The sequence below is a fragment of the Molossus molossus genome, unplaced genomic scaffold, assembly GCF_014108415.1.
Source record: "Molossus molossus isolate mMolMol1 unplaced genomic scaffold, mMolMol1.p scaffold_m16_p_18, whole genome shotgun sequence".
Classification (NCBI taxonomy): domain Eukaryota; kingdom Metazoa; phylum Chordata; class Mammalia; order Chiroptera; family Molossidae; genus Molossus; species Molossus molossus.
The window spans coordinates 37,183,336-37,471,693 of record NW_023425353.1 but is presented as its reverse complement, the minus strand read 5'-3'; the positions used below and the strand labels follow the sequence as shown (position 1 = coordinate 37,471,693).

Genomic DNA, 288,358 nt, shown 5'->3' with positions numbered 1-288,358 from the left:
CCTATTCCTTTGGAGCATGTTGGAAACCATCCAACCAAACAAAGTTTATCAAAGGTCAAGCAAGGTCTTTATGTCAGACCTCCACCAGGTCCAGACACTGTGCTACCACCCCGGGGCCTCTTCACAGCCCTGCAAACAGAGGGAGTTTTCCGCCTTGGCTCATCCCGTGTCCTCCTTGCTTTCTAAATCGTACTGGTGCATTAAGGCTTGGATCAAATTTCACTCCCTTAAAGAAGTGCTTGCCCACTCAAACCCTCATTGATCTCCCCGTTCACTGAAGCTTCTTGAGCAAGAATTGATTGTACCATAATTGCAATATTTAATCATGTCCTGTCTTGTATTCCTTAAGTTTTGTTTTTTTGTTTGTTTTCTTTCTTTTTTTTTTTAATACTAGTGTATTTTCCCACAAGAATTTGAAGATCTCACCACCAAAGGGTTTCTCAAATAAGGGATTAGGGTCCAGGTTTTTAATGACCTGGTTATGAGATATTCTTCTCCAGAGCCATATTGTTTCCTGATTTTACCAAGCCAGTGGCCCCTAAAATACACCAGGATAACTGCCTCAGAAGAAGCTGGTGTCCCCTGACAGCCCATTTGCTTCCCACACCATCTCACTGTGACACAGCCGCCCACCGCTCACCCCGCTTCTGACTCACTCCGTCTGCCTTTCTGACTTCAGCTTCTCTTTCATCCACTGGCCTGGGCACAGCCTTCGGACATGGAAGGTAACTACCTGTGCCTCAGACCCAGTTCTCCTCATTTATAGCTGGAGGCGTCCTTAGCCCCTTTGGGCTCTGTTCTCACAGTCCCCCTAATAGATCACCTAGGTTCACCTGGCCTCTGTGGGCCGTTTGCAGCTCTCTGCTGTCCCCTCCTGGCAATCTGTGGCATTACGTCAGCTCTTCCAAGGAACTCAGTCAGTTAGTTGCCTTACCTCTAAATTCTAGTAAAATCCTGTGGATTTGGTGTGCCTAGTGACAAATGTCATTTAATTTAATATCTATCACTGGAGAGACTTTTTTTTTAAGTTTAATTACTGTTTCTTTAGCACTTAATTACCTTACTCTCACGTTCAGCCACTCACAATCAGCTAGCTAGCCCTGCCTTTATTAAATATTAACCGTTCTAAAAGGCTCTCCTAAGAAGACAACCATAGATACCAGCCTTTTTTCTTTTTATATATATATTAAAAGGAAATGGGAAATGCTACGCCACGTGAAAACACTGCAATTTTAAGTAAGTCATTATCTTTTTCTGACTCCTTGCCCATACAATAACAGATGGTATACAATGGTGATTCTCAAAAACGAGTTTATGTAAAAATTGCCCGGTCAGCTTGTTAAAAATTAAAATTTATGCATATCACCCTTAGAGACTCTAATTTTCCAGGTGGAGACTAAAAATCTATATTTTTAACCAGCACCAAGCAACTCTTTTGCAAGTGCTCCAAGAGAAACACTAGTGTACTTGCCATCTTCTATTTCTATTTACTCTTTTCCTTACTTCAGTCACAACCACACACCCTAAGATCTGGACATAGAGTACAGCCTAATAAGGACCTGGAGTAAAACAGGCTTTAGAGAATAAGCATCTTCAGAAGCACAATCATTGTGTTTCTCTGCTTGCTGTTTGACGATCTCCGTGCCCCAAACATGCCTAACACCAGCACCTGAAGTAAGAGACGGTGTTGTAGTTTAATAACTTTGTTCTGTAATTTATCACCCTGGACCCTGCAGCACGCAGACATAACACATAACCGAGTCAGCAGATTGTAGCACCCAGCGACAACGGCTATTTAGAGAGTACACCCAGGTGTCTTCCTTAAGCCTGAAGACAAAAACTTGGCAAGGATTTTTTTTAACTTGTGATTTGTTTACTAAATGAAGACTTATGAGACTAACCGGGCTCCCTAATATCGTTAGAGCGAACACCAAAGAGGAAGCCTCCACTGCTGAAAGGCCCTTTCACCGCCTCTCCAGTGGGGTTCAGGAGCAGTACTTCAGTGCGCATCCGAATCACTGGGCCCTTGTTAAATGCAGGCTTTGATTCAGCAGGTCTAGGGTGGAGCCAAAGATTCTACATTTTTTTAAATCCTCACCCAAGTATATGTTTTCATTAATTTGAGAGAGAGAGAGAGAAACATGGATCCGTTGCCTCCCATTGCCTCTGATATGCGCGCCGACCGGGGATCCAACCCACCACGTTTTAGTGTATGGACGATGCTTCAACTGACTGAGCCACCTGGCCTGGGCAAGATTCTGCATCTTGATCAAGTTCCTAGGTGATTCCAGTGCTGCTGAGCCTAAGACCGTAGCAAGGCTTTCTTGAGGGTTTTGCTCTGGCGGGAGGTCCTGCCTGCCTTGTGTCCAAGAGAAAACCACAGACTCAAATGGAGTCACTTGTGCTAAAAGCCCATGATACCAAACCTAGATTTAATACCTGATCTAATCGTCATTTCAGTCTCCCCCAGAAACATAATCTTAATCAACCAGCAGGGAATTTTCTGTTCGACACCAACCAGTGAGGTAATCTGCACGTGGCCCTCTCCATCCCCCCACCAAAGAAAAGGCAATCTGCAGGCTGAAAACCCTCGCCATTCCCTTTCCCCAAAAGATGTGGTGCCGCCCCATCTTTGAATTGCTTAATGAAGCCAATGATCTTCACATTTACTCGGTTGAGTTTTGTACTTTAACACTAACCGTGGGACTCGAGGTAAGTTGAACTTTGGGCAGTAGTTTTTTCCATGAGTGAGGCAGTACCTTCCTCAAAGGGTTATTGTGAGAATTAAAGGACAAATGCCCATAAAACACCTGGCATGTGGAAACCTTCCAACAGTGTTTATCGTGGTTGTGTGACCACACGACTTCATGGGATACTTGCGGCAGATTATAATCACGGTTTTCAGACTTTGTTCTCACCCTTCCTGGATCGTCTTCTATATTCTCCACTGACTCCCAACTATCTTCAGTTTTGATTTCATGAGCCAAGGAATGCAGCTCTAGAAGCTGGAAAAGACCAGGAGACAAGATTCTCCCCTAGAGCTTCCAAAGAGACGGTGGTCCTGCCAACACCTTGCCTTCAGCCCGGTGAAACTGACTTTGAACTTCTGGCTTCCAGAACTAGGAGAGGATAATACAAATTATATTTTAACTGACCCATCACAGTATTTTTACTATTTTATTAAAGCCCCACCAAGATTGTTTCCTTTGTATTCACCCCCCCCCCCCGAATACAAATTCCCTAAGGACAATGGCTCAGTCTAACTGTATCTCTAGCAGGTGAAACAGTGCTTGGCACATGGTAGGTGCTCAATAGATATTTGCTGAATGAATCAACTAAAGCTCTCTCCTCCTCATTTCCTCATGTCAGGAGCTGGAGCACAATCTTCTGAGTTCAACATTTATTCTCGTTTACCCAGAGCTCTGCACTAGAGGTGCAACTTGAATCTGAGAGGTGAATACAGGCAAAACCACTTCCAATGAGCCACTGACGAAGCAACATGAAGGAAAGGTGAGCTCTTGCTTTTCAATGCAGGAAGTCATTATTGGGAAAAAAAAGAAGGAATGAACATTGGTTGGTACTAGATGAGGACACTAAATCTTAGAAGTTAAGTGACCTGTCCAAGGTCACAGAATAAAGATTCTAATTTAGATTCTTCATAACCAAAAAGTTTTTACTGTACCAATGGTTCTCATGGTGCGCTCCCTGGTCAACGAGCAACTCATCCGCGGACACTTGTAGATGTGCAGATTCTCACACCCCACCCCAAACCAACTGAATCAGAAACTCTGGGTCTGGGGCTCAGAATCCGTGTTCCATCCAGCCCTCCAGAAGATTCTGTGCGTACTGAAGTTGGACAACCACTGTCCTTTACCATGCTGTTCTCAGCATCTTCAAACCTACTCCTAGGAATATTTAAATGTTAATAAGAGGATCCAATATCTACTCTAAAGAGTATAGATTTGCTTAATGCATTAAGTTGGGGATAGAGACAACATCAGTATTTCTCATAGGAAGGAAGTTTCAGAGAAAGCCAAAATCGGATACCCTGGCCCCTACCCTCACTCCCCGCTCCCTCACTCCCACCCTTCGCCCTTCCTTCCACCGGGAACCCCTCAGCACAATGCTCAACCAATTCTTCGAGGCCTGAACGGGCTACCAGAGGTAGGAGAAATCATAAACTATACGGGTGCTCTGAGGGAGAAAGCAAAGGAATATTATCTTGGAAAGGGAGAGATCATCATTTTATATTTACTCTTTTATATAAAGAGAGACAGATAAAAAGTGGGATCTTGACAGTATTAAACAGATTAGATATGCTTACGGACAAGAAAGAAAACATAAAATTTAAAAAAAAGACTATCTAAGGATGACATGAAATTTCGGATTTTCTTTAAAACACTCCTGCAAGCCTGGCAGGTATGGCTCAGTGGATTGAGCGTCGTCCCATGGACTGGAAGGTCCCAGTTCAATTCCTGGTCAGGGCACATGCCTAGGTTGTGGGCTCGATCCCTAGTAGGGGGTGTGCAGAAAGTAGTCGATTGATGTTTATCTCTCACATTGATGCTTCTCTCTCTCTCTCTCTCTCTCAAAAAAAAATCAATAAAAATATTTTTTAAAAAATGAAATAAAACACTCCTGCAAAGTAGAGGAGGTGGAGGAGGAGAGATGAACCAACAGTGGCAAAACATTAACAGCTCTTCAAACAGGATAATGGAAGCTCATTATAATTCCACTTCTGTGTGTGTTTGAATTTATTTTACAATAAAAAAGGTTTTGTTTTGTTTTTAAAAAAAGAAATATAGTCATACTACTCAGATAGAAAGAATATGTAAGCACTTCAGTCCACTAAAAGCATCTGTTGAAACAAAGACGAGTCCAGAAGTTTCAGGAACTTCCAGTAAATTTCCTCTGTGGTTTTGATCTCAGGGTATGAGCTGGAGTCTGTTTCACCTGCAGGTTCCAGAGTGCTAGCAAAATTACCCATCGACCATGGAAAAAAAATCTCCATATTCTTACACGGAAGGGTTGCCATGCAATCCTTATAATAAAAAGCAGTCATTATTTACCAACATTCAAATTCAAATTCAACTGGGTGTCCTGTGTTTTTATTTGCTAAATCTGAGAACCCTACCAAGATTCTGTTATCTAACCAAAGCGTGACACAGTCATCAAAGGTGGATCCAAGTACAGTTTCTATCTCGGTTCATGTTACCTTCTTCTCCAGTCTGCCCATCCTCTCTCCCCTCTTCCTTCCCCATACATGTCCGTCCCCCTTTTCTTTCCTGGTGTCTGTATCACATGATTAATTTCTGCCATAGTAGATCTACTTTCCTCAGACAAATCAATGGAGTACTTTCTCAAAATACCCCTTGGTGATAAACTGAAATTTAAAACAAAATCAAGTTAACATCTCACTGGTTGGTACTGGAGTTTTCTGAATAACTGCATTTCTTTACAGTACCAGAAACCCCACAGTGGAGAATTTAGGAAGACAGGGGAAGAAACGTGAATAAACAGGAAAAAGAGAGCCAGTTTGGCCCCAAATCCTACCCCCACCACCACCACAGAGAGGGATATTTTTAGTCTAGTTGTTCTTACCTTAAAAATAAATCTAGATAATTGGTCTTTTTTTTTTTAAGGAAAGACAAATTTTATTTTGCAGTGAAGTTTTGTTTGTTTGTTTTGTTTTTAGGACAGAAAAATCAAGAGTAAGAGATTATTAATGCACAGCGTTCTTTTGCTAACATTTTATAAAAACAAAGAATATCACAGGTGTTTTATTTATTTATTTTTATCCTCACTCAAGGAGATTTTTCCATTTTTTGTTCAGATAGAGTAGGAGGGAGAGAGAGGAAGAGAGAGAAACATCGACGTGAAAGGGACACATCGCGTGGCTGCCACCCCCACAACCCAACCAGGGCCAGGGACAAACTGCAACCGAGGTACATGCCCTTAGCGGGAACCAAAAGTGGTTCTCTCTGGACCACAGGTCGATGCTCTAACTGCTGAGCCAAACCAGCCAGGGTTCAGGTGTTTTAATTAGTCCGCCAGCCCCGTAGGTACTGGGTGGCACGTGTTCTTATCATAGACTTATAAAGACAGAAACAAGCACAGCAGGGTGAAGGGCCAATTGCAATTCTGATGTCAAGGTTTCCTGGGTAAGAAAGCTGGGCTTTGGGCAAGCAGAGTCGCACCCGGCCAACCCCGGGCCTCTGAAACCACCTGAGCAGTGTGGGATCAGGATGCAGTCACTAGGACCCTTTTTTTTGCAGGTGACAGAAAACATGATGAACAGAGAATTTTCTGGATTTCACGACTGCAAAAGCCAGGCGTTGTCTGGCTTGTGGCGTGACTTGCTCCAGGGCCTGCATCGTGTCGCAGGTCTTGGGTTTTTCCCCTCCATTTCTCAGATGACTTCCCCTGTACAAGCAGCTCCATCCTCAGAACAGACTGCTCCTTGTGATTTTTTGTTGGCAAAGAAAGCTCCAGCCTTCGCATACTTTCAAGTTCAAGGCCTACGGGCAGTAAACAAACAAGCAAAAAATCCCTTTCCCAAAAGAACCAGAAAATGTCCCTTTGGGGAGCATTGGCTGTGCTCAGGTTGTGACTCCAACCCTTAACAATAACTGTAGAGAGAGAAATGCAACTGACTGGCTTAGGGCTCTGAACCGAGAATGGACCTCCCCAAAGCAGATGGCCTGAAACAGGCTAAACTCAAGTGCCTAGTTCCCGCCTGGCCATCAGCACTTGGCTTCTGAGAGGCAGCACGACCAGCTGGCATTTCTTAGGCCACCGGAGTTCTGCGCTCTCGGCTGGGTCAGCCTACCTCCTGTGCATGAGAAGAATGCTCTTGAGCTTCCTTCAGGAGAGTCCGTGCCTGCAGGTATCAGCTCCTGCTCCTCAGAAACAAACTCAGAAGAGAGGCAGCATGCGAACAGGAACAAGAGGCCGGTGACATCAGGGAGCGACACATCCACAGTGCACCGTGATTATTCCTCACCCCAGGCTGCAGTGTACAGCAAGGAGCCCTGGATGGAAAACAACAAGAATGAGAGAAAATCCGGAGGCCCCAAAGAGATGCCGTTAGACTGCTGATGGCCAGAGGCCACACCGAATTATGTGATCACTTCAATTCATGGAGAAGGGAACCTGTCAGTAACCTGAGGGTAACCTGTGAATGCCACAGGAATATGGGTAACCCATGCTTTTTCTTTATCATCTTCTTCGTTCCTTTTCTACAGCTTGACTCTGTGATGACTAGTCACACCAAAGTGTAAATCCAGTGAATGGACGTAGCAGCTTTTGCCTGATTTTTAATCCGAGATCTGTTTCCCTCTTTTTTTTCTGGTAAAAGCATCCTTTTCTTTTTTGTAGATAATTAGCCCCCATCTCAGTGTGGTTTGAATGGGGCAGAACAGACTCCCCAGCTCTAGAAAGGGTCAACTCAGAGAATTCCATGGCCACTGCCACATAACTGGTTGGGAAACTCCAATGAGACTTCATCGCAGGGCCAGAAACACGAGAAAACATCCTTTTGTCCTGGGATGGCTAAAGGGAAGGCTGTAAACTTAGTCAACTTGCAACCACTTCGAGAGGATTTTTCTGAGAATAATGTTAACACACACACAAAAGTGGATCTGAGAAAAGGAGAGAAACAGAGTCCTGGATCCAACCATGTTTGAAGCCAAATATGAAACCTAGATTTTTTTCACTTAAATTCCTGTTGTGTAAAACCAGTTTGAGTTAGGTTTTTGCTGTGTGCAACAAAAAAGACACCCAACCAGGTCCATGGCTAGCCCATACACACCTCTGGAAAAATGAGCCCTGAGGGTTTAAGGCCCAGCAAATCCATGGCACCTTTGTGCACATTGGGAAAGGCTGTCTTTCCACACATCGTCCGAACTCGGTTGGCTAATGGAGTGTGGGCTGGATTTCATCCAGTAGTTACCCTCTCAGCTGAGTAGCTTTGCATGGTTTCCGAACTGCACGTATTCATGCGGCAGTTCTGAGCCCGGTTAACATACAAAAAGTTCAAACTTATTAGTTGAAATTAATCTCTTACTGACAAAGGCTTTGATTGTGTTAGGGCATGGCAGACTCACCAGGTTAGAAACAGGCAATGAGGAGGTGACCAAATGCACCAGTTATCAATTCACACAGTAGATGCTCAATAAATTACTGAATCTTATCATTATAAAGAGATAAGACTCCTTGGATATCAATACCAACCTAGATTGAGTACTAGAAATAGATTTTTTTAAAAGGGAGGGGTGGGGGCTCCATCTGGTGGGTGGTACTGGACACTTGGCCAAAGACAGGAATTTAGAATCTTCTAGAATGGGCCAACAGAGCAGGGCATCCTAATAATTCAGTGGCATGTGGCAGGAAGCTTTCCCCAAAGACGGACTGTGGTGATTTTAAAATATGCCCACAAGTTCTTCAATACTTCTCCCTTCAGAAGGTACAGCCTAATTCCCCATCCCTTGAGTGTGGACTAACTTTAGTGACATGCTTCTAACAAATAAAGTGTGACAGAAATGATGGTTTCTGACTTAAAGGAATAGATCTTTTTTTTTTTTGGTATATGCCCCTAGCGGGAACCGAACCCGGGACTCTCTGGTCTGCAGGCTGACGCTCCAATGGCTGAGCCAAACCAGCCAGGGCTAAAGGAATAGATCTTAAACAGCATGTCCCCCTCAGAGCACTCATTGCAGGAAGAGCTAGCCGCTCTGTCGTGAGGATACTCAAGCAGTTCTGTGGAGAAGTCTACACGACAAGAGCTGAGGCCCCTCACAAACAGCAAGCACTGGTCGGCCAACATGTGGGTGGGCCTCCCTGAAAGCAGCATATCCCTTAGCTGTCCAGCCTTCATCCATCCTTCACCTTGAACTTCAACTTCATGAGAGACCCTGAGCCACGACCACCTAGCAAGCTGTTCCTGAACTCCTGCCCCTCAGAAACTGAGATAACAAATGTTTATTGTTGTTTTAAGTCCATAAGTTTGGGGGTAATAAAATGTATTACAAAGTGTGATGTCAGAATTATATAATATATATGTAATAATATAGAATATAGATAACTAAATGCTGAGAGGAACATGACTTCGGCCACTGAGAGCAGTGAGAGGCAGGAAGGACTCCGGCCCCAGGAGAAATGGGGCACCGAGCTAGGAGCCGAGACAGGAACTCAGATTATAGAATAGTGAAGTCAAAGCAAGAGGAACCACACATTTGTCTGAGTCTTAGAGACAGAGCTATCAATTCAGAGGTTCTTCTATTTCCCCTGACTTGGAGTCTCATTGCTGCAGAATCTGGGGCAGGACTGAGCCTGGAAGTTGGGTTAGTAATGGGCCAATCCTCCTGCAGGGGCCAAAACCTAGTGGAAATGTTGGCTCCAAGCAGACTGAGGTCTCAGGGGTTCAACTGCACACGGATGAGGTGTTTGGCACCTCCAGAAACAGGGACCAAGGTACAAATAGAAATCCCATCACATGGCAGATAAGTATAATGCAAAAGACGAGGAGTCGAAATCAGAGCTGGAAAGGAGTGAATAACTGAGACAGAACAGACAGCATCATCTCAGGATGCAGGCTAGAAGAGGGGGAACCTCAATCAGACAGGGCCTCCAGGGCTGGCCATGGGAGGAGGGGCTGGGCAGGCCAGGTTAAAGGCTCCACCCATCAGCGGTTTTCAAACTTTAATGTGCAATAGTAGCTTTCAAAACACAGACTACTGCCCCCTGCTGAGACTCCGCTTCCAAGATCAAAGGAGGAACCTAGTAATCTGCATTTCTGACCAGTTCCCAGGAGTTGCTGATGCTTCTGGTACACTTTGAGAAGCATTGAGCTAGGCAGAAGGGTTGGGATAATGCCGGACTTTGAGACCAAGTCCGTCACAGCAGGAGGAATGTGTGGAGGAAATATCTTAGAGCAGAGACCCATTCATGTTCTCTGAATCTAATTAGATGACTGCACGTCCCACCCCATACCCGCTTCTTATTTTACTTATTTATTTATTTATTTATTTTTGTTAATTCTCACCTGAGGATATTTTTCCATTGATCTTTAGATAGCGTGGAAGGGGGGTGGGGGAGAGAAACATCAATGTGAGAGAAACACATCAACTGCCTCCTGCACAACCCCGACCCGAGGACCTAACCTGCAACCCAGGCACATGCCCTTGACCGGGAATCGCACCCACGAACAGTGGCCTGCAGGCTGACGCTCTAACCGCCAGGGCTCCCTTCTTATTTTTTAAGTTCCCCCATCTGCTCTGTGCTACTTCTTTCACCATTGAAAATAACGTCACGGGAAAACAGTTGCTATCACTTACTGAGCAGTTTCTATGTTCTCACTGACATTATGTCATATAATTCTGACACCACACTTAGTAAGGGGATTACTATGCTTACTCCCAGTGAACAAATGAAAAGAAGCCAGAGATGACAGAGGTTAGTGAACTGGTTCCAAATCATTCATGGAGCTAAAATAAAACTTTAGAAGTTACCCTGCTGTGAGAGAGACAGAGAGAGATCCCAACTTGCCCCACAGTAAAACAAAACCCATCAGGGAGCGAAGTACCACAAAATGAGCTCTGGCTATCATTTCTTCTCAAAGATGGTAGAGATGGTGCCTTGTTTAATGAAATCTTGGAAGCCATTTACTTCATTTCTAAGTAGACTATAGTCAAAATTCCTTTTAGTTTTCTCTCAAGAACCCCTGCTATATGGCAACCTTCAAAATACATCAAACAGAAGTCAGGGGAATTCTCCATGTTGATTATTTCTTTCCAATTATGTGAAAAATGGCCCATTTGTGGTTTATTTATTTGCAACTCTGACCCCAGAGACAAAGCCTGTCTAGGTGTGTTAAGCACTGAGTTAATTAGAGTTGGATAGAAACACTGAAAAACTGCGATGCCCCACATATTATTTATATAAGCCAGATGGTAAGTGTCACGCAGCACTTAAAACTCATATATTTTAAAAAGTTTTAGAAGCCCTGAGAGTTTGGCTCAGCAGTTAGAGCATCAGCCCACAGACCAAAGAGTCTCGGGTTTGATTCTACTCAAGAGCACGTACCTCAGTTGTGGTTTGGTCCCCAGCCCTGGATGGGGTCATGCAGGAGGCAACCAATCAGTGTGTCTCTCTCACATTGATGTTTCTCTCTGTCTCTCTCTCCCTCCCACTCTATCTGAAGATAAATAGAAAAACATCCTCGGGAAAGATTTTAAAAAATAAAATTAAATAAATAAAAAGTTGTAGAATATTTAACATTATATACAGGATATATTATTAAATGGAAAAAAAAGTTTATAAAAATTTTGTCTTAGGCAGTCTTGGTTTGAGTTCCCACAGAACCCAATAGTTCAAGTTCAAGTAGCGTATCTGGTAGAGGAGAGGGGACCTGAGACGAAAGGGAAAGCAGCCAACAAAGGGTGCATTGCCATGGAAGTTCCTACCGAGGGCAACCCAACTTCACTTTACTGTGAAGTCTGGAGCTGGGTGAGCGCTTCCTGGCTCAGAGTTATCCCATGGCCGAGGTAAGCAATCTGGGGCATTTAAACATCCACTTTGTCGGTCGCTGTTTGAGAGATGCTCCCAGGGGCTATTAATTCTCTGGCACTTCCAGCATGCCATGAACATTGTAGAATAGCCTCTGGCTGATTCTCCCCTACCCCCACCCCACCCCCAAAAAAGCTCAGAGAAAGAAAGCAGATGCTGGCAGCTGGAATGTGGCCAGACTGAACTATTGTGGGAAAGGCTGAAGGGAACCCTGGCAGAACGTCCCAACTGTCTGCTATATCTAGGTACCCCGGGACCTCGAGCTCGAGGCAAAAGCTTATGTGCTATTTGTTTTTCAGAAAGCGCAATCCCAGGGAGCGAGGTAGAGAAAGGAGGTTTCATCAGTGCAAAGGTGCTTTTCCCATCTGGCCATCCTTGGGTATCTAGCACAGTTGAAATGGATTGCTTGATTTCATAAGGCTGTCTCTTGAGAGGATGTAGGAACTGTTGCATCCCAGGACAATCTGTCCTAAGGGAGAGAGGGGACGACATTAGCCCTCGGTTCTGTATTTCACGGGCGAAGGTTTTTCCCCATGGTGTGCTCCAGATTCTGCCTGTGGGCACACCAACTGGGTCTCGTGGCCTCTCACACCTCAAAAGCAAGACGGAACCCAAGAGTAGAAGGAGGTGGCCGCCGGCCTAGGCAGGAGGGAAGGGACTACAGGTGGTATGTGGGTGAAGTTGATAGAATCCATAAGTGCTTGGTTACCCCAGCGGCAGCCAAGGTAGAAGAGCTGGCCAAGGGCCTAAGAAATAGTCAGGGCCAAGAGGATCTGAGGTGCTGCCTAAGACATGCCTGATACGTTTTTATTTAATAAATATTTACACACATACACACATTAAACATACATTCACATGTACAAACACAATCACACATTCCAAAAACAACAATTTAAAAAAGACAATGGTAAAGAGCCAGCCAAATTTTATTCCCTCCTGTGTTCTTTAATATATATTTAAAGTTTTATACAACAAAGGTATTTTGATTTTATAATGAGTAAAGTTTGCATGGACAATTTTAGAAAGAGAAACAGAGTAATAAACATTTATTTTTTAAAGTAGTAAAACAAACTGGTTAAAAAACTGATTCCGTGTTTTACTTGATGGGCACAAAGTTGTCTTCTTCAATAAAAGGTTGAATCTTTCAAGAGATTATTTGGAAAAGCAGCACTATGTTGTTTTGTAAATGTGAGAAATATAACTCTTGCCTTATAATAAAATGAGTCTCCAAATAATGAAAAAATATAATTTGTTTATATATCTCACATCATTCATTTATTTATTCATTCAACTAGCCAATAGCTGTTATTCACCAAATACTTTCTGAGTTCCTACTATGGACAAGGTACTTGTCAGTCACTGGTGATAACAGTCAATGTGAATCATCTAAGGGCCACACTGGAGTGGGTGAGATGCATTATGGGAGAGAACAGTAGTGCTCACCTAGTACCCAAAGGCTTTCTTGGTCTGTGAGCCTCCATTGCAATGAAGTTGGGGCCTTGTGACTAGACCTGTCCCATGAACTGTGAGCAGAAGTGATGCATGGCACTCCTGGGCTGAGGCAGTTATGAACTGATGTGACTCCTCCAACCCTCTCTACCCTGGACCAATGGTCCCAGAGGCCACGTTTGGCTAGATGTCATAGCTACAGAGGGACAAGGACCACCAGACCTGCCTCAGACCTGGCATGAATAAGATACAAATCTAGCTTGTGGTCAACTTCAGAGATTTCAGGGTTGTTACCACAGTATAGTCAAGATTAGCCTGACTAGTAGACACATAAACAATGACAATACACCATATATTAACATAAAAGAGAAGTACATTCAATGTGCTACAGAAACCAAGGAAAGGCGAATTGGCAAAACTGGAGTTGCCGCTTACGCTTCCCATACTAAGTCACGATACTCACGTCGAGAAACAGCTTTCCCTGAAGCGTGGACTGAGTACAGGCCCTTCTCTTGCTCTGGGACCCACAAAAAGCTGAATCTTATGGGTTATTGCAGCCTATTAATCATACCAGACAAGCACATCCAAATACATTGCCACCAAAATCCAAAGAGACCGAACATCGTTCTGTGTGACCTCCCTCACTTTGGAAGGCATATCCTGATGAGTCTCAGACACCAGACCCTCAAAAACTTTACCTTGTAGCAGACTCTTAGATCATTGCAGTGTTTTTCTTCTACCTCTAATAAGATGCAACAAGGCCACAGCACTTTTGTGATCTTTCCCCCAAATCTATACCCTCTGTCTAATTGTGAGAAAATACCAGGTACACCCAAAGTGAGGGCATTCTACCTAACATCTGACCAGAGCTTTTAAAAAGTGTTAAGGTTACAAAAGCAAAACAAACAAACAAAAAACACAAGAAAGGACCAAGAAACTCTCAGAGATGGAAGGACACAAGGACACATTAGCATCCTGGACGAAATCCTGGAACAGAAAAGAGACATCAGTGGAAAAACTGGTGAAATCTGATTGAAGTTATGGTTTGGTGAACAGTGTTGCATCAATGTTAATTTCATAGTTTTGATCACTACGGCATGATGATGCAAGATGTTCACGGAAGAGGAAGCTGAGTGAACAGTATATGGGACCTCTCTGCACTATCTTAATAACTCTTCTGAAAATCTAAAATTATTAAAAGATAAAACATTTGCAGAAAGGAAAATAGAAAAGATCTGGTTAACAAGACTGAATATACAGGAAAGGAGAACAAGAGTACATGTGAGAAAGCACATGGCTGTGAATTTTTGTCAGTTAGTGTGAGGGTGCGCGGGTCTGTGTACATGTGGTTAAGGCACATCTGGGGTGTGGCTGTGTTTGTGTATCTGTTGGAGGAAGGGTGAGTTTATGTGAACATAAACTCTACTGTGAGGGAATTAATGAGCCAAGGTGCTTGCATGAAACTGAGGATGGCATCTCTTTAAATGTTGAGCTCTTGGCTTCACCCTTGTCTTTTAATGAAGTTGCCAAGAGAAATAAAAATAAACACATAGGGGGCACCTGGATTTGAACCAGGGACCTCTTGATCTGCAGTCAAATGCTCTACCACTGAGCTATACCCCCTGACATGATAAGTGCCCTACAAACACATATTTCACTTTTATGAGTTACATCATACGTCATAAGTTCCTTTGTAGTTGAGGCTCCTCCCGGATTTAAATTCATCTCAATTCCCTGTAGCCACACCACCTACTGTTTTTCCCAGAGCCTGTGTGCCCATTCTCTTCCCAGCACCTAAAGTTCAGTGCTATGTCCTGAGTCTAATTCTCCAGGTTTTGTTTATTTTTTTGTTAATCTTCACCCAATGAAAAATTTCTATTGACTTTCAGAGAGAGTAGAATGGAGGGAGGGAGAGAGAGAAACATCAATGTGAGAGAAACACATCAGTTTGTTGCCTCCCACATGACCCTGACCAGGGCCGGGGATCAAACCTACAACCCAGGTACGTGTCCTTGACCAGGAATCGAACCCACGACCCTTCAGTCCTCAGGCTGATGCTCCAAGTGCTGAGCCAAACCGGCCAGGGCTAATTCTCCAGCTTTTAAAATACACCACCAATTGCCCATAAATCTCTGAGTACATCGGTGACTGTTTTAAATATTATGAGCCACCAACAAGTATTGGACATAGAGGGAAGTTCAAAATTCACCTTTGGTCAACTCTAATCTCATTCCCTTGAGTTCTGATCTGAGGATTTCCAATCTTGTGTACATCCACGATTGAGAAGAAAGGTCAAGGAAATCTCTGTATTTGCAGAGACAAATTCTCCCTGATGGGGCCTGTCAGCCACCGCGCCGAGGGGGAACCACAGCCAGGACTCCAACTCACAAGCTCGCTGAAGCCCCCAGACGCCCACCCTGACCTCTCCACTCTGAAGCCTTACAGGAACCTCTGATTCCAAACCCAGTATGTCCCCCCAAAACATGTCATTTCCTATCCAAACCTGCGTCTCCTCCTATTTTGCTTTGCTGTGATAATAGCAGCTCCTATTACCACGCGTTTGCTTGCACCAGGCACGGCACTGAAAGTTCTACCCATATCTTCCCAGGAATCCCCACCCAAACCCCAGAAGCCGGGTGTTCCTGTTGTTAGCACACAGCTAGGAGGTGATGGGGCGGGGTGCCAGGCGAAGGTTGGCCCTGACTACCTCCCACCGCCTCAGCCTGCTCCCTGTCTTGGCTGGTGACATCACTGTGGACTCATCATTTGGCCAAAACACTCAACACAACGCTGGGCTTCCCCACCCTCTCGTCTTCAGTTCCAGTCAATCACGGGGTACTGCTGATTTTACCTTTGACGTCATCCCATCCCTCAATCCGCAGGACCACCTCCTAAATGGTCTCTAGGCCTCCACCCTTCCCACCCACCCAGGAACAGCTTGTTTTAAAACCAAGTCTCCCCAGGGCGCTCCTCTTAAATGCCTTTGTGAAGCTCTCCAGGTCTCTTAGCACAGCACGCAGGGTTCTTTACAGCTGGATCCCCTCTTCCTCCTGGGCTCGGGCTCCAGCCTCTGACACTCTCCACATCACACTCTGTGCTCCAGCTTCTTCCAGCTGCACCCGGCTGGCTCCAGCCTCTGCCCAAGCTGTCGCTCTTCCTGGAACTGAACCACCACTCACTCCCCACACCCCACCTTTACTCCCCCCACCTCCCCCCAGTGAGATATTATTCACCTCTAAAACCCTGAGCCATCGGCTCCTCTCAGAAGCCTCCCTCGACCTCTCCTCCTGCAGACAGAGTGATTGCATCCCCGAAGCTGGCGCAGCCCAGTACAGCTCACAACGCTCTGATTTTTCACTCTCCAGGCCTGCTTCCTGGTTGAGAGCACACAGAGCCCAGGGGCTGTGTCTTATCACCTCTGGGCTCACATTTGCACAATTCTGGCACATAGTAGGTGTTCAATACATGTTGCTCAAGACGATCTAAAGACACAGCAGTGCCTGTGTTGTGGGCAGGAGTTAGACCTAGGAGTAAGGTCTGACCTCTGGCCTTTGCCTGGGTCCTGAACAAAGGCACCCAAAGTATTAGGGTACTGGGCCTCAGGAAATGAATGGGGGGAATAGTAATAGAAATTCCTCAAGGTTTAGAGCAGGAAAAGAATCGTGCTTATCCCTAGTCATGTTTTGTGAATAAGGACTCTATTCCACGACTTTCCCCAGGGCTCTGCAAATTGTGGGTGCAGTCAAAGGGTTCTAAAACTCAATGGACAGTCTTAGCACCTTGGGAGCATTGCTAAGTGGAATTGTGTCACAAAGTTTCACTCACCAGCAAAAAAGCATGAGTTGTATAGTGAAGTCAATGAGAGTGTGTGCTCTGAGTTCAAATCCTGAACCTGCTGTTTGTAGCTTTTTTACCTTGAGCCAAATATTGAGAATCTGATAGTAGGTATCTTGTAAAATGTTAGCAAGAAGTGGAGGAGATAATTAATATCAAGAACCTAGACTGACGCCTGGCATATACGCAAGGGACATTATTATTCAGCCAGCCATGAGCTACAGAAAATAATAAAGTCAATTCATAGTCTTTGAAAGAAAAAACAGGAATATAACAGGGGGCACCTGGATTTGAACCAGGGACCTTGTGATCTGCAGTCAAATGCTCTACTCCTGAGCTATACCCCCAGTGAAATAAGCTTGCTCTTATAGTCTATTCCTCTCCCAACATTCTGGTTCTACAAACCTCCAGTGATTCAGGGGAGCTCTAATTAGAGAGATGCTGCCTGGAAGGAGTCTGGGCATTACAAGTCTTAGAAGAAATGTATTATGAAAACATGCAGGACTCCTGAGAACTAAATTCTCTAAGCCAAGAAACTTCTCAGACTTTCCAATATCCAAGCCTCTCCTGTCCATCATATCTTACACAAAATAAACCTCAGGTTCGAGTACAAATTATCAGGTTTTCCATAAATGGCAGCGTCAATATAATATAGATTGGATTCCTGACATGCTTCCCTTTGCCAAGGCTTCTAGCAACGAAGCTTCTCCTTCCTCTTTATGACTTCACAGAACTGAGTTCATCTCTGGCTCTCAGTAGGTATTGGTTGCATTAAATTGATTCTGGAAAAAAAATAAGTACAGTAGCCCCCCCCCCTTTATGTGTGGGGGTTATGTTCTAAAACCCCCATTGGATGCCTAAAACCAAGCTAGTACCAACCCCAATATATACTATGTTTTTTCCTATACGTACCTATCTATCATAAAGTTTAATTTATAAATTAGGCACAGTAAGAGATGAACAACATAATGAGTAATAAAAATAAACAATTATACCAATGTACTATAATAAAAATTATAAGAATGTGGTCTCTCTTAAAATATCTTCTTGTATTTTACTCACCCTTCTTCTTGCGATGATAATGTGATACAACGTCTATGCGATAAGATACAGTGAGGTGAGGGACCTCGTAGTTTGGTGACATAGTAGCATTAAGCTACTATAAGGGTTACCTGTACACAAGCACTGAGATACCTTGACAGTTGATCTGATCATCACAATGGCTACTAAGTGATAGTGGGCAGGGAGCCGTGGACAAAGGAATGAGTCGCATTCTAGGGCCCCGGGGGAACAAGGCAGGCAGCTCAGACTTCATCATCCTACTCAGATGCACACACAATTTAAAACTTATGAATTGTTTCTTTCTCGAATTTTTCATCTAATAGTTCCAGACCAAGGTAGACTGCAGGTAACTGAAATCGCAGAAATGAATAAGGAAACTGCATAAATAACAACTTCTGTGAGATAGCTCTTCCAAGCCATCGCTGTAAGATGATTTTAGTCCCACAAAAACAGATGGTCAGTGAGTTACGCTCTTATATAACGTAACTTGCCTGAAACGTGGAATACTGTCAACTCCAAAATGGTCCTTTGATATAGAGAAACAAGGCTCCAAACAAGAACCTCTTCCTCGATTAAGTACATGACTTAACCTGGTCCTACCGCCAAAGAGTCCTTTCAACTTCCAGACACAACCATAATTGTAGTCACCTGTACTTTCTGGCTTCATAAGCATGACCCCCCCCCCCCCAATAAACTGTCCAGAGGCTTCTAATGGAAATCTTGCATGTTTAACCCTGTTGGTAAGGATCTCTTGGGCCAAGTTCCCAGGCCACGTACATTTTTCAGTTCTTTTCAAAGATCCTAAGTTTGGGACGGTCATTTTGTATTGGGTTATGGTTGCTTGGTAGCCCAGGAGAGGGGAGAGACTCCGTTCCATTCTTTGTCAACCCAGCCTCAGGTTGGAATTGAAAGTAAAAGAATCATAGTGGGCTCTGCTCATTATTCTTTTCTCACTCTGGCCCCCAGTGGGAGCTGTGATTTAAGCAGTAAGAGATGTACTGTGTCCTTCATAGCAAAGGACCCCAGTGTTGGAAGGGATCTAGAGATCATTTATTCCAACCGCTTCTTTTGCAGACTAAGAAATACAGATGGAGAAACGCTGAAGAGCCTTGCTTAAAGTCACAGACATATCAGGAGCAGGAGCAGAACCCAGGGTCCACCCTACCACCAACCAGCTCCTTAGAGGCAAGGGCCCTTTGGAAGTCCCCAGTGCCCAGAACAATGTAGGTGCTCAGTAAATGCTTGTGGGATAAATATCAAACTGCAGTTATACACAGGTAGGTCAAACATCCTGATTTACTGGGGATTCTTCTGGTTTTAGCATTGAGTGTCCTGCATCTCAGGAAATCCCCTCAGAAAACTGGGCTGGGGTTGGTTGCTCATCCTAGATATTACCTATCTTTTCTCATCCATAGTATTTCCCAAACCGAATCATTAACTTTCTACTATCCTAATTTTTACCATTTCCACATACTTCCTTTATTAGTGTTTACTTAATATTTCTCTTGACGTCAACCCACTGGTTTTCATTTAGCCTCATCCTAAGCCAGATATCCTTGAAATTGGGCCAATTGTATTTCTACTGTATATCAAAATAAATGTATAGCTATTGAAATATGTTTAAATTGTATTTAATACCTGTTGCACTTACAACTTGCCACACATGGTCCTATGCATTTTATAAATACTAATTCATTTAATCCTTAAAGCAACCCAATGAGAAAGAAATTGTTATCATCTTTTCCTTACAGTGAGGAAACAGGCACAGTACAAGTAAACACTCAAGGTCACACAGCTGGTACATTTGTCCACGTGTCCCCAAAGTCACCTTGAAACTGTTCAGTGGTAGCCATAGTATAATGGTTAATTTTATGTGTCAACTTGACTGGGCCACAGAGTGCCCAGACATTTGGCCAAACATTAGTCTGGGTGTATCTTGAGAGTGTTTCTGGACCAGATTAACATTTAAATCAGCAGACCGATCCTCCCTTTTTGGGTGGTCCTCTTCCAATCCACTGCAGGCCTGAATAGATAAAATGGCTGAGTGAGAGAGACCTCTTTCTCCCTGACTGCTTTGGGTTGGGACATCATATTATACTGCCTTCAGAACCAAACTGATCAGCTCTTCTTGGGCCTCAAGCCTGCCATCTTTCAGACTGGTACCATACCATCAGTTCTCCTGGTTCTCAGGTCTTTGGATTCAAGACTGGCACTATAGATCACTCTTCTGGGTCTCCAGAGGGCTGACTGTAGAGTTTGGGACTTCCAGCCTCCATAATAAATCTACAGTTGACTCTTACACAACACGGATTTGAACTGTGTGAGTTCACTTTTACACAAAATTTTTTATAATAAATAGACAGTTGTCTCTCTGTATCCTTGGGTTTCATATCTGTGGATTCAACCAGCTGTGGATCAAAAACAGCATTTTTAATCTGTGGTTGGGAATCTGTGCATGCAGAAAGCCAACTCAAGTTATATGTGAATTTTCTACTGCACAGGGGCTGATACACGTTTCAGAAATTACAGGGTTTTTCCCTCTTTATGCTAAGATATTCTTTCTCAGTTAAATTTTTTTCACTTTTTAAATTTTTTTTTCCTTTATTGATTTGAGAGAGAGAAAAGGTGAAAAGGAGAGAGAGAGAAACATCCATGAGAGAGAACATCAATTGGCTGCCTCCTGCATGCCTCACACTGGGGATCAGGCCCACAACCCAGGCATGTGTCCTGACCAGGAATCAAACCATCAACCTCTTAGTGCATGGATCGACACTCAACCACTGAGCCACAGCGGCCAGACTTTTTTCGCTTTTTAATCTTCAATTTCCTCAACTGTAAAATGGGGATGTTGTAATTAGATTATCTCCTAAATCCTTTCCAATCCCAGCAATTTATGACTCACAAATTCAACATTTAGCTTCTTAGTGGAACAAGGTCAGAAAGTACAGTATGGCCAAGAAATGGGGAAAAGTGATTACACTGAGTGGCATATTTCAAATACAGTGCAACAGGAAAAAGAAAGGCAATATGTCGCAATGGCCACACGATTTAACATCAACTTTACTACCTTAGTCTTTCCTTATTTTATTCTACAGGAGGTTGTTGTTTTTTATATATATATATCTATGCTCAGTATCACTACCCTAAGAAAAATGCAAATCAAAAGCACAATAAAATACCACCTTACACTCATTAGATTGGCCATTGTCAAAAGAACATAAAATCGTTTTTCCATTTCTCTTTAAGCTTTACTTAGCGATAACTCTGAAAACTTCAGACCTAAAAATTTCTCTTTTATGGTATAGGTAGAACAATTTGCTAGCAGTCAAACCCAGCTCTGCTCAAACAGTCTGACCTTTGGGCAAGACCCTGAATCTCTTTGGATTCTCCCAGCTTCAAATACAGAGAAAAAAAACAAACTAGAAATTGATGATCTCTCAAGACCCTGATAACTCCAAACATTCCATTTGAGATAGATCTTATAAATAACACTCTAAATACAGTAAAAGACATTTCATTTTTAAAGGAGCTAAAAGTAAATATTTCCAGAATCAAATATTTAGACTTTTGTACATTTTCAAAGATATGTCAAACTATCAACACAGCTATATAAAAGCATATTCCAGAATAAAACTCAAAGCAAGTTTAATATTCAATTATTGTTACTAAATTAACTCTAATTTTAGGATACTTATTTATATAGTTTTTGATCCTTTATTTGGATAATCTTGTGTTTTTAATGTATATTGCCTCAATCCTATTTGGAAATAAATGAAATATAAACTGTAAGGAAAGAATTAAAACATTCTAGTAGCTCTAAAGAAAAACTGCTTCAGGTTAAAACTCCTTTATTATGTCTCCTGGGAACAGCATGTTAATGCATTATATTAAAGTTTCTGGGAAGAAGATCTCAAAGGGCTCTAATTGACTTCTAGAAAGTGAATTCAGCTTGGGGGAAAAACCAAGCATAAAGTTTTTGATGACCTGATCAAGTTCACAAGAAGTTAAACAGCTTCAGTCTTTGCCTTATAGAAAAACTCCCTCATCTCTCTGGGACCTACACTCTGCCTGATTTAATGAGTATCTGTCCCTCACCCCACCTTTGTATGAAGGACATCAGACCCTAACTTCTCTCTAGGCCCCGCAAAAGGACCAGGGCTGTGTGTCTCACTTTATCACCAGTCTCTACGTCCAGGGATGGCCAGATCCCTGCTTCAGAATCAAATTCATGGACCAGAGCTCTGCTCCCTATAGACAGATGGCCCAGGTACTGGCTGCCTCCTTTCCCAAATCTCTTAGCATTATCTGGGAGTCCATTTCTTACAGGCAAGAAAGGGTAACTCAGAGGAAAAAACTAAGCGCCCAGAGGACAGAGTCAAGAAGCATGGAGAATCGTGATAGTAGCACTGAGTCCTAAGAGGGAATTAGTCACACGGGCCTTGCTGGATTTCTAAATTGCTATGGCTGCTGTGTGCTTTCTGCTTTAACTCTTCGTGAATAAAAGTATCTATTGCAGTCATCCTATGCCTGTGCCACCATAGCAGGAAAGATAATCAGTCACAGACCTTCAGATTGAGAAGGATGGTACTCAAGGGGATTGATCTGAGAAGCACACCATGGAGCCTCATTTACACCCTGACCTCCAGATTGAGACTGATTTCATAATGAGCTGAAACTTTTGTAGATATTTGGAAGGCATACAGATTGCATTTTAGAGAAATGTAAACAATTGTAGTCAGAGGATAGATTGTGTTTTAAAATATGCTTTAAAATGTAACCCCAGCCCTGGCTGGTTTGGCTCAGCGGTTAGAGCGTCGGCCTGCGGTCCTGAGAGACCCGGGTTTGGTTCCCGCTAAGGGCATGTACCTCGGTTGCAGTTTGTCTCCGGCCCTGGTTGGTCGTGCGGGTGGCAGCCACTCGATGTGTCCCTTTCACATCGATGTTTCTCTCTCTCTCTCTTTTCCTCTCTCTCCCTCCCACTCTATCTGTACAAAAATTGGAAAAATGTCCTTGGGTGAGGATAAAAACATTAAAAAATAAATAAATAAATAAATATAAATAAAATAAAATAAAATATAACCCCAAATTTCTTTATCACTTATCCCATTTATTTTATTTTTTTTAATCTTTATTGTTGAATGTAGAATGTATTACAGATGTTCCTCATTTTTCCACCATTGACCCCTTCCTCCCCACTCCCGCTCCCCTCCCGCCTTTTCCCACACTATTGTCTGTGTCCATTGGTTATGCATATAAGTTCTTTGGTTTATTTCTTCCCACCCCCCAACCCCTTTCCCTTTGAGGTTTGTCAGTCTACTAATGAATTTGTACTTCTTAATCTCTTCACCTTTTCACCCATTCCCCCAAACGCTCTCCCATCTGGCAGCCAACAAAATGTTCTCTGTATCTATGAGAATGTTTCTGTTCTGCCTGTTCATTTTGTTTGTAGATTCCATTGTCGATAGATATGTATTCATTGCCATTTTGTTTGTTCATATATTTTATCTTTTTCTTCAAAAAGACCCTTCATCATTTCACATAATAACAGTTTGGTGGTGATGAACTCCTTTAACTTTTTCTTGTTTGGGAAACTCTTTATATGGCCATCAATTCTAAATGACAGCTTTGTAGGGTAGAGTAATCTTGGTTGTAGGTTCTTGCTTTTCATCACTCTGAATATTTCTTGCCACTCCCTTCTGGCCTGCAAAGATTCTTTTGAGAAATCAGCTGACAGCCTTATGGGAACTCCCTTGTAGGTAACTAACTGCTTTTCTCTTGCTGCTTTTAAGATTCTCTCTTTGTCTTGAACCTTTTGCATTTTGATGATGATGTGTCTTGGTGTGTGCCTCTTTGGGTTCATCTTGTTTGGGACTCTCTGTGCTTCCTGGGCTTTATGTCTGTTTCCTTCACCAAGTTAGGGAAGTTTTCTGCCATTATTGTTTTAAACAGGTTTTCAATTTCTTGTTCTCACTCTTCTCCTTCCGGCACCCCCAAGATATGAATGTTGGCATGCTTGAAGTTGTCCCAGAGGCTCCTTACACTATCCTCATTTTTTTGGATTCTTTTTTCTTTTTGCTGTTCTGAGTAGGCATTTTTTGCTTCCTTATATTCCAAATCGATGGTTTGCTTCTTGGATTTACGTACTCTACTACTGAATCTGTGTAAATTATTCTTTATTTCAGTTAATGCCTCCTTCAATTCTGACTGTGCATCCATAATTTCTGACTGGTCCTTTTTGATGCTCTTGAGACCCTCACTAAGTTTACTGAGATTCTCATTGAGTTCATTGAGTATCCTTATAAGCAGTATTTTGAACTCAGCATCTGTTAGGTTGCTTATCTCCATTTTGCTTAGTTCTTTTCTTGGGGTTTTGTTCTGTTCTTTCATTTGGGACCTGTTTCTTTGTCTCCTCATTTTGGCTGCCTCCCTGTGTTTGTTCTGTGTATTACTTAACGAGCAGTACGGGGCTAGCTGAGACCAGATGCTGCTTGTTTGAAAGAATTTAGGAAAAACCTGAAGCAGGATCCAAGACAGACCAATCCTATGGTTAAGCAAGTGGCAACAGCTTGGGTGGGCCTGAAAGTTGGGTGGGGTGGGGCCTCAGGGAGTCAGCAGGGCGGGGCTACCAGTGTGAGCCAGGTTGCTGGAGTCCCAGATATGACTTCTGCCTGCCGCCCCAGGGAAGGGATCATCAAAGGAACAAGGCCTCTGACAGCACGTTTGTCCCAGAGAAAGCCCTCTCTCCAGCCCTCTTTCCAGTGCCAAACAGCTCAGTTCTTCCCTGTATGTCTCTGGTGCCCCTCGAGCTGCCTCCCCTTCAAGCTTAGAGGGAGAGAGTCTGATAAGTCCGTGCGCGGGCCCTTTAAGGAGCTGCCTGGGGCTCCAGCCGCTTCAGCTTCCCTGAGCCTCAGTTCCTGCTGGTTTTTCCAGCCAGAAGTTACGGGGACTTCTCTTCCTGGCACTGGAACCCTGAGCTGGGTGCCTGGTGTGGGATGGGGACCCCTCAGTCCTCAGGGAGGACCTTCCCAGCCGAGGTGTCCTCCTGATTTTTCCGCCACACTTGGGTGTGGGACCAGCCCGTCACGCCTCCGCCCCTCGCACCTCCGCCCCTCTTACCAGTCTGGATGTGGCTGCTGCTTTAATTCCGTAGTTGTAGGACTTCCATTCAGCTTGTTTTCAGGCAGTTTTGAATGATGGTTGTTTTGTAGTTTAGTTGTAACATTGATGTGGTTGTGGGAGGACGAAATACCGCGTTTACCTACGCCGCCATCTTGACAGGAAGTCTCCCACTTATCCCATTTAAAAGTGATATCCTCCACATGATTCTGACCAGGATCTTGGGACTTCTATAATCATTAGAGTATGACAGAAGTAGTGCTGTGTGGCATCTGAGGCTAGCTCAGAAAGAGACATGCAGCTTCTACCTGCCGCTCTTGGGATTTTCTTAGATCCCAGCCACCATGCTGTGAGGAAGCCCAAGCTGCCACATGAAAAGGTAACATGCAGGTATTCAGGCCAACAACCCCAGCTAAAAACCACCAACAGGACATGTGAGTGAACAAGTCTTTTGATCATTCCAGCCCTAGCTGTAAAGCCATCCCCAGCCGTCAAGTCTTCCCAGTGGAGGCCACAGACAATGCAAATCAGAGATAAACCATCCCCATTTTTCTCTTTCCAAATTTATGACACGCAGAATTCATGAGTATAATAAATAGCTATTGTTCTGCACCATTAACTCTGGGATGGTTTATTATGCAATAATACATAACTGGAACTGCCTGACTGTATTCACTGTCACTGCTGCAGCTCTTCAGTCATTCTACTGTTTCATGCCTCAACCAGGACTGGAGATTGCAATGTCCTTGGGTCCTGCTCCTTTTCTGTCTTGCTGATCATATCTCACCACCATCACAATGAGTGAGTCTAAGATTCAGACCCTGCTCCTCCCCCTCACCTGCTCTGATTTGCCATGGGAAACTGCACTGCCTTATGGGTGGAACTCAAGATGGTGCAAACATAATGGTGAATAACATGATTATGACTAGGCAGTAAACAAGAAACTGGAAATCAGAGTCTAATAGCTGACACTTGGCAATATGATCTGGTAAGCTGAGCCCGAGACCTCTGATTTTTTTGTTGTGTTTTTATTTGTCCCGGCATTTCTATCTAGAAAGTTGCATTACATCTCCAGCTTCCTACTGGTCTAGGACAAGGACCAATGACCGGTGGATGATGAACTTCTGGCATATCTCCAGCTTCACTTGGCAGAACTCCAAACCAGATGCCATTGCCTCAGACCCCTTTCTAGGGAGAGGGTGCAGCCAGCAGAAATACTTTTTCACACTTTCAAAGTTCCTGGTCATCACCTACCTCTCCTCCCACACATTCAGTCTCAGTCTCCATTGGGTCTGACATCTCAAGGCTTCAAGCAAGTGGGATGTTCTCCTGCCAACATGGCATCTGGCACACAGCCCCTCTGCCTCTGTTTCCTGCTTTGTTCTGCCAGCCAATGCCATTAGCACATCTCCTACTGAAAAGCCATTTGTTCCACACATCCCAAAATCGTTCTCAAAATAATGATAGTAATGCCAACACAAAGACCTTGGGTAGGGGGCTGGAGGATTAGATGAAATAACCACTAGAGTCACTAAATTGCCAGTTGATAAGGTATGTAGCAGCCACTCCTTTTCACTGGCATGAGATCTAGAATGTCATATCCTAGCATCAGGTGACAAGGCATCTGTGGAGGGCAATGTAGCAACCCAGGCAGTGGGTGGTGAGGTTAGGAAGAAAAACTGGGGATGGACAGATGGTGGCTCATGCAGCAGAGAAATAATTCTTCTCTTTGACATGGTTGGTATATCAATTTTAAATGAAACTTGGTACAGATGAGGTTATTTTACCCTAGGCCAAGCCTTTGGCCTCCACCAGGTCTTGAATTTTTATTTGTTTTGCTTTCACTAATGGTTCTTTGCTTTCCGGAAACTTCAGAAGAAGGTTAGGTAGTAGGGAGAAGGAGGCAGTGGCCAATCAAGGAGAATGTAAGTTGTAGATCTAAACTTTGAGATCCTAAAATATTTTCAGTTATAAAAAGGTGACCCGTTTTCAGTATCCAGTTATGTAAATAGTTTTCAGAAGTCAGGAGATTTGCAGAGATTTAGTTTGGCTGATAGAATTTTCATTTGCCTCTTCCCTATTTCACAGTGCCACCCTCTACAATTTTCTGTCTCTAAAATTGTAAGTTATTGTGGACATCTGCTTCGAGCAAATATAGTCAGAGCTGTCCTGCCATCACGTTCGCAATAATAAAACCGAACAAAGGAAAAAGAAGTGAAAAAGAACAGGACCTTTCCCAAGTATCGCTGCCACCCCCCACCGCCTCCTTCAACAGCCCATCTTGCCTCCCCCACCATGTCTCAATCTAATGTCATAACTCAACTGCCAAGTATACATAATAGGAAACATCAGCGCCAATTCTATCTGTTTTATAAGCATTCAAAAACCACCAAGTTTTGCCCAGCCAGTATGGTTCAGTGGATTGAGTGTTGTTCCACGGATTGAGAGGCCCCTGTTCAATTCCAGGTCAGGGCAGAAGCCCGGGTTGCAGGCTCAATCCCCAGCAGGGGGCGTGCAGGGGGCATGCTGGAGGCGGCCTGTCAATGTTTCTCTCTCACATCAATGTTCTATCTCTCTCTTTCTCTGTCTCTAAAAAATATCAATTAAAAAAAAAAATTTTTTTTTTAAATAGAAATTGAAAACACACACTACATTCAAGGATTCTGTGCACCCCAACCTTTTCAGCCACAACATGCGTATTATGAGGAGACTCTAACTCCTCCTAGGCAGGCTGGCACCTGGCTCCTGGCCTGATGGTCATCAGGTCACCCAGACTTGGCTTCGGCTCTAGCCAGCACTATCCATTGGAAATGTAATGTGGACCACAAAAATGTGAGCTACATACATAATCTTTCATTTTCTAGTAGTCAAATTTCAAAAGTAAAAAACAAAAAACAGGCAAAGTTAATTTTCATAAAACATTTTTAATTCAATGTATGAAAAAATGAAAAATATCATTCTAATAGATAATCATATGTAAAAAATTACTGAGCTCTTTTATAATCCTTTTTTCATACTAACCCTTCCATATTGAATGCATATTTATGTCAGTCAGAGCAGCCCGGTTTCAGGTCCTCAAGAGCAACACGTGGCTAGTGGCTCTCTTATTAGACAGCACAGCTGTGTGCAGAAAAACCTGTCATTGTTATGACTAAATACACTCCTTTCTAAGAGAAAGCGCCTCGCCTGGGTTAGGCAACTGAAATGGGAATCTTTGTTCCCTGAAAGTGAGCTTTCCAGGTAATATATAAAATGTCTAGTTAAATTTGAATTTCAGATAAACAACAAATACATTTTTAGTATGAGTATGTCCCAAGTATTGCTTGCTGTTTTCGCTCTGATACATCCAGCAACCCCATCAGAAAGGCTTTGGTATAACTGAGCCATTAGCTAGGGTAGGGAGTGAACAGAGCTTTCTCCCATTGGGCCACCACAAAGGTAACGCGAGGAAGAGGTGTCATCAGATAGCATGAGTAGGAAGAACCAGGTGTATTCATCTCTCTTGGTCTAGCACAGACAGGAATGTATTGGCAATCCCACCAATAGAAAGAAGCAGGAAATGGAGGTGGAGGGAGAAAACACAGCAGATGAGAGCCAGAGCAGATTATGGTGCCTCAGAAGTCAGAGGTAGGCCTGCTGAGAGCACCACCGTGTTCAGGGTTCTCAGCACTGTTATCAAGGATGAGTAATGAAGGCACCTGCCAGGTATGAACACAGGCTGAGGAGGAGGTGGTGCTGACTCTCTGGAGCCCACGACCCTCTGCCGTTTTCTTATTCCCTCTCCACGAACTTTGTAAAGAGAGGTTTACATCCCGCAAGAATTCACACTCTTGAGACCTTTATCACATGTTTTTATAATTTTTTATTAATTTATTTTTGTTACAGATGTTACTCCTTTTTTCCCCATTGACACCCTCCTCCCCAATTCCCTCCCCCCCATAACCAGCTGTGTTGTCCGTGTCCATAGGTTATGCGTACATGCATATAAGTTCTGTGGTTTATCTCTTCCCTCCCCCCACCACCCCCTCTTCTGAGGGATGTCAGTCTGTGCCCTACTTCAATGTTTCTGGGTCTACCCAATTCCTCAAACTGTTATGTTCATTATATTCCACAAATAAGTGAGATAATGTGATATTTGTCTTTCTCTGCTTGGCTTGTTTCACTTAGGATAATACTTTCCAGGTCCCTCCATGTTGTCTCAAAGGATGAGAGATCTTTCTTTCTTACAGCTGCATAGTATTCCATTATGTATATGTACCACAGCTTTGTTATCCATTTGTCTACTGATGGACACTTGGGCTGTTTCCAGATCTTAGCTATTGTAAATAGTGCTGCTATAAACATGGGGGTACATATATTCTTTGTGATTGGTGTTTTAGGCTTCTTAGGATATATTCCTAGAAGTGGGATCACTGGGCCAGATGGAAGTTCAATTTTTAATTTTTTGAGGTAATACCGTATTGTTTTCCATAGTGGCTGCACCAGTCTGCATTCCAACCAGCAGTGGACTAGAGTCCCCTTTTCTCCACACCCTCGCCAACACTGATTTGATGATTTGTTGATGGCGGCCATTCTGACAGGTGTGAGGTGATACCTCATTGTTGTTTTAATTTGTATCTCTCTGATGATTAGTGATGTTGATAATTTCTTCATATGTCTCTTGTCCATTTGTATGTCTTGTTTGGAGAGGTGTCTATTTAGCTTCTCTGCCCATTTTTTTTTTTTTTTTAATCCTCACCCGAGGACATTTTTTCGATATTTTGTTCAGATAGAGTGAGAGGGAGAGAGAGAGAGAGAGAAACATCGACGTGAGAGCGACACATCGAGTGGTTGCCACCCACACGACACAACCAGGGTCGGGGACAAACTGCAACCTAGGTATGTGCCCTTAGCGGGAACCGAACCCGGGTCTCTCTGGACCACAGGCCAACGCTCTAACCGCTGAGCCAAACCAGCCAGGGTGCTGCCCATTTTTTTATTGGGTTCTTTGTCTTCCTTTTGTTGAGTTGTATGAGTACTCTATATATTTTGAAAATTAACTCCTTATCTGATGTATCATTGGCAATTATGCTCTCCCATACAGTGGGTTGTTTTTCATTTTGATGATTGTATCTTTTGCTGTGCAGAAGCAGTTTAGTTTAATGTAGTCCCATGTGTTCATTTTTTCTTTTGTTTCTATTGCCTTAGGTGATGTATCAGTGAAAATTCTGTTCCATATGATGTCTGAAATTTTGTTGCCTACATTTTCTTCTGGGATTTTTATGGATTGATGAGTCACATTTAAGTCTTTTATCCATTTTGAGTTTATTCTTGTGTATGGTGTAAGCTGATGATCTAGTTTCATTTTTTTTTTTTTTTTTTTTGCATATAGCTGTCCAATTTTCCCAACACCATTTATTAAAGAGGCTGTCTTTACTCCACTGCATGCTCTTGTCTCCTTTGTCAAATATTAATTGAGCATAATGTCTTGGGTCCATTTCTGGGCTCTCTGTTATTCCACTGGTCTATATGCCTATTCTTGTGCCAGTACCAGGCTGTTTTGATTACAGTAGCTTTGTAGTATAATCTGATATTCGGTACTATGATCCCACCTACTTTGCCCTTCTTTTTCAAGATTGCTTTGGCTATTTGAGGTCTTTTTTGGTTCCATATGAACTTTTGAAGTATTTGTTCTAATTCTGTGAAGTATATCATTGGTATTTTTATGAGGATTGCATTGAATCTATAGATTGCTTTGGGTAATATGGACATTTTAATGATGTTAATTCTTCCAATCCATGAACAAGGTGCTTCCACTTTTTTATATCTTCCTCTATGTCTTTTTTCAATGTCCTGTGGTTTTCTGCAAATAGGTCTTTTACTTCTTTGGTTAAGTTTATTCCTAGGTATCTTAATTTTTTTTTGCTGCAATAGTAAAAGGAATTGTCTTTTAAGTTTCTTGTTCTGTGAGTTCATCATTGGTGTATAAGAATGCCATCGCTTTCTTAATGTTAATTTTGTATCTTGCTACTTTGCCAAATTCATTTATTAAGTCTAGTAGATTTTTGATGGAGTATTTAGGGTTTTCTATGTATAATATCATGTCATCTGCAAATAATGACAGTTTCACTTCCTCCTTTTCAATTTGGATCCCTGTTATTTTTTCTTCCTGTTTGATTGCTGTGGCTAAGACTTCCAGTACTACATTAAATAAGAGTGGTGAAAGTGGGCATTCCTCTCTTGTTCCTGTTCTTAAGGGAAATGCTTTTAGCTTTTGTCTGTTGAGTATGATGTTGGTTGTAGGTATTTCATTTATGGCCTTTATTATGTTGAGATATGATCCCTCTATTTTCACATTGCTGAGCGTTTTTATCAGAAATGGGTGCTGGATTTTGTCAAAGGCTTTCTCAGCATCTATTGATATGATCATGTGGTTTTTATTCTTCATTTTGTTTATGTGGTGTACCACATTTAATAATTTGCGAATATTGTACCAGCCCTGCATCCCTGGGATGAATCCCACTTAGTCATGGTGAATAATTTTTTTGATGTATTGCTGGATTTGATTTGCTAGTATTTTGTTCAGGATTTTGGCATCTATGTTCATCAGGGATATTGGCCTGTAGTTATCTTTCTTTGTAGTGTCTTTTTCTGGTTTTGGAATTAGAATTATGCTGGCCTCATAAAACGAGTTTGGAAGTCTTCCTCCTTCTTGAATCTTTTGAAATAGTTTGAGGAGAAATGGGTATTAGTTCTTCTTTGAATGTTCCATAAAATTCTCCTGTGAAGACGTCCAGGCCTGGGCTTTTGTTTGGTGGGAGAGTCTTGATTACCTCTTCAATTTCCTTAGTTGTTATTTGTTTGTTCAAATTTTCTATCTCTTCCCAGTTCAGTTTTGGGAGACTATGTGTTTCTAGAAATTTGTCCATTTTGCTTATATTGTCGAATTTGTTGCCATGTAATTGTTCATAGTATTTGTTACCAATCCTTTGTATTTCTGTGGTGTCAGTTGTTACTTCTCTTCCATTTCTGATTTTGTGTATTTGGGTCCTCTCTCTTTGTTTCTTGGTGAGTCTAACTAAGGGAACATCAATCTTACTATCTTTTTGAAAAACCAGCTCTTTGTTTAATTGATCCTTTGAATGGTTTGTGTTTTTTGTTTGTTTGTTTTGGGTGTTTTTTTTTTTTTTTTTTTTTTTGTCTCTATGTCATTTATTTCTGCTCTGATCTTTGCTATTTCCTCCCTCTACTTGTTCTGGGGTTTTCTTTTTGTTTGCTTTCTAGTTCTTTAAGTTGTGAGGTTAGATGTCTATTAGAGATTTTTCTTGTTTCTTGAGATAGGCCTGTAGTGCTATGAACTTCCCTTTCAGAACTGCTTTCGCTGCATCCCATAGATTTTGTGTTATTGTGTGTTCATTTTCAGTGGTTTCCAGGAGGTTTTTAATCTCTTCCTTGATCTCCTTGGTAACCCATTCACTGTTTAATAATATGCTATTTAGCCTCCATGTGTTCCAATGTCTTTATATGTTCTTGTTGTAATTGATTTCTAGTTTTATGCCATTGTGATATGAGAAGATGCTTGATATGATTTCAATCTTCTTGAACTTGTAGAGACTTGCTTTGTGTCCTAACATATTGTCTATCTTTGAGAATGTCCCATGTGCACTTGAGAAGAATGTGAATTCTGTAGTTTTGGCGTATAATTCTCTGTAGATACCTATTAAATCCATTAGGTCTAGTGCTTCATTTAGAGTTTCTGTTTCCTTGTTATTTTTTGTCTAGAGGATCTATCCAGTGATGTCAACGGGGTGTTGAAGTCCCCTGTTATGATTGTATTGCTGTCGATTTCTCTTTTGAAGTCCTCCAGAAGATTTTTAATATATTTTGGTGCTCCTATATTGGGTGCATATATGTTTACCAAGGTTATATCTTCCTGTTGGATAGATCCTTTTAATATTATGTACTGGCCTTCTTTGTCTCTAGCTATGGCCTTCATTTTGAAATCTATTTTATCAGATATGAGTATTGCTACCCCAGCTTTTTTTTCCTTTCCATTTGCTTGGAAGATTTTTTTCCAACCCTTCACTTTCAAGCTATGTGAGTCTTTTGTTGTGAGGTGGGTCTCTTGAAAACAATATATATATGAATCATGCTTTTTTATCCAATCAGCTACTCTGTGTGTTTTTATCTAAGCATTCAATCCATTTACATTTAAGGTGATTTGTTGTTGTTGTTTGTTTTTTATCCTTACCCGAGGACATTTTTTAGATAGAGTGGGAGGGAAAGGGAGAGAGAGAAACATCGACATGAAAGTGACACATCAAGTGGTTGCCACCCACAGGACGCAACCAGGGCCGGGGACAAACTGCAACCGAGGTACGTGCCCTTAGCGGGAACCGAATCCGGGTCTCTTCAGACCGCAGGTCAACACTCTAATTACTGAGCAAAACCGGCCAGGGCTAAGGTGATTATTGATATGTACTTATTTATTGCCATTTTTTGATTAGTGTGGTTATGTTTTTCATCCTATTTCTTCTACTAATTACAACAGTTCTTTTAACATTTTTTGTAGTGCAAGTTTGGTGCTAATATATTCCCTTAGCCTTTTTTTTTTGTCTGGAAAGCTCTTTATTTGACCTTCTATTTTAAATGATAGCCTTGCTGGGTAGAGAGTCTTGGATTCAGATCCTTGTTTTTCATGACATTGATTACCTCATGCCCTTCCCTTCTGGCTGTAGTGTTTCTTGTGAGAAGTCAGCTGAGAGCCTTATGGGGGTTCCTTTGTAGGTAACTTGTTGCTTATCCCTTACTGCCTTTAGGATTCTCTCTTTGTCTTTAATTTTTGGCATTTTAATTACTATATGTCTTTGGTGTGGGCCTGTTTGGGTTCTTCTTACTTGGGGCTCTCTGTGCTTCTTGAACTTGAATGCCTTCTTCCTTCACCAAATTAGGAAAGTTTTCTGTCACTATTTCTTCAAGTATATTCTCTAACCCTTACTCATTTTCTTCTTCTTTGGGGACTCCTATGATGTGAATGTTATTATGTTTCCAGTTGTCCCACAGTTCTCTTAAGCTGTCTTCCTGTTTTTTTATTGTTTTTTCCTTTTGGTTTTCTGATTGGTTGATTTTTTTTCTACCCTGTCTTCTAATTCAGTGATCTGGTCCTCAGCTTCCTCTACTCTGCTGGTTAGTCCTTCCAATGTGTTCTTTATTTCTGCTATGTCATTCTTCATTTATTCTTGGTGGTTTTTAATTTCCAATTGGTTGATTTTCAATGTTTCTATGTCTTTACTCATGATGTTCATGTCCTTACACATGCTGTTGAGCTTCCTAAAGATCATGGCTCTGAATTCTAGCTCTGTTAACTTGCTTAACTGCTCCACATTTATCTCATCTTCAATAGAGTTCTCATGTTCTCTCATTTGGGATTTGTTTTTGTTTGTTTGTTTGTTTGTTTGTTTCACTATTTTGGCTATCTCAGTGAGTTTTGGAGCCTGCCAAATTTTCCCTGTTGGTATTGGTGTTCTGCTGTTTGTGGCTCCCTCTATTGGGTTTGGATGAGCAAGGGAGAACCCATGTTAGACAACACTGTCAAGTCTTACTTTCCTGGGTAGAGTTGCAAGCCCAGGAAAGGTTCATTTATCCTCTAGCTTTTTGCCTGGAGGCTATTAGTCAGGGTTACTTGAAGAGCCTTGGTTTCTCAGTTGAATGAAAAACTCCCTCAGGTGTTCAGTGTAAGGGGGTTTCTAGAGGGTGGGGCAGATGCTGGTTGTTAATGAGCCTCAATTTGCATTTCAATGGCCCACAGGGTGGGGTTGAATCTCCGAGGGAGGGGCCGATGCCTCTCCCCAGAGCCTTGGGAAGGAGTAAGATGGCCACTGTCCTGTGTGGCCGCAACTCAGCAAAATCTCTAAGTGCCCTCCAAATCCCGAGTATCCCCACACAGTTTCAGTCCAGTCGCCCTCCCTCTGCCGGAGTGTCTGTGGCTATTTTAGCACTCTGACCTGGCTCTGTGCTGTGGAGAGGGCTTAGGACTTTAACCCAGAGGGCACTGCTCACAGATCAGACTGCTGCTGTTTGTGGGCTCCCAGCCCCTCTCTTGCGCCTCCACAATCCTATCAGGTTCGGTTCAGTGTCCCTGGTTATATGGTCCTCGCAAGCTGCTTTTCTGTTGCTTTTTCTCGACGATTTGTCTTTATTTTAGTTGTAATTCCAGTTTGGTCCTGGGAGATGGTCTGTGTAGCTTCCATTCACTCCGCTGCCATTTTGGAATCTCTCAAGACCTTGATCTTAATGTGGCACCTGAGCTTTACAATTTGCTATGGATTTTTCTCTGCTAATAATGTCTTTTATTTTTATTTTACATACTCAGAGCTCTGGAAATGGATGAGGAGAGAGAAGCATTAAGTTTGTTCAACTATAGGGAAGAAACATGCCCCTAAATTCCTCACTTTCCTAAAAATTCCAAAACAGTAACCTGGTTAAAGCCAAGGGGCACAGGGATTACAAAACTCTGTGGAAATGCATATTTCAGATTGGCTAGGGGTCAAGTACTTGTTAAGCTCAGAGGTAAGATCCAGGGAGTGTGATTCAGTAGGCCAGGTTGGGCTCGAGAATTTGCATGTCTGACCATTTCGCAGAGGCTGCTAATACTATTGGTCCAGGCACCATGCTTTGAGAACCTCCCTTAGATAAATGAGAGTTTCCACAGGGATGTGGAAAAGAGTACCTTTTGAGACTTTTTATTCTGTTCCCCAGTTAGAGTTTCCCCAAATTGGAAACCCAGAGAATATAAACTGTGTCAGGAGTGGTCCTGCAGGGCCAGTGGCCTCTGTTGTCGCTGTTGATGGTGCAGCTGTGCAATGAGGGTTCTCACATCATGCATCAGATGGCTTATTTGAAGCTTCAGAGGATGGAGGAGGAAGTGTCTCAAAGGTGATCTTTTGAGAACAGATATCCCAAGCTAGATTCTTCCAACTCCCTGGTCATTTCTGCCCCTTCCACCCTCCACCATCCACTGTGCTTTCTTTAATCAATCCTAAATTTCCCTAGTCCACCTCTACCTCAGCCTCCAGCCAACCCTAACCTGAGTCACCAAGGCCATCCTCAAGTCTACTGTCACCCAAAAAGTGGGGTGGGGACTTGCCCAGGGAATCTTTATTTTCTTACAAGCTCTTTAGGAGATTCTTACGCTCACTAAATTTTGAGCTCCACCACAATAAGCATAATTTATACTTATCCTACAAGTGTTTTATAGGCATCTGTGTACCTAGAAGGCAGCTAGGGGTTTGAGAAAATGATACCCCTTGGGGGCTTCAGTTCCTCTGCTTGTGTAATTGCAGCAAAAAGCACTAGCATATTTTTTAGCTAGGATTCAATTCTGGGTCGAAGAAGGTCCCTTTGTTTATTCCTAGTATGCTTTGCCATTTTGGAATCTCTCAAGACCTTGATCTTAATGTGGCACCTGAGCTTTACAATTTGCTATGGATTTTTCTCTGCTAATAATGTCTTTTATTTTTATTTTACATACTCAGAGCTCTGGAAATGGATGAGGAGAGAGAAGCATTAAGTTTGTTCAACTATAGGGAAGAAACATGCCCCTAAATTCCTCACATTCCTAAAAATTCCAAAACAGTAACCTGGTTAAAGCCCTTTATTGCATCCTCCCAATTCCTTACCTTAACATGCCATTCTCCCTCAGTCATTTGATACCTCTTCACTCTTTTATGTCAACATTTATGTTACCATTTTCTTGTTACCAAACTTACATGTTCTCTAAAAAATGGCTTTCCAATAAATACACATGTTCTATGACACTAACTCAGCTGACCCTCTTAATCCCACCAACCTAACTCACCTTCCAAATCAGCAATAGCAATGCTTAAAGTAGTTAGGGACAAGGCTCGTCATTTTCCCCTAAGACCAGAAACTGCTTTGTTTATTCTCTTTACAGTGGCCTTGGCAGAATGGATCTTTGTGAATATATTATTCTAGATCTTTATTTCTCCAATTAAATTAACATATTGCCCTTGCCTTACATACTTCAAATGCCAACTTCCTCCCACATTCAAGGCAGAGATGTTTCATTAAACCTTCCTTTGTGCTGACTCCATATTTTAATTGCACTTAAATTATTACACATTTCATACTGCAATAGAATATTCGGTGGCCTTTATGTTTCTCATGTTAGATGATGGACTCCTCCCAGGCAGGAATCTTATTAATTACTTTGCTATCAGCATATAATGGGCATTCAGTAATATTTGTGTTGAACGGAACTATTCTCAAACTTTTATAGGCAGAGACATATTTCACTTAATGCTGCCTCATAAAATGTTCATTTGTTATATCACTGTTCATTGCCAAACACTAATATACATAAAATATTATGTATAGCATGATACTATGTATAATACTATTTATTATATGTGTTATATATATTATAGATGAGTAGTGTGCAGTTAATATATGTTTTCATGTAATTAAACTGTAGATCTAGAGTAACACTAATAGAACTTCCTGTAATCATAAAAATATTCTGTTTATATTGCCCAATATGGTAGCCACTAGTTACATGGAGCTGATGAACTCTTGAAATGTGGCTAGGACTGAGAAAGTAAATTTTTAATATTATTTAATTTTTATTGACTTAAATATAAATAGCCACATATGGCCAGGGGCTACCTTATTGGACAACACAGGTCTAGAATGTGCTATTTCAATGCTCTCATCCAGAAGGCACGAATGCACCAAACAGCGCTTTCTTCACTGCTGGAATAGCCTGGCAATCTGTGTTTGCTGGACAGTGGTGTTTCAAGTGGGGAGTGGGTGAAAGTGGTTAGGTGAGACATAGAGAAGTATTTTATCACTGACATTCTTCAGAATTGCTGGTGCATGGTGATAATAAACAGCAGACAAACTTTAAGCTTTGTTACTATCTTTAGACTCTTTACAGAGAGTGCACCCACTTACTGCCAGCACCCAGTGAGGACTGCTCCCACCACTACTCCTGTTAAAGCGCCAGCTTCAGTCATTGCATTTCTCTTGCTCCCACATCACAGTCCAATGGACACTTTTCATACATGATGGGTAATAAAGAGTTTGCAAGTGACGCTGAATGGGACTCAAAGGTGGCAAAGAAGGCTATCACACTGAATATTAAAAGGCATGTTTTACTAGGGGGAAAGCTCCTTGCCAGTGGCAATGATACTTTGGATATGACACCAAAATCACAAGCAATAAAAGCAAAAACAACAAGTGGGACCACATCAAACTAAAAAGCTTCTGCACAGACAGCAACATAAACCACCAATGAAATGAAAAGTCAACCTGTGGAATGGGAGAAAATATTTGTAAACCATATATCAAAGGGGTTGATGTTCAAAATATATAAGAAACTAATCAAGTCAATAACAAAACCACAAATAATCTGATTTTCAAATAGGCAGAGAAACTAAATTAACATTTTCCCCAAGAAGACATACAAGAGGCCAAAAAGTCCATGCAAAGGTGCCCAACATCATTAATTATCAGGGAAATGTAAATCAAAACCACAATTAGGTCGGGCCAGTGTGGCTCAGTGATTGAGCAACAACCCATGCACCAAGTACTCACTGGTTCGATTCCCGGTCAAGACATATGCCCAGGTTGTGGAACCAATCCCCATTGGGGGCATGCAGGAGGTGGCCAATCAATGTTCTTTCTCATTGATGTTTCTCTCTCTCTCTCCCTCTCCCTTCCTCTCAGCATTCAACAAAATCCAGCACCCATTTCTGATAAAAACACTCAGCAATGTGGGAATAAAGGATCATATCTCGACATAATAAAGGCCATATATGAAGGACCTACAGCAAACATCATACTCAATGGGCAAAAACTATAAGCATTTCCCTTAAAACAGGAACAAGACAGGGATGCCCACTATCACCACTCTTATATAAAATAGTATTGGAAGTCTTAGCCACAGCAATCAGACATAAAGAAAAAATAAAAGGGATCCAAATTGGAAAGGAGGAAGTGAAACTGTCATTATTTGCAGATGACATGATATTATACATAGAAAACCCTAAATACTCCATCAAAAATCTACTAGACTTAATGAATGAATTTGGCAAAGTAGCAAAAAACAAAATTAACATTAAGAAATCGACAGCATTCTCATACACCAATGATGAAGTCACAGAAAGAAAAACTAAAAAAAAATCCCATTTATCATCACAGAAAAAAAACTAAGATACCTAGGAATAAACTTAACCAAAGAAGTAAAAGACCTATTTGTAGAATACTACAGGTCATTGAAAGAAGAAATAGAGGAAGATATGAAAAAGTGGAAGCACACACCTTGTTCATAGATTGGAAGAATTAACATCATTGAAATGTCCATATTACCAAAAGCAATTTATAGATTCAGTGCAATTCCCATCCAAATACCAACCACATATTTCATGGAACTAGAACAAATACTTCAAAAGTTCATATGGAACCAAAAAAAGACCTCAAATAGCCCCAACAATCTTGAAAAAGAAGAACAAAGTAGGTAGGATCACAATACCGAATATCAGGTTATACTACAAAGCCACTGTAATCAAAACAGCCTGGTACTGGCATAAGAACAGGCATATAGACCAGTGGAAGAGAGCAGAGAACCCAGAAATGGACCCAAGACATTATGCTCAATTAATATTTGACAAAGGAGACAAGAGCATACAGTGGAGTAAAGATAGCCTCTTTAATAAATGGTGTTGGTAAAATTGGACAGCTACATGCAAAAAAATAAATAAATAAAAAATAAAACTAGACCATCAGCTTACACCATACACAAGAATAAACTCAAAATGGATAAAAGACTTAAATGTGACCCGTGAATCCATAAAAATCCCAGAAGAAAATGTAGGCAACAAAATTTCAGACATCACACACAGCAGAATTTTCACTGATATATCACCTAAGGCAATAAAAACAAAGGAGAAAATGAACACATGGGACTACATCAAACTCAAAAGTTCTGCACAGCAAAAGATACAATCATCAAAATGGAAAGGCAGCCCACTATATGGGAGAGCATCATTGCCAATGACATATCAGATATGGGGTTAATTCCAATATATATAGAGTGCTCATACAACTCAACAAAAGGAAAACAAAGAACCCAATTAAAAAATGGGCAGAGGAACTAAATAGACACCTTTCCGAATAGGACATATAAATGGACAAGAGACATATGAAGAAATGTTCAACATCATTAATCATCAGAGAGATGCAAATTAAAACAACAATGAGGTATCACCTCACACCTGTCAGAATGGCCACCATCAACAAATCCTCAAACAACAAGTGTTGGTGAGGGTGTGGAGAAAAAGGGACTCTAGTCCACTGCTGGTGGGAATGCAGACTGGTGCAGCCACTATGGAAAACAATATGGTGTTACCTCAAAAAATTAAAAATTGAACTGTCATTTGGCCCAGTGATCCCACTTCTAGGAATATACCCTAAGAAGCCTGAAACACCAATCACAAAGAATATATGTACCCCCATGTTCGCAGCACTATTTACCATAGCTAAGGTCCGGAAACAGTCCAAGTGTCCATCAGTAGACAAATGGATAAAAAAAGCAGTCGTACATATACACAATGGAGCTGTAAAAAAGAAAGATCTCTTATCCTTTGAAACAACATGGAGGAACCTGGAAAGTATTATCCTAAGTGAAACAAGCCAAGCAGAGAAAGACAAATACCACATGGAATATAATGAACATAACAGTCTGAGGAATGGGGTAGTCCCAGAGACATTGAAGTAGGATACAGATTGACAACCCTCAGAAGAGGGGGTGGGGGGAGAGAAGAGATAAACCACAGAACTTATATGCATGTACACATAACCTATGGACATGGACAACAAAGCCAGGTATGGGGGGGTGCCAATGGGGAAGAAAAGGAGAAACATCTGTAACTAAAATAAATTAATAAAAAATTTAAAAATAAATAAATAAACCACAATAAGTTAACACCCCACATCTGCTATAATGGCTATAATCAAAATACAAGAGATAACACACGTGTTGGCGAGGATGTGGAGAAAAGGATACCCTTGTAAACTGTTGGTAGTTGGTATACATTGGTACAGCCATTCTTAACAACAGTATAAAAATGTATTCAGTATTAAAATAGTACTGCCATATGATCCAGCAATCTTTTTTGGGTATTTTCCTGAAGGCAATAAAATCACTATCTTGTGAGACTTCTAGTCAAGATGGCGGTGTAGGTAAATGCGGTATTGCGTCCTCCCACAACCACATCAAAGTTACAACTAAACTACAGAACAACCATCATTCAAAACTGCCTGAAGTCAAGCTGAATGGAAGTCCTACAACTACGAAATTAAAGCAGCAGCCACGTCCAGACTGGTAGGAGGGGCGGAGAGGCGGAGGAGCGGAGGCACAGAGCCAGTGGTGATATGGGCTGGTCCCACACCCACGTGTGGCAGATAAAAATCAGGAGGACACCTCGGCTGGGAAGGTCCTTCCTGAGGACTGAGGGGTCCCCGTCCCACACTAGGTGCCCGGCTCAGGGTTCCAGTGCCAGGAAGAGAATCCCCATTACTTCTGGCTGGAAAAACCAGAACTGAGGCTCAGGGAGGCTGACGCAGCTGGAGCCCCAGGCAGCTCCTTAAAGGGCCCGCGCACTCTTATATGGACTCTCTCCCTCTAAGCTTGGAGGGGAGGCAGCTTGAGGGACACCAGAGACATACAGGAAGAACTGAGCTGTTTGGCACTGGAGCGAGGGCTGGAGAGGGGGCTTTCTCTGGGACAAACGTGCTGTCAGAGGCTTTTGTTCCTTTGGTGAGCCCCTCCCTGGGGCGGCAGGCAAAAGCCATATCTGGGACTCCTGGCTCACACTGGTAGCCCCGCCCTGGTGACTCCCTGAGGCCCCGCCCCACCCAACTTTCAGGCCCACCCAAGCTGTTGCCACTTGCTTAACCATAGGATTGACCTGTCTTGGATCCTGCTTCAGGTTTTTCCTAAATTCTTTCAAACAAGCAGCATCTGGTCTCAGCTAGCCCCATACCGTTCGTTAAGTAATACACAGAACAAACACAGGGAGGCAGCCAAAATGAGAAGACAAAGAAACAGGTCCCAAATGAAAGAACAGAACAAAACCCCAAGAAAAGAACTAAGCGAAATGGAGATAAGCAACCTAACAGATGCTGAGTTCAAAATACTGCTTATAAGGATACTCAATGAACTCAATGAGAACCTCAGTGAACTTAGTGAGGGTCTCAAGAGCATCAAAAAGGACCAGTCAGAAATGATGGATGCACAGTCAGAATTGAAGGAGGCATTAACTGAAATAAAGAATAATTTACACAGATTCAGTAGTAGAGTACATAAATCCAAGAAGCAAACCATCGATTTGGAATATAAGGAAGCAAAAAATGCCCACTCAGAACAGCAAAAAGAAAAAAGAATCCAAAAAAATGAGGACAGTGTAAGGAGCCTCTGGGACAACTTCAAGCGTGCCAACATTCACATCTTGGGGGTGCCGGAAGGAGAAGAGCGAGAACAAGAAATCGAAAACCTGTTTGAAACAATAATGGCAGAAAACTTCCCTAACTTGGTGAAGGAAACAGACATACAAGTCCAGGAAGCACAGAGAGTCCCAAACAAGATGAACCCCAAGAGGCCCACACCAAGACACATCATCATCCAAATGCAAAAGGTTCAAGACAGAGAGAATCTTAAAAGCAGCAAGAGAAAGGCAGCTTACCTACAAGGGAGTTCCCTTAAGGCTGTCAGCTGATTTCTCAAAAGAAACTTTGCAGGCCAGAAGGGAGTGGCAAGAAATATTCAGAGTGATGAAAAGCAAGAATCTACAACCAAGATTACTCTATCCTACAAAGCTGTCATTTAGAATCGATGGCCATATAAAGAGTTTCCCAGACAAGAAAAAGTTAAAGGGGTTCATCACCACCAAACCGTTATTATATAAAATGATGAAGGGTCTTTTTGAAGAAAAAGATAAAATATATGAACAAACAAAATGGCAATGAATACATATCTATCAACAATGGAATCTACAAACAAAATGAACAGGCAGAACAGAAACATTCTCATAGATACAGAGAACATTTTGTTGGTTGCCAGATGAGAGGGGGGTTGGGGGAATGGGTGAAAAAAGTGAAGGGATTAAGAAGTATAAATTCATTGCTAGACTGACATACCTCAAAGGGAAAGGGGTTGGGGGGTGGGAAGAAATAAACCAAAGAACTTGTATACATAACCAATGGACACAGACAATAGTGTGGGAAAAGGTGGGAGGGGGGCAGGAGTGGGGAGGAGGGGGTTAATGGGGGAAAAATGAGGAACATCTGTAATACATTCTACAATAAAGATTTTTTTTTTTTTAAATCACTATTTTGTGGATTTATCTGCACTCCCATGTTCACTGCAGCATTATTCATAATAGTCAAGATAAATGGATAAAGAAGAGGTGGGACATATATTCAACAGAATATTATTCAGCCATGGGAAAGAAGGGAATCTCGCCATTGGTGACAACATGGATAAACCCGAGGGCCAAGGTACCTGTGAATTGACCTTGAGAATAAAGCACTTTTTAATGTATATGTGCATGCACTGCCATGCAAATAAACTCATTATTTATTAAAGAAAAGGAAAAAGACAGCCCTTGCCATGTAGCTCAGTTGGTTAGAGTGTCATCCAGATACACCAAGGTTGTGGGTTTGATCTCTCATCAGGGCACATACAAGAAGCAACCGATGAATGCATAAATAAGTGGAACAACAAGTTTCTCTCTCTGTCAAAAAATAAACCAGCTTATAAAATAGTATATGTAATATAATCCTGAATGTGTGTGTGTGTGTGTGTTTGGTAGTCACTAGCTACATTGTGTGTGTGTACATGTGGTACACATGTGTATAGACTTACACATTCAGAGAACACAAAATAGAATGCAATTAAAAGTAGATGTGATCATGTCCATGTAGTAAAATCGCAGGGTTATTCCCCAATTCTATAATAAATTTAAGCATATATGAAAATTTTCACAAAAAGACTACAACTAATAAGAAAATTCATTATTTTTAAATGTCAACATGTTCAAATTCTTCAGCTATTGGGGACATCTTGCAGGGTGCCATCTTACCTGACAGCTCTCAAAGTCTCCAACTGAGGTACTGTACTGGTTTTTGTTTGTTTGGCTTGGTTTGGTTTATTTGTAGAATTTACACTTACATCTACTATGTTCACTTATAAGTAGATTTCTTAGGCCAATATAGGGATTCATGCTCATTTTTCTCCTGAATAAACACTTGTTTAATGACATCAGTAAAGCCATGGATTAGGTGCATTTCCTCTTTACATAACTGCTCTTGAATCTTCCATTTTACTGGGAATGACCTCAAATGTTTTGGATCCAGGCACAAGGGCAGAGTCTCCATAGAAACATGCCCCGCCTGTTTCTGCTTATCACTTTTAGAAACTGGACATTTGCCCTGGCCGGTTTGGCTCAGCGGTTAGAGCGTCCACCTGCGGTCCGGAGAGACCCGGGTTCGGTTCCCGCTAAGGGCATGTACCTCGGGTGCAGTTTGTCCCCGGCCCTGGTTGGTCATGCGGATGGCGGCCACTCGATGTGTCCCTTTCACATCGATGTTTCCCTCTCTCTCTCTCTTCCTCTCTCTCCCTCCCACTCTATCTGTACAAAAAATGGAAAAATGTCCTCGGGTGAGGATTAAAAAAATAATAATAATAAAAAATAAATAAAAAAAAGAAACTGGACATTTGACATTGCTTTCAACCAGACACCAATAAGGTGAGAAGCCTTTTTTTAAAATTACATATCAAATTGAATTATTATTTCAATCCCCAAATGAAAACATAAATACTGTCATAATACTAAATATATTACAGAGCTGCCTAAACTAGCCAGCTTTATGAGCATCAGGCATCATTCAGGCACCTCAAAAAATGCTGGTAACCTAAAGGGCCGGATGGTGAAGTCAGATGCAGCCTACATTGTAAATTGAGATACACTGCAAATAAAAACAGATCTTTGGATTTTAAATTAGATATAGTTTCTCTTGCCCTGGCCAGTTTGGTTCACCGATTAGCATGTCGGCCCACAGACCAGAGTCTTGAGTTTGGTTCCTGCTAAGGGCACATACCTCCGTTGCAGTTTGTCCCTGGCCCCGGTTGGGGTCGTGTGGGTGGCGACCAGTCGATGTGTCTCTCTCACATCGATGTTTCTCTCTCTTTTCCCATTCTCTCCCTCCCACTCTATCTGAAGATAAATGAAAAAATGTCCTCAGGTGAGGATAAAAAAAATAAAGTAGTTTCTCCACATAAGCAATTCTCATGCAATTAGAAGTCAATCCTGCCTGATCAGATGGTTAGACTTGCTCAACAAAATCACCTAGACAGCCCAGAGCTGTGAATGAGGCAATTCTGGACTCCTGGGCCGAGGTGCCAGCTGCTCTGCTGATATGTTATCTTGCCTTGAGCAGGCTAGTTAACTTCTCTGGAATTTTGCTTCCTTATTGAAAATGTCGATTACTACCTACTCAGATATGTTCTGAAGATTAAATGAGTGTATGTAGTCCCGCCGGTGTGGCTCAGTGGTGGAGCATCAACCCATGCACTAAGAGGTTGCTGGTTCGATTCCCGATCAGGACACATGCCCAGGTTGTGGGCCTGATCCCCAGTGGGGGGGGCATGCAGGAGTCGGCCATTCGATGTTTCTATCTCTCTCTCCCTCTCATTTCCTCTCTCTCTAAAATCAATAAAGGAAAATTTTTTTTTTAATGAGTATATGTAAAAGTAGACATAGAAGGCATTGTTCTACTTAATTTTCATTTTTCTTCATTCACGCTAATGGGATTTTGAAAGGGAAGACAGGTAACCAGGCATGCTCAGTCAGCCACCTTGTACAGGAAGGTTTATTCTTTTCTTTTTATTTATTGATTTTTAGAGAGAGAATGGCAGGGAGAGGGAGAGAGAGATAGAAACATCGGTGAGAGAGAATATTAATTGGCCACCTCCTGCATGCCCTGCATTGGGGATTGGGTTCACAACCTGGGCATGAGCCCAGACTGGGAATTGAACTGGTGACCTCTTGGTGCATGGGTCAATGTTCAACCAGTGAGCCACACCAGCTGGGCAGGAAGCTTTATTATTGATATTATTATTAGCAGGTAAGCAAAACATTTGCTGTACCAAGAAAACAGCAGATGAGATGGGAGCTACCCATTTGGGGTTCCCCTGAGATGTAAATTACTACTTGGAAGTCAGCAAACTTCTGACTCACCTGCCGAGTCACCACTGCTAGCATGCTCAAAGTAAGCTTCCAGGTTGAGTGAGGGACTAAGTCCAGAGTCTTCCTGGAGAAACAGATCAAAGGAAAATGGAGTGAGGAGGAGAGCAAACGGAGGGGGAGAGAGGTAATCAAACAACTTATCTTAAGGATAAAAGTAGAAAACAAGATGGCCCAGAGTTCCTGAAGAGCCAGCTAATAAGAAACAAGAAACAGCCCTGGCCAGTTTGGCTCAGCGGTTAGAGCGTCGGCCTGCAGTCTGGAGAGACCCGGGTTCGGTTCCCGCTAAGGGCGCGTACCTCGGTTGCAGTTTGTCCCCGGCCCTGGTTGGTCGTGCGGGTGGCAGCCACTCGATGTGTCCCTTCACGTCAATGTTTCTCTCTCTCTCGCCCTTCCTCTCTCACCCTCCCACTCTATCGGTACAAAAAATGGAAAAATATCCTCGGGTGAGGATAAAAAAAAAAAAAAGAAGCAAGAAACAGAGATCCAGAACAGAGACAAGAAAAAGCAGGACAAGAATTTATTATTCCCTGACTTTGCTTTTTGTGTTCGCCCATGTCTATTTCCCTGGGGAAATGAGCAGTTACACACCGTTAGCTATTACTGAAATAAATACAACTGAATTTAATTTTTTTTTAAATCTTCATTTAATACTAAAATAAAACAACAACAAAAGTCTTTGTTGTTCTCAAAAATAACAAAGAGCGTTGAGGTGAGAGGCTGATGTCCAGCTACCCCCAAAAAGGTTGAAGACAGGAAAAGTATCTGTTAGCATGAAGAAGGGGTGGGCAGGAAACCAGCATAGAGTGCAGGAGAGAGAAGCCTGTGTGAATAATCTAGATTCAAACCCGGCCTGTGCCACTTCCAACTTATGAGACCTTGGGCGGGATACTGAAATTCTTCAAGTTTTGCCTTCATCACTGACCAAAAAAAAAAAATGCATTAATAACAACAACAACAACATTGTTATAGGCTGAATTGTGTGCCCTCCTCCCAAATAAACAGTTTATATTAAGGGTTTAACCCCCAGTTACTCAGAATGTGACTGAATTTGGAGATAGGATCTTTAAAGAGATAATTAAGGTTAAATGAGGTCATTGGGCCCTAATCCAATAGGTGTCTTTGTAAGACGAAGAAGAAACATCACGATGTGTGTGCACAGAGAAAAGTCTGTGGGAGGACAAAGCAAGAAGGCAGCCATCTGCAACCCAAGGAGAGAGGTCTCAGGAGAAACCAATCCTGCAGTCGCCCTAGACATCTAAATTGTCTTCCCATTCCTTTCTCGATCAAAAATGGTGCTTAACCTGCAAGTTGGCTATTTGGGCGGAAGAGAGTTAGATCAATGAGGGGACAGTCTACGAAAGTCCAACCATGAGCCACTGAACTCCAGAAAACAATTGTTGTAAAAGATTCCAAATTACCCAAGAAATATTAAGAAACAGTGCACAAATGATTTCAGAAAAATGATTTCTAATGTCAAAACTTATTTATACCAGAATTTATGTGACTTTCTAAACTATTGGTTTACAAAGTTCGAAAGCAAGGGGAGAGAGAGAGAGAGAGAGAGAGAGAGAGAGAGGGAGAGAGAGAGAGAGAAAGAGAGAGAGAGAGGAGGAAGGAAGGAAGGAAGGAAGGAAGGAAGGAAGGAAGGAAGGAAGGAAGGAAGGAGGAAGGAAGGAAGGAGAGAAGAAAGAAAGAAAGAAAGAAAGAAAGAAAGAAAGAAAGAAAGAAAGAAAGAAAGAAAGAAAGAAAGAAAGAAAGAAGAGAGAGAGAGAGAGAGAGAGAAAGAGAGAGAGAAAGAAAGAGAGAAGGAAAGGGAGGGAAATAAAGAAGAAGAAAACATTAATGTTAATTGTTTCTACAGATGAACAAATTGTAAGTTTTGAACTATACTAACTGATGTGGCTGATTCAACACTTTGAGACCTAGAACCCACGAATTCTGCAATATGACCCATTCCATTTTTGCAAAAATTGCTTTGCTGTCCACAGGATCACACATTCTTTTATTCATGAGTATTACATGAATACTAATAGCTGAACAGATCTTGTGCTAAATTCTGTTCTTCTGAATTAAAAGATGGAAAGACATGCAAAGTTTATATTTCATACCAACCCTCTGACCCCTAAGTAAGAGCAGGGCATCAGCTGCCCACTGTGTAGTCTTCTCAAGTAACTGAGTAGCCACTTCTGAGTCACTCTGCCCCCTGCTTAAAGCCTTTCCAGGAGTTTTCCTCCCTTACAGGACAGTTCCCAGGGAGGACTCATAGATGACACTCATTGGCCATAATGGAATAGAGTTTCTTAAAAACTACTTACTGTGGAAACTATCGAACACCTACGAAAGTAGATATTATAATGAACCCCCATGTACCCATCAGCCAATGTCACCAATTATCGACAAGTGGCAATCTTGTTTTCCTACTCATCAATTCATTCCACCCACTGTATTATTTTGAATGACATCTCAGACATCCTTTTGTCTATACATATTCTTGTGTGTGTCAATAAAAGGTAAGGGTAAGATAAGCACACTGACCACACTGTCATCTGTCAGGATTTTTATTCTTGTTTTTGTCTTGTAAACCTCTAAAGTTAAATTCACAAAGAATGTTTAATGAGCCTAATTCAGACTGCCTGCGTTACAGGTCGTCGGTGCTTTGCCTTCTCTTCTTCATGGCACACGCCCTCCCACCCTGTCTTTCTCACTCCAATTTGTATCCACTCTCTGGCCTCACCAGGAACCATAAAGTAAAAGCTGATTTTGCTCAGGCAACTTAGGGTTTTGTCAGAGTTCTATGACATCAAGTTTGTTTATTATTCACAATGAGGAGCATTAAGAAGCTGGTCAGGGGAGTGGGGGCTGGGTAGAGGGGGGAAATGGGAGACATCTGTAATAATCTCAACAATAAAAAAAGAAGCAGGTCAGTGCAAAAATTGTATTTTAAACTAAAACAATGGATTTCATTTATGGGACGTGTTCAGAACTAATGTCACCCCTGCCCCCCAATAAATTCTATTATAAATAAAAAAATAATAATTTTTCATCGTAAGGCTTTTCCTATGGACGCTCCACAATTAATTGGGTTTTGACTCCATTTCAGGCTCACCACACCTTCAGGCTGGAGAAGAAGAGGCTGGAAAACAGCAGAGTTCAAGAGCAGCATGGTGGTGGGAAGAAACCAGACTTGGAGACTATCTGCATCCAGGTCTTAATCCCATCACATATTACTATGGGACCTTGAGCAAGTCATTCAACCTCTTCGTGCCTCAGTGTCCTCTTCAGCAACAGGGGAGGCATTGTACTTGCTCGAGCTAACATAGCCATGGCAGAGACAGAGGGAGATAACTGTACGAGTGCATTTGTATTCACAAAGTGCCGCGTACACATCAAGTCAGGCAGCGGGCACAGTGGTTCCGAGTGAGCGTTCAGGTGTCACACAGATCTGGGTGTGAGTCCCAGCTACGCGTGACCTTTGGGCAAGTGGTTTTACCTTTCTGGTCCTTAGTTTCAACATCTATAAAATAAAGATAAATTACAGAATCTACATTTTGCAATAATGAAATCTTACCATGTGCAACAGCATGGATGGACCTAGAGGGTATTACGCTGAGTGAAATAAGTCAGACAGAAAAACAAAGACTATATAATTTCACTTAAATGTGGACTCTAAAGAGCAAAATCAGTGAACAAACAAAACAGAAACAAACTCATAGATGCAGAGAACAGATTGATGGTTGCCAGAGGGGATGGGGTTGGAGGGCTGGATGTAAAAGATGAAGGGATTAAGAAGTATAAATTGGTAGTTACAAAATAGTCCTAGGAATGTAGAGCACAGCATAGGGAATATAGTCATTAATATTGTAATACCTATGTATGGTACCAAGTGGGAACTTGAAATATTGAGGGAATCACTTTGTAAAGAATATGGTTGTCTAACCACTATACTGTACACCTGAAACATACAAAATAATACTAAATGTAAACTAAGAAATAAAATTTTAAAAAGCAATGCTTGATGTACAGTAAGCAATCAATCTCTGGTAGGTGTTACTACTCTTATTACTTCGTTTCTAAGCTGAAGGCTCATAGAAGCCAAAGGGACTCGAGAACATTTCCTAAGAAGACCCATGAGAGCTGTTTGCTCAAGTTCACATCTGTTTCCTGGATCCAGTTCACCCCACAGCTTCCCTAAACCTCAGCTGGTGCCTTGGACCCAAGATCTTTTAGACCAGATCTTACCTCCTTCAGGGGAATGTGTGAGTCAAAGCTGTGCTTCTGGACCTAAAACGGGAAACTAAGCCGTGGGGCTGAAAGTCAGGGAATTCACTCTTCCCTCCACCTTCTTGCGATCCCATAGATAAATAACCTCAAGCAGCCAGTCCAGGTGCTGCCTACAGAAAATGGTTAAGTGTTGATCTGTCACATGAGGATGTTGTGATGTCAAAATCAATGATTCGCTTGATCCCTAATCATAGTCATGTAAATGTTGATCTCTCCATCTCCAGGAAGCCTATCACCTGGCTGGGGCTTCCCCCAGAGCAATGTCCCTCTTCACTCTGAAGTGGGAGGGATGTGGGAAGGGGCAGATGCTTTAGGATAAGCCTGCTCTCATTTCTGGGAAAACACCTGTGCAATTCACTAGAAGACAATTGACACCCATCTGATTTTATTCTCTCGTCTGTCATTTTAAAATCAACTTCCTATTCAGGAGTGATACGTTATATTCTTGATACTCTTAAAACTGTGATTTTAACAAAGAAAAGCTTGCATGACTAGTGCTCAAATCATCGCTGAGGCACTTAGACACCCAGAAAAGATCTATTTGGCTCACAGAGTTGCTCAGAGCAGTGGAATGAAGGAGAGTGTCTTTACAAATTTCCTGTAAGGCTCCTTGCAAACAATTAATAAAACTGCCCTCTCTTTTGTGACAACAAACAATACTATGAACCCCAGCCAAGCCTTTGCCATTCATACAAAACCTTAATGCAAAAGGTCTAAGCATTGATGAAATGTAAACAGGAAGGGGGTTGGGGGGAGGGGGGATTACCTTATTACAAGAAGAAAGACAGAAAGGAAGTCACCAGAGATACCATCTCTCTGCCACCCACAGAAGCAACCCCAGGCCAGCATTTGCCAAACCTATTTGATCAAATGATATAGTACATTAGTAAATTATTATGCAAAAATGAGAGGATTTCTTGTTAAAAATAAGTTCAAGAAATATTAAATTCAGTAAAATGAATTAAGTCAGGTTACTGCAAGATTATCAGAGCCTTTAACATGTCACGGTGCTTGTAACACTCCCAGAGGGTAATGGGTGTGCAGAGTGTCTCCCAAACATATTTTACCGTGAAATCTCTTATTTATAGATTAGGTAAGAAACTGAGAAAAACTTCCCTAGCTTGATGTTTCATTTTTTAATCCAATGTGTTCAAAGTGTTACATTATCCCACAAAAGCAAAAAATAAGCATCCAAGTATAGAAAGAAGCAAACCTTTTTTAGGTGAATGAGTTTATGTTCTGAATCTATCACTTGCTCTCTGGGTGACTCCCTGCTTTTGTTCCTTTAAAATGTATCCCCTAACCTTGGTCTGGTTTGGCTCAGCAGTTAGAGCATTGGCCAGCAGTCAGAGGGTCTAGGGTTTGATTCCTGGTCAAGGGCACATACCTGGGTTGCAGGTTTGATCCCTGGCCCCAGTGGGGAATCGTGCGGGAGGCAACCAATCGATGTGTCTCTTGCACTTCGGTGTTTCTTTCTCTCTCTCTCTCTCTCTCTCTCTCTCTCTCTCTCTCTCTCCCCCCCCTCCCTTCCATGTTGTCAAAAAAATCAGTGAAAAATATCCTCAAATGAGGATTAACCAAATAATAATAAATAAAATGTATCTCAATACACACACACTCCATCAGGAACCTGCCATCCCTCTCAAACTTCAGTGACAAGTAAAGGAAGCAGCCCATAACTATGTGTTATGGGTTGAATTGTGCCCCCCCCCCCCAAAATGTATGTGTTAGAATCTTAACCTCCAGTACCTCAGAATGTGTCCTTATTTGGAGATAGAGTTTTTGCAAAGGTAATTAAGTTAAAATGAGGTCATTTGGGTGGGGCCTAATCCGATGTGACTGGTGTCCTTATGAAAAGGGGAAATTGGGACACAGAGATTGCATAGGAAAGACGATATGAAACCCAAGGAGAAGGCGGTCAGCTCTCAGCCCAGAACAGAGGCCTAGAATGACCCTTCCCTCACAGCCCTTAGAAGAAACTGGCCCTGCTGACACCTGGATTTTGGAGTTTTAGCCTCAGAATTGTGAGACAATACATTTCTGTTATTCAGGCCACCCAGTTTGTGGTATTTGTATATGGCAGCTCTAATAAATTAATGCACTGTCTTAATAATCAGCTTTTACTATATTTATTTACTCATCAAATACTTACTGAGAACTTATTAATTTCCAAGGCTGTTCCGGGTGCTAGAGACACAATGGTGAACAATTGCAAACATTTTCCCTGCCACTTTAGGTCTTACAGTTAACTGAGGGACACAGACATGGAATCAAATAATCACTTAAAAATATAAAATTACAAAGTATGAAAATAACTAAAAAGACACTGAACATGCTAAGTCATCCATATAGATAGGAACCTGCCCTAGTCTAGTGAGTCAGGAAAGTTTCCTTGAGGAAGTGACAGATGAGTTTTAATGTGAAGGATTAGCTGGAATCATAAGGTAAAGGTAAAATCTGGTGTGAAAACAGGTGTTTCCACCAGAGAGAGCAACATGTACAAAATAGATTTTAGACAAAAATAAATAAAATAAAAACAATGATGGTCACTATATATTATAGAGCTAAATACTTCAAGAAAAAAATGACTAGATTCTATCTTTCTAATAAAACGTTTTTGAAATGTATTAACCAAATTGACAGAAAGCAAAAGAAAAATAGAAAAAAATTTACCACTATAATGATAGATTTTAATATACTTCTCTCAGTAATTGATAGACCAAGAAGACAAAAATCAGTAAAAGGACACAGATTTTAATAAACAATTAAGATGCTTGATCTAACGATGACTAATAGACATTAGACATATGTAGACTACTACAACCAAACATTTCAAAATACACCATCTTTTCAAGTTCACAGGAAACATTACATACTAGGCCTGAAAGCAAGTCTCAAAATTTTTTCAAGAAATAGTGTCAGACCAAGTCTCAGTTCAAAATCTGACTAAGTTAGAAATCAATAACAAAAAGATAACCACCCCAAACCCTGATGTTTAGGAATAAAAAACATACACACATCTAAATAATTCATAGGTTAAAAAATAAATCTCAACAGAATCAATAAAATATTTAGCAATAAACAATAATAAATACACTTCATCTTACCGTTCATGAAATGCAGCTAAAATAGTATTTAGAGGGGAGTGTATAGCCTTAAATATACAAATTGACAAGGATGGAGAGGGACTAAGGTAAATGACCTAAGTTTCTCTAGATCCATGTATGCCCCTCTAGATCCATTGGTGGACCTTATCTTCCTTATTCTGTGCCCCAAAAAGCTTACCTATAAGGATATCATTCCAGCTACCTTTCAACTGGCTTCCAGTTGAGTTTACCCAATGGATGAGTTTACCCAATTAGTGATGCTGGTAGACATCAGATGGTAAAACGAGAGATCAGGTTTTTTATTCTCTACTCCCTCCTTACAGAGCCATGGTTTTGGCAAAGGCTGCATTGCTCTGCCTAAGTTCATAGCTCTCCTTGGAAGCTCCTTTCCCAAGGCTACAGGTCTCACCAGGGGGCCTGAAAGCATTGCACCTTCCCCTTCAACTTCAGGCTGAGGAGTACTAATGGCTTTCTACTACTGTGAATTCTGGGAGTTTCATCTCTTGTTGGTTTCCTTAACCCTGCCACATCTATGTAAATACTCTCTTCACTGAACTCTCTTCAGTTAATCCTTTCTTTAAGTATGCCATCTATTTCCTTTCAGGACCCTGGCTGACAGAGCATCCAACTTAAGAAGTTAAGAAAAAAATAACAGAATAACCCAAAGAAAATAGATGAAAGAGAAATAAAAATCAATAGAAATTAATACAGTATAAAACAAATGTACAGTAGAGAGAACTGACAAGGACAAAAAAAAAAAAAAAAGCTGATAAACCATTAGCATGATTGATCAGGGGAAAAAAGGCCTCCTGCCTCCAAAATAATATTAAGATTGAGAAAGACATAGTTAAATATAATAAAAGATTTAAAAGATACTAAGAGGATATTGTGAACACTATCTACAATAGCTAAGATCTGGAAATAGCCCAAGTGTCCATCAGTAGACGAATGGATAAAAAAGCGGTGGTACATATACACATTGGAGCACTATGCAGCTGTAAGAAAGAAAGAGCTCTTATCCTTTGGGATGACAGGGAGAGACCTGGAGAGTATTATCCTAAGCAAAACAAGCCAAGCAGAGAAAGACAAATATCACATGATCTCACTTATTTGTGGAATATAATGAATATAACAGTCTGAGGAACAGGGTAGACCCAGAGATGTGGAAGTAGGGTACAGACTGCCAACCCTCAGAAGAGAGGGTGGGGGGAAGAAAGAGATAAACCACAGAACTTATATGCATGTATGCATGAACAATGGACATGGACAACAAAGCTGGGGATGGGGTAGGGGGGAATGGGGAGGAGGGTGTTAATGGGGAAAAAAGGAGAAACATTTGTAACAAAAATAAATTAATAAAAAAATAATAAATAATTTGAAAATAGATGAAATGGACAAAATTCTAGAAAATAATATAATGCAATTCCAATAAAAACCTCAAATGTATATATATATATATATATATATATATATATATATATATATAAATGATGTATTTATATTGGAACCATCTCACACTGAAATCCAGGAGCCCATTATTAAGTATTAAGGAATTTTGTAAGCTGATTGCTAACTGTTGTTAGCTTGATATCAACCATAGTGGGAGAATTTACACCACAGAAACCAGTGAGTACTACAATCATTACAAATGTTATAGACCTTAAGTCATTAATTAAAAATCTACCAAAAAAGAAAAAAAACAGCCTCCAATAGTTTAACTATCAAGCTCTATCAAACATTCAAGATCAAGAAACAAATTATTTCAGTCTTTTACAAACTCTTTCAGGGAATAAGTAAACAGAGAATTATTGTTTTTAATATGTTTTATTAAACTTAACCAAAGAAGTAAAGGACCTATTCACAGAAAACGACAGGACATTGAAAAAAGAAATAGAGGCAGATATAAAAAAAAAAAAAAAAAATGGAAGCACATATATTGTTCATGGATTGGAAGGATTAACATCATTAAAATGTCCATACTACGCCCTGGCCGGTTTGGCTCAGCGGTTAGAGCGTCGGCCTGCGGTCCGGAGAGACCCGGGTTCGGTTCCCGCTAAGGGCACGTACTTCGGTTGCAGTTTGTCCCCGGCCCTGGTTGGTCGTGCGGGTGGCAGCCACTCGATGTGTCCCTTCATGTCGATGTTTCTCTCTCTCTCTCCCTTCCTCTCTCTCCCTCCCACTCTATCTGTACAAAAAATGGAAAAATGCCCTCGGGTGAGGATAAAAAATAAATTAAAAAAATGTCCATACTACCCAAAGCAATCTACAGATGCAATGCAATCCCCATTAAAATACCAATGACACATTTCACAGAACTAGAACAAATATTCCAAAAGTTTATATGGAACCTAAAAAGACCCTGAAAAACCACAGCAATCTTGAAAAAGAAGAACAAAGTAGGAGGGATCACAATACCAGGTATCAGGTTATACTACAAAGCCACTGTAATCCAAACAGCCTGGTACTGGCACAAGAACAGGCATATAGATCAATGGAACAGAACAGAGAACCCAGAAATGGACTCAAGACATTATGCTCAATATTTGGCAAAGATGGCAAAAACATACAATGGAGTAAAGACAGCCTCTTTAATAAATGGTGTTGGGAAAATTAGACAACTACATGCAAAAAATGAAGCTAGACCACCAACTTATACCATATACAAGAATAAACTCAAAATGGGTAAAAGACTTAAATATGACTTGTGAATCCATAAAAATCCTAGAAGAAAACATAGGCAACAAAATTTCAGACATCATATGCAGCAGAATTTTCAATGATATACACCTAAGGCAAGAGAAACAAAGGAATGAGTTTAGCATAACCCTGATGTCCAAAATGATAAAATGTGAATACGAAAAATCTCAGGACAATCTCAATCATTACCACAGTAAACAAAATGCTAGCAAAATCCAGTAATGTGTTAAGACAGAGATAACATAAACAAAATGATTTCTTTCCAGAAATGCAAGGACTGTTTAACATTAGGAAATCTTTTAATGTAATTCTCCGCCTTAATATACTTACTGGGAAAAGTCTGTCATTGTCTCAAAAGATAAAACAAAAACCTTTGAGGAATGTAAATAATGTTCATAACTTTAAGAAGAAAATCTCCTAACATCAAGAACAGAAGGACATGTCTTTAACTTAATAAAGAGTAGCCTCTTCACCTCCAGAAATAAGAGCAAACGTGGTAACGCATTGAAATCTTATAAAATCAGGACCAATTTAATGGCAGTCAAACTTTCATCACTTCTGTGCAACACTGTACTGGTGGTTCTAGCGAGCACATTTGAGTCATGGGAAAGAAATCACATGTATGAAATAACAAGGCTTTTTGCAATATAAAGAGTGTGGGAGAAGGTAGCTGGCCCCACTCTCAAGGAGGTAGTTTAAGGCCAATACCTAGCTCATAATAAACCTTGAAGGCAGAAAGAGAAGAGTTAGGGGGAAGGCCTACTAAACTAGGAAAAGTTTCCCTCTTTGCTCTTTGGTAATGATTTGGCCAACGGGTAAAACCATCACTACCGGGCAATTAGTAGAGATTCCCTAGGATCCCCCACCCTCCCAGGAACCACAGACCCTGAAGACAATGGGCAGGGATATCCTATTCCCTCAGCCCACTCCAGCTTCCAGTCACCAGCAGGAGCCCAGCACAATCCCTCCTTCTCTCCCAGAACACTGAATTCTACCCACGACCCATGCTGTATAGCTGGTGGTTCCAGATTCCAGTATCTTCTAGTGAAATTAAAAAACAAACAAAAAAAACAAATAAAAATACTTCACCTGGATCATGTTTAAATTCTCATTGCTCGGGCCACATCCTATACCTATTAAATCAAAGTCAGTCTTAGGGGTGGCACCAGACACCAGTCTTTAAAAAAATAATAAATAAATAGCCCTGGCTGGTTTGGCTCAGCGGTTAGAGCATTGGCCCATGAACCAAAGAGTCTCAGATTTCATTCCAGTTAAGGTCACGTCTCTTGGTTGTGGTTCATCCCCGGCCCTGGTCAGGGTCGTGCAGAAGGCAACTAATCAGTATGTCTCACATCAATGTTTCTCTCTCTACCCCTCCCTCCCACTCTATCTGAAAATAAATGGAAAAATATCCTCGGGTGAGAATTTAAAATATAAATAAATAAGTAAATAAATAATGCAGGCTGTTCCAGTATACATGCAAGTTGGAGCCTCTCTCCTCACAGGGTATCTGTGGACCAGCAACACCGGCATTGCTGGGGAGCACTTTAGAACTGCAGAAGCTTGGACCCCACTTAGACCCACTGAATCAGAATCAGAATTTTGCATTTTAGTGAGATTTGTATGCCCATTCAAGTCTGAAAAGGTTAACCTTAGAGAAACAGACCATGGTAGAATTCCTCGTGGAGGCACCATGGCACAGAGACTCTTCTGGAGAGCAAGGTTGAGCTGGGTGTTCATCACCAGAAGTAATACTAGCAGACAGTCTCCCTGTTCCCACCCAGCTTTCCCACTGCTGCCAAAGCAATCTTTCCTAAACTCTATTCTTATACTGCTTGCCATGGGATACAAAGTAATGTCCAGACCCCTGATCATGAGGTCCACTCACCATCCCTCTCTTCACCCCCAACATTCTGTCCCCATCCTGTCTGCCCAAATTCCTACACACCTCCTCCCTCCCCCCACACACCCTTGACATTCATGCCTGTGCTAATTCTGCTCCTCCTGCCGAAAATTCTCCCCACTCCCGGCCCTCTAGTTAACCTTACGCTCTTACCTACCTAAAGAACTCCTCTCCATACTTCAAATTCAGCTTAAACATATGCTTCTCCAAAATCAGACATTTTCTCCTCTAATTTCCCACAATTCACCTACATCAGTTTTAATATAACCATGATTCTGGAGTGGGAATTACTTGTTGACATGTCTGTCTTGCTCATGGCTTTGTGCTCTTAAGGGCAGGGGCCATGGCCTCTCACTTCTACTCTGTAGCTAAAGGAATCATGAACTTTGCAAGGACCATTGGCTCGGGGTCCAAATGGGTCTCCATGTCTCCCCACAGTTTCATCACCAACTCATGGGATTTTCCCCTGAAAGAGTCCCAGTCAATCTTATACAGCAAACATTTAGTAAATTCTGCCTTGGGAATACAAAGATGAAGGGATATACACACCTTTTCAGAAATGTATCTCTGCAACACTGGACGATTTCATCTCTCATTTCCACCCAGCAAGTACTTTGAAACTCACAATCCAGTGGGAAAGGAGGGTGATGGCATTCTACATTTTTAGCAAAGCCATCAAAGGTAAAGAATTAGAGTAAAACATTTATAAGTTGGGTGATATTTTAAATACAGTTGATTCTCATTAAACACAGCATTTATGTTGTATACATTTGCCACAAACACTGAATTAGTGAAACATTGTTTTTAGGGGAAATACAGGGTTAGATCCCTGTGAGCCTCTGATCTTTATCACCTGATCATACAGACCTTTGCTTTATGTGTGTTTCTGTTAAAGTCATCTTATTTAACATGTATTGCAGATTACATTGAACGCATGGCTGATGCACCATAACTCACGCCTAAATGATGCTTATCTTATATATCTATTTTCTCTTTAAGGCCCATCCCAGCCTTCTGCACTCAGGAACCCTAAACAGCACTTCAAGCACTACTCTTCAGGGCCATTTCCACCCGCCCGACGTGGCTCAGTGGATTGAGTGTCATGCCATGGACTGAGAGGCCCCCATTCGATTCCCGGTCAAGGCACATGCCTGAGTCGCGGGCTCCATCCCCAGTAGGGCTCCTGCAGGAGGCAGCCAATCGATGTTTCTCTCTCACATCGATGTTTCTCTCTCACATCGATGTTTCTCTCTCACATCGATGTTTCTATCTCACATTGATGTTTCTATGTCTCTCTCTCCATTCCTCTCTCTAAAAAAATCCAGTTAAAAAAAGTGGCATCAACAACAACAACAAAAAAAAACAGGTGATGAACAAACTGTGAAGGGACAATGTGAGAGCTGAAACAAGAAGGCATCGCTTTGTTCAGTGGGAATGTGCATGTCGAGCAAGTCAAATTTGTCACCATTCTGCACACGTCCACAGATGACTACAAAAGCACTGTATTGACTGAGGGTTACACACACATTTTAGCAAGTAAGCATATTCACAAATGCAGAATCTGCCAATAGTGAGGATTGACTGTATCTAACAAGTAGTAGGGCAGGAGCACCAAGAAATCAGAAGAGATGCAAACCAGATTATTCAAGGCCCTGGGGGTGCCTGATGTCCCTGGAAAGAATACTTCGATTGTTGAGTGCTGGGTCAAGGGAGCTCTAGGGAGAGCCCAAAGGAAGAGCTGGGCAGTCAGGGGTGGCATGGGAACAACAGGCACTTACCACCCCACAATGGAAGAACTGTAGTATGTTAATAATTAGATTTGCTCTACTGGCCCTTGCTAATGTCAAAGTAATACCAGGCTGAGAAATCCCAAATGTTTTCCCATCACACATTATTTTGCAAGTCTGTTTGATCCACTTATGTTGGAAACTTCATTACTCTTGCTTCAGACAAAAAAAAAAAAAAATGTAATCATAGCCTAAGAAAGGGGAAATCTCCTGACAATTTTAATACCAACCTATTGGCTATTAGCAAATTAATTATGTTCCCAGTGGCACCACCCTCAATCTTCATGAACAGAAGCTGGGCCTGCTCTGCAAGAAAGCTTGGTGCTGTTCAAGTTTGCAAAATGCCAGTTCATAATGGTATCACATAAGTGCATAGGGAAGTGGAACACGTCAGCAAGCTCCAGTGAGATGGGAGAAGTCATAGTCTAGGCCCTGGCTCAATGCTCTATTTGTTTTTATTTTATTTTTTCAGAAACATCAATCAGTTGCCTCCCAACCAGGGACCAAACCCACAACCTGGGTATGTGCCCTGACCAGGAATCAAACCAGCAACCTTTCAGTGCACAGGATGATGCTCAAACAACTGAGCCACACCAGCCAAGGCCTGGCTCCATGCTCTTTAAGGTACAATCTGTCTTGACTAGTACTTCACAAATGTATGGTGCATACACATCACCTGAGAATCCTGTTCAAGTGCAAACACCAATTCAGTAGGTCTGGAATGGGGCCCAACACTCTATAGGCCTAACAAGCTCCCTGGGGATGCTGATGTGGCTGGTCCATGGACCACACTGTGAATGCTGAGGGTCTAGACTGGAGCAGTGGTTATCAGTCACACCTGAGCATGCATCAGACTCACAGAGCCTGTTTAAGCACAGATTGCTGCTTCTCCTCACCCCCATAGTTTCAGACTCAGCAGCTCTGGGTTAGGGATACTAACTTGCCTCTTTCACAACTTCCCCAGTGACAAGAATGCTGCTAGTCCGCAGATCACACTTTGAGAATTACTAGGCTAGACTAAGCAAGTCATACTCTTAAAACCGTGTTTCCTGCAACTTATTTACAGACATAATTATGCTAGTGTTTCATCATGTTGGCAAAGAACTTAAGATTCTCATAAAAGATATACTCCAGCCCAGCTGGTGTGGCTCAGTGGTTGAGTGTCGACCCATGCACCAAGAGGTCACCAATTTGATTCCCTGTCAGGACACATGTCCAGGTTGTGGGCCTGATCCCCAGTCGGGGGCATGCAGGAGGCAGCCAATCGATGTTCCTCCCATCGATGTTTCTGTCTCTCTCTCCCTCTCATTTCCTCTCCCTCTAAAAAAAATCAATAAAGAAAAACAAAAATGATATTACTTCAGTGTTGATGTTCTCAAGATCTGGGGCCATATCTTATATTCATTTGACATAATATGAGTATATTAAGGGCAAATTAAGACCATCTATATTTATGGCAATTAAATAATGAATTTTATTATCTGATGGGAACTTTTACCCTTCTAAGTACTTTCTGTCTCAACTGGCATAAAACAAATCACCAGCTGCCAACTTTTCCTCTCAATTTATTTTTTTTTTACAAATTTCAAATTTTGTTTTTTACAAATTTATTCCATCTTTCTCTTTTTGCAAATCAAAAGCCCTAGGAAAAAAAGCAACTGGCGGTAGGAGGATGTGTCTCCTTCCCTTTGTATCCCCTGTGCCTAAAACAAGGTCTTTCAAAATGTAAGTGCTCAGTAAATGTATGAGGAAGAGGAAGGAAGGAAAGAAGGAAGGGAAGAAGGAAAGAAACATATACCCTGTGTTCAATGTGTAGTTTGCTATTGACATGTCTTCAATATGACTAAACTAAATACCTTCCTAAAGGTAGAATTTTAAGTTTATTTATAGTTGGGTCTTCATTCCAGATGAAGTCTTTCTGGCAATAAAAATTCAAATTATTTCTTAATAATAATAATTATAATGTATTTTAAAAGCCAGTGTGTTAACCTACAATGCTATTAGCTTGTACAGAGCAGTTGGCAACTAGGTCACTGGAGAGGTAATGCCTATGGTCTATTCATCGAGTAAGGAGAACACTACCTTTCTTCTAACCAAGCTGGTTGATCAGCAGATGGGTCTGTCTTGTACAAAGATGGTGGCTACCAACCAGAGACAGTCATGGTCTATTTACTCAGCTAAACAATTAAGGTCAGGCCTTTGTTCACAGCAAGTCAACTATACCTTCGTTGAAGTAATCCAAGAACTGGTGAGGCCCGGCTGCTTCTCCTGGTGATGAGAACTAACTTTGCAAACATCTGCCAGATGCTTACGATGTGGTGGCGATTTGTGAGAGTCGAAGTGTGGGGGACGGATTAAAGGAGAGTAAAGTGTAGTCTGTACCTAAAGTAGTTAGCAGTTTATGTGGAGAGAAGAGAAGGTAAGGGGCCTAATGTTCTAATAGATGTGTGTACAATGGCCATGGAACAGAGAAGGTAGTGACAATACAACTTATTGGGGAAGTAAGGAAAGACTTTAAGAAAGTGTGACATTTATACTGGCCCTTGTAGGATGTGTAGAAATGAACTTGGAGCAAAAGGCAGCACAGCACATTCTAGAAAGAAAACAGTATGTGCAGAGGTATTGTAAACTGCACCAGAAGAGAAAAGCAAACACTGTTAAAACAATGGGGATGGGGAGAGTGTTGATCTGGTTTGAGCACATGTCCCCCGAGTCCACCCAGGCCAGATAGCTATTAAGAACAATACCTGCCCTGGCCGGTTTTGCTGAGCGGTTAGAGCGTCTCGGCCTGCGGTCCAGAGAGACCCGGGTTCGGTTCCCGCTAAGGGCACGTACCTTGGTTGCAGTTTGTCCCCGGCCCTGGTTGGGTCGTGAGGGTGGCAACCACTCGATGTGTCCCTTTCATGTCGATGTCTCTCTCTCTCTCCCCCCCCCTCTATCTGAACAAAATATATAAAAATTAAAAAAAAGAACAATACCTGCAGATATTGTTCAGTGCTTACTGGCAGCAGCAAACAATTAGTTAAAAATGACTGACCCAAACTATGGAATGAGAACCTTGCATAGTTTACTACACAGCTCCAGTAGCGTGAGCAACAAATCAACTGGGAAAGGTCTGGTATTAATCTCCAATTTCTCATTACAAAGGAAATAGTAAAAGTTCTTAGCCACTGGGACTCTGTCACTTTAGATTTCTTTTTTTTTTTTTTTATTGTTCAGGATCTGCTGATCCACTTTTCTGAGTCTCATGATTTTTCACCCCAATACAATTGGCACTGTTTTCTTCTATCAGAACCTGTACTTCCAGTGGCCGCCCCTGCATACGCACAAGACACATTCTCATACCAGAGATTTTGGCAATATTTTTGCCAGGAAGACTTCTTCAGCTTACTAGGTGAATGGTTAGCCCACCTGTCTTTGGTTAGCTTCTGTCTTTGGTGACAGGGCCGTGTAGATTTCTCTCCTTCTATCTCTTGTATGAACATTTTATATCCAGAACAGTTGTCTGTGTGTTCTCAGGAATGAACCTCCAGTGGTGAGACAAGAAGAAAGGTACGGTATACCCTGTCTCTTCTGGTAGAAAGAGCAGCTTCCTGAATGGGTATCAGTTGAAAATGGTTTCCCCATTGTGGTGGAGCTTCCCAATGGGTTCATGGTTTCACTTATTGAACCATATTGGTGGGGCATCTACTATGTGCCAGGCACTATCCCAGGTGCTGGGGCTTAGGGGTAAGTCAAACAGACAAAAACCCTCATCAATCGTGTTCCATCATTCCTCTGTGTAATTCTGCAGGAGTTTAAGTTCCCACCTTTAAATTATTCCACCATTATCATCATGTAGGCTACACAAAGACATGGAGGCATATGAGTAGAACGCATTCAAAGAGCTGTGAAAAATCGTGTCTATCATGTATGCACTCTCCACATCTAAAACAAATGCCTGGTATTGATCCATTATTTTATTCAGTAAACATTTATTGAGCATCTACTATTTACCAAGGATTTGTATTCCAGAACAGTTCTCCTCAAACTTTAACATACATATGAATCACTTGGACATCTTGTTAGAATGCATATTCTATTTCTTAGGTGGGAGTGAGGGTTCCACATTCCTAACAGGTTCCATCACTTAGACTCTGGTAGAAGACAGACAGATAAAACAACAATTAGAGAATAGTGAGTTTATATATAGAAAACAGCAGGAAAACAGAAGAGAGCCCAGAGTAAGAACTGATAATGAGGGGAGTGTGATAAGATTGGTCTTTTAAAAATATAATCAATCAATATAAAGGGGAGTCTGGAAGGAAGTCAGGGAGAGACTAAAGACACAAACTAATAATGACAACAATAAGGCTAACATTTATTGAGTCCTTACATCAGGGTAACCATTGTGCAAACTGCTTTATGGGCTTATCTCATTGAATCCTTTCAGTAGCCCTGAGATAGGTACTTGTGGTAGGCGGAAAAATGTCCCCCAAAGATGTCTATGTCCTGACAAGATAGGCACAGAGGATGTGAAAATGGAGGCAGAGTGAATGGAAGCTACATAGACGATCTCCAAGGACCAAATGGGAATTACAACTAAAATAAAGACAAATCCTTGGAATAAAGCAACAGAAAAGCAGCAGGACAAAACCATATAACCAGGGACACTGGTAGAATCTGCAGAGGCGCAGGAGGGTGGCGGGTTGGGAGCCCACAGACAGCAGCAGTCTTAGCTGTGAGCAGTGCCCTTCGGGAATAAAGACTAAGCCCGCTCCACAGTGCAGACAGGACAGAGCACTAAAATAGCCACAGCCACTCACCTGGGGGCTATGGCAGAGGGAAGGCAGATTGGGCTGGAACTCTGTGGGGGCAACAGGGATTTGGAGGGCACTCAGAGTTTTTGCTGAGTTGTGACACAAAGGACAGTGGCCAGTGTGCTCCTTCCCAGAGCTGTGGTGAAAAGCAGCAGCCTGTGCCCCCTCGGAGATTCAGCCTTTCCCAGGTGAGGCAAGGAAATGCAAATTGAGGCTCATTAACAACCAGCATCTATCCCACCCTCTGGAAATCCTCTTATGCAGAACACCAGGGCTACATTCCAAGGCACTGAGCAACTGAAACTACTAGCCTCCAGGAAAAAGCTAGAGGATAACTGAACCTTTCCTGGGCTTGCAAATCTACCCAGGAAAGTAAGACTTGACAGTGGTGTTTAACATGGGCCCACCCAGGCTCATCCAAACTCAGTAGAGGGAGCCACAAACGGCAGAACACCAATACCCACAGGGAAAATTTGGCAGGCTCCAAAACCTACTAAGATAGCCAAAATGGTGAAACAAAGAAACAAATCCCAAATGAAAGAACAAAATAACTCTATTTAAGATGAGATCAATGAAATGCAGTTAAGCAAATTATCAGAGGTAGAGTTCAGAACCATGATCTTGAGGAAGCTCAACAGCATAAGTAAGGACATCAGCAAAATGAGTAAAGATATAAGATATAGAAACATTGAAAACCAACCAAGGGGAAATGAAGAATGACATAGCAGAAATAAAGAACACATTGGAAGGTCTAAACAGCAGAGTAGAGGAAGCTGAGGACTGGAGGACTGGATCAGTGAATTAGAAGACAGGGTAGGAAAAAATAAACCAATCAGAAAACCAAAAGGCAAAAACAATGAAAAAACAGAAAGACTGCTTAAGAGAACTATGGGACAACTAGAAACATAATATTCGCATCATAGGATTCCCCAAAGAGAAAGAAAATGGGCAAGGGTTAGAGAATATATTTGAAGAAATAGTGACAGAAAACTTTCTTAACTTGGTGAAGGAAGAAGGCATTCAAGTTCAAGAAGCACAGAGAGCCCCAAGTAAGAAGAACCCAAACAGGCCCACACCAAGATACATAGTAATTAAAATGCCTAAAATTAAAGACAAAGAGAGAATGCTAAAGGCAGCAAGAGATAAGGAACGGGTTACCTACAAAGGAACAGGCTCTCAGCTGACTTCTCAACCGAAACACTACAGGCCAGAAGAGAGTGGCATGAAGTAATCAAGGTCATGAAAAACAAGGATCTGAATCCAAGTCTACTCTATCCAGCAAGGCTGTCATTCAAAATAGAAGGTCAAATAAAGAGCTTCCCAGACAAAAAAAAAAAAAGGCTAAGGGAATACATCAGCACCAAACCAGCACTGCAAGATATGCTGAAAGGACTGCTGTAATTAGTAAAAGAAATAGGAAGAAAAATTTAACTACACTAAACAAAAATGGCAAGAAATAAGTACATATCAATTATTACCTTATATGTGAATGGATTGAATGTTCTGATAAAAAGACACAGAGTAGCTAACTGGATAAGAAAGCATGACTCACATATATGTTGTCTACAAGAGACCTACCTCACAACAAAAGACTCACATAGGTTGAAAGTGAAGGGTTGGAAAAAAATCTTTCAAGCAAACAGAAAGAAAAAAAAAAGCTGGGGTAGCAATACTCATATATGATAAAGTAGATTTCAAAATATAGACCATAACTAGAGACAAAGAAGGCCACTACCTGATATTAAAAGGATCTATTCAGCAGGAAGATATAACCTTGGTAAACATATATACACCCAATTTAGGAACACCAACATATACTACAAATCTTCTGGAGGACTTCAAAGAAGAAATCAACAGCAATACAATCATAGCAGGGGACTTCAATACCCCACTGACATCACTGGATAGATTCTCTAGACAAAAAATAACAAGGAAACAGAAACTCTAAATGAAGCACTAGACCTAATGGATTTAATAGATATCTACAGAGAATTACACCCCAAAACTGCAGAATTCACATTCTTCTCAAGTGCACTTGGGACATTCTCAAAGATAGACCACATGTTAGAACACAAAGCAAGTCTCTACAAGTTCAAGAAGATTGAAATCATATCAAGCATCTTCTCAGATCATAATGGCATGAAACTAGAAATCAATTGCAACAAGAACATGCAAAGACATTTGAAAACATGGAGGCTAAATAGCATGTTATTGAACAATGATTGGGTTACCATGGAGATCAAGGAAGAAATTAAAAACTTCCTGGAAACCACTGTAAATGAACACACAACACAAAATCTATGGGATGCAGCGAAAGCAATTCTGAGAGGAAAGTTCATAGCACTACAGGCCTACCTCAAGAAATAAGAAAAATCTCTAATAGACATCTAACTTCACAACTTAAAGAACTAGAAAGCAAACAAAAAGAAAACCCAAGAGCAAGTAGAAGGAAGGAAATAGTAAAGATCAGAGCAGAAATCAATGACATGGAGACCAAAAAAAAAAATTCAAAGGATCAATGAAACAAAGAGATGGTTCTTTGAAAAGATAAACAAGATTGAAGGACCCTTAGCTAGACTCACCAAGAAACAAAGAAAGAGGACCCAAATACATAAAATCAGAAATGAAAGAGGAGAAATAATAACTAACACCACAGAAATACAAAGGATTTTTAACAATTATTATGAACAATATACAGCAATGAATGCAACAATCTAAGCAAAATGGACAAATTTCTAGAAACACATAGTCTCCCAAAACTGGACCTGGAAGAGATAGAAAACTTGAACAGATCAATAACAACTAAGGAAATTGAAGAGATAATCAAGACTCTCCCAGCAAACAAAAGCCCAGGCCCGGATGGCTTCACAGGGGAGTTTTACCAAACATTCAAAGAAGAACTAATATCCATTCTCCTCAAACTATTTCAAAAAATTCAAGAAGGAAAACTTCCAAATTTGTTTTACGAGGCCAGCATCATTCTAATTCCAAAACCAGAAAAAGACACTACAAAGAAAGAAGACTACAGACCAATATCCTTGATGAACATAGATGCCAAAATCCTGGACAAAATACTAGCGAATTGAATCCAGCAATACATCAAAAAAATTATTCACCATGACCAAGCGGGATTCATCTCAGGGATGCAAGGCTGGTACAATATTTGCAAATCAATAAATGTGATACACCACATAAACAAAATGAAAGATAAAAATTATATGATCATATCAATAGATGCTGAAAAAGCATTCGACAAAATCCAGCACCCATTTCTAATCAAAACACTCAGCAATCTTGGAATAGAGGGATCATATCTCAACATAATAAAGGCCATATATGAAAGACCTATAGCCAACATCATACTCAATGGGCAAAACTAAAAGCATTTCCCTTAAGAACAGGAACAAGACAGGGATGTCCACTTTCACCACTCTTATTTAACATAGTACTGGAAGTCTTAGCCACAGCAATCAGACATGAAGAAAAAATAACAGGGATCCAAATTGGAAAGGAGGAAATGAAACTGTCATTATTCGCAGATGACATGATACTATATGTAAAAAACCCCAAAGACTCCATCAAAAATCTACTAGACTTAATAAATGAATTTGGCAAAGTAGCAGGATACAAAATCAACGTCAAGAAATTGATGGTATTTTTATCCACCAATGATGAATGCACAGAAAGAGAAACTGAAAAAAACAATCCCATTTACCATAACGACAAAAAAATTAAGATACCTAGGAATAAAATGAACCAAAAAAACAAAGGGCCTATTTGCAGAAAACTACAGGTCATTGAAAAAAGAAATAGAGGAAGATACAAAATAGTGGAAGCACATACCTTGTTCATGGATTGGAAGAATTAACATCATTAAAATGTCCATATTACCCAAAGAAATCTACAGATTCAATGCAATCCCCATCAAAACTAACGACGTACTTCACAGAACTAGAAAAAATACTTCAAAAGTTCATATGGAACTAAAAAAGACCTCAAATAGCCACAGCAATCTTGAAAAAGAAGAACAAAGTTGGAGGGATCACATTACCAGATTTCAGGTAATACTACAAAGCCACTGTATTTGAAACAACCTGGTATTGGCACAAGAATAGACATATATACCAGTGGAACAGAACAGAGAACCAAGAAATGGACCCAAGGCAATATGCTCAATTAATATTTGACAAAGTTGGCAAGAGCAAACAGTGGCGTAAAGACAGCCTCTTTAATAAATGGTGTTGGGAAAATTGGACAGCTACATGCAAAAAAAATGAAACTAGACCATCAACTTACCATACACAAGAATAAACTCAAAATGAATAAAAGACTTAAATGTGACTCATGCATCTATAAAAATTCTAGAAGAAAATGTAGGCAACAAAATTTCAGACATCATACGCAGCAGAATTTTCATTGATGCATCACCTAAGGCAACAGAACAAAGGAGAAAATGAACACATGGGACTACATCAAACTCAAAAGTTCTGCACAGCAAAAGATACAATCATCAAAATGGAAAGGCAACCCACTATATGGGAGAGCATAATTGTCTTTGATATATCAGATAAGGGGTTAATTTCCAATATATATAGAGTGCTCATACAACTCAACAAAAGGAAAACAAAGAACCCAATTAAAAAATGGGCAGAGGAACTAAATAGACACGTCTCCAAATAGGACATACAAATGGCCAAGAAACATATGAAGAAATGCTCAACATCATTAATCATCAGAGAGATGCTAATAAAAACAACGAGGTATCACCTCACATCTGTCAGAATGGCCACCATCAACAAATCATCAAACAATAAGTGTTGGCGAGGGTATGGAGAAAAGGGGACTCTAGTACACTACTGGTGGAAATGCAGACTGGTGCAGCCACTATGGAAAACACTATGGTGTTACCTCAACAAATTAAAAATTGAAATTTTTGACCCAGTGGTCCCACTTCTAGGAATATACCCTAAGAAGCCTGAAACACCCAATCAGAAAGAATATATGTACCCCCATGTTCGTAGAAGCACTATTTACAATAGCTAAGATCTGGAAACAACCCAAATGTCCATCAGTAGACGAATGGATAAAAAAGCAGTGGTACATATCCACAATGGAGTACTATGCAGCTGTAAGAAAGAAAGATCTCTTATCCTTTGAAACAACATGGAGGAACCTGGAAAGTATTATCCTAAGTGAAACAAGCCAAGCAGAGAAAGACAAGTATCATATGATCTCACTTATTTGTGAAATATAATGAACATAACAGTCTGAGGAACGAGGTAGTCGCAGAGATGTAGAAGTGGGGTACAGACTGACAATCCCCCGAAGAGGGGGTGATGGGGGTGATATAAACCACAGAACTTATATGAATGTATGCATGAACAATGGACATGGACAACAAAACTGAGGACAGAGCAGGGAGGGGGATATCAGTGGGGAAAAGAGGAGAAACATCTGTAACAAAAATAAATTAATTATTTAATAAAAAATATTTTTCAAAACGTCAGAAGAGAGCCCTGGCCGGTTTGGCTCAGCGGTTAGAGCATCGGCCTGCAGTCCAGAGAGACCCAAGTTCGGTTCCCGCTAAGGGCATGTACTTGTGTTGCAGTTTGTCCCTGGGCCTGGTTGGGTCGTGCAGGTGGTAGCCACTCGATTTGTCCCTTTCATCTTGATATTTCTCTCTCTCTCTCTTCCTCTCTTTCCCTCCCACTCTATCTGAACAAAAAATGGAAAAATGTCCTCGGGTGAGGATCAAAAACAAAACCACAAAAAAAAAAAAGTAAGAAGAGAATATCCTACTGGCTAATATGACTAATACTCCCTGCTGGAGGGAGGCAATGTTCTGTGAGTGAAAAACTCATAGGCTTTGGAACTACAGTGACCTTGGTTTGAAATGCTCGTTCTGCTGTGTTATTTTAGACAAATTATTTAACCTCTCTGAGCCTTCTTTCTTCACTCATAAAACGAGGATATAGGATATAAATCCTACCTGTTGGAATTATTATGAGGATTAAATGGGACACATATATAAAGTGCCTAGAATATAAAAAGCATTTAATCAACATTTCCTTTAACTTTTAAAATCAGAAAAACCTATGGTAAAAAGAGAAAAATTCTACCTGTAATGTATCATTACCTATTGTGGGAAGTCACTTTTACATAGTACATTTTTATCACCTCTAAGATGGGCTTAGTCTTGGCAACTACTTTTCAAGTTAGATGGAGATCTTTGTGGTCTACCACATAGCTCAGCTAATTTATTATGCAAGTTCTGAGTCTGGGCTCCCAAGCTCTGCAGGGCCTGCTAGAGTGAGTGACAGCTCCACTTAAACCAGGAGAGCTGAGGTCAAATTCCCACCGTCCTTCTAGGGTCACTCAACGCAATCAGCTCATCAACAAGTATAATGCAGGTAAAACAACCCACCATGAGGTACAGTCTAGAACCACAGTTCTATTCAAAGAAATCAAGTTTAGCAGGAAACATAAAATCGAAGGATCAAATGTTTTCCTATCTTCTCTAGATCTTCTGCCCTACACAACTCACACGCTTTATTCAGGTCTCTCTGTTCAAGTTTCACCTGTTCAAAGAGAAATCCCTTATACTGTATCTTTAACAACATCTGTTTCTTCCTCTTTATCTTGCTTACTTTTTTTCATAGAATTTATTACTATCAGAAGTTGTATCATGGATTTATGTGGTTTGGGATATTGTCTGCTTCTTTTACTCTCGTGTAAGCTCTAGAAAGACAGAGTTTTTTTTATTATTATGATGTTAGTATAATCATAATTCACTGCTGTATCCCCAGCACTTAAAACTTGTGTGGGCACATATTAGATGCTCAAATACTTCTTAACTGAATGTCAAAAAATCAATTGTCCAAGATAATGCATGTTATATACAGGGTGGGGCAAAAGTAAGTTTACAGTTGTGAGTACACAAAACACAAGAGTTTATTCTTGTATTGTTATTTATTAATTACTGTATTATTTTCCATATGAACAACTGTAAACCTACTTTTGTTATACACTGTATATTATTTATTGAGTCAGGCCCCCGAAATTTTATGAGTTTTATAAATGAGAAAACTAAGGTTTTGTGCGACACCCAGGTTGCATGAAGTAAGATCAGGAGTCAGATCTACACCTATGCCCTTAATCCCTACTCTGGAGAGTTAGAAAGTAGACAGGTGATTAGATTAACGGGCCTTTAAATTTGTTGTTGTTAATCCTCATCTGAGGATATTTTCCATTGATTTTTAGATTGAATGAAAGGAAGGGAAAGAAAGAGAGGGAGAGAGAGAAAGAGAAACATCAATGTGAAATAGACACATCGATTGGCTGCCTCCTGCATGACCCCAACTGATGCCAGGGATCAAACCTGCAATCCAGGTGTGTGCCCTTGACCAGGAATTGAACCCTCAACCCTCCAGTCCATGGGCCAAAGCTCTAACCAGCCAGGGCACATTAATGGGACTTCAAAATAAGCTTCCAAGTCTGCAGTAATGGGAAAACACTCAGAAGACTACATTATACTAAGTCAAAAAAATAAAACATTTTAAGAGGAAGTAAGTTTGCCAGCTCCTCACTGTAGCATCACTGGGAAGTGTAACTCAAGTAGAGGGATACAGAGCAAATATGTTTTAAAAGGGGTGGTATTCTTTTAACTCGACCATTGAAGCCAACATAGATTGACCTTAGAAAGGTCCATTTGGAAACTTAAGAAACATCTTCTACTCCTAACCACCTGTTCTGTTTCAGTCCAAAAGGTACATGGCAGATTTATGACTCGGAAAAGTGAGTTTGTATTGAGAACAGAGGGAGTGGAGATCAAACAACAGTTTATATGAAGATAGAAAGCAAGTGGCTGGAACCATACAAGGATTCATGGTCATGTGAGGAAGGAACTCCAAGTTCTGGGGTAGGTTTGCTTAGAAGTGACCTAGGTTTTCAGAGAATAAGGGAAGAATGTCTCACACACATGTCCAATTCCTCTCTTTTCTTTCCAAGCACTTCATGCCCACCCCAGTTAAACAATTATTAGTTTATCCGATTTCACTTGCCTTACTCTGAAATACTTCCCCAAAGTAAATATCTCTGTCACCAGCATCCACCAACCACCATGCTCAGTAAAGTTCAGATTCCAATAAATATTTATTAAATAAATTCCTGATAGAAAATAAAATTAATTTTTACTAATTTAAATACCAAGATAATATAGTTTTTTAAATTGTCATTACTTTAAACTTCTAGCTCTCACATATCTTTTAGCAGAGATAATGGCAGAATGCTTAAAAGTATCTGTTTTATATTCAGGAAATCCTGGGTTTAACTCTGGCTCTTAATGTTCTGTGTCCTGAGAAAGCCTCTGAACCTCCAAACTCTTCTTACTTCATCTGTGCAGTGGAGATAACAGCTACCTTTCTGTTGGGGGACATCATGGAGAGGACATGACCTCTGGTTGACCTGAAAGCTCTATCCAGACCATTGGAGATTCCTCACCCATCACTCCTTGGAACGTATGTTCTGCCTACCAATCCCACAGTGGGAGCCATTGTCAAGGACGCAGCCTTGAGAGAGCAATGTGTGGTTGAGATCTTTGGGTGGTATATGGGACTAAGCCCCGTTCAGGTCTCTTTATCAACTTTTAAGACGCTGGCAGGCAAGTGTAGAGATCTACTGGTCTTGCAGTGGCCTGAGACAAGTTCCTAGGGAAGTTCCCTTACTTGTTAACCCTGCCACCTACCAATCTGAAGCTGTCTGCCTCTTTCTTGGTTTCTCCCTGCCCTTCATGGGGAAGCAGGTGGGCAGTTTCAGAGTTCACCTGGGGAATTCCCCAGGTTGTGAACCAACACTTTCAGGGTTGCTGTAAAGATAGTGTAAAGCCCTTGTCACAGGGTCTGACAACAGAAAGCTTTCAGAAAATGCTATGTATTACCCTTATGTTACTGAACTCAAGAGGTTCATCACTTGGAATGTTTTATTCAAGAATGAGATGTGGTTGTTGCTAGGTAGTTTTATTTAGAAGGGACATACCGGATTCACATCCAAAGTTCTGTCTCCCAAAAGGGAGGCTTAGTCATTGCTTATATGGACTATTTGGTTAATTACATGTTGATTTCTTCTTTGCAATTGGTTCAACTTACCTTGTTGGGTTTCAGTCAAGCTCATTGAGTTACAGCTGCATCTGCAAAATACTGTGCTACATTTTAACATTTAGCAAAAATAGCATTTAAAAGAAAAAAAAAGAATAGTATTTAATAAGGATCGTTCAGACCTGGAGAATCTTGTCCTACCTATGTAACATTTAGAAAGTGGTTTTATTTAATTGTCTGAGTTTAGCCTCAGATAATTAGTGCTATTGGAACTCCGGTAAATAATTGGCTAACCATTTTCCAAGGTTATAAAAGTTGAAAGACAAAACATGTAATAACTATATTAGAATTTAATACTTTAGCATGTCAAAAATTTCATCAACAAATTTTAAACAAATAATAAACTAGGAAAAGTATTTGTAATACATAAAATAAAGATTTAATATTTAAAGAATTCAAATAATCAATATGAAAAATACTTAAACCCTGTAAAAAAAAAAAAAAAAAAGTAAACAATATTAACAATTAACCAAAGAAGAAATTTAAATGGCTGAAAAACCAGAAATTTAAAATAAAGCTTTTATACTTGTCAATAATTAAAGGAATACCTATTAAAACAATAGGATACTATTTTTGGTATATCAAATTAGAGAGAGAGGGACAGAGGGAGAAGGATGGAGAGAGAAAAGGAGGGAAGGGGAGAAGGGAAGGGAGCAAATACTAAAATGTGAAAATTATATGTGCTCCACTGGGATTTTATACATGATCAGTGGTGATAAAAAATGAAAGAAGTTTCCTAAAAACAATTTGGCAACATTATGAAAAGCATTTTAAAAGTTTACACTCTTGATTCAGTATTTGCAGTTCTAGAATTTATCCTGCAGAAATAATCCAAAATTATATAAGATTTATATATAACATTTATTTGTGTAATTCAAAATAGAAAAAATATATAAATGTTAAATTATTACACTGTAAGAAATGCAGTTATTAATATATATGTTATCTTGGGAAGATACTTGAACTAATGTCCAAAAAAAAAAAAAGTGGGAATACAAAACATTGTATGTTTTTTTTTTAATTTGGGACATTTTCATAGAATTTTGTGCTTCTGATTATGTACATATGTATGTGCATGTATATACTATATTTCATTGATTCTAAGATATCTATTTCCACATTTTGAAATTAGGATCCACCTCAAATGTCTTCAACTAAGTGAAATAGTATTCATTTATGATACTATTATCATATTATTTTCTTCTTTATAGTTTGTTTTTATAAATCCATAATGAATCTATTTTACTGTTCCAATTACATTTAGAAAGTAAATAATTGACTGATTGACCACCCTACGAAAGAAGTGCTAACACATATGACACATATGTAAAGAATCAAAATCAAATACTCGGGGGGGGGGGGGGCAGGGGAGATAAACCACAGAACTTATATTCATATATGTGTAACCAATGAATATAGACCACAATGCTGGGGATGGGGCAGGGGGTGGGGAAGGGATCTGGAGGAGGGTGTCAATGGGGGAGGGGGAGGAGAAACATCTATAATAAAAATGAATTAATAAAAATAATTTTTAAAAATAAAATAAAATAAAAACAAAATCAAATACTCAAAAGAAGGCTATATAAAGCAGTGTTAGTAGTAATGGCCGTTGGAAGCCATAGTCATGCTGCCAGAAGGAGAAGGAGGAGGGGATTATAGGTTGAACTGAGTCTCCCCAGATGTTGGAGTCCTAACCCTAGTACCTGTGAGTGTGACCTTATTTGGAAATAGAGGCTTTGCAGATGATCCACTTAAATAGAAGTCATTAGTGTGAGCCCTAACAAATAAGACTTATGCAAGGGGGAAATTCAGACATAGAGAACCGCACAGACAAGGAGAATGCCACATGAAGAGGAAGGCAGACATCAGGTTGATGCGTCTACAAGCCAAGGAGCACCAAAGGTCGCCAGCACTCCACCAGAAGCTAGGTGAGAGGCATGGAACAACTTCTTCCTCACAGCCCCAGAAGTCACCAGCCTTAATTAAGTAGCCTTAACCTCAGATTTCTAGCTTCCAGAACTGTGAGACAATAAATTACTGTTGTTTAAGTCACCCGGTTCGTGGTACTTTTTTATAGCAGCCCTAGCAAACTAGTACAAGGGACAGACAAGAAGGAGAAGAGGATGAGAAGAAAAGACAGCAACTGTTGTCAGTCTAGTAAACTGAGAGTCTCCCTCTGGAAGGAAAATAAAATTTAAAAATGTCCACATAATGCTAATTAGTTATGTTTTTAAAGTTCAATATAACCTCAAGTTTCCTAAAAGTAGTTAACACAAATTACCTGTGTGTTTTACTCCCGGGAAATAACTGATCATGTAGACCATCTGGAAGGTGTTGTGTTTCCTTCTCCACATTAGAGATAGACTTCAATGTCAAAATGCAGGGAAAGTAAGTGTTATGTCAGAGACTGGACTGAGAAAAGAAAAGATGCCAATCATTTGCAGAAGGCAAGAAAAGATCTGAAATCAAAGCACAAGTAGCAATAGCATCGTTCTCCTACTAGCTCTATGCAGAGGTATCCTGTGAGGCTATGGAACCCATAGAAAAAAGACCTTGGATTATAGCTCATATTCCCCTGGGAGGCCAGCTGTTCAGTATGGGCAAACAGGCTAAGGCAGATGATTTTTACCCTTCTCTAGGATTTCTGTGTTTATTTTTCACCCAGAGTCCTTTCCCTAAGCCAGTGTTTTTTAAAGGGAGATTCATGGACCATGTTCAGCAACATCACTTGGAGTACTTATTTGAAATTCTCATTTCTGCCCCCACCCAGCCCTCCAAATCAGATCTCTGGGGAGCAGAGTCAAGGATTCTGCCTTTTTTGTTTGTTTGTTTTTACCAGCATCCCAGATGATTTTTTCAGAACTACTCTAGGGCCTACCTACCAAAGGTTTTCTAGTTCCCTCATTGCCCAAGTTATAAGTTTGTATGTTTGATTGGTTGGTTAGTTTTATGGGGAATACATTCTCTACATTCTACATTTTTCTTGATGCTAAGAAAGGACCTAAAAACATCTGGAACCCTAACAATATAATTGAAACTATAGATCAAGATGTAGAAGTTATGAATTCACCTGGCTGTCTATTATGAGATGTGGGTTGTTTTGATGATAGACAGGCTCAAAATGGGAGGAAGTTTAGAATATACATTGTAATATGCAAAAAAAGGCTCAGCCATGTAATAATGGGGGAAAGTATGCCACTTTTTTTTTTAATCTTCACCCGAGGAGAGAGAAACATCAATCAGTTGCCTCCTGTACATGTCCCAACCAGGGATCAAACCCCAAATCTCCATATGTGCCCTGACTGAAAATCGAACCCGTGACCTTTCGTTGCATGAGACAATGCTCCAACCAACTGAGCCATGCTGGCCATGGAAAGTATGCCACTTTAATAGAGAAAAATATATTTGTAAATTGGTCACAGTATCCAAATAATGGTACAGTTCACATGAAGATCCAATTATCATGAATTTTCAGTTCCTTTTCATACAAAATTGTTCCAAAGAGTCATTGGTGGTTGCTACTTCTACGTCCTTGCTTCTCATTCCCTTCTCAATGGTTTCTGATTGTACTGCCATCTCCCCCACTCCACAGGCCCTGTTCCTACCAGAGTCAACACGAACTCATCTTGCCCAATCCACTGGTCACTGCTTCTGTCCTCATGGTTCTTGTGCAAATACTCAGGGCTTTTGAAACAGTTGACTACTTCCTCCAACAAATGCTCTCCCCACCAGCTTCTGTGAAACTTCACTCTCCTGTTCCCTCCTCATACCCTTCCAGGCCCTTCCAGCTTGCACGCTAAATGCTGGCATGCCACAGTGCTCTGTTCTTGTTTCCTCGTTTGTCTTCCCACTGCATTTAGAATAAACCCAGGCCCCTTACCAAGCAAACAAGACCCTGTGTGATTCAACACCTTTTCACCTCTCTGAACTCATCTCCTCCCATTCTTTGCCATGTTCACAAATCTCCAGCAGAGTTGGGAGAGACTTATTTATTTTGGATCACAGAGGAAATGCAAGAAAACTACCTGCTGATTATGAGGTAAGCCAACACACCAAACCTCCACGGGGAGATCTTAGCTCCAGGTGCTGGGTTTTATGCACACAACAGGAACATATGTCCAATGATTAAGTTCATGGCCTCTAGGATCATACAGCCTGGGTCCAAATTTTAGCTGTGTGACCATGGGGGAAGCTTAACCTCTTTGTGCCTCAATTTTTTTCATCTATAAAATAGGGATAATAAAGTTTTTACAAAAACCTTGTAGAGTGGTTGCCAGATTTAGCAAACAAAAATACAGGAAGCATGGAACATACTTACACTAAAAATTTATTTGCACCCTGACTGGGTGGTTCAGTTGTTTGGAGTGTCAGCCCCTACACCAAAAGATTGCAGGTTCAATTCCCTGTCAGGGCACATACCTAGATTATGGGTTCAATCCCCAGTAAGGGCACATACAAGAGGCAATAAATTGATGTCTCTTTCTCTCAAAACAATAAAATAAATATTAATGTAAAACAATATCATTTTTTAAATATCAAAATTTTAAATAAAGACAGGATCAGTATTACTGATTTTTCCTTTCACTTCATGTTCCAATAAGGTTGGGCAGGGCACTGTTACTGATTTAATCTGAACCCCCTGAACTGGAATTTCTAGGAGTGAGGATCAGGAATCTTTATTTTATTAAGCTTTCTAGGTGATTCTTGCATGTGCTATAGTTAGAGAGGTACAGGAAAGATGATCTCAATTACAGCTTACTTTGATAATTTCCAATGACATAGTCATTGGTGAAATGGGGGGATGTTTGTCTAAATATTAAACAATAGTTATTTTATGCCAAGGGCAAATAGACACACACACACACACACACACACACACACACCACAAAGTGACTGGTTGAGGGGAAAAGAACTTTTACTCTAAACTCATATTAAATTTGCCTCCAATCAGCTAACATTGTAACAAGGTTCTGATGCAATAATTTGCCTTTATAGTGACAGTTAGTCAATCAATACTATAGAATGCCCAAAGTCCATATGGCACTGAAAGCCAAATAATACAATTGTGAAGATGTAGCAAGTCAGAGAGTTTAAGCATAGGCTTTCTACCTGGCAAACAAAATACCTATTAATGGATTGCAATCCCAACCCACCCTCTTGCTACCAGAGGCATACATGGTACTTTTATAGCCCTAGATCTACCAAAAATCATGAATTTTTTTTTCTTATAAATATTTGTTCATTGTCATGATTCTGTGTTACACCACCCAGGTCTCCCTTCATGAGCTGGAGGATTAATCCCCACCCCCCACCACCAGCTCTTAGGAATTTATTCATTATCTGATATCACTCAGTTGTCAACTCCTTTGAGAATTGTCATGACAAAAGGGAGCCACCCCACCCATCTGCAAACTCCCTACATCCCCTAACAGGCTAATGCAGGGGTAAAAAGGCCTTGTCCCTTCACCCCAATTCAGAACAACTCCAAAAGGCCAACCCAGTTTTAGAAGTCCTGGCAGGATCAGCTGAGGCCTTCTCCCTCTTCTCAACCCTGCTTATTTCTGTTCCCCTTACCATTGCTGATCCTGAGAGCACTCCCTAACACATTTTCTACCTGCAAATCTCCATCTGGGAGTTTGCTCTCCAATGAGCACAACCTACTCCACTTATGGAACTTCCTAACACTAATTAGAGGTTGAACACTTGGCATACAATGAAAGAAATATCACAAGGAAACAAAAGTGATTCCGCCAGTAAGTTCTGCTCATCGTTGACAATGATTGACAACCTTCACTGGGATCAATAAAGACACCTTCACATTTTCTCAAGTCTCACTTTCAATGCTACCATGTTCATATGTTTATTCCAGGTGACTAAGTCTTTACAAAGGCCATGTGAGTTCAGGACTCCAGAGGCCAAAGAAGATTCTAAAATAGGTTTTATCTCACTTGAGGATCTTCAAACCCTACTTCATGGTATGCAGATCTGCACTGATAATCTTCTCCTCCCCTTCTAATTTAATGATAGAAGTAGGAGTTTGGATGGTGACTGAGACAGAAGCATAAACCACCCACTTATTCCAACTTAAATGAAGTTTGAACTGAGGTGTATTCAATTCAAGTGATCCCTTTTCTGGTTCTCTGTATAAGAAGCTGTTGCTATTATTGTTGTTCTTATTTGAAAGGCTTAAAAGATCCCCAGAGGAGGTGGCACAGAGAAAGTAGGGTCAGGGTCAGAAGTGGGGCTTATCCAACCTAGCACCGCACGGCACAGGTCGGTTACAGAACCAGAGTGATCATCAGGGAGCACTAAAGACGTAGTCAGAATAGTATCAGGGAAGAAGATCGGAGAACAAGGAGCCAGGCTGATCGTGAGAAAATCAGACATTGAATAGAATCAGATACCTGGCACAATGTAAGGCACATGGTTCAGAACTAAGCCTGTGGACGCTCAAGTTGCTCAGCACACAGCAGGGATCGGTGTGGCAACTTCATCTCTGCCCTGGCCCACCCCTTTCCCTGTGCCTCTCTCCTCCAAATCTCACCCAATAGAAACGACAGCGGGGACTTGCAGGTGGAGAACATGATGGCAAGAAGAGGGCCACAAGTCCCCTTCAGTGTCTCGCCCTAACCACATGCATTCATGCTTCGCACCTCTTTCCTCACCCAGGAAGAAGCCACAGCTCTCCCACATGCCGCATTCTGGGCTATCGTTGAGCACACAGCCTCCTGTCCCGGGTCAGTGCAGGTTGTGAAGAAAATGACTGTTCTTCTGCTGATGCGGTGGAAGCATCAGGAAAGAACTGTGGATGAAAATCCTCTTTCAGCCTGAGATTGAAGCTGACAGGAGGAGAAAAATGGAAAGCAAAGTTCCCTTCATCCGGATTCGCCTCTTTTGCAGCTTCCAAGATGAGATCTTGGCTGGAGAGGCAAGTGTGTGACTCACCCAGAATGTAAGGCTCACCGCCGAGGGTGGTGATGGACGATACAGAGTCACAGGTTAGTTTGTTGTTATGTTTTGACCGTGTCATGTTAGGAAAGAAACTTTCAACCCTAATTTTGAGGTACCTCAGGCGAGCCCCAGATATCCTAACATGTGACTAAAATTTTTCAAAATGAATTTGCTCTTACTTTTCTGCAATGTAAGAATAACTCTATAGGCTACGAGGGAGTTTTAGAAAAGGGAGTCATGGCTGGGGTCATAGACCCAAAATATTCCAATCCCTGCAGTTTCTTCCATATTTCACTCCTTATAATTCTGGATTCCCAAAAGATTCAAAATGACTGGGCTAAGGTTTCCAACGTCAGGGTAAATCCCTTTCCCAAGTGACAGCCATAAAGCAAACAATGTATCAAACCAAGTCTAAAGTAGAGATAAAGGTAAACTCAAAAAGAAATGTCAACTAACTAGCTCTGCGACCTTGAGCAACAGCTTTCCCCTCTCTGGGTCTCAGTGTTCCAACCTAAATCCAGAAGACTGTGTTCTCTACACCCAGCCCCAAAATTATCTGTCTGTGCCAAACCCCGCCCCAAGCACCTGCAGACTTTACGATTTAGGAGCCTGGCCCCTCCCAGCTCCTCCTTCTCTTTTAATCCTCGATTTAGGAGCCTGGCCCCTCCCAGCTCCTCCTCCTCTTTTAATCCTCGATTTAGGAGCCTGGCCCCACCCAGCTCCTCCTCCTCTTTTAATCCTCGATGAAGAGCTTCCCCTCTCATGGCTTTTGGAGGGGAAGCAGCACCTCCTAGGTCCTGCCAGCAACAGCTGTCCCCAGCATGAGAGCAGCCCCGCTCCTGGTGGCCAGAGCGGCAAGCCTTCACCTTAGCTCCTTGCTTCTGCTTTCCTTCTGGCTGGACCCAGGTGCGGTAGCTAAGGAGCTGAAGTTTGTGACACTGGTGAGTAGAACTTTGTCGTTGCTTTTCTTTAAAAACTCTGACCAGCAGGGTCTGAACAACAATTGCCCGGTTTCACTTTACCCTTACGCTTGTTGTTGGGGAGACCAAACTCCAGAGAGTGAATAAGCAGGTTTCACAAGTTCCTCAGTGAAGCGTTAACATGTCCTGACACAGAGGCATTTGGTTTGTTTATTTTTGCCTTTGCCGATCTTATTTATTTATCCACTTTCTTCACAACTGCCTTGAACTCGGGTTCCTTTTGACAGCTGCTCGGGCCAGGAGAAGAAGCCAGAGCTGGTGCTGTTTAGTACCAGTGGCTGAACTAGCTTTATCAGCTTGATGATGATTGGTCTGCAAACCAAAAAGCCGTCATTTCTGAATGAAAGAGCCTTCAGCTGATCAGGGAATTAGTCTTTGTAAACAGTGTCTGAAGCATTCCAGGATGACTTCCCGATGCATAGATTTGGTTGACCATTAAAATCATGTTTTCCCCCACCCATATGTGTGACAAGTTATGAAAAAAAGGGGAGGCTGCCTAAAGCATAATGTCAGGAAGAGAAAATATACTGTTGGCATCGTTTTAAAAATAGATAGTTTGCAAAGTAAAGGGGATTTAAGGCTATACATACCAGTTCTAGAAGTAATCCTTCTATATCTCTTGGTTTCTTTGTGTCTTTGATTTTCTCTGTCTCTATTTCTCTTTGATTTGTTTCATTTATTGTCTTTCTTCCTCTGATCCTTTTCTTGTTTTTCACGGGTTCTCTAGATCTCTTTCTCTGTTTCGCATTTTTTATTTGATTGTGAAGACATGAAGATAAATAAGTAGATTTTCTTTCTATAAGAATACTCATAATTTATTTTTATAACTTACTTTAAAATTAAACATAGCCCTGGCCAGTGTGGCTCAGTAGATAGAGCATCGGCCCACTCATCAAAGGCTCATGGGTTCGATTTCTCATCAAGGGCACGTACCTGAGTTTCAGGTTCAATACCTGGCCCCAGTTGGGGCGCATGTGGGAGATCCATGCCTCTTACATTGATGTTTCTCTCTCTCTCTCTCTCTCTCTCTCTCTCTTTCTTTCCTCCTCCCTCCCTTCCACTCTCTCTAAAAAAAAATCAATGGAAAAAATATCCTCAGGTGAGGATTAACAAAAAAATATTAAACAAAGTTACTATTTTGTTAGCTTAGTATAGTCAGAACTCCTTTTCCCTCTACAGAAAGAAATGTCATAACCATGTGTTTATGCAAGTCATGATTCTTAGTCCAAAAATCTTTACTAGGTCATGAGTCAACAATGAGAGAGAGAGAGAACCAGAGAAATACAGCATCAATTTATTTACAAATGGTTCACCAGCCATCAGTTTTCCATGCTGGATAAAAAGCTGTATAACATTCTGTACCTTCCATGGATTTCCCTGTCTAACTTTTAGTTCTATGCGTGGGTTCCTTGTCAATATGTGCATTAAGCAAGTGTAGAGACTGCAGAAATTGCACTCCAACACTCTTAACCTGTGACAAGCAGGTCGAGTAGTAATCCTCCTTGAGTTAGTACAGTGAACTCTCGGGTAACTGCGCGTGGTTGAGTCTCTCCTCCTTGTTTTACTACAGCTCCGGCTAACTTCCCTTGACTACCAAAGTCCCCTGGATTTCCTTTCTTCCCCTCCACTCTTGGTTAACATCTGTTTAGTTTACGTTAATTCTCCCCTAAGAAAAACCTACAGAAGTACTTCACTTGGAGCCAAAAAATACTAGCAATTATCACGCAAGGCCAATGCTAACAATTTTTCCTACCACATCTTCCTTCCATTAATGGTAGATGAAGGGTAACTTAATATATCTTTCTTGGCCCTTACAAGACAACTTCCATTCAAGGACTTAAGCCAGAAGATATTACTGCCTTCTTTCTATTGATGATAGTGAGTGTTTGACAATAAATGCTTCCATTGTATACCCAGGGAAATCCTTAGAAAATTATCAGGAGAACCAGAAAAAAGAAAATGCCTCCGATTAAAATAGTATGATTAATAACAATAACCAATATTTAATTGAGTATTTGCTAGATGCCAGGCACTGTTCTGAGAGTTCAATATGGATTGTGTCACAGAATCCTCCCAACCCTATAAAGTAGTGTTGCCAGGAAAACACAGGATGCCCAGTTAAATTTGAATTTCAGATAAACAGCAAATAATTTTTTAGTGTATGTTCCATGAAATATTCGGGCATTCTATAGTTTTATTCGCTAAATCTGGCAACCACTCTATAAGGTTTTTGTAAAATAAACCAACAAATAAATAAATAAATAAATAAATAAATAAATAAATAAATAACAACTTATTCCTATTTTATAGATGGAAAAAATGAGGTACAAAGGGGTTAAGCAACTTGCCCATAGTCACACAGCTAAGATTTGGACCCAGGCTGTATGATCCCAGAGGCCATGCCCTTAATCCCTGGATGTATGTTTCTGTTGTGTGCATAAAACCCAGCACCTGGGGCTGAGATCTCCCCTTGGAGGTTTGGTGTGTTGGTTTACCTCATAATCAGGTGGTTTTCTTGCATTTCCTCTGTGATCCAAAATAAATAAGTCTCCCCCTACTCTGAAAAGCTGTTCTTGGCAGAAAGAGCAGGAAACTGTCCTTGATTCTTGTTCTGTCTCATAAACAGAGTCACCACATAATCTTTTAAAACAGGTTCACTAAAGTGTGCCCCATAGAAAGCTAGTTTGATGAGTTGTCAATAGACATTACTTGCAAAATGGGTCTCAGTACTCAAATCAGCTTTGGGGATTGAACATGGTATAGACTGTATTCAAGGGTCTCTTAAATGCAGGACTCCCCAGTCTTTAATATTCTAATATGTACTGTGGCTTTCAAAGAAAGGATTTAGTAAACTGTATTTCCTAAAATTTGACCACAGAATCTACCTCCTTTTTTCCAGAGAGTGTACTGTAGAAAACTCTTAAAGAATTGCTATTTTTAAATTTATATACAGAGAATAAGTGTGGTGAATCCCAACGTATCCATCAACCAGCTTGAATAATTATCACTCATGGCCAATCTTGTTTCATCCATATGCCCACACATTCCTACTGTAATCTGTACATCATCATTCCATCCATAAATAGGGACAAGCCATTTGAAAGCATTCTCTCGCCCCTAAGCAAGGGCAAACCACAAGTTCAGGTGATCTCAGACAGAGAGAAAAACTTCTTCTCATTCCACCCAGGTTACAAAGAAAGAGATGATGAGTCACACCGTATAAGCTCTTCTCATTCTCCATGGTTAACCTTGCAAAATTCTTACTCAAATCATAGAATATCCTTGAAGAAAACAGCCTCCGAATCTTCAGCACCTCTTCTCTACACTGGGATGGGTAACTTCCACATTGTGGTTGGGCAAACTCAAATGATGCGAGTCATCACACTTTTCCAGGGACGGCAAAGCTGCGGGGTTCTTCCTCACTCCTCCTGGAAAGTCAACATTGGCAAGTTGTTCCTCAGGCTGGCAGCCCAATACTGTTCTAAATTTTCTAATGCTATATGCTAAAATAAAAGTGGAAATCCATACCTAGGAAAACATTAAACTTTCATTAATTCAGTTCCAGCATCACTTACCAGGTATGAGACCACAAACAGGTCACTTGGACCCAATCCAAGATTCATATATTCATGAAAACAAGCAGTATGTGTGTGTGTGTGTGTGTATGTGTCTGTGCCAGCACTGTTTGAGGGATATAGCAGTGCCTGTGACAACAAGGATTCTGTTTTCAAGGAGTTTATGGAGAAAGGAGATGCCAGACACACACAATAAAAAATGAGAAAATATCAAGGATAAAAATAGAACCCAGTGATGAGAGAGAGATGGAACAGGAATTACTTTATAACCGGAGGTGGGGGTAGGCCTCTCTACAGAGTTTGCCTTTTTCAGGGCAGATCTGAATTTATCGACCAAGTATGTGTGTGCACCAGGGGAAGAAGCAGAAACAGAACATTCGAGACAGATAGGACATCAGTGCCCTGAGGCTGGAACAAATTTACTGTATCAGATGGACCAGCGCGAGGGCTCGGTGGCTAAGCATGTTTAGCAAAAATGTAAGGTGAGAATATCGTGGTGGATAGGGCCAGATCAGGGAGGATCGTGTGAGCCAGTGCAAGGACTTGGAATTTTATGCAAAGAACAATAAGAAAGGATATAACGTCTGAGAGTGAGAGGGTATAAATGAAACAAGACTGGCCACACACGAGTTGACAATTCCTGGAGCAACTGGTGAACTCATTGGTGGGGCTCATTATAAAAATCTCTTACTTTTGTATATTTTTACAATTTTCTGCCAAATAAATTTTACCAGTATGAGATGATTCTAAGCAATCGAGTAACATATTCTGATTGACTTTTTGTTTTTTTCAAAGTAATTGACTTCGGCATGGAGAGGGGCTAGACGTGGTGTCCCCTGGTGTACTCTTCAGTGTCCCCACGTCCTAATGTAACTCGCCAAATCTGGTTAGCAGACTCCATGGAGCAAGATCATTCATGGGGGCAGGAAACCATGGGTCTTTAAAAAAAAAAAATTACCTGTGATTTAAATTTTTTTGTTCTTTATTGATTTTTAGAGAGAGAGGAAGGTAGAGGGAGAGAGAGACAGAAACATAGATGAGAGAGAACATCGATTGGCCGCCTCCGCATGCCCCCTACTGGGTATCGGGCCCACAACCTGAACCTGTGCCCTGACTGGGAATGGAATTGGCGACCTCCTGGTGCATGGGTCTATGTTCAAACACTGAGCTACACCCTCTGGGCAAAAAATTTATCTGTGATTTAAAAGGGCAAAGTGAATGTGATGTAGTGGAGAAAACAGTGGGCTGGCAATCAGGAGAATTAGATCTGGACAGCCAACTTGATCTCTTTGAACCTCAGTTTCCTTATTTGCTCAGTGCAGCAACAGTGCGACCTGTCTTCACAGGGGGTTGTAAGAATTAAGAGATGGGGAAAGGACTGTATAAAACCATGGAGGGTTGCACAGACATAATGGGTTATTACCTTGGATGTCTTCCTATTGTAACTACCACTAGTACTGCGAATAGTCCTACTGGTACCAATATGTTTTTAGTTTTCTAAAGGGTTTCATAGAGTATGGTCGCTGGACTGAGAACAGAGGCTATGACTTTGGCAGAGCAGCAGTTAAGAAGAATGCTCTACCACACTTAAAAGAACACCTAAGCAGAGTCCAAGGGCTCTGGTTGAATTGGCGAAATTCCAGAAGCTCAAGAATGCCACCTGTGTGTGCGCGTGTGTGTGTGCAGGCTTGTTCTTCTCACTGTAATACACACACACACACACACACACACACACTGATTTCCAGGAGTTGGAGGATAGTTTATTAAGTGTTTCTGGGCAACACTCCTTCCAAAGAATTCCCAGCATGTTTGAGCCACTACCTTGGAAACCCTTAACACCTACTGAAAGGTAGGGGAGTACAATTATTTCTGAGCTATAAGAACAGAGTCAGAAATCTCGCCTGTGTCTCATGACTATGTTCTAGTGCTCTGCTCTTTTAAATACAGTGCTCCAAGGGAACCACACTTGTTTTTCTCCCCAGGCCATTCTGTCATTTAGTTTGGGGTTTAGATCAAGGTTTTGGTTTCTTCTGATGCAACACCCTTACACACACAGAGGAAAACTTAAGGAAAAGTGTGAAGTTGATAGAGCCCCATACCCCAGATCATACACATTTAGTTGATGCGATGCCGAGGGCAGTGTTTGACCATAGAGAACTGAGCCTCTTACACGAGGTGAAAAATGCTGGCATTGGAGACACAGCTTGTGTTGGTATCCCTGCTATACCACATACACACTGTGTAACCATGGGCAGGTCACCTAACTAAGGTCCGTCTCCTCATTTGTGAAATAAAAATAATAGCTGCTTTGTAGAATTGATGAAAGGATTAAATGTATGAAAAGCACTTAGCACAGTTTCTAGGATGAAGCAAGGGTTCAAAAATGCTGAGGAATTATTGTTGTGGTTATAGGCTGGTAGGAAATGTTGTAAATTATCTCATCTAACTTCTCTTTAACGAACTCAGTGGCCCCCAACTGGGGGTGATTTGGTAATGTCTGGAGACCATTCTGGTTGTCACAAGTGGGGAATGCTACAGACACCTCATGGGCAAAGGCCAGGGATGCCGCTACACATCCTACAAGGCACAGGAGGGCTCTTCACAAGGAATTACCCAACCCAAATGTCAACAGTAATGGTTTGGCTCAGCAGTTAGAGCATTGGTCTGAGGACTGAAGAGTAGAGGGTTCAATTCCCAGTCAAGGGCACGTACCCCGGTTGCAGATTCAATCATTGGTCCTGGTTGGGGTCATGCAGGAGGCAGCCAATCAATGCATCTCTTTCACATCAATGTTTTCTCTCTCTCTTTCTCCCTCCCACACTCCCTCCCACTGTATCTAAAGATCACTGGGAAAATATCCTCAGTGAGGATTTAAAAGAACAGTACTGAGGTTGAGAAACCCTGGAAACTAACAATGTGCCATTTATAATCTATTGAAACCATATAACAACTTTAATTGCTCAGATCTGGGAAAGAATTTTGCATGTACTATTTTGGGATCTAAAAGTCTAAAGTGTGTTTCCATTGTGAGAAGAGAAGCAGCATTCATGTTTAGCCTCAGTAATCTCTGGTCATGACCAAGTCACCCTTGGTGACTAATAATTGACAGTGCTCATCAGAGAACATACAGCCCTTCTTCCTGCCATGGGGGGACCATTTATGACAGTAATTCCTTACCTGAGCGAAATGAGTTCTTAAGGTCCACTGCACCTTTAGCCCTGTTTGCTGAGTTCTACTGAGATTTTAGTTTAGAGGAACAATTTTCACCCTTTCCCATCTCACAGCACACATAAACTCATTACTAAAATTCTGTGGCACAATAAAAAATATATTTTTTTGCCCATCTGACCAAAAAAAAAAAAATAGGTATGATTTTGATTCATTTACAATGGACAGCTGTTGTGTTGGCTGTTGTCATTTTTTTAATTTGAAAATCTAAGGGAAAAAAGGTCAGTGCCCCTGACTAAATAGTCAGGTATTGTATGTTTTAAAAATTCTCAAGGTTCACCCTGGCCGTTTTTCTCAGTGGTTAGAGCATCAGCCCATGGATCAAATAGTTTCAGGTTCAATTCTTGCCAAGGGCACATAACTCGGTTGCAGTTCGTCCATGGCCTTGGTCAGTGTCGTGCAGGAGGCAACCAATCGATGTGCCCCTATCACATCAATGTTTCTCTCTCTCCCTCCAGCCCCCCTTACTCTATCTGAAGATATTTGAGAAAATATCCTCGGGGGAGGATTAAAAAAAAAATTCTCAAGTTTGACCTGTGTGTCACAGAACACTGGTTGAAAATTGCTGGTTTAGCCCTGGCCAGTTTGGCTCAGCGGTTAGAGTGTCGGCCTGCAGTCCAGAGAGACCTGGGTTCAGTTCCCGCTAAGGGCATGTACCTCGGTTGCAGTTTGTCCTCGGCCCTGGTTGGTTGTGCAGGTGGCAGCCACACGATGTGTCCCTTTCACGTCGATGTTTCTCTTTCTCTCTTCCTCTCTCTCTCTCCCTCCCACTCTGTCTGAACAAAAAATAGAAAAATGTCCTCGGGTGAGGATAAAAAAAAAAAAAAAAGAAAAGAAAATTGCTCGTTTAACCCAGCCAGTGTGGCTCAGTGGTTGAGCATCGACCCATGCACCAAGAGGTCTCCAGTTCAATTGCCCGTCAGGGCACATGCCCAGGTTTTGGGCCAGATCCCATGTAGGGGGTGTGCAGGAGGCGGACAATCCATGTTCTCTCTCACTGAAGTCTCTGTCTCTCTCCCTCTCCCTTCCTCTCTCTCTAAAGTCACTAAAGAAAAATTATAAAAAAGAGAATCACTGGTTTAGGGGGCCAAGAGATCAGTTTTCTTCAGACACCAGAGGTAGAACCCAGGCCTTAGAATCCTCCCTCACTATCCTGGACTCCCATCTCGAAGATGGCTCAAGTTTTGAGACTTTTTCTTATTCAGTGTCTACTGAACGATTTTACAGAATTCCAAAAGAGCGGCCTCCTGGCTTTCTTTTCTTTCTGTATTTATTTTTTATCCTCACCTGAGGACATTTTTCCATTTTTTGTTCAGATAGAGTGGGAGGGAGAGAGAGGAAGATAGAGAGAGAGAGATACATCGACGTGAAAGGGACACATCGAGTGGCTGCCACCCGCACGACCAACCAGGGCCGGGGACAAACTGCAACCGAGGTACATGCCCTTAGCGGGAACTGAACTCAGGTCTCTCTGGACCACAGGCTGATGATGCTCTAACCGCTGAGCCAAACTGGCCAGGGCCTGGCTTTCTTTTCAACGGAGCATCTTAGCCAGGTGGTACAAGTAAAAAGTGCAGGAAATCTCAGATAATGCAATAAATAGATTTGCTGACATCAGTGTAGGCTTCGCCTTGTACTTCTTGAGTGTTTTTCTTGCCCTCTCTTTTGCTTATAAAATAGTTTGTGTTCGGCTTGGTATACTGCTCGGAAAGCATATGATAATCGAAGAACCAGTGTTTCAAAAGTTCAGGCTGCTCTCCTCAAAGAGTAAACTGGGCAATCAAAATAGCATGACACGTATACACATCCAAAGTATGTCCTTAAAGTATTGAGAATTCGTTTTTCTCCTCCCCCTACCACAATTCCTTTACCCCCTACCTCCTAAAAACCAACAAATCATTGGCTCAAAATGGTTGCAGGTTCTATGTAGCATTTCATAGCCACTATTTTATTAAAGGCAAAAAAATTTAACATCATTATTACTGTAACTACAATTCAGGAATACTTCTCATCAGTTTGTCTGCAATACGGTGATCTTATTATGCTTTGTATTCCTTCTTGTCCTGTTCAGTGTACAAACTAGTCTCCATGTGCAGATAACCTGCCACCTAATGGCTAATCATCTTGTTATATGCATTACCTAAAACACAAGAAAAGTGTTTGTAACCTTAGAACAGTGGTTCTTACCCTAAGAATTACCTGGGGAGGTTTTTAAAATCCTGATGTGATGCCCTGGTCAAATTCCAAACTAATTAAAACAATATTACTAGGGGTGGGTCCATCCTCAGAATTTTTTTTAACTCCAGATGATTTCATGAGCAACCAAGGCTAAAATTTGTAACATTGCTGTCTTCATCTATTTTCAGGTTTTTAGGCATGGAGACCGAAGTCCCATTGAAACCTTTCCTAATGACCCCATTAAAGAATCCTCATGGCCACAAGGTTTTGGTCAGCTCACTCAGGTTGGTTGGATTTTTAGCTAAAGTTGGTGATAAGTCTCAAGGGAAACTAAACATTGTGGGGTTTGTAATCTACCGAAGCCATGTAACTGCTTTAGTTACTCAGATCCGGGGAAGTGTTTTTCACAATCACCTGGGATCTAAAAAGTCCAAAATGTGTTTTGATTGTGGAACTAGAGGAACTAACGGTAACTGTAGGAAAAGTGTATAGAATTGCCTGTTTTGGTCTTTGGTACCCTCTGGATTTTATTAAAGCATGAGGTATGCATGAACAACAGAAGAAGACAGGAGTTGAGAGATGCTGAGGTGTTTCCAGCCCCTGTGTTTCTCAGCCCCACCTGAGAAAGTAGAAAATAATCTTGTAATCAAAAAGCTGAGTCAACAGGGTTGAGAGAACATGATTCCCCTGGAAGTGCTGATACCAAATTTGATTTCTTGTCAGCTGGATATGTTGGGATTGAGCCTTCCTTATAAGTGGTTACTTACACACAGGAAGCCCTGCTTCCTACAGAGCACCAAAGGAGAAGGTGAATGGGGGAACAAAGGCAAACACAGTCTCAGCTCCAGTGCCCCATGCCGTTTACTTGTAAGAGTGGACGGCTCTTCTGTTTGGAGCCCTAAGGCCAGGTGTATCGCTTCTGTCCTGACCAAAGCACTGTTGAAATATATTGAGGAGATGTCAAAGAATGTTTAGAGTTGGATCTCTTCAACACGAATGGGTCTTAATCTTGGCCAAACATTGGAATTCTGACTTCAGGTTGCCTCCACGTTACACAGACAGACCTGAAGTAGATCTGGGAGGATGAGGATGTTAATGTTACCACAATGGGAAGCGGTCACTTCTCAACTGAACTGGACCAGCAGGTGTAGCATTTTGTACCAATGAACAACTTTTCCCTTGCTCTGAAGAGTTTTAAAAAGTATTGATGTCACCCTGGCCACTGTGGCTCAGTTAGTTGGAGTGTTGTCCCATGTACTAAAAGGTGGCCGGTTCAATTTCTGGTCAGGGCACATACCCAGGTTTTGGGTTCAATTCCCAGTTGGGGTGCATAATCCTCTCTCTCTCTCTCTTCCTCTCTCTAAAATAAAATAAAATGTATTGATGTCTGCCTGAGAGATTCTTATTTAATTGGCCTAGAGTGTGGCCTGGATATTGGGATTTTGAGATCAGTTTACTCTAATGTGCAACCAAAGCTGAGAATGACTGCCCTAAACCAACTACAATGTTTAATAGGGGAGGAAACGTCTTCTGGCTCCTGGGTCAGACCTCTTCCCACCATAGCCTAACCAACTTGTGGCTTCTCGAATAAGAGATGTTACAACAATTCAGGACCACTTCTTAATAGCTATGGTTCTATATAGACTCCTGTTCCCTTGCTGTGCTTTTCCAGTAAGACCAAAAGATATTTGGAGACTGTGGGATCTGTCTTCTTCATCTGAGAGTTTCTTGACAAACCATCAGATTCTCCTACAGCAGTGTTTCTCAAGCTTCCAAGTGCAAAGGAATCATTTAGAGATCTTGTTAAAATGCAGATTCTAATTACTCAGGTCTGACATGGGACCTGGGATTCTGCATTTCTAACTTACTTCCAGGTGATACCAATGGTGTTGGTACATGGACACTCTTGAAGTAGCAGGTTCTCGAGTGAAAATCTTGCCCTTGACCAGGGACTTCCAATCTATATAAAGACAAGTGATGGCTTTATAGATCAGTGGTTCTCAAAGCGTGGTTCCTGGATGAGCAACATCACTAACCTGGGAACTTGATAGAACTATAAATTCTTTAGCCCCACCTGCTAAACCAGAAACTCTGGGCTGGAAGCCCGTGAATCTTTGTTTTCATGAATCCTCCAGGTGATTCTGTGCATGGTAAAGTCTGAAACCATTGCCCCATAGAAAATGACTATTTCCTCAAAAGTCAGTAGTAAGTTAGAACAACAATTCGACCCATAGTACCAGCTTATTCAGCTACCCACCTTATCCAGGAAACTCACAAACCTCAACCCATACATTACTCCTTTTCCACCTTCTTCCACATTCTAGAAGGGTGGTGATGATCGTGGTTGGCCAGGAGTGACAAGTAAATGAGCAAGTGGGTCCAAGCAGAAGCCAACGTGACCACATCCTCTTTGACTCCTGAAGCTCCGAGAAAGCTCTGAATTAGAGACAGAGTTGAATGCAGTGTTTCTCAAAGCATGGTGCTCTACTGCATGGATCTGAATCCCGCAGAGCACTTGTTTAAATGCAGATTCCAGGGCTACACCCAGGATTTAATGAGCAGAAATCTCTGGGGAAAATGCTGAGGAATCTGCATTTAAGAAGCATTCCTAGATAAATTTTGCTTCTGATGCACAGTAATGCTTGGGGATCATTAAGCTAAAGTAATGCTTCTTAATGATTACTGGCCATCAGAATCACAGTGAACTTGTTAAAAAACATTCCTCAGCTCATCTCCAAAGTAGGTGGGGCCCAAGAATTTGGTTTCTAACGTACTCCTAAGATGCTAATACTCCTGATCCACAGGCAATACTTTGAGTAATGGGCTCTAGTTTTTTCATGCACCAGGCATAAATAAACGGTACAAATAATAAAATATTGCACCCAGAGGTTTAAAGTGACCTTCAGATTCATCAAATCCAACCTCTTAACAGATGGTGGAATTTCTTCCACCAACCTCCTAAGTGGTCAATGAGCCCTCTGAATGTTCTGCTAGCAAAGATCACCACTGAATGCTCTACTACACCAGAGATAAATTATTTATATAAACCAGATTCATCACCAACTATTAACTATGCAAGGCTTTATGTTAAGTGCTAATGAAGGTAAAGAGTTTTCTCAGGGAGTCATGACTAAAAATTACAGCTTCTTGTTTTCATATTAAAATGTGTTGTTGTTGTTGTTGTGGAACTATTAACATTGTTCATTCATTTAATGAGGAGAGATGAGGTACATCTATAAGAGTCACAGGACTTACTTTCAGTAATGTTTGCTTTTCTTTCCCTCCAGCTGGGCATGGAGCAGCATTATGAACTTGGACAGTATATAAGGAAAAGATATGGAAAGTTCTTGAATGAGTCCTATAAACATCCACAGGCAAGTTGGGGAGCTAAAAGTAGGAACCTTGTCCCTCTGAAAAAATTTAACATGATCTTGCATTTCTAAGAGTTTTGCCTGTTTCCCAAGGAATTTATGCAAGTCAGATGTCTTGTTTAGAAATGTACTCTTTATGCAAATATTTTGTTCCTAAAAAATTATGAATATGAGTAAGTTCAAAACTTTATGGACACCTATGATAACTACTTTAGCTTGGCATGTAATGGCAAGTAGCCACCACTCAATTAGTCTCTTGTTAATTCAACTATTGGCATACCAGTTGTTTCATAGCATGTTGTGCTCATAATACTCTCTCTTCCATAATAGATATAATGATGATGATGCTATCACAATGTCGGCTACTATTTTGGTGTGGGTATCCTGTCCTTTCTCAGATATTAGCTGCACAGGAAAAAAACACAGTTCCTCAGTTGGATTCTGCTTTGATTTTCCTACTCTAGATTTATGTTCGAAGCACAGACATTGACCGGACTTTGATGAGTGCTATGACAAACCTTGCAGCCCTGTTTCCCCCGGAGGGTACCAGCATCTGGAACCCCAACCTCCCCTGGCAGCCCATCCCGGTGCACACAGTCCCTCTTTCTGAAGATCGGGTCAGTATTCTGGGAACACCAGGAGAGTCTATTGGGGCTGGAAGGAAGAAGGCAGGTTTCTCAGTACTTGTGGATTTGGGAGTCTGGACTTTCCTTGAGCTGTGCAGACTTCTTTCCTAAATAAATGTGTAAAGGATAATGTAGGATGTGGAAATCCCAAGGCAAGAGAGAGTGGGAACAGAATTTCTCTTTGGATCTTTATCATCTATTTTGCTTTGCCACTCTTTTCAACTTTGGGCAATCTGTCCCTGTCTGTCTTCACACACACACACACACACACACACACACACACACACACACACGGATCCCAGTGTTCGGCCTTTTCCTCCCATTTCTAGGTAGGAAAAAACAGAAAGAGTTGAGTATATAATCAGTACCCAACACTCTACATGTATCATTGCATTTACCTTTCCTAACAACTTTGAATGGACAATCTTATTTTTCTCCTTTGATAGCCAGGGAAATAAGTGCTTAGAGAAGTTAAACAAAATGGACCCAAAGTCACACAACTGGTAAGCATCACCACTGGAACCAGGCAATTCCAGAGCACCTTTCTTCTCTCTAAACTCATGGTTCTCGAACTTAGCTGCATATCAGAATCACCTGATGATTTCTTTAAACTCCTGATGCCCAGGGTGCTCTCCATAACAAAGCAGAATCTCTGGCATCACTGTTTCTTAAATAATCTCCCTGAGTGATTCCGGCGGACAGCCAAGTCTGAGAACTAGTACTGTGACGCAAGCTGCTTTGAGAGGAATTCTCAAATTTATTTACACTAGGTGGGACTGATTAAGAACTCTTCAACCTTTTCAGAAGAATTGCTAATTTTTTTTAATTGCTATTTTTTAATAGTAATAAATCAATCTAACTAATCTCCCAGGCGTAGAATTTAAGATTATATGAAGGGACAAGAAATCTTTCTAATTCCCCTGCAGCCACATTAAAAGCATGACCATCTCATCTCTCTATGGCTGAGGCTTGGCGTGACCAGTGGACCCAGACTGTTCCCCAGTGACCCCTGGGGTAGGTTACTATCCTCTTTGCCTTGCTGATGCTCCTAGAAGTTTGACTTAATTGCTGCATCTGGTGACTTGAAAATTTTTCCCAAAATGCTCTGTAGAAGCAATCCAACCCTGTCAACCTCACTCTAGGTAAATCTACTCCAACCAATTTTTCTGCTGTTTCCTAAAAAGACAGGGTTATTTATTTATGCCTCTTTCCATCACATAATCAGGAATGAAGTATGATGATTATCAGTGTTCTTAGGAGTTTGTGAATATATTCTTCCAAAAAGAAAAAGAAAGTCACTTTTAATACAACCTTTTCTGCTTAAAGACTGGACAGCATCCCCAAATTTAGCCACGGTGAACCAAGGTAGCTGTTAAACCCTGAATTCTGAAAGATAGTAATGAAATTAAATAGGAAAGGGAATACAGGTGCTATTAGAAGAGGAAGAAGAAGAAAAAGAAAAAGAAACAACAGGGAGAATGAGGGAGAAGAAGAGAGAAACGGGTGAGATGATCTACCTGTGGCTTCCAGCTCCCTGCTCACTCAGAGGAAAACAGTTCTCTAACGCCAACTAAGAAATCTAATAAAATCAATCAGTCAACACAAAGTAATTCCCAGAGCTGTGCTAAATGCCATAGAGAAATATGAGGCCAGGTTTTTTTATTCATTTATAATCCATTTTATGAAAAAAGATTTGCGTGTGTGAAATGTGCCGACTACAATACAAGATGGTGAGCAGTGATTTCAAATACAAGCTCTATGTGCTGAAGGAATTCAGAGAATGAGATGTACATGGAGCTACCAAGGGGCAGTTCATCATTCACTCAAGTCTTCATGGAGAGAGTGAGAACTGGACGCAGACCTGGAGGAGGGGTAGGAAAGAGAGGAAGGCAGCCGGAACGCATGGCTGCGAGCAAATATAGATTACTTCTGTCATATTTAGAAATAATGACACTATGTTGGGTAAAGATTAGAGAATCCACATTTAATAGCCAGAAGGAATCGTGAGGCTGAAAGACAGTGGCCTGTAAAAGGAGGGCTAGATTGAAGCTGGGAAAACCTAGGTCTGAGAGCCAGCTTCTTCAGACACTTGGCCTTGAGTAACCTCCCTGCACCTCAGTTTCCGTTTCTGTAAAATGGGAACAACAGTACCCACCTAACTTCTTCACAGTGATTTAAGAAAACCAAGTTAGTGAAGAAATGGAAAAAATTTTTGTAAAATGCAAAATGCTGGATGGGTGTTTAGGTATTATTCTATATGTTTTCAGCCTGATTCTTTCAATATGTGGAATGAGGAAACTAAAGTCTAGAAAGGTGAAATCATTCATTAAAACCAACACCTTAAAGTGAACTGTCCCGTGCTTTTTCCCTCAACAGTGTCACTTCTAACTGTGGAAAAACTTGAAAGCCATGCAAGGGAATTCAGATGTAAAGCAGTAGATATAAAAGTTCATCTTCTTCAGAATGTCAGCTGTGATTGAAAAATAAAATTACATGAAAAAAATTTTAAAGCATGCCTTCTTCAGTACCACACACACACACGACGAGTGGCGCTTTGGGGCATTTGTCTCAAAGATACTGAAAAAGATACTGGAGCCTCTAAGACTAACTGTTGAAGCAATTCAGCAATAAAGACATGAAGCTGAAATTACATGATAAAGACTGTAGGGGAAGGAAAGACAGGTAAGACAAGTGAAACACAGAATCAGAAAGGACAGGCAGGAAGCAACTTATCTTTTTTTAAAAAATATTTTCACAGTAGCTACTAATAAGCCAGGCGCTGTTCCAGGCATTGACAACACAGCAGTGGACAAGATCATCAAGATCCTGGTTGTCCTCGAGTTTATATTTTATAGGAAATAGATAATAAGGAAATATAAAATAATTTCAGATGGCAACGAGCTCCCAGAAGGAAATAAAGCAAAGCAATGCAGTGGTGGCTGGGGTGGGATGATCAGAAAATCCAGGGTGGGAGTCAGTGGGGGGTGGGTGTCGCAAGCAGGGAACAATCTTCAGAGAACTCAAGCCTGGTGTTCAAGGGACAGCAAGAAGGTGCCCATGTGGCTGGGGAGGAGTGAGAAAGGACAGCAACCGGAAAGCCAGGCCGAGCAGCCACCAGCGGCTAACGATGGTTTGGGTTTTGTTCCAAGAAAGATGGAAAGTCAATGAAGGTTATAAACCACAGAATGGCATGATCTGACTGAGCCTTTAAAATGATTCGTGTTTACAAAAATAAAATAAAAAGGATTTAGTGGAGCTGCTCCTGCAGAATGAAATGTGACCAAACAGCCCTCAGAGTGGTTGAAACACAGGTAGGGTGATTTGGACTGGAAAGGGACAATGATGATCAAGAAAAGGGTCTCTTCTGGAAGTATTTTGAAATCAGCAAGCAGAAGTGATGCGTCTCTAAAGCAGGTGATAAATTTTGCCATTGGCAGAAGTAGAGAGATCGCAAGGAGGAAATGGTTAAAAATGAAGAAGTTGAGTTCAGCCTTGTACATATTATATTTGAGGAAGAAGAGAATCATCCAAGTAGTGACATCCACCGAGGCTGAAGATGCAGGACTAGCCATAGAAAGAGCAACGTAATAAACTCAGGACCCACCAACCTGTAGCTTATAGTTACAAAAGATCATTGGATTTGAACTCATTTAGCATGATCGCTTTGTCCTCGTAATAGGTCATTAAATATATTTTCTATTGTGCCCTTATTTTAATATCTGCAAATTTGCAAGAATTAAGTCAATGAATGGTTAATTGATCTCTCAAGATTCTTTCCAGAACCTCTAATTCATTTCTCTGTACTCATGTACATCCAGAAATAAAACGGGTAGGGAAGAAAGCAAGATAGTGGTTATTATTTCACATGGAAAACCAGAGGTGTGAATATTTACCAACAGCACAGAGCACAGTCCTATTTAGGCAAGGTCATAAAAAATAAAACAATAAAAAGGTTTTCGGTTCCGGGTACATATCCTACTACTTAAGACCAGCAGACCATTTACCTCTTTCCCCTCAATTTTAAAATTTCCATTCAGCTCAAAACACTTACTAAATCTCTTATTAAGATCTCTTTGCCCCTACTGTTTAAAACATGGCTGCAGCTTTCTTTAGTGAACTTCTGACTAATAAAGGTTTTATGGTTTTTCCTTTGTCCCCAGTTGCTATACCTGCCTTTCAGGAACTGCCCCCGTTTTCAAGAACTTCAGATCGAGACTTTGAAATCGGAGGAATTACAGAAGAGGCTTCATCCTTATCAGGTTAAAAAATAGAGTCATGTTGTGGTGTGCTTGAGTGTGAGGGCCAAGACAAAGGACGAAGCTGCAGCTTCTTACGAGCGCGGGTGGACGGTGTCTGCCGGTGGCTGGTTATGGCAATGAGTCAGACTGTTGTCAGACCAAGTCATCACAACTTGGTCCCCAGCGCTGTGCTGGGGCCACAAGCCAGTAAAGAAGCCAGTCCCTTTTGAATCTTTTACCCATGTCCCTGAGAGGAACCAGGAGAAAGGATGTGGCTGCCTCAGCATAAATGCAAGTCTAAAATGACCTGTATTGCCCTGGCAAGTTTGGCTCAGCGATCAGAGCATCAGCCTGCAGACCAGAGAGTCCCAGGTTCAGTTCCCGCAAAGGGCGCGTACTTTGCTTGCAGTTTGTCTCCGCCCCAGTTGGGGTCGGGTGGGTGGCAGCTACTAGATGTGTCTCTTGCATTGATGTTTCTCTCTCTTCCCCCCTCCCTCCCTCCAGCTCTATCTGAAGATAAATGCAAAAATGTCCTTGGGTGAGGATAAAAAAATAAATAAATAAAAAGATCTGTATTATTGGGAGACTGAGGGTCTGGGACTTTAAAAAATAATACTTTGAATCTGTAATACATTTCCACAGTTCCAATATATATATAAAGGAATACAGTGGAAAGTCTGTCAATGACCCCTCAAGTAACTGCTGGCAGTGTTTCCTTATGCAATCGCGTAGTTTCCTTATTCATATGCAAAGAAATATGAATATATTCTGGTAGTTTCCCCTTTTAGTAGACAAAAGTGTTATGCTGTTTACAGGATTAGACACCTGGGTTTTTTTGTCTGTTCATTTATTTTTGTTTATTTTACAAAATATTTTGGAATTACTTCTATATTTATACATAGTTTTCTCTTCTTATTTTTTATTACTGTATATCTGAATTTATGGTCATACCATAATTTATTTTACCAGTCTCTGTTGATGGAAATCTGAGTCATTTCCAATCTTTTGTTTTTACAGTCCTGAATATCTTGTGCATATAAGGAATTTCACAAGAATATCACAAAAATTTTCCCAGAAGTAAAATTCTGAAGCAATTTTAAATATTACCAACTTACCCACAAATGAGGAATACCAATTTCTACTCTTATCAGCAATGCACAAGAGTACATATTTCAAAGGCAGGAGGGGGTAGGAATGGAGAGGAGGGGGTTAATGGGGGAAAAGAGAGGGACACCTATAATACTTTCAACAATAAAGATTAAAAAAAAAAAAAAAAGAAGAATACCTATTTCTCCACAGTCTTGCCAACAGTGTGGACAACTTAGGGATATTTTCCGATCTGTTAAGTGAAAAATGGTATCTCTAGAAGCATCTCCTCTAAAATCAGGCATGAGGCAGGGAAGCACAGTATCACCACTATTATACGGCTCGTGCTGTAGTACTTCTCTCTTACGATGAGTGAGCTTTGGGTAGCTTCATCTAGTTAAATGCTATTTATTTTATAGAAATATCCTTGGGTTCATATTGGCAAACTATATTTTCCTAGCAAATTTATCCATCAGACAAACAATATCTTCCAAAGTGCTTCCCAGAAACCGCTGCTAACTTCATCAGGCAGAGAGCTGAACAGCGGGTCTCATTATCGTGACAATCTGAGAATACTACAGAACCTAGAGAAATGTTTGCATCCCATGCAAATTTCACACTTACAGCCAGATACCGGGTCCTGTTTCTGCTGCGTTGCCTGGGGTACTTTGGCCTGGGACCTGCTTTCCCTTCTCACCTTGGCCACTATGTGAGTTATATGTAACCCGCTTCCAAAAAGAACTTCCAGGCGGTGCACGTCAGTCTGATTCCAGGACAAACCAGGAGCATGTGGCTGGAAGCCAGCATTTGCTCACATTCTTAATGTAATAATGAGAAACAATCAATTAGGATTTGTGAAAATCTTTGGGTTGGCATTTTCATAGACAGTATTACTGGCACACTTTTCTGTAAAGAATAGCAGCTCTCAGTGAGGGTAAACTGCCTCACAGAGAACATTTGGCGATGTCGAGACATTTGGCTTGTCATGACTGAGAGATTAGGGATGATGCTGGCATCTAGTGGGTAGATGCCAGGGATACTGCTAAACATCCTATAAAATGTAGAGCAGCCCCTCACAACAGAGAGTTACCCAGCCCAAATGTCAGTAATGTCAACACTGAGAAACCCTGGTGGAGAAATTTATTCCCCTCTGTATGTGTTTCAGGATTTTATAGAAATGTTGCCAAAACTTTCAGGATACCGTGGCAAGGACCTTTTCGGAATTTGGAGTAGAGTCTACGACCCTTTATATTGTGAGGTAAAAGAAAAAATATATATTAAAAATTAACTTGCAATCTGATTTTGACTTATGCCTACTTTGAAATAGATTAATACATGTTCTCTTGCTTTTTTGCAGATGCATTACTTATACTTTCTTTGACATTGCAACATGATTCAAGCCTTCCATATATATATATATATGTATATATATATACACACATATATATATATTTTTTATCCTCACCCGAGGACATTTTTCCATTTTTTGTTCAGGTAGAGTGGGAGGGAAAGAGAAGGAGAGAGAGAGAGAGAGAGAGAGAGAGAGAGAGAGAGAGAGAGAGAGAGAGAGAGATGTGAAAGGGACACATCGAGTGGCTGCCATCTGCACAACCAACCAGGGCCAGGAACAAACTGCAACTGAAGTACGCACCCTTAGCGGGAACCGAACCCGGGTCTCTCAGGACCGCAGACCGACGCTCAAACCGCTGAGCCAACTGGGCAGGGCAAGCCTTCCTTATATTATACATCATATACATAAGTATATAATATATACTTATATTATATATTATACAGAAGGTCTTTATATTGAACATTCTGACTTCTTCTCACCATTATTTGCATTTTCACCCTTTAGAAAATTGCTTTTCTTCTATGCCTTTTCACTTATTTTTCAGTCACTCGGGAATGCTAGGTGCTGTCAAGGATTTTAAACTCAATATTATGGTACAGTAAGAGAAAAAAATTATCTGATTTCTGGATATAAAAACAAGCAAACCCACTTTAAGTCAGGCTATTGAAAATGGCTTATCAAGAAAGGATCTCTTCCTTGCCCTATAATGAAAACAAAGTAACTTTTGTAGCTAAATTAACTATTGAGTTTTTCAAGGACACACACACACACACACACACACACACACAGAGCGGTTCTCACTCACCATGCTCCACCTGCTGGCCAACAGGAGTATTCCACAGCCCTTGTTTCCCAACCAGTTCACTGAACTGTGGGCCAAATTCTGACCACGCACACAACTCAGATCCACTTCTGATTTTACAATCATCATGAGTGTCTGGGAGAGCAGCAATTACTTTTATAGTTCCATCTCAGTAACAGATAACACAGCTCGCCCCCCTCCATGTCAGAGTTCATTGGCCGGAGCACACACTACTTTCCCAATCGTCTTACTTTTTCATCGGCTGTTTCAAGGAAAGTATGTTAGCCTATTTATAAAACACTCTTCAGTGGAGAGAAAAGCCCACATTGTAGTTCCAGTCTTGATTTTTCTCCTTTCTTCCTTACTACACTTGGATCTGAGCTGTTCCATAATGTGGTCATGGTTGTGGTCCTTTCTCAACTCTTTCTTGTTTCCTCGCTTTTCTTCGCTCTCCTCTCTCTCTCTCTCCCTCTCCCTCTCTCCTGCCTCTGAAATTTGGGCAATCTTAATTAACTCTTCATGGCCGATAATAAATATTGGCACAAGGTCTCTACCTGCCCTGCTTCTCAGTTCAGCCATCAATTTAACAAGGATCACCAAATGCCTACGGTGTGCAAGGTGCGGGCTTTCCTGGAGAGTCCGTGAACCAGAAGCTGATGGGAGCACAGTATATTAGTAAAGGCTCTAGAACTATATTACCTTCCCAATCCATCCCCTTAGGCCACTCATTCAGCTTTTAAGGAAACATCATCTAACCCTGTCAGCTTTACCTTCCCCTCAAGTTAATAAAGAGATATCTAAACCACCTTGGCTGGTATGTCTCAGCGGTTAGAGCGTCAGCCCATGGACCAAAGAGTCGCGGGTTCGATTCCAGTCAAGGACACGTACCTCAGTTGCGGTTTGGTCCCAGCCCTGGTCGGGGTCTTGCGGGAGACAACCAGTCAAAGTATCTCTTTCACATCGATGTTTCTCTCTGTCCCCCTACTCCTCCCTCCCACTCTATCTGAAGATAAATCCTTGGGTGAGGATTAAAAAAAAATGTCTAAACCTTTCATAAACAAATAAAGTACATTCCTGCCCTACCACACCCTTATTCTGCAAAATACAAATCATTTTTTGACCCAGTGTTAGACCAAAAGCTATGGACTTGATAGGAAGGGGCAAATTAGTTTCTGCGAATTTTTCTTCTGAAAAATCAATACCACTACTGATCACAAAGTAAAGTTTTCCTAGAAAGAAATGGCAGTACAAGAAAGGCTGGACCCTTGCCCAGCCAGTGTGGCTCAGTGAATTTAGCTTTGTCTCATGGACTGAAAGGTCCCAGTTTGATTCCCAATCAGGGCACATGCCCGGGTTGTGGGCTTGATCCCTGATAGAGGGTGTGCAGGAGGCAACCAGTCGATGTGTCTCTTTCACATCCATGTTTCTATCTCTCTCCTCCTCCCTCTCTCTAAAAACATATTTAAAAACAAAAGAGAAAGGCTGGACCCAGTCGTTCTTATGGGGTGAGAGATGATGAAAAGTTAACCAAGAGGACAGTCAGAAATAAAAATACACATTTTCTCCTTTTTTCTTTGCTGCAGGGTATTCACAATTTTACTTTACCCTCCTGGACCACAGGGGACACCATGACTAAGTTGAAAGAATTATCAGAATTGGCCCTCCTATCCCTCTATGGAATTCACAAGCAGAAAGAGAAATCTAGACTGCAGGGGGGTAAGTACATTTTTGTAAAATAAGAGGTCTAAGTCCTGGTTCCATCACCAATCAGCTATGTGACCTTGGACAAGTCACTTAACCTCTGCTATATTCATTGCTATTATGCAAAATGGGATAATTATGATATTCACTTCATAGGTCATAGGGATTAAAATGAATGAATACATTCAAAAGGCTTAGCACAAACATTATCTGAACATAATATGCTTACAATAAACATTATGTGTTATTATAATTATCAGTATCACCCACTCTGGGCCTTTCCCGTCTGGAAAATGAAATCTTTGGGCTAACGCTAAATGATCCTTTTAATCCTCTTCAGGTCAAAGAATCAAAGATTTGTATCTGAGCCCCATGAAAAGCATTGCATCCAGTGGCCTGTAGGATGAATTTTTCAAGTGGATGGCAATGACAGAAGTGGCCTGTTTTCCCGAAACCCTTGGTGCTAGCAATTGCGAAAGTTAATCAAACACATTTTGCAGGCTAATTATGCCCTGTAGATTCATACCTATTGCAATTGGCAAGCTTATGACTCACCTTAAATTTTTCCACTGGTGTTAAAAAGTATATTTCTCAGTGATGCCTCTTCTCAGCTAGATATGGCCCTTCGTAGCAAAAGACATCTTATCATAATGAAGGTAGACAGGCAAGGGGATGCCAAGCCCTTAGAACCAGGATAGGTGGGTGGAAGAAAGAAGCCGGGACCAGGCAGGATGGGCATGGACACCGAGGCCTCTGAAGGCATCGGGTAGGCAGGCCAGCACACTGAAGGGTGTGTCGGGTTCAGGTGGTGGTGGTGTAGGCATTAAAACAGGACAAAGAGCAAGAGAAGGTCCATTGTGTCAGCTTGACATGACAATGAAACAATTCTATGCCACAGGAGATGTTTCGAGTCATATACTCTAGACAGTTTGAGGGAATCAGGACAATCACAACAGGACTCCAACCACGGCCAGACTCTATTCACCAGGGAGTCAGGACAAGTTCAGCAGAACCCCAGGAGAATTCACAGAGACAAAGCATCCTGGTGGTTGGACCAGACTGGGCAGAAGTTTACTCACGGCTGCATAGCTAGAGAAGGAATTTAAATCACTAGCCAGGACATGAGTCAATCATAGCTACAAAAAAGAAGGATGGAAGCTATAACCAGAACAGCTAATGAGGTATGAAGTCCAGGTGGTCAAGAGCAACTCCATACGAGGTGTCCAAAGTAGCTTGTGGCAAATACTTTAGGACTGTGGTCATTAATGACATGATCACGTTGCAGTCCTGCTGGTACAGAAGTCTTGATTGCATGGCACAGAGGCAGACCTGACAAATATACAAGTCCTTGTTCCATGCTAAGGGCATGAGCAGCAAGATCCTGCCTTTTGGGAAGGGAAGGTATCCAGAGATAAGTCTTTGATGGGATCTGGTATGTTGGGGAAATTACCAGGCAGGATACAGACTGTGTGTAAGGACAGAGCCCAGGAAGGAGCCCAATCTTACGTACTAAACAACAAAACGATGCAGAGGGTAAAAGCTGGCCTTACTGGCTATATACGCAGCCGTCCTCGAGCTCTGACCACCAGGTGTCAGCACTGACTCAATACCAAGTCCCACCAGATGGTGGAGGCAGGACTCTTGATTTCCTTCCTCCGACCTAATCATTATGGGCTGAGGAATTCAGCCTCTTGCTACTCAAAATGCAGTCCAAGGACCAGCATCCTCACCTGTCATCTGGCCAGAAATGCAGAATCTCAGGCCCCACCCCAAACCAACCAAATCAGAATCCACATTTTGAAAAAAACCCACAGGGACCTCATGTGTACATTAAAGTTTCAGAAACACTTTTTGAGATGCAAGACACAGTGAAGGAAAGAGCAGGAAGCTCCAGGCAGGAGTGGACAAGAGCCGACTGATGGATGCAGAGGTCTGGATATGAACAAAGGCAGCTCTATCCTAGCAGCTTGCTCGCGTTTCTTCTTCTTCTTTTCCTTTCGCAACTAGAGATTGTATTTCACAGAAGTGACTTCCCCTCTCTGGGTCTCAGTTTTCCCATCTGATGTGTGTATTAAACTAGATGCTGACTATTAGAGGCCTCCCTAAGGTGTCCTCTCAGTTTTGGCTGCTGAAGACCGCACTCGCGTGAAGGCACCTGCCCTCTTTTCTGGAGGAAGTCCAGTGCTGTTGAGAAGCCAGGAAATTGTTTCCAGAGTGAAACCTGCCAAAACACAAGCTCAGCCTATTGCTCTAGTCTGGCTAGGCAGGAGAGACTTGTCAGCTTCATGCTTGTCGAATGAAGACACCATCCTGCAGGGAAAACATGTATTTATTGTCTGGGTGACAAAGAGCCACATGGGAACATCAGGACTTGGACCAGCATCTTCCAACCTTGGCCAAAACATTAGGTTCTATCAGTTGATTTCAGGGGTGATGTTGTTGGGTAATATCCTCCCCCAAACCCCCTACTACACACACTCCAAGAAAATCCTTACAGTTCATTTAGAAGCTGCTTTTTTTTTAACCTAGCTGCTGAGCTCCCTGTGGCATCATTTATTAAATCTGCATAAACTAGACAGAATGCCACTGATTGGAAGACATAAATGTCACTTCCCTCACTCTTGGGCCACAGCACAGATTAGCAAACTCTAGCAGGTCACCTCCCTCTATACACACCAAGAAAATCCTTACAGTTCATTTAGAACTATATGGCTGGTCATATTCATATGAATGGAAACCTGTTTGCTCTAGACCCGGGGTTGACTACACCCTGCCTTCTAAATCCAGCCCTCCGCTGTGTGTGTGTGTGTGTGTGTGTGTGTGTGTGTGTGTGTAGGTAAAATGTTATTGAAACTCAGCCACACTCATTCTTAAATCGCTTCTATGGCTGCCTTTGTGCGTCCACCCAAGAGTGAACAGTTGTGACAGACCATATGGACCACAAAGCCTAAAACACCTACTATCTGGCCCTTTACAGAAAAAGTTTGTCAATCCGTGCTGTGGCCCAAGAGTGAGGGAAGTGATATTCATGTCTTCCGATCAGTGGCATTCTGTCCAGTTTTTGCAGATTTAATCAATCATGCCACAGGGAGCTCAGCAGCTAGGTTATGTTGCCACACGGCCTGATGACGGAGAGCAAGGGTTTGAAGTAAGACATGCTGGGTTCAGAGCCACTCAGCCTGTGTTCAGTCCTGTAAACTTGGACAAGTCGCTGAACCTCTCTGAGTCTCCATTTCTCCTCCTATAAAACATCGTTACTGGGATGCCAGAGCTTGGGGATAATTGTGATAGTTACCCCTCGTTTCTCCAAAGGCAAGGCAGACAATCACTCCCAACCAAGAGTTAATGTCATTCCATTATCAACACTGAAGGCTACTGCAAAGCTGCCTGCTTCCAAGGGAGAAGTTGATTGAAGATGGCTGTCATGACTCACAGAAACTTGGCCTCAGGGTTTAGTACCATGGTGACCTGAAGATGAAGCTAAAGTCCCTAAAGGGGTCCCTGAAGGCAGCCTTCCCTGGGACAGAGAAATGTAGACCTATTGGAGATGTAGCATCCAGCTTCTTTCATTCTTAATCTAAGAAGTCCCAGCATCTACAGAAAGCAGGTTGCCTCCCTCTGTAATTATTCTGTATTGTGCTTATTAGTACACAGACCAACAAAGTATCTTCTTACTGTTTCATGAGTTTTTGAGGACAGGACACATGTCTGGTTCACCTAGCAAGGTATCTGGCCCACTGCAGCTGCTCAGTATGTGTCTGTTAACATTAATGCCCTGCTCAATACCAAAAACAACAACAACAACAAAATTGATAATTCTCAAGACAAGAGAGTGCATGTGTAGTACAGAGGCCGCCCACAGAGACACGAAGGGTCTTTAGGTGATGGTGACAGAAGTCCCTGAGGCACTGTCCTCAGAACAGCACCTGGCACCAGGAAGTACCCTCAGCCTTTCGTGTCTGCAAGCAGGATGGAGACTGGGTTGTGCACCTGCCTTGTACCACGTCAAGAGCAACAAATGTGGAGGGTAGAAGCTCTCATCTATGAAGACACATTAAAGCTAAAGACGCTGGATGCCCCCCTAATAGTGACACCCAGGGGAGCCTGCAGAAATGGTCCGTAGGAAACAGGCCATGAACTGGAGGACAACCAGAGAGCTGCTTTCTCTCATGGTCTCCAACAGGTCTGGCCGCCAGACAGTGGAAGTGAGAGGTGAAGGCACAGACGTGTAGGCCGTGCGCTCATCCCAGGCCGGCCCTGGAGAAGAGCATTGGCCAACAACTGTCTGGAAAAAAGCCACCTGAAATCCCTTCCAAGTTCCTCAGCCTCCTAACTTGAGCTTTAACAAAATCTGGCACCGTAGGATCCTGGCATGCCCTCCAAATCTCCTTCCCCAACTGTGTGAGTCACTGATGTCTCTGGGCCTCAACTTCCTCACCTGTAGATGGGTACAAGCCAGGCTTCAGTAAAACAATGTATGTGGATCATGCTGCTAGCACACAGCAGATGCTCAACCAAAATTAGTTCTTTCCCTCTCTTCTTAAGTCTTAAGAGTCGTGGCAGAAAAAGTCACCAAGTATTAATTAACTGAAAGATTATTAACTAAAATAGAAGGCCATGTTTGGTCCAGCTCCATGGTTGATCTGTCTTCTTCAAGGTGTCCTGGTTGGTGAAATCCTCAATCACATGAAGGGAGCAACTCAGCCAATGAACCAAAGAAAGCTGGTCATGTATTCTGCAGTGAGTATTTGTGTCTCCACTCACACTCCATTTGTTCGGGTGTGCGATCTGTTGGAGGTGGGGGCCTCGTCTTCTTGATCATCATTGCCTTGTTGCCCAGTAGATGGTAAATACTTGTTCAATCCTTTTAACATTAAATTCATAATTCTGGTCCTTGAGGAATTTGCAATCTGACACTGACAAGATGAGTATAGGCAGAAACACCATGCAAAGCTATGTAGAAACACCATTCGAGCCAGTGCTTTGGTCTCTTGGAGAAGAACAACACTCACTTCTTCTCTAAACCAGGGCATCACCAGGAGAGGACACGCTGCATGTACAGGACTTGGTGATGAAGTGGAATGTGGGTGGAGGGCAATGATGTGGGAGGTAAAGACACAGATAAAGGCAATATTTCAAGCATCCATGACTGGAAGGAAGGTGGAACCATTAACAGAAGCAGTGATGGGCCAGGTGAACGTACCAACCACATAACGCCAGGGGGCATCCGAGTAGAAAACTCCAGATGGTAAAGGGACAGGTAGAAGAGGGGAAGAGAGTTGCAGCTTGAAGTTGGAGCTGCATTTGGGTATAGAAAGAAAAGAGAGCGATCTGGGAGAAGATTTCCGTTGTGGAGCAGGGGAGACAGGGAAAGAGACACAGCTGGAGGAGAGTTTTCAGGGACCATGCCCTGAAATGCCTATCCATGGAGTCTGGGATGAGCAGGGAAACTAGACATAGTACGCTGACTCGACCTTTCACCCACTGTCTCAGAGCATCTCGCAGATGGGATTTGGCTGGAGAAAGCCATGCTTTCATTCTGCGCGAAGATGGAAGAGGTGATTGAAGATACAGGGAACTCTGTTTATCATCAGGGGTTCTAAATGGTCTAGATTAGAGAAAGAGTTCATGGAGTGGAGTGCTTCCCGGAGAGAGGAAGCCCTAAAAAGTCGATTACACCAGTTCCTCGAGGTTCTAATCTGATTTCCAGTTCCAATGTACACGACTTCTGGGAAGTCATATATCTATAACTCCATTTCTTTCTCTAGTAAACCGGTTCTAACCCCCTTTGAATATGTGTACACTGCAATATAGATTAGGCAAACAAATGTTATACCCAATTGGTGGATATGGAAGTTGAGGATTTCCTAAAATTTACATAATCAATCAGTGGCAAAACCAGTCCCCTACACCTCCCAGCCACTCTGGGGTAAACATGAACAATTATTTTTAAGCTACACCCTCTACTTCCTCACATTTTATCCTCCCTAAAGATTTATGACCTCATATATTCCTCTCAAACTTTAAAATTACACATCATTCTAAACTATACACTAGCATTAATGTGTCCCAAAATATTTTAAAATTTAATGAAAAGCAATGACACAAGCTAAAACACAGATGCTACTAGGAAAAGGCATGGAGAAAGAATCAGAAGACTTGGCTTAAATGTACTTTGTATCATTTTGGGATTATATGACATTAAGCAAGTTACTTAATTTCTCTGGGTCTGTTTCTTCATCTTTTAAATGGAAGTAAGGATATGTATGGAAATCTCACTGCCTAGCACACAGCAGACACTTAACCAAAGTTAGTTCTTCCCCTCTCTACTTCCTAAGTCACTGGGGGTACGGGAAATTTAACTGAATCACAAACCATCATGGTGCTCTACAAGTGCTGAATACAAAACTATTGAATGTAAATCTGAACCGAAAGTAAATATCAAAAATTGTTTCAAATCTCTGTAGCATGACACTACTGTGAGTGGCCTACAGGTGGCGCTAGATGTCTACAACGGAATTCTTCCTCCCTATGCTTCCTGCCACATAATGGAACTATACCTTGAGAAGGGGTAAGTGTCTAAGAGGTGCTTTTCAAAATTAATATCACTGGACCTGGAGTTTTGTCATTATTATTGCTATTGTTAGCTTAATTATTTTCTTAAAATATTTAATTTTTAGTTAGGTACATAAACTTAAAATCATATACTATGTTAAATAATTCACTAAATTGAAAATAATTGCTTTTTTCCACTTTCACATTTTATGAAACAGTTTTATCCAAACTTTTGTATGCAAAAGTTTTGTAACTTGTATCTTCATACTAGACCCAATTTTAAACCCCCTAAAACTTTTTACCAGACATATTAACTAATAAGAGTAATTTTGGCTGCTGGAGAAATGAACCTCAAGTTCTCCCACAGAGATTTATTTCTCACTCATCTGACAGTGTAGACATCCCTGGCTAGTAGGGGGTGACTCACTCACGGCGTGAACCCCACAGGATGATTCCTAGCCAGGGTTCCCCCTTTTGGACCTCTGGTTCTCCAGCGTGCTGTGCTCATCTGCTGGCAGCTTGCAGAAGGCACAGGAGGGTGGAGAAGGCAACCTGCTTACGAACCACCTCAGCCCAGAAGGGGCACATATGATTCTACTTACATTCTACTGGCGAAAATGGGCCACTTGGTCCCACGGAGCTGCAAGGGGGTCTGGGAAATGTGGTCACTTCTCAGCCATAACTCCAGTCTGTGGAAAGAGAATCACAGATTTTGAAGGATTTGACTGGTCATCTTTGCCATATCATCTTGAGATAAAAATGCTGTCTCTGGAAAAGTTGTCCCATAATATCAGTGCTCATTCACATAATATTAGGAAAGTTTTTAAAAACATATCTCATAAGTGAATACTTGTTTATATAGCTTTTTAAAGTGACGTTTTAAAAGGCTTGTTTATAACAGTATCCAGAAGGAATGATTGTAAGATTACTACCCACCCACCCTCAAAATCACTAAATCCTACTCGAATTTCTCTCCGGCCACTTTGGCAAATGACTTCAACAAGCACCTCATACTAGCTTTATTGAGATTGGTTTAGGCCCATGGACCTTCCTCAAATGGTACGTTGTTTTTTTAAATCAAGTACGGAGAGAGCCCTCTTTCATATGAGAGAATGTATCCCCACTCCCTCTTTCTGAGGTATAATTCTGATAAAGTGTCTGCTGTACATTTTAGCACATATGTTGTGTATCATTCAGTTCAATGTTTATGGCCTGGTTATGGAGAGGGGAGAGAGATTCACTCAGAAGAAAGACTGAAAAATACTGGGAGATGAAAAGAGAGAAAAGGAAGGAGCAAATGAGAAGCATAAAAGAAAAAGAATTGGAGAAAGAAACCCCAACACCCCACCTGTCCCCCAATTCTTACTCAAAGGCTCATCAAATCACCCCCAACTCCTCCATCCATGGCCTTTCAGCCGCTTCTCTGATTAAATGTCCTGGTCCCCACCTCCTATGCCCCTGATTATCTAACAAACCAGACCCAAACCCCATTTCCACCCTCCAGATTGGGCCCAACTGCCCCAACCTCCCCATTCCCACCCGTAAATCGGTAAAAATCTACTCATTCCCATAAATTCTGCTACTAGTCCCTCAGCGGATGGGTTACAGGCCAAGTAGAAAGAAATTCAGTGGCAGTTCAACAACAGAACTAACAGCTCTCTCCTCTACCTTCCTCCACCAGGGAGTACTTCATAGAAATGTTCTATCGGAATGAGACTCACCATGAGCCATATCCCCTCACGCTGCCAGGCTGCACCCCCAGCTGTCCTCTGACGAAGTTTGCTACACTCGTTAGCTCTGTGATCCCCCAAGACTGGTCCACAGAGTGTATGACCACGAGCAAACATCAAGGTACTTAGGATGTTGGATAAGGGTGTACGCAGAGCCCTGCAGAAAGGGCAGAACACCCTTTCTTAGGGTGGATGTTGCTTTGAGAATGTAACTTGGCCATTACCCCAGATTTAAAAGAAATAAGTTTTGGGTGATAATTATATGTTTCAGGGACCCCAATTTCAGGCAAATCCTACCTCTCCACCTGGCCCTGCCCTCACTTACCATAAACCTTGACTTGATTTTTTTCAATGTTAACATAAAAGGGCATCAATGCCAAAATATAATCAGAGATGAAACTTCGATCCAAGTTCATGGGACTGCCATGAGCTTCATGATTGGCCACATAGGACCTTTTGTTGTTTACAGATTTCAAGATTTTATTTGAACAGAATTAAATTGAGGCTGTTCTTTAGTGTCTGAAGTGGAAAAGATTTCAATCAAATCCACAATCTCAGTAACAACAAAGATGGGAAGACTTTAATCCTAGACTAATGGGCAAAGAACCAACTTACCCATTACTTCCAGATTTCTCCCAGGAAGCGAAGAAATGAGGTACCATAGAGAGATCTGGAGAATTCATCTACACCAGGAAACTGATCCTATCTTTTAATATTTCTGTTAAAACATATTGAGTGGCAGAGCTGAAAAAATCAATACCTCCTTGTATCCTTTGGCCCTGAAAAATTCATGCTACCTTTGAAGAAATCAAAAACAAACTTGCCAGAAAACTTTGGTGTACATAGTACACCTGGCATCTCTTGGAGTACATACATCATAAAAAATAAATAATTTGATGAGAACAAGATATTCAGACCCAGCATATCGAGATGAGAGCCCTGCAGAGTGGAGCTGCTCTTGAAGCTCCAACGGTCAGAGATGTTGAATGTGAAGTTGATGTAAGAGAGAAAGTATGGTGACCATTTCAAACTGGAGCGAAATTAGAAATGTCAGAATGTCCTGAATGCCTCCAAGATCAAAATTTATTGGAATGTCGAAAGTGTGGCTATCATATCTGTTCTGGAGACAAAAGCGGTGCGTAAGGCTTTGGTCCTGGTATCTTCAGAAAACCCAAGCACTCACAGGTCCTGCTGAAACCACTCACTCTATAAGAAGAAATTATGTCAAATGATGACTCTCTGGAGTCCTGTCAATTTGCCACATGGCGGATGCAATACATCTAGAGAACAACGTGCTACGTTACCCTTACAGCTAAAGATGAAATGTTTTCTAGAGATGGTTTCTACCGGGTACCAGAGTCTAGAGCAAAGCCATTCCCTGTCCCCGTTGGCCATGGGATTACTGGCATGAGGTACTGATTGATGTGTTTATTTGTATTATTTCTTGCCCAGGTAAATACTTGGCCTTGGGGCCATCATCTAATTATTCTTCCTCCTTCATGCATGTAACTTTCCTCCAGAATTGAGCCAAATGTAAAATAGTGAATAAAATCACTACTAGGAAATTCAATGCCATTACTTTCATATAATGAATTTTGAAAAGTGTATATGTTTAAGTATAATAAAATTCCTGAAGGACAGATTTTAGGGACTCTTTTTGTTTTGGGGTTTTATTTTAATGTAACAGGAAGAAAAAGATATAAAGTGAAATGATTTGACTGGCTTAAATGAACATTTTACATTGAAAATGTATTTCGTTTGGACATTACTACTTCGGATACGCTGATGGATGGCTCTGCTTCATCTATTTAAAATAAAACTTACTATACACAGTATATAATAGAACAGGGGTACATTTTGAACAGCAGTAACATGCAATGATTTGGTTATAGAAATGTTATGAAAGAATGTGTAGTCTTCCAGAACTACATTATGATCTTTGTCTGATCATATTTTTTTTTCCTTCATAATGGCAAGGCAGTGTTTACTTATTACATATTGTAGTAAATGGATATTATCTGTGACAGTATAAAGAAAGGGAATCCTTTCTGAGAAGACCGCAATTTTCTTCTTGAATTTTAAGTGGTAATTTTGGAACTCAGTTGCCAATCCCAACCTATGACCTCAAATATGTGATTTTTAATATAGATATTAAAATTGTACTTGTATGATTGGATAAATGTTGATTTTCCTAACTTGGTGTCAGTTTCAGAGGATAAGTCTCTTAGATGCCATAATTAAATGTGTGTTCAGAGCTGATCATAAGTTTATAAATCTTAATTATTCTAGAGTATTGTTCTAGAGATATTTATTATGCTGTTCTTAGGGAAATTCCAAATATCAAAACACCACAGGGTATCTTGACACAGCATAATGGCGATGGTGAGAGGAAATGCATGTGCCTGAGACATTGACTTCAAATTCAGTGTTTCTCACTGCTCATTCTCCCCCTCCCCCGGGAAGCCTTTTTAGAGTTTTCTAATAGCACCCCAATAAGTTTTGTTATAGATAAAAAAAATAAAATAAAACGTGCTAAGAAAACATCCTTGGGCTATTTACAATATAGTGGGAAGTAAAGAGATACATATTACACAGAATAACTAGGGTTTATGTCTTATGACTACAAGTTGCTATGGACTCAGAAGGAGAAAGGTAGTAAGGAATGTCAAGGAAGGCTTCTTGCAAGAAATGGAAACTGATTCCATCTGAAATCAGTTTGGGTGGAGGTTTTTAAAGGTGTGGTGCAAGGTATTTAAAAGGCATACATCAAACATCCTAGTGGTTTGAAGCTGGAAAAGATAGGGAAGATATTCGGCAGAAGATTCAGGGCTCAGAGAGATTCTCCAGGGGCCAAGTCTACAGAAATAAAATGTCATCTCCACAAGAGCTAGGATTCTACTGTGTCCTCGGCTCCCAGAAGTGCCTGTGCCTGGCATGGACTGGCGCTCAATGAACATTTGGTCAACAAGTGTGTAAATTAGTTACCTTTCCTTCCTGAACCTACTCTTAGATCTATCTTGACTAGCAGCAATCCCCAACAACCTGGGACTTGTTTTTGACCCCACCCTCTCCGTCATCCTCCACAGCTAATCTGTTACCACTTATCAAATCTACCTGTAGTATGTTTGTAGAAATCTTTTCCTCAAAACACCACTATCAACAATTTAAGATCCACATAGAATGAAATCTGATTAGTCAGCAAAATAGGCTAATAAAAAAGAAAACTCAGGGACTGGTGTGCTGAAACAGATCATGAGTGGAATGTGTGCATTGCTCCCCAGCTCTGAGTTCAGCGACTTCATTTTTGTCATTTGAAATTGGTCACAATGTCACAGCTGGAGTATTTTCACCACAGAAATCAGGATATGCCACGCATCAGTGTTTTCTGTTTTGTTGTTTTGTTTTTATTAGATCCAGTTACCAGCACACATGTGGTTTCAGCTCGTCAAAAACTTGTTAAGAGTAACATGGGGTGGTCTTCCAACAAAGTGAATTTAATCTTTTGAAGTTCTTTAAGTAAAAAGGATTGTATGTGTTCTCTATGGTCTGAAACAGTGATGATGCTAAGGGTAGCAGGTAAACATTTCAGAAAGACGGACTGTGTTTATGTTAGGAAATTTCTGAGACTGCAAGTGTCCGTTGGGCTAGGTGGTCACTTGCCTTGACAGAGACATTATAGAACAGCTGAATCCTGGAAGGCTGTAGGGGTTGAATGACTCCTTAGTAGAGTCATCAAATTTAGCAAATAAAAGTACAAGGTGCCCATGCCTGGCCGGTGTGGCTTAGTGGTTGAGCATTGACTCATGCACGAAGAGGACATGGGTTCGATTCCCGGTCAGGGCACGTACCCAGGTTGTGGGCCCAATCCCCAGTGGGGGGCATGCAGGAGGAGGCCAACTGATGTTCTCTCTCATTGGTGTTTCCATCTCTCTCTCCCTCTCCTTTCTTCTCTCTCTAAAAATCAATAAAGAAAATAAAATTAAATTAAAAAGTACAAGATGCCCAGATAAATTTAATTAATAATTCTAGCTGCTGAATTTTTATAATTTATTTTTTAAAGGCCAAATTAAGGACATTTGGGGTGTTCTGGGAAAGCCGATACAGGAAGCAGGACAATACCATTAAATAAAGACATGTTCTTTATGCAGAATGCCTGGCAACCCCACTCCTTAGGGCATTTCCACCCATGAAATCCACTCAGGCCTGTAGGCAGTGTTTTCAGCTGGTAGACCCAATTAATTTAATTCTCATATTAATTAAATTAACCAGAGCCTTTGCTGGAAAATTCATGATCAGTCTAAGTTCCGTACTGTGTTACTTAACAATAATATAGTTAATTCTTTCTTAGAAAATGCTTCTTTAATTCCAAAACTTTACAAACACCATCCAACTTCCTTCACTAGCACGCTCCCAATCCCTACCTCAATCACTGCAGTTATTTCACAGGAAGGAGATTCACTGGTGGGCAGTTCCCATTTCCCCTAATAATCCCTGTAAAGTTGAGAATCTACAGCACATATACACATGCCCAAGAGTCAACACTGAGACTTAAAGGCAGGGTCCATGAGCCTTAAAGGCAGGGTCCTCCTTGAATCTCTAAGCAGTCAACAATGCCTAGAACCTGGTACCTTCAACCAATATTTGCTAATTGAATAAACGTTTAGCCCTCTGTACTGAGCCTGACTTCCTCCTCACAGCTGGACCCAGATGTCAGAAGCCTGGACTCAGTTGTTCACTAAATGGGGCAGACAACCTCTAAATGAGCTTCAAATGTGACTGCAAGAAAAAGACACAGTCACTGACTGTATACACATATGTATGTGTGTAGATATCAACGTGTCTGTGTTATGGACCTGTTTTCAGCATAGTCACCTTGGCATTCCCTTGTGTCCCCATTGCTGTTAAGAGGTTCTGTTCAATGATACCCCTCCCAGCACCCTTCCAATCAGAAATGAGGCTCTCTGACTAATTTTTTTTCTCTCTCATCCTTGTTGCCATTATCATCAGTTTCTCAGGACATGTCTCATCATTCATAAAAAACACTGGCAACTTGCTTTGATATGCACCAACTCACTCCACACTTCCACTCCTGCCCTCAACCTAGGCAATTTGGACAGTCACAACAATGCCCTACCTCATGCCCAGCACACCAATATCCAACCCTACATCCAGTCAAACACAGTTTCTCCATTCTGAGCTGCTGAGTGAGGCTGAGGCCTGTTGTCACCATTTCAAACCATGAATGTTAAGATTTCTATTCCCACCCCAGCTGGATCTTTCACCGCTGCCTGGTAAAGGTAGTCACTCTCCCCGGACTCTTTTTCTGTCTTCTACAGAAAGGCCTCGTTCTTTTTTCTGTAATTTCTCATTCCATCTTGGCTTCTTTCATTCTCATGAGATGTCGTAAGAGGACCAAGATAATCCATTGAAAATCCTCTTAAGTTCTCCTGCCACTATCTCAAAATATCTCAGTCACTTTAACCTGCCTTTACTGCTGTCCCCCAGAGAAACATGTTCCTACTGAAGTAACCTGAACTCCTTTCCCTGTTCAGATGATCCCAGTTCTTCAGTTTCCTTGGACCTCAATGGATCTCTTCGTTAGCTTCACTTTGTTCCATAGTTGAAGGCTCCATCCCTCCTACAATGAAAACGCCCAACTCTCTCATCAGAGAGTGCCCTCCAGTGTCTGCTCCATCTCCCTCTCTTCAAACTCATCATTTGCATTCTCGGACCCTCGTCCTCATCTCCCTCTCCTGAATGATTCTGTAAAATGATGTTCATCCTTTCTTCATGTTTCAAAATTTTTAATTCTCACCCGAGGATATGTTTATTGATTTTTAGAGAAGAGGAAGGGAGTGAGAAAAACGTCGATGTGAGAGAGAAACATTGATCAGTGTCTCTCATACACATCCTGAAACTTTCTTTTTTGAAAGTCATTGCGCCTTTTTCAGCAGCTTTTTTTCCTTTTTCCGTCAACATCACATATTCTCATTTTGCAAAGAAAAATACTGAACCTCAGAAAATCGCATGCCAGAGGTGGTAGAGTCCAAATTGAAGCATAACCCTTTCCAACTCTATATTCTATTGTATCATCGTCCCTTTCCATCCCACACTGTCTTGTGGACCATTTCCTTAGCACAAATTTCCAAAAATAGGATTCGTGGGTCAAGGTATATGAATATTTAATAAGCAATAGATATTTATTGAGTACCCATTATGTACTCAGTATGTACCTATGTAGCAGGCATTAAGCTTGCTGAGGAAACAGCAGCAAGACAAGAACATTGTCCCCAGGTGGCTTGTGGACCTTGTGAGGAAGGTGGAGAAGCAGGCAAGGAGGAGAGGGAGACAGAATTAAACAAGTCCTAACTGTTACACGTGGTGAGTACTATGACAGACCTACAGATAACTATAAGAATATACAGCAGAGGCATTAGCCTAAATCTATGGGGTCAGAGAAGGCTTCTCAAAGGGGGGAATATTCAAATCAAAACCTAAAGGAGAGAAGAAATGAACCAGGCCAATGAAGATGAGAGAGGAGCATGTTACAGACAAAAGAGAGAAAATTTATAGAAAGCCAAGAAGCTAAAGTCAGCATGGGGCATTTTAGAAAATGCACAAAGTATGTCTGGTGAGAATACAAAGAGGCTGGAGAGGCAGGCATTAAGTATCTCATAGGTCAGGTTGAGTAGCTCTGATCATTAAAAGGTTTTAGACAGAGGATGTGAGTGGCTTCTTATTTTAGAAAGACCTCTTTGGCTTCAGAAGAGAGAGCAGATTGGAGAGAAGTGGGATCGAAGGCAGGGAGAACAGTTGGGAGGCTGCTGCAATAATCCAAGGTGAGTGAAGGAGAAAAGCAAAAGCAGACTTATTCAAAGGGGGGAAAGAGATCGAGTAGATGGGACTCCGGGATTAATGGCAAGAGGAAGAGGCTCTTGATACAGATTGCCAAAATTGTTTTTGTTGTTTTTTTTTAAAGTGGTACCAATTCCCACTGCCTTGGGCAGCCTTCATGTGTTCCCATGATGTAGGACTTCATTTCAGTCATTACCTGCACTATGCTCTTTACAGTAAGAGCATATTGATCATGCTCTCTTTTCCAGATTCTAGAACATTACTCACCAAATCCTTTATAATAGAGGGAGCATATAATTTAAAAAATAAACAGGAGAGCCCTGGCCGGTTTGGCTCAGCGGTTGGAGCGTCGGCCTGCGATACAGAGAGACCCGGGTTCGGTTCCCGCTAAGGGCGACGTACCTTGGTTGCAGTTTGTCCCCGGCCCTGGTTGGTCGTGCGGGTGGCAGCCACTCGATGTGTCCCTTTCACATCAATGTTTCTCTCTCTCTCTTCCTCTCTCTCCCTCCCGCTCTATCTGAACAAAAAATGGAAAAATGTCCTCGGGTGAGGATAAAAAAATAATAAAAATAAATAAATAAATAAATAAACAAACAAACAGGAGAGAGAGAGAGAGAGAGAGAGAGAGAGAGAGAGAGAGAGAGAGAATATCTCTCCTGAGTCTTCTCTTGGCTCCCAGACTCCTTGTTTAGTTTCTCTTGGATTGACACCTTCCACCCACCCCCTACATTATTGCATCCCAGGGCCCTGTCCTTGGTTCTCTCATTCCACACTCACCATAAACTAGTGCTATCCAGGCCTCCACCTTCTCCATCGAGAGTCCTTATTTCCACATATACATATGGGATTCTAGACCTATTTTCTCCAGTTGCCTGCTGATTGTCTGTGCCAATCAATGATCCTGCATTTGAAACAAAATTTATTATCTCCTCTACTCCAAACTGATTCCTTTAAATGTGCTTCTAATCTCAATTCACAGCCTAATCATCTTCTCATTCACAGAAGGTAAAACCCATGGGGTGGCCTTCACCACAACTTCTTTACCAGTATATTTAGTTCATCACACAGCCTGTCAATTCAACTGCAGAAATATCTTTTGAATCTCCTCATCTGCAATCTCAGAGCCATAGCTCAGTATCTTGTCAAAGGTATTTTAATAGCTCTCAATCAGGTATATAGTGCTCCATCATCCCATCTTTTCCCATAGTTTGGGGTTTTTTTAAAACACAAATTGGACCCTGTCACTTTCATGTGTAATAATTGCTGATGACTTCCATGGCAAACCAGACCTTCTAAAACCTGGACCCCAACTTACATATCCAATCTCACCTCACCATAACCTATACTCCAGTCACATGTAACTGCTTATTATTTCTCAAACATGCCCTTGAGTGACCCATTCTGTCTCCTGGCTAAATCTTATTTACCTCCCAGGCTAGCTCAAACCTTACCATTTTCTCAGAAGACTTTCCAAACTCTTTCTCTTCCAAATAGAATGCTTTGTGTCAATTACAGCATTCTCTCTGTTCTAAGGGCATATATTTTACACCTCTATTTTACTATTTCTCCCTATCTCATAATTGTCTATCTTATTGTCCTACTAGGTATTGAATCTCCTCAAGAGCAGGGATCATAGAACCCAGAAACTAACACACAGCTGGACTGGCATATGGTGTGTGCTCACTGCATTCCTAGGAAGGCGTGAAGGAAGGAGAGGGAAAACATGTTCCATGGAACCACCATGAAGACATAGCCCAAAAAACCATTGAAAATAATCTCCAAATACAGAAAGTCAGTCATGAATATTAGTTTTTAAGAATAATTAGTCTCTGTGTTCCTTCCTCAATTCTGTTTGGTTTCCTCCAACTTGACATTAACTCCATCCTCAGTACTAATGGCACCCAGCCATCAGGATCTAATTTTATTAATTAGCACCTTCTCGTGGTGCTAAGAGGATTTCCAACATCATGAGAAAAGCACTGAACTAAGAGTTGGGAACCCAGGAGTTCTAGATTATTAATTCATTCCACAAATATTTATTGAGCACCTGCTATGGGGCAGGTACTGTTGTAAGTGCTTGGGATACATTCATGATCAAAAAAGACAAAATTTCCTGCCTTCAAGAAGCTTACATTTGATTAGAGAGAGAGAGAAGGGTGGACAATAACTAATAAACATGATAAATAAAGACTTAGGAAGGTGACGATTACAAACACCAGGCTGGAAATGAGTGTGAAGAGACAGCATACAGGTTGCACTTTTATTTTTTTATTTAATCCCCACCTGAGGACACTTTTGCATTTATCTTCAGATAGAAGGGGAGGAAGGAAGAGAGAGAGAGAGAGAGAGAGAGAGAGAGAGAAACATTGACGTGAGAGAGACACATCAACTGGTCACCACCCACATGACTCCAACCGGGGCCGGGGACAAACTGCAACCAAGGTACATGCCCTTAGTGGGAACCAAACCCAGGACTCTCCAGTCCGCAGGCCAACACTTTAACCGCTGAGCCAAACCAGCCAGGGCCAGGTTGCACCTTGAAATGAAAGTCCTCAGTGAGAAGATGAGGTTTGAGCAAAAATAGGTGATGCAGTTGCCTGATGCAGAGATACGTGAAAAGAGCATCCAGACAATGGTAACAGTATAGCAAAGGCAGGAAGACGGATTTGCCTGGAATATTTGAGGATGGACAAGAAGACCTGTGTGGCCAAAAGAGAATAAGCAAGAGAGGGATAGGAGTAGAAATCCAAGAGGCTAAAAGCCAGGTGATGAAGAGTCTCATACACTGTTATCATCAGGACTTGGGCTCCCATTCCAGTGAGATGAGATGCATTGCAGACTTTAAGTAGAGGAGTGCCATGGTTTGACTTGAAATCATTTGGCTGCTGTGTTAAAACAAAAACAAACAAAAAAAAAATAGCATGATTGACAAATGTCTATGTATAATTTTTTCTGTCATCTCTTAATCATTTAGTCATCTCTTACAGGAGGTTTCCACTTAGATAGCAAAAGAAAAAAAATAGATGGATTGTCAGGGAGAAAGGATAGACACTAAGGAGCAAGTCGGGAGGGATCTGTAGTAATCCTGGCAAAAGATGACCTTGGTTCAAAGCAGGGTGGTAGCAGAGAAGGGGAGAAATAATGGGTGTCCAGATATAGTTTCTGGTAGAACCAACAGGATTTCCTGACTGACTGGGAATAGGATGTGAGCGAGAGAGAGGAGTCAAGGAAGACTCCAAGAGTTTGAGATTGAAACACAGGGAGAAGGAAGATCCCATGCACCACAGTGGGAGGCTGCGGGAGGCACAGGTTTGGCCATCTTGCTCCTTCCCGGGGCTCTGGGGAGAGGTAGCAACCCCTCCCTCAGAGATTCAACCCCACCCTGAGGGCCATTGAAATGCAAATTGAGGCTCACTAACAACCAGCATCTGCCCCACCCTTGGGAAATCCCCTTACAATGAGCACTTGAGGGAGTTTTTCAATCAACTAACAACCCAAAACTCTTCAAGTAACCTGGACTGCTAGCCTCCAGGCAAAAAACTAGAGGATAACAGTACAATTCCTGGCCTAGCAACTCTATCTAGGAAAGTAAGACTTGACAGTGGTGTTAATGTGGGTCCTCCCTCGCTCATCTAAACCCAGGAGAGGGAGCCACAAACAGCAGAATACCAATACCCACAGGAAAAACTTGGCAGGCTCCAAAGCCCACTGTGATAGCCAAAATGGTGAAACACAGAAACAAAAGCCAAATGAAAGAACAAGAGACCTCTACCAAAGATGAGATCAATGTGGAGCAGTTAGGCAAGTTAATAGAGCTAGAATTCAGAGCCATGATCTTGAGGAAGCTCAACAGCATGAGTAAGGACATAGAGATGCTGAAAATCAACCAATTGGAAATCAAAAACCACCAAGAGATCAAGAATGACATATCAGAAATAAAGAACACATTGGAAGGTCTAAACAGCAGAGTAGAGGAAGCTGAGGACTGGATCAGTGAATTAGAAGACAGGGTAGGAAAAATCAACCAATCAGAAAACCAAAAGGAAAAAATGATTAATAAACAGGAAGCTTAAGAGAACTGTGGGACAACTGGAAATGTAATAATATTTGCATCATTGGAGTCCCCGAAGAAGAAGAAAATGAGCAAGGGTTAGAGAATATATTCAAAGAAATAGTGACAGAAAATTTCCCTAACTTGGTGAAGGAAGAAGGCATTCAAGTTCAAGAAGCACAGAGAGCCCCAAGTAAGAAGAACCCAAACAGGCCCACACCAAGACACATAGTAATCCAAATGCCAAAAATTAAAGACAAAGAGAGAATCCTAAAAGCAGCAAGAGATAAGCAACAGGTTACCTACAAAGGAAACCCCATAAGGCTCTCAGCTGACTTCTCACAAGAAACACTACAGGCCAGAAGGGAATGGCATAAAGTAATCGAGATCATGAAAAACAAGGATCTGAATCCAAGACTGCTCTACCCAGCAAGGCTTTCATTCAAAATAGAAGGTCAAATAAAGAGCTTTCTAGACAAAAAAAAAGCCTAAGGGAATATATTAGCACCAAACCAGCACTGCAAGAAATGTTAAAAGGACTGCTGTAATTAGTAGGAGAAATAGGAAGAAAAATAGAACCACACTAAACAAAAATGGCAATAAATAAGTACATATCAATAATCACCTTAAATGTAAAAGGACTGAATGCTCCAATAAAAAGACACAGAATAGCTGATTGGATAAGAAAGCATGACTCATCTATATGTTGTTTACAAGAGACCCACCTCACAACAAAAGACTCACATAGGTTGAAAGTGAAGGGATGGAAAAAAAATCTTCCAAACAAACGGAAAGGAAAAAAAGCTGGGGTAGCAATACTCATATCTGATCAAATAGATTTCAAAATGAAGACCATAAATAGAGACAAAGAAGGCCACTACATAATACTGAAAGGATCTATCCAATAGGAAGATATAACCTTGATAAACATATATGCACCCAATATAGGAGCACCAAAATATATTAAATTATACGACTATTAAAATCCCATGTATTCCAACCCAAATTCAGTTATGCGCTTTTCTTTAGTCAAATTATCTAATCTCTCCACTTCTCATTTTTATCACCTCTACAATGATAAAATTGGGCCAAATAAGTGATTTTCAACCATGTCCCATGGAGCACTGGGTTCCATAGACAGAGCTGCCAGGTCAGAGAGAGGTCTGCCCTCCCATTGCCTATAACAACAAGCAATCCCATATTTTTACAATGAAAATCAGGGACATACATTTAGAGACAGAACAAACTGATTCTTATTATGTGTATTTATGATACTACAGTGGACGAGGGTATGTGGGGGCGGGTGGGGTAACTTTCCAGATGAAATAATGAATAGCATCTCATTTTAAACAACCCTGTATATTTGCATCCTGACTGGTCAGTTGTTAAAGGGACACGTGTAAATAAAGGTACAGATTAGCAGTAGTACACAGTTATCCTTAAAAAAAAATGCTTACCACAGTCAACGTGTTCAAGGTTTCCTCTCTAAAAGATATTTGCCAAAAATCAAATTCAAAGACCTAACGATGATATTTCATTTCTTTTAGACGCAAATAATAATTGCAGTTGAATATTCGGAAATTCTTTTGACCCTGATATCATGAGCAATTGATCATTTTAATTGTAGAAAAATACGTGAAGTTAATCCTGGAGGAGGATTTTAGAAATACTTTAGTGAGTTGAACTCCCTTCACCGTGGAGGAGCTGAGGCCCAAAGATCAAAAGTCATGCTGGAACTGGCACTGAGGTCCTCTCCTGACTCCTAGTCCAGCACTCTTTCCACCACACCATGCTGATTTCAGGGCTGCTTCAGAAACACCACTGACATTTACCGTTAAGGCAGAAATCAACACTGATTGATTAGTGATCTTCATATTTTTCTAATCCATTAATCTTACATTAATGCTTCTCCTGTTTTCCCACAGTTCTAAGGATGGTCCTTGCCGTTGTCTTTTTCCTGGTGTCTGGTGTCCTGATGGTGCTGCTATTTACCCTCTTTCGCTATGGGCCCTGCTGGCAGAGAGACTCCTATCGGAGCATCTGAACAGGCAGCTGAAGAAAGGTGGATGTGCTTGGCCAACTTCTGTGAAGCAGCATCTTTCAGTGACACGCGTTCAAAGGACAGTTCCACCCTGTGGGCATCGCCTGCCCACACTCTTCCTTTCAGTCTGCTTAGGTAGGAACTCACAGTGATCCAGAGACAGCTGCTGCGCTGACTAATGAATCAACACCCAGACTGCTTGGTTAGGTCTATCAACGACCTTAGTTGTAGCTCAGGTCATTTTCCCCATAATTTCTATAATGGAAAATAACTAGAAAATCCAAGTACGTACCCATGTTTCTTCTTCTTCTTTTTTTAAATTTTTACATCAACTATCAGAGCTAGATATTGTTAAAGTTCTGATTTTTTTATTTCATTTCTAAATTAAGAGATTTTACTTTGATAAGGGCTATACATGGCCATGATGAAATGGCAATGTATTTTAATTGCTACAAATAGATTCGAATTTCTCAAGTGATGGGGTAGACAGAAAAGTAGACTGAAGGATGATGACCAACGGCCTCAGCTCCACACTGGCTCTAGGCCAAGTTGGAACAAATTTTTTAAAATCTAAAACCTTGAAGAAATAAACCAAAAAATTTATATGCATATATGCATTACCAAAGGACACAGACAGCAATGAGGGGAAAGTCAGGAGGGGGGCAGGAATGGGAAGGAGAGGGTATATAGGGGGGAAAGGAGGAACATCTGTAATACATTCAACAATAAAGATCATTTTAAAACTTAAAATAAAATAAAATCTAAAACCTTGGTTTCATCATCTAGAAATGAAGAGTCCTGACTAGATGAACGTAGAAGTCACGTTAGTTCTCATGTCTGTGAACAATTTGTTTTTTCATTTTATATTCTGGATTGGTCATTGTCCAAGCAAGCACTTTCATGAATGGTACCATTGTAAGCCTGAAATTTACTCTTAACAATGTTATACCTAGCCGGTTTGGCTCAGCGGTTGGAGTGTTGGCCCGCGGTCCAGAGAGTCCCGGGTTCGGTTCCCGCTAGGGGCACGTACCAAAAAAAGAAAAGAAACCTTCCTCTCCCCTTGGATTCCACAGCCTCTACCTATTAAACTCCAAGCACTTACCTCTATCACCCTCACTGTCTACATAATTCTCACTGAGCCAAGGCTATTGCAAATAAAAGCTTGAGAAGTCTCTTGCCTGGCAACTGCTGCTTTCTGCTGGAACACAAGGGCACACGAGCAAAGAAATGCAAGAGTTGGCTACATTGTTGGCTTGGGGAAGGAAAAAATACCTACAGCAGCAAGAACAAAGGGCCAGTTTCTGTCTCCGTAATGTAGCTGGCCATATCGGTAAGGAAGCCACAATCTCTTATGCTAATAAGGGACAAGACTAAAACAGAAGTATGAACAGAACCGCAAGTCATGGGTTTCCTCACTCTTTTAACAAATACCTGTGGAAGACCTACTCTTTGCTAATCGCTGGCATGATGCTAAATTGTCCATCCCTAATGGGTTTATTAAGGTGTTGGGCCCCAGCCACTATCTTATATAGGGTCAATAGATGAACCTTCATACTTCTTACCATAAGTGGCTAAAAGGACCTCTACGTTCCACAGGATCTGAGAGATTTTTAACATCCTTCTTTTCTCTTCCTTCTTCCATTTCTGGATTACTGTAAAGAAAGCTCTCACTCCCAACTTAATTATTTCTTTTACCTTCCACAGAACTACACTGTTGATTAATGCTGCAATTGTTTTTCATACTTCACGGCAGAATCTACATGGACAAATGAAAAGTCAAAGTGACAGTGATCTATGGGGACACAGCAGAGAGCACAAATGTACTGTAACATTTCTCAGGAAATAAGTTAATCATTCAACTTTGATAGGAAAGGACCTCTACTGATAAAAGTGACTTTTTCAGATGGGTCAGGAAAGATCAGTCTAGTTGGCACAATGATGAATATGGTTTGAAAGACAATTGCTAGGGTTGAGATAAGCTCTTCTCTGAAGCGTATTCCCCACATTTGAACCACTAGAGAGACCTATGAACAGAATTAGAATATTGCAATAACTACTACATCAATGTAGGGACATTCCCTACCATAAAATATATCAGCAATGTATATGTCGGAAAGTTCTAAGAGTTGTAGGTAGAATATTCCTAGGTAGAATGGCATTGCATAAAAAAAGTATTAAAAGAACATGATCGCCCTGGCCGGTTTGGCTCAGCGGTTAAAGCGTCAGCCCACGGATCAATGAGTCATGGGTTCGATTCCGGTCAGGGGCACATACCTTAGTTGCAGTTCGTCTTTGGCCCTGGTCAGGTCATGCAGGAGGCAACCAATCGATGTGTCTCTATCACATAGATGTTTCTGTCTCTCTCTCTCTCTCCCTCCCTCCTACTCTATCTGATGACAGATGGAAAATATCCTCGGGTGAGGATTAAAAAAAAAAAAAAAGAACACGTTTACTGCCTGGCTGGTGTGGCTCAGTGGTTGAGTGTTGACCCATGCACCAAGAGTTCACCGGTTCTATTCCCCATCAGGGCACATGCCCAGGTGGAGACGGCCAATTGATGTTCTCTCTCATTGATGTTTCTCTCGCTCGCTCTCACTGCCTCTCTCTCTAAAATCAATAAAGAAAAAAATAATAATAACATGATTACAAAAAGAATAATTGGCAGCATCAGAAGAGTACAACATTAGAGAGACAAACATTTCACTGGAAGCCATTCAAACAACAAAACTTTTTATATGAAAACTGCCATTTCTTCTTCTAAGAACGTTTTCTATTCTCTCAGCTTCCTGTTTTCTGTGTTGCTGTAGTATTGTTGGCACTGATTCTTCACAGTGGTGTGTGTTGGGGGGTTTTGTAAGTGAAGGTCAAAGTGTTACTTTTCTCTTTTAAAACTCTCTTTCTAGAAACTCCATTTGAACAATAAAGGGTACATACATAATAAGAGATATTTTGGTGCTTTCAATCCGGGCTAATAGAAATGCAACGAAAGGCACAAATGACAGCCACGCATGGGATTCCAAACTCTCTAACAGCCACTTTTTCAAAAGGGAAAAATAAAGAATGCAGTGAATTCTAATAGTAAAACTTATTTTGACCGTGCATCTACAATATCACTTTCACATGTAATTAATTTTTTTTTTTTATCCTCACCAGAGGACATTCTTCCATTTTTTGTTCAGGTAGAGTGGGAGGGAGAGAAAGGAACAGAGAGAGAGTGAGAAACATCAGTGTGAAAGGAACACATCGAGTGGCTGCCACCCGCACAACCGACCAGGGCCGGGGACAAACTGCAACCGAGGTACGCGCCCTTAGCGGGAACCGAACCCGGGTCTCTCAGGACCGCAGGCCGATGCTCTAACCGCTGAGCCAAACCGGCCAGGGCAATATTTTAAAAATTATTAATGATATATTTTGCAGGGGTTTTTTCATGCTAAGTATTTTAAACCTGATGTGAATTTCACCCTCACAGCACATGTCAAGTTCGAGCCCTGTGTGGCTAGTGGCTACCATATTGGACAGTACCACTCTAGACCGTTAGATGGCAATCTTTTGAAGCAGAGAGAATGTATTCTTGGTTACAATTTGTAAAATCCACTTTCAGATTATTGTAAAAAAATAAAATTCATATTTTCTGCCTACACTTTACTATTTTGCATGCATGCTGAATCGTTAAAAGATTTTCTGAAATGTTTTATTTGTAAACTTGCCTTGCCTAAGTAGCAACCTATACTTTTTCTAAAACTACCCTAAACTAAATGGACTAGTTTTTCTTCTTATTAAGTGTTTTTTGGGTTTTTTTGTTTGTTTGTTTGTTTGTTTTATCCTCACCCAAGGACATTTTTTTGTTCAGATAGAGTGGGAGGGGGAGAGAGAGAGAGGGAGAGGGAGAGAGAGAGACATCGACGTGAAAGGGACACATTGAGTGGCTGCCACCCGCACAACCCAACCAGGGCCGGGGACAAACTGCAACCAAGGTACATGCCCTTAGCAGGAACCAAACCCGGGTCTCTCTGGACCACAGGCCAACGCTCTAACCACTGAGCCAAATTGGCCAGGGCTTATTAAATGTTTTAAGAAAAAATTTGACAACATGCTTAGAAAATAAGTACTTTTAGATTTGGTGGAGAGCATGTCTTTTAAAAGTTTTATTAAAATTTTTATTATAAGTAATTATATTCAAAACAAAAATAAGTGCAGATAATACAGAAGAGCATAAAATACAAAGTGAAAGATCTTCCTACCCAGTCATCAGAGGTAATGCTGTCAACAATATCTGCTTTTGTTCCCCAAGTGAGTAGCATGAATTGTATGAGCTGTACAGGGTGTCCCGCAAAAAATGTATACAGGATGTCGGCAAATTCTATTACATTTTGGAAATGAAATGTAGTTGAATGAACACTGGATTTACTATTATTCAAAGTTCTGTATACATTTTTTGGGACACTCTATATTTATACTTTTATTTTCTGAAATTTTATATATTTTAATGCTCTTGTAACCCACGCTGTCCTCTTTTTTGTATCTTTTTTTTTATTGATATAATTTTTAAAAGATACATGAGCACTAAGCTTTCTTATTCTAACATATCCAAATATGTCTATATTTTGCCCTCTTATCTGTCAATTGGTTAGATATAAAACTTTTCAGGTTGAAAATCATTTCCCTCCAGAATTTGAATGCAGTATTCTGTTGACTTCTAGTTTACAGGACTGTTGATGACAAATCCAATATCAGTCTAATTCTCTTCCAATTTAAGTAATCTGCTGTTTGTTTTATTTTACGTACACATGTATATACCTACATTTGTATGTTTGTATTGCTGAATATTTTAAGACATTCTTTTCATCCTTGAAGTTCCGGAATTTTACTAGAATATATTTAGACATGGGTATTTTTTTGTATTCTGTCTAATCTTGATTGGCTTACATGTGTCTTTGACTCAAAAAAATTGCATTCTAGAACTTGAGTTTCCTGGATCTATCTTCTATGCCTTCATTTGTATTTATTTATTTTTTTTTTTGTGGGATTTTTTCCTCATATTTTCCAGCTTTTTATTTTATTTTTCTACATTCTAAGAAATATCATTTTCCAGAACACCATCTTGGTCTTCAGCAAATCCATTGTATTTTTTATATTCAGGAATTCTTTCCTATTTATTGATTGTTCCTTTTTCATAATAGCCTCTTGTTATATTATGAATGCAATCTAGTCTTGGATATCTTTAAGGACACTACTTGGAATTTTTTCAAGTTTTCCTGTGTTCACTAAATTATCTCTGTTTTCTCTGGGCTCAGTTTTTTTAATTTATTAATCTTTATCCAGTTCTTTTGTGCCCTGGGTTTTTTCTCAAATTTTTATGAATCATAATCCACAAAGAACCTTGTGGATTAGTAGGAATGGTCAGTGTTGGTTTCCCTTGAGCCCTGTATATCTGTTTCTCTGAGAAACACCTTCTTGAATACCTGCTATAAAATTCTCTTTTGCTAACTACAAAATCTTGGTCATCTTAGGACTGGTCTTAATTGAGTGTCTTTTCTCCTAAGTATGCATTATATTTTTTCTGGGTTTTCTGGTTTGTTTGTTTGTTTGTTTGTTTATTTGTTTGTATATAGAGTAATTTTGGATGGTAACTTCGACTATGTAAATGAGATATTGTAGAGATTCTGAGTTTTATTATGTTCCTCCTGAAATTTTTGGGTTTTGTTTTATTTTTAAGCAGTCCATTAAGCTGGCTGAACTCATACTTCAAACTGTCTCTCCTGCAAAGGACAGCAGCTCAAATCTCAGTTCAGTTCTTTTAGCCTAAATCAGGCTTCTTGGCTGCTTCCCTGTGTATGGTTAGTTCAAGTTGTGCATCAGCCACCGAATTTGTATATAGTTTCCCTCTCTGGCTTTTAATTTGGGAGATTTTCTTCTAAATTTTAGAGGCTATGGATGCCTTCAAACGCTGTCTTCTGGTTCTTCAAGCCAATAAGACTATGGATTTTGCCCCCTGCATTTTAGCTATTTCATCCCTACCCTCTGCCCCTGCAAGGCACAGACTTTAACCTACCCACAGGCTAAGAGCCATAAAAAATAAATATCACCCCTTTTCCCAACTACTGTTTCCCTTCTAGTACCTGCCTGCTTTTGATTGCTTCCAATTATCTTTAATTAGTTATATTTTGTATTTTGCCTAGAGTTTATAGTTGCCATCTGTGGAAGTTCGTCCAGTAGGAGGTACATAACTATTATGGGAAGTAGACGCTTTCACTTCAATGATTTGAGGTTCTGTATAAGGGTGTGGTTGTAGCATCAGGTGCCCAATAGTGTTTGTGAGCAGGAAGCAGTATGTCAGCTGGGACATATCAAAAAATGAAGGGACTTTACTCCTTACTGGGGTGAGTGTTTCTGTGTATATATCTCCTGAGTGGAATGATCTTAACTTTTAAATGCTTCCCTCCATGCCTGTGATCTGAATCCTGAATTACCTGAACACCTACTCTGTTTCTCCAGGGCCCCGCAGCCACACCAGGAGCTCCCCCAAAAGAGCATCTTCTTTTCACAGAGAGTACTCCAGATTTTAGCTTGGAAGCAGCCACTCTGTATCTGGAGGAAGGAGTCAGACAAGCAGCTGATAGGAAATGCATTCTCCAGTTACCCTGCCTCATAGTCCACAGTTCCCCTGGCCGGTTTGGCTCAGCGGTTGGAGTGTCGGCCTGCAGACCAGAAAGTCCTGGGTTCGGTTCCCACTAGGGGCATGTACCAAAAAAAACCCCAAACAAACAAACAGAAAAAAACAAAAACAAACAAACAAAAAGAATGATAGTCAAAACGTTCAGTGAAGAAAACACAAACATAACACTATGTACATAATGTAACTTAATCTTGCAAACATTTGCTAAGTGCCTGCTCTTAGCCTGAAGTAGGATACTTAGTTTCTACCATATTTTTCAAAGGGAGTCTTTGTTCAAGAAAAAGTTCAGCTCAGTGGTGCCATTATTTGGCATGGGGAGCACAGGTACTGAATTACTTACAGACCCTGCCTTTGAAGATAAGAACTGTATTTTATAAAAAGCCATTTGACACAGTGATGATTTAAACAATGAACACTGATTTATTCTCCTTTTATTGCCAGATTAAATTTTTATTTTATTTTTTGGTGTGTGTATAAGTATTTTTTAATTACAGTTTACATTCAATATTATTTTGTATTAGTTTCAGGTGTACAGCATTGTGGTTAGACAATCGTTACAAAGTGTCTTTACAAAGTGTCTCCCTGATATTCCCAGTACCCACCTGGAACCATACATGGTTATTACAGCATTATCAACTACATTCCCTGTGCTGCACTTTACATCCCTGTGACTATTTTGTAACCACCAATGTGTGCTTCTCAATCCCTTCACCTTTTGCACCTAATTCCCCAAGCCCATTTCCCTCTGAAGATGTATTTTCCAAAAAAGGATCCATAGAAGCTGGAAATGAGCTCACATTTTGGAATGTAGTTTTAGTAAGTCTCACCTTAAGAAAAGAGGAAATTAAAGATTTAAGACCCATTGAAAGGGTGGTTTGAGAACAAAATGTGATGGCTTTTCAGAGGTCAGCCCTTCACAATGTGTGGTTCCCAAAATGATTCATTTTATTATTAAATAAATAGAAGTATGCTTACACTGATCATCTTTTCCAGGCTTAAGCATAGGAAAAATAAACTTATAACATAACAAGATATTTGAAACAATAACCTCCTGAAAAATCTGGGACAAATGGCAACTTTTAGCATGCCAGGAAACTATAAAGCCAAACTTAAATATGTAACTCCTTGTTGCTACATCTTCCCAAATACTGGTTATCACAATTTCTTCCTATCTTCCATCCCTCTTACAAATGTTCTACACAGTAAATCATACTTGAAATAAATAAAATAGATGGGGGGAAAGAAAATTTATATGTCTTCCCTTGTGTGTGTATGTGGGGGGCGGGGGCGCATTGGCAGTGCTTTCTCACATATATGTGTGATTTACCTATAATTAAATTATTTTAAAATGTAATAGAAGAGGGGCCAAGTCTTTTTTTTTTTAATTTATCTTTATTGTTAAATGTATTACAGATGTTCCTCATTTTTCCCCCATTGACCCCCTCCTCCCCACTCCCACCCCTCTCCTTCCTTTCCCCATACTGCTATGTCCATTGGTTATGCATATGCATATAAGTTCTTTGGTTTATTCTTTCCCACCCCCAACCCCCCTTCCCTTTCAGGTTTGTCAGTCTAGCAATGAATTTGTACTTCTTAATCCCTTCACCTTTTTCACCCATTCCCCCAAACCCTCCTCTGGCAACCAACAAAATGTTCTCTGTATCTATGAGAATGTTTCTGTTCTGCCTGTTCATTTTGTTTGTAGATTCCATTGTCGATAGATATGTATCCATTGCCATTTTGTTTGTTCGTATATTTTATCTTTTTCTTCAAGAAGACCCTTCAACATTTTATATAATAATGGTTTGGTGCTGATGAACTCCTTTAGCTTTTCCTTGCCTGGGAAACTCTTTATATGACCATTGATTCTAAATGACAGCTTTGCAGGATAGAGTAATCTTGGTTGTAGGTTCTTGCTTTTCATCATTCTGAATATTTCTTGCCACTCCCTTCTGGCTTGCAAAGTTTCTTTTGAGAAATCAGCTGACAGTCTTATGGGAACTCCCTTGTAGGAAACTAACTGCTTTTCTCTTGCTGCTTTTAAGATTCTCTCTTTGTCTTGAACCTTTTGCATTTTGATGATGATGTGTCTTGGTGTGGGCCTCTTGGGGTTCATCTTGTTTGGGACTCTCTGTGCTTCCTGGGCTTGTATGTCTGTTTTATTCACCAAGTTAGGAAAGTTTTCTGCCATTATTGTTTCAAACAGGTTTTCGATTTCTTGTTCTCTCTCTTCTCCTTCTGGCACCCCCAAGATGCGAATGTTGGCACGCTTGAAGTTGTCCCAGAGGCTTCTTACACTATCCTCATTTTTTTTTTTTTTTATTCTTTTTTCTTTATGCTGTTCTGACTGGGTGTTTTTTGCTTCCTTATATTCCAAATTAATGGTTTGCTTCTTGGCTTCACCTACTCTACTATTGATTCCCTGTAAATTATTCTCTATTTCAGTTAGTGCATCCTTCATTTCTGACTGGTCCTTTTTTATGCCCTTGAGGTCCTCACTAAGTTCACTGAGGCCCTCACTGAGTTCATTGAGCATCCTTATAAGCAGTGTTTTGAACTCAGCATCTGTTAGGTTGCTTATTTCCATTTTGCTTAGTTCTTTTCCTGGAGTTTTGTTCTGTTCTTTCATTTGGGACCTGTTTCTTAGTCTCCTCATTTTGGCTGCCTCCCTGTGTTTGTTTCTGTGTGTTACTTAACAAGCAGTAAGGGGCTAGCTGACACCAGATGCTGCTTGTTTGAAAGAATTTAGGAAAACCTGAAGCAGGATCCAAGACAGGCCAATCCTATGGTAAAGCTACTGGCAACAGCTTGGGTGGGCCTGAAAGTTGGGTGGGACGGGGCCTCAGGAAATCACCAGGGTGGGGCTACCTGTGTGAGCCAGGTTTCTGGAGTCCCAGATATGGTGGCTGTCTGCCGCCCCAGGGAAGGGCTCACCAAAGGAACAAAGGCCTCTAACAGCACGGCTGTCCAGGAGAAAGTCCCCTCTCCAGCCCTTGCTACAATGCCAAACAGCTCAGTTCTTCCCTGTATGTCCCTGGCGCCCCTCGAGCTGCCTCCCCTCCAAGCTTAGAAGGAGAGAGTCCGATAAGTCCGTGTGGGGTCCCTTTAGGGAGCTGCCTGGGGCTCCAGCCGCCTCAGCCTCCCTGAGCCTCAGTTCCCGCTGGTTTTTCCAGCCAGAAGTTATGGGGACTTCTCTTCCTGGCACTGGAGCCCTGAGCAGGGCGCCTGGTGTGGGACAGGGAACCCTCAGTCCTCAGGGAGGACCTTCCCAGCCTAGGTAGCCTCCTGATTTTTATCCGCCACACGTGGGTGTGGGACCAGCCCCCTGTCTCTGCCCCTCCTACCAGTCTCCATTCGGCTTCTTCTTTAATTCTGTAGTTGTAGGACTTCCATTCAGCTTGATTTCAGGTGGCTTTGAATGATGGTTGTTCTGTAGTTTAGTTGTAACTTTAATGTGGTCATGGGAGGACGCGATACTGTGTTTACCTACACCGCCATCTTGACCGGAAGTCGAGGGGCCAAGTCTTTTAAACCAAATTTTTGCCAAATACTTTTTTTGTTGGAAGTTACTATTCTTAGTGAAGTAACTCAAGGGGAATTTTATGCAATACCATTATCCCTGTGTTGGTGTAATTAATCATCAAATATGGAGAACAAGGGTTTAGGGTAGTGGAGCCAAGCTGTTTGGGTTCAAATCCCACTTCTGCCACTTACTAGCCATATGATCCTGGACAAGTTAAATGAACTGCTCTATGCCTCTGTTTCCTTATCTGTCAATGTAAACAGCAGTACCTACTTCACAGAACTATTACAGGAGTAAATGGGTTAATAGTTGTAAAGTGTCAAGAACAGTGCCTGGCACATAGTAGACATCATGTAAGTGTTTATTACATAAAATATTGAATAAAAAAGGTAGAAATTTATCACTCCCACTATTATTTTGAGTTTTATGAAGTTAAAAGAAACAACCATAAGATGTCATTTTCATCAGCTCTCTGTATACGCTTGAAAAAAAATTTTCCCCTCAATCTTCTTATACCACATCTTGAAATGACAACTATTATTAAAATGATGGAAGTTTCATTTGGTGGAACAGAAAACTTGAGATCTTATTAAAACTGTTACTTTGATTGAGGGTTTCTTTCTGAGAGAACACAATATTCTTAATAGTCTCAAAAAATCTAAACAACTAGGTTACAACATGAGATGTAACACAGCTAGATGTAGTAGAATGCTTAGAAAATAAGTCATTACAATGTGAAGACATATTCCACAGTGAAGCCAGTTTTATTTCAGAAATGTGAAGGTAAATCCTGCAGAAAGAATAAAACCAAGCAAAACATTGTTTTTTTAAAGATTTGCTATCTTGTTCATGATAAAGTAGAATAATTTAAAGTAGAATGACATTGAATCTAGGTGGTAGATATCCTTCCAATATTCTTTAGTCTCTTGCTATATCTCAAATTTGTTCTTAGAATTATAGAAATAAATTTGCCTCTCTTGCGCCCAGGTTTCATTGACCTCAATACATTATATGGTCTTGGGAATTATACAGTTAGTTCCTAAGAGGTTACTCTTCATTAAAATATGAAAAAGTACCCATACGGAGAGGAATTTGTAAACTTGGAATATCCTAATTTCAGTAAAGTAGTTGATCATCCCTGGCCAATGTGTTCAGTGGTTAGAGCATCGACACTCGAACCAAAGGGTTTCAGGTTCTATTCTCACTCAAGGGCACATATCTGGGTTGCAGGTTCAAACTCCAGCTCTGGTCAGGGCAAATACAGGAGGCAACCAATTGATGTGTCTCTTTCACATTGATGTTTCTCTTCCATGAGTGCACACACTTTCTCTCTCTTTCCCTTCCACTCTCTCTAAAAATCAATGAAAAAAATTTCCTTGGTGAAGAGTAAAAATAAATAAATAAAGTAATTGATAAAATCATTACTGTGATCAACAAATAAGGTTTGTATATTTCATTTATTTAATAAACACTCATAAGGCACCTACTATGTGCAAGGCCTATGAGGCAAATACTAATCGTAACATCATGCCCATTTTAAAAATGGGAGGACTGAGGCTAAGTCTCTGCCTACAGTCACAGGGCTGGAAGGTGGCGAGGACTGAATGAATCTGCACCCACGCTCTCTTCCTCCAGACCAGTGGTTCTCAACCTGTGGGTCGTGACCACTTTGGGGGTCGAACGACCCTTTCACAGAGGTCACCTAAGACCATTGGAAAACACATATTTCCGATGGTCTTAGGAACCGAGACACCGCTCCTCTATCCGTCTCTAGGCGGGTCCCCCCACATGCAGATACCCCCACATACAACATGAGGAACTGTATTAAAGGGTCACGGCACTAGGAAGGCTGAGAACCACTGCTCCAAACACTGCACCTTTAAACTGCTAAACCACTCTGCCTTCCTTTGAGGAAAAGTACTTTGGGAAGATTTTTATTAAATCACACCTCATTCTTATTTTATTTTGTTGTTTTTTCCTATCCAAAATGTCTTTTAGTTGTGTGATATTAATGCCTGAAAGAAAATGACTGCTAAAATAATATGTGGGTACTATCCAAATTAATTATCGGTTTATCTTGATAATTTCCAACGGTGCCTGTTAATGAAAGAGAGAGTTGTTTGTTTGGTTTTTTTTACACTTTATTAAGGAAAATAACATTTCTATTTGACCACCTCAAGGTCACTAAAAGATTTGGGAAGTAGCTCTATACTCACAATACATCTAATTCTCTTGATTAAAATTGACCTGTGACAATTACAAACATATGACTTCAAGCTTGTAGTTTTTATGCAGATGCAATAGGATGTGAAAATGAGATTTGACACTCTCATTTTGGGGCTAATATATCCAGATTAGCAATCTAATATGTTGATAAAATAATCAGAATATTTGTTAATGACTCATGCTTTCCCTTAGCCTCACCTAGCAAAAACAAAAAACAAAAAAATTAGTGCTGAAACCTCCAACAGGATTTCCAAATCTCTCCTAAATTTTTGTGTTGCAAAGTCACTGCCAAATCATGTAGTCATAACTGAGTATTATTGAAAGTTCAATATAAACTCCTCAAAGAGTGCTTTAACGTTGACATCAGGTGGGGGAAAAGACAAGTTTCCAGAAACCAGAGCACATGACAATAAAATCAGTCAATCTGATGAAAACTTACCAAGTTAACACAATGATTTTGTAGACCAGGGTTTTATAGATCACAATTAATTATCCTTTTCAGAGAAACATGCTGAAATGAAAATATTGCAGCTTGCCCCATTAAAAATACATTGTCCTCTTGGAAGGCAGGGTGCTGCCCATAGAGTGGTCAAACATGAAACAAAACAGGCTGAGGCAAAGAATCGCTAACGTTTGGTGCTGGTTAGGTGAATATGAATACATGATGATTCCATTTCTCTATTCCCCTCTCCTCTGCAAACTCCTACGTTTGCAGCTCCCACATGCCAAATTCAAGCATTTTCGTTTCATCGTGACCATTTGAACCATAGCTTAATGTCATCCCTATGTCATTGTGGCAGGTCAGTTTTTTTTCTTCAATCCTCACCCAAAGACATTTTTTTTTTTCCTATTTAACTTCAGATAGGGAAGAGAGAGAGAAACATCTACGTGAGAGGGACACATCCACCAGCTGCCTTCCATACAACCCCGACCAGGGCCAGGGACAAACTGCAACCGAGGTACATTCCCTTGACCGGAATCAAACTCGCAACTCATCTGTCCTTGGGCCAATGCTCCAACCACTGAGCCAAACCGGCCAGGGTGTGGCAGGTCAAATTTAATCAAGAGAATTAGAGGTTTTGTGAGTATAGAGCTAGTTTCTAAGTCTTCCTTAAAAATGTTATAATTTAACATTTTATAGTTAGGTCTATGATCTAAAAGTTTCTTTTTTCCCATTATCAATGGATGTCCAGTTGATTCAACACAATTTGTTGAAAAGACTATTCATAATACCTTGAGTTGATTTTGCATTTCTGTGAAAATTATAAATTGGCCTTATATGTGTGAGTGTATTTCTGGACTCTCGATTCTGTTGCATTGATCTATGTGTCTGTCTATCCTTTCAACAATACTACACTGTTTTGATTACCAAAGCTTTATAATAAGTCTTTAAATTAGGTAGTATAATATGTTAAAATATAATTTTCAGAAAAAAAATATAAGTATGACTCTCATACAGATATAAAAATAAAAACATTTATTTTAACTATTTTATTTCATTTACTAATAGGGTAACCAAGCAGATATTATAAATCACTCAAAGGAAAAATCAAAAGAACACACAACTGTATGGAGTAAAGGAAGATTGAAATGAATTGCAAATGAAAACTACAGTAGTTTTTCCACAGGGCATGAAGAAAGACATTGGAACCTCTATCTATTTTACAGAGTTGCAAAATAGCTCCCGTAAAATCAAAATCTGATTAAATGCAAAGGTATGCTATAGTTTTCTATTGAAAAACATATTTTTTCTATAGATTGGCCCAAATTTATTCCTCCCTTGTAAAACTTGTTTTACCTCTTCTAGTTTCTTTGCTTTTTTATATAAATGTTAGACTTAGCTTATCTACTTTGTTGAGTTTTCCCATTCAAGAGATGACAGTATATTTTTTCATTATTTAAGTCTTTATCAGCATTCTTTAATTTTCAACATACAAATCCAGTACATGTTTTGTGAGATCTAGAACAAAGTATTTAATTTTCTGAGCTACTGAAATTGCATTTTTAAAATATTTTGCCTCCGACTTCTACATTGCTAATGTATAGAAATGTGATTGAATTTTGAGTGTTGACCTTATTATATGTTGCAACCCTACTAAATACATTTATTAGCTCCAGGAGTTCTCTTGTAGATTGCTAGAAATTTCTACATGGGCACCCATATTATCTGAGAATAGGAACAGTTCTGTTTCTTCCTTTCAATCTGAGTGTCATTTTTTGCCCCCCTGCCTCATCCCACTGGCTACAACTTTCAATACGATGTTGAATATGAGTGGTGAGAGGACATCCTTGATTTATTCCTGAGCTTATGGAGAAAGTATTTTACTGTTAAGTATGATATTAGCTGTAGATTTCTTTTTATAAATACACTTTGGCAAGTTGAGAAAATTCTCTTCTAATCCTAGTTGGCTGAATGTTTTTATACAGAACAGTTATTGAATTTTGTCAAATGCTTCTCTGCATCGATTGATATGCTTGTGAAGTTTTCCTTTTGTAGATTGTTAATAGGGTAGATTACATTGATTTCTGAATAATAAACTAGCCTTTGATTCTGGGATAAACTTCAGTTAAGTGTGATGTATTATTCTTTTGATATATTTCAATTTGGTAATGTTTTATTGAACATTTTTTCATCCATATTTATGAGAAAGGCTCATTTGTAGGTGTTTTTTTTTCTTTTTCTTATGATGTCTTTATCTTCTTTTGGCATCAGAGTAACGCTGGCATCATGAAATAACTTGGGACTCCTAGGAAGGGCTGCTAAAAAAACGCATCCCTCCGAACTTCCCCCATAGTTCAGAGACGTGTGGGGTGAGCATCCATAAGGTTGGAGACTTTTCTAAGACCAAATCAAACAGAATCTCTAGGCTAGCAGACGGCTAAGGTACAAAAGCATGCCAGTGATGAAAGTGTGTTTTTGAAGATTTTACTGCCTTTTCCTATTACACTACTTGAGTATGCTACCTATGGTATTTCACTGTGGAGCCGTGGTTCTCAAGCTGTGGGTTGCGACCCCTTTGGGGGTCCAATGGCCCTTTCACAGGGGTCGCCTAAGACCATCGGAAAATACATATTTCCGATGGCAATTCATAACAGTAGCAAAATTACAGTTATGAAGTAACAATGAAAATAATTTTATGGTTTGGGGTCACCACAACATGAGAGACTGTATTAAAGGGTCGCGGCCTTAGGAAGGTTGAGAACTACTGCTATAGAGAGTGCTAAGGACTTCGAAATTCTTAATTGAAGAAAGGTGTTGGTGTCTGTAACCACATATGGTAGATTAGACCCTACAGGACAGAAGCAGGGATGTTTTAATTACTAAAATACTATTCTCAGTGTCCAGAGCTTCATATTATGTGAGGAGGTAATTTCAGTGGTATCAGAACACAGAAGCTTTCAGTGTTCCAACACTTGTAGGTATCCTTGCTATAAACCCTTTGGATAGTTTAATAATTTTGATGCAAGAAGCTGGGGCCCATCTTCTGTCCCAAATAGTTGTGCAGTTGCAGGAAGGACTCAACCACTTGTTTGTAGGTAGAGTCTGACATCTACTGTCCACAAATAATCTTTGCATGTTTGCTTTCATAGTTTAAAAATATGATTCATCAGAAAGAATATATGTACCCCCATGTTCGTAGCAGCACTATTTACAATAGCTAAGATCTGGAAACAACCCAAATGTCCATCAGTAGACGACTGGATTAAAAAGCTGTGGTACATATAAACAATGGAGTACTATGCAGCTGTAAGAAAGAAAGATCTCTTATCCTTTGAGATGATATGGAGGGACCTGGAAAGTATTATCCTAAGCGAAACAAGCCAAACAGAGAAAGACAAGTATCATATGATCTCACTTATTTGTGGAATATAATGAACATTACAGTCTGAGGAATGGGGTAGTCCCAGAGATGTGGAAGTGGGGTACAGACTGACAATCCCCAGAAGAGGGGGTAGTGGGGGAGAGATAAACCACAGAACTTATATGCATCTATGCATGAACAATGGACATGGACAACAAAGCTAGGGACAGGGTGGTGAGGGAGAGGGAAGGGTGAATCAGTGGGGGGAAAAGGAGAAACATCTGGAACAAAAATAAATTAATTAATTAATAAAAATAATAAAAATAACTATAATGTAAAAAAAATAAAAATATGATTCAAAATACAAATTAAGTTTTAGTGTTTCCTCTGAATGAATGAGATAGCAACTCTAGATTCTTTTATCCACAATCCAATGATCTTCCTTCTTCATTCTAAACATCACAATCTAGCTGAAATTCACCATCACTACTTCCTTAATATTGGGCCAGAACTTGAACTTTCAGTAATCTGTAGAAAAATGTTACTGGGAAAGCGGGTTATTATCAGTCAAACTCCAGAGTAGCTTATTACCAATGTACAGTTTGAGGTTCAATTAAGGTCTCCTGCTGCAGGAAAAAAAAACAAAAATCAAAACTTTTCCTCATTCAGATTTAAATTCTGTGGTCAGAGATGCAGAAGAGAAGATAGAAATAAGGTAGACCAAAACTTTGCAATTTCATTTCTCTTTTCCTGGAAACTTCTGCCCCTGAAAACAGGTTCCCTAGTTATCAACATTTGGATCCCAACTCATATATCATTTCTTAGAGAGACTTTCCTGACTCTCTGGGTTAAGTAGTCACTCTGCCGTCTCTACCTTATAGCCCACTACCCTGCTTTTGTTTCTCTTTTTGCTGTTGTTGTTTTAGAGAGGAAGGACTGGAGAGAAAAACACATCGTATCAGTTGTCTCCCAGAGGACTGAACCTACACCCTAGGTATGCGCCCTGGCCTGGAATCAAACCGGCATCCTTCCAGTGCATACATCACTCCAACTAACTGAGCCAGACTGGCCAGGGCCCTGTCTTTATTTCTTCATAGCCCTTGTCACTAACTGAAGCTATTTCATACATTTATTTCTCAATGTGTCTACTGTCCTTCTCCACCACCACACCCTCCTCCTGCCAGAGGTAAGGGCCATTTTCTTATTCACTGTTTCATTCTCAATACTTAGAACAGGACCTGATATATAATGTTAGTTTTAAAAAATTAATAGATACAATTATTTTGTTCCATCAGCTATCTGCTAGCCTAGAGATTTTGTTTGGTTTGCTCTTAGAAAAGTCTGTACCACGAATGCTCACCTCAAGCATCCCTCAACTACAGCGACTTTCTGAGTCAGCAGCAGTGAGCTGGGAAGAATTTTATGAGCTGCCCATCCTGGGACTCCTTGAGGATGTATGTGAATATATATATATATGTATATGTATATATTTGTAATTGCTGAAGGAAAATATTTATATAAATACGTTGGACTAATAGCAAATTTGATATTCTGAGCTCTGACAGGAACATTATTGAGATTGTCAGAAACTTGGAATCTGATCCTCAGATTCAGAGAAACTGTGGAAATAATTATTCCCGGAGTTCCAGTTACAGGTAAGATGGAGAAAGCACACTTCACACCTTCTCGCCTACTGAATATAGTCACAGAACCTAGACAGATTGCATGGGAAAACTATCTGAATAGTCTGAAAAGTAAATAGCAACCAGCAAATTGGGAAAGAACATCAAAATTCTGAATACCACCCATCTAAACCCAAATAAATCAATACTAACATTAATGTATATGATCTGAACATACTCGTTTAAAAACAGGAATTGTCAGAATGGATTAAAAAAACATAACCCAACTCTATGCCATCTACAAGAAACTCAGTTCAAAGTTCAAATATGATGTACATCAATTAAAAGTAAAATGATAGAAAAAATATGTACTCCTAACAGGAGAGTAAATATATATCCCATATTAAGCAAGTGTCACATCATTCATCTCTGCATTCATTCATCAAATATTTGTTGAAAATATTTGCTGCATTATTAAGACATTATGCTGCACAATTCTAGGTACTAACTCATAATCATTTTTTTCCCTTTCTCTGATCATTTTTTTAACCCTATCTTTATTGTTGAATGTATTACAGATGTCCCCCTCCCCCCCATTGACTCCCTCCTCCCTGTTCCCATGCCCCTCCTGCCTTCACCACATTATTGTCTGTGTCCATTGGTTATGCATATAAGTTCTTTGGTTTATCTCTTCCCACCATTCCTCCCACCTTCTGTTTGAGGTTCATCAATCTAACAACCAATTTGTACTTCTTAATCCCTTCACCTTTTTACCCATTCCCCCAGCCCCCACCCATCTGGCAACCAACCAAAAGTTCTCTGTATCTATGACTCTGTTTCTGTTCTGCTTGCTCATTTTGTTTGTAGATTCGATTGTTGAAAGATATGTATTTATTGCTATGTTATTGTTCATATTTTTGTTGTTATTCTTCTTCTTCAAGAAGACCCTTCAACATTTCATATAATACTGGTTTGGTGGTGATGAACTCCTTTAGCTCTTTATATGCCCATCGATTCTAAATGATAGCTTTGCAGGATAGAGTAATCTTGGTTGTAGGTTGTTGCTTTTCGTCACTTTCATATCTCTTGCCACTCCTTTCTGGACTGCAAAGTTTCCTTTGAGAAATCGGCTGACAGTCTTATGGGAGCTCCTTTGCAGGTAACAAAATGCTTTTCTCTCACTGTTTTTAAGATTCTCTCTTTGTCTTGAACCTTTTGTACTTTGATGATGATGTGTCTTGGCATGGGCCTCTTTGGGTTCATCTTGTTTGGGACTCTGTGCTTCCTGGATTCGTATGTCTGTTTCCTTCACCAAGTTAGGGAATTTTTCTGTCATTATTTTTTCAAATAGGTTTTCAATTTCTTGCTCTCTCTCTTCTCCTTTTGGCACCCTCATGATGCAAATGTTGGTACACTTGAAGTTGTCCCAGAGGCTCCTTACACTGTCCTCATTTTTTTTTTTTATTCTTTTTTCTTTTTGCTATTCTGACTGGGTGTTTTTTGCTTCCTTATATTCCAAATCAATGGTTTCCTTCTTGGCTCCACCTTCTCTACTATTGATTCCCTGTAAATTATTCTTTATTTCAGTTAGTGCCTCCTTCATTTCTGACTGGTCCCTTTTTATGTTCTTGAGGTTCTCACTAAGTTCCTTGACATTCTCACTAAGTTCTTTGAAATTCTCACTAAGTTCCTTGAGTATCCTTATAACCAGTGTTTTGAACTCTGCATCTGTTAGATTGCTTATCTCCATTTCATTTCATTCTTTTCCTGGAGTTTTGTTCTATTCTTTCATTTGGGACATGTTTCTTTGTCTCCTCATTTTGGCTGCTTCCCTGTGTTTGCTTCTATGTATTAGGTAGAGTTGCTATGTCTCCTAGGCTTTGTAGGGTGGCCTATTGTTGTAGGTGTCCTGTAGGGTCCAGTGGCACAGCCTCCCTGGTCATCCCAGCTGGGCCCTTGAGGTGCACCCCTCCTGTGGACTGTCTGCCCTTCTGTTGTACTTGAGTCCTGATTGCTGTTGGCACATCAGTGGGAGGAATTTACTCAAGCTGGTCAGCTGCAAGGACTGGCTATGTCCACTGACCACTGACCTCTGACTACCTTGGAAGATCAGCTGTGCAGGGGCCCACCACACAGAGCAAGACTTACTTCAACAGGGCTCTGGTATCCCCCTGAGTCCATTCTTTGAGTGTGTCACTTGTGGAGGTAGTTGGGTGGTGGTGCTTCATTGTGGTCTGAAGCTGTCCACTGGGTGTGCTGGCTCTGGGGCAAGGTCAGCCTCTGCCTGTGTTCTACCTGAGGTCACCAGGCATAAGCTACGAAGCGATCTACACACAGCTGCTTCTTGTGCTGGTCTTGGAGGTGCTCAGGCAAAGCCAAGCTGTGAACCAAGGTTGGTTGCTTCTAGTGCCAGGCCTGGGGCCAGTTAGCTAGAGGTATGGGGCTCACTGAGGCCAGGTGCTGTTTGTTTGAGAGAACTTAAGAAAATCCCTAACTTATAATCTTAAAAACCATATTTAAGAATGAATTATAATAAAAAAAACTAAAAAGAATGAATTCTATTAGTCAGGAGACTAGATAGATGAATGTACCTGAGTCATAGTGGGATCGGTAGAATCACACACACACACTCACAACCCTACAATCCAATACTTGAGATAGATTTTGATCCATTAAGGCAAAGTTTCATCAAGATTTCCAGGCAAAGTAGTTAAAAGTGGACATAAAATGAGAGGAGCAAAATTAGTTGAATAAAGCATATCATATTGTTATGACGTTGTATACCTTCCTTTTAAATAAGCATGATTAACAAAAACAAAGTAGAATATACACTAATCACCACACTATGGTCACCTAGAAAGTAATATTACAATTAGGAAAGAAGTTAAGACAAAGTTAGGAATCCTAACTGATTGGGGATATTATTTGTATTTCTATTCTGTTTTTGGTTAAACACTATCTTTGCTTTAATATGAGATTTTGCTTTGTTTTGTTTTGTTTTTATCATTTCTATTCATCCCATGCTGATCCAGGGACTTGGTCTGCTGATTAATATAATGCACCTTTAAATGTGTCTTTGAAAGATTATGAGTTAGTATGTTAAAATGTGCAGAACATAAATTCATTCCTTAAAGATAGTGAATTTTCAATAATATTTGATGAATGAATGCTTAAATGAATATGATACTTGTTTAATGTGAGAGGCATTTCCTCCCCTATTGGGATTTATAGATTCCAGCAACATTAGGTAGGATATTGCTACAATCCTGGAAGAATTATATTAGAAAACACTTTCAGAGTACACTTCCAGTATATTACATGCCATACACTGTTCTAAGGGCTTCACAAATATTAACTGGCTTATAATTTCAATAAATATTAAAGATATTATTACTAGCCCTGTTTTTCAGGTGAAAAGACTGATGCATAGAGAATTTTAATCACTTGCCTAAATTCATCTTTCTTAAAGTGTTAGTAAGTGATAAAAAATGGGATTTAGCCTAGCCGGTGTGGCTCAGTGGATTGAACATTGTCCCATGCACAGAGAGGTCGCCAGTTTGATTCCAGATCAGAGCACATGCCTGGGTTGTGGGCTTGATCCCCAGTATGAGGTGTGCAGGAGGCACCTGATGTTTCTCTCTCATTGATGTTTCTCTCTCTCTCTCCCTCTCCCTTCCTCTCTATCTAAAAAATCGATTAAAAAAATATATTTTTTTTAAATGGGATTTAACATCCACATAGTCTGGCTCCAAAGTACGTGCTCTAAACTGCTACCGTATTGTGGTCCAGTTGTTCTCAAAGTTGAGTGTACATCAGAGTCACCTGGAAGGCTTGTTACAACAGATTGTTGGGCCCCACCCACAGGGACTCTAATTCAGTGGGTCTAGGGTAAGATCCTAGAACTTGCTTCTCTAACTAGCTTCCAGGTGAGGCTGATCTGGTCTGAGGTTCGAAAAACATTGCTGAGTACGTTAGAGGAGGAAACAGCCTCTGCAGACGTTTCCTTTCTCTAACACACTCTGGTTGAAGATGTTCCTGGTCCTGGCCAGACATCACTCAAGCTTCTGATGCAAACTGTGAGAGCCTAGTGGATTTGGGGATTTCTTTTCCCTGCTATTTGACCATAAGTATTTTCTTCTTTGTGGTGATAACAAAGCCAGTCCTAGATTCTAGCACTTACCCAAATGAAATGATACCAGTGTTTATGACCACTGGGATTTTCTGTTGATTTCTCCCTTATTACCTGCCTCCTCCAGTTTTACCTAAGGTGTGCAGCAATTAGAAAATGACAGTATTCTGGGAAAAAATATTTCTTGCTCTTTTACTTTGCCTAAACTTGGTAGATCTCTCTAATTTTAGTTTCCTCATCTGTAAAATGGGGATGATAGCATTATTTCATAGAATTTGTCAAAGAGTTGATGGATGCAAAGCACCTAAGTACTTGGTACATGGTAAATACTCACTAAATAGTGGCTAATATCTATTATTAACAATAAGAATTGTGTAACATAATTCCTAACTTGTTTTCAGACAATTTCTGAAAAGCAGGGTGAAAGTTCATGATCTTGTGACGGGTTCGGGGGTGTGTTAAGACAGATGCAATGGCTGCTTCAGTGGAGAAGTGGAAGTGTTGTCATGAGTTGTGTGAAGTGAATTAAATGTGCATGAGGGTATGTGTTTTGCTAGGGACATGATCATGACATGCAGAATCATCAGTCACTCCCTTTTTTAGATTATTTTCAGCATATTCATAACCATCAAACATGGGAAACAATCCAAATACTCAACAACTAGTAAAATGAGAAACAAGTTGTTGTACATCCATACAGTAGAATACTATGAGGACATAAAAAGCAATGAGGTACGGGTACAGGAAACAGCACGGATGAACCTTTAAAACCTAATGCTAAGTGGAAAGAAGCCAGACATGAAAGACTGCATGTTAAATGATTCCATTTACATGAAATGCCAGAAAAGGCAAATCCATGGAGACAGAAAGCAAATCAAATGTTGCCCAAGCTTGGAGTAGGAACAGTGTTATCAGAGCAGTGCCTAGAAAAAGTAAGTACTCAGTAAGCCTCAGCTGCTGATATTATTTGAGATTACTTGCCCGAGGTCCTGGCCAGTTTGGACTGTGGTTGGAGTGTTGGCCTGTGAACCAATGAGTCATGGGTTCGATTCCAGTCAAGGGCATGCACCTCAGTTGTGATTGATCCCTGGCCCTGGTGGGAGGCAACCAGTTGATGTGTCCCTCTCACATTGATATTTCTCTCTCTCTCCCTCTCACTCCCTCCCACTCTATCTGAAGATATATAGAAAAATATGCTGGGATGAGGATTAAAAAAAAAAAAAAAATTGTTTGCCCGATAGGTACACACCTGAATTTAAACAATGCCCATCGTGAACTTAAGTCCTCCATTGAATGTGATACTTCTCAAATTAAATCATGCTCTTTTTTCAATGCAATTGAATACCATCCTTTTTTCCTATATGAGTTTAAATTTGTGTTTTCAACAGTAATTATTTATATTGCATTTCTCAGGATTGTTTTACTGTTGTTGGAAATTCTTTGGTCTTCAAAATATTTTGAAGTACTTTCTTGCTTTGGAGAGAGTTAAAAGGGAAAAAAAACAACAACACCCCACCATCCTAATTTCTGGAGATAACAACTATAAAATAAAGGGTGTGAGAAATGATCAAGGGAGATAGCAATGAGTCGAATTCCAAGAAAGCCTGAAGATCTGGGATAAAATGTGACTGGAGGCTATTGCCCTTGTAAGGATAAGAAACTTAGGTTACAAAATTAAAACTTAAAAGAATCAACACCAGAACTGGGGGTAGCTGTTCCCAGAAAATCTTTACAGACATTACTCATATGTTCAAGTACTTTATTTTTGCTACATGGTTGGCATATATAATATATAATAACATTACGCATATTAAACATCTTGTATATGCATATTACAAAATACAATAATTGTAGAAATACTCTAAACAACAAGAAAGGCTACAATTTACTGCAGAATAAGAAAGAACTATAGCAAATTGAATAATAAAAAAGTCAAAAGATATTCTTGCACATTATTTGAAATGACCTATATCCAAGAATATTTATTCCAACCTTGTCTGTAAAAGTGAAAGGTTGAAAAGAACCTAAATGTCTACCAATAAGAGAGAAGATGATGTACATTTCATCTATATAATGAAATAATTTTCAGCCTTCACAAGAATGAGGCAAATTATGTAGACCAATTTCAGAGATATATTGATAATAAAAAATGTAAGATATTGAACTGTGGGTATGGTTTACTACCATTTGTGTAAAAATCAACTATATATACAAACATATATCTATATATGTATATATAGATATATGTATGTGTATGTACATATACACACATGTATCCATTATTCATATATATAGTTATGTATGCATATAAGATATTCTGAATAATAGAACAATTGATGTTTCTAGTTCTCAGTTTTGTAACATCAAAAGATTTTAAAAAAACACAATCAAAGAAAAACTTAAATGCTATCACTTTTAAGTGTTGTCTTTTAGGGATCTAAATTTAACTTCACTGGTACCTCAATGAAACAAATTATAACTCCAGTAATAAATACTAATATTTGCAGCAGCATTTGCTATGCTCTTGCTATATTCCCAGGTACTTTCCCATGCACTTTAGAAGTGCATGGAAATCTTCACAATAACTCTGTGAAGTATGTATTATGTTTGTTCATTTTAAGATGAGGGAACTGAGGCACAGAGAGACTAAGTCACTTGTCTAATTTTCCCCCTCTCTTAAGTGAAGCATGGACGGTGACTGTTCTTCACTCATCAAGGACAAGGGACAGCCAGTACCATTTTTATCATCAAAGTTCTTGTCTGATTTCAGCAGGACCCCTGCCAGGATGAATTTCTTGGTCACTCTGAATACAGCACATACTGTGCCTGCCTCACCCTACGTCAGGCAGCTTTAATGAGCACTGAGAGGTGAACATATGCGAAATGTGTTAACATTGTAAAGGAAAATGACATTCATTCTGTGATTCTAAAATACTTAAGGCAGACAAGGTTTCACTATCTCAATACAGGTGATATTACCGTTTACATATCTGGTAATTTCTAAAAGAAAAATCCCTTTTCTATTTGGATTGCATGCATTTTTGGAAAGCTAGTTCCCTTTTTAAAATTAAGTCTAAAGAAACCTCCAATTGAAAGAAAATTGCATCATAAATTCTTAAGAGAGGTCATGGGGACAGGAGAGACAATAAGGACTGACTAAAGAAACAGAAAAAGATGGCAAAGAAAACAAATAATAATTGCTCCTGCTGACAAGCAATTAAAAAAAAAAAAATCTGTCCAATTTAAACTGTTTCATACCCTCTACTTTTAATAAGGACAGACCTGGCTTAGAACAGGCAAAATTCTGAAAATGATAAAATATAATAATTCAGATATGTCTTTTATAGGAGATCAACATTTTACCCAAAGAGAACAAATTGACAACGTCCTTAAGAGCAAACGTCTTGCCTAGAGTACTGGAGGTTTCGCCAGAGATGATAGAAAAGCAAAGGGAGATTTCTGACCTTTGTGTTTGGACTCAAACTTCCTCTCCTGGAAAACCTGGGCTTGTGACATATGCAGCATTGATACTTCAGCAAAACATAAGCAAGAAAATGATAGCCTATGTCGTGAGAGGGTGTTGGGACTTGCTCATTAAAGGCCTTTCTCAGCACGGTCAGTTCTAAATTGTAAGTCAGAACATTGTGTAAGGCAGCAGGAAGGTCACAAAGCAGTAAACATCTTTCCTCTCTAAACAGTGTGGCTTTTAAGGAGAATTGGATTGAGCAGATAACAGCATGGAACACAGTAGGAAGAGAAGAGAGTCTGGAGCAGAACAGAGTCAGAAGTGAAGAGCTGGGATAAAGACATCTATTGTATCGATTTTTATGGATTCTGCTGTTGAGCCTTTACTCAGAGATGGACCACGTTTTTGGTCTGGCTACTTAAAACTTCCTGATGCCAGAAAAGGGTGGAAAAGGGAGAAAATACCACCACTACCCTTCTTTTTTTTTTGGCAATAGAAATAGAAATATCAGCAAAAGGTATTGGTTTGTTTTCTTTATTCCTTTTATCAGCAAAGCCACTGTACAGCTATTGTTTGCTGGCCTAACAAAAATGAAATCAAAGCTTTCACCAAACAGCCTTCTATTCTTCTGCCAAACGCTGAATCAACAGACTAGCTTCTGCAACAGCTTGCTTTAATGATCCTAGACAGTTTCTGTTCGTGTCTTGTACTGGGCCACAAAGAGGAAAAAGGTATAATGGCAATCAGAATTGTACAGAATTGTACAGAAATGAAATTAGGGCTTTGAAGGCTATTTGGGCTGGTGTCAGATCAGTTCCTCAGGGAGACAGAACTGGAATTATTGATTAGCTTCCTACTACATGGTTTGTAGTTATTTTATTTGTTACAAAAATGTTTGGTAAACATTTTTATGTAAATCTCCATCCTTTCCATTCAACAGATTGCATGTAAGTATTCTTTTTTTTTTTTTTTTTAATCCTCACCGGAGGACATTTTTCCATTTTTTGTTCAGGTAGAGTGGGAGGGAGAGAGAGGAACAGAGAGAGAGAGAGAAACATCGATGCGAAAGGAACACATCGAGTGGCTGCCACCCGCACAACCGGCCAGGGCCGGGGACAAACTGCAAACGAGGTATGCACCCTTAGCGGGAACCGAACCCAGGTCTCTCAGGACCGCAGGCCGACGCTCTAACCGCTGAGCCAAACCAGCCAGGGCGCATGTAAGTATTCTTAATAAATCCTTTGGCCATCTTCATAACCTCTTTGGAAATTTTGACGTATTGATTTTTAAGATCGTGACAACTCTACCTGACAAGTATAGTCGAAGTTTTTTTTTTTTTTATCCTCACCTGAGGATATTTTTCCATTTTTTGTACAGATAGAGTGGGAGGGAGAGAGAGAGAGAAACATCGACGTGAAGGGACACATTGAGTGGCTGCCACCCGCATGACCAACCAGGGCCGGGGACAAACTGCAACCGAAGTACGTGCCCTTAGCGGGAACCGAACCCGGGTCTCTCCGGACCGCAGGCCGACGCTCTAACTGCTGAGCCAAACTGGCCAGGGCTATAGTCGAAGTTTTGATGCAACATCAGACAAGCAACCTTATCTGATTTTGGGTTTGGGTTTGGGGGTGCTACATGATTCACTCTGGCCCTCAAATGGCAGAACTGAAGTTCAGTTCTCACAGTCCAAACTGTTAAGAGGCTTGAGTGAGCCCCCAGTGCTATGAGTAGTGATTTGTAATAACCATTATGGCATTCTGAGCTAGAGGGAGTCACACTTCCTTTTGGGACATTCAAGTCACCAGCACCTCCCACTTTGTCTGGTTTGTGGCACTGGATTTGCCATCTTCCTGGAAATCTGCAGGGGAAGAGATACTCGAGACCACAATCACAGAGGGACAGCAGCAAGGAATGGTGGGTTGCCTTTTTCAACAAAAACCACTCGAAGAATCTGAAACTGGATAATTGAAATGCCACTCAAGTCAATACAGACTCTTACAAACAACATTAATTAGGGTGCTTTTGTGATAAATGTTGGCCGAGTAATGAATGGACTGACCGTGTATGAGGCCTCTTTAACTCTGTTGATGGGTGAATGCCTTTTGGTCATTTATTAAGTAAAAGTCTCCTTGAGTGAAGTTGAGGAAGTGATAAAAAGTGAAGTAAAAAGAAAAAAACTAAAGCTGGAGAAAGAGAAAGAGAGAGAGATTAAACACGTCTGAAGATAAAACCAGTTATCCTTACTTATCCTTTATTTGGGTCATCTCCAGCGTTAACTGCCCATATGGTAATATATGCATTTGCATATGTTGAGCTAGCTTTCCCCTTTCCCCAAGACATCTTTTCTCAGCTAGAAGAACAGGTAAAGGAGTTAAGGAGTGAAACTAAAGAGTCAACAGCTTCTAGGACCTAATATTTTAATCTCTTTATACCATGTAGACTTGGACTCTGGGTGTAAGTCAGCTGATCATGTAATAAACTAAACACTAAGATACAGCCATTTTACTTATTAAAAAAAAAAATTGAAAATACTCTTTTTCCTCTTGACCCTATGCAGTTTAATTTCAGTGGATTTTGTATTATTTTGCAGTTTCACTTCCCCCTTGTCATTTCTTTTATTTCATAAAAACAGACTATTTACTTTCCATTTCTGTTACTCCTAATTTAGGCCACAAATGGGCTGGAAATGAGGGAGACTGCAGATGAGGGTAAATCATAGTTTTTGTTATTTAAAATTACAGACATAATGATATTTTTGAGGAGATAATTTATCTATAGGTCAAATTTTAATAACAAGATAATGCAATATTATAAAATTGACGTTTATAATAATAAAACACAAGTTGTAGGCCTTCTATGTTACTTTGAAAATGCACTAAACACAAAGTGTGAGTTGCACTATTTATTTTTCTTTCATTTAAAAACCTCTAACATGTTTAGTAGAATTAGTAACCAGAAGTGACTCCTGAATCAAGAAAAGATGACATTATGGCTATTAGAGTTTGTGGGTTAAATGAAGTGTAAGTGGTTTAGACCAGGGACTTTGAAATCTAAAACACCTGGTTTGAATGGTTCTGTGGCTTTCTAGTGATAAGACAATGGGAAAGCTAAATGCTTTCTCTAAAGCCTTGGGTTCCTCACCTATAAAATGGGGGTAATAACAGTGTGTTCCTTTAGGGTTGTGATGAAAATTGAATGAGACAATACATTAAAGTCCATACACAAAGTAACAGTACACACAGTAATTACTCAATAAACAACAGACATAAGACAGGATAATATATGACATGATAGTTCTTTGAAAACTGGTCCAAAATCAACCAGAATTTTGGGTTAACCAGAATATCTTTTTCTTGGCCTTTTGAGATAGTATAGAAAAACTTAATAACGAATTAATAACTTCGATTGGAAGGTACTAAATAATGATTTACCACATTTTGCTTGTTTCAGAACTAAGGCACCGTGGAGCCATAGTCTACTTGAATTTCTTTGTATTATTCATCAGGAACATTTTGCAAAACCTGGGCTTATTCATGTTTTAGAACCAATTTGTTTGCTGACAGAGATTTAAATTTAGGAATAAAAGCTATTTCCTTTTAATATTTGGATATAATTTTTTTTTTTTTTTTTTTTACAGAGAATGGAAGGGAGGAAGGGAGGGAGGAGGAGAGCCAGAGAGAGAGAAACACAATATGAGACAGACATATTGATTGCTTGCCTCCCATGCTCAGCCCCCAACCAGATGAGCAGGTATGTGCCATTGACCAGAAATTGAGCCTGAAATCCTTTAGTGCTGGGCCAATGCTCTAATCAGTGAGCGACACTGGCCAGGGCTATTTGTAGATAATCTTAAACTGTCTGTTTAATATGTATAAATATAGAAATAAGAATAATGACACCTTTTGGGCATGAACTATATTATAGTTTTTCATAAGAGCATTCTGGTATGGTTGTCAAGAATGAGAAAACTATGGCACAAAGAGGTTAAGGGACTTAACTGTGATTCTTTAACACTTTACATTTCTTTCAAGTGCTGATAACAACCAATGTATGAACGTAATAATTTCATAGCAGATTGAAAATTTTGTTCACTTCAAATCCTTCATGGAAAAAAAAAGGTCAGGTTCTAAATTTTTCTCAAGTCTGGTAATACTGAAAGTATTTGGATTAACTAGTAAGAATATTTGAATGGAAAAATCCTCAGCGATGTATCTATTGCTAAAAGAGAAGTATAGGGATTAATTTTAATAAGAGAAAAGAACACACAAAGGCCTTTTCCTTAATTGGTTAATATTTCAATAATGGTTTTAAATTGTTAAACCACAGACAGATATTTCATTTTCCTTCTTGACCCAACTCTGAAAATATGGTCAGAACTAGATAATTTTCTATAATTAAATGAAAGCATGTTTTTGATAATATAAAATAAGTCCAAAGTCTTTATATATGAACAGCATTATACTTTAAAAAAGAAATTTTCATTATTAAGAATAATGAAATCTATTCATAATAAAATTAGAGTTTCTGGGATAAAATGAACTGGACAGGGGAAACCAGGCTATTACTTATTTTTTTAAACGTGGAAACTATATATGGGCAGATACATTTGTATATATGCCAAGGAATCTTCATGTCATTTTTTTGCCACATGTTGCCAATAAATTTAAGTCTATGCAATATACTAATTTGGTATAGAGGAACACAAAAAACTACATATTTGTGGTGAGATAAACCTTGAGAAAACTACTGGAGACAAACAAAAAACAACCATATAAGAAATTAAAATGTAGTCCAGTAGATGGATGATTCTGTGGGAACTTCAAGCTTGCCAATTCAATGGAAAAGTATTTTCTGACACTGTGGCTCTGCACAAGACTTTCTGTAGCAGCACTGTCCAGCAGAAACATCATGGGAGCCATGTATAAAATTTCACATTTTCTAGTAGCTACATTTAAAAAAAGAAACACATGAAATTGATTTTAATAATGTATTTTATTTAACCAAATATATATCCAAATATTATTTCAACATGTAATCAGCACAAAAATTGTTAGTGCAATATTTTACACTTTTTCATATTAATTTTTAACTTCAAGTATTCAGTACTTGAACTAACCCAGTGGCTACCTGGGTTAGTGGCTACTGCAATGGAAATAGTTCAAATCTTGATGAATTATGTAGAGTTCTTAGGGATTTACTTAGGATCCGGGCATTGATATAATTAGGTAGGCAATTTAACAGCAATATAGAGTTTGATAAGCAGATGTTTGACTGTCTTGTGGGCTCCCTAAAATCTTAAGCCTCTCCTGCCTGTATACTAACTTATGACACTGGTAAAAGCTATTGATACCTAAGAGGCTGTGAAATACTATAAGTATATAGCACATAATTTAGAAGGCTATCCTCTGTGTTGTTCCCCTTTCTTGATTGTGAATTTGATAATTGTGTACCATGAAAGTGTCAGAAAAGCTAAGGCAAACTTGGATTTTGAATAGAAAGATAAATCCAGAAAGAGAAGTTTGAAGATCCTGCCTTGTATTTGTTACTCTTTTAAAAAGGGGGGTGGGGCATGGGACTGACTTAACAGAATAGGGAAAGAAGAGACAAGTCCTCCTATCCTTCCGGACTCTTGTGTTTAATATCAGTGTCTTAAGAAGGATACTACAAACTCGTGCAAATCTAATTAAGGGCAACCAGGCGATTTGTGAAAAGGCTTGAAACCCACATCCTGTAAGCAATAATTGAAAGCACAAGATATATGGCTTTTGAAGATGAGAAGCTGTGGCTGGAGTAGTTAGAAGGATAAGCATTGGAGAGGGAGATAGGATAATTAGCTGTACTGGAAAATACTTAAAGGGATAGCACATGGAGAAAGAAAAAAAAAACAAAAAAAAACTATTCATGAAAGAGACGGCAATACAAAGAAAGTGGTTTCTAAAACTGCAAACAAAAAACTCTTGGGAAGCAGGGAATTTTCCACTACAGGGAGGGACAATTAATGATGCCTAAGGCTCCTCCCAACTCCTATAGTCAATTTTATCTGTCCCAGATCCTGAACAGAGGGGGACAGTGTGGAGATTTAATAGTTCACTGGCCTTGATGTCACAAGTCCTGTGGCTAAATCTCTGCTCAACCTTTAAGAATTAGGTCACCATGGGCAAGTCTCTTGACCTCTCTGGGTCTGCTTAATCTATAAAACAAATAATACACCTCACACCTACTTCTGGGATTATTGGAAGGCTTTGCAACCTATAAGATAAAAACAGGTTTCTGTTTCCATGGGATAAACCAAGAAGACTTCTTAATTCAACCCTTCTGTATCCTTTTCCTTCTTCCTTTCTCCTCTATTTCGGGTTATGTCTTCCCACACCCAACTATTCCTGGTACCACCTCTTAGATGCACCTTATCTTAGTGCTGCATACAGGAAAGTCTAATGTAAATGCAGTCTTTTTCTACCCCAAGCTAGGGCAAAGAGTCAAGAAAGTCAAGAAGCAAAATCTGTAACAACTATTGTTTACTCTTTTCATCCTGCAATCGCCATGTCTAAAATATTAACCAATCATTGAATGGGATTCCAAAGAAATCACAATTTCAGAATTGCTCCACCCAGTATCAAACTCCTTATCAGAGATCTTTAAACTTCGTAAAATAATGTATGCATGCAAGCCATCCTATACCATCATATTTTGAAGTATGCAGCAGAATCACTTACTTTTGAACTATGGTCTTTAGAGTTCAGGTCCGAGAGTGGGGGCTGAATCTCTTTAATTAAACCTTTATCGACAGGTTAACACATAATATCCCCTTTTCTCTAACCTGACTCCCCTCCCCCAGCTCCTACATGTTCAGGGAGATGGTATCAAGCGCACAGGCTCTGGAGTCATAGATTGCTTGGGTTTAAACACTAAGTTCACTACTGTGGGGAGGGGCATTATTTTACGCGCAAAACGAGGATAATTTTGGTATGACAGAGTTAAAGATTAAGTAAACTCTTAACACGTTAATCACACACAATAAGTGGAGCTATCATATCTTTCTGGCCTGCCCCCAGCAAAAGGCCAAAGGCATCTCCCAAGCTCTGGTCTGGGTGACTGCCCAGATCAACCAAAATTTAAATCCTTTTCTACTGTGGTTCTGGGAGTCTCAATAGCAAGTGAACCTGCAATCCGGCCAGACGGGATACTAGCAGGGTGAGACCTCAGACTACCTCGTGGCACTTGAAGGCCAGGGCTAGTCTGGAGAAATGCTTTCAACCAGGACGTCGAAGGACTGAAAGTGCAAGACCCTGGGCTGGCTCAGCAACACCCCGCAGAAATCAGAGCCACATGCCGAGGGGCGTGTCCTTCCTTTCGCGCGTGCCCAGGGGCGTGTCCTCCCCAGCACGCGCCGAGGGGCGGGTCCCCTTCACGCGCTGCGTGGACTCCGGAAACCACATCCGGGCTCGCCTTGTGCGCTTGTGTAACTGTTGGCGGAGGCTGCGTGGGCGGGCCGGCAGATCACGAAATTTCAGGGAAAGGGGCGAATAGGACTGGAAGGGCGGGGAAATGCACGAGAGGGGGCGGGGCAGGAGGCGGAAGAGTTGAAATCAGCTGACCGGGTCTCGTGACAGCCGGGGCGGGGGCGACGCAGGCGTAGTAGAGCGCGGTCGCTCAAAGCCTGAGCGAAGATGGCGGCCTCCAGAGTGAGCCTCTGAGAGGCAGAGGGAGGAGGCGGAGGGGGCGGGGAGGCAGCGCTGCCGGGCCTCAGGAACCCGCGGCAGCGGAGCTACAGAGCCTCGGCGGGGGAAAGGGAAAGGGGAAGTGGTGAGGGGGAGGAGGCCGGAGGGCGCCTCATCCCACTCTGGACGCAGAGCCGGCGGCGGGAGGAGCTCGGGCTGGAGCCTCTCCAGCCTCCCGCAAGGTAAACCACTCCGGCCACCAGACTCTGGGGTTCTGCTTCACCTTTTCCCCCACGCTGCGGGGACTTGGGAAGGGGGGGTAAGGGCAGGGAAAAGGAGGGCTGTGTCTTGGCCGCCGCAGCCTCCGGCTGCTAAGGAAAGCAGATTATCCTTCCCCCAAGCTGCTGAGCTGGACCCCCCACACCCCCCATATCCTACTGACATTCGCCTCGGGGGTTCCTTTGGTCAGCCCTACCCTGCCCTTTTTTCTTTCTTTCTTTGTTTTTTGGTTTTCTAACCACCACGACCCCTCACTCTCCTCTGCAAATTCTGAACCCCACACGTCCCTTATTCCCTACAGGGCTCCGCCCTCGGGACTCCCTTCCAGCCTCCTACCTAGGCTGAACGCTGTTCCTCCTAGATGCTGGCAACTCTTGTTTCCTTGGGTCAGCGCCCCCCCCCCCCGCCCCGCTTGTACTTTGTCTTTGTTTCGTTTTGTTAGGAAATGGGGAGCACCCACGTCGTTTCTTCTCCAGTCTCCTCCTTTTTCAAAACCAAGTTTTCCCCGAAGGCTTTTTCTTTTTTGCTAAGTAGCTTATTCATGATGGCCTTTCTTCCGCTGTTGTGATTCTGCCTCTGAATGTGGCCTTTGGAGTGGGCAAAGTAGAACTGGGACGCTCAGTGAAGTGGCTGTTAAACGCAGATTTGATTTGATGCACTTAAGGAGAGTGGCTTCCTTTAAATTGTCTCCTTATTTTAGGATGTTCAGTTAAACGTTCATGTCTTGAGATTGTTTCCTTTATCAGTTGCTTTGGGGAGGGAGTAAAAAGTGTCCCCCTCATATGACAGTGGCCTCCTAAAATAATAATTGCTCCCTCTGCTTTTCTCTTTGACTCTGCTCTGATTCCTCTTTTAAAAAATAACTAAAAGGCCTCTACTCTCTGAAGGGCTTTATGTTATAGGGTTATTTTGAGCCTCTTGGAGTGTAGTGTCTTCGGGAGAAGAAAGTAAAGTTTCAGGATATAGTTTCAGGACCTGCCTCAAAGATTGTCTTCTTGACTGTATTTTCTTTCTTATTTTATGGCTCTGATAGATTTCTAGGTTTGAAAGTACTGTCTGCAGAGTTTGAGGAAATTGCTCACAGTAGTCAGGTTTTGTAGGATATTACCAGTATCCTGTGTGTCTCTGGGAATATGAAACAGGACTTGCCTTAAAAAAAAAGAAGGAAATTTAGAAAACTGCTGGTCAAAAATGTGTTATGCTAAAAAGACTTGATTTCACTATTTTTTGGTTTCTGGAAAGGTCTTTGTTGTTTGAGTTATCATATGACAGAAAACCTTCTTAACGTTATAAATGTACTATGAAACAGTGTTTAATTGGCTATATCTCAAATGTGTGTTTTGCTGTTAATACCACAATGGAACATAAGATCTTGTTTAGATAATATTACATTATACTCCTAGTTTGGAAATAGGAAGTAGGACATATTAAGGGAGGAAAAGAGGAGTCAGAAGGTTATTAAGAGAAATGTAAAGAACCTTTATAGTTCAGATTATGGAAAATATCACCATTTGTATTCCACTGAGAGGCAATGGATAGTCCTCATTTTCTAAAGTGGCGGTAGTAAGTAAATAGTCCAAAAAATTTGGTGAAATTTTTTCACATTATTGGTGAAAAAGTTATGGAATTGTGGAAAGTGTGGGTTACTTGTAAAAATTTAATGTTATCCGTAAATAAGTGGAAACTGGTTACCTGGGTGATTGTAACAATACTGGCTTCATTAAATTTGTAGAAAGGTTGGTAGTGCAGTCTGGTTCTCAATAGATAGTAAATTATGGTAGAAATAAAAAGGATCTGTTTCAAGTAATTTGGCTCCATTCCTTAATCAGTTCTGTTTACATCGGTGAACTTGAGGTTCCATTGCACATAACTTGCACCTGCTTCCCTGATTGAAGTACTTAAAATCAGTAAAATACAAGCATACCTTGTTTTACTGCACTTCACAGATGCTGCGTTCATTACAAATAGAAGGCAAGATCCTTCACCAGCAAAAAGATTACTGTTTGCTTTATTGCGATACTTGCTTAATTGCATTGGTGTGGAACCAAACCGGCAATATCTCTGAGTTATGCTTGTAGAAGCAAGGCTATGCAGATAAATTGTAGCAAAAGTTTGGTTGCTACTAATACTTTTAGGTCTAAATGTTGACTGTAATGTTTAGAAGTAATTAAAGAGGAATTGTTTTGAAAGAGATTCTTTAAGTTAATGCTTCTCAACTTATCAAACCCAATAGAAACCTACTTTTTATTCCAAGTAATTTGTAACACCTCTTTTACTACCCTGAAATAGTTTAGAAATAATATAACCACTGCCTTTGGCTCTGGAACACGAGGAAGATTTGCTGCCACTGTTCATTAAGAACTGCACTGACCTCAAATTCATGACTTGTTTTTTGGAATCTGTTAAAGTGCTGAGGCCATAGAGCAAACCACTGGCCCAAAATTTAAGGAGAGAAAGAGTAGACATGAATTCACATTCACCTTTAGACACAGCTGGACTCTGGTGAGAGTTCATCTAGAATAGCTGACAAAGTCATGAAGGCTCAATGTACCTTCTTCCAATCTCTATCCACAAACCTCACTAGGTACTTCTAGAAAAGATTGGAAAGGGCCCTGGGGAGTATCTGTTGTGATACTGGCATAGAGGAGGGGAACAGTGGCAACACTTTCAGGAGAGGCAAAAACTGTTTGATTCTTCTCTTCTGTCTCTCCTTTGGAACAAAAACCTTAATCTGTTGAGGGAAGGGTTTCTCTGCTGGCCCTGTTAGTGAGCATTCATTGAATTCGGGGAAGACAGTAGTGGGGGAGGGAATCTTCTCCTGGGGAAAGGGCACTGGCTGCAGAATGCAGCCAGGGGATCACACCTCTGAGATCCAGGTACATAGAGTATGCATAAAACTGAATGTTAATCATAGAACAACAGAGACTATACCCTGAATCCCCTGCCACCAAGGTAAGATGTTTTGAATAACAAGTAACTGCAGAATACTACTAGGAGCAGAACAAGATTATGCAAAGAGGCACAGCACAAAGAATCAGGCAGACATTGCTTCAGTACACCAACCCCCTGGGAACCACAAGCTATTGTGCAGGTATTTGAAGCCTGTGGTACACTGGGGATAATCACAGCAACAGCCAGTCATAAACCCAGCCCGACTCCTAAACAGATTAACACCCTGCACTAAAGACCTAGCAAAGAAAAGGTGTGCCCGTTTCCAGTTACAAAAATTATTTACCCTTGTCTCTGCTGTCCTATACAACATTTCCAGCTCTCAACAAAAAATTACAAGGCATGCAAAAGGCAAAAACAATTCCCAAGAGAAAGAACAATGATCAGAACTACACGTTGATTAACATAGATCCTGTTATCTGATAAGGGAATTTAAAATGACTATATTATGTTAAAGATATGAACAGGAAAGTGGAAAACATTCAAGATCAGATGGGTAATTTTATCTGAGAGATGAAAGCTATAAGAAACAACCAAAAGGAAAACCTAGAAATTTCATTACACAGTAAAGAAATGCAGAAAACCTTTGGACTCATCAGTAGATTTGAACATCTAAGGAAAGAATCAGTGCATGTTCAGATGTCAGTAGAAATTGCCCCACTGAAACACACACACACACACACACACGTTTAAAAAACCCAGAAAATCCAAGAACTTGGGGATAATATCAAATATATATATATGTATATTTATAGTTCAGATATTTCAGATATTCTCTATTCTCCTCTGGGATTCCAATTACATATGTATATGTATATGTATGTATGTAATTGGAATCCCAGAGGAGAATAGAGAAGAAATATTGAAATATCTGAGGAAATAATACAGACTTTTCCAAAATTAATGTTAGACATCAAACCACGGGTCCAAGAAGCTTAGAGAACACCAAGCAGGATAAATACCTGGCCCCTAAAAATGAAAGCAAAACACAACCAGATATACTGTATTCAAATTGATGTAAACAAAGGACAAAGAACATCTTAAAGGTAGCCAAAGAAAAGAGAAAACATACAGAGTAAGAAAGAAAGTTACAGCAAAGAAACCATGCAACCAAGGAGACAATTACATGGTAATTTTAAAGTACTAAAAGAGCCTGGCTGGTGTGGCTCAGTGGTGAAGCATGGATCCATGCACCAAGAGGCCGCTGGTTCAGTTGCCAGTCAGGGTACATCCCTAGTGAGGGGCACTCAGGAGGCAGCCAATTGATGTTCTCTCTCATCAGTGTTTCTATCTCTCTTTCCCTCTCCCTTCCTCTCTCTAAAATTAATAAAGAAAAATAAAAAATAAAGTACTGAAAGAAAAAGAGCAAAAATATCTTTCAAAAATGAAGACAATATAGACACACAAAAGCTAAGAAAACTCAAGTATAATCTCTTAATTTACATGATAGGGGCATTCTTGAAAAATTATATGCATGTTAACTGGAAAACATACTTTGTGGGATTAGTTTATAAGTAGTTATTTTACCTATGTGAATGACCACTTGGATATTTGAAAGTTAATTGAGGCCAGTTCTTCAATCTGTGAGTTGTCTTGTACTTTGAGGGGTGTCTAGCCCCATCCACTAAATACTAGTAGTGTTTCTAATAATAGTCTCTTAAGGGGCCCCAACCATTACTTTAATTTAAAAAAATATTTTTTAAATCTTCACCTGAGGATATTTTTTCATTTATCTTCAGATAGAGTGGGAGGGAGGGAGAGAGGGAGAGATGACAAACAACATGAAATAAAGAAAGAAAGACTGAAAGACAGGAAGGGAGGGAGGGAGAGAGGAAGGGAGGGAGGGAGGGAGGAAGAAAAAGCAAAGCAAAGCATCCATGTGAGAGAGACGCATCAATTGGCCACTTCCCACATGAACCCTACCAGGGCTGGGGACCACACCACAATAGAGGTATGTGCCCTTGATCAGAATCGAACCCAAGACTCAATGGTCCGAGGGCCAATGCTCCAACTGCTGAGCCAAACTGGCCAGGCTAATTCAAAATTTTAATCAGTGTTTTTCAACACACTTTTCTGCGTCAGCAGTGTTCACATGCTCAGCAGCACATGCCAATCATAGTTCTTAGTCATGAATTTTAATCATAGGAACTCTTTTGAGAATCAGATTTAGGGAATATCTTTGTCCCAAGTAACTTAAGCCAACATGATTGTAATCATTTTTTTCTAATTTAAGACTGTTACCTGTGCAAAAGTACATTTAAGTGGGGTTCATTCAATAAAGATAAACATTTAATTTGGTAGTATTTTTTTAAAGATGCTCTTACCTTTTTTGAACAGGCTACCTATTTGAATTTTACTTTTTTTATGGACTACTTATGAAAACAGTGATCTCTAAAGCAGTCCAAAATCAGTGGGCTTTTGTAGTTTCAGCACTCTAAGTTGCCCTTAGAAGTAGATCATACTGCCTAAGCATTGTTCATAATTTCATCTTTTGATGAACAGATTAAAAATGAAACTCCTAAAGCAATCTAAAGTAATTGTTTTGATGTTCTGATTTTGTCAAGTAGAGTTCTCAGAACATAACTGAAGGATTGATAAGGTTATGAAGGAGACTTTTTATAATACATAATAAATACTGCACTATATTAAAATTTAAAATCTCAAACTTGGATTTCAGACTTAGTCATTTAGTGTATGGGGTTTCTCTCTTCAAACTTCTAGTCAAGGTACAGAATACATTTTGGATGTTTATCAACTCAGACTAGATAAACCATTCTCCCCCCCCCCCCCCCCCAACCTTAGAGCTTCTGGGTTTAATTTAATTTAATTTTATTTGTATGTGCCCCTAGCGGGAACCGAACCCGGGACTCTCTGGTCCGCAGGCCAACGCTCCAACTGCTGAGCCAAACCGGCCAGGGCAGCTTTTCTTTTTTAAAATAATTTTATTAAGGGAGAAGTAAAGAGAGGAAGAGGAGAGATGCTGAGAGAAAGGAAGGGAACAGGAAGGGTTGGGAGGAGAGGAGTGGAGGGAGAGGAGGCGAGGAGTGGGTTTAATTTTAAAAGTGGAATTTTTCTTTTATTAAATGATAGATTTGGGAGTGTTCTGTAAACTGTGAAGCTCTGTGGCAGAGTTAGATAATAGAGCTATTTCCTGGCCAAATTAGAAACCTACATGTTGCTATTTTGTATTGGGTGAAAGGGAAATTGTAGCAACTTAAACTATTTGTCTTTCATTAAGTATAAAGAGAACAGTGTTTGGATATTAGGATGCTTAGTGTGAACCTTTAAGTTGTATTTATTATATACATAGGGAATTTTGTCTCCTGTGCATTTACTATATAGAAAAACAGCTACAAGTTAAAATATGACAACTGAAAATCTTTTTTACCCAGTAGGGTCTATTCACGGCAATAGAGCAAGATTATTAAGTGGCTCTTTGTGAGCTGATAAGTTTTTGAACTAATATAATTTGTTCTTGCATAAGTCATGTTGCCTTCAAAAATTAAATGAAATAGAAAATAGGTCTAAAAAGCTTCAAGAATACGTACAAATGAAAATTATATAAATGATCAATAGCATTAATTTCACAGATTTGTTTCCAGGGAACCTTTTTTCTGCCAAGGGCCATTTGGATATTTATAACATCATTCCAGGGCCATACAAAATTATCAACTTAAAAATTAGCCTGCTATATTTGGTCAGGCTAATTTGGTGAGGCCTGTGTTATTAGCTGATACTGATTTCTCGGGCCTTAAACAACCCACAAGCTGGGACGTTCCCTACCCCGGCCCTTAGTTGAACACATTTTTTAGTGTTTTTTTTGTTTGTTTTTGTTTGTTTGTTTTTTCAGGTGAATATTTCAAGGCATTTTTAAGTTCTGGAAAGGGAAGAGCCATAATTATGTATCTTGGAAACAGTGTTATTTATTTTTTTATAACCACATTCATGTCTGTTTTGTGAGAAATAAGGATTACTCCTGCCAGTGTGGGTCAGTTGGTTGAGCATCATCCAGTGCACCGAAAGGTGTCTGGTTTGATTTCCAGTCAAGGCCACATGCCCGGGTTGTGGGTTCAGTCCCCTGTCAGAGTGCTTATGGGAGGTAACCAATGGATGTCTGTCTCTTTCTTTCAACAAAAGCATATTAAAAAATAAAAAGAAAGAATTATCCCCTCAGATGAAATCAGCATACATATGATTAAAATATGACCAGACAGGTATCTTTTTCAGTGTTTGATTTATATTGAGTACACAAGGCCAACAAAATTAACTGCTATGGTTTTTATGCTTGCCCCTCTCCCCATTAAGATACTATTAAAAGTGTTTCTTCAGATTTAGGGGTTGCTTTTGAATTTGTGTTGCCCTTTAGGTTTGTGAATATGTATCCAGTTTCTAATTGGTAAGGAATGTATTTTTAAAAAAGAAATGGTGCGGAGGAATCTTAGATAATTTTGTCCTATCCTATGGTGGTGGAAGAGTATTTTAAAGAGTATTTTGTTGTGACAGACAATGCAAACATTTCAGTGTTATAACTTCTGAGTAATTATTTGGAGATATGATTGTCAGCTTAAATTTGGTATTATCACTGGCTTTCTTTCTAACAACATTATCTCTGGAGTTAGGGGATTCTTCAACAAGAGTTAAGATGGAAATAAATGTACTAACACTTTACTTTGTGATCTATTTTATAGCAGTTTAACAGGGTATTGTATACATTACACATACTGATTTGTTGTTTGTTTAGAAGAAAGTGCTGTTTACTTGAGTTATATGTTAAAACAAGTTGAAAATTAAAAAGAGGTTAAAGTTTATAACAGTTTTCTCCCATACACAGCACATTCTGACAGTCTAGTTGTAGCTTTTTAATCTGGGTAAAAATTAATGTTCTGTTAACCATTTATATATATATATATATTTTACCTTTTATTTGAAACTGAACTAACCTGGTGATACAATTCACTCAGATTTTGAATCCATTTATAAATAAAAATGGGTCTTTAAGAAGCCAATAATAAGGAGTCTCTCCTTAGTTATTACTCAAAATTAAACACTAACGGGCCTTAGCAGTGTTTCTTCTTTCCCCTGTATTTTCAATAGGATATTCCTGTCTGAGGAAGTATTCAGTTCATAAATTAGTTCCTATCATGTGAATATCTACCATATTTTTGGATGTAGTTTTATAGGGTAGCAGAAAAAATATTTCTATTGTAGGAGAGTGAGGTCAGAAAATAAAGCCAAAGGCAATTTTTCCCAACATAAAAGTTTTCCTCTACAGCCAAGTTGAAAGAACTTTACATTAGACACCCATATACTCAGCTCCAAAATTTTCACATTAACATTTTACTATACTTGCTTTAATACATAGCTATCCATTTTTCTATCTATCTTAGTTGTTGTTGCATTTCAAGTCAAACTCTAATTCATTACTTGAGAGCAGAGTTAATGATGAAAGAATGATGAAAGAATTTATTCTTTTATCTAGGGACTCAAAGTGGAAAAATTAGTATCATATCTGTTCTCAGGAAGTTTTCATATTTGTGTAAAAATCCGTTCCAGTTGGGCATGCAAAATACATGGTTTAATATAGCCTTTATTAATGCCAATTCCTTCATTTATTCACTAATGTATTATTTTTCTGAGTACACTAATTCATTCTTGGCTACATGAGTGTTCTGTTTAAGTTTTTACTTAATATAAGCTATGTGCATACACTTACTTTTTTACTCTATGTGCAAATTCTTTTGCTTATAACTCGGCTATAATCTGCCTGGGTGCCAGTGGTATTAAGTCCCTTCGTCTTTCTGTTCTTAGTGTCTATTTAATACAGGTTCTGCTCAGTGGACTCTCAAGTACTGCAATTTTGTGTCAAAATCATATCTTCTACAAGATGATTCTCATTTTATCCATAAATAATCTAAAATGGATTTTCAGTTTTACTGACAGTCATAAATTAGATAATGTGAGAACATTAAATGTTGTTCGAAAGCATGAAGCAAGGGAATTCATTGAAAAAGGTGAATCTAGCCAAAATGCTGTATCACTCTCAATTTGACTTTTTAACCCTTAGTACTATTCTCTCAAAAGAACAAACTGAGAAGTTGCAAAAAAGTTCTGTTGGTGTTGTAATATTAGGATATAGAGTGAGAACAACGGAAGCCAACTTGCAAAAATTGGAGGTACTTTGTATTAATTCTTGCTAATTTGAATAGTATCTCAGCAACTGGCAGGATGGCAAATGCTGGTGATATGGCTGCTACCAAGGTCTCATCCAACAATTTTTACATTTTTTAGTTGGACATTTTATTTATATTTATAGAATGTGCCTGTAGGTGATTATTGCTATGACCTGCTCAATGCTTGAGCTGCTTGATAATAAAAATTGTGAAGATTTTCGTCAATATTAAAGGGAATTATGGTTGCTTAAGAGTTTTTGCTTATGAGCAACACTTTTAGAAACATTAGAATTTATTAAAGAAATATGTACAGAGAAAATATTGAATGGAGATTAAATTTTTATTTTTCTTATTTCTTACCTGAGGATATTTTTCTATTTATCATTAGATAGAGTGAGAGGGAGGGAGGGAGAGGGGGGGGACACAGACAGAGAGAAACATCAATGTGATAGAGCCACACTGACTGGTTGCCTCCTGCAGGACCTGACCAGGGCTGGGGACAAACCACAACCCAGGTACCTGCCCTTGACTGATCGAACCCTCGACTCATTGGTCCACGGGCTGACGCTCCAACTGCTGAGCCAAACTGGCCAGGGCGAGATTAAATTATTTTTATGGGATCAAGTTATTTTTTACAAGTTTCTTAAACTATAGTTAACTTGTAGGGTCTAAACATACATTATAATTTTAAAATACTGGTTTGGTTTCATGTAAAGAAACATTTCTAATAATTAAGATTCCAAATATCTAAGTAGGGCTATTTAAAATGTGCTAACTAAAATTGACTTGCAAAATAGTAGTCTTTTGTAGGAACAAAGTTGAAATAAAGAGAAGCTTTAGGTTTATGTTATAGTTGACAAGATAATTTTTTGAAATTTCATCTATCATGATTATCTTGCCCTGGCCAGTTTTGCTCAGTGGTTAGAGTGTTGGCCTGTGGTCCGGAGAGACCCAGGTTCGGTTCCCTCTAACGGCACATACCTCGGTTGCAGTTTGTCCCCGGCCCTGGTAGGGTTATGTGGGTGGCAACCACTCGATGTGTCCCTTTCACGTCGATGTTTCTCTCTCTCTCTTTCCCTCCCACTCTATCTGAACAAAATATCGAAAAACATCCTCGGGTGAGGATTAGGGAAAAAAAAATCATAATTATCTTGATTATATATATTTTTTCTTTTAAATGTTTTAGGATATGTGCATTTTAAAGGTTAAAATAATAAATAATGACACCCTTGTGTACTCCACCCAGTTTAAGAAATATAAAATATTGGTATAGTTATTTTTGAATGAGCAGATAAAAACCATGAGTTCTTAAAAAAAAAAAAGCTGTGGTACATTTACACATTTACCATGAGTACTTATTAAATCAATAAAATACTGTACTTTTAAAGGTAGAATTTCTAGGTGATAAACACTGGTGATAACACTTTGAAGAGTATAAGGGTTGCCATTAATAGATGAAAGAAGACTTAGAATCAACTAATTTAATAATGATAACTTTCCCCCAAAATGCCTTAAGATGTACAGGGTCCTATAAGGAATCTTGAAAATGAAAGAGGTAATAGCAATACTCAAAACAACTATTGCATATCTGGGATAGTATTTTTAAAGTACAGTAATGATTATTATGATTGCAGCCAATAGTTTGGGGTGCTTATTCTGAACCTAGCATCACACTAACCCATATTCAAGTTATCTTGTTTAGTCCTCACTACAGCCTTTGGAGACAGATACTGTCATCTATATTTTATAGTTGAAGTGTGATTCCAAGAAGTTAAAAAACTTGTTCAAAGACAATGCAGCCAGTAAATGGCAGTTAATACTAGTCTTGCTTTGGCTATATCTACTGTTTTAAAACTCACCACCCTTACCTTGGTGATAGATTATTAAAACTACTTCAGTTATATGTTAATGTAGCTTCTTGTGTTAGTCATTAATTAATGTTTGGTGTGTAGAATAACAGCTCTGGTATCTCTGCTACGGGGAGGTATTCCAAGTCAGTCTTCCCAGAGTAAATCATCACTTAACCACACTTGAAGGGACCCCTGCACTTGTCTTCATTCATTTTCTAATGGTTCTCGTGAAGTTGTTCTCTTACTTTGAATGATACATAGTCGGTATGAATATTCTTGCCCTATTTTTCTGATATTTGTCCATTGCCATTATGCACTAGTGAGTTGTCTGTGTATCTATAAGGATCCTCATGGTGTGAAAAAGTTAATACAGTTTTCACAGATCATTTGCCTACATTAAATGAAATGATGAAATGACTTTAACACAAAGAAGTTGAGGTTTTACTGAGAATTTAAAATAGATTCCCCCAAATCAGTGATACCTATGAAGTCATTCTTTAGGTTTATTATTATCATTATCATTATTATTAAATTTGCTTTGTTGTGAGATTATTTTGCTTCTCCTACCACCACTCCCCCCCCCCCCCCCAACCTCCAGGATTTATTAGGCATCTCTCTTTCTCCTGGGTCATACCCTAAGTTCTTTGTGGCTGTCATTTAAAAATCTTTATTATTTTCCTCTCACTTTTATTTTAATTTTAAAGTTTCTTAATGATATCGGCCAGTCTTGACTCAAACATTTTCTTCTTGTCAGTTTTCCCAAGATAGGCCCTTGGTACAGTCATTTATTTCGATGTCTTAAATTATGGACTAGGAATCCAAACTCCACTCTTAGATAGCAGTCATTCCCCTTTTCTGTTCTTCTTTTCTTCCGTTGTTCCAACGTTCAGTTATAGTATATAAGGGAAAAATATCTGTAGACCTATATTTTTCACTTTGGGCATGTTCTCAGAAATTCTGTGTTTCATTTCAGCGATATCATTTGCTACAAATAATTCAGAAAGCAGGGCTAATGATTGCTGGTTTAATAAATTTTAGTTGGCTGCCATCACAGATACACAGTCCAGAAGAAAAGTAATAAAATAACATACCAAATTGCAGGACTCTATTTAGCCATCTCTATACATACCTGGAGAAAGATGTCAGTTAACTGTTAAGAGAAATTTCCTCTCTGGTAACAATAAAGGTTTCTCTAGACTTGTTGATACATGTGGTTCTCTTATTATTCTTCAGAGCATGAATTGATACTTTTCCAGAAAGTTTGACAAAACCTTATTTCAGAGTACCTCTTAGATCATCAGGTTTGAAGTGGACATCAGAATTTCCCATAGGATTGCTGCGTTTCATTCAGTCATGCAGATACTGAGCACCTGTTTTGTGTCAAGCACTCTAGTAGGCTCTGGGGATACACACACACATACATTCATACATACTTACTTAACAGACAAAAATACCTCTCTGGATATTCTAGTAGGATTAGATGAGTGATAAATATAATAAATTGCACATCAAACTATGAAACGTGAGGAAAAGTGAGCAGGAGTCAGACGAATAAAGAGTATAGAATCAGGAGGGTGGTTACAATTTAAAACAAGATAGAATAAGCCTTATTGTAAAGGTGACATTTGAACACAGATTTGAGGTGAAGATGTGAGCCATATAGTTATCTAGAGGAAGAGGATTCTACAGAGTACAGAAGTCTTCACTAATTTGCTAATATGAAAACAAGTAGGAGGAATGAAGAAAGCAATTTCAAAATAGCGGTGTCTTTAAAAATTATTTTACCATTCAGTATATACCCAAGAGAAATGAAAACATGTTCATACAAACCGAATGTTTAGAGCAGTGTGATTGATAATAGCCCAAAAGTAGAAGCAGTGCCAGTTTTCATCAGCTAATGAATAGATAAACAAAAGGTAGTATTATTTATACAATAGAAGGAAACTAATCCATGCCACAACATGGATAAACTTTGAAAATGTTATGCTAAGTGAAAGAAGCCAGTCCCGAACACCACATATTGCATGATTCCATTTATATGAGATGTCTAAAATAGCAAACCCATAGTGACAGAAAGTAGATTAGTAGTTGCCAGGTGCTGGGGTAAAGGGGAATGGGGAGTGACTGCTAGCAGGGTTTCTTTTTGGGTCAATAAAAAATGTTCTAAAAATAGCAGTGTTTGTTGTAGAACTCTGAACATACTAAAAATCCCTGAGTTGTACAGTTTAAAAGAGTGAATTTTATGGTGTGTGAATTGTTTAAAAAAATTTTTATAAAAATGTTTTTGAAAGAAAATGGTTTTCTAATTATGAAAAGAATACTTGCTGGTTAAAAAAATTTAGACTAGTATATAAAGATATATAGATATAGATATATATAAGTATAAATAAAAGAACACTTAAATTGAATCACACTTGCAACCATTCAGTTTGCATTATTGACACTTTGGTATGAATCTTAAAATATTTTTTAGAGTGCATTACTAATTATTGAGGGTAGAAAAAATAGCCAAGTCACAAAAGAAGAAATAAATGGCCATATTCATTTTACTCAATAAGAAGCAAATGATGTAATGTTTTTAAAATTTATCATCAGTCTCTCTCTGTTTTTTTTTTAATCCTCACCCTAGGATGTTTTTCTATTTATCTTCAGATAGAGTGGGAGGGAGAGAGAAAGAGAGAGAGAGAAAGAAACATTGACATGAGAAAGACACATCGACTGGTTGCCTCCTGCACGACCCCCACCAGGGCCGGGAACAAACTGCAACCGAGGTATGAGTCCTTGACCGGAATCGAACCTGCGACTCACTGGTTCGCAGGCCGATGCTCTACCACTAAGCCAAACCGGCCAGGGCTATCATCAGTCTTGATTAGTAGCCAGTTCAAATAATTTATCCTGTAAACTTAGCTAAATTTAACTTTTTTCATGAAACAAATGGATTCTGGATTTTATAACTTCAAGGTTACAGTCAACAAACTAACCAACTAATTTTAAAATACCACACATAACATGGTCCTTCTGCATGAGGCTAGTTGGAACCTCACACCATGTGTGATTCAATACACAAGTTTGACAGTCCTGAACTGTTCTATATCTTTTTTAACCAGAGGAGTTCACTAACCAAACTGCTATAAAAGTTTCAGTTTTAACACATACTCTTATTTATGCACTTGTTCTAGTATATTCATACAGTGGAATATCCTGTAGCCTTAAAAATCATTTTCCCAAAGAATATTTAATTTCATGGGAAAGAGTAATATTTAATTCCATGGTGACAATGGGTTAAGCAGTATGAATGACATTCTCAATTTTGTTTAAAGAAAAAAAATGGTCAGGGCACATGCTTGGGTTTCGGGCTTGATCCCCAGTAGGGTGTGTGTGGGAGGCAGCTGATCCATGTTTCTCTCTCATAGGGATGTTTCTGTCTCTCTCACTTCTCTCTCTAAAAAAATAAAATAAAATAAAAACATTTTTTAAAAAGCCATCTATTTTTAGAACCAAAGGGAGGCTGGAATAATTATCTTGGATGTTAGGATGGAATAATTATCTTGGATGCTATGATGAAAGATTATTTATGAACATTTTAGATTTCTTACTGCATTACTTTTATAGTGAGAATATTGTTATATTTAAGTTAAATCTTATTTACAATAGGTTGCCTTTAAAGTGACAGCAAATGGCTGGCACTTACCCCCTCAACAAAAGCCTTTCACATGGGTTTGACACTTGGCAAACATTTTCAAGTGCCTATCATGTGCCAAGGCATTGTTTGGCAATGTGAGATTTAAACATTCATTTATTTGAAGATTTTTTATTGGATTCTCTACACTTGGGATATTGATGGAGGGCAGTTCTTGTCCTCAGAAAACCCATTGCAGTGGAGGAGAGCAGACAGTCACAGTTTGGTGTACTAAAGGCTGTGATAGAGAGGTGACTAGACCATTCCCTCTTCTTTAATTTGTTTTTGTTTTTTTTATCCTCACCCGAGGACATTTTTCCATTTTTTGTTCAGGTAGAGTGGGAGGGAGAGAGAGGAACAGAGAGAGAGAGAGAAACATCGATGTGAAAGGAACACATCGAGTAGCTGCCACCCGCACAACCGACCAGGGCCGGGGACAAACTGCAACCGAGGTACGCGCCCCTAGCGGGAACCGAACCCAGGTCTCTCAGGACCGCAGGCCGACGCTCTAACCGCTGAGCCAAACCGGCCAGGGCCCATTCCCTCTTCTTTAAAACCTGTGGTCTAGCAGAAAAAGTTGTGCCTTAAAATCAGTACCATATGGCAGGCTGTGAAAGTATGGTATGGGAGATTCAAGAAAAACTCTTAAGGATAACACTACTAAATTCACCCATATTTTTATCTTTCAGGTTTCAGCACAAAATGAACATAATCAGGGAAAATAAAGATTTGGCATGTTTCTACACAACAAAACATTCATGGAGGGGAAAGTAAGTATTTCTGTTGGTTTTATTTTCCTGTACTTCTTTAAAGTATCATTGTAAACATTGTTCTTTCAATATCTTGAGTTATACCACACAACCCAATAATGCCATTCAGCCTTTTCTTCTGAAAAGCATCTGTGCATATTGCAAACCCAAATGCTACACTTAGAATAATGTTCTTTTTCCTTTTCACATGTCAGGTTTTCTGTGTCTACCTTGGCAAGGAGTTGGGTAAGAATGAAAAATAACAATTAAAAGGAAAATAAACCGGTTATTCACCCTCTCTGCTATCAATTAATGTTAAGGTTATACATTAGAAACATAGTGTTAACTTTACAACTTTTATCTCCTAGAGACTAGCCTGTGTGTAATCAACACATATATCATGTCCATTTGATTGTTGGAGAAAATACAGCAGTAGTGCATTTTGTAATCTTTTTAATGTGTAATGAAATTTACAAACTCAGTTTGACTTTTTTCTTTTCTTGGGAGGGGACAGTGATATTTTTTAGTAGCTTGCCAGGTCAGACCAAGGTATAGATGCTTTGCTTTGTTTTCTTTTTGTAAAATGGATGGTAACTCCTGCCCCTCAGATTGCTGTAAGGATTAGATGTCGTGATATAAAGTGTGTGAAGCCCGGCTCGTGTGGCTCAGGGGTTGAGCGTCGACCCCTGTACCAAGAGGTCGCTGGTTCAATTCCTGGTTGAGGGCAGTGTGAAGCCCGGCTCGTGTGGCTCAGGGGTTGGGCGTTGACCCCTGTACCAAGAGGTCGCTGGTTCAATTCCTGGTTAAGGGCACGTACCTGGATTGCAGGTTTGATCCCTTACTGCCTGGAGGCAACCAATCTGTGTGTGTCGTGTGTCTCTCACATCGATGTCTCTCCCACCCTCTCTCTTCCCTCCCTGTCTTTCTCCTCTCCCCTTTCCACTCTAACTAAAAATCAATGGAAAAATATCCTCTGGTGAGGATTAACCAAAAAAAAAAAGTTTAGTCTCTGGTTCTTCTGAATAGTAGTAATTAAAATGAGTGTGCTACATTTTGACAAATGGGTGACTACATTATTCCAGATTAGACCTTAGATAAAACATAACTATTGTTTTTGTTCTTAACTTCATTTTTTAGGTAATAATGTGGTAACTCCTTAGAATGGTGCAACATCTGAATTCTGTAGCATTTCTGGTTTTCATTTGCAAACTGACTGATTTTGAAAGATTTGTTTAATTTTGTTTCCTTTTAGTAGCTCAAGTGTATTAGCTCCTAAAATAGATGGTGTAATTGTTATCCTTGTAGAATACTTGTCTTGAATTTTTTTCTTCCATTAATTTTATTGAGCAAAGTTAGAGAGGAAATTGGCATATCCAGGGTTATATGAGTCTCTTTAGTTCTTTAAGCAGCCTTAACAAATTTGTAAATTTAAATGATCCTTATTTTTTTCTCAAATGGTAGATTGCTCTGATCATCATAACTTCTGTTTTTTAATATAATTATAGCATGCTGATACATTCATTCTAAAGAACAAACGTACTGTAATATTTTTTGCTTTGTGAGCTTGTCAGTAATTGTGATCATCTGGAAATTTTTTTTTTATGTTCTTGGAGAGTAGTGACTAAGACTTAACGACAATCCACTTTTTTTCTTCATTTTTGGAACAATTTGGAGCAGAACTATTTCTGTTCTCTCAGCATAATTCCTTGCCTCCGTCATTCATACCTTGAAACTTTTTTGTTTTGTATTTATAACAGCTTTATTAAGATATAATTTACACAACATAAAATTAATCCTATAAAAATGGACAGTTTAGTGGTTTTTAGAGTTGTGAACCATCTCCACTAACCATTTTTAGAACACCTTCATAAATGCCCAAAAAAACCCTCTAAAAATATTAGCAATTACTTCCTTTCTCTTCCCTGCATTTGGCAGTTACTAATCTGCTTTCTGTTTCTGAATTTCCTTATTTAGGACATCTCATGTAAATGGAATCGTATAATATGTGGCCTTTTTGTGACTGTCTTCTTTCACTTAATGTTTTCAAGTTTCTTCCATGTTGTAGTATGTGTCAGTACTTTATTTCTTTTTATTGCCAAGTAATATTCTTTTTTATATAGATATGCCACATTTTTAATCCATTCATCAGTTAATGGACATTTGTATATTTCCAGGGGTTTTTTTGTTTGTTTTTTACTACAAATAGTGCTGCTATAAATGTTAATGTACAAGTTTATCAGTGAATCTATATTTTCAGTTCTCTAGAGTATATACCTGGGTTGTCTCTTTACTTTTTTGTTGGTATCTTTTGAAGCATAGAGTCTTATTCTGAGGATTTTCAATTTATCTATTTTTTTTTCTTTTGCCATTTGTGCCTCTGGTGTCATATCTAAGAAGCAATTACCTAATGTAAGGTCTTAAGATTGACCTCTGTTTTTCTTCTAAGAGTTTTATAGCTTTGCTTTTGGGTTTATTTTTATATATTGTATTGAAGTAGGGATCTGGCTTTCTTCTTTTACATATGGATATCCAGTTGTCCTAGCATCATTTATTGAAAAGATTATTCTTTCCCCATTAAATTGTTTGGACATCCTTGTCAAAAATCAGTTGACTATATCCCTGGCCAGGTGGCTCAGTTGGTTGGAGCCTTATCTCCTACACTAAAAGGATATGGGTTCGATTCCTGGTCAGGGTGCATACCTAGGTTTTGGGTTCGATCCCCAGTTGGGGTATTTACGAGAGGCATCCAACTGCTGTTTCTCAAATTGATGTTTTTCTCTCTCTCTCAAATTAATAAACACGTCCTTGGGTGAGGATAATAAAACAAAACAATTGACTATAAATATAAATGTAGAGGTTTATTCCTGAACTCTTCAATTCTATCCCTTTGTTCTATATGCCTATCCTCCTGTCTCAATTATTATAGCTTTGTACTAAGTTTGAAACGGGAAGTTTGAGGTTCAAGCTTTGTTTTCGAGATTATTTTGGCTGTTCTGGATTTCTTGCATTTCCATATGAATTTTAGAGTCAGATGGTCAATTTTACAAAAAAGGCTGCTGGGATTTTGATAGGAATTGCATTGAATCTGTAAATCAATTGGGGGATTATTGCCACCTTAACAATATCAATTCTTCTGATCCATGTACAAGGGATGTCTCTCATTTATTTAGATCTTTAAAATTTCTATCAACAGTGTTTTGTTGTTTTTAGAACTAAAAAACACTTTCTTTGGTCCCATAAAAGAGCAAAGTTTTCTTTTTGGCCTAAGCAAGCTATTTCTGATAGGAAGGAGTAGTGCAGGTTCAGAATGGAAAACTTCAGAATAAGGTTTTTATTTTTTGGGGGTATGGGAAATTACAAGTAAAATTTACCTATGTATCACTTTCATATTTGCATACATCAACTGTAGCAAATGTTCTGAATTTACGAGGAGCATTTTAGTATCTGAAGAGGATTTAACTTTGGTACATTGTGACATGTGGTGATCAGTCCATGGAATTCAAGGCAGAGCCCACTGCATCCATAGATAGTCTGCGTCATGCCTAGTAGAGAAAATTGAAAGAAGAGTTGAGGGAAAGTGAAAATGGTAAAGTTCTGATACTTTTCTTATAAGTAGGAATAGAATTCTACAAGAGAAGAGAGAATCTTCTCCTTAGCTGCCTGGTATTTACACACCTCACCAACTCTGATACCTCTGGGAATCCTGAGGTTTTTTTTCCCCAGTGCTTTGTTGATCTAAGCTCTTGACCCTGACAGCCTCTAACCCTCAGATGTGTCCATCCTGAATTCTCTTTGGGTTTTCTTTGTGTAACTCTTTGTGATTATTATCAGACAATCTGGGATTTGAGCATCTTTATCCAGAGGTGCAAGTAGGATCACATCTTTTGTATAGGAATTTTGTATTTTACACACGGTGTTGTATTAAAAGCTAGCTTTAGGAATGAAGATAACCTTTTCAACACATGATGCTGGAATACATGGGCATCACATGCAAAAAAAAAGAATCTAGGCTCAGACTTGAACCTTTCACAAATTAACTTAAAGTGGATCACAGACCTTGCAAAATTATAAAACTCCTAGGAGATAACATGGGAGAAGAATCTAGATTTCCTTGGGTTTGATGATATTTTAGATACATCAAAGACATGATCCATGAAAAATTGAATTGATAAGTTGGACTTCATTAAAATTTAAAACTTACGCTTTGTGAAATATGATATCAAGAAAATGTAAAGACAAATTGGGAGAAAATATTTGCAAGAGACATATTTGATAAAGGACTTTTACCGAAATTAAAGAAAGAATCCTTAAAACTCAACAATAAGAAAACAACCACATTAAAAAAAATGAGTCAAGCCCGGCTGGTGTGGCTCAGTGGTTAGGCATCAACCCATGCACCAAGCGGTTGCCCGTTCAATTCCCAATGTGCGGCATGCAGAAGGTGGCCATTTGGGGTTCTCTCTCATCAATGTTTCCATCTCTCTCTCTAAAAAATAAAAAAATGAGTCAAGCCCTGGCTGGTGTACCTCAATGGTTAGCATGTTGGCCCATGCACCAAAGGATCAGGGTTTGATTTCCTATTAAGGACATGTACCTGGGTTACAGGTTTGATCCCCAGCCCTGGCCAGGGCATGAGCAGGAGGCATTCAATTGATGTATCTTTTTCACATTGATGTTTCTCTCTCTCCTTCTTCCTTCCTCTCTCTCCCTCCCTCCCTCCCTTGTACCCTCTCTCTCTCCCTCTGTTACACCCTCTCTAAATATCAGTGGGAAAAAATATCCTTGGATGAGGATTAACAACAACAGAAAAAGAGTCAAGGCTCTGGTCTGATAGCTCAGTAGGTTAGAGCATTGTCCTGATGTGCCAAGGTTGTGGGTTTGGTCTCTGATCAGGGCATATACAAGAATCCGCCAATGAATACACAAATAAGTGGAGCAACAAATCGATGTCTCCCTTTCTCTTGCTCCCTCTCTCCCTTTCTCTCTCTCTCTCTCTCCCTCTTACTTTCTCCCTTTTCCTTTCTCTGTCCCTCCCTCTCCCCCTCTCCTTTGCTCGCTCTCTCCCTTGCTCTCACTCTCTCCCCCCTGCTCGCTCTCTCTCTCTCTCTCTCTCTCTCTCTCTCAAATCAATAAATAAAAATAAAGAGTCAAAGACCTTATAGATACCTCACCAAAGAAGATGTGCAGATGGCAGGTAAGCATATAAAAAGATGTTTCACATCATATGTTATCATGGAAATGCAGATGTAGAGATACCACTACATATCTATTGGAATGACCAAAATTCAGAACATTGACAACACCAAATGCTGACGAGGAGGTGGAGCAACAGGAACTCACATTTGTTGCTGCATGGGAAAGCACAATGGTACAGCCACTTTGGAAAACAGTTTGTTGGTTTCTTACAAAACTCAGTAGCCTCTTACCATATGCTCCAACAATCACAGTTCTTAGTTTTTTACCCAAAGGAGTTGAAAGCTTATATTCATACAAAAACCTGCATACAGGCACTTTTTTTTTTTTTTTTTGGTTAATCCTCACTCGATATTTTTTCATTGATTTTTTTTTTTAGAGGAAGGGCGAGAGAGACACACACACACATACATCAGTTGGTTGCCTCCTGCACAACTCGGACCATGGCCGATGATCGAATCTGCAACCCAGGTACATGCCCCTGACTGGAATTGAAACCTTGACCCTTTGGTCCTCAGGGAGATGCTCTAACCACTGACTCTTACTGGCCAGGGCTGCACACAGGTATTTATAGCAGCTTTATTCATAATTGCAAAAACTTGGAAGTAACCAAAATGTCCTTCAGTAGCTGAATGGATAAATAAACTGTGATACATGCAGACAGTATTATTCAGTGCCTAAAAGAAATGAATAATCAAGCTATGAAAAGACATGAAGGAAATTTAAATGCATATTATGGAATGAAAGAAGCCAATCTTTCCACTATATGATGTTGTAGAAAAGGCAAAACTTGGGAGACACTAAAAAGATTAGTGACTACCAAAGTTTAAGGGAGAGGGAGGGATGAATAGGCAGAGCACAGACAATTTTTAGGGCTGCGAAACTGCTCTGTATGATACTGGAATAGTGGATACATGTCATGCAGTTGTCCAAACCCATAGAATGTACAACACCAAGAGTGAACCCTAATGTAAACTAGAGGATGTTGATAACGGGGGAGGCCGTCCATGGGTTGTGACAGCGAGTATATGGGAAATCTCTGTGTCTTTTCCTTAATGCTGCTGTGAACCTAAACTGCTCTAAAAATAAAGGTTTTGTTGTTTTAAAGCTAGCTGCATTTGAACTAGAAAAAATATGGACCTTGCATCACAGAATATAAGTCTTAAAATACAGCTGATCTTCGAATAACATTGTTTCATTCAATGTCATTTGATGAGATGCTATAGGAACTTAATTCTTGTTTATATCAATTAGCCTGTGGTAAAATTGGTTTTGTTATATGTCATTTTGCCACAGTTCCAAGAACCTATCACGTATATTAAGTGAGAGACTGCCTTTGAGAGAGGTGGGACATTTTCTCACTGAGTTACTAGGACAGAAATTTGTACAGAGTATGTCCTATATATTTTTTCTTTCTCTCTTCAGAGTACAACTTGTGGTGTGAATGAGCCCTCTTATATGAAACTGATTTTTCAAGTGAAGTTTGACCAGAATCAGAGTATCCCAGTAATATAGCCAGATGAATGATCAATTTGTGTATTTTGTTTTGTGTTTTAAATATGAATGTAGCAGGTATAATTACTCAAAACATAGTGATATGAATTAGTCAGTTCAGTGACTATTGGAGTTTTGAGCCACTTTCTCCATTATTCATTCAACAGAATAATAGCAATAAGAATAGCTAACATTAGCCCTGGCTGGTTTGGCTCAGCGGTTAGAGCGTCGGCCTGCGGTCCGGAGAGACCTGGGTTCGGTTCCCGCTAAGGGCACGTACTTCGGTTGCAGTTTGTCCCCGGCCCTGGTTGGTCGTGCGGGTAGCAGCCACTCGATGTGTCTCTTCACATCGATGTTTCTCTCTCTCTCCCCCTTCCTCTCTCTCCCTCCCACTCTATCTGTACAAAAAATGGAAAAATATCCTCGGTTGAGGATAAAACAAAAACAAACAAACAAAAAAAAGAATAGCTAACATTAAATGAATTAAAAAAAATTATCTGCCCTGGCTGGTTTGGCTCAGCAGTTAGAGTGGCGGCCTGTGGACTGAAGGGTCTTGGGTTCAATTCTGGTCAAGGACATGTACCTAGGTTGCAGGTTCAATCCCTAGCCCCAGTTGGGGTCATACAGGAGGCAACAAATCAATGTGGCTCTCTCGCCTCCATGTTTCTCTCTTCCTCTCCCTCCCCTAACCCTTTTCACTCTATCTAAAAATCAATGGAAAAATATCCTTGGGTGAGGATTTAAAAAATATAGCTATCACTTATCGATTGTAAACAATAAATGACAAGCACTTTACATAGATTATTTCTTTTAATTCTCACATTGTGAGTTGTGTGTATATATTATCAGCATCTTCATTTGGGGAAAGTGAAGCTTAGAGAGGTTAATCAAGTTATCAGTGGATCCCTAGAAAGTGAGTTGTCCAGACAGTATTCTAACCCAGGCATTGTGATTCTAGAGCTGGTAGTTTTAACTATTAAGCTGTAGTACCTCCCTTAGCAGCACTTACCATTGATATCCAAACTCTTTGAAAATCTTTATATTCCAGTTATCCTTATTTTCATTTGATGGTCTAAAATTCTTGTTCAAGTAACTGGATTCTCAAGCTTTTAATAATAAAAGGGGAAAAAACCTGGATTTTATGAGAAACCTAAAGGCCTCTAGAAATTGGTGACCAAAACTAATTTTAAAATGGTTGAAAGAACTAGTGTGTTTAACCTAGGAAAGAGAATTCAAATTGAAAGTCTGATTGACAGAGAAATTAGATATGTTCTGTGTGAAGCTGAAAGGTAAAATTTGGACCTGAGCATGAAATTTTGGGGGACGTGTATATTGGCTTAGTTCTAAAGAGCAATGGTTAATATCTGCAGTACTAGGAAGTGAGTAGAATTACTTTTTGGAAAGGTAGTTAGTAGTAAACCATTAAAACTAGCCAACTTTGCCCAGGGTACTTACTATCAAATTTCAAGCTTAATGTTATAGGAACTAGAATAGTAACATAAAAGCTGCTTCTTTTTTTAATTTTATTCTTTAAAATGACCATAGCAGTTTTTATTTCTTATAGTGGGAAGCTGCTACTCTTACACCCTAGTCTCCATTTATCTTTTTTAAATTTAAATTAATTAAAAATTTTTTTATCTTTATTGTTGAAAATATTACAGATGTTCCCCCCCCCCCCTTGACACCCTCCTGTACCCCCTTCCTCGCCCCTCCTCCCGCCTTTACCACACTGTTGCTAATTTGAGGCCCATTGCATAGACTAGCCACTGAAAGGATTGAGGATCTTAATTTTAAAAGTAATGTATAAAGGTTTTATGACCTCAAGAAATTGTTTTGTAGGAAACATAAGCTTTTTCTGTATGTACTTTACAAATAGGAAGTAATGTTGAATTTTCTGTAGTTTGAGAGAACTGAATCATATAAATTGCTTTGCAGAAGAGTATGACATTGTGATGGTGGCCAATATATTTGTAGTATCTCTCTGTTGATGCTACTGCACATGTCTAATTGATACAAGCCAGTTAAGAATATTCAAGTCTAAATTAACTTTCAAACAATGACTGACAAGTATCTTAGCTCTTACAACTTGAAAGTTTATTTCAGATGTCTGAATCAGTTAACTAAATAATAAATAAAATGTAGGTCTTTAAGGGACTGATTCTCTTATTTACTGCTGCATCATTGAACCAAGTACAGTGTTAGGTGCTCATTTAATGCTGGGTCAGTCTATGGTAATACTAAATACAGTATCTGACCCAGCACATTAGTTTTATTTTTTAAAGTTGCCATATGAAACAAATCATGTTCTAAAAAGTTGTTACAAAGTAGAAAGCAATATTTATAAGGACTAGAAAGTTGAAGAATGATGTAACATTTTTATTTGCAGGAGTTAAAGTAACAGGAGTGTGTTTGTTTTAATATAAGTTAATGTAAGTTTATTCTGTCTTTAAAAATCTGAACATCACCTGTTAAATCCAAAACTTGATTATTTCTCCAGTTTTTCCTTCCATGGTCTTTCTTTGCTTTTAGATGATTTTTCTTATCTTCATTAGCTCTATTATTAGCACAATATATTTTATTTGTTCTTTATCAATTGCTATGGGAGCAAAACGCCCCATAGATAAAGCATTTGCCTCAAACCGTTTTGTTTTGTTTTGTTTTTTATCCTCACCCAAGGACATTTTTCCATTTTTTGTTCAGACAGAGTGGGGGGGGGGGGGGGAGAGAGAGAGAGAGAAACATCAACATGAAAGGGACACATCGAGTGGCTGCCTCTTACACGACCCAACCAGGGCTGGGGACAAACTGCAACTAAGGTACATGCCCTTAGCGGGAACTGAACCCAGGCCTCTCTGGCCTGTAGGCCGATGCTCTAACCACTGAACCAAACTGGCCAGGGCTCAAACCATTTTTTATTTATTTGAATAGAATTAGTTTCATGATTCTAAGTAACATTATAGTAAATAGGTAATATAAATCGTATTTCTTAATAAGCTATCACATTAGAATAAATCTGTGAATTATGAAAATTAAGGAGTGGAAGAAATGTCTGCTGTTCTATAGGCATTTAATGATGTGTGTTACTTTAGTTCCTGAATAAAAAGGTAACAAGTGCAGTAAGTACAGTTAATAATGAATTTTTCTTAGTTGGGTGAAAAGTTGTTTCCTTTCACATTTCTTTATGTGATGTATTTATATGGCATCTTCTGTCATCATTTTCTTACATGTTTTGTTTATGTTAGGCTATTCCTTTTGTAATTTGATTTTATATAACTTTATTTTTGTAATAAGAACTTACTTTTAGTGTGATAATTTTAAAGAATTAGCCAACAAATTTATCTTAAACCCCATAGAACAGAAACTTACTGTAATTTCTCTTTGTAGCTAGTGAATAAAATGTATTTTCTTTCATGAAAATATGAACTTAGTCTTTTCCTGATGTTATAGTGGTTATGAGTAAAAAATAGGTGTTAAACTTAGTTGCTGCCTGACTTAACATTTTGTTTTAAAAGTAAGCGTAAAGCAATAGGTCATTGATTTAAGTGCATGTTAACTTATTGTTGGATAGATTGGTATATTTAGCTGTTTGACAAACATTTATTGAGCATCTGCTATATACATTGCTGGGTACTATGCTAGGAGTTAAGAGTTTCAAAGGTAATGAAGACATGTACCTCCCTGAATTTATGGGATCTTTGTCTATTCTTTCTGACTTAGGACTGCAATTTTCAACTGGTGTGCCACAGGAATTTTTAAAACATGCAATAACTGACTATTTAGTCAGGAACACTGACCTCTTTTCCCTTAGATCGTTAATTAAAAAATGACAACTGTCAAGACAATAATAGCCGTCCGGTGTAAAGGCCCTGTCTTGAACCATAAATATATAGACCATACAGAGTTGCATCTATTGGTCATGACGCATAATAACCTTGCATCTAATTGGTTAATTCTTGGTACCTGAAATTCTTACATTCAGGTATAGAGCAAAAAGGGTAGGTAATTACTATTATTATTATTATTTGTTTTGTAAGTCAATCAAAATTATACTAATCTTTTTGTTAAATCACCAAAAATACATATTTTTTTGGTGTGCCACAGAATTTTAGTAATTAGTTGATGTGTGCCATGAGATGATGAAGGCTGAAAATCTCTTAGGACATTAGTGACTTAGATAAAAGGCTTAAGCTGCAGATATTGTCACCAACATACCATATATGTGAGATCATTCAGATTTTAATCTCTAAATCTGATATCCAAGGGGCTTTTTAGGCTTTCTTTGAAGGTTAAGGGCTGCTTTTAGAGGTGTTTTAAATGACCCAGAAGTATTTGCCCTATTCCTATAGGGAAGTTCAGCCATTCTAGAGGAGAGAGGCATGGGGAGCTCTTGTGGAAGACGGGAAGGGGAAGAAAGGAGAATGGAAGGGGATTTTAAGAACTTTCTTATAGCTTTCTTTATAAGACGGCTTTAGAGCTTAGTATTTATCTGACTGATAGCTCTGAGTTGACTAGTCATGACAGACAGTATTTTGGGCCTAATGGGCACTTAACTCCAGGATCCTTTTGTTGAAGGATCTAGAACATTCTCTCTCAATAAGGTAGCCACTAACCACTTGTGGCTATTTAAAGTTAAAATAATTAAATTTAAATGAAATGTAAAATTCAGTTGCATTAACCACATTTCAAGTGCTCAAAAGCTACATGTGGCTGGCTCATGGCTGGCTACCTTACTGGACTATAGAATGTTTCCATCATTTCCAGAAGTTCTTTTGCACAGCATTTATCTAGATGGCAAAATCACATGAGAACCACGTTAGAAGGGGCTTAGTTGTGTGGAAGTTAGTCTAGAATTGCAAAGGATATTTTGTTAACTGAACTCCAAGACTTTGCATGTGACAACATCATTTAACATTTAGAATATTTCAGGCATTTAATTTTTATACTTTTGCTCCCAGAGTAAAGTAAACATTCTGTATTTTCATTTCAGGATTACAAAAATTGGCATGTCTGACTCTCAAGATGATTTTGAAAGTTAGAATTTGTGATTGTACACATTTGGTTTTATTGTGCAATCTTCTAAGGCAGATACTGATTTAACAAGATCTTATTCTTTTATTTTTCTTTGTTTCCATTCATTGGTTAAGCCTCTGAAGTTTTGAGACTTTTTAGCTGTTTAGGTAAATCCTCATCTGCTTCACTCCTCTTTAGAAAGCAGCAAATGAATGTTTTTATGTTAGAAGGAAGTGCTCTCTCATTCTTTAGTTTCCTGCTGGACTTTAGACATGTGAAGTTAGGGGGAAAATACTTGTAATATAGCAATGCTGTTTGTATGAATATGTAGTAAAGATTAATAAAATCTGTTATTTTCCCCAAATGGAAATAACTTTATCATTTTATTATATAATATACTGATTAGAAAAATGACAGCAAAATTAAAATATGGGAAATTTCTCTTGATCTTTTTTTTTTTTTTATCCTCACCCGAGGACATTTTTCCATTTTTTGTACAGATAGAGTGGGAGAGAGAGAGAGGAAGAGATAGAGAGAGAGAAACATCGATGTGAAAGGGACACATCGAGTGGCTGCCACTGCACGACCAACCAGGGTCGGGGACAAACTGCAACCGAAGTACGTGCCCTTAGCGGGAACCGAACCCGGGTCTCTCCGGACCGCAGGCCGACGCTCTAACCGCTGAGCCAAACCGGCCAGGGCTTTCTTGATCTTAATGGGAATATTTCTAGTGTGTTACCCTTGAGTCTGATAATGGCTGTTGGTTTAAGGTAATGTATGTCTTTTTACTATATTAGCAGTTTAACAGAGAAAAAAACATCTCCATAGATATCAGAAAGGCATTTGATTATATTTAACATCTTTTTGATAATTTAAAAATCTCTTACTAAAATATAGATATTCCACTAAATATGATCCATTTTATTAATAGGTTTGTCTGATATTGAACTCTTTTCCTAAAATGAACCTTCTTTGGTCATGGTGTATTACTATTTTAATATGCTACTTGATTCTTATTGCTAATGTTAATTTTAAAAAATAGATTGGTGTATTTTTTTCTTCTTTTTTGTGTTGTCTTGTCAGATTTTAGTGTAACTAAAAGAATTGAGAAGCTGTCCTTACATGTTTTCTGGATCAATTTAAAAGCATAGGACTTAACCTGTTCCTTTAAGGTTTTATTTCATTGTTTGAGCCTTGGTGCTTTTAGGATATAATCCTTTGCAGCTTTCTTAAATTCTTCTGTGTCGGGATTGATTTACTCTTAGTTTTCAAATTTATCAGCATAGATTTATACACATCATTTTTTTTTTTAATTTTTGTGTCTATGGTTATAAATTCTTCTAGTCTAAATTTTGTTATTGTTTTCCTTGACTAGTGTTTTACCTACTTTATTTCCAAGGAATGAATTATTCAGTTTCAAATAAAGTTTTCTAATTCCATTTCACTTTTGTTATGCATTCCTCTCTCTTCTAAAGGATTACTGATATCTAAATGGTTTTTCTCCTTTTGATATTTGTTACTTTAAGTGAAGGAAGTGAAGTGAGAAGTGAAAATTGCTTGTCTGTGGTGTATGCTTCCTATTTCTATAAAATTGCGACACTTAAATGTAATAGGTAGTTGCTTAAATAGGAATAATTAAGATTCCAGAATATGGCTGTGACTGACCAGTTGCAGGTCATAGTTTTTCCTTCCTTTGTATCATGGTTTTCTTAAAAGGCTACTTTGAAAGAATTAGTGGTATGCAATATTTGTGTGTGTGTGTGTTTTAAATAGTTTTCCCATTTAGAATCTTTTGGCATCATCAGGTGGTGATTTGCTAACTTCATGTATACTAACAACACAAGATTGCTTGCGCAGATCATACTTTTCTACTTAAGGATCTCACAAGTTCACAATAAAATGAGTAGTGGGTGGGTTTTAATACCAGTAGTAACATTTTACAATGTTAAAAATGTGAGAATATAAAACTAAGCTATATTTAGACATAATCAACACAATTCTGTTTATGTACTGAAATGCTCCTATTGTGTTGATATATATTTTTTCTTACAAAATGTTTCTCTTAAGACTAAATTTAAGTACTTGTTTTCCTTTGTAGGTATAAGCGTGTCTTTTCAGTTGGGACCCATGCGATTACTACATATAATCCCAACACTTTAGAAGTAACAAATCAGGTAATCGTGTTAGAAGCTATTAGGTGTTTGTTTGAATGCCATTTGAAATTTAAAAGACAGGGTATGACCTATAACCCCTTGGCCTGAAATCAGGTTAAAACTTTAGGTTAGAAAGTCAGATTTGAAAGAGATTGATGTGCTTATATAATGCTCAATGCCCAGAATCAAAAATAAATAAAAAGGAAGCAGGAAGACAATGTGCTTATTTCTAGGCTCTGTATAACTTTTTGCTATGTTACTGTAGATTGTAGCCATCATGCTTATGTAAAATGGGTAAATTAGTTCTTTATATTTTTAAAGGCTATATTGTTAGTGTAGTACAGACATACATAAGTCACAAGGGCAATGGTTGGAAAATATTTGTCATGGAACTAGAATTACTGATTAGATTAAAAGTCAAGACTAACCTGAACATGAGTAAACAAAGATGTTTATATATATTCTACCTCATTTTAATTCTAAATTAGGCATGTTTTACAGATTCCTATTTTTGTTGTTTTTAACAGATTTGCAGGTAATGATAAAATTTCATTCTCCGGTTTGTTTCACTTCTATGTATTTTAGTTGCTTTGGGTTAATGTCATTAATCATTAAAATTGTTAATACAGATAGGATTTTTTTTTTATTGTTGTCTGATGACTGAAAACCTTTAAAAAACTTGGTTATAGAATTACTCTAAGACGTAACTTGTAGATCTCAGTATTATTTTGTAAAATTTGTCTTATTTAATCAGTGATTGTGAACTTAAAGTAGTGAAAATAATTGTTATATTATTTCACTATATTATAGCACAAATTCAAATAATTTCTTTCTTTTGCTAGTGGCCTTATGGAGACATTTGCAGCATCAGCCCTGTTGGAAAAGGACAAGGAACAGAGTTCAACCTCACATTTCGTAAAGGCAGTGGGAAAAAGTCAGAAACTTTAAAATTTTCAACAGAGCACAGAACAGAACTTCTTACAGAAGCATTGGTAAGAACAATTCCATGGTAATAAACTAAATTTCTTCTCTTTTTTAAATGAAAGGTATATTGAAGTAAGATGTTAATGTTCTGAGCCTCTCTGTTCCTATGCGAATGTTCTCTTGTTGACCTTAAACATAACACTGAAACTTTCACTTTTCTCTAGCTGATAATTGATAGTTTTAACCTTTTGAAGTGTATATACCGAACAAAGCAGTTATATGTTTAATTACTGTATCTCATTTTTCAGTAAAGTTCCACATACTTTCTATTAAATACCCTTTTTTTAATATCAAGGTTATCAAGTTGGGATTTTACTTGTTTTGGAATCTTCCCTACCAGTCTGTTATCGAATGTGGTTATATTTTCTCTTTCAGAGATTTAGGACTGATTTTGCAGAAGGAAAAATCACAGGAAGGGTGAGTATTTAACATTTGTTAATATCTATATTTATTTGTCCTTTATTGTAAAAATCATTCCATGATCTGTGTGTTCTTTTTCTGGCAAAGCTAAAGGGAAAAAAGGAAACAGAATTTTAATGTCTCATGATACTATATGATAGATGAATGTAGTTTAGCAGGAAACTCAAATATGAGGAATTAGATTTATGACTGTTAATGCTGATAGTTGGGAAAAATCTTTAGGCAGAGAACTATGGAACTTTAAAGACAACACTGTCACCATTTAACTTAGTCTTGATTCAGTATTCTAAAGAGCAACAGTAAGCAGCGCATTGCTGGTAATACCTGTTGAACCATGCAGTAGTTTTTGGTGTAGGAGTATTCAGTTTCAGAAGTATAAAAGTTGTAAGGTTTGAATGTATCAAAACTGTCTTATTATATGTTCTTGCACTGGATCTGGCTAGCAATGTAGCTCTGTGTGGTACATCGACAGCTTTGGGGAAATCATGGTTATGTATTAGAACCCAGGCTTTCTCTAGTCATTTTACAGCAGCATTTAAACTAAATCAGAGACTTCTGGGGTGGGGAAATGGGCGTTTATGCCCTTTTCACTCCCTTGAAATACTGATTTTTTTTTTTTCCCCCATGAGAAGGTATACTTTTATAACTGGGGGATAGGAGGGGGCAGAATAATCCCTAAACTCCCAGCACTGTTCAGAACTTGAGCTTCTGGCGAAAGAGAGGAACTGAATTCTTTTTTTTTTTCCCCTCTATTCATACTATAATTTATTTTCAATCAAAATGAAAAGTAACAGTTTTCTACATTCTTCTCTGACTGTAGGTTGTTTACTTTATTGGCAAGTCTGAGAAAAATTTCTAAAGCATGAAGATCACATATTTATGCATAAAATAAGGAAATTGTTCTATAGGAACTGAATTCTGATATGCTGGCAGTACCATTTTATGTCTTTTTAAAGCTCTCATCATCTACTGTTTTAACGTCCCAGAAGTCTTACTGATCTCAGCTCTAGCAATTGGCTGGTTGCCCTGGAGCCATTTAAAATAGTTTAATGGCAGCTGGCAAGCTGCTTGTTTCTTGTTCCTTATGAAATACAGATTTCTATAAATTGTAATTTGGTATTCTTATTTTAATTATTTTATGTTAGCAGGTGATCTTTCTGTATATCTCACATATTTAGAAAACAACTGCTTCCAAACGCATACTTACAGATTTGATTTTGTTTGTAAGCTTCCTTTTATATCAGTTAACTCGAGCAGCTTAATATACTTTTTAAAACTTTGTGGTGGAGACATTATCTCTAGAAGATTGCCTGAAAGACAGTCCTCCTGATTTTACACTAGGAATAAGTGGCATGCGTCCCCCCCCCTCCACTCCCCGCCCTTCCCCAGTGCACAGACACCGCCACCCCCCACAAATGCTGTGCTGGCCAAACTATATTCTTACATAAGATGTATTTGGTCCTTGGGCCTCCAAAATTGCTCATAGATAATACCCTAAATCAGGGTCTTTCAAATCTCTTTTTTTTTTTTTGGCCTTCACAATCCTAAGGAATAAATGATGTGTTTCAGTCAGGCATTTCTCATTATGACAGTTGATTATCTATTCGGGGGAATGCAGAATATCCTGCAGAGTGGGTTTGGGTATGTAAATAAGCATAGATTGGAAAAACACCTTTTTTGTGGCTTCCCTTCCACCCCACTTCTGGAGAGGTATGGTACTGTGCTCTCCTTTAATTTACAATCAAGTCTCTAAATACATTCTTGGGTTAATGCAAGCCTTTTGTCTTTCTGCAGAATACTATATTGTGTACAATGATGCCATCAATCAGTAATGCTGAGGGGACTTGATGTGATAAGATCCTATGAATCTCATTATGGGGTTTAGTATTTGGAGTTAGTGAAGGCGTTTATTGCGAAATGCCTTACTCTCTTTTCTGAACACCTACAAGAGAATTTCTCTTATTTATTTCAGTATTAGAGATAGTTCTACTTTTGAGCAACCAATTTATTTTTACCTTAAGAGTCATGTAGCCCTGGCCAGTTTGGCTGAGCGGTTAGAGAGTCAGCCCGTGGACCAAAGAATTCTGGGTTCGATTTCGGCCAAGGGCATGTACCTTGGCTGGGGAGCCCCGGTTGGGGCGTGCAGGAGGCAACCAATGTGTCTCTCTCACATTGATGTTTCTCTCCCCCACCCCCCACCCCCGCCCCCATCCTCCCTCCCACTCTATCTGAAGATAAATGGAAAAATATCCTTGGTGAGGATTTTTTTTAAAAAGTGTCATGTAACTGATCATATTGATGGGCAGGAAACGACTTTTTGGGTGGGCAAGGGGATATTCATTTCACATCTAACAATTTGTTTTCTTTATATTCTCTTTGCCTCATTTGCCTTTATTTTAAATAATTTTTTTCTGTATCATAAATTTTGGTTAGCAGTCTCAACTACACCTTTTTTTTTTTTTTCTTTTTCTCTTTTTAATAATTTAAACTGGGTAGTAAATGGATGTTGACCGTTCTAATCATTTCAGACACTAGGTACTTTAGTTTATGAAAGAATGTTATAGTCTAAATGGAATTTTCCTTGCTAATGAAATTAAATTTCTAAAGATAACTTCCCATTGGTATGATTAGAAAAGCTTAAGGTCAGACTGAGGCTTTGACTAGTTTTGCAGGTATAGAAAGAAAATCTATATTAAAATCTATATTAATAGTTGTTTAAATTGAATACTGTCACTTCCCTGAAATGTAACCTAGCTTTTTTCATATCTAACTTAATTAAAAGAATCCATCAACAAAAATTGAAATCTTTTCCTCAATAAAACTTTTTCAGAATAACATTTCTATTTAAAATTTCCTTTTTTAAAAAAATAGATTTGCGTAAGAGTGACTTAAAATTGTTTACAAAATATAACTCAAAACTTTGTTAATTTGATAAGGATATATTTTCTTCAGTTAGAGTGAACTTCCTTAATTGAAAGAACAGAAACCTCCAAATAGCTAAAATTAATGTTTTTAACAATTTGGATAGTAGCTCTAAATATTTATAGTATTGTTTAGATTTCTGGTTGTTTCAGCAGTGACTAGTACATTAAATGTAATTTTATTTTATGATAAATGTACATATATATATATATATATATATATATATATTTGAACCTAAGATTAATATTATTTTTCTCTAGAGATATAACTGTTATAAGCATCACTGGAGTGATACAAGAAAACCTGTCATTTTGGAAATAACTCCTGGAGGCTTTGACCAGATTAATCCTGCAACTAACAGAGTCCTCTGTTCCTATGACTACAGAAATATTGAGGGCTTTGTGGATCTCTCTGACTATCAAGGAGGGTTCTGTATACTTTATGGAGGATTTAGTAGATTGGTAAGTTCTGTTTTAAAAAGTCATTTAAAAAGGGAAATGAGCATTTGAAGGAAAGCAGGGTTTTTCCACTTCATCTTGAAATTGCATGTGAATCTTTTGGGAGGAAATATGGCATTAAGAGTTCAGGCTTTGGTATCAAAGAGCTTGAATCTCAGTTTGTAGGTCTCTAAAATGAAAATAATATATATAACAGGTTTTGTTGTTGTTTTTTGAATTGTATGTGAATTGTGGGGGATAGCAGAGCCTTTTAAGATGCTGAGACCCTGTTTATCATTACTAGAAGCTGAGCTATAGATGATGACCATCTTTTTTTATAAGAAACATCCAGCCTTTCTTAATAAAACCTCAAATCTCAAAGACGAGCAGTAGAGAGTGTCCACATGGAGAAGCTCAGTTGAACTTACTCTCAATCCTTTCTCTTGAGAATTTTAATTCCTGTTGCTGCCTTTGTGACCTGGGAACACTACTCCAAGATTTTCTTTTTTTACAATTGAATTTATTGGGGTGACACTGGTTAACAAAATTATACAGATTTCAGGTGTACAAATCTGTAACACATCAACTGTATATTGTATTGTGAGTTCACCACCCCAAATCAAGTCTCCATCCATCACCATTTATCCCCCCTTTATCCTTCTCCCCTTTCCCCCTGCCAAGAGTTAGTGTTCTGTACATAAATTATCCTTACCTGGTTGCAGAGCCCAGGGCAAGCCTAGAACTTTTATATACACAAGAAGCTAGAGGGTAGCAGAAGGGTAGTATAAAGAATGAAGGAGAGGGGCAAACAATCTGATTTGCCAAATATGTTAGCTCTTCAGACCTATAGCCTTTTTCCATCCTAGATTTCACTCTTTATTCAGGTGATGGGTGCCATCCATTAGTGTCCCTCATCTAGAAACATACTTGTAGACATTTTGTCACCTCTGAATCCAAACTCCAAAATTGAAATTAGTTCCCTCTCCTACCATAAAGCAGCCTAAAGTCTGCTGTGGTAGTGCTGTCTAAAGGCTCGTCTCTTCTCTGCACTCTGGAAATTTGTAGTGATTAACCTGTTGGTGGAAAACATACCTAATTATAGGAATACGGCCTTGCAGACCTTAACAGGATAACTGTATCACAGTAATTCAGTCAAGCTTTACAATGTATACAGTAAACATTAAGGATGAAAATTGTGATACTCTTCAGCTGCCAACATTTTTTTTTCTTTATTGATTTTAGAGAGAGAGGGAAAGAGAGAGAAACATCGGTGAGAAAGAACATCAATTGGCCGTCTCCTGCGTGGCCCCCACTGGAGATTGGACCCACAACCTGGGCATGTGCCCTGACAAGGAATTGAACCGGCGACCTCTTGGTACATAGGTCCGACACTCATCCACTGAGCCACACTGGCTGAGCAGTTGCCAACATTTTTTATTGCCTAGTGGCATCAAGCAATTTTAATCACCCACTTTCTAAGCATACTCTGCCTTTGAAAAGATTAGCTAAAATGAGCCCTGGCCAGTGTGGCACAGTGTTTGGCCCTGCACACCGAAGAGTCTCAGGTTGGATTCCCAGTCAAGGGTACTTGAGTTGCAGGTGTGATACCCAGCCCTGGTTGGGGCACTTGTGGGAGGCATCCAATCAGTGTGTCTCTCTCAAATCAATGCTGCTCTCTCTCTGTCTCTCTCTCTTTCTCTCTCTCTCTCTCTCTCTCTGCCCTCCCCACCTTCCCTTCCTTCCACTTTCTAAAAAAGTCAATGGAAAAAATATCCTCAGGCGAGAACATAAATAAATAAAACAAACAGACTAACTAAAATGAGTCAATTCATTACTAGTTATAATAGCTTGACAGGTTGATTCAACAGATCTTTATCTGGTACCTCTCTGCATCCACAGGGACTGATAAACTGTTGGGAATAAAATCCACTTTTAAAACATAATCTGATCCGGTGTTTCTCTACAAGGGAGCTATTGGCATTCAGGGCAGAACCGTTACTTTTCTTGTGTGGGACTCTTCCCTTTACAGGACATTTAGCATTTCTGGCCTCCAGGAACCAGATGCAAGTAGCAATACCTTATTCTTGACCTTTGTAAATACACTCCTGGAGGTTGGTTTGTAATGTACATAAGCCAGTGACTTGTAAACATTTAATCATCCTTCAAAGTAATCTTTCAAGAAAGCCCACTATATGAAAACAGATTAAATCAAAGCTACCTTGGTTGAAACTGGAATCCTGCCCACATAGAACCCACCAACCACACTGGATTTAGCTAGGGTCCCTGAGGACCCTTTTGAAAGCTCCAGAGTGTTGTCCACATGATGATGAAAACTATACTCTGAGTAGTTATAATTTCCATTCATTGTGTTATTTGCAGAACTATATACCAGACTTTTCTTATGAGCTGATTCAATAGTTAACATTTTAGTTATTTCAACCCTGACTTTTTAAATTTCAAAATTTGTGCAGCATTTATTTGCATCAGAGCAAAGAGAAGAAATAATCAAGAGTGCAATAGATCATGCTGGCAACTATATAGGTATTTCATTGCGGATCAGAAAAGAACCTTTAGAATTTGAGCAATATTTGAATCTCCGCTTTGGAAAATACAGCACTGATGAAGCCATCACATCTTTAGCAGAGTTTATAGTCCAAAAAATATCACCTAGACATTCGGTAAGACCTGTGTGTTGAAAATAAAAATTTGTTTATCTGGTTTTAATGTTTCTCTTCAGTAACTTTTTAATAATTTCTCAATTTTGTTTGAAGGAACCTGTAAAAAGAGTGCTAGCGCTTACCGAAACATGTTTAGTAGAACGTGATCCAGCAACCTATAATATTGCAACTTTGAAACCATTAGGAGAAGTAAGTTTTATCAGTATTAACTTAAATGGAAATTCTTCCCATTGATAAAAACAAAACAAGTCTTTTTCTATTGTAAGTTTTTTTTCATGCTTAATGGGAAACAGGAAGAATCTGTATTTAATTATTTACATTATTATATTAATTGATCTTTAGAACAACGAATATTTCAAAATTTATTTTCAAAGTATACAATGAATGGAACATTTTGTATGAAAATTTAAATGAGACTTAAGCAAACAGTTTTTAAATTCTGATATTGTAAACAAGTCACATTTTTAAACATTGAGGTTTTAAAAAATGATGTGTTTTTCTAATGAAACACCATAAAACTAAACATGTTTTTTTTTATTGTTTTTTGTTTTTATTAGGTGTTTGCATTGGTTTGTGACTCAGAAAATCCACAACTTTTTACCATCGAATTTATAAAAGGGCAAATACGGAAATACTCTTCAACAGAGAGGTATTTTTAAAAATCATGAAGCTTTTGAAATTTTAGTATGTACAAGGCAAAGTGCTTCATCAAAGAGGAAAAACATGGCTTTGTAATTCAGAACTTTATGTAATTTATGAAAAGACAACATTATTTTACTGTATATTTAAAATGACTGTTTAGTCTTCAAATTCCTAAAGAGAATAAAAATGGTGACTTGATTTTTAAATGAAATGAAAAGTGTATTTCTGAAACTTAAGCTTTTAAAGTGTATTTTAAAAATAGCACCTACCACTTCCATAGTTAAATTGTTTGGATCACAGCAGCAAGTTACTTGAACGTGAACATTCTACTTGAAGTTAGATATCTATAAGTTTGTATTGTTGGGCTAGTTATTTGATATTCCAGTGGAATAGGCCTACATATGTGTATATTACTGTGACTTGGCTATTGATATGAAAACTTATAGCGCATAAATTCCTCCTGTAAGGCAAACACATTTATCAAGCTGTTCTACTGGATTGAATGACTACTGTGAATGACTGGATCTCCCTTTATCTACTAAGCCATTGTCACAGGATTGGCAGTATTTACCTTCCAGGCAGTTCTTTCATGCTGTTGTAAATAGATAAAGACTAAAGTTGTTTTTAAAAGTTAGTTGAAACAGTTCTGGTGCATCTTGCCACTATCCATAATATAGCCTTATTGAAGTATTTTCACTTCCTGTAGTATGACCAGTTTCTTACCTCAGAAAGCTTTTGATCTAAGGTCTGCAAAAATGGTATCTTAAGCAAATGTTATATTTTTACCTGTCCTAAACTCAAGGAAGAAAACTTCTGAAAAAAATGGTGCAGTTCTAATCAGAGGAAGGATCTCAGCATTTAGCATTTGTCATACAGCGTTATACATACATTGTTTAGTTTTGATATTAGCCCTAGGAAAAACATGCCATTATTCCTAATAAAGTTTACACGCAGAAAGGAAAACAATTTCTTTGTGACTTTGGATTTAGGGAAAGATTTTTTAGATATAATACCAAAAGCACAATTCATAAAAAAATATATATATAATTGATTAATTAGACTTTGTCAGAATTTAAAACTTGGCTCATTAGAAAAGGAAAAGACAAGCCGCAGACAGGAAGACAATATTTGGAAAACCATAGCTGATAAAGGACTTGCATCTAGAATATATAAAGAACTCTTCTAACTCAATACTAAAGAAGCAAAAAAACCAAAAATAGGTGGGTAAAAGATTCAAATTTGACCTCTTATCAGGGAAGATATATGAATGATAAATAAATACGTGAAACAATTGAGTCATTAGGAAAAAAAAATTAAAATCACTACATTTCCACTAAAATGGGTAACATTGAAAAGACTGGCAGTGCCCATTGTTGGCAAGGTTGTGGAACTTTTATCCATTGCTGGTGAAAATGTAAAATAATAAAACTGCTTTGAAAAGTAGTTTGGCAATTTTGTCAAAGATTACTTATCACATGATCTAGCAACTTCATTACTAAATATCTACCTAAGAAAAATGAAAACACATGCCCACACAAAGACTTGCATGTGAATGTTCATAATAACATTACTTATAAAAGCCTAAACTAGAAACTCTCCATATATACATCACCTGGGAATAGAGAGACAAAAATGGTGTTCATCCATACAGTGGAATACCACTTAGCAATAAAAAACATATGCTAGGTAAAATAAGCAATGTACCTATGGCCACATATTTACATTTGGCTTTGTTCCTATGAAGATTTTTTTAATAGACGTTATTTTATAGTGCAGTTTTAGTTTCACAGCAACATTGAGCAGAAGGTAGCGAGATTTCCCATATACCTCCTACCAAACCCCACCCCCACAAATAGCATCCCATTATCAACATCCTTCACCAGAGTGCTACATTAGTTACAATTGATGAATCTGTAGGTTTTAACAAATGTATAGTGACATGTATCCATTATTATAGTATACAGAGTAGTTTCACTGCCTGAAAATCCTCTGCTCTGCCAATTTATTCTTTCTTATCCACCTAAACCTTGGCAATCAGTGATCTTTTTACTGTCTGTAATTTTGCCTCTTTCCACAATGTCATAGTCGGAATCATAAAGTTTGTAGCCTCTTTTATATTTGTTTCTTTCACAATCAAGTTTCCTTCATGTCTTTTCATAGATTAACAGCTAATTTATTTTTAACTCTGAATAATATTTCATTGTCTGGATGTACTATGTTTTTTTTTGTTGTTGTTGTTGTTTTAAGCCTGTTCCCCTACTGAGGGACACCTTAGTAAGCTTCCAAGTTTTGACAATTATGAATGTAAAACTTCTGTAAACATCAGTGTGTGGGTTTTGGTGGACGTAAGTTTTCAATTCCTTTGGGTGAATACAAAGGAATGTGATCACTAGATCATACAGTAAGAGGATAGGAGATTTTGGCAAACTGTCTTCCAAAAGAGGCTGTGCCATTTTTCATTCCCACCAGTAAGGAATAAGAGTTCCTGTTGCTCCTTATCCTTGTCAGCATTTGGTGGTGTCATTTTTCCAGATTTCAGCCATTCTAATTGGTGTGTAGTGGTATCTCACTTATTGACTTAATTTGCGTTTCCCTGATGTCATATGATGTAGATAGAGCTTCTTTTCATATGCTTATTTGTCATATGTATATCTTTGGTGAGGTCTCTGTTAAGACTTTGGATTATTTTTTAATTAGGTTATTTTTCTTACTGTTGAATTTTAAGTTTGTTGTATATTTCAGATAATAGTCATTTATCAGATATGTCTTTTGTAAATATTTTCTCCCAGCCTGTGGCTTCTCTTTTCATCTCTTAACAAAGTTTCTTGAAAAAGCAAAACTATAGAGATAGAAAGCAGATAGTGGTTTCCTGGGGCTGGGGAGTTTTTTGCAAATGGGCAACAAGGAAATTTTTGGGGGCATGGAAGTGTACCAAAACTGGATGGTGGTAATGATTGAACAACTGTATAAATTTACTACAGGTGATCAAACTGTGCATTTTAATTGGGTGAATTTTGTGGTTTGGAAGTTATACCTTGGTAAAAATTGTTAAAAATAGTCTTAAAATTAAAAGACCCATAAAAATGGTAAAACTACAGCAGTGTTTAAGTAACCTGTACAAAGTATGTGACAGCAAAGTGAAGAGAATACTATTGGAGCTCCAGACTTGTAAAGCCCCTGTGTTTCCCCTTGTACCCAGTGTCCCCTGGGCAGGTTACCCACTGAGGGGTCTATGTTTCTTGCTGAATCAAAATTCCCCTTAATTATCAATCTTAAAACCTTTCTATTTTTAACCTTGCTTAGAGATTCCTTATTAGCAAGTTTGTTGGATGGAGTAAGAGCCTCTGGTAATAGAGATGTTTGTGTAAAAATGACATCAACCCATAAAGGTCAGCGATGGGGATTACTAAGCATGCCTGTCGATGAGGAAGTAGAGAGCCTTCATCTCAGATTCCTGGCCACACCTCCAAGTAAGTATTGATTTAAATGTAATAGCATTTCCTTCCATGTATTTAATAATCATTTAAGAATTAGGAATGCAAAGCTCTAAATCTTTTAAAACTTTTTTATCTTCTTACAGATGGCAACTTTGCAGATGCTGTATTTAGGTTCAATGCTAATATTTCATATAGCGGCGTTCTGCATGCAGTCACGCAGGATGTAAGATAAAGTGTATCATACTTTGTTCATTGACATTAACTTTTAGTGTGGAAACATTTTTGAAATACTCTTTCTTCACCTAGGGTCTCTTCTCAGAAAACAAAGAAAAACTGATCAATAATGCCATAACAGCATTATTGTCCCAAGAGGGAGATGTTGTTGCTTCTAATGCAGAACTGGAGAGTCAGTTCCAGGCTGTGAGGAGGCTCGTGGCTTCCAAAGCTGGTTTTCTAGCCTTTACTCAGCTTCCAAAGTAGGTTGTCTTCTGAAATATAACTTATTTTAGAGAATTTTTACAATTCAAAATAAGAAATAATTACAGTTTACCTCTTTATGGCTGATTAAACCTGATACCTTTTATGTAGTAATATGGTAGTTTTTATTCATGAGAAGTAAAAAAGGAAGGTGAGTGGAACTGAAGGGGGCAGATATTGGTATCATACTCACCAGTAATATTACCGACTCGTTGCAGTAAAGTTGAATGGGAAATTACATGCCTTTCCATTGTAATTAACCTAAAAAAAAATCTCCCTCAAAGAAAAAAATTATCATGTAAGCTGATATGTTTCACAAGTGGGATTAAAAATGTCATTGCAGTGGTAATGCAGTGGGAACTTAATGACTTATTATTTTATATTTTAATAGTAAAATAATAGAATAGTACACTGATAATGCTATTATATGCTTTTTTGTTGTTGTTGTTGTTCAACAAGGTTTCGGGAACGTCTAGGAGTGAAAGTAGTAAAAGCCCTCAAAAGGAACCACAACGGAGTAATCCATGCAGCTGTTGATATGCTCTGTGCCCTCATGTGTGTAAGTAGTGTTTTTTTTTTTAAGGAAAGTGGTTTTTCTTAAGTTAACTGATGGTTTAAATTTCCACAAACCTAGATTTTAATTTTACCAATTAATAGAGAAATTCAGTGTTTCTATATTTCTTAAATTTCTGTTACAGCCATTTATTTATGCAAATAAACACTTGTTTAGCACATCCTACAAACTAGGCACTATGGTAGAAATGCAACAAAGTTAAGACAGAGTTCCTTTCTTCCTTGAAATTTCTGACAGTACTGTGAGGAAAGGACATGTATACAAGGTAAAGTAGGTAGGGGCCATGGAATCACTAAAAAGCAGCACTTAATTTTGGTTTTGTGGTGAGGAGATAAAAGATTAGGCCAGTCTTTCTGGAAGGCATTACATTTGATCTGAATGTTGGACAGGCAGTATTTTCTTTCTGTGAGAAGGCTTTCCTGGGAAAGGGATTAGCATATACAAAGGCATGTTTGGGAAGCACCAAATAATTAAATATGGCTGGATTATGAGGTATGTATTGGGGGTGCATGGGATTAAGAGTTACAGCTAGAGATGTATGCAGAAACAGTCATAAAAAAAACAAAACCCTTTGGTATCAGACAAAGAAGCTAGATTTGTATTGTTTAGGAAGGAACAGCTGGAAGATTTTTCAACAGGGGAGCAATAATCTGTCAGGTTTGAATTTTAGAATGCTCTCAGGTGATATGTGGAGAGTAGATTACAAGTAAACTCAGAGGCATGTGGACCAGATTACCATGTAGGAATGCCAAGGTAGGATAGGGGCTAAAGAAGACATTTGAAAGCTGCTTGAGAGATAAAGATCTAACTTGGTGACAGCTTGTATGGGGGAGAAGCAATTGTTCAGTATAGCTTTGAAGTTTCTGATTTACCTCAATTTTGTGTATAGTATATTGTACTTTATTTCTTTTTTCTTTTTGGTTAATTCTCATGTGAGGATATGTTTCCATTAATTTTTGGGTAGAGTGGAAGAGAGGGAAGGAGAGAGAGAGCAAGAAACATCGATGTGAGAGAGATACATTGATTGGTTTCCTCCTACACAGCCCTGGTTAGGGTTGGGGATAAAACCTGCAACCCAGGCATGTGCCCTTGACTGGGAATTGGACCCGAGATTCTTTGGTCTGCAGGCCGATACTAACCACTGAACCATACTGGCCTGGGCAGTGTTTTATTTCTCATATAAAGTGTTTTAGGCAAGTTTAGTGGTGTAGAGTAAAAGTAATCACATGTATATAACATTGCATTTACTCCCCAAAGTGAATTTTATTATTTTTACTACTCCAGATAAGTTAATTAAAAGAAGTAGTGGGATAACTAGCGCATAAAATACAATAGTATGAAACAAACACATTTACCTCATTGCAATTGGTTTTGGCTGTTTATTTTACATGAATTATCTCATTTAAGCTTCATAATAATCCTATGAAACAAGTACTACTATTATTCCCACTAAATAGCTAAGGAAAATGAGACTGAGTGTTAAAATAACGTAACCTTGCCTAAGGTCAGCTGTAGTCAGTAGCAGATTTGGGATTTTTATCTATACTCCTAACTAGCATTCTGGAGGCTTTTTATACTCTGTTATCCCAATAGTCAAAAGAAAATCACCTGGAGATGAAGCATTTGCTGTGACTTTTAGTACTTGTTTTTCAATGCTAAATTTTATTTCAAATTTAAATTATAAAATTGGGGGAGTGGGAATGGGTGTTGCTTGCCTTGAAGGGAGAACTGTGACTCCTGAGGGAGTACCTTTTGCAGTACTATCTGTAGTAACTTGATGGGCATACTATAAAGTCTCATCAAATCCAAGACATCATCACTTTTGCCTCCTTGTCTTATCAATTCTTTCTTTGTTTAATAAATACTCTTTGAAATGACTTTTGTGTGATGCCAGCAACATGGGAGTGCTCATGAATTACCACTGTTTTTAATCAACAGCCCATGCATGATGACTATGACTTAAGACAGGAACAGCTAAACAAAGCTTCTCTTCTCTCTTCAAAGAAGTTTCTGGAAAACTTACTGGAGAAATTTAATTCCCATGTGGTAAGTTATAATTAAATTTGTCTTAATGAAAGATACCATATATTATTAAAAAGTATTCTAGAACTGTAACATGAACAGTTTTGTTTTTCTCGTTATAGCCCCCGACTTTGGTTAGTATTTGGTCATGATTCAGCTTGGTCAGTAATAATACAATATTGTTTTAGGACTATATCTATTAATCTGGGAGGGATGGGTTGCAAAGTCTTTAGGTATTTATAATGATATTCTAGATTCTCTGTTTATTCATTTGTCTTTTTTAAAGTGTCATAAAATAAGCTGTTCTAAAACAAAACAAAAATTAAGCCTAATTGTTGTTCCTCAGTCACTAGTTAACATTTTGGAAATGGGCAATCCATAACACTTTAGAAGGAACAGGAACAAATTGCCAGTTTTGCAAGTGTTGTCACAGATTGCTTTTAATACAAATACACAGTAGTTTTGCTTATACATGTTTGAAGAGTCTTTGCTGTTCTCTTGAAATTTGACTGAAGTTTAATTTCTTTTCAGATATGGTAAGGAATGGATTTGCTACATTAGTAAAACAAGTACTACTTCAAACTTTGAACCTCTTATTGAGAAATTAAATGTTTTACTTCTAACATACAGAATAACAGAAAGTTTGAATCAAGTTCTCTGTGCTAGTCAAGGCAATTTGTTATTTTGTTTCAGGATCATGGGACTGGTGCCCTAGTTATTAGTTCACTATTGGACTTCCTTACATTTGCTCTCTGTGCTCCATATAGTGAGACAACGGAAGGGCAGCAGTTTGATATGCTCTTAGAAATGGTAGCATCCAATGGAAGAACCCTCTTTAAACTCTTTCAGGTGAGAGCTTATATTTTTCATATCAGATACAGCTAATCTAAGAGAGCCCCTTTTTGGGGTCAGTTTGTTTTTAAAATGATCCATGTGTGTTTCTGTAGTAATATTGATAAATGTAGCTTAGTACATTATCATGTTAGGACATTTAATTCCATAGATTTCTTGGTATTTTATGTAGAGCTCTGTTGATGGCTTTTGATCACTGTTGACTCTGCTGTCCATTTTTTCCGTATTAGAAGTGGTGAAAAACACTTTTTTTTTTTTTTTTTACCTGTGGTAGGCCCAAAGTTCTCTTATCTTTACAAATTCTCAAGCAATAGCATGTGCTTTAGCAGGGCTGTTCATAAACAATTGAAAGCATTTGTTACTGCATATGGTACTATAGTGCCTATGTATATATGCGTGTATTTATGATATTTTAATTTATATTATAAATATCAATTTTTATTTTAATATCATTTGATATTTATCATTCAGTTAAGTATATTATTATTCAAATAAGTGTCAGCTATTTTCTATTAATGTAAACTCTTTATGTTTTGAGTGTATGTAAGGCTCTATATTGTAAGAATACCAATTTTATGGCATTTATCATTCAGTTAAGTATATTATTATTCAAATAAGTGTCAGCTATTTTCTATTAATGTAAACTCTTTATGTTTTGAGTGTATGTAAGGCTCTATATTGTAAGAATACCAATTTTATGGCTTATACCTTTATAAAATTATATAGCCTCCTTAAAAGCAAAAACTAAATACAGGGGTGGGCAAAAATAGGTTTATAGTTGTGAGTACACAAAACAGAGTTTATTCTTGTATTATTTATTAATTATTATATTATTTATTTGTATTACAATGGTAAACTACTTTTGTCCACTCATGTACGTTGGAATAAAATTATTTCATTCTGTGATGTGTTTTTCCCTCCTGTTATAAAGCATCCTTCCATGGCAATTATAAAAGGAGCTGGATTGGTTATGAAGGCAATAATAGAGGTAAGAGAACAGTTTTGAAATTTTATTTTATTTATTTTTTGGTATGTGCCCCTAGTGGGAACCGAATCGAGGACTCTCTGTTCCTCAGGCTAATGCTCCAACTGCTGAGCCAAACGGGCCAGGGCTGAAAGTTTAAACTTACTTGAATGTTAATTGGCTATTTTAATTGAAGATGACAAAATTACCTTTAAATCTATTATGGGAAATGTGCAATTTTTCTGTGTAAGGAAAATCACTTTAAATATTTATTCAGAAATTAGTTTAAAACAGTTGCAGGAACAATTCTCAATAATAAACTAAGAGTTTCAAATTCTTAAGTGGGTTTAGAAACAAGAAAGTTTAAAATCCCTCTGTTCTATAACAGTCTGAGGAATGGGGTAGTTCCAGAGACATGGAAGTGGGGTACAGACTGACAATCCCCAGAAGAGGGGGTGGTGGGGGAGAGATAAACCACAGAACTTATATGCATGTATGCATAAACAGTGGACATGGACAACAAACTGGGGACAGGGCAGGAAGGGAGAGGGAGGGGGGAATCAGTGGGGGAAAAAGGAGAAACATCTGTAACAAAAATTTATTAATAAAAAATAAATTAATTTTAAAAAAGCCCTCTGTTCTACATTATTTATTGTGGTTTTATTTTAAAAGAATTAGAAGTTAGAATTATTTTTTTCTCTCTTTTTTTTTTTGGAGAGTTAGTGGTGATGATTTTGAAATCTTTAGGTACTGAGGTTACATAGAAATTTGTTAATGATGTTTGTTTATAGCAAAGTGGCACCAAATAAGAATGGTAACAAAAATTAGTTCCTCATGGTAAAGTGCATTTATAATTAACCTTTAAGAGACTAGGACATAATATTATCAGATATTGTAGTTGCTTTAACCTTCTATTTTCTTTAGAAGTTGAGGTCATGGCTATGAATGTCATCTTTCATTCTGGATGTTTACAGTGACATCAGTTTAAATGTATTCTTTTGTTGTTGTGTAGTAATTTGGATAAATGTAAGGGTGTTTGCCCCTTTTATTAAAAAAACTCAGTGATTGTATCATAAATATAATATGTAGCTAAATAATGAGCACAGAATTAGCATACTCGAGTAGCTGTTAAAAATTATAGATAGGTATTAAACTAGTAGAACATTGAAGTTGATTTGCATTTTTATTTATTTTTATTTTTATTTTTTTGATTTGCATTTTTATTGTGTATATACAGCTAAAGGCTAATTTTTCCTCTCTAGCTAATGGGTTCTATGCTCAGTTTAGCTTCCAAAGTAAGCACCGCATCTGTCGTTTACAGAGCTTGCAGTAGCCCAAGACAGTTAGAATCATGAGACCAAACAAAGTGTATTCCTGATCCTACTCCAGCGCTATATTGCCATTCATGCAGAAATATTTGAGTGCCAGGTATAATCAAAATGCCAACTTTTGGCTTTGGTGCAAGCCACACATGTCAGATTCATAGCCAGTGACAAGAGCTGATGTCTGTTTATTTACACTGAAGTCCTGGCAAGTATCTTAAAGTATGTTTTTCTAATTGTAAAAAAGGTATATGATTTTTGAAGAAACATTAGGATGTTCAGAAAAAATAAAAGGAACAAATAAAAATAAATCACCTATATTTTTAATATCTAGAGGTTACTACTATTAGCATTTTGATGAATTTTTTTTCAGACTAGGTGCTGTTTTAAATGATGTATGTACATATACATACTATGTATATATTTGAATATATGCTACATGTTTATTTGTCCAAGTGATTTATTTACATATTCATACTGTATGTATATTTGTATACATACTATATATTCAATTGTACTACATGTACTTTTTTCAGTAACATTGTGAGCCTTTTTACTTTCGACAGACTGTGTTAAATATAACACCGCTTGCTTAATGTGTAGTTCTGTGATTACCTTTGATTAGTAGTCCTATCAGTCCTGTCACCAAAGTGAGTCCATATAAGTAAAGCAAAATCAAAATATAAAGAACTGCCCCTATATCACATCATTCTTAAAAATGACTATATTGTTAGCAACAAAAACAAGCCAGGTTTGCAGATGCCTTTTGTAGAAATTGCTGATTTCCCTTTATTACCTCTTCCCTTTGTTGGCTGTTATATTCTCAGGGAATGAAACTAATTTTAATATTAAACAAAGCAAAGCATAATTCATAAGATAAGTTTGCCTGGAAACATTTAAACTTCATTCCAAAGGCAACTAGTATTTTTTAAATGACTTGTACTACTACTACTATTACTCACCTGTGTAATTTTGGGGTAATTGAAATTGCGTTTTTAATTGTATATTGTATACTGAATGATTTTATCTAGAGATGTAAAATTAGTTTTACAAAATTGGGATAGATATCTTCAGCTTGCTGTTTTAGGGATTATTTTACCCTTTTTCCAAAGGAAGGTGACAAAGAAATTGCTACAAAAATGCAGGAACTTGCCCTCAGTGAAGGTGCCTTACCTCGACACTTGCACACTGCGATGTTTACAATAAGTGCAGATCAAAGGATGCTTACAAATAGGTAGGTTAAATTTAATTTGCTATATATTCACTTGCTGTTTAGAAAGTGAATTCAGATATATTTCATAAAACACACTGAATATGTTTTTGGATTACACAAATATTTTGTTTCCTTTTGATTCATCTTATTCTCCTTTTCCTTTCCTTGTAGAAGAAGGATTGTGCCCAAATGATCATTGTTTCTGCCTCTGGGTAACGTGGGAGGAAATAATGAAATGTATTTGCTTTCCCCCCTCCCCCCCACTGTCCTGTTATCAGGCTTCACACCCATAGTCATGGGACTAGAACATGGAAAAGAATGCCTGGAAACTTTTGGAACTAGAAGCACATGCCCAGGCTTTTACTTCTTGTACTTCCATCTGACTACGCTGCATCAGATGACCCCGTATGAAAACCTCACATAATCAATTTTTAAATATCTTTAGTCAGTTAGGTACTCTACTTTATGAATAAAGAAAACATTAATATCTAACCAGCCTAATGTAGGCCTATCCTAAATCTGTTGTAAATATTATTCCTTTGGAAAATCATCATTTTTATAATTATTTAAATATAACAAAACAAATATTTGTTTACTCCAGGCTATATGAATTATGGCCCTTTAAAACCTTATGATTCCCAACATGTGACCCTTTCAGATATACTTAGCATACCCTACTATTACTCATATAGTAAAACGTATTTATATAAGTACATATTTTAATCATGTTCTTTTTTACTTTTGTTGTTAATCCTTACCTGAGTATATTTTTTGACTGATTTTTTTTTTTTTTTTTTTTTAGATAGGAAGGAAGGGAGGGAGGGGGAGCGAAAGAGAGAAAGAGACAGAAAGAGACAGAAAGAGAGAGAAACATTGATGTGACAGAGACATATCAATTGGTTGCCTCCCGCCCGACCCCGACCTGGGGCCAGGGATCGAACCTGCAGCCCAGGTACGTGTCCTTGACCCGAATTGAACCTTCAACCCTTGGGTCCGAGGGCTGATGATCTAACTGCTTAGCCAAACTGGCCAGGGCCTTTTTGACTTTTTACATAATAAATTGTTGACTTATGTTTATTTTATAAGACTATAAATTTCCTTTATTACCTGCTTCCAGTTACTGATTGTCTTAGTATTCTGCCTTGCCATTAGTTTCTGCTCTTCATGCTGTTATGAGAAGCTATCTGCATCCTTCACTTGTATACGTTAGCCACAAAAAGCTGTGTTACCTGAGAGGACAAAAAAGATATAAAAGGAAGGTTATTTCTTTGATGTATTACTTTATTAGCAATACTAGACACCATCTTTCATTACAATAGACCATTTGACGTCTTATTCCATTACATTGCCATGTTAGATGTTTGCTTTTTTGTGTTCCTCTTTATTATAATTAATCAGTTACATTTCCTACTATAATCAATCTCAGTATTGAAAAGCTGTCAAATTATTATAATAATACCACTTTTGCATTGATTTATCTTTTACAAATTGCTATTATAAAATGTTATCTTTTATCCCTAATTATAACCTTTTTAGGAATCATTGATATGATACCTACCAAATATCAGTGAATGAAATTACAAGTGTAATTATAACTATTTTACTATATTAGCTTTTAAATAGGCACAGGAATGAACAGTTCTGTTTTATTTTATTTTTTGGTGACAGAACAAAATATAATTTGGATTTTCCTATTAAACTTTTTCTTCTGGGAGTGTAACATGTATAAATACCTATATGACTGTAGGTGATTATTTGGTTATTTTCCTCACAGGTTTTATACCCATTTTTATAACAAATGGCATGTGAATACCTACCAAAGCACAGAAGGGTCAGCAGTGCATAAAATATACTTCCTGTTTATGAGAGCTTTCAGCTTAAAAGACAAAAGTCATCATGAGGATTAGGATAAAGGAATGACTAAGTCATAGCCTCAGTATGGATCTAGATTTTCATTTGAACCAAAATATGCTTTTAGCTAATAAATGGGATGCGTAGAATAATTTGCTCTAAGAACGTTGAGTCTTTGTCTAAACTCCCAAACTGAAAGTATTTGCTATCTCTGACCTTGCCAAAAAGGTTATATTACAGCATAGTTGTAGAATTTTGTTTATGTTCAGAAATCCAGGGAATGCCAGAAGACTCAGATCACTGTGTCAGGACTTATTATACAGATAGATTAATTGTATATCAAGTCTAGTATTTCTTTTTGATCTCTATATCAAGAGTTGTACAAACTAATTGTATCAAATCTAATTTTTTAATTTTATCTTTAAGTGGGGTAAGAACCTACTTCTTCATGTGCAGGTCCATTGAAAATTAGTGAGTTTATTAGGAAAGCCTTTTAATTTGGAGAAAATTCTAAAATGTTAGAAATATTTGCATTACTATTTCATATATCTCCAAATTAAAATACGAATTTTTAATATTTAACATCAGCATGATTTTTGTACTGTAGTCATACTTCTTATGTGATATTTTGTTTTTAAAAATTCCTTTCTGTTCTAGCTGAGATAAAGCAGCAAACCTTTCTCAACGTCTGCTTTTTTCAGACAGCTAAGTAGACATTTAGTGGGACTCTGGACAGCTGAAAATGCAACTGCAACAAACTTGTTGAAGCGCATTTTGGTAAGTCAGTGGAATAACTAGAAAGAGTAATCTATTCTTGCCCAGTAAAATTTCATCAGTAAGTTATTTATACTGTTAAAAGGGTTTTTATAAGTCTTTTTTATTTAAAGGATACTTACCATAGGAGTTGCCTTACAATAAATGCTATCTTCTATAACTAAATCATAGTATTTATTTGGATTTTGAAGGATAAATTTTTATTTGTGCAGTCGTTTTAAAAATGGATATGTCTTGTTTTTGTTTGTTTTTAGCCTCCAGGCTTGCTGGCATACTTGGACAGCTCAGATTCAGTTCCTGAGAAGGATGCCGATCGGATGCATGTTAGAGATAATGTGAAAATAGCAATGGTAAATATGCTTATCCTAAGTATCTTTTCAGAATGAAAGAGTACTTTCATCGGAGACAAACTAAAAATTTTAGAGATAAAGCAAGATTTCACTGCATTAAATAGTATTTTTAAAAAATTATTAATAGCTTTATTGAGATAAAATTTATATCCCCAAAACTCACCTGGTTTAAGTGTACAGTTTAATACTTATATTTAGAGTTATGCACCTATCACCACAATTTTTTCTTTTCTTTTTTCTATTTATTTTTGTTACAGATGTTTCTCCTTTTTCTCCCACTGATTCCCTCCTCTCCCACCCTCCCGCCCTCACCACAATAATTTTGTATATTTTATTTCTCTAACTCAGTTTATCACATTCAGGAATGGATTTAAACAAAAAATTCAAATGTGTGGTGTGATGTTTTGAACATAATATGTAATTAATAAATGTTGGTGAACAGAGCCAACACTGAAAAAATTTAGTTCAGATTTTTTTTCTTACAAAGCTATTTTAATTATTAAGTTTGAGTTGTCTGAGAAAATTACTTAACATGTTTCAAGATATTTGTTGTTTACTATCTTGTATGTGTGTGTTTTGTTTTTTCCTGTTTTCACCACATTTCTTTGTCTGCACCCACCTCCCAATTGCATCTTGCCATCTAAGAGGAATCATCTTGAAAACTAAGAAGGTTAAGATTTCTTGAACAAAACGTATAATTTATTGCAGAAATGGTCACCTTATTTTTTCACTGAGCCCTAATATTCTGCATTTATTTAATCATGGAAAATAGTGTATTTCAGCTTTACTTACATTTTTATAATAAATTTGTAAACAGGACGTAATGGATTTCAACATTATTTTACAGGATCAGTATGGAAAATTTAATAAAGTTCCAGAGTGGCAAAGATTAGCTGGGAAAGCTGCTAAAGAAGTTGAAAAATTTGCCAAAGAAAAAGTGGATCTTGTGTTGATGCATTGGAGAGATAGGATGGGTATTGCGCAAAAGGAGGTAAGAAGAAAATCTCCTTGCAAAGTTCTAGCACTTCTGTACATCCAAGGTTTACTTCAGCTGTTGCTCTTCACTGAGATGGCAGATTTTTCTGACTGAATACTTGAAGAAATGTTGCCTAATTCTGATATGTATTTTTGTATGAATTTTTCTTAATTCATAGTTTTCTGAATCAATGATTAGGGTTTTAGTTAGATATTTATTATGGAATTTAATATAAAATTCTACTCTTTGTTCCATAATTTCTAGTTTCTATACTTTTTCATTTACATGTATCTATTTCCTTCCTTCTCTGAACTTTGTTTTGTAGCTATAAAATAAAGGCGCCCTTCCTGTTTAGCTTTTTTTTTAATATCACAAAACATCACATATAGTAAAAGTAGGTAGTATTATTATGTTACTGATTTCAGAGTGGGATGAAGGGAGAGAGAAGCATTGGTGTGAGAGATATACATTGGTTGGTTGCCTCCTGCACCCACCCTGACTGGGGATTGAACTTGAAACCTAGGTATGTGCCCTGACCAGAAATCGAAACTGAGACTCTCAATGCACAGAACCATGCTCCAACTATCTGAGCCACACCAGCCAGTGTTCCTGATTAGCTTTCTAATTCAGAGCTAGCTAGACAAGTGTTTTAGAAATGAGATGCACATTTTTAAATCAAATTTACTGTGTTTACTTAAAATTTCAATATTAGCTTCTCAAATCAAGGCCAGATCTAAAACAGTTTTAGTCTCACCCGGCTGATGTGGCTCACACTGGTTGAGCATCGACCCATGCACCAAGAGGTCGCCAGTTTGATTCCTGGGCGTGGGCCCAGTCCCCAATGGGGGGCTTGCAGGAGGTGGCCAGGCGATGTTCTCTCTCATTGATGTTTCTCTCTGTCTCTAAAAATTAATAAAGGGAAAAAATTTTTTTTAAATAAAACAGTTTTTGTCTCATTTTTCAGCATGTAATAAGTGCTGTAGAACCTAATTCAGTACTGTACATTTGTCTATGTAGGACGGAATGTGTATGGTTAAGAATGGTTCAAGGTGTCTTGTAAAAGTTGACTTGATTTCACAGTTTTTGTTGACCACACTTACATTCTTTTCCTTGAACCATCTCTTTATTTTATGGTATCTGTTTCCTTATTCAAGAAAAGTAATAGAAATATCTTTCTAAAACAAGTATTTTTCCACTTTTTGTTCAGATAGAGTGGGAGGGAGAGAGAGGAAGAGAGAGAGAGAGAGAAACACTGATGTGAAGGGACACATCGAGTGGCTGCCACCCACACGACCAACCAGGGCCGGGGACTAACTGCAACCGAGGTACATGCCCTTAGCGGGAACCGAACCCGGGTCTCTCTGTACCGCAGGCCAACGCTCCAACCGCTGAGCCAAACCGGCCAAGGCTCTAAAACAAGTATTTTATGAATTTTCAGAATATCTAAAAATAATACATCAGGTACAACAGAAGAAATACTAGTCTTGTGTGTCTATCTGAAATTGAGACCAAAATACAGTTCTTTAAGATTTGTGCATAATGTGTTAATGCTAATTTGTATGAGTGACATATACAATATAGAGTCATTAGATAGGCTTTCAAGTGGCTAGCAATACTGAACTTTGAATTGATTAACCTACATCTGAGCCTGGTTTTGTCTCTTTATTAACCCATATAGCAAATTGGGGATTTTCAGAACCTTACTTTCCTCTTTCATAACATCAGAATAACAATGCCTCCCTTCTCTACCCTACAGGGTTGCTTGGATGTACAAGCAAGATAATAAAAGCACTATACAGGGTAGGGCAAGAGTAGGTTTACAACTGTTTGTATATAAAATAATAAAATAATAATATAAGAATAAACTCTGTTTGGTGTACTCACAACTGTAAACCTTTTGACACACCCTATTTACATGTCTGATCATGATAATGTTGCTATAGCATTTGAACAATTTGAAATCTACAGATATGATATGGATGATTTTTATAGTTAATAAAAATAACAAACGTTTTGGCTTCAGGTGGTTAAGCCTATTTGTAAAATAATGGTTGTTTCAGGTTGGGTGTAATTAAACTGAACATAAGTTTTTGGCATCAGATTTCATATGTCACATTTATTCAGCCTAAGCTTGAATCTAAAGCTATTTTATTTATTCATTCAAGCTATAAGAGAAAGTTTATTTAGGAAGTCACAGAGGTAGAGCAAGTGAGCAGTAGAAGAAATGAGTTCAGGACACAAGTTATAGAGGCAAAAGAAGGAGCCCTTAGAGCTTAGGAGAGAGATAAAGGTGTAATGCTCCTGGGGGGATGATGGGGGCAAGAAATGTGCGGGCATGGGAGCATGCTCCAAAGCTATTTTAACTAGAAATGTGGAGAACATCTGTTATTTAAGGACAGCTATTCAGAGGGAAAGGAATGTCTTTTTAATATCAATAATGTTTTATCGTTCTGTTGGTTTCATGTACTTGAGGTATTATCTGAAGTGTTGAGCAAATAATGACACCAAATAGACAAATGCTGGTCAAGAAATTATTTTGGTGGCAAACTACTAATTATCTCTTCTGGAATACTGTTTTTAACATTAATTTTCTTTATGAAACAGTGAATAACCTTGTAACTGTTTTATTTGTAAATGTTAACCCACATTTTGGAATGATTTTATGCTTTGAAGTCTGAAAATTAACCATTGTCAAGATTAATGGGCTAGTCATTGAAATTAACTACATTTTATATATAACCAGAATGTTTATGAAGTCAATTCCATATATATTTAATGTTTTATGTTGGATTAATAATGACCTTTGGCTAATATATAAAATTACTTTTTACTTATTTATGTTTTTTTCAGTTTAGGGATTTGTTTAGCTCTTTGGGGCTTTAAGCCCAAGTCTGTAAGTCAGTCAGCTCAGGTTTTGGAGAGCTATTTGTCTTTTTTGTATACATAGCATTTCCATTTCCATTGCTCTGGACTCCCTGCCTTTTGTCCTGAGGACAAGGAAAAATGAAGAAAGTACTTAATTAAGATTTTAAGGAAAGATTTGTCATTGTTTATAAATTTATTCAAGTCTCACCTTTTATTAATTTTCATGATAATTAATGGGTTTTATATTTCAAACAGCATTTACTGCCCTGGCGAGTTTGGCTCAGTGGTTGGAGCATCGGCCTGCGGACCAGAGAATCCCTGGTTCGGTTCCCACTAGGGGCATGTACCAAAAAAAAACAAAAACAGCATTTACTTTTTAAAATGTACTACTCATTTTACATTTATTCTCTATATTATTAAGTCTCTTTATTTTATATAATTTGCCACTTACTTAGTGAGATTACAGATTTTCATGTTTCAATCTACTATTTTCTACTTTTTGTTTTTTTGTTGTTGTTGTTGTTTTTATCCTCACCCGAGGACATTTTTCCATTTTTGTTCTGATAGAGTGGGAGGGGGAGAGAGAGAGAAAAAAACATTGATGTGAAAGGGACACATCAATGCATGACCCAACCAGGGCTGGGACAAACTGCAACTGCGGTACATGCCCTTAGCGGTAACCGAACCCAGGTCTCTCTGGACCACAGGCTGACACTAACTGCTGAGCCAAACCGGCCAGGGCTCTACTTTTTGTTTCTGTCACATTGAAGAATAGATTTTTCGTGTCTGAAATATCTACAGGTTTTACTTGGAGTAGATATTTTTAACCTGCAATCCATGTATAGACTTCAAGAAATCTTTAAAATCTTGCCTACTAGTAATAAAGTTTACATGTGTGTCTTTCTCTGGAATAGGGGCCAGAGGTTTTTGTTTTTTTTTTGAATTCTTAAATAGGTTTATAACTGCCTCAAATTTGAGTCTATGAGAAGCAAGCAAGTGGCCTTTTTTTCTATCTTAAAGTGGAAGTGATTTATATTGGTGACATCCTTGTAAAGTTTGTATGTAGCTTAGCAGATATAGACTTACTCTCATTTTTATTTTCTTTAAAATTTTTTTATTTTTTCCTTTTTACAATTAAATTCAGGACAAAAACAATATGGTGAGTTTAAATTCATGCTACATTTGTGAAATTCATTAAACTGGCTGGCATGTGGAGTTGTCTTTGATATTCTTTGTCTAAGAAATTGAATTCAGATCTCACTTCACATGTGTCTGAATGTAGACATTTATTTCTTGTCCATTATCTATTTCAATTTATTCTTGCTCTTCTTGGCTTTGGTAGCCATTGAATAACCTGTAATCTTTTGCATTTATTATTTTACCATGGCTTCTGTATCAATTGCATGTAAATGTTTAAAGCAAATCAGTTTTTTATTTAGAAATTTTATTAATCATCATTATAAACTTTAACAAAGTTTGGTGTGAAAACAAGTTTCAACTACATAAAAATATTTACACAACACTATAGAACTATATGCTGACAGTATTATATTTGATATAATCTAATATTCTATGTTCACATGTTATAGATTTTATTTCAGTAGTTGTGTTTCTGTCAAAATTTGATGAAGGGGAGTGTTTTCTTATCACTTATAAAGTGATGATTTTCTGACTGAGCCTACTTGGTAGCCTCAGATTGAGCACTATGGAGTTTCTTTCTTTTCTAGAATATAAATCAAAAACCAGTAGTTCTTCGAAAGAGAAGACAAAGAATAAAAATAGAAGCGAATTGGGATCTCTTCTATTATAGGTAAACTTTAGTTCTTTTTTCCAACATAGATAACATTGGCATTGCTATTGTTTTGTTTTTGTTTCTTTTGAATACTGCTTTATGCTACACGTATTTTTATTCTGTCAAGGTCAGGAAGTGTAACCACTGAGACTGGTATGACCTTTTAGTGACGCTTTAGTAAAATTAAGACCTCTTATAGAGTATTGGTAGACTGAACACCCTAAGTTTCTTTTTAAATGTTACTGGCTTATAGATGATTACTTTAAAACACTATTGTGGCTGAGAAATAACTGCATTATAATTTCTTCAAGCCTTGTTGAAAATGGGGTCTTAAAAGAGGTGAGTGATGGCAACATCAGGAGTCTTAATGGAAAATGAGTATCCATGTTAGCTTACCTCGTACACTTATCCAGCTTTTGTAATACGGTAGCTCCTTCTTATTCCCATTTGTTACCTCCTCCCTGCCCTCACCCTAACACATACACAGACACACACAAAAGGACTCTGAAATTTAAAAAAAAAAAAAAAAAATTTGGGGGAGTGAAATTTTATATCTGATTATAATTATTTTGTGGCTGGAATTTACATTAGCAATAAATATTGAAATTGAAATATTAGTTTCTTATTTTAAAATTCACAGATTTGTTTTATAGAATGAGTTCATATTTCCCCTAACATTTTACTATGAAAACCTTCAGATATGCAGAAAAGGTGAAAGAATTTTATAGTGAGTACCAGTATATCTGTCACCAAAATTCTACCATTAACATTTTATTATACAACTTACTTTACAGAAGTTTAATTTTCTTTATTTACACTTGCCAAAGTTTATTAATTTTACTATTTTCTTGATTATTATAAAATGTAGTAAGGGATGTTTATAGATATTTGTTTAATGTTTATTGCTTCCTACTATTTTCTATTTATATGTATCTCTAGGTTTGGTCAGGACCATGCCAGATCAAACCTAATTTGGAATTTCAAAACACGAGAAGAATTGAGAGATAGTCTTGAATCTGAAATGAGAGCATTTAATATTGATAGAGAGCTTGGTAGTGCCAATGTGATCTCCTGGAACCACCATGAATTTGAGGTAAAGTTTAATATTTGTGGTATATTAGTTTTATTAATAAGCATGTATTATTTGGGGAGTGTTTATTTATTATTTATTTAAATCCTTACCCAAGGATATTTTTCCATTGATTTTTTTTTTTTTTTTGTAGACAGAGTAGGAGGGAGAGAGGGAAGGAAGGAGAGAGAGAGAGATAAATGTGTGAGAGAGAGACATCGATTGCCTTCTGTAGGACCCCAACTAGGGCCAGGGATCAAACCTACAACTCAGGTATATGTCCTTGACTGGGAATGGAAACCGTGACCCTTCATTGTGTGGGGTGACACACTAACCAATGACCCACACCATCCAGGGCCTTATGTTTGTTTATTGTTGAATTCCTGATGATTAGAACAGTGCATGGTACGCACAGTACATGTTTAATAAATAGAAGTTGAATGAATTGAATGTTCAGAATGTATAGAAAGAAAGTAAAATGGCTATACAGTATATATTTAATTAAAAATAGTTTATGTTTTTAGAAGTCATTTATTTTAGGCTTTGGAAAAATAATTTTGATAATCTGGTCAGAGAATTCCTTTTTACAGTTGCTTGCAAGTCTTTATATGAGATAAACAGCCTAACTGAGTACAAGGGTCATGGTGCTGCCTCAGCTCCTGATCATGGGCTACTGTCTCATGTATTTGTAGCAGAGGGTGATTTGACATATAGACAATGAGTACTGTATAAAAATGTATTATAAAGTGTAGTTGATATGTTGAGAGATGAGAGAAGACCTGGTGTAGCTTGTGTGATTTGGGCAAACTGTGTTGTGCAGGACCATTTACACCTTGTTGGGCATGGCAAGGTAAGGGAGTGAAGTAGATTATCCTTTAAAAGTGTTTTGATTCTTCTCTTAAGCTTTCATGGACACCGTGTAGACTGTGAATTTTTATCAGCAAGCTTTATATTCATAAAATTGGTGTGTAATTCTGACTCTTAACATTTAACTGAAATAACCACATTAATAATAATGAATTACCAGATATTTTTTTAAATGATGAAATTTTTTTTCCTGAATTTTAAAGACTACCTTATCAAGAAAAAAAGAACTCTGACAGAATTTAAGAAGTGATTTTGTGGAAATTACCAAAAGTCTATTATAAACTAAAGTAATGCAATTTGCTTTTATTAATAAAGGTTAAATATGAGTGCCTGGCAGAAGAAATCAAAATAGGAGACTATTACCTGAGATTACTGTTGGAGGAAGATGAGGATGAAGAAAGTGGATCAATTAAGAGATCGTAAGCTACTCTTCATATCTTGTTACGATAGTCCCCCCTTTCCAGTTTAGTTTCTGTGGTTTCAGTTGTCCGTAGTTCACTGCAGTCCAAAAATATTAAATGAAAAATTCATAAGCCATTTTTAAGTTTTACATTGTATGCCATATGAGTAGCATGAAGAAATTTTGTATTGTCCCATTTTCATCCTGTGAATCATCCCTTTGTCCTTTATATGCACATTATATTTGCTCTCTGTCCACTAGTCACTTAATAACCATCTCAGTTATCATATTTTGAGAGAGACTGTATTCACATAACTTAATTACAGTATATTCTATTTTATTAGTAGTAATTCTTGTTAATCTCATTGCACCTAATTTATAATTATTTATGTATAGGAAAAAACATAATATATATGTTTTATTGCCGTCTGTGGTTTCAGGCATCCTCTGGTCATCTTGGAACATATCCCCCAAGGATCAGTGGGTGGGACTACTGTATATTTGTTTTCACTGTTAGTTTCATGGCTAATTTTATTTTAAACTCTTTTTAAATCTAGGTATGAATTTTTCAATGAGCTCTATCATCGTTTCCTGCTTACCCCAAAAGTAAACATGAAGTGTTTATGTTTACAAGCCCTTGCTATTGTTTATGGCAGATGTCATAAAGAAATAGGACCCTTTACAGATACACGATACATCATTGGAATGTTAGAGAGGGTAAGGATATCATTTAAGGAAACTGCTATTTGTTAGTGCCAACAGGGTACATGTTAAATTTTTCAAAACTACATTTAAATTCTATTTGATTGCATTGAGTTTTTGTATGAGTTTTCTGCATGCGTTTTTCTTTAATTTACATTATTCTTATTTATATATAAGTTAGATGAATAGGAAAATGACTAGTGGGTTAGTACTTGTCCATGTCAGTTTATTTTTTTGCTTTTGAATGACTTTATAGACCTTTTGTCAGTCTTTAAGCATGGATGAGCTGGATAGGCATGTAAAAGAGTTTTATGTACTTCTGGTTTTCCATTTTGGAAATATCTTATGTGATGCTAGCATATTAAATTTCAAAGTGGGAGGATAGTAAAACTTATCAGCACTACAGCAATAACCAATAAAAGGGAAACCAGTTAGCACCTTTTTTTTTTAATTTTAGAAAGTTTGTCATTTGACACTGTAACATGGTAGGTGAAAAGAATAAAATTGATCAGTTCATCCATTGTGCAGCTCAAATTTGAGTACTGTCTACTTGTTTTACTGTTCACACTTTATTCTTTTTGTTTGTGTTTATATGCTTCCTATATTTAATTTAAATTTCAGAGAGCTGCTTTAGAACTACTTCACCAATTTTGCAAATGGCCATCAATGCTCGTTATAATCTCCTTGGCCGTAGATTATAAAACTGATTCTGAATAAGGTCACAAAACATACCTAGAAAATAACATAACCAGGTGAAAACCCTTATTGTTCACTGTTACACCAAACTCTAATTCAATGTTATTGAGAGAATCTGAGTACTTGTAGCATAGCATTTATTCAAATACAATGGCAGCTTTGTATTTTCCTTCTTGTTTGTGTTCATCATGATGTGATTTATGTGAAACATCATTAATCAGTTCTATAGAATTTTACTTAATTCGAGAGTATTGTTTGAGCTAATTCATTTATATATATTTGTTTGTGTGTGTATATATATGTTCTTAAAGCTATAAACGTAATCTTTCATGACTTTTAAAACATCTGCTTTTCTAGGGAGGTTCAGGAAGTCATATAAAATTGCAGAGAATATAAAATATTGAAGAATTATAATAATTGACGATCTTCTCTGATTTTCTTAATGTTTAAAAGATGACATTATTTCTTGTAGGCTGTTGGTTGATGTTGTCCAGTGATAGTAATGTCTAACTTGTGTTTCTATTCATTTCTGACTAAATTCTCATTTATTTCAATAGTGCACAGATAAACTTGAACGAGACAGATTGATCCTCTTCCTTAACAAGTTGATTCTTAATAAGGTATAGTATTTTTGCATAAATGTTACTATTTTCAAAGTCACATGAATATATAACAAAAAGATAAATTATTCCAGTTTGAGTTAATTGTCCAGACATGGTTCTTTTCTTAATCTTTTAGATCAGAAAGCTGTGTGTGGTCTCAGCTCCTAGAGGGAAAAGTTTTTGCCAGAGTCTCTGTATATTCTACCCTAATATTACAGATACTGACTGACTTAATGATAATAAAATTCTTAGTGAAGAATAATGAGGACTGGAATCATTACCTGATTTTTCTTTAGGGAATCTTTAGGATTAGATTTTAAGTAAAGTAAAATGCTCAACATAAAATGGAAAGTTTTTAATTTATCAGTATACATTTTGATGATGTATATTTTTGTCAGTAGACATTTTCAAATAATTTGAAGACATAAAACGAAGAGTTACTTTAGCTCTTCACATTTTCTTTTAAAGACTTTAATAGGTTTGTGCTAATTTCTAACAATTTATAGTTGTAATATATATATATATATATAAAAAACAGTTCACATTCGCATGTGTTAAAGTTTGAGCAGTTTTTTAAATTAAATTTTTACTTTATTTTATTCTTTGAGTAAATAGTGCAAATATTTTTTAATGAAGTATAATTAATAAATCTTAAGAAAATTTATTTTAAATTATACCAGTTTTATCTTAAGTTTACAAAAATATACTGGAACATGCCCTGGCCAGTTTGGCTCAGCCGTTGGAGCGTCGGCCTGCGGTCCAGAGAGACCCGGGTTCAGTTCCCGCTAAGGGCACGTACCTCAGTTGCAGTTTGTCCCCGGCCCTGGCTGGGTCGTGCGGGTGGCAACCACTCGATGTGTCCCTTTCACATCGATGTTTTTCTCTCTCTCTCTTCCTTGCTCTCCCTCCCACTCTATCTGAACAACAACAAAAAATACACTGGAACATTAAAAGGTTTTTTTAATATACCAGATTTTATTTCTGATTATAGAGTAATTTGTTTATTAACAAAAAGACCTGGGTAAATGCAGGATAATTGTAGAACCAGAGAGTTTACATGGGTGTTATTCCTACCAGGCTTGAATTCATTTGCTTATTTTTAGTTTTGTTTTGTTTGCTCAGAATGTATATAAGTAAAAATGTTTTAATGCGATGTGTTTGTAGTATAGCTTTGGCCTTTTTACTTTTGTCTAAATTTATGTTCCTTGAATACAAAATTCTGAAAATACCAATTAATACCACTTAAATGTTAATTTTTCCAGAGATTACAAATATTCTCTTCTTTGAGAAACTTTTAGGTAGTGGTATATATTGGAGAGAAAGATTTTAGATTATGTAAAAATGTTTTTGTCTTCTAGAAAAATGTTAAGGATCTCATGGATTCAAATGGAATTAGAATCCTTGTGGACTTGCTTACCCTTGCACATCTCCACGTAAGCCGAGCTACGGTACCACTGCAGGTATGTATGCTTATCTGGAGTTTATAAGTTTTACATTCTTGGAGTATAATTTTAGCATCAAAATAATCATAAAAATCTGAAAATATGTCAATATATGTGGCCATGAATGTGTTTCTCCACTAATTATAGTATTGATGCCTGGGAGATGAAGTCATACAAAAAAGGTAAAATAACTTTAAGAACTGCTGATCTGACCTGATGGTGTGGCACAGTGGTTGAGCATTGACCCATGCACCAAGATTTTGCTGGTTTGATTCCTGGTCAGGGCACATACCCAGGTTGTGGGCCCAATCCCCAGTGGGGGGCGCATGCAGGAGGCGGCTAATTGATGTTATCTCTCATTGATGTTTCTGTCACTCTCTCCCTCTCCCTCTCTCTCTAAAATCAATAAAGAAAAGAACTGATGATCCAATTTTATTTTTTCAATATGCCTTTTTTTTTAAGTCAATGCAACCTTTAAGATTTTAACTCTATTTGTCATTTATGTAACTGGAACTTTTATTTTTATTTTTTAATCCTCACCCGAGGACATTTTGCATTTATCTTCAGATAGAGCGGGCGGGAGGGAGGGAGGAAGACAGAGAGAGAAACAAAGACGTGAAAGGGACACATTGGGTGATTGTCACCCGCAGGACCCAACCAGGGCCGCAGACAAACTGCAACCGAGGTACATGCCCTTTGCGGAAACTGAACCTGGGTCTCTCTGGATTGCAGGCTAACGTTCTAACCGCTGAGCCAAACCGGCCAGAGAGTAACTGGAACTTTTAGCATTGACAGCCACTGAGAATATACATTTGAATCTGGGGACCTTCTTGAAACCAGCCAGTAAGAGGACAGAGCTGCCAGTCTCTACTGAAAGGCCTCTTCTGATGCCTACCTTATAGAAGGGATCTATACTTAGCTCATTGGAAATTTTTTTCTTTTTTCTTTGGTGCTATGCTTTGTTTTTATTTAATCTCTTAGTGCAAGGAGATATATCATTTTAGTTTTTGGCTGATTGGTGAACATAAGTGCTATTTGAATATTTAGAGTATGGCATTTTCTATTAGGTATGAATAATAGTAATTGTGATGCTTGTATAGCATAATAGTGTATCAGGTATTATTCTGGTACACATAATATATTAACTCTTCCCCAACAGCCCTTCAGTTGTACAGATGAGGAAACGAAGGAACGGAGAGGCCAATATTGCCCAAGATCAATGAATTAAGGGACAGAGTCTAAGTTATAACCCATAAGTCTATGCTCTTGACCACTTTGTTATCCTTCTCTGTATGAGTAACTGAAAGCAGATAGTTATGACAGTATTTAAAAGCCATGTTTTAATAAAACATACTAATTTCATAAAATTTCTATTTTAGATTTTCTTAAACATTGATATATAAAACTATATAAGAATTATCTGTAGTGTTGGTAGTAGATTGAAACTAAATGTTGTAAACCACTAAAACTTTCCTATTAGCATTTTAACTCTTTGATCAAATGCTTATTGAAACTTTTAGTTGAAATTTTGCCCTCAAAGTAAGAATTTTAGTATTTTGAGCATTGTGGTTTAAGGTTAATGGTATATGTTTATTTTTATAGCTATCTGCAGTGTTCTTTGCTACTAAAATTTTAGTGCCCTGCGAATTTATAAATGGCCATCAGGAATGAAGATGTCTTTGAATTTAGCTTAGATTGTCAAGTGAGCCTAGGAACCTATTTACTTCAAATTCGTGTTAATAAGGAAGCCACCTTTTTTGGACTATTAGTTTAGGCATCTAACTCTTATCTCTTAAAATAAAACCTCTTAAAATTTTAGGTGAATTTCTAAAGGAATAAAACCCAAGAAATTAGTACTGTGTAACTTTATAATAACCGCCCCTTACATTTCTATCTTGAAAAGTAACTGAATTATTTTAAAACTTAGAGCAATGTAATTGAAGCTGCTCCAGATATGAAAAGAGAGAGTGAAAAGGAATGGTATTTTGGCAACGCAGATAAAGAAAGGAGTGGCCCATATGGATTTCACGAGGTATGTGTCTCAGAGAAATTTTTCATGAAAGTCTTAGCCTTTATTTTCCTGTGCTTAACACACATAGAGATATTAGAATATTTTAAAACTATAATTTGAATTATTGTCATCAGCTCCAAGGGCTTTGCCATTCCATTTCCATATAAAGGATTCGATGGCTTGCATTTCTAGAGAAACACACACACACACACACACATACACAATCATGTCTTCAAACCTTAGTGTTTAAAAGCAGTTGTTAATGGAGGTATCACTTAGGCTTTTAATGAATTTTATATAACAATTGCTACCTTAATAATTATGTTAAACTATAACTTTTTTATGGTATGAACAGGAAATTTTAATACGCAGTCTGAAGTTTATTAAAAATTGCCTGTACAGTCCAAAGGCAATTTCTGTTTTAACATTTGCTGGTGTTTGATCCTGCCCTCCCATCCTTAGCCTCCCAGTCTCCATGGGAATTTAACCAAAGATAGTTTTATAGAAGACTAAGCCTTCTGTTGGTATAATTCAGTCATTTTACACTGCCTACTATTTTTATTTTTTCCAGTGTTTCTTTTACTCTACAGGTTGACCAGCTACATGGTTATTTTCTGGTATTAGTAGCCAAATTTGGGTTCCTGAAGGCCTGTCAACAAAAGTTTGTTGTTACTCTTTAATAGTGAACTTGTTTGTTTAATTCATATTTTTGTATGTATTTACTATAAAATAGAAAGCATCAGCAAATCCTTTCATTTTGCTTTATTTGTCTGTTTGTAATAATGATGCCCTACTTTCATATAGATGCAAGAATTGTGGACTAAAGGAATGTTAAATGCAAAGACCAGATGCTGGGCTCAAGGCATGGATGGATGGCGGCCACTACAGGCAATCCCTCAGCTTAAGTGGTGTCTGTTAGCCAGTGGACAGGCTGTGCTAAATGAAACTGACCTTGCTACCCTTATATTGAACATGTTGATCACTATGTGTGGATATTTTCCAAGCAGGTAAAATGTAATTGACATTTCCACGGTTAACAGGGACTCTTAAACATATCCTTATTTGTAAGGGTGCCTTCCTCTATGATGGCATGGGATTACTGTGGTGATTTAGAGCAAAGATGTTCCATTTGTAGCCTTGGGTGAAGGCTGCTTTGAATTTTTGAGCTTTTTGAAAAAGATGTAAAGAAATAAATTATTTTGCTAAAGTAGCTAAAAAGCGTCTTTCTTTGGGAGGCTTCAAATAATATTACATTAAGGCTTACTAGCTGCATTCTAGCAACAGTAACAGTTGACATTCATGTGAATCAGGTATGAACTTTTGAAATAAGTATACTGCGGTCTATAGACAGTGGCAGGCGCCAGCTCCTGACCTGGCAGGTTAGCTGCTCCTGGTATAAGAACATGAGGCTAGGCCCACATCTTGCCCCACTTGACAAGTGAAGGTGAGAGTTTGTTATCCAGTGATAATCGTAATTATGACCCTTGAATTAAACTTTTGAATCTTTATAAAATATTTGCATGTACATCATTTTGTTTTATTACTGTCTAAAGATATTTTGTGATGGAAATTACTGAGAAATTGTCGATTTTATAACACTTGAGGCTTTCATTGTTCCAGTTTTCTTTAAAATTAAGATCAGATTTAAAACCCCATAAATAGTATTTAGAAATTATCTAGCATTAAATTAAGGCTATACTTGGAAAATACTGAGAGTAGGTAAATCAGGGTTTACATTTATATGACAAAGTTTGATATGCCCTTTGGGGGGAAATCTCCACTGACAGTGTTGGACAACACCAAGTTTAATCAATTAATAAATAAGAGTCTCTGGCTCTTCTAGGGTACTGTTTTTCAAGGAAATCTTATGGAAGGAAATGAAGTCACATTAAGCAGCCAAATAGATTTAAACCAAAATACCTAATCATGTTCCCAGCTGTATGAGAGCTTAGTCTTCATTAACAAAAAAGTAAGGTAACATGCTTCATGCCTAGTAGAATGTCATATGCTCTGATAATGCAAATTTTAATAAATATATTAAAAATTGACCTTAGAAAATATTTTCTAGGGATCAGGATAATGCCATCATTCGGCCTTTACCCAGAGTGAAAAGACTGCTGTCAGACAGTGCTTGCCTTCCCCATATCATTCAGGTGAGTCACGCTTACATTACCAAATTAGGAATGATATTTTGAGAATCATTTTTCATAATTTAATTTTACAGTGAGTCCATCATTGTTTCATTGTAGTCTATTCCATTTTCAAAAAGCCTGAACCCTGATTACATTTATTTCCCTTACTCCTAATTGAGTTGATATTCTGAATAGACTGTGGAAGATTGTGTATCCAAGAACCCAAACATGGGAAGCCTCCGGACTACAGAATTATTTTCAAAAGGTTTTACTTATTATCCATTCTTAAAATCACACCATTGTAATAACTGAAAGGTGATATACTCAGGTTTTTGGTGCAGGTTGATGTTGCCCTCTCCTAAGTGCCCCGACTGGGCATTGAACCTGAAACCTAGGTATGTGCCCTGATCAGGAATCGAACTCAAAACTTTTTTGGTGTATGGGACAACAGTTTCAACCAACTAGCCACCCGACCTGGGCTTGTCAGATCTATTTTTTAATATTAACCACACTTGGTGTGACTTTTAAATATATGCAGTAATGTGCCATTTGTACCTGTCATTTGCACATTGGTGTGAAAAGAGAGAGGAGAGTTGGTTTGTATATTTTTATATTCACAGATATTCAAATGGCTATGTAAGTCACTGAAGATGAAAAGACTCAATACAGTGACAATGCCCTATCAACTTTTCAACTTTTTTTTTTTTTTTTTTTTTTTGCCAGCTTCTGCTATTAAGCATACCTGCATTTAAAAATATGTATGCTTTTCTGTTGTGGACATTTCTGTTCAGATGCTTAAATGAAAATGCACTGCAGTTATTGTTTCTTATATTCCACTACCTCCCAATCCCCTAGCCAGGGTGCTGCTGTGTGTGTGAGGTGGTGTAATGAGAGGCATTTGTTTTCTATTCTGGACCCTCTCTGCATGTAGATAAAGGACCATACCTGGAATATTTAATTTTCTCAAACGTTTTCTTAGACTTATGAAACTGAAAGGAAAGAAGTAAACATGAACACTGTTCAATTTCAGGCCTGGAAAGAATGACTGGAAAACAAATTTTAAGAGATGAGGTCAGCCCTGGCTGGTTTGGCTCAGCAGTTAGAGCGTTGGCCTACGGTCCAGAGAGACCCAGGTTCAGTTCCCACTAAGGGCACATACTTCGGTTGCAGTTTGTCCCCAGCCCTGGTTGGGTCGTGCGGCTGGCAACCACTCGATGTGTCCCTTTCACGTTGATGGTTTTTTTCTCTCTCTCTCTCTCCCTCCCACATGTGAACAAAAAAAAAAGGAAAAATGTCCTCGGGTGAGGATTAAAAAAAAGAGAGAGATGAAGTCAGCATAACATGAAGTTTGATGGGGGGAGATTTTTTTTTTTTTAATAAATTTATTGATTTTTTAGAGAGAGAGAGAAACATTGATGTGAGAAACGTCTTGTTGGCTGCCTCCTACATGTCTCCTACTGGAGATTGAGCCCACAACTCGGGCATGTGTCCTGACTAAGAATTGAACCAGGACCTCTCAGTCCAAGGGTCGATGCTCAATCCACTGAGCCACGCTCGCCTGGTGGGAAAGATCTATTTTAATTAACCAAAAATTTTTATTAATACCTAAACAAAATGGTTTAAAAGAAGAATTTTAATGATAAAAATAGCTTCTTTTAACAATACATTTTAAATACTGATTTCAAAAAATGTTTTTTGAGAAGCTGATTTGTTTTTCCTTAATTTTCTATATTCTGGGAGATTTTAATGTTGCTAAGCATGTTAGGCAATAGTAGTTTTCAGGAACATTATCTATATTGGTTATTATAGAATTTTGTACTTCATTTAATTTTAAGCAAACACCAGTTTTACCACTGGATATAGCTTCAGAATTTTTAGAGTGGTCTTAGATACCACTCAGATACCAGTGGATTACCTACATCTTCTGGTATAGTCACAAATTCAAATATTTTGGGCTTTTACCTTTTAATTCCCATATTTTTATTATAGTGATGTCAATCAATTCCTGAATTACAACAACCGTTAACACTAGGGAAAATCCTGTGTTACTGTATCACAATTTTTCTTTTTTTTTTTAAATCCTCACCCGAGGACATTTTTTCCCATTTTTTGTTCAGATAGCATGGGAGGGAGATAGAGGGAGAGAGAGAGAGAAAGAAACATCGACATGAAAGGGACACATCAAGTGGCCACCACCTGCACGATGAACCAGGGCCGGGGACAAACTGCAACCGAGATACGCGCCCTTAGCTGGAACTGAACCCAGGTCTCTCTGGACCACAGGCTGAAGCTCCAACCGCTGAGCCAAACCAGCCAGGGCTCTTTTTGTTTTTCTTTTTTCTTTGTTGGTTTTTATAGAGAGATAGGAAGGGAGAGGGAGAGAGAGATAGAAACATCGAGAGAGAACATCTGTTGGCTGCCTCCTGCATGCCCCTCACTGGGGATTGGGCCCACAACCTGGGTATGTGTCCTGACCGGGAATCAAACTGCCAACCTCTTGATGCATGGGTTGGCGCTAACCAGGGAGCCACAACAGCAGGGCATTAGTAACATTGGATCCCAAATTGGGGATTCTTTTGAAGTAATTATTTATAGAAAGTTGGAATGCCACTTTTACTAAGATAAAACTTACTGAATTTCTTTTCTTTTCTTTTTTTATCCTCACCCGAGGACATTTTTCCATTTTTTGTTCAGATAGAGCGGGAGGGAGAGAGAGGAAGAGAGAGAGAAACATCAATGTGAAGGGACACATCGAGTGGCTGCCATCCGCACGACCAATCAGGGCCGGGGACAAACTGCAACCGAGGTTCGTGCCCTTAGCGGGAACCGGACCTGGGTGTCTCTGTACCGCAGGCCGACGCTCCAACCGCTGAGCCAAACCGGCCAGGGCCTGAATTTCTTTATCAAGTGTTTATTCTAGCAATAAACACTTGCTACATTTTTTTTTTTTTTCCTTAGCCCAGATTCATTACTATGATCTCAGATACTCCCTCCAGTATTGCCAGCTCAGGTTTCTAGAGATCACATGTTTTGGTACTTCCTGGTAGTAGAAATACTGTTGGTATTTGGTTGCTCTCTTGCCCTCTACTTGGCATTTGTAGATGTTGCTTGGTGCTGTTTCACTGATAGCATTATCTGCTCCGCTGCTTGAGTTCTCAAGTATTCTTTGGGGGATGCTTCATGTCCACTCAGCTAAACTGAAAATAACCCAAAGCTAGCTGCTTTTCTTTTTTCTTTTTTCTTTTGTCATTAAGTTTTCTTGCACAAGAATTAATTTTACCTATAATCATGACAAAACAGCTTCAGGCATGTTTGGACTTTTTCTGAAGAAGTTTTGATCAATTCTAATATTTTATATCTCCGCATTAAATGTTAAATGAATCATTTTCAAATCTTTTTAGATTCTAATAGACAAGCTTACTGTATTCGATGGATTTTTATTTTGTAACTTGCTACGTATAAGAAACTATAACCTCAACACAAGAAACATATAAACCTAAAATGAATGATGATATTACCAGCATGTTACAATCCAATAACAAAATAATTTTATTTCTTTTTTAGCTACTGCTGACCTTTGACCCTATCCTTGTTGAAAAGGTTGCTATTTTGTTATACCATATCATGCAAGATAACCCACAGTTACCTCGTCTTTATCTTAGTGGAGCATTTTTCTTTATCATGATGTATACAGGTTCCAATGTGCTTCCAGTGGCTCGGTAAGAACTCTAATGATAATCTGTTTAAGATTATTATTTGAATTGTACACGGAGAGATTAATTGATTTGAATGTGAATGTGTCAGTATATCATTGCTTTCATTAGATTTTTTATTATAAAAGTAGTTTATATGTCTGAAAATTTAGAAATTAGAAGACTATGAAGAAATTACTCAGTAATACACCACTTAACAACATCTAACATACAAATTTTATTATCTAGTATTTTAATATACATACTTATGTAACCATATTTATATTGTGCATGCACTTTCACATTTCACTTTTTTCTTAAAATTGGATAATTTTGGTCCTTGACGGGTAGCTCAGTTGGTTAGAGCATTGTCCCAATGTGCCAAGGTAGTGGGGTTGATTCCCGGTCGGGGCACATGCAGGAAACAACCAGTGGGTGTATGAATGGTTGGAACGTGGGCCTGTGTTTTGCTTCCTCTCCCCCTCCCCACTCCTGTCTCCCTTCCTCTTTCTCTCAAATCAATAAATACAATATAAATAAATAAATTTAAATTAGATAATTTTTCACATTACTGTCTAACCTTAATATGACCATAATTTTTAAATCTTTTTATTTAAATTCTGCCTTAATTAGAAATCAAGCATTTTGGTGATCTGGATTTACAAGTTACCTTTTATGGCTTTTATTTATATATAAAGACATCTTTAGAAAACTAAGATTACCAAATCTAAATCAATTCCTGTGTCTGATAAGTAATTTTTTTCCCCTAGATTTTTGAAGTACACGCACACCAAACAGGCTTTCAAGTCAGAGGAGGTAAGCCAGGTGAACCCTCTGAATATATAATTTCACACTTGGTAAGCTATCTTGGCAACAAAGTTCCCTGAGCTGTGTATGTTTACTAGATTATGAGCACTTGAGGGCAAGTATTGTTTTATTCATTTTTTACATTTTCTTGTGGTACCTTCCTTGTACATAGAAAGTCTAAGCTAATATTTTTAAATGAAAATAAATGTCGCCCATTAGACTTAATATTGAAATTGAAGATGTGGATTATAACGTGACACCCCTGTGAACATAACTTGTTCCCTTGTAAAATTTTGATTAATTTTCATAAATAATTCATCATATACCTGAGTCTCACATAATCAGATAACATTCCGTACGGCTTCAACTTTATTAATTTTTTTAATCCTCAGCCGAAGAAATTTTTCTGTTTATCTTCAGATAGAGTGGGAGAGAGGGAAAGAGAGAGAAACATCAATGTGAGAGGGACATATTGACTGGTTGACTCCGACAGGACCCCGACCAGGGCCAGGGACAAATCGAAACCAAGGCATGTGCCCTTGACTGGAATCAAACTCGCGACTCACTGGTCCTCGGACCGACGCTCTAACTGCTGAACCAAACCAGCCAGGGCGATGTTTCTTTTTTGAAGTACTTAAATTTTTAGGTGCTTTCAAGTGTTCTTGTCATCTTACTGAGGAGGAAAAGTAGGAATCCAGAAAAATATGAGGCTTATTCAGGAAGCTTTGACCACCTGAAACTTTGTACCACTTGGAGAGGTATTTATTGTCACCACATAACTGAAGTGTGTTACAAATTTCATTAGGCTTTTTACATGGACTGTTTGTTGGTTTTCAGATTTTATTGCGAAAAGAAGAATAAATCAAAACCAGACCATTTGTTTATGAGACTAACCAAGGAATGTTATGTCACTAGATCAGACTGCATGTTTTATAGAGTAGCCAGTGAGACCCTGGAAAATAATCTGTTTGTCTAATAATATTAAAATAATGCCTAAGTTTTTTTTTGTTTGTTTGTTTGTTTTTATCCTCACCCGAGGACATTTTTCCATTTTTTGTACAGATAGAGTGGGAGGGAGAGAGAGGAAGGGAGAGAGAGAGAAAAATATCGACGTGAAGGGACACATCGAGTGGCTGCCACCCGCACGACCAACCAGGGCCGGGGACAAACTGCAACCGAAGTACGTGCCCTTAGTGGGAACCGAACCCGGGTCTCTCCGGACCGCAGGCCGACGCTCTAACCGCTGAGCCAAATTGGCCAGGGCAATAATGCCTATGTTGATGTAATTTTTATAGCTTATAGAAAATTAAAATATAAAAGTTTTTTTAAAATGCCTCTAATGAAACCTTAATGTGGTTTCAGGCATTTGGGGCATAATTATTTTTTCCTTTTAGTGTGTACAGTTATGTATATATAATCTTTTTTCAAATTTTATATGAGAAATTATATATGTCATTTCACCTAACAATATTTTGAATAACTACAACAAAACAGTGTTTGTTTATAGCAGAACTCTGGATGCTGGAATTATTAAGTAATAGTATTGTAAAGAACAGAACAAGCAATTTTTCACCCAAAAGTTTAACAGATAGTAAATTTATGGCTTATATTATTAGCAAAAGGCCTGAAGAATATTCATAATCTAATTTTTTTTGTACTAAGTGGTAAAACCATGTCTGGGTTTTTACCCCTGTCTCTCTGTCAGATTCTAGAGAAATGAAACAGCTTCATTTTGCCTAGAAGGAAATAAGAGAAGTTCTTATTGTCTTTAGGATTTTATTTCCATCAGGCAAAGAAATTAGTTTAAAATTTTAGTATGATTAAGTGTGTTCATTACCCTGACTCCATTTGGCTTGCCAGAGAATCTGGAGTTTTTAATACAGTTAATTGTACTTTGAATAGAAAATTTTAAGCTAAATCCTAGCCACCCTTCATGAGAACAGCCTCTTTAAGATCTTGATTTTCTGGCCCTGGTTGGTTTGGCTCAGCAGTTGGAGCCTCGGCCTACAGACCAGAGAGTCCCGGGGTTGGTTCCCGCTAAGGGCACGTACCAAAAAAAAAAACAAACAAAAAAAACAACCAAAAAACAAAAACAAGATCTTGATTTTCTGGATTTACTTGTTTTTGAAAACAGAAACAGGTACAGGTGGGAACTGCAGCCAACAGTGTAACAGAATAATTGATGTTAATCTCTTACGTGTTCCTTGTGTTGTCCATTATTGTTATGCATGGTCACAGGCCAGTTGGCAGCCCTGACACCTGAGCAGGTTAAGACTGCTGCAGGGCTGGAGGGTGTTAGTTCCACCGTGGGGCTCTTGCCAAGCCAGTTCATACCAGAAACCTTTCACTTCACATTTAGCCATGTTTCTATCTAAATTTCCAAAGCACAAAAGCAATTTGTTAGAGTTCTCTTAAATGTTCACCAGAAAATTGAAAGATAGTGTTTCTGACTAAATTTTGTTTTGTTTTAAAGACAAAAGGACAAGATATTTTTCAGAGAAGTATACTTGGGCACATCCTACCAGAAGCAATGGTTTGTTACTTAGAAAATTATGAGCCTGAAAAGTTTTCTGAGATTTTTCTTGGAGAATTTGACACTCCAGAAGCAATCTGGAGCAGTGAAATGAGGTAAGTAGTCAGTTTGTTGTATTTTATACTCAGCATTTTTGCCTCTTGCTGTCTGGTTTGATTCCTACGCTGCTTTTACTAGTTACATAATATAAAGCTACCATCATTGGTGCCAAATCAAGGGACAAGGCCATAAGCTTTTTTTTAGTTCTGACATGACTGACAGAATTATTGTGACCTTAATAGAGCTTTATTTAAAGGTAGACCCTATTGTCACCCGTGGTGCTTAAGTCAGTTTGTAGAACTGGTATAACTAGGCAGTGACCTAATATATATATTTATGGACTGTGTGGAGATAAAATCAAGACACACTTCTTTGGTATTTGGAAATCAAATTCTACTTCACTAATTAAAAACTATGCCCACATAAAGTGGACCAGAACAGAGATATTCAAAATCCTTTTAGAATGAGGGCTCCATAGCCAGAACATTTGACCTTAACCTGGAGGTTAGCATTCCTATCAAATGTCCTTAATTAGAAAGAGAATGCCTATGGAAACTAGAAAAAGGAGAAACCCAGAAGCAAGTGTCAGTGTTCAGACAGGCTCTGTGCAGGAAAGACTTGGCATTTCATAGTTCCAGTGTCAAGGCCACCTCTGTGGAGAGCCCCTTAATCCTCTCAGCTGGATGGCAGTTGATCTTCCTTCTCTCTCCTTTGGCTGACTTCACACTCACAGTGCCACCTGCTGGTTATCATTTGGATTCTCCCATGGGTTGACCTGTGGCTTGGCATGTACTAGCCACCAGTTTGATTATATTCTGTGTATGATAGTCATATTTTGGGGGGGAAATATATAGGAATATAAGTAAGTTTAAAACACAGTTTTTCTATGTATTACTTTTCTTCTGAAATCGATTAAAATATGCATCCCCCATCTAAAAGATGTAATTCTCTGAGTACTGATGAAATAAAATTTCTGCTTAGCTGAGTGTCAGATCCCAGATTATAGTAAGTTAACAAAAATGAATACCATGCAATGAGCTTTAGGGTGATAACTAATTTGAGTTCCCTGGCTATGCCCACATGCTGCCTGCAGATTTCATACCATTTGACCATCTCACGACTGATTTTTCAGTAGAAAGGACAGATAGTATCAACCTTTTTCTCTTTGGTCTTCTTTGTAGGTAGCTATTACTAATACATTTATATCCATTGAGAGTTTTTACATAATAAGTTTAGAATACTGTGAGAATGTTACTCAGGGTACTCTAAATAATTGAGTTCCTTTAAAGAAGGTCCATATAATTATCTTGCATGATTGCCTATCTTAACCTTATCTTTAAAATCAAATTTCTTCATAATGCTTGGGGATTTTTATAATCATAGGCGCCTCATGATAGAGAAGATCGCTGCCCATCTTGCTGATTTCACACCTCGTCTTCAGAGTAACACGAGAGCACTTTACCAGTACTGTCCCATCCCAATTATCAACTATCCACAACTAGAAAATGAACTATTTTGTAATATTTATTACCTCAAACAACTTTGTGATACACTCCGATTTCCAGATTGGCCAATTAAAGATCCGGTAAGTTAGCAGTTTAATTTGTGCCTTCTTAAAGTAGGCTATTAAAAATAGCCTCTAATAACTTCTGGGTATTTCTTCCTTTCATGGTAAGAAAGATTATAGCTTCCTTAAGTATTTCCCCTTACTTTAAGCACTGTGTAACTCTGTGGGTAGTTCAGTATATTTGGGTACATACCAAACTGAAAGGTACTTTTTTGAGGGAGTTAGGAACTTTATAATCTTGACCTTCTGTGACAGAAAGGAAACAAACTAATTTCATGTGTATAACACAGTTGTATACTATAATAGCTTGGTGGAAGCCTGTCTTTATAGTAGATTGATTAAGCTCACAGATGTTGGAGTGAGGCAGTGTAGAACGGAGTCTTGGTTTGGTTGTTATATAACATTCAGTACATTGCTTGACTTCTGTGAGCCTCTGTTAAGGTAATAGTACGTACTACTAGTTTTTACAACAACAGTGATCTCATATGGTAGTTAGGGAGATAAGTGAGAATTCACATGAAAATGGCATAATTCTTGGCACACATGTGGGGCAATAAGTGTGACATGCTTATTTGTATAGTAGTATCTACTTCCTGACTGCCCACAGTGCCCTTGGGACCACTCCAGCTTGAGCCCTTGGATATCTACTGGAAGCCTGGAATAAAGTAGGCCTGGCTGCCCATTGTTGGACTATTATTGTAGCAGAGAGTATACCATTCATTGTCTTTACCATCAAAAGATTTCGGAACAATTGCCATTTGTACCACCAGGCACTGACTCTTTATAGTGCTCTACGTGAAGGCAGGTAGACTCTGCTCCTGTTCTGGAGTCAACATGAGATTTGAAAAAGTATGGGCTTTTTAGTCAGACCTGGGTTTGAATCCAGTTCTATCACTTGTGAACTGGGAAACATGTAGCTATCTCTCAAAATCTCAGTGTTTTTATTCATTCAGATTTTATACAATAATTACATCTGTAAAGCACCTAGTTCCTTGATATATAGGCATGCAGTAAATGTTAGCTCTCTTCTCACCTGCTACCCATACACCCTTGTGTTCACCATCCCTTTGTTTGAATGCCTGCATACCAGTAACTGTGCTGGATCACCTTGAGAAGATGCTACTATATACTGCTTTTTTTTTCTTACTAAAACATACTGTCTAATAATTTCAAAATGTTCTGTACTTTGTGAACATTTCTTTAACAAATAACACTTTAAAAATAGCCCTGGCTGGCCCTGGCTGGTTTGTTCAGTGGTTAGAGCATCAGCCCTCAGACTGAAGGGTCACAGGTTCGATTCCCAGTCAAGGGCACGTACCTGGGTTGCGGGTTCAGTGCCTGGCCCTTGTTCAGGTCATGCAGCAGGCAACCTATCAATGTGTCTTTCTTGCGTCAATGTTTGTCTCTCTCCCTTCCTCCCTTCCAGTCTATCTAAAATCAATGGAAAAGTTTCCTTGGGTGAGGATTAAGAAAAAAATAAAAATAACCCTCGCTGGAATGGCTCAGTTGGTTGAGAGTCATCCCATGCACCGAAAAGTCAGTTGCCAGTTTGATTCCCAGTCAGGTCACATGCCCTGGTTGTGGGCTCGATATCCAGTAGGGGGCATGCAGGAGGCAGCTGATTGATGTTTCTCTCTCACATCGATATTTCCCTCTCCCTTTCCCTTCTTTCTCTAAAAAAATTAATAAAAACATTTTTTAAAAATAGAGGAATATAGCTATATACCGATACTTTGCTATCTAACTATTTAACAGTGCTAAGAAGGTGATTTTGGTTATTTATGTTTCAGAAAGCTATTGGACAGTTTAGAAATGTCTATTTAAATAAATGTAGCACACAAACTTTGTGGCTTGCAAATTATATTCTGAAATCGTTTTATTTTAATAGATACAAATTTTAATCCTCTGTCTTTAAGGTTAAGCTTCTAAAAGATACTCTTGATGCTTGGAAGAAAGAAGTAGAAAAGAAGCCACCGACAATGTCAATAGATGATGCTTTCGAAGTGCTTAATCTCCCTCAAGGACAGGGACCGTGAGTCATTCTCAGTATTATTTTCCCCTTCCTCTTGCAGTTTGTGTAATGCATGAGGAGAGATTTTTATAGCAATATGATGGAGTCATTAAGTGACAGATGCTTAGGAAACACTGCAGATTCACTTTATCAGTGAAGTTTTATAGTAGAGTAGATGTGTTAGAGGAAAATAGTTTAAAATATATTTTCTTAGGTATAGACTGAATTTCTAACTTAGAATTATATAGTTCAGAGTGATATTTTGGAAAATTACTTCCAAAATAATTTCTTAGTTCTTCAAACCCCAAATGCCGTTTTATAATTGTAAATGAATGATAACCTTGCATATGAGAAATTTAGGTTTTATGTTTTATGTGTAAAGATAACATAAAAAGGATAATCTTAAATTTAACTAGGTTTGATTTGACACCTAATATATGATCATATACATTAAAGTAAGGTTCTTAAAATGCCATTTTAGATGACTGTGTAAACATTTTTTTCTTGCACTTTACTGTATTCAAAAAACAATTTTCCTGTTTAACAGGCACGATGAGAGCAAGATCAGAAAAGCTTACTTCAGACTTGCACAAAAGTACCACCCTGATAAGAATCCAGAAGGGAGGGTATGTACTGCCTTTGAAATTAAGGCTTTTGACCCTGGCTGGTTTGGCTCAGTGGTTAGAGTGTCGGCCTGCGTTCCAGAGAAATTAAGGCTTTTGGGTTGACTTCCTTTTTCTCCATTACTGTTTTAGACAGAGAGCAGATGTACTCATCCTCTGTGCGAGTATCTGCCTCTTGATACATGCCCAGGGTGTTTAACTTCTAGCCCTTGTTTTCTGCATGAACATCCCTCCCTCAGTTTACCAGAAGCACTGCCCTTTGAGACTAGTAATTTAGGGATTTTATTCTCTCCTTACCCACATCTGTTTGAGAATTAGCTCTAATCGGCACTCACATGAATAATTGAAAGTTATGCCCTGGCCGGTTTGGCTCAGCGGTTAGAACATTGGCCTGCGGTCCAGAGAGACCCGGGTTCAGTTCCAGCTGAGGGGACGTACCTCAGTTGCAGTTTGTCCCTGGCCCTGGTTGGGTTGTGTGGAAGGCAGCCACTCACTGTGTCCCTTTCACGTCGATGTTTCTCTCTATCTCTCTCTTCTTCTCTCTCCCTCCCTCTCTATCTGAACAAAAAATGGAAAAATGTCCTTGGGTGAGGATAAAAAAAAAAAAAAGAATAATTGCAAGTTAGGATTATGGTTGAATTTAACTCATTTGTAGGTGATGCCATTCCCATCCAGATAGCTTTGTGTAAATTTTTTTTCTAATAACATCCAATTTCATATCTAACTAAAAGTGGAAATTGTGGTTCAGATTTAAAGTCATCTGCTGCCAGAATTCCTTGATTCTGCCTCTTCCAGCTTTCTATTAAAATACCAATTCATAAAAGAAGAAATCAGATAAGAACCACTAAAACTAGAACTGATAGTTTATTGTTGGAAATTTGGAGCAGTTTTCACTGATTTCAAATTCACTGTTGTTTGTAGAAACAGACAGAATTCTTGAATGGTAAGACAGCATTGAAAAGATGTCACTTTTATTTTATTTATTTTTCTTTATTGATTTTTAGAGAGGAAGGGAGAGGGAGAGAGAGATAGAAACATCAATGAGAGAGAACATTGATTGGCTGCCTCCTGCATGTCCACCCACTGGGGATCGGGCCTGCAACCTGGGCATGTGCCCTGACTGGGGATCGAACCAGCGACCTCCTGGTGCACGGGTCGACGCTCAACCACTGAGCCACACCGGCCGGGCAAGATGCCACTTTTATATGTTCAATACATTTTAAGTCAAAAGCCTGGGATGGTTCTGAGAAAATTTTAGCAACTCAGATTCGTCGGGGCGAGAGGACAAGCCAAGATGGTAAGAAACTTGGAATCAGTTATTAAATTGCTAGACTTAACCTACCGGATGTTGTAATACTCTGTAAAGCTACTACAGTAAATAGGTTAACTGCTACAAGAATCAACATAATAGATCAAGGAACATAATATAATGTAATAGTTTATGAGCATGGATTTAGGAATTAGATCTGGGTGTCTTAGCTCTATCACCAATTGACTTTGTGATTTAACATCTGAAAAATGAGGATAATAATGGTACAACACTTCACATGGCTGTTTTGAGGATTAAATGAGATAATGTATATAAAGCACTTAGTATAGAACCTGCCGTAGTACTCAATAAATAGTAGTTCTTATAATTATTTTATAATAATTCAGAAACTTATCTCTAGTTATAGCAATTTAATATACTGATGGTATAAATCATTGAGGAAGACATTTTCAGTAAATGGTATTGAGGTCATTGAATAGCTATTTGGGGATGGGGAGAATTCACCTTAAAAGTTATCCAGCTAGGGTACAGTTGGAATGAATTCCTTCATATACAGCAAAACAAAACAAAATAATAACCAACATTCTGTTTTAGTTGTGATTTGAGATGTCCCAAATTAGAAATTAATTATTTCTGGTTACATACAGGATATGTTTGAAAAAGTAAATAAAGCATATGAATTTTTATGCACCAAATCAGCAAAAATAGTGGATGGACCAGATCCAGAGAATATAATTTTAATTCTGAAAACGCAGAGCATTCTCTTCAACCGTCATAAAGAAGGTAAGGCATGTATTGTTTTCAAATTTTTATTTATCCTCCAGCTAATTCTACCATGTTATTTGTTTCTACAGTGTATTTAATAGATTTATAATTATTATTGCAAAGGCTCTTAAAATTGTATTTTAGATACAGCAAAAGAGTAATTTCATAGGGAGGCCCAAAATGGTGTTTATTTTATACCTTCCATTTCTTAGCTGTGTTTTTCAGTATTTTGCATTTCCAAAAAGTTGGCATTATTCCTTCCTGAAGGACATTTTCCTCCTGTGGAGATACTTGGTTATTTTTTCTGTTTAGCCTTTTAGCAGCAAACATACCAAATGAGATCTAAAATTGATCTGGCAGTGTTTGATTCAGGGATTGATCGGTGTTCTTAAATCACATACAAAAAGACTCTGTCCATCATGACTCTAAAAGCCTCTAATCGTTAAAAATGCCAAGAGTGTTTTGGTCTTAAAAAGCAGTAGAAACTTTTCAAATGATTATATACCTCTCATCTTATTTCCTGTGGTAGCTGTCAGGACCCTCAGTTTGAAAAACACTGTTACATAGATTAAGTAGTTGTGATTGCAGGATACAGAGTTATTGGGAATTTGCAGAATGTTTGTAGGCTATTTGCAGTAACCCTAACAGTGGCAGTCAAAAAGCTGGGAGTATGTTGAAACCTTAAGACTTTGTGGTGGTGAGTTAGGTTCAATATGGCAGTTGGCTTGGGGACTGAACTTGGCTTATAGCACCAAGTGGTAGGTAGATCCATTTGCTCTATAGAGTGATGTTGGGAGAAAAGTGGAGACTGGTGGATCTGACATAAGCAGGTGGATTGTTGGGTAATTGAGGACAAGTGAAGTTTAAGTTTAAGTACATATTGGAGGGGACAACATGGGGATCTAGCAATTGAGTCATTAGAGAGTAGTGTCTAATTGATTCACTTTTACATATGAATTAAACAGAACATATTTGTAAACATTTAGTTATATGGCATTTATTACTAATCAGAATGTATTTAAAGACATCTTTTTCAAATCATTGGTTATTTTTTAATGGCTGATAACTACACTAGCCACAAGGTGAGGTGCAGTTGTGGCTCACCATTGCTTTGTTATCAAGGTCAGAATGTTTTCTCAGGCTTCGTTTTTCACTTTTCTCAAGGGGGTTTATACCCAGTGAGTTCTGGGGTGGGATACCCGATCTGATAGGCTTAAAATGTATTCACTGTTTTTTGTTGTTGTTTTTGTTTTTGTTAATCTTCACCAGAGGATATTTTTTTCATTGAGTTTTAGGGAGAATGAAAGGGAGAGAGAAACATCAATACGAGAGAGACACCTTCATGTGCACCCTAACCAGGGCTGGGGATCAAACCTGCAACTCAGGTACATGCCCTTGATTGGAAATCAAACCCCTGACCCTCTGGTGCGCAGGCCAGCGCTCTAACCACTGGTTCATGCTGGCCAGGGCTATTCACTGTTTTTCTTACCACATAAATACATGTATGTTTTAGGATTACTAGGACCAGTTGTAGGGGGCTTTTTTAAAAAACCATTTTAGAAATGAGTTCATTTAAGGCAGATTATTGGTCATACTCAAAAATCAAAAGCTTTATGCTGATTTCAAGTGGGATTATAGAGGCATTTATAAAGTTATAGCCAATTGATTTACATATTCCTACCTTAGAGGTTCATGAAAAGAACAGGGCAGTTGGACATCTGTACATTTTTACTTTCACCTTTAAATTTACTTACCAAGACATGAAATTAGCCAAATACAGTTAATAATTTATTTCTCTTTTGTATTTCTAGAACAAATTATATTCAGTATTTTTAAATGTTCATTTTACAGTAATTGGTGCAAGAGAAAGAAAATGCTCTGACTGGTTTGGCTCAGTCGTTAGAGTGTTGGCCCGCAGACCAGAGCCCCGGGTTCGGTTCCCGCTAAGGGCATATACCTCGGTTGCAGTTTGTCCCCGGCCCCGGTTGGGGTCGTGTGGGTGGCAACCACTCGATGTGTCTCTCTCACATTGATGTTTCTCTCTATCTTCCTCTCTCTCTCTCCCTCCTGCTCTATCTGAAGATAAATGCAAAAATGTCCTCGGGTGAGGATTAAAAAAAAAGTACACTTGTTATTCAGAAAGTTGAATATAAAATACTCACTTAAATCTCTCACTCTCTCTTTAACAAAGAAGTATGAATATCATGATTGTTAATACAGTCTCTGGTGTGTTGGCCATGTCTTGCTGTCTATGATCAGGTGCAACGTTAACAAAGATCACATGGACAAAATAGAACGTCAGTATTCTGCAAAAGATCAAACAGTAAATTCAGTTAATCTACCAGAAAATACTCTATTACTAGTGGAAACATTTTAGAGAAATTAAACAAAACAAGTTTGCTAGAAAAGAAAAGATCCAAGGGATTTATACTCGTTTTAATTTCTTTTTATAAGCTAAAATTAGGAGACATAGCATGATCAGTTTTTGTTTTGTTTGTTTTTTTCCCAACACTAACCTTTGCTTATTTCAGATTTACAGCCTTATAAATATGCAGGATACCCCATGCTGATTAGGACCATAACAATGGAAACTTCAGATGACCTCCTTTTCTCAAAAGAATCACCTTTGTTGCCTGCTGCAGTAGAGCTGGCTTTCCACACGGTCAACTGCTCAGCCCTCAATGCTGAAGAGCTCCGAAGGGAAAATGGAATTGAGGTAATATGGAATGACCTTTGTGTTGACCTTCAAGCTAGTATTTAGGCACATTTTAGACTCTTGGCAATAGAGAATTCACCAAGTACAAATGCAGTTGATAAGTTTGTTTAACTTATGCCAACAGATAACAGTGTTATTTCCCTATATTCTAGTACCAAAATTAAAGGTAGAAATGGAGCTTTATTTCATAATATGAATCGGAGAGTATTAGATTAAAAATTGGTAAACTTAGCCTGGCCAGTGTGGCTCAGTGGTTGAGCATCGACCCATGCACCAAGAGGTCGCTGGTTTGATTCCCGGTCAGGGCACATGCCCAGGTTGTGGGTCTGATCCCCAGCAGGGGGCATGCAGGAGGCAGCCAATCAGTGTTCTCTCTCATTGATGTTTCTATCTCGATCTCCTTCTCTCTTCTTCTCTCTCTCTCAAAATCAATAAAGGAAAAAAAAATTTTATAAATAAAATTATAAAAACTTAATATTGTTTACAAAGTAGCCTATTGGGACTACTTAAAAAGAAACTTTTAGGGGTCTTTTGTTTATTTAACAAATTAATTGAGCAAACATTTACTTAACCGAGTATCTAATATTGAAGGGTTATTAATATTTTATTTCTACTAGAAAAGGCTTTTCAGACTTCAAATCAGAATGGGAGCTTAATGACTGGCTGGCTTTCTCTGCAGGTGTTACAAGAGGCATTTAGTCGCTGTGTGGCTGTCTTGAATCGTTCTAGTAAACCAAGTGACATGTCAGTACAGGTGAGGCTAAAATGTATGTTTCCAAGAAAAGTATACTGTGCCTGTAGTTCAGACTTGAACATCTATGAGAACCACCTGGGGGGCTCTATAAATCATGGGTTGCTGAGCATCACCTCCCCATCCCCTGCCCACAGTTTCTTATTCAGTGGGTCTGGAGTGAGAGGGCCTAAGAATATGCTTTCTCATCAGATTCAGAGGTACTAGTGATGGTCTGTGTATCACTTTAAGAACCACTGCACTAAATCACTTGTCATCTATTGGCTTTATTTTTCTTAAAGTAGAGAGTAATATAATGAACCCTTATTGTCCCTATTATCCAATTTCAAATATTTGCCATTTTACCATTCTTATTTCACTTATCTTCCACCCCCTTCCTAATTTCTTTTTCTGCCTCATCCCCCATTTCTAGTATTGTAATTATCTTATTTTCTGTTATGTTTAGAATAGTTGAATTCTTTGATAGAAAACCCATCAGGAATTCATTAAGATCATTGTAGAATGCATCTTTTTATGTGGCCCTTTATGCCAGCAAAATTTAGAATATAAAACAATTGAGTAGAGGCTTTTAGAGTTTCATCCTCTACTTTGAAGAGCAGTGCATAAATAGAACTCTGATTCTACAATGTTAATACGCTAGACAAAAACATTTTAACCTGGAGGTTGGTAGACTGTTTTTAAAAGGGCCAGAGAGTAAACATTTGAAGCTTTCAGGCTACATACAGTCTCATTTGGTGGGCGGGGGGTTATATATATATATATTTACATATATGTATGTGTATATATATATTTTTTTAATAACTCTTTAAAAATGTAAAAACCATTCATAGCTCCCTGGCTATATAAAAACAGGCCATGATCCATTTGGCCCATGTACCAGAGTGGCCCTGATGTGCCAACCTTGCATCTAAAGGAAATCTTAACCAGAAACACTAGTGATTTAATATATATCCTTAGGCATTATTCACAAATCTTTGCTGATTTGATTCCCACTGCCTTAAGCAAGGAATGTACATGTGACTTTCATTTGCTCTGTTGTGTTTTCTGCAGGTGTGTGGACACATAAGCAAATGCTATAGTGTGGCTGCTCAGTTTGAAGAGTGCCGAGAGAAGATCACAGAAATGCCTGGCATCATCAAGGATCTCTGCCGGGTGCTATATTTTGGCAAGGTAGAGTTTATCTTGTTGTTGTGAATCCTTACCCAAGGATATTTTTTCTTTTTTCTTTTTGGATAGAGTGGAAGAGAAGGAAGGGGAGAGGTAGAGAGAGCGAGAAACAGATTGGTTGATTACCTCCCGCACAACCCTGACCGGGGCTGGGGATCAAACTTGCAACCCAGGAATGTGCCCTTGACTGGGAATCAAACCCACAACCCTTCAGTCCTCGGGCTGTGATGCTTTAACCGCTGAGCCAAATGGACCAGGGCAAGGTAGAGTTTATATCTTTAATGCTTTCTGGATAGAGTCAGCAATGAGTTTTCTTTTCAAATAGCCAGTTTCCAATTTATAAACAAGTTGTTTTCCCCAAATTGTTGTTATTATCTTAATTCTCACCTGAGGATATATTTTCATTGATTTTTATGGAGGGTGGGGAGAAACATCAGTGTGAGAGGAAAACATTAATTGGTTGCCTCTTGCACATGCCCTGACCAGGGATTGAACCCAAAACCCAGACATGTGCCCTGACCAGGAATCGAACGCACAACCTTTTTGTGTACTGGTCAGTACTCCAACTAACTGAACCACCAGGCCAGGGCGAATCCCTAATTATTTTTAAGTAAATTATTTGGATCTATAATAGGATTTTTCACAAAAGTGTTGCTATAAATGAAGGGTTTTATTCCTAAGCTGGCCCACAAGGAAAGAGACTAGAGTGACATAGCTAAAGAGAAATGGGTCTCTCTGAACATTAAGAAAAAGATAGAGAAGAAAGAGAGATTACACTAAATAAATCTAATGAAAGTAAAGGACCACATAGAACCTGAAACTTAGCCAAGTCACTGCCTTGTGGGAAGAAAGTCTTTGGGGTTCTGGGAACTTACTGTTTCCTCCTAATCCAGTACTGCTGAGGGAAGGAGAGATTTCTTAGTTGACTGGGCAGAGTGAGAGTTGTATTGGAATAGAACAGGGTTAGGGCGCTGATGCTGGACTAAGTTATCCAGAAACAAGGGATCTGATGAAAATATGTCTTCAACTATATGTATATTCTTAGAACTATTTAGTAAGAACAAACTCTGATATAAAGAACTAAATTCATATACCTGCACTAAAGATATTGATAAACAAGTTCATTAGCCTGTGAGATGCTGTTAATGCCTTGTCACTGCTTGTTTGTTTTTTTAATCCTCATCCGAGGCTATTTTTCCAATTATCTTCAGATAGAGTGGGAGGGAGGGAGGGAGAAACATCCGCTTGAGAGGGACACACCGACTGGTTGCCTCCCGCATGACCCTGATCAGGATTGGGGACGAACCGCAGATACGTGCCCTTGACCAGAATTGAACCCAAGACTCTTTGGTCTGTGAGCCGACACTCTAACCACTGAGCCAAACTGGCCAGGGCACTCTTTTTAAAAATTAAAACTTCAAGAAATGAAATGAAGAGTATTTGGGCACTAGCCTCAGAGATAGTAATTCTGTGTTTTGCCAAGGTCACCTTTAATTGTAGGCTCTAAAGGATATAGGATTCAGATTTAAATTGGAAGTAGAAACATAAGAGGAGGTAAATATTTTGCATAATAAGATAGCTATCTTGGCATATATTCACATCCAGTTTCTCTTGGAGCTTCTTTGTAACTCTAATTCCATTATTCTTATTCTCTCAGAGTATTCCACGGGTGGCCGCTCTTGGGGTAGAATGTGTCAGTTCTTTTGCTGTGGATTTCTGGCTACAGACACACCTATTTCAGGCTGGAATTTTGTGGCATATACTTGGCTATCTCTTTAATTATGACTACACACTAGAAGAGAGTGGCATTCAGAAAAGCGAAGAAACAAACCAACAGGTAACTTTAACACTGCTTTAATATTGCATTTGAACCCATAGCATAGGTTAATGTGAAGCAAAGCTTCAGCTATTCAGAACCCTCAAGGCATAAATTGTTTTTCTAAAATAACTAAGTTTATTGCTTTTTAAGCCTCCAAACTATTCTTTTATCTTACTTTTTTTAACCATTTATGCTGAAGGGATTCAAGGCAAGGGAATTTGTAGTAGCATATACTGGGCATAACTTAATCTTTTCTTGATTACTCAGCATCACCTTTATGATTGCAAAATTACGGTTTTGTAACACAGGGAAGTAAAATGATATTATTGGGGCTAGTTCCCCAAAAACACTTGAGTGCTTACCTGAATTTTACAGATGCTGTTTTCTGTCTCCACTTTCCTATTCACTGTCATTCATTATTCATATCATTATTAGTATGTACCCTTAACAGTCAGATCCACCTGCTTGTTCCTCTTCTCCCCACTCTCAAATGTACTTCTTCCAGTTATCTGTGCCTTTTTTTCTTTTTTTGGTTATTTACTCTCTGCTTTTAAAATATGTTCCATACCGTTAGAGTTTATAAGGTTATTGTGTTATCTATGTGTTATTTACTTTAATGTCTTAAATTTTTTAAACAGGAAGTAGCCAATAGCCTTGCCAAACTGAGTGTTCGTGCTCTCAGTCGCCTTGGAGGGTATCTGCCTGAAGAACAAGCAACCCCAGAAAATCCAACCATAAGGAAAAGTTTGTCCGGCATGCTGACACCCTACATTGCTAGAAAACTTGCTGTGGTTAGTGCTACTGAGGTATGTTTCAGAGATAGCCTGGGTTTCGATGAGTTTTGATGAATATTGCAAGATACTTTAAATAACACAGGAACATAACAAAGTTGATTGCTGTAACAAACCTAAAAATTGAAAATGTTTATGTGCATGTTCTCCCAAGAATTTCAGTTTATTGTGGGTTGATGCTAGTGATGTCTTTACAAGCCCAGACTTTCTATAGGGATAAATTAACTTCATTTTCCTCAGTTGTGGAGCCACCATAATTCTTTTATTTTTATTTTTATCCTCACCCAAGGATATTTCTTTTTTTTTCTTTCTTTAATTGGTTTTTAGAAAGAGAAGGAAGTGGGAGAGAGAGAGAGAGAAACATCGACCTGTTGCATCCCATACATGCCCTGACCGGGAATTGGTGCATGAGACAACACTCCAACCATCTGAGCCACCCGGCCATACATAGCCACAATAATTCTTTTTTTTTTTTTTTTTTAATCCTTGCCCGAGGACATTTTTGCATTTATCTTCAGATAGAGTTGGGTTGGGGGACAGAGTGAAACATCGATGTGAGAGAGACACACCGAGTGTTTGTTGCCACCCACACGACCCCAGTCAGGGCCAGGGACAAACTGCAACCGAGGTACGTGCCCTTAGCAGGAACCAAACCCGGAACTCTCCAGTCTGCAGGCCAACGCTCTAACCACTGTGCAGAACTGGCCAGGGCCCACAGTAATTCTTAACTAAGCTTGAGTCACATAGGGATAGGACAAGAGAGCGAAGTTAGAATGGTGTTTCACAATGAGCAGAGGACTGGGAGTCAGGTGTCCCAGAGTCTATTTTTAGCTTGGTCTCATAAGTTATAACTTATTTAGACATAGATTTGAAATCCCAAGTAAGTCCACACACTCACATGTATTCATGACAAAAATAAGTACAAACATGGCAGATCTTCCAACTTTTTTGACCTCTTTTGTGAGGATCACTGAAAAACAACCTATGAATGTAGCATGAGAGAATTAACATATTGAAATTCATTAGACTACTGTGATGCCTTAAATTGTAAAGGTTTACTGAAAGGCATTAGAAGATGTTTAGATTGTTTCAAGTGAAAAGACTAAATCTCATTTTTGTATTAAAAAAAGAAGTGAAAGGATGGATGGATCTGTACCAATATGTTAGGTGTAGTCATCTCTGGATGGCAGAATTGTAGGCTGTTTTTATATTATTTTGTGTTCTCTAATGATTATCTAATGCTTTTGTAAGGAAAAAAGTCCTCAGAATTCTAAATGTACAGTATTTTTAGAATTTATAAACAGCTTATTTGTTTTTAGTCCAATCTGATTGGGTCTGGTTTTGGTGCTGGGCGTTGTGTTTTGGCGCCCCTGAATAAGATGGAAGAGCGTCACTCTTGATCTTCATTCTTTTCTGGACTTCGTGTTTATTAACATGATGGGTTTTCTGATGGAAAACTAGCAAGTTGTTGATTACTACAGCAAAAAAACAACAACACAATAGCATTTCAAAACCTGGCCTGAACTCTATCTGTACTTATTAAATGCGTATTTTAAACTGCTAGTTCTCAAAGTTTTACAGTTTTCCTACTGATGTATTTTTTTTTTTCAATCATTTTACATAACATTTTGAGAACAAGAGTTGGGTATCTTTGTATAAAATGGGAGTAATAACCCTCTGCTTTCCTCTTGGCGTAGAGCTCTGCAAATGTACATTGTAAAAAAAATTTTACTAAAACATATAGAAAAGAGAGTCAAATATTTCTGTGTATATTGACAACTGAGGAGAGCTAAACAACTGGAAGCACACTGGATCGGGAAGCAGTCATAAGCTGTGTCTGCAGAACTACTTCCTGCAGCTTTTATTTATTTTTATTTTTTTTATCCTCACTCGAGGACATTTTTCCATTTTTTGTTCAGATAGAGTGGGAGGGAGAGAGAGAGAAACATCGATGTGAAGGGACACATCGAGTGGCTGCCACCCGCATGACCAACCAGGGCCGGGGACAAACTGCAACCGAGGTACGTGCCCTTAGTGGGAACCAAACCCGGGTCTCTCTGTACCGCAGGCCGACGCTCTAACCACTGAGCCAAACCGGCCAGGACCTTCCTGCAGCATTTAATAGGGGCTTGGCCAAGAAAATCGGAACTGACTCTGCCCATACATTTTATCTTCCTTCCTAGAAGTATGCTTTATTAAGACCTAGATATTGTCTTCAAATATAAGTGTATAAAGGCAGTATGATTCCTTTTAAGCTTATGTTTACTGAGTATTTATTAAATGCTTTAACTCAGAGTATCTTGTGTAACCTTCACCAAAGCAGAGCCAATGTTAATGTGAAGTCAAACAGATTCAAAGTATAATCCACATTTCACCACTTAAGGATTGTGAGACCTGGGACAAATAATTTGCCGTCTCTGAGCCTTGATTTTTCTCAGATGCAAATGGATAATATTATCAAACTTGTTAGAATTATTGAAATACTTATTATTGAGCTCCATTATACTTAAAGTGCTTATTACCAAATGTATTAGATAATTTTAATACACAATAACTTCAATATATTTTTCTAAATGTTTCACAACTTACTCTGTCTCCTAGATTTTGAAGATGCTTAACAGCAACACAGAGAACCCCTATTTGATATGGAACAATTCCACAAGGGCAGAACTACTTGAATTTCTTGACTCCCAACAAGAAAACATGATTAAAAAAGTAAGTTACTGTTTTACAAATTTCTTAGGTAACTTATTCTGATGGAATCTTGGAAATGTAACTTAGTATTAATAAAACAGAAGCCCATTGTTTCTCCATTTGGTGTTAAACCTTTATGTAGCTTTTTGCCACCTGATATTTGGTCTATTTAAGACCACTTCTTACTGTATTTAATAATACATTAGGATTTTTTGTTGTTGTTTTGTACCACTTACCTGTAGCGGTCTTCTATTTTAGTTTTTGTTCCCAGAAGCCCTGCTTTAATTGTTCTCTTCACCCTCTTTTTCCCCAATAAATCAAAATTGCTTTTTGGTATCAAAATTGAATAATTTCTCCTATTCTGACACCTTCCAGTGGAAAAGCTGTTAAACCATTAAAAACAACAACAAAAGGATGGGAAATAAGGAGAGAGCCTGGGCAATAGATATACTAGCTAGTTGGGTCTTGATGGTTTAAAAGATAATTATGCTTGTGAATTTGGTATTTCTTAAAGAGTAACCATCACTGTTATGTCCTCAATTATTCAAAATTTGTTTTTTAACTCATTTTATGATGGTCATTCAAAATGCTTTATAGATGGAAGTTTTGAGAATTGCAGAGCTAGGGAAAACAAGTCATGCTTTTCTATATTGCCCATTGTTTTATCAGAGAGACATATAACACCTGTTTCTTTAACACTTTACAATTTATTGTATACTTTTACATATTATTTTATTCCAAACTAAATTCTATATAACTTCAACCTTAATCTTCACTGGGACTTTTTTCTTCCCATTCCTATTTATTTATTTATTCTAGTCCTCACCTGAGGATACTTTTCCATTTTTCTTCAGATAAAGTGGGAACGAGGGAGAGAAAGAGAGAAACATCGACGTGAGAGGGACACATTGACTGGTTGCCTCCCACATGACCCCGACCAGGGCCGGGGACGAGCTGCAACCGAGGTACTTGCTCTTGGCCTGAATCGAACCCGCGATTCATTGGTCCTCAGGCCGATGCTCTGACCTCTGAGCCAAACCAGCCAGGGCCATTTATTTTTAATCTTTACCCAAGGATATGTTTTTATTGGTATTAGAGAGGTGGAGAGAGAGAGAATGAGAGAGATGAGAGAAGCATCAATTGGTTGCATCCCATATGTGCATGACCAGGGATCAAACCTACAACCAAGGTATGTGCCCTGACTGGGAATTGAACCTACAACCTTTCTGGTGTACGGGGCGATGCTCCAACCAACTGAGCCACCTGTTCAGGGCTCTCCCATTCCTTTTTTCTGTCTTCTTCCTTTTCCTTCAATGGAAACTCTTCTTGATCTGTCAAGCTATTTATTCAGAGACCCTGTTTTCCAACACGTCATTTAATATATTACTTTTTCAAACCAGTCCAAATGTGTTCATTTCTTAGCTCTGTTACCCCATATTCAACTAGGCCAAATGTCTACTGAGTGGAGTGAGAAGAGCCAAGTGTCATATTTGCTTTATGAGCACCAGCTAGCTCTAAGACACTTTATTGGCTGACCTCTGTGATCTTTTGAAATTTTAAAATGAGTTCATTTACTTTTGGACTAGAAAATAAAAGCTGTATGCCTGTTTCAGCGTCCATATTACTGGTTACTAACCCTTACAATTGCAATGAGTGCTGTTTGTGTGTCCCAGCACATTTTTCTCTCTTGGAAATGAATGAGTCTTTTAAGTTATTTATCTGTTAAGTTGTTAGGCTGAATAGGTGGATAGATTTATAAGCCAGACATTAATGATTCTGATTCATATCTAACAGTCTGTTTTATTTTTTAAAAAGGGTGATTGTGACAAAACTTATGGATCAGAATTTGTCTATAGTGATCATGCCAAAGAACTTATTGTAGGCGAGATTTTTGTTAGGGTGTATAATGAAGTCCCTACTTTCCAGCTGGAGGTAAGCTCTCTACTTTTAGTTTTGTCTGATGCTTTTGCTCATTTGTTATTGAAAGCTACTAGCTTATCATGCTGTATAATTCCTTTTCTTTGCCAAATGCTTTGTAGCAGCCTGGTTATGTGATCAGGTGACCATTGATGATTTATGAGCCTCTTTATTTTGAATGTTGAAGAATTTAATTTTGTGAATTCATTAATAAGTTATTCCTTGCCCAGTTGTCCTTATGTTATGCATAATGCTGTTGTACTGGGTGTGTGTGTGTGTGTGTGTGTGTGTGTGTACCTTCAGCTTATTAGTCTCTCATAGAAGTGTAAGACCATTTACACTCAATGCCACCATGTACTGTAAAATATCAGAACACCAGACAAGTCCTTCTTGGCCAGTTATTGGAAGAAAATAAAAAATACAGATGGAGAATGAAGATATTTTTGGAAGATGATTGGGGTCACACCAACTCATCTCTTCTGATGATCCCTAATCACTTCCAGAAGCAAATGAGGAGCTTCTTTTTCTTCTTAGTGTTTAGGAATCATGTAGGAATATTTTGTTGTATGGGTTTTGTTTGTTTGGTTTTGGTTTTGAGGGGATGGCAAGGATGATTTGGCGATTGATTAATTTATAAGGAGGGAAGAAGTGAAGCTTTGTTTTAGACTTTGCTCTTATCAAAAAAGGGATTTACGCCCTGGCCGGTTTGGCTTAGAGGTTGGAGCGTTGGTCTGCGGACCAGAGAGTTCTGGGTTCAGTTCCCGCTAGGGGCATGCACCAAAAAAAGGAGGGGGAGGTTTACTAAACCTACAGTGTGTATTATTTAGCTGTTAAGCAAAATGAATTCAATGATTTGTAAAGTCTTTGAAAACTGTCTTTTGAGTTTATATTCTAAATGTATATAATTTTTAAATATTAAGGTATAACCAAATTGTAGAGTTACATATAATGTTATTCCTTACTTTTATTGACAAAGAGAAGAGGTGCTCTAATCTCAGAATTGCTGTACTAAAGTACTGATGGTAGTATATTTGGCCTCTAATGTATTGGGACAGACAATGTTGAGAAACACTTCACAGTACAACTGGGTTTTATCCCATTACCACCCCCATTTTAATTCTCACCCAAGGATTTTTTATTATTGATTCTAAAGAGAGAGAGGAAGTGGGGGAGAGAGAGAGAAACATTGATGTGAGGGAGAAACATCAATCAGTTGCCTCCTGTAAGTGCCCTCACCTGGAATTGAACCCGCAACCTGGGTATGTGCCCTGACGGAATTGAACCCATGGGATGACTCTCTACTCACTGAGCCACACCAGCCAGGGCTTTCCACTCCCATTTTAATCCATAGGTGTATTTATGTATATGTATAATTTAATCACATTCATGTTTCGATTGAATTTTTGTTGTTTGGTTGGTTGATTTTTTGCTATGGATTCTTTGTTATAAGTTATTTCTGAGGGCACACACATCTTTAAATATTTCTCCACTCATCTTAGGTTCCAAAAGCATTTGCTGCAAGTCTCTTGGATTACATAGGCTCCCAGGCCCAGTACCTCCACACATTCATGGCCATCACACATGCTGCAAAAGTGGAGTCAGAGCAACATGGAGACCGCTTGCCAAGAGTGGAAATGGCTTTGGAGGCTCTCAGAAATGTCATAAAATATAATCCAGGTGATCTGTTAGATCCTTATAATAGAGGGCTCAAAAAATTCCAATTCTCAATTTTATCAGGGAAAGTTATTTGGTTATAATGCTATACCTGGTATAATTTTAAGAAGACTTGACCCCCATAATATTTTTTATCTGTAAGCAGTAGGCTGGAAAGAGAAGCCAAGGCACCATGTTTATAAGAGTCAGCGAGTTGAAAAGGCAGAATAACTTGATAGTGTAAAATTTCAAATAGATGACCTAAGTTGATATACCAAGTGTAAGTGCTTAAATTAGATTCATTAGGTGATCTCTGGTTCTTAACACAGTGCCATGTGCATATGGTCACTCATATTTTTGAAAAACTGCCTGAAGTTTTTGTTGTATAAAATTTGAAATAATAAAAATGTGAGCATTTTCATGTTTAAACATCTTTAAGAGGACATTTCCAAGAACATATCATTCTTGCCTACTCCAGGGGAGATAGATGAGTGAAAATCTGAATATTTCTTCCAGTTTTGGTTTTGATAACCAATGTAGAATATAAAACCTAGAACAATACAAATTGAATTTAAGTTACTTTTAATAATTATCGTTCAGGTACTTTTTTGTTCTTTTCAGTATTTATTACAACACTGTTAAAATTCTGACTTTTTGTTCATTGCCAACAAAGTATTTCAGTAAAACAATAGTAATGAAATATTCTTAGGAAAATTAGTCATTTCCATGGTATATACTTTGGGGTGTTACTAAAGGCAATGCTATAAAATCTGAGAAAAACTTCCTTTTTTTTATTTGGAGCTGACACATCAGAACATTACTAGTGGTGTATTAGGTGCAAAGTAATTGCAGCAAAGCAGGCTGTTGATTTGGAACTTATAAAAAGTGAGGAAAGGCTTGCACAGAAATTCTATTTTGATAGCATGTATAAAGTCCATGTATCAGGATCTCATGCTCACTTGTAATTTAGAATGGTGTATGTGTCGTCGGATGTGTTTATGATAATTCTTAACTGTTAAAAAATGATTTGAAGAGGAATTTAAAAGTAACCTATTTATAGAATATTTTCAGATCCTTTAAGTTGAGGGATCATAGTGAATTATGGGGCCTCAAAAGGTTACAAATTACACTGTATGTTTACTACCGTGTAATAAAAAGAGATATACACTGAACAAAACCTTACTGTTTAATGCTTTTGTTTTATTAACAATGAAATGGTAGTGAGTATGTAGGATTGGGGTTTGAGGTGGGAGGAATGGAAATACCATTCAATTTTCTGTGTTTTCACAAGGAGCCCTTTAATATGCATGCCAGTTGTTTGTTGGTAATGTAGTCCTCAAGTGGCAGCGGTCTACCTCAGTCTTAGTTAAAAGCCAAATGACGTCATACTGTCCCCAGATATAATTAGGCTGGGGTGGATGGGGTAGTAACTCTAAGGTCTGGAGATAAAAAGTATCATTACCACCTTATACCTTTTATTTTTGAGTTCTGTTTGATATGTTTTTATATTTTTAGCCTAAGGCTAGGAGTGGGGATGGAAATAGGAATAAAACAAACATAAGAAACTTTAATAGCTTGCTCTTTGCATAAGATTTACTGCAGCTTAGAGAGAACTTGACTCAATTCTTTTCACAAATATTAAGAAAGGTTATCAGAGACTCATAATTGACAGTAAACAACAGTGTGTATTGGTTTTCTGAAGATTTGCAATTTAGGACATCTCTTGGAAATAAAAAATAAACATTTTATTCTTATTCCCTAGGCTCTGAAAGTGAGTGCATTGGGCACTTTAAATTAATATTTTCTCTTCTCCGAGTCCACGGAGCTGGTCAAGTGCAGCAGTTGGCTTTGGAGGTAAAAGAATGTTATGCTAAAACACGATGCCTTTCCTGCCACTTACCATACATGATTTGAGCCTTGGTTAATCACTGTCTGAAGCTGAATGGATGTTTAATATTTTTTTTGTTGTTTTCATTTTGCTATTAAGCCAAGTGAACATGTTTTTAAATTTTGAATTAATTTACTCATTTTGAAGAGCTAATATTGTAGTGTTGTTCAAGGTCATGCTCTCAGTGTTCATTGTCTGTTATGCATTAGAACTTGAGATGCTGTGTATATTGTCATATAGTGTGAGTTAAAAAGTAGACTTTACGCCCTGGCCGGTTTGGCCCTTTCACGTCGATGTTTCTCTCTCTCTCTCTCTCTCTCTCTCTCTCTCTCTCTCTCCCTCCCCCTCTCTCTCTCCCTCCCTCCCTCCCTCCCACTCTATCTGAACAAAATATCGAAAAATGTCCTCGGATGAGGATAAAAAAAAAAAAAGTAGACTTTACTTCGGTGCTTGGAAGCCACAGAACAAGAAAAAGAATCAGGGTATATATTCGATCTCTCATTGTCTTCACATAGAGACATTTGAGATGAGGGCACTCTGCTGATGAAATTGAGAATTGGGTTCCAATTTCAGAGGAAGGGCACTATCCCCTCCCACCACCCCTCTGCTTATGGGTCTAGTACAAAAGCAATTTTTGCAGTGAAGGTACAGATAGACAACTGGGGAATTATGCTGTTTACAGGAGCTGTCCAGGAAAGCCAGCTTCTCAAAACCTGTAGGCCTAGGGTTCCAAGGGGAGTTTGAGGCCCCTCCTTCAGAAGAAGGAAATCACTGGTTTCCTGAAAAGCTGCTTGGGTTGAGCCTTTTTCTCTGGGAGAAACAGGAAGTCCCTGGTCACATGCAACTAGAGTGAGTTTCCAGGATCATTTTTCAGCAGATCCTCTCATTGTAACACAATTTATTCTAAAGAACACTAAATTCAGCCCTGTAGTAATGGGTTAATTAGTGGTTTATGAAGGATATGTGTAATGTGTTCTTAGACCGCATTTTGGTTTAAAAGAGATTTTTAATAATAAAAGTTAAACTGGTCAAAAAGCTTAGCAAGCACGTTCTTTTAATTGAAATACATGCTTCTCTACTTAATTCCTTCAAAGTACCCTGTAACATTTTTTTTTATCCTCACCTCAGGATATTTTCCTATTTTTGCTCAGACAGAGTGGGAGGGAGAGAGAGGAAGAGAGAGAGAGAGAGAAACATTGATGTGAAAGGGACACATTGAGTGGCTGCCTCCCACACAACCCCAACCGGGGCTGGGGACAAACCAACCGAGGTATGCGCCCTTAGCGGGAACCGAACCCGGGTCTCTCTGGACCGCCGGCCAACGCTCTGACAGCTGAGCCAAACCAGCCAGGGCTGCCCTGTAACATTTTAAATAAACATCGTTAAATCTAGGATATGCTGCTTTGAGGTGCTGACCACATGGTTCACATTTAGATGTGTACTATGAAAGTTAGACTTGGGAGGTCATCCTCTTCAAAAGAAAACTATGCCCACTTCTTTAGAAAGGAAAGATAGACACAGTCTGTTGTGCTGGACCCTGAAGACATTTACTCTCTCCCTCTAAAAACAGTAGTGAAGGTGATCATCTTCCTCAAGCTCCCCATCCCACGTCTGTAACTGGAACACAGCACGCTGTGCACCATGGTTCTGCAGTGTAGGAGCGAGGGCTCTTACAAGCCTCAAGGTTGTGAATTGGCACTAAAATATTTGTTAAATCATTATACTTAATTATTACCTCTAAATTAATAAGATAATGCACATAATGTAGATATGAGCATTAACATTTTATTTCTCAAAAGATCAAATAATAAGGCCAATTTTTAAAAATTAAACTCTTCTCTAAAAATTAAATATTTTGTCCTCCAAACATTTTTCTCACTTTTGTAAAGCCTTAAATTTATTTAGGTCTGGCTAAATTGACTTAATTTAATTTAGGTCATAAATTATTTCCAAAACTCTTAATATCCTGTTGATTAATTTTCAGGTTGTGAATATAGTGACATCTAACCAAGACTGTGTCAACAATATTGCTGAATCAATGGTTTTGTCCAATTTATTGGCTCTTCTACATTCGTTACCATCAAGTACGTATATTCACAAGTGGAATTTTAGAAACCACAGCACGGCCAGTCTGTAGAGGGGAGCTGTTACAGATGACACAAAGCCTCTGACACAGTGTTATCCATGTTTAGTTTCGGAATATTTTAAATAGTATTTTTTATATTGAATTTGTCTTCCTAATTATGTTTAGCATTAAATTAATAAAATTATTTTTCAGTTATCAAAAGTTGAAAGAGGTGACAGAGGTCCAGAAGCAAAGGAAAATAACAGGATTTTCAAATTGCTGAGTAAAAACTACACATGAGTAATTGAGGATTGACTAATATTCCATGGTTTATTAACAAGAATAATTGTTCTTGGATGATAGAAAAAAGTGTTTAAGATAAAAATTGCCCTGTGTTCAGGCTTGAACTGTAGAGTTGAATTGTGCATTATTTGTCCTTTACTGATTTATACTGATAGAGACTATTGCCACCAAAACGAGATCAAGTTTTTAAAAATATACCAACCTGATTTTTTAAAATAAAGCTTGTACCAATTAGTGTTGTTCTCCTGCATGGTAACTTAGCGTAGTACAGATTATCAGCCTTTGCTGTTTTAGTCTCAACCTAATACTTGGCAGCCTCTCCCTTTGCTAACTCTTTACTTCTTCGGTCACCTGTCTGTCATTGCCATTTGGCTATAGAAGAGTCAAGTCCAGTATAATTCCATGACAAGGAGGGGAGGTGCACAGACTGTCCAGAAGGATGCTATTAAGTCTTAGATTGGAATAGTGTCGTGGAAACTCCTACTTCGGCTCATTTCCCTAAGATAATAGTACCAGATAAAAATCTTAGGTGCCTGATCAAAGCATCCTTGGGTGTCAGGATCTGAAGATTTTGTTTCTGCAATGAACAGTGTGGTAGGAGGATAGTATACTGTACTGGTTATGAATATGGGCTTTGGAGTCAGACCGACCTCTATCCAAAACTGAGCTATACCACTCACTGGGTTTGAAACCATGGCCTGGTTAAACTGTGTCTCAGCTTCCTTATTCATAATGACGTCATGATGATGTCTGTCTTGCTGGTTATTATCATACCCTGTTTAGAGCACAGAATTGATACCCAATAAATATCAGCTTACTGATAATGAGTTCCTTGAAACGTCTTTTCCTCTGCAGGTCGTCAGCTTGTTCTGGAAACTCTTTATGCTTTGACATCAAGTACAAAAATAATTAAAGAAGCAATGACAAAAGGTAATGTGTGGCATGCTTTTTAATCCAGTCATGCTCGATAATGATGAAGCTGCTTTATATAGTCTGTAAACTAGAAGAATGCTTTGGAAGGCTTATAATTTTTTAAAAAATCAATTGCATCGAGTTAAAATAAGGTTGTAAATGATTTCTATTGATTTATGTGTAGTATAAATACTAATTCTCTTTTCCTTCATAGGAGCTTTGATTTACTTACTAGATATGTTCTGCAATTCAACGCATCCACAGGTTCGAGCCCAAACAGCAGAACTATTTGCTAAAATGACAGCAGATAAACTAATAGGTCCAAAGGTGAGCACAAAATAGGTTCTTAGAAATTAATTAATGGGCCCTGGCCGGTTTGGCTCAGCGGTTAGAGCGTCGGCCTGCGGTCCGGAGAGACCCGGGTTCGGTTCCCGCTAAGGGCACGTACTTCGGTTGCAGTTTGTCCCCGGCCCTGGTTGGTCGTGCGGGTGGCAGCCACTCGATGTGTCCCTTCACGTCGATGTTTCTCTCTCTCTCTCCCTTCCTCTCCCTCCCTCCCTCTCTATCTACAAAAAAATGGAAAAATATCCTCGGGGAGGATAAAAAAAAAAGAAATTAATTAATGGATTATTAAGGCTCTGTTACTTTGATGTTTACCAATGTTCGAGAAGGTGAGAATAAGGAAATGATGACGTGAAAGTTGGAAGATTGACATACCTGAAATTGTTCCTGGATATTACTCATTTGAGAAAAATTATAGTCAGAGAAACCTGCACTGGAATTGAGAAGTTTTAGGAAAGTGTTTGGATAATGGTGATAAATTACTTATCACCCTTGAAGAAAGAACAAAAGTATATTTAGGTTATGACAGAGGATACTTCTAAATAGAATTCCATCCAGACACAGCTGTAGTCAAAGTCTCCTTCTGTTGTTATAACTTAGTTATGCAAGGAATAGTGCTCACTGAAGCATGTCTGGGCCAGCCCACCAAAATGTGGGAGCACCATGATGTAAAGGCTCTGACCCCCACTTCAGTCTGAGTTTACATCAGTAAAACAAGCTGGTTTCAGTTATTTTATTCTTGTCTGATTTTACCATCTAGGTATTGAGAATCTGTCACAAGACCCGAAACAACTGTACTTTGGGAATGAGGTTAATAGTCTGTCGTCTACATGATTGATGACATTAGGATTACATTTGGATGCTTATAGAACTGGTCTATATGAATATTCTATATGAATATGAATATTTAATATTGATTTTTCTTAAAGCTAGAGTTGTGTAGCACATGATTATAATATTTAATATTAGTGTTTTAAGTAATGTTTTAGGTATATAAATATATACTGCTTTTGACTTTGAGCTCTTCAGTAATTTTTTTGACCTTTGAAATACATGAGGAACAAATTTTATGTAGGAGAATATATTCATACTTAAATTTTCTATATAGGAAAAGTACAAGTGTCAGCTCCTTAGTTGAATGATTTGCAGCAAGAGATTCTAGAGCTGGGGTCAGTAATCCCTCCCCCTTTTTTTGTAACAGCTTTATTGAGATATAATTGACATACTACACAATTCTCACATATCAAGTGTACAATTCAATGGTTTTATTATATTTATAGATTGGGCAACCACAGTCAATTTTATAACATCTTCATTAACCTGGGGGGCAGGGGACATTCTCGTCAGCAGCCACTCTTCATTGCCCCTCTTCCCAGCACCTGGTAACCTCCAACCTACTCCAACCTACAACCTCCAATCCTGTCTCCATAGATTTGCCTATTTTAGGCATTTCATGTAAATGGAATCATATAATATGTGGTCTTATGTAACTGGTTTCTGTCACTTAGCATAGTGTTTTCAGCAAGTATCTGTACTTCATTCTCTTTTATTGCCAAATAATATTCCATTATATAGATACACCATATTTTGTTTTTCCATTTATCAGTTGATGGACATGTGGATTGTTTTTACTTTTTAGCTGCTCTGAATAATGCTTCTGTGAAAATTTGTTGACAAGTTGTTTCTTTTTTTATTGTTGAAAGTATTACAGATGTCCCCCCCTTTTTTTTCCTATTTACTTCGTCCTTCCCGCTCCCACCCTCCTCCTGCCTTTTCTAACCTAGTGTCCATGTCTATTGGTTTTGCATATATGCATATAAGTTACTTGGTTTATCTCTTCCCTCTCCTCTCACCCCATTCCTCTGAGGTTTGTCAGTCTGTTCCCTACTTCCATGGTGTTGGATCTCTTTTGGTCAATAGCTTATTTTGTCCATTATGTTCTACAAATAAGTGAGATCATGTGATACTTGTCTTTCTCTGACTGGCTTATTTCGCTTAGTATAATACTCTCCAGGTCCCTTCATGTTGTCTCAAAGGGTAAGAGATCTCTCTTTCTTACAGCTGCATAGTACTCCATTGTGTGTATGTACCACAGCTTTTTTATCCACTCATCTATTTATGGACACTTGAGCTGTTTCCACATCTTAGCGATTGTAAATAGCGCTACTGCAAACATAGGGGTACATATATTCTTTCTGATTGGTGTTTCAGGCTTCTTAAGATATATTCCTAGAAGGGGGATCACTGGGTCAAATGGCAGTTCCATTTTGAACTTTTTGAGGTAACACCATATTGTTTTCTATAGTGGCTGCACCAGTCTGCATTCCCACCAGCAGTGTACTAGAGTCCTCTTTTCTCCACACCCTCGTCAACACTTGTTGTTTGAGGTTTTGTTGATGGTCGCCATTCTGGCATGTTGACAAGTTTTTGTGTAGCTATGTCTTTTTATTTTTCAGAATGGAATTTCTGAATTATAGTAATACTAGTTAGAACTTTTTAAGCAATGGTCAGACTCTTTTCCGAAGTGGCTGCACCGTTTTACATTCCCACCAATGGTGTGTGAGAGTTCTAATTTCCTCACATCTTCTCTGACACTTGTTATTTTGTATCTTTTTTTTGTTATAGCCACAGTAGTGGGTGTGAAGTGGTGTCTCATGGTTTTGATTTATATTTTCTTGGTAGCTAGTGATGTTGAGTATCTTTTTATGTGTCTTTTTGGCAATTTGTACATCTTTTTTCGAGAAATATCTGTTTACATTTTTTTGCTCAGTTATCTTTTTACTATTGAGTTGTAATTGTTTTTTTATGTAGTCTGCATACCAGTTCCTTACTAGGTGATATGATTTGCAAATATTTTCTCCCATTCTGTAGATGTCTTACTATTTTTTTAATGGTGTCTTCTGAAGTCCAAATTATATTTTTTGTTGTTGCTGTAGATTGTGCTTTTGATGTTATATCTAAGAAATCATTGCTTAATCCAAGGTTATAACAAACCCATGGCTATGTTTTCTCCTAAGATTTTTATAGTTTTAGCTCTTGTATTTTTGTTTTAGATCCATTTGAGTGAATTTTTGCACCTGGTGTGAGTAGGGGTGATGCTGGTAAACTTTTTAAATAAAGGGCCAGATAGTAAATATTTTATCCTTTTGGGTCATATGACCTCTGCAAATACTCAGTTCTGCCTTTGTAACAAGAAAACAGCCATAAACAGTAACTGTACAAATGGGTGTGCTGTGTGTGTTCTAATAAAACTTTATAAACAAAGTTAGGTGGCAGGCCAGATTTGGCCTCTGGTTTGCCAACTCTTTTTCTAGACTACCTGAGTAACCATGACATAACTCAGAAGGCTTATGACCAAAGGATTTGCATTATGTGAACTTTTTTACTTAATGTCTGATAGTATATACATCAATGAGGGATCACTTCCTATTTGAATTTTGTCATGATCAAGAAAAGTGGCATACTTCCTTTTTTATAGATGCTGTCATGTAACTTACATGTTTCCTTTGGTTCATTGGCTGCTAGACAGGTCAGAACTAAATATATAGTCAGTCACTAGCAATTATACAGAGCTTTTAATGTTTCCTTTGTGTACTGACTTCATATTAGGCTCATACATTCAAGTAAGGTTTTGAATATCTGCTGTGTGCCAGCTGGCTACTGGATACAGGCAATGAGCAAGACACCTGGGCGGGGGGAATTTTTCAGAAGATGGGACTTGAGCACAGACTTGAATGACCCGAGGGAGTGAGAACCATGTGAAGACCTGAGGGGAAAAACTTACCTTCCCAGCTTTCATTTTGCCTTTGTACTAACTATGCCTCACACTAATTTTCATTTTGTGTGTATGTGTGTTTTAGATGTGTGGTTATTTTTTAAGCTGCTTTTTAAATACTTTTTGGTAAAAGTCACAGTATAATATAAAACATGATACTGCAAAATAAGTGCACTAAAAATATTTGTAGGATGCAAAAGGTGAGAAAAATTTATTCTCGAGGGTGGGGGACATGGGGTAGAGTTGGGAGGGACAGGCCAGCTAAGGATGTTCTGAGAACAGCGAACAGCATGGTCCGGTATAGTGTGCTCCAGGAACTTTAGACACCAGGGGTACTGAACTTCTTAAAGTTTCTTAAATTTGAGGCAGAAAATGGAAATGAATCTAGATAGGTAAGGAGGAACAGGTCATGGTGAGGCGTGTTAAAGCTACCTTTGCATAAACCAGGGTTTATCTGTGTCCCACTGTAGGACTTTTGGATAATAGTTATGGCTCATATTATTCGTAACACAGATTACAGCAGTAATCCATCTTAGAGAAATGTAAAACAAACCAAATACTGAAATGTTTCCAATATATCTTTTTTTCTCTCTCTCTCAAACCTCTTCATTTAGGTTCGACTTACATTACTGAAATTTCTGCCAAGCGTTTTCATGGATGCCATGAGAGACAACCCCGAAGCTGCCGTCCATATTTTCGAAGGAACTCATGAAAATCCAGAGTTAATTTGGAATGATAGTTCCAGAGATAAAGTGTCCACAACAGTTAGAGAAATGATGCTAGAGTAAGTAAAGACATCATAACTTACAGGCTTCAGGTAAAGTCGCTGGGAAGGGTAAACATTTTACAATTTGTCTATCAGCTCTCTCAGACTTATTCTAAAGGCTAATGAAAGTGTACCTGTGACTAAAGTTTGATATTCCTTTTTTTTCTCCCCTAAGGCACTTTAAAAATCAGCGAGACAACCCTGATATAAACTGGAAGGTAAATATACTCTTATTCGGGGAAAGGTATTTTATATTTTCCTGGGGTTTTTTTTGTTGTTGTTTTTAAAAATTCCTGCTGAGTCAGTTTAATGCCAGCTACTTAGATACTTTGTCATTAAGACAATAAGATCTTCCCCTGGCAAATAAGGTTTTAAACATAGAACTAGGAATACTTTTAAAGTAAGTAATTAAAACATCTTTTCTGAATTTTATTGAGAGACAATAAAACTTACACTAATTATGATTTGATTATAATAATGACTAAGGATGACTTAATTTCATAACGATGTCTTTAATAGAGTTTGCATTTATTGCTTAATGTACAACTAGTGACAACTAAGTGACCTGATTGTGGTTCTTTTTCTATTTAAAGTTGCCTGAAGATTTCACTGTGGTATTTGGAGAAGCAGAGGGTGAACTTGCTGTTGGAGGAGTTTTCTTGAGAATCTTTATTGCACAACCAGCTTGGGTTCTAAGAAAACCTAGAGAATTTCTTATTGCACTACTAGAAAAATTAACTGAGCTCCTGGAGAAGAATAATCCTCATGTAAGCATCACCCATCAGATAGTTTACTGAATACACTGATAGTGTTTCTGTTCCTCCACCATCCTCACTGACTATGCTTAAGAAAAGGCTGCCTCTTTCAGTATAGCAGCCACATTTAAATTCAAAAATGCCTATCTTTTTTTCGGCATGTTCAAAAGTGCAACTCCTTGGTAAAATGGTTATTTTTGAAGATGCTATCTCTGACCATTGTAGAAGCTCGGAAAGAAGGTTTCTGCCACCCATTTCCAATGATTGTATAATTTTAAGGAGAAACCTAAATGTTCAGTGTAGAAACCTAAATAGAAGTGTGTTCTGCTAGGCCATGTTCTTTACTCGGCTTTCCGATAAATGGCAAAGATGACCTTGTTACAGAAATTGACAGAGTAGTAACTACATGGGCGAACTCTGTGCCCATGCTCAAAGCCAAAGGCTACCTGGAGAGCAGGAGTAAGTGCAAAAGTAGCTTTGGTCTTGATTTGGTGAGTTAGAAACACTGGTAGTATATAAGGTTCTGTTATTGAACCTTTAGATTGAAAATAATGAGGTATAGACGTGACTATTGTTGAATTAAATAAGCTTGCTATAGAGAGAGACTATTAAGATCCTGACCTGTCTTGTTAGCTGGTCCTGAATCCCGGTTTGAACTCTTTCGCTTCTAAGCCCTGTGACCTTGAGTAAAATACTTTATGACTCTGCTTCGGTTGCTGCATTTTTGAGTGATCACAGCATTTACCCTGAAGGCTGAGGTTTGTTTTGTTTTTTGTTAATCCTCACTGGGAAATATTTTTTCCATTGTTTTTTAGAGGGTGTGGAAGAGAGAGAGGGAGGTGGGGAGAAAGAGAACATCCATGTGAGAGAGACATTGATTGGTTGCCTCGCGCATATATCCCAACCAAGGCGGGGGACCAAACTTGCAATCCAGATACATACCCTGGATTGGGAATTGAACCTGCAACCCTTCGGTGTGTGAGCCGATGCTCTAACCACTGAGCATACCAGCTAAGGCTGAAAGCTGAGGTTTTTTTGGGTTTTGATATATGTGGGGTAGTTTACACGTGTCGAGTACTTAAAAGTTATTAGTTACTATTACTAGATTAGCAAAACTTCAAAAAAAATATTAGTATAGAAATATTTACCTATCTTTCTTTCCATAGTCACATTTTCTCTTTACTGAGATTTTCACTGCATATAGCTTATTTAAATAATGAAATCTTCAAGGTAGAAGCTTGGAAAGGGGAAAAAACACTACAGTTCCCTACTATGTCACTTTTTGGGGGGGCACATCCCAGTTTCCATGTTTATTTACGGTGCATTATGTTATAGATATGTATGTCTGCACATCATGGTATGTTACAGGTCTTTGCAATCCATTATGCACAAGAGAAAGTGCATTATGGCGATCAGACATGTTAAACAGTGGGGTTTTTAGTAGAGCTAGGGAAAACACTTCACTAGTTCTGCATTTTCCTGAATTACTGATGTTGTCTGATAACCGAAATTTTTATAACATTATCTAAATGTTTCTAGTACTGTGTTTTGGGAGATGGTCTCTTATACCTGCCACAGAAATGAGAGGTTACCTTGCCCAGTGAAAAGCTACGAAGATGAAAGTATCAGATTCTTAAAGTTTTTTTAATTCATATCTTTTAATCAAGATCAGGAAGTTTTTCTTTTAAGATTTGTGAATCAGTTTTCAAGTATCAGTACATAGAACTTTGATCATCAAATAATTGTCAAGGGTGTGTTTAGGACTATTAGTATTTTATAGTTTGTTTGTTCTGTACCCTCCCCAGGGAGAAACTTTGGAAACTTTGACCATGGCTACAGTATGTCTCTTCAGTGCACAGCCTCAGCTGGCCGACCAAGTCCCACCATTGGGCCATCTTCCCAAAGTTATCCAGGCAATGAATCATAGGAACAATGCCATTCCTAAGAGCGCAATTCGGGTTATCCATGCTTTGTCTGAAAACGAGGTATTGATAAATCCATTTAGTAGATTATAGCTCCAGAATTTATCTCTGCTCCCTTTTCCTGACGAATGTACATTGTAGTATGAATCTTTTCCCTACTGTGTGCCTTTCTGCTTATGAGCTACATGGTATAACTAATAGAAGACTGAATATATTTTTTTATTATAGTATTTACTGTGCTATATAAAATACTGTTACTCTACAAGTAACCTTCTCTTTTGGGGCACTTAGCTGTGTGTTCGAGCCATGGCATCTTTAGAGACCATTGGTCCACTGATGAATGGAATGAAAAAGCGACCAGATATTGTTGGTCTAGCCTGTGAAGCAATTAATCGAATGTTTCAGAAGGAGCAGAGTGAATTAGTAGCACAAGTAAGTGACTTCTAGCTTCAATACTATTTTAGGAAAGCAAACACACCAGACACATAGGTTTTTACTTACCTAGCACTGCTTGGTTTCCTTGACTGAGGTTTGGCAGAGAGGTAAGTTATGGGTTGTGCATGCATGATTTTATATTTTATACACTCACATAGACAGGCACAATGTATATGTACACTCAGACAAGGTGGGCCAGCTGCCAGACATCTTACCAAAGTTTAAATTAAAAATTTTTGTTGTCTACTAGGCATCTATTCTTAGCTTGCTTTGTAAAATTTGCTGCACCCTCTTTGGAAAGATTCATTCTGTTTTATTAATTTCTTTGTTTATTAAGTCATATTTAAGAAATATGCCAAGATTTTCTTGGTCCTTTTCAAAGAGACTACCCACCTAATGAAAATAAGTCTTGGTGGATCCCAGTGTAGACAGACACTGAAGGAACAAAAAGCATACAGTAAATTAAAAACCATTGTGTTAGTGATCTTTTTAAAATATAACTCTTAATATAATGGGGTTACTCTTTATCCCCAAACCCTTTAACAGTTTTCTCATTACCTGCCAGATGACCAAGTGACATCTAACATCCTTAGCCTGAATACAGAGCTCTGCATCTTTTTTATCCGGCCCTCCTGTTCTCCAAGCCCCTTTTCCTCTCAAATGTCCTCTTCCTCCTCCGTCCCCCATCATTTAAGCAGGTTAGAGGTCCTGGGTACATCTCAAGGATAATTGGGTGCTCTGATGCTCAGAGTTACAGTTGGTTTGGAGGGTTTGTTCTATTGGAAGGAACATGAGCTAGTTCTACCACTTGATGGCTCTGTGACCTCAGGCATGATACTTAGCCTGATAGTGCTCAGATTCATCATCTGTAAAAGAAGGTTATGACTACATCACAGGGTTGTTATGAGAATAATATTGGTAAAAAAAAAAAAGTGCAGTCACTAAATGTTAATTCCTTCCACATTTTTCCTTTGAGTTTCAGGGCGGGCATTGAAAATTGTGTGAAACCAGAGTATTATTTAGCTTTTAGTAGGCTTATAGGAAATGTATGGTGAATGCATAGGTTGAAGTTTTAAGAAAATGTGAAAAAAATATTAAGATATTCCAGATCTTGTTGTGCCTGTTCGTGTAGTGACATTAGAGGAGGCAACCCAGTGTAGTGGCTGAAAGCTCAGTTCTGCCTGTTGTAGATCTAGGTCTAGATCCAGGCACTGCCTAGTGCTGTGACTGTCAGCACGGTCCATCCTTTGTACATTGATTTTTCCCATCCGTAATAAGAATTGTGCCTACATCATTAGGCGTTGGGAAGATTAAATAAAATATGTATCAATATGTATTTAGAACACTTGATGGCATGTATTAAAATCTTACTGAATAAGAATGCCATTATCATTAAATACTTTTTAAAAATCTTCATTTGTCATTAAAATAAAGCAGGTTGTCCTCTTCTGGGTGTGGTCCTAGGGGTGAAATTATTTCTTCAGTGGATGGTTTACATTGTTTCCAGCATGTATGTATACTTAATATTGTCTTCTAGGCCCTGAAAGTAGACTTGGTCCCGTACCTCTTAAAATTACTTGAAGGCATCGGCCTCGAAACTCTGGACAGTCCAGCAGCCACTAAGGCTCAGATTGTTAAAGCTCTCAAGGCAATGACGCGAAGCCTGCAGCATGGAGAACAGGTGAGTCTGCCGGGGCTAACTTTGATCTGCCAGTTACAGCAAGGTGTTCTCAAAGCAAGGGTCTTGGCCAGGGGTGATACGTGCACCTCTGCTCAGGTTCTACTTACGAGTGAGATTCTGTTGGCTGTAACTGGAGCTGATCACAAGACCAACGATGGACTAGCATAGCTGCCTCCTACCTAACCAGTGAAAAAACACAAACCATATACTCAAGTAGTTGCCCAGGAGTATTTTCTTTCTGTATAGTGATAGCATGTTATACATTTCAGAAAGAAAAATGCTGAAATTCTTCAGCATTGAAGAATAGTATTTAGTGCTGATTAAGTTTAACTTTCAGTTCTAGGAGTTATTGTTGGATAGTGATAACCACATTCATGGAACATTCCATAGTGCCATATAAAAGTTACAGAACATCATTTTTGTTCTGTCTTCTTTTTTTTCTAGCATGTGTAAAGTGTTAGTTTTCTTTTTTGTTGCATAGATATATATTAATGTGTTTCAGCTCATGCATATGCTTCAAGCCAGTTCAGTAAATCAATTTTCCTCCTTGGTTCCATTCATTTTGTTGCTTCTGAGGAGTTCCCTGTTCAGTGTTACTGGATAGCCCTATCTACTAATATTCTCTCTTTTTCCCAAATTGAGGTGAAATTTAGGTAACATAAAATTAATCATTTTAAAGTGAACAGTTACTGGTATGTAGTGCATTAACGGTGTTGTGTAACCACCACCTTATCTAGTTCTCAAAAGGAAACTCGACCCATTAAGCAGTCATTCCCCTTTTCTCCCTCCCCCAGCCTCTGGAACCACCACTCTGTTTTCTGTTAGTTCTATTTCAGGTATTTCGTGTAAATGGAATCTGTGTGACCTTTTGTGTCTTGGCTCCTGTCACTTAGTATATTCGTTAGGTTCATTCTTGTAGTGTGTGTCATGCGTTTTCAGGCTGAAGAATCGTCTAGTGTATGTATATACCACAGTTTTTTTATCTGTTCATCCGTTGATGGACATTTGGATCGTTTCTACCTACCAATGGTTTAAATTGACTTAAAGCCTTCCTTTGGTGAATCCACTCATTGTGTGTGTGTGTTCCAACTAAAGAAACATTTTTACGCCTTTGTCCATTCTATTGGTATCATTTGAACAACTTAAAGTGATATTACAGAAGAGAGACAGCCCATGTTGCTGTGGTCATTAACTGTAGATGTACGTGAAGTACTTGGGGGGCTTTGCCTGTGTGCTCTGAATGCCCAGCAAAGCCCCTCCTTTGCACACGTGCATACTGTTGCCTTCCCCAGACTGTCTCAGAACTCTGCTGATGGAAGTAGAAGAGTACCCCAGACACCCACCTTCCGCTGCCAGGGAGAGGAAAGATGTGTGCTAGTTTCCGAAACAGGAGCTCCTCCACCACCTTGACAGCCGATCACTTGCACTGTTGCTTCTTTCCAGGGTTGGGACAGGGGATCTCTCGGGCTCACATGGCCCCCATGTTTAGCTCTGCTTTAGTGTTCACCACTGAGTCATCAGGTGCGGTCTCTCCCACTGGCCTGGAAGCCTTTCAGAGACAGGCTGTCTTTCTCACCGTGTGTCCACTGTGTGCACCACATGCCAAGTGCTCAATAAATATTTGGTGTGAATGTCGATATGCAAAAGATAATCTCTAAGTTGGAATTTCCTAAACTTTTCAAAAATCTTTGTCACACAGGAAGAAATATGTCTTTCATCTTAGTTTAGTAGACATTTACACACGTTATTTCTACTCGTGTGTGTGTGTGTGTGTGTGTGTGTGTGTGTGTGTGTAGCTTACAGAACAGTATTTATTCATTTTACATGTGATACTCTGATGTTTTCTATATGAACCTCTTTTATTTTCTGAAGTGTGTTGGTCACAATCCTCTTAATTGATTTCATAAACTTCTAACAAGTCACAACCCATAATTTAAAAGATTAGTTTGAGTATTAGTTTGAGTGTGTGGCATCTTCTCCCATACCCTTTCCTTGGGAATCTTTCTGAGCCTATACCACGCGGTCAGCCCCTTGTTACGATCATAAGAAAGTTCCTGCTCACGTTATATACAAATCAATAAATTGTAGGTTCAAATAATAGAGTCCACGTTTAGAAGGAAGACTGGCTCAGGGCTTCTTTGGGTCTGGTTTAATGAGGTGTACCTGGTATAGTGTGTTTGAGGAACGCTAGGTTTCGTTCATCTTTGGGTCTTTCCTGAGCTGTACTTCTTCCTTTTGTCTTGGAAGTTTGCTTTTTGTCTTTAGTTTCATCTTTCACTATGCAGTCCTTAATTTATTTATGTTTAAAGAGTTTGCTTTACTTCCCTAGGTGAATGAAATCCTGTCTCGTTCTTCAGTCTGGAGTGCCTTCAAAGATCAGAAACATGATCTGTTTATTTCTGACTCACAAACAGCAGGATACCTCACAGGTAAATCACACCCACCGGTTTACCCTAAGACATATGGCAGAAGCTGCTTGCACCTTCCTTTTGCCCTAACTAGACTAAAATAGCATTTAGAGTAGTGGTTCTCGACCTTCCTAATGCCGCAACCCTTAATACAGTTCCTCATGTTGTGGTGACCCCAACCATAAAAATTATTTTTGTTGCTACTTCATAACTGTAATTTTGCTACTGTTATGTCTTAGGTGACCCCTGTGAAAGGGTCGTTCGACCCCCAAAGGGGTTGCGACCCACAGAGGGTTCTCCTAGGCTACGACCTGTGTGGAGGTGCTGGGGCCAGGCAGTAGGCCTCTGGTTTCAGCAGGGCAGCAGGTGAACTGCTGTGTGTGACGTGTGTGCTGATGAAACATGGGCTCTGCTCAATTTTGATCAAATTAATTAATGGTGTCATAGGTTACATTTGGAGCATAGTTGTTTACCTTGAACATGTGAAAATTGTGGCAAATAGCTAATCAGAACCAATAGTATCAGAAACATAGTAGCATCATTCCATTTCTGTCAAAATAACAGGTTGAGGTTCCAAATATGTAGACTCACACATGAGCTAGTTTTCCAAGTTTCCAGTGATTAACTTGTACTTTTACTAACTATTTCTGGATAGTCCTTTCAAGGGATGAAATATGTGGGTGTCATAAAGGAAAGGCTGTTTTACTGCTTAGGGATCAAAAGGTAATACAGTTTTGAAGCTTCAGAACATCTGTCCATTTGACACACTAATTGCAAAATAATTTTAAAATACTCATTTTCATATTGGCTTCTGTTTAAAAAGAAAGTCCCGCAGTATATTGCTCTATGCTGAAAATGCAGTGTAGTCTCTGGTATAAAAGTTTTCAGTTGAAATTAACCTTAAGAGTATGAGGTGGTCCTTGCCATCTGCCTGAAATTGTAGTTGGCTCTTGAACAGTGCGGTTTGAACTGCAGCTCCAGTTCTATGTGGATTTTTTTCAGTTGGCCCATGCAGTTCAAACCCAGGTTGTTCAAGGGTCAACATCAAGGTTGGGAATCCGTGTATGAGGAGGATCAGGTGTAGTTATACTTGGATTTTCAACCATGCGGGAGGTCTATGCTTCTTAACCTCTCATTGCTCAAGGCTCAACAGTATGTGAAAAATGTCAGCACTAACTCCTCCTCTAACCAGAGATGATGTGGGTACATTGAGAGACAAAACATTATTACCTAGTGTTTCTCACACCAGTGTAATTGTTTTAATTATCCTGATTGCTAGTATAGAAGTTTATACATCATTAAGACTTAATCTTGAATATTCATAAATAAGGACTTTGGAGAAAGTTTTGCTCGGTTTTCATTTTAGAGTTAGTTGTGATACATCTTTTTTCCCCGCAGTGACCACTTGAGTATTAATCCACTAAGATTTATAAGCAGAGTTGAGGTGTATGATGTGCTTTGGCCGCTGGTCTTGTGTGTGCATGGAGGGCAGAGGGCCTCAGGTTCCCTCTGACTTCTCCATCCTGTCCTGCGACTTCCGTGGAAGGAAGGACCTGGAATATGATCATAGTTGGGTCCATATCTCTATCAAAGTTGGGGTAGAGCTGTGGCTTCTCATTGGGAACTAAAAATGTTACCTCTTTAGACTCTTACATAGTACCTCATTTTTGTGGCATTACAGGCATTACTTTATATGTAGACTGTTATGATTGGAAAATCTGCCTTATTCTAACTAAGCATGAACTAGTTTAAAATTTGGCCCTAAAAAATATTAAGGTGTAGCCCTGGCCGGTTTGGCTCAGCGGTTAGAGCGTCGGCCTGCAGTCCTGAGAGACCCGGGTTCGGTTCCCGCTAAGGGCGCGTACCTCGGATGCAGTTTGTCCCCGGCCCTGGTCAGTTGTGCGGGTGGCAGCCACTCGATGTGTTCCTTTCACATCGATGTTTCTCTCTCTCTCTCTGTTCCCCTCTCTCTCTCCCACTCTACCTGAACAAAAAATGGAAAAATGTCCTCGGGTGAGGATAAAAAAAATTTAAAAAAAGAATATTAAGGTGTAGATGATCAGCTTCCCTGCAGAAAGGCCTCTTCTCGTTCTGTGTGTTGTCCATTGTAGTTTATGTTCATCCACTCAGCTGGCTGGGATAGACAGCCAGTGGTCTTTGGCTTACAGGCTGTGGTTAGGACACAGAAGAGGGGTTTATCTTCAGAAACGTAGGCTTCCTTTAGAAATCATTTTGGTCCTCACCTTCATCCAAATTCCCTAATAACTATAGAGAAAGAACGGGAGTAAAGATTTCCATCTATGCCTTTCCCTTTACTTGGATCTCTGGGGTGGCTTCTGAAATGTGAGCAGCAGCTGTGAGGAGTTGTGTAGGGATGAAAGAGGGTTAGGGAAGAAGAAAGGCTGCTGTGTACAGATGTCTCCAAGTCCTCGGGCTGGCTCAAGGGGCAGCCGGTCTCACCGAACGCCAGTCAAAGGGGAGATAAGTCTCAACCCCGGAAGGCCTGGTGCTACTGCGACCATTCTGGAGGCCGTTGCTGGAGCCTGCAGGCATGTCAACATTTAGGAGCTAGAATTGGAGATGAAAACATTTTACTTATACATATTTATTCAATTAGAGGCATGTGAAATAGTTAACTTGGCTTCCTAAGGTCATTAAATCTGAGAGAGCATACAGTTCTTGGGACTCTCCTCAAACCAGTCCCTTAGTTCTTTTCAGAGTTGGCTGTTATTGCCTTTTGCTTTTCTTTTTACTTAGTGATGTTAGAAAATGTGAGCATTGCTAGAAAAGATTCCCTGAGGTCATTGGAGGACATTGGCTGCTGAGGTAGAGCTTCCTTTTTCTCTCTCCCCCACTGAGAAGCCCGAGTTCATTTTCACCAGCTTGTGTTCCTTCCAGTGCTCCATCACGGCAGCCAGCCCCATGCCTGGTGTTCTTGGCTAAGTTTCCAGCTTTTCTCTTTCTTTTCACGTCTCACAGCCTTGCTCGCTGTTGCCACGTGTTGCATTTCTGGCAACTCCTGCTCTTTCCTCCGACCCTTCTCTGGAGAGCACAGCTGCTCTGTCCCGTCCTAATGACCAGACTGTAATTCCTGACCCCTGGAAACCTGCCACGCCCTCACAGAGGCCGGGATGTGAGGGAGGGGGCGTCTCAGACTTCAGTTACAGAGATACCTGGGAATTGGTTTGTCTTTCCTAAAAAGGGAAGTGATAGGGCTAGAATATTCTGGATAATCCTTGGAGACCATGATTTCACAATTTAGATTTTAGCCCAGAGGTTCCCAAACTTTCTCTTTTCACATTTTTTTCCATCTATCCCTAGACAAAAAGAAAACTGAATAGTTAAGTTTATTAAGTGGTTATGTACAATACCTTGAAAGTTGTTGGTATGGTGCCAGCAGATGGCACTGTATCAGGACTTTCCAGCAGTGCCCTGTGAGTTTGCCCATGTGCCTCAGCACAGTTTGAGGACCACAGCCTTAGCTCATTTTCTGTATGTAGCATTCATGATTTGGTTTTGTAATCTACTTGTTTGATGTGAACCAAGTTGAACCCACCGTCAGAAGCGCTCAGAAACTAGACCGATCTGGAGTGTTCAGGGTTCTATTCCTAAGGGTTACATGTTTGGTGAGACCTATTTGCTAGTTTCCTAGTGATCTTGCTACTGCCTGAGGTTCACAGAGAGACAGGTTGGTGGGCAGTGCTGTAACAGCGTGGTGCTGTTGCTCTGAACCACCTTGTGAGGGAGGGGTATGTTGGCCCAGTGGTCTTCCTGAGCAGGCTGTGAAGCCTGGTGTCCTGCCTGGTGGAAGGCAGGGGTGGACAGATGCAGGCTCACGGGGCCTTCAAACAGGAAAATGTTCTAAGATTTTTGAGTTGAAGGTTTCGAGTGCTAGGTGCTTGCGTGGCATGTTACAGCTCACACAGGCTGAGTCGTCCTGGCCGAGTAATCACCTGTGAGACGCACAGTGTGCTCAGTGGTACGCGCCGTTTCACATCCTGGGACAAATGCTTGCGGGGGAAAGCAAGATGATCTGAATCGTGTCCTTTGTCCAGCACCAGCCCCTGTTACACCTTGGTCCTCATCAAACTGCTCTGCTGTGTGCGCTTCCTCACAACTTCCCTTGCTGCTCACACTTCTTTTTTCCCTCAGGTGTCTCTCCCTCCCTTCTCGCTGGCAGCAGCCCCCTTCACCTCAGGAGCGGGCTTTAGATCTGCTCTGCCAGGCAGCTTGCTAACTTCTGTGTAGCTCTCAGAAGCAGGTAGAGAACCATTTTGCTAAATGCATGCCACTTCCACTGCCTTTCTAGTCCTACCCCTTCAATGTGCCTTAGCTGTGTGCCTTGTTTGCTACTATTTAAGCTGAAAGTATTGCTCAGTATGCTATTATGCTACAGCGTGTCTTGCAAGTGCTCTGTACTGTTTGTGCAGTGATTCTGAGATGTAATTAAATGTCTGCAATGTTTAAGAGGAGCTACAGGGCCGACGGCCATTTGTGCTCATAGGACACATGTTGATAAATGCTGGCCTTAGAGCATCTTCATATAGTAGAGACTCTTAGAGTCAAGGAAGACACAAAACTAACAGTGATACCTGTTCCCATAGCATTCTCGTTTTGACCTATGACATGTCCTGAGCCTTCCTTTTCTTTGACCTTCGTGTAGCAACCCTTACTCATTTGGTGTTACTTGCTATAATAGCTTTTTTTTTTTTAATTGCACCAAATGAAAATAGGTTAACTTGATGGATAGAAGTGTTTTTGTTAGGAATTTCATCACGTATGACTTTTGGATGGGTTGACTGAGTTTCTTTCCTCTGTTTGTCCCCGCCACCCCCTTCTTTTATGACATAGCTATCCTTCATGGCCCAGGATTTTTTTTTTTTTAATTGAACTTCCCAGATGTGAGAAGGGAAAAATTTTCCGTATTTCCTCAGCAGTGTTACTGTCCAGCATAATTTTTAACTTTGTCACATAGCAGAAGCAAACCATGAAAATGGTACTTGTTTGTTAAGGGTTAGATGTACATTTAGGTAATCCCAATAGATGATCAGTTTCTTGTGATGGGGTAGTTCATGGGGTTCTGGCCAAGGTTTTCACATGATTCTGCTCTCTAGAAGGTGAATGTTTTCCTTTCTCTCTTGCAGGGCCTGGAGTTGCTGGCTACCTTACTGCAGGGACATCCTCGTCAGTCATGTCTAACCTGCCACCTCCCGTAGACCATGAGGCAGGCGACCTTGGCTATCAGACTTGAAACCTTCGTGAGAGACATTAAAGGCTGAAGGCCAGTCAGTGCCCCGTCCACATTCCTACAGATGATACGTTGAAGCAAACTCTTACTGCCTTTCTCCTGGTTTCATGACAGTGTTATTCCTTTTTCTATGAATATATTTTTATTTAGGAAAAGTCAGTGGTTTCAATTGCATCACACGATAAGAAAGCACTCTGTGGATCAACCTAAGTGGGTACACAAGAACTATTTTCTTGATGTATGTAAGCACATTTTGTTCCTTTATATCTGTTTACAAGACTGTGAATCAAAAAGAGAAAACTTTCTTCCTAGTTTTTATAATGTTTTTTTTTTTTTTTTTAATTAGCGTGACTGTGGGGTTGAACTACAGTCTACAGAAATTGGGCTAAGTCACTTGTCCCTGGAAAAGGGCATTTTCCTCTCCTGAATTGAGTCTATGTGGCTGTCCTCCTCCCATGGTCAAACACTATTAGGGTTTGTCCCTGCATCTGTTCACTGATACCCCCAATCATTAACTCCCGAGAGCTCACAGTACGCGTCGATATATATAACTGGCTTCACCAAATCGAATGAGAAAGGAGCTTGAGCAAAAAATTTAAAAACAGATGTCAAAGATGTTATGTAAGAGATTAGTGTAATTGTGAAATGTTCTATACATTATCAAATATATAAAGCTTTCTATATTGAATGTACATTATACAGATCATTCATATGTGTACATAAAATTTTAAAAATAAAGGGAATTGACTGCTTTGTTAATGAGATATATTTGTTCCAGTTTAATTTTTCCCTTTGATTACCTCATAAATCTTTTTTTCTGAGGAGATTTCTTAGTAGTAGGAAACACAGACTTACGTCCACAACCCCTCAGACAGACAGCGACAAGATCTGGTCACTTCTAACTCCCTAACTCCCTTCAGTAATGTATTAGCATGTCTAAATTTCCAGGAACAGCGGGTCTCGTTTATTTTCCATACAATATTCAGGAATGGGGTGGGCGGTCACAGTGTGATCACAAACTATAGGAAGACATAAACACTTTAAATACGTACAAAAGCTTCTTAAAGAATGAGGAAACTTCCAAGTTGCCTTTGAAGCGAGAACCAAGTGTCTTCCCCGGTGGTTGTGAGAAGAGCAGGAATGGAGACTCATAAATCGCTGATCCAAAATTTCCATCAGATTTATCGTCTCCAAAGATTATGAAGTGATACAGCCATGTAAGTATTTTCATGTATAGTAGGGTTTTAGTTTCCAGATAATACTCTGTCATAAAAACATGTTCACAAAAAAGAAATTATAACACCTAACTTGGGGGTAGGTGTTTTGGGAGAGTAGAAATCAATGCAGAAATATGTTTTCCTTAAATACTAAAAGACTATAAATATTGTGAATATTTAACAACATTTAAGGACCCATTAAATTAATCTATGATCATTGATGTTTGAATGCCAGTAATAACTAATCTCTGTTGAACATTTACTGTATGCCAGGCATCATATAAAGTGTTGTAACTGCATAACCTCATTTAATCCTTGGAGCAAATCTGTGGGCTTGATGACGATATCAGTCCCATCTTCCAGGTGAAGAACAGCAGGCTCAAAGAGGCAAAGCAACTTACCAGAAGTCACACAGCTAGTGAGTAATAGAGTAAGAAATCAAAACTACTTTTATTTGACACCAAAGTCTGTTCTGAGCCACTGTCTTAAGACAGCAGCAATTGCAAGCAAGTATATGTGGGAAAACTTGAGTTTTTTGTTTAACTTTTTTTTATTGTAAACTAAAACACAGATACAAAAAATCTCACTGAAAGATTAATGAGTCATTATAAGGCAAGTCGCCCTTGAAACTATCACCCCGGTCAAGAACCTTGCTAACCCTCATCAAAATCACAACCTCTCCCTCCAAAAGTGACCACTTGTCTGACGCCTCCTTGTGTTCCTTCATAGTTTAATACCTAGACACTAAAGTTTGGTCTTGCCTTTTTTCTTTTTGAAATATGTCTTTGAGTCTCTTAATCTTCAGGCTCCAGAACCCCATAAGAGAGAACATTGTGAAAGTCTGGAAAGATTACACCACTGAAGATGCCATTGTTGTTATACAAAAAGCGGTGAAAGCCATCAAGCCTGAAACAGGACATTCCTGCTGGAGAAACTGCCCAGATGTGCATGAATTCACAGGATTTATGACAGAGCCAACCAAGGAAATCACGACAGAAGTTGTGGATATGGCAAAGGTGGGTGGTGACGGGTTTCAAGATACAGATCTTGGAGAAATTCAAGAGCTAATAGACACCACACTGGAAGAATGAACAGAAGACAGCTTGATGGAGTTGAGTGTTTCTGAGTCCGTGCCAGACGATGAGGAGGAAGACAGAAGAAGCAGGGCCAGAAAACGGACATCAGACAATCAGGCAGAGGGTTCTGATTATTCAAGACTGTTTTTGATTTCTTTTATGACATGGACCCTTCTGTGGTACAGGCACTGAAATGAAAGCAAGTGGTGGAAGGAGGGTTGGTACCATATCGAAACATTTTTTTTAGAGACGTGAGAAAACAGAAAAAAAGTTAGAAATTGTCATGTATTTACATAAACCGAGTGTGCCTCCCTCTCCTGCCTCCTCTGTACCTCCTCCATTTCTTCCACCTCAGCCCTGAGGCAGCAGCCTGACCCCTTCCTCCCCCTACTCCTCCTCCTCCTCCCCCTCCTTTCCCTCTCCCTCCTTTCCCTCCTCCCCCTTCTTTCTCCCCCTCCTTCTCCCCCTCCTTCTCCCCCTTCTTCCCCTCTCCCCCCTTCTCCCCCTCCTCTTCAGTCAACTCAGCAGAGAGACGATGAGGATGAAAACTTTTGATGATCCACTTCCACTTGCCGAACAGTAAATGATCATCAGGTTGTGCAATTAATAAACTTACCTTTTAAACTGTGTGTTCATGTGGAAATCTAATAACTGCATGGCAGGAACTTTGTATCATCATCATGGCCTAAGTGTTCATTGTGTGCAAAACGAGACTCATATGAGAGTGGATAGTCTATCCTTACATAGGCAAGGTGAGTGTGTATATATAAAATTAGTAATATGTTAGTTTTCTTATTTCCTAACTTTGCTTTCAAAAAATTACATTACCATACTCTCTCTAACTGGAAAAACTGCATATCAGCCTATCATCACAGGTAAGTGTTTTTTTTAAATACGTAACAACTCTGTTGTGACTAGGACTGGTTCACTGTGTGCTGTAAGAGTTTGGAGGATGCTGTCATCAGTGTACAGCTGTGCTGCCATGAGCAAGGGTGCTGATTGCACTGGGCTCCCATGGAGCAGTCATTGCTGCTGTGACTAGGACTGGTTCACTGTGTGCTGTAAGAGTTTGGAGGATGCTGTCATCAGTGTACAGCTGTGCTGCCATGAGCAAGGGTGCTGATTGCACTGGGCTCCCATGGAGCAGTCATTGCTGCTGTGACTAGGACTGGTTCACTGTGTGCTGTAAGAGTTTGGAGGATGCTGTCATCAGTGTACAGGCTGTGCTGCCATGAGCAAGGGTGCTGATTGCACTGGGCTCCCATGGAGCAGTCATTGCTGCTCTGTCTCTCTCTCCCTCCCACTCTATCTGTACAAAAAATGGAAAAATATCCTCGGGTGAGGATAAAAAAAAAAAAAAAAAAAAAAAAGAAATAGGAGTACCTTTTTCACATTTGTAATTTTTGATGTTGTGTTAGTAATACGTATAACATCTACAGTTTATCATGTAAGACAATACATAGGTAGTAACATTTATTCTGTAAACAGATGACATAAACTTACAGTAGTGATAAATGCGATACCCCTTTTCTCATGATTTTCTTAACATTTTCTTTAGCTTACTTTATTGCAGAAATACAGTATATAATATATATGACATACAAGATGTATGTTAATCAACTTTATATTATTGGTGAGACTTAGTTAATAGTAGGCTATTAGTAAAATTTGAGGAGAGTCAAAAGTTATATGCATATTTTCAACTGTGGGGGGTATTGGTACCCTAACCCCTGTGTTCAAGGGTCAACTGTATCTTTGGCCAGTGGAAGCGTCAGTTCCTGAATTCTTTTTTTTTTCATTATTGATCTTTTTTAGAGAGAGGAAAGAAAGAGAGATAGAAACATCGATGAGAGAGAACATTGGCCGCCTCCTGCATGCCCCCCACAGGGATCAGGCCCACAACCTGGGCATGTGCCCTGACCGGGAATGGAACTGGTGACCTCTTGGTGCATGGGTTGGCGCTCACTGAGCCACACTGGCCACACCAGTTCCTGAATCCTTTTTATTTATTACAAAGAATTGTTTACTGTGGTAAAGTACACATAAAATTTATTATCTAAACCAGTGATTTCAACCTTTTTATCTCATGGCACACACAAACTACTAAAATTCTGAAACACACCAAAGAATATATTTTGCCAGACTGACTAAAGAAAGGTACAATTTTTACTCATTCTCACCAGATGGCTATTGTGTTAGCTGTTGTCATTTATTTATTTGACGGGCTAAAGGAAAAGAGGTGAGTGCTCCTAAGTAGTCAGATATTGCATGTTTTAAAAATTCTTTTTTTTTTTTTTCTTTCAAATCTTTATTTTTGGATGTAAAATGTATTACAGATGTTCCACATTTTTCCCCCATTGACCCCCTCCTCCCCACTCCCGCCCCCCCTCACCTTTTCCCACACTATTGTCTGTGTCCACTGGTTATGCATATAAGTTTTTTGGTTTATTTCTTCCCACCCCCCCAACCCCTTTCCCTTTGAGGTTTGTCAGTCTAGCAATGAATTTGTACTTCTTAATCCCTTCACCTTTTTCACCCATTCCCCCAACCCCCTTCCCAACTGGCAACCAACAAAATGTTCTCTGTATCTATGAGAATGTTTCTGTTCTGCCTGTTCATTTTGTTTGTAGATTCCATTGTTGATAGATATGTATTCATTGCCATTTTGTTTGTTCATACACTTTATCTTTTTCTTCAAAAAGACCCTTCATCATTTCATATAATAACGGTTTGGTAGTGATGAACTCCTTTAACTTTTTCTTGTCTGGGAAAGTTTTTATATGTCCATCAATTCTAAATGACAGCTTTGCAGGATAGAGTAATCTTGGTTGTAGGTTCTTGGTTTTCATCACTCTGAATATTTCTTGCCACTCCCTTCTGGCCTGCAAAGTTTCTTTTGAGAAATCAGCTGACAGCCTAATGGGTACTCCCTTGTAGGTAACTAGCTGCCTTTCTCTTGCTGCTTTTAATATTCTCTCTTTGTCTTGAACCTTTTGCATTTTGATGATGATGTGTCTTGGTGTGTGCCTCTTGGGGTTCATCTTGTTTGGGACTCTGTGCTTCCTGGACTTGTATGTCTGTTTCCTTCACCAAGTTAGGAAAGTTTTCTGCCATTATTGTTTCAAACAGGTTTTCGATTTCTTGTTCTCTCTTCTCCTTCGGGCACCCCCAAGATGCAAATGTTGGCACGCTTGAAGTTGTCCCAGAGGCTCCTTACACTATCCTCATTTTTTTGGATTCTTTTTTCTTTTTGCTGTTCTGATTGGGGATTTTTTGCTTCCTTATATTCCAAATCGATGGTTTGCTCCTTGGATTTACATACTCTATTATTGAAGCTGTGTAAATTATTCTTTATTTCAGTTAATGCCTCCTTTAATTCTAATTGTGTATCCATGATTTCTAACTGGTCCTTTTTTATGCTCTTGAGGCCCTCCCTAAGTTCACTGAGGTTCTCACTAAGTTCATTGAGCATCCTTATAAGCAGTATCTGTTAGGTTGCTTATCTCCATTTCGCTTAGTTCTTTTCTTGGGGTTTTGTTCTGTTCTTTCATTTGGGACCTGTTTCTTTGTATCCTCATTTTGGCTGCCTCACTGTGTTTGTTTCTGTGTATTAATGAGAGGTATGGGGCTCACTGAGACCAGATGCTGCTCGTTTGAAAGAACTTAGGAAAAACCTGAAGCAGGATCCGAGACCAGCCAATCCTATGGTTAAGCAAGTGGTAACAGCTTGGGTGGGCCTGAAAGTTGTGTGGAGTGGGGCGGGGCCTCAGGGAGTCACCAGGGCGGGGCTACCAGTGTGAGCCAGGTTGCTGGAGTCCCAGATATGGGGGCTGTCTGCCGCCCCTAGGAAGGGCTCACCAAAGGAACAAAGGCCTCTTACAGTACGTTTGTCCCCGAGGAAGCCCCCTCTCCAGCCCTCGCTCCAGTGCCAAACAGCTCAGTTCTTCCCTGTATGTCTCTGGCGCCCCTGGAGCTGCCTCCCCTCCAAGCTTAGAGGGAGAGAGTCCGATAAGTCCGTGCGCGGGCCCTTTAAGGAGCTGCCTGGGGCTCCAGCCACCTCAGCCTCCCTGAGCCTCAGTTTCCGCTGGTTTTTCCAGCCAGAAGTTATGGGGACTTCTCTTCCTGGCACTGGAACCCTGAATGGGGCACCTGGTGTGGGATGGGGACCCCTCAGTCCTCAGGAAGGACCTTCCCAGCCGCGGGAGCCTCCTGATTTTTATCCACCACACGTGGGTGTGGGACCAGCACGTCTTGCTGCCCCCCGCCGCCACCCCTCCTCGCACCGCCTCCTGTCCTACCGGTCTGGTTGTAGCTGCTTTTTTTTTCTTAGTTCCGTAGTTGTACGACTTCCATTCAGCTTGATTTCAGGCGGTTTTGGATGATGGTTGTCCTGTAGTTTAGTTGTAACTTTGATGTGGTTGTGGGAGGATGCGATACAGCGTTTACCTACGCCGCCATCTTGACCGGAAGTCTGTTTTAAAAATTCTTGCTGCACACCTGTTGAAAATCACTGATTTAAACCATTTTTAAGTGTACAGTTCCATTTTATTAAACATATTCACTTGTGCAATCGTTGCCACCATCTATTTCCAAAACACTTTTCATCTTGTAAAACAAACTCTAAACCCAGTAAACAATGTCCCCCACCCCCACTCCTGTTCCCCAGCCCCTGGCAAACACCATTCTGCCCTCGGGCCATGTTTTAACTAAGTAGCTCATATAAGTAGAATCATACAGTATTATCATGTGTGACTGGCTTATTTCCTTGTGAAATCAGGTTTTAAGTGTGGGCGACCTATTCAAAATTCTTAAACCAAGTAGGGAATACAAAAAATACTTGTAGATTAGATTTAGCCCAAGGGGTTTTCAGTTTGCCGCCTCGGGGAAAAATCGGAAGTTTCGTTCCCTTGAAATAAAGTAGAAATTAGTGGTTACGAGAATGGCGATCACTGTACTTTCTGTCTAATGAGTTCGTTGTTAAGTCCGTTGTATTTTTAAATGACTGAACTGCCCTTGCAGCATCAGGTGCACTCTTGCTGCTCCATAAGGGGAGATAGGGCAGGACTGCGGAAACTCACTGTCATGGACTGGATGTTTGTCCTCCACCCCCACCCTTTCCTCTACTAAAGCCCTAACCCCCAGTGTATTTGGAATTGGGGCTTTGGCAGTAAAAGGGTTAGATGAGGTCATGAAGGTGTGGCCCTCGTGATGGGATTAGCATCCTTATAAGAAGAGATAGCAGACTGCTCTTGGTCCCTTTGTGCAGTGAGAACTCATGAGCACACAGCCAGATGATAGCTGCCTGCAAGTCAAGAAGAGGCCTCGCAGTGCATGCTGCCTTGCCAGAACCTTGGTTTCAGATTTCCCAGCGTCCAGAACTGTGAAATAAATTCCTGTAGGTCAAGCCCTGGTCTTTTTTTGTTTGTTACAGCAGCCTGAGCTGACTAATACACTGTGCCGCCTAGAGGACCAGTAGCAGAGAGAGAGGAAAGTTTGCTCTTAGATGAGCAAGACAAGGGGATGATCAAAACCAGAACCACCTGGCCATTGAGCAGAATTGGTATAAATTCAGCTTAAGCTGTTTCAGAAACAGCTTTTTCAGAAGCTGTTTCAGAAACAGTCTGTCCTGAAGCTGGGACCGGGGAAGGAGGGGCAGCAACCCCCCAAAGCTAGTCTACAACACACCAGAACAGAATTGGCACTAGGTTAGAAGTAGGAACTGCCTGGCTCCTGGCTCCTGGGTGTGTTTCCAGGTTTTTGTTTTGTTTTTTAATGTATGTGGGAAATTTTGCGTATCCAGGTTATATGAGAATCCGCTGGATGCTCAAGGACCTAGGTGTTGATGCTCAGTATTCTGTCCTCATTTACATCGACCCCGAGTGGTTGTGCAGACTTTGAGTTGAATTCTGTGTCTCTCTTGTGGTCTTGTCACCTGATCTGTTTCAGTGAGAGCAAGAGGGAGGCAGCTGGTTATCCTGGAGCCAGCCTGGGCTCCGGAGTCGGGCCGACCTGGCTGCTCAATGTGTGACCTTCAGTGTGGGTCATGACACCTCCTTCATGTCAAGAGAAGAGAAAGCCCCCGAACTGTTCATAAAAGTCTCTGTTGTATACCCAAATGAGAACTAATGTTCCTGCTTACATTTTATAACGTTGAAAAGGTATATGGTTTATATAACAAGGTTTCTGGTTCTCCAGTGGCTGGCAGTCTGTGCAATCTAACATGCGTGAGGAACATTGGCCTCATGTCCTGGGCCCTGCCAAGGTGGACATGTCTATGAGCAGGAGAAGAGGAACTCCTTGTCTCCAGTCTCTCTTTCAGGGAAAAGTTTATGAAGATGTGGCTTGGAGTAGTGAAGGAATGAGTCATGTGTCTTCAAAAAGGAAGGTCATATGGAAGTAATTGTACAAATATTTAGTTGTGCATAAATTCAGTGATGTTGCTCCAAATAGTACTTAAGCTCAACCCCCAAGTCTCACAATTTAATATTTTACAGGACTCAAAACAACCCTTTGTGGACATGTATTTGGTTTCCTAGCATTCCAAGGCAGGAAATGGAGTAGATTTTCTTGGCTTTAAATGGGAGAGTTGGTCAGAAACTATCTCGTCCACCCTCAAACGATCAAGATGAGTTCAGAGTATTTATGCACCTCTTGAGTTTAGAGCAGAAAACTTGATTAGCTGCTGCAGAGCTGGATGATGGAAAACCTTTGAAGTCAGACCTTGGATTGAAAGCACACAAGTGTGTACCTCCAGACAGCAGAGTAGAAGCTTGAAAGAGGCCAAAACGGAGGGGGGAAAAGGCGATTGGAGAAAAACAGAATGAAGGAAGAAGAAAAATGTTGAAAAAGAAAGCTGTCATTACTACACTTAAGGGGTAAACATTACATCCACAAAACAGGATGCTACTTTAAAAAATACTTTTTTTCAGAGCATTAAAACCAAGTCTTATAAATTTATATATATAAAACAGCAGAACTGGAACACAATGGAATGCACTGAGAGGTTAATTTGAAAAGTCTCCTGAAGCAGAGTAGTAAGAGAAAAGGAAAATGAGACCCACGTTAAACAACAGGCCCAGTCCTGGAGGCTCTTCATGCAAAAAACCTAGATCCAGACAGAGGTTTGGGATTTGAAAAGGAGCTCACTCTGCCGGGTGAGAGTACAGTGAGACAGCAGCCTTTGGAAGTGGAGATCAGAGCCCTGGGCAGATACTGAACCTGCTGGTTCCCAGATCTCGGACTTTAGTTTTCAAAACTTTGAAAAATAAATGTGTGTTGTTTTAAGCTACCAGTTTGTAGAATTTTGTTATAGCAGCCCAAGCTGACTAGATGGGTGGAGGACACAATGACAATTTCCAAAACTTTCCCAGAAAGGAAGACTACGCTGAGTGCCCAGCCCAATGAATGAAAATAAGCCTGTACAAATGCAAGTCGTTGCGAAATTTTACAATGTGAAAACAAGTAGTTCCTCTAAATTCAGGGCATGTCTGGAGAAGGGGATATTTCCTAGATAGGAATAACACTGGATTTCTCAACAACACTTAAAATTGGAAGAAAGCATGATGCCTTCAGAAGTCTAAGGGAGAAGGATTTCCCAGCCCAGGATTCTAGATCCTGCCGAACTACCAATTGAGTGTTGGGGGACAGGACTAACGTTTCAAACACAAACAAACATTTACCTCCCGTGAGTGTTTTGTAAGAACTCCTGAAGGGTGTTCTCCACTAAAGCAAAGTAACCGAGAAAGGAATCTGGGATTCTCCAGATAGTGGTGAGAAGAGACCCTAAATTAAGACAGCCGCTTATAGCTGATTTAGAACACAACCAGACCAGACTGGAGCAGGTCAGAGGCTCTGGAAAATTCTTCAAGATGAAATTGATAGACAACCTATGTGTTTGAATATCCTGGGAGGAGGAACATTGACGTACCTGAGAAGAGTTCAGAAGAGTCAGACAGCAAAGTAATCATAGTACATGCAACACAGTAAGGTAAGGTTCTAGCTGATGCGTACATAATTACGGTGCCAATGGGATTATATTGGGACAATGAAAAACGGGGTGTGTGAGAGAGTATGTCACTTCTGTGGGGGCTGAAGATGAAAGACAACCGAGTTTTCTAAATGAAAAAAAATCAAGAATGGCTATCACAATAAAAATCAATGAGAAGCAGTTGAACAGACTATATATGAACAGTAGTACTTTATTTTCAAGGTCAACTTTCCCAAATGTGATGACTGTATTATGGATAAGTGATAGGATGTCTGCAACTATTTCTCCAGTAGCAGAGAGAAAGAGAGCAAATGTGAATCTAGATAAGGGTACACAGTTGTTCATTATGTTGCCAGAGGAAAGAGAGTTCTTCCACGGTGCTGTAGGAAGTACAGGGTACACATACAGGAGGATCTGAGGTCGGGAGGCAAGGTTTATTGGAGCGAAAACAAAGGCCTGCCCCAGGTACACCATGCCTGGTGTTTCTTCCACAACCAGGCACTCAGCTTCCTCTCCCTGTGGAAGAAGTCCAGCTTCTGAGGCACAGCCCCTCATTTGCTGCCACCAAGCCCAGGAGAAGGGCCAGGACCCAGAGTTGCTGCGCCATTAGTCTGGCACCCGTCCGAGGCTCCAGCACCATGTCTGCTCCCCTCCAGCTCACGATAGGCTACAGGATAGGCTACAGGGAGAGAGCACCAATGCCTTGGGTCTTGGTTAAGCTTTGATATCTCCTTGGTTTAGGAGAGTTAAGCTGTGTTTGTTTTTATTCCTCACCAAGGATATTTTTCCACTTATCATCAGATAGAGTGGGAGGAAGGGAGAGAGAGAGACAAAGAGAAACATCTGTGTAATAGAGCCACATCGACTGGTTGCCTCCCGCACAACCTGACCAGGGCCAAAGACAATCTGCACCTGAGGTACGTGCCCTTGACCAGAATCGAACCCGCGACTCATTGGTCCCAGGGCCAACGCTCTAACCACTGTGCAAAACCGGCCAGGGCGAGGTAAGCTATCTTTGAAACTATCCAGTCCCTTTTTGGAGTCTTCTGGGGTCTTGTGCCCTTATCCTATCTGGTCTTTTTCCCAGGCTAGGCTCCTCCCCTTTTTGGTTGTCATTATGGCTCCTACCACGCATGCCTCATAGTTTTGCTTCCTATCTGGCTTCCCCTGTGCATGCACACAGCAGAGGAATCTCCCCCTCACTGTTTACCCCACCCCATTAATCTGGGGCAGTGGACAGGGTGTTCTCTGGGGTGACTGGAAAGCTGGTCCTCCCTCCCTACTGGGAAGGAGGGAGGAAGGGAGGGATGTTGATCGCCTTGACCAAGCAATGCTGCAGGTCCTGTGAACTAGCTTCCTAGTTAATCCATCTTAATCCTTCTCTTTCATTAATATTAACTAGCTGCCTTCTGGAACAATTATTCTCTTCATGTGACTTTTCCGAAAATGTAAACTGTTTTCAAAATAAAAGCAGTGATGAGTAGTGTAGCTGCATGGCTTAGGAGTGGATTGCCACGCCTGTTAACCATGTCCAAGGATTGCCTATGGGAGTGGGGAATTAGCATGTTGGGAGGAGGAACTGATGTTTTTCATTGCTGACTTCAAACAGTTATTTGACTGTTGAACTCTGACTTGTACATCTTTGATTAAAAATAAAAACTAAGTTTTTAGAAATAAATACACAATAAGGGGAAATTAATAATCAGCAAAACCAAAACTTTAAAAACAGCTTGTTGTACATACAAACAATGTGTAGGAAATATAATTAAAAATAGTATCCACAAGCATAAAATAGGAATAACCTTAACATAAAATGTGCAAGATTTTTATGAACACTGGCCCTCTACTGAGGGACATAAAGGAATTCCTGAATGGAGGACACGCCTTATTCCTGGGTAGGATGATTGCTCTCAATCAAAACGTCAACAGAGTGAGTTTGTGGCTCACTGGTGAGAATACTATAAAAATATAGGGAAGAGCCCTGGCTGGTTTGACTCAGCGGTTAGAGCGTCGGCCTGTGGACCAGAGAGTTCCGGGTTCGGTTCCTGCTAGGGGCACGTACCTCGGTTGCAGTTTGTCCCTGCCCCAGTTGGAGTCATGTGGGTGGCAACCCCTTGATGTGTCTCTCTCACATCAATGTCTCTCTCTCTTTCCTCCCCCTCTCTCCTTCCTGCTCTATCTGAAGATAAATGAAAAAAAAAAATGTCCTGGGGTGTGGATTAAAAAAAAATATGGGGAAGAAAATGAATAAGGAATTGCTCAACCAAATTTTAAAGTATATTAAAAAGCTACAGAAAATTAAAACAATGTGGTACGGGCACTGTAAACAAAGGGTCAACAGAGCCTAGCAGTCTAAACACTCAGTCCAGGTATATGGTGACCAGCGTGTGCTGACGAAGGCCTTCCACTAAGCCTGTGTGTGTCAGGGTGAGAGAGGAAAGATGGAGTCGTCCGGCAACTGGCCATTAGATAGGCCCCACTGTGCATGGGAAAGGATCTAGATAATGTAATGGCCCCTAACTCATTTTCTTACGTGCATGTATACCCCAGCTACATCAGGGTTAAAGCAAAAAGTAAATATAAAATCCATTAAATAAAACAGTGAACTTTTGAATCTAGCCAGTTGCCAAGCCAGAACCATGAGCTCTCTCCACACCATTTTTAATTACTTGTTTACATCTTAAGTATCTCTGGAATCTGTCTCCATCTATTTGCGCCATTGGGTAGGCCAGGCCTCTCACGTGTCTTTGCTGGAGCATGGCGGCAGGATCCTAACTGTTTTCCCTACTTCTGACATAGTCTGTTCTTCATGGAATAATATTCTTCATGGAATAATATTTCTAAAACCCAGATATGATCCTTTCAGTCCCATGTTTAATACCCTTTCATGACTCCTCGTGCTTTGAGGACCAAGCCCGGTGCCAAGGCCCTTCAGAGGCATCCCCTCTCCTGCTACCTGTGTATCATCCCCAAATGGTGAGCTCCTCAGTTTCTAGAACTTGACAATCCCCCCCCGCCCCCAGGCCCAGACCTTCACATGCTGTTCTACCCAGGATATGGTTTGCCCAGGACGTTTTCCTCTCTTCCTTGTACCTCTCGTTTTCAGGGCTGGGAGCCTTTTGTGATCCCCTGATAATGTGGACTCTTCAAAGGAGCATGTTGTTTAACTGACCATCTCCCCACAGGAAGTACGTTTTGTGGATGCAGGATCACCTCTGTCTTGTCCGTCTTTAGGTCCTCCCAAATTTAGCATCATACCTAGAATATAGCTGGCACTCACTA

The 288,358-nt window shown here is 39.1% G+C and overlaps 2 protein-coding genes and 1 non-coding gene across 6 annotated transcripts; 2 read left to right on the top strand and 1 right to left on the bottom strand.

Annotated features, from left to right (window-relative positions):
- Positions 1 to 14,565: 14,565 nt before the first annotated feature.
- On the bottom strand, positions 14,566 to 14,637 carry TRNAC-GCA. Its single transcript has one exon. It is a non-coding gene; the product is annotated as a tRNA-Cys (tRNA).
- Positions 14,638 to 81,701: 67,064 nt separating this feature from the next.
- On the top strand, positions 81,702 to 126,016 carry ACP3 (acid phosphatase 3). Of its 2 annotated transcripts, none has more exons than XM_036267134.1 (11): positions 81,702 to 81,949; positions 91,158 to 91,253; positions 94,257 to 94,343; positions 94,805 to 94,957; positions 99,127 to 99,225; positions 101,456 to 101,548; positions 104,027 to 104,159; positions 108,802 to 108,884; positions 110,612 to 110,715; positions 112,381 to 112,550; positions 113,058 to 114,071. In XM_036267134.1, the coding sequence occupies exons 1-11, from the start codon at positions 81,830 to 81,832 to the stop codon at positions 113,081 to 113,083; spliced, it is 1,164 nt and encodes a 387-aa protein (XP_036123027.1). In that variant the 5' UTR covers positions 81,702 to 81,829; the 3' UTR covers positions 113,084 to 114,071. The 2 variants fall into 2 exon arrangements, with proteins under 2 accessions (XP_036123027.1, XP_036123026.1); XM_036267133.1 differs by lacking the exon at positions 113,058 to 114,071 and adding an exon at positions 125,261 to 126,016 and having other exon boundaries at positions 81,703 to 81,949.
- Positions 126,017 to 158,461: 32,445 nt separating this feature from the next.
- On the top strand, positions 158,462 to 275,560 carry DNAJC13 (DnaJ heat shock protein family (Hsp40) member C13). 3 transcript variants are annotated; one of them, XM_036266123.1, is made up of 56 exons: positions 158,462 to 158,724; positions 174,099 to 174,179; positions 187,954 to 188,029; positions 188,851 to 189,000; positions 189,368 to 189,409; positions 192,595 to 192,795; positions 195,243 to 195,449; positions 195,543 to 195,638; positions 196,007 to 196,098; positions 199,395 to 199,561; positions 199,672 to 199,751; positions 199,835 to 200,004; positions 200,465 to 200,564; positions 202,518 to 202,625; positions 203,295 to 203,450; positions 204,385 to 204,441; positions 206,852 to 206,973; positions 209,505 to 209,580; positions 209,832 to 209,927; positions 210,775 to 210,918; positions 215,496 to 215,578; positions 216,500 to 216,653; positions 217,812 to 217,915; positions 218,454 to 218,613; positions 219,852 to 219,914; positions 221,255 to 221,356; positions 223,266 to 223,370; positions 224,154 to 224,356; positions 225,418 to 225,502; positions 229,046 to 229,200; positions 229,944 to 229,989; positions 232,454 to 232,608; positions 233,936 to 234,137; positions 236,036 to 236,151; positions 236,678 to 236,756; positions 238,671 to 238,806; positions 241,320 to 241,504; positions 242,184 to 242,258; positions 243,306 to 243,425; positions 245,080 to 245,259; positions 245,880 to 246,047; positions 248,634 to 248,747; positions 250,542 to 250,658; positions 252,143 to 252,320; positions 254,059 to 254,150; positions 256,169 to 256,268; positions 257,408 to 257,482; positions 257,679 to 257,791; positions 262,196 to 262,365; positions 262,523 to 262,565; positions 262,941 to 263,114; positions 264,908 to 265,087; positions 265,316 to 265,456; positions 266,997 to 267,140; positions 269,470 to 269,569; positions 274,693 to 275,560. In XM_036266123.1, exons 2-56 carry the CDS (start codon positions 174,112 to 174,114, stop codon positions 274,797 to 274,799), a joined length of 6,732 nt encoding a protein of 2,243 aa, XP_036122016.1. In that variant the 5' UTR covers positions 158,462 to 158,724; positions 174,099 to 174,111; the 3' UTR covers positions 274,800 to 275,560. The 3 variants fall into 3 exon arrangements, with proteins under 3 accessions (XP_036122016.1, XP_036122017.1, XP_036122019.1); XM_036266124.1 differs by lacking the exon at positions 264,908 to 265,087 and having other exon boundaries at positions 158,625 to 158,724; positions 274,693 to 275,535; XM_036266126.1 differs by lacking the exons at positions 262,941 to 263,114; positions 264,908 to 265,087; positions 265,316 to 265,456; ... (1 more) ...; positions 269,470 to 269,569; positions 274,693 to 275,560 and having other exon boundaries at positions 158,625 to 158,724; positions 262,196 to 262,398.
- The last annotated feature ends 12,798 nt before the right edge of the window (positions 275,561 to 288,358 follow it).

Coding starts and splice junctions, on each gene's coding strand:
- DNAJC13 (XM_036266123.1), top strand. CDS start 174,112: ATGAACATAATCAGGGAAAATAAAGATTTGGCATGTTTCTACACAACA. Junction 246,048..248,633: donor CTGTGGTTAGTGCTACTGAG/GTATGTTTCAGA, acceptor TCTGTCTCCTAG/ATTTTGAAGATGCTTAACAG. Junction 250,659..252,142: donor TCCCTACTTTCCAGCTGGAG/GTAAGCTCTCTA, acceptor CACTCATCTTAG/GTTCCAAAAGCATTTGCTGC.
- ACP3 (XM_036267133.1), top strand. CDS start 81,830: ATGAGAGCAGCCCCGCTCCTGGTGGCCAGAGCGGCAAGCCTTCACCTT. Junction 91,254..94,256: donor GTTTTGGTCAGCTCACTCAG/GTTGGTTGGATT, acceptor CTTTCCCTCCAG/CTGGGCATGGAGCAGCATTA. Junction 110,716..112,380: donor GAACTATACCTTGAGAAGGG/GTAAGTGTCTAA, acceptor TTCCTCCACCAG/GGAGTACTTCATAGAAATGT.